Here is a 214616-nt window from a genome sequence, read left to right on the forward strand (position 1 = left end):
AGAAAATGTTCCTTGGAACTACAAAGGGTCCATGCTAAAGGAGAAAACGAACACGTAAATCATAGCAGAAACCACATTAGGTAGGTACGTGTAGAGGAAAACAACTGGCCTTTTCTAAGAGATGTCCCCACAACTTTAAGATACATTTCCTCTTATACATATAAATCATACTTGTCTTCTTTCCTAATGGGTATTACCTTTTGATAAAAAATACTTTTCAGCCCTGGTTGGTGTAGCTCAGTGGATTGAGTACGGGCTACAAATCGAACAATCATGGTTCGATTCCCAGTCAGGGCACATGCCTGGGTTGCGGGCCAGGACCCCAGTAGGGGCACTTGAGAGGCAACCACACACTGATGTTTCTCTCCTTCTTTCTCCCTTCCTTCCCCTCTCTCTAAAAAATAAATAAATAAATAAAAGATAAAAAATAAAATAAAATCTTAAAAAGATAATAAAAATACATTTCAAGTTAAGAAAGACAGAAGCCAGCCCTGGTTGGCATAGCTCAGTGGATTGAGCGTGGGCTGCAAACCAAATGGTCGCCAGTTCAATTCCCAGTCAGGGCACATGCCTGGGTTGCAGGCCAGGTCCTCAGTGGGAGCCATGTGAGAGGAAACCACACATTGATGTTTCTCTCTCTCTCTCTCCCCCTCCCTTGCCCTCTCTAAAAATAAATAAATAAAATCTTTTTTTTTAGGGAAAGAGAGAAAGCACAGGATTTCATTCACATCTGTACAGAAACATTTACTTCGTAACACAAAAAAACTCAAGATCACAGTACACAGTGGTTATTTATTTAAATACTTGAAAAGGTCAATGATGGAAAAAATAGGTTTATCATGAGAGTTTATATCCATTAGATTTACTTCTACCATTTAAAAAAAGTGCTGCTTCTCGGTTCCCCTGGGCGGACACAGAACGCTTCAGGACACATGCAGCCGCGGGAACGTACCACAACAGACACGGCCTCTCTACGACGATGCACACACTTCGGAGGGGATTCCACAGCAGTAACGGCGACTGTTTGTTCCAACGAAAAATATCGGCAATATACAAGTCTTTTTCTCATTTGATTGAAAGGGCTATAAAATTCAACACGGCGACAAAGGAAACAACATGATCACGGAGTGACGCCTCTGCTAAGGGCCTCTGGCTTCCCGGCTCCTCGCAGGGAGCCTCTTGCTCAGCCCTGCAGTCGTGCAGCCTGCCACCAGCGACCAGGACACGTGGTGCTGGTGAGCTGACACCGACTTGTTTGCTTGTGAAACCGGAGAGAAAATGGCAAAGGTCATTCTGAGAAAGTGTGAAATAAATAAGGGACCCACGAGCAGACACAGTCTGAGCTGACTTACGCCTACGCGAGTGAGGCTGCCGAGCACGAACGAGAAACATCCAGAAATACCATTTCTAGAACTCCGTTTGGGAGGCCATATCTTGCCTGAATATGTACATTATTTACAAAATATCCCCTTTTGGCCTCTGGAAGTTAGCCATGTTAGTTTGGCTGTGAAGCTGTTTCTTTCCATGTGCTAGCCAATACTGCAGTTATAACTATCATGAATTACAAATAATTAATAAAGTAACTCTGCGTGTATAAATATGTCACTATTTCTAGCAGAATTTAAAGCATTCAGAATGTACATAAAAGTATTTGTTTTTGGTAGGGGCCGGTATTTTTTTTTTTAATCACCGCTGTTTCAATAATGCTTTGTACATGGCAAAGCCCAAAACGGCAAAAACAGTAGCACCAAAACTTGCTCGAAGCCAAAACGTGGAGCTCTTGAGGTCGGCTTGTGTCACGTGCCTGTAGTCAGAAAACATAATTAATGTTTAAAACATGGTTAGTATGAAAATACCAGTGTTAACAGTCTACTTTCAGGGAAGTATTAGCACACTTGTCAGGCTAATTGCGTACAGTAATGCTTACCAAAAATATTTATCAATATAAACATATGTACACTGCTTAGAAAATCATTATCTTATAATGCAGACATTAGTAAATGTCTTTATAATTAGCTACTACTTGGGAGTAAACAACATCTAAATTTTCATATGTTTTCTTCACATGGGAAATGGAGGACTTAGACAAATCAACGTACCACTTTGTAATACCACCATGGTTGTTCAAGATGCAAGGCAAGATGGGGATCTCACAATTTTGAGAGTCAACTTCATGGAACTTAATGTGCATTCGTGAGTCCCCAGGAACTGAAAGCTATCTTGTAAGCAGTTAAGTGACAAGTGACAATACTTTTCTAAGAGCAATGCTTAAAGTCAACTTTGGAAATATTGAGCCCCATAAAAATTTACCAAAATAATACCAAAGGGGTTGGGTAGGACTTAGCAGTTTGCATTAATTTGGTTAATGCTAATTAAAGGAAAACAAACAAACAAACAAACAAACCCTGATATTAGACAGGCAGTGGCAATGGTAACAACTAAAGGACATAATGTAACATGATGGACGGAAAAGTAAATGATGTAAACAAACAAACAAAAAAAGCCGTATTATGCATGACAAGAACAGGGACGGCCTGTATCACAAACTGAGTTTGTGAGCATGCTCAGTTAATAACACAGCTAAGCACCCTCAAGAGTCTCAAGTATGACAGCTTACCATGAAGAGGATAAAGCTTTAAAGCAAAGGCTGGAACATTTTATTCACGGGTACTGAAGTTTTAGTTAGGTGAACACAACTCAGGTGATGCAGTAAACTTACAGAATTAAGAGCTTAGAGAGACTGTCTAGTTCAGGTTATTTGACAACTAAGTTTAACAAACATCTGAAGCAAAAGTCAGACATCATTAAAAGACCAAGACACTGACATATGCAAAAGAGTTAAGAGCCAAGACTACGTCGTCTCAGTGACAGTCAAAGAGAGAACAAACAGATTAGTTACCGCAAAGTGCAATCTGTGCAACCCCGGAAACAAGACTACGGACGGCCCGGAGTGGCCCGTGCTCATCACCCTGGCAAAGCAACCCCCTCCAACTGCTTATCCCCCCCCCCCCGTTTCTGTTAGAGAAAAACCACTCCTTACATAAGTATTATTTTACAAGGCAAACTGATAATGCAAATTCATTCCACCTTGTGAATTAGTTATTTCAGCAGGCAATGTATGTCTATATGTATGTCTGTATGTATTTATTTACTTTTACTTAGGTTTTAGTTTTTCCAGTTGGAAAAACTGCAACAAGGCCAACCCACTGCTTGTGGGCGATGTTACCTGGCTTCAAGAAAAAGCGGCCCGTGAGATGACTCCATGAAGATGGAATCTTCAACAGAGCTGACGGCGTGCACCTGGTGAGTAATACTGCCTTCGTCGTCTGCTAACAGCACGGCACCCCACTCAGCTACCCGGGCTCTTAACCTTTTGTACACATGCACACAGTTTGTGGTTCACAGCAGAGCTCACAAGAGAAGGGGACTGAAAATAACGTCTCTCAATTAAACAGCCCACGCGGAAACTGAGTTGCCACCCTATATGATGCATCTCACGCTTTCTATATTTAAAATAAATGTATTCTATTGCAAACTGCAAAACCTAAAGAAAAATCTATCTATATATGTACTCTTTAAAACACTTACATGCTAGGCAAGGCAACCTAAGGCTGCAATATACATTCTCTGTATATCCCTCAAGGCTGGTCTGAGCATTCCAAAGTGCTAAGTGAGGGAAGCCGCTGAAAGCAACAGCCTAAGTTGTACCTGCCAGTATGTGGTGACCATAAGTCTCTGTTCAAAATGCGGCTGACAATTATTAGTCATGAAGTTTATAGATGCTTCTAATTTGAGAGCACCAAAAACTACAAAATACACCCCTGAAAAACTGAGTCCAACAGCCCAAACTCAGAGACTGTTAGGAACCCAGAACGGGGGTTTGCAGAGCTCACCACTCCGAGTCAACTGAGATGAGCAGAATCGCCAGGGGGAGGCGGGTTAAAAGTCCATCAGAGTTTTTTACTTCAAGCTTTGGTTTCTATGTGACTTTTGGACATTTTCAGTAACGGAGGATTTTTTAAAACTTTTTTACATTTATTTTTTTATTTAGGGAAAGAAAGGGATTAAGATTAAAGCTAGCTGTAATCACATTAAAATCAGTCAAAATAATTTCTCATATATATTCAAGTATGAAATCTGCTGCACACAGCTCCCTTTGTTGAGAAAGTATTACCATTCAGAAAAAAATAATGTATTCTGACTGACTTTACTGCTTAGTTTTCTTTTCCATTTCAAGACAGTAATTATATTCCCCAAGGTATAGTAGAGCCTTCAATAGGCAAAAGAGCAGTTTGTATTTATATAAGGCACACAATATAGAGATATGTTCAGAGACAACTAAACACTTTAAGGCAACTACTGACTCAGATAATATATTTTAATGATGCCATCGATGTCAAAGTAGTTGTTTCAGGCACTTTTAGACATGGAAAACCACTCTTCTAGACCAGAAAGCTACTCAGAGAACTGTTTAATGCCTTTACCAAGTGCGTTTAAAAGCAGCACTAACTAGGTTCTATTTACAGAAGAGAAAGTGCCCGTGATGGGCGGCACTGCGGCCACTGCTGGGCTGACTGAGATGCCTGAGGAGAACAGGGCCGTCTCAAGTGTGTTCCACACCTGCTAGGAACTGAGTCACTGCTGTCATTTTAGGTCTCAAGTAGAAGCAGAGTAACGGTTTATAAATCTCTCTCCTTCTCATCGAGGAACACACCCTTAGGTGAGGATTAAAAAACAAACAAACTGTGCTTGTGAACAGTCCCCCAGGCACACAGCAGAGTGACCAACATTCCCACGTACTCTTGCCCAGAGTGCCTTAAAGAAGGCACACAAGATGCTTTTTGATGAACTCTGCAACTTATGCTGAATATAAGAACATGACCCCAAATCTTTATTGGTTCAATGCTTTTAATCAATAAGTAAAGGGAATGTATCAATCGCAATATTTAGAAACACAAAATAATCATATCCTAAAGCGCTCACAGCATTAAACCTATTCTAGCTATTCCTAAATAGGGTACTTTTAATTTTTTAAAAAGATTTTGTTTATTTTTAGAGAGAGGGGAAGGGAGAGGGAGAGAAAAACATCAATGTGTGGTTGCCTTTCATGCGCCCCCTACTGGGGACTTGGCCTGCAACTCAGGCATGTGCCCTGACTGGGAAATGAACCTGTGACCCTTTGGTTTGCAGGACTACGTTCAATCCAATGAGCTACACAAGCCAGGTCATTTTTAATTTTTAAAAAATAATGTGTCACAGGACATATATATCTGGGATATATATCTAGGATATGAAAACTATTTTTAAAGACATCTACAAGTCTGCAAAAATGAGAATGTCGGGAAGGGGGAGAATTCAGTGACATCTAGGTATTGACCTCATTGAGGTTGCAGGCTATGACGCAGGAGAAAAGTATAGCAGAACACACTCAAAAGCAACAAAGTCAAGACTGTAGAAAGAGTAGCTGGGCCCATTTTTATCAGTCTTCCCATACAGTTTCTCAGAAATAAATGTGAATTCCCCATTTTTCACTTTTCTCACTCATTTTATCCTTTCTAAACAGAAGTATACAAATGTACTGATATGAATGATCTTCTAGTTTTATAATTCTATTCATATATGTACCTTAGGTATGGAGTTTTGAGTTAATACTTTGAAAGAGCCTATATAATGGTGATATGTGTGCCCTAAAGTTACTAGGGCTCACAGGTATCGTATATAATCTCCACTTGAAAATTGTACTGAGGTCAACCAAACTGTAGTTTTATATTTTTAATAACTTCCTCAAAAAATCCTCACCCGAGGATACATTTTTATTGATTTGAGAGAGAGAGGACGGGGGAGAGGGGGAGAACAAGAGTCAGGGAGAGAGGCGGGGTGTGGGGTAGAGAAAAACACTGACTGGCTGCCTTCTGTACAAGCCCTGACCAGGGACAGAACCTGCAGCCGAGGTCTGCTGCTCTGACTGGACACCGAGCCCGCAGCCTCTGGACGTACGAGACCACGCTCCAACCAGCTGAGCCACCTGACCAGGGCGATAACTCACTTTTTAAAAAAAGAACTTCAAATCTCTCTGCTTTTATTCCTCTTAATGCTTCTGCCCGGCAAAGTGATTTGTTGAAATTTCTAATAAAAATGTCTTTACTACTAATAATATTGTTAATAATGACGATTTTCCTAACCGAACTAGTAGGCATGAATATCCTATTAAGGTATTTCTCAAAATAGGTTACTAAATATAGTATTTAAAAAAGATGAATTACAACACAAAAATCATAAGAAAGCTGTTAACTGAGCATGCCTAAATAGTAACATACCTTGGAAAAGGACACAGGTGTGCACCAATGTCAAGAAATGCTTTAGCAAGCATTAGAAGAATAAAGTGCATTTATTCTGATGATCAAAGGTATATGGGAAATATGCCATGGGAAACATAATATTTATATGATAACTACTGGTACTTAAAGATCGGAGTAAGTGAACTCTACCTTGTGTGTCCTTTAATATATTAACCAAATGGCAAAAATATTTTAAATTAGAAGCAGCATCAGCTTACTTAATGAGAACCTATAACATAATCTCTTGTATAATTTTAAACTTGTGACTATGTATCCAAATTCAAAGAAGGAATACAGAAGTTCCATATGAAACAACACAGGACAGACTTCTTGCATACAGTATTTTACGGTAACATGATATCCCAAGAATTCTTACATTCCAAACAGAATCTCTGTAACATTAAGATCTGTAGGAACCTACCCTTTTCACAAAGCAATCCTATGAAAAGGTAGTTTATTTTGGTATGACAACAGTAAAATCTTTCTTCAAAAAAAAAAAGGGTGGGGGTTCTTATATTAAGTAACATGATTTTAAATTGTGTAAAAGAGCTTAGGTGATTATTAAAGCAATACGGGCAAATTAAGTAAGTCAATAACAAATGGCTTCAATGTCACATACAACCAACTTAAAAATACATTAAAACCAGGGTGAAAAATGCAATGAGTGTGACGACTGCCCGTCACACCGCTGGGGCTCTGCAAACAGTCAGCATGCACTGACTGGGTTCCCTGGTTTCTAAAGTAAAACGCAGTTACCAAACTTAAGTGAACAAATAATTTATATGGCTAATGCAAATAAAACTGCATAAAAGAAATCCTAAAGCCAAAATAAACATCAAAGAAAATCATACCAAAATAATGAGCTGTAAAATAAATAATTCTGATTGATTTATAGGTTAGGACAAGTGGATTAGACACAGAAAACTAGCTGATAAAGGGATTGAAAGGAGTTAAAAAATGACTAAAGGGCAGAGACAAACAAATGAAAATGAACACCTACAGGAAGGGAAGGAAGGGACAAAAAGTTCACAGCACACTATAGTACAGTAACGTGTTCATGAAAAATAGGAGAGTTTTCTGAAGTCAGAATAACAAATACTTAATAAACTGAAATCCTGGGTAGTTCAAAACAACAATCAAGCTCACTCCTAACTGTTTTAACACTTTCACATCAAAAAGATAATTTAAGAATATATGGAGAATAAAAATATAACTGAAAACTATTTCCCCAGTAACATGATCTACCCTATTTGAAATGAAAGCACTGCCAACAATTAAAACCATCTGACTATGTTAATAATCATCCTCCACATGCATTTAAATTAAAATAATTCCAGTTATTCATTAGTTATTCTAAAGAAAAACATAAACTACCCAGATCTGGAGGGGGAGGCCGTAATTACCAAAGTTACATGTCAGACACATTGTTTAATACTTCTCTCATATTTTCTTTTCTTTTTTTGTTACCAGGCATGGGTCTGCCCAAGGCCAGCTGTAGTGCGTGGGTTCTTGACTGGCTGTAGGGAAGATGTCACAGCGCAGATGTCCAGGTGAGGAAGCATCTGTTACAGCTGGGACAGTGAGACAAGGAAGGGCCTGTCACAGACACGGCAACGGGAGGGCCTGGGCTGGGCTGCCTGAGCTCACTGGGAAGTCAGAGGAAGGGGGGCTTTGGGGACAGGTTCAGGGGGTTAGGCCGAGACAAGCTGCCAGCTGCCCATTGCTTTAGAGGTTAGGAGCCACCTGCCTGTGGAGAAAGAAGTGGGAGGAGGAGGGAAAAAGAATGGCACTGGATGCTCCCAAGAGGGAGAGTGCACCTTCTCTCACATTCTGAAATCAATACACATTCAATTAAACTGGAAAAAAGTATTACTACTTTCTACCTAAAATCTGTATTGCCAGTAAATAAACTAAAAAAAAAAAAAAAAAAAAGAAGACAATCTTTTCTGGTCAACGACACATAGCTAGGGAAAAAATGGATGATTTCAGAAATGAATCTATTAAAACTGCCTAAGTATAAATTAATGGGCTTAAATCCTCTCGTCATCAGGTTATAAGTACTTCCTTTCTTAGTTTGGGACCAAGATCACTAAAAAGATAAAGTTTAAAGAAAAAAAATTAACAACATAGTATCTAGAAAGGCACTTCAAGTTAAGTCCATTATCTTCTTCGTCCTCAAACTGTGCCCCACCTCAATGCAGATCCTACCCAAAGCAGGTATTTAGGTGTTTACATCAGTAAATCGAGAAGGTGTGTGATACAGGGCAAACTTGGCCTTGGACACGCACTATCTCTGGAAGGAGCTCCTGGTCCAGCTATCGGCATGTTCACATGTGCGCTGAGACAGTGTGCTAATTCAGACCAGCATGTATGCGTCGATATCTATCGATTTCTTTGCAGACATCTGATGAAACTTTCAGCTTTAGTAAAAGTTTTAAAACTGCTCTTTACAGTTCTAAGTCAAATATTAGGCATGGCAGATTTCTAGAAACCAAAGACTTAAGACGTAGTGTGGAGAGAGAATCCTCCTGACCCAACACAGTGAAAAATTCTTAAATGACTTGTACTCAATCAACCCTTTCTGTTTCTGTAACATTAGGTATATTTAGCATGGTAAACCAATGGTGACCAGCCACCAAAGGCTGCCAAAACCCGAGAAATACTAGGATAAGGTAATTTCATTCTCACCTTGTCACCCTGTAACTTTTTCAAATTTTCACGAGCAAGGAGTAAGATGGAAAAGGAGGGGTGGGTGGGAGAGATGCTCACCCCTTGGGTGAACTTTTGTGTCTGTCTGTCTCCATTTTCACAACTCTAAGCTTTATCTTAAGACTGAGGTTGTGAACTGGTGGCCTATAAACATTTGTTTGTTCTAATTAGTACTTTTAAAATTTAATTGCTATTATTTAAATATCAGGAAATTTCATGTACAAATCCCGTTTTTAGTCTCATAGAATCAGAAGACCTGGCAACAGCACAGGACTAAGATCACTGAAAATATGATTAAAGTTTAAAGAAAAAACCCAGATGGCCAGAGCTGAGTTGTGGGCTCTCTTTTAGACAGGGCCGTCACAGTCCCCACCCCTCTTATTTCGTGAACTTGGCCACCTTCATTTATTTGCATTATCTATCCAGATCCTGTAGGCATTAATTTGGGCCTCCACCCCCACCAACCTTACCTACATCCTTTTGTAAACTAGAGGAAACTTCAGTATACAACTTTAACTTTCTATTGTACTTCTATAATAAATTACTGAAATGCTACAGGGATGGGGGGGGAGTTCTTTGAAAGATACACTGGATTCCTTCCTCATCCTTTTCTTTCCTTCCTTCCACATCTGACTACCAGATGTCAGCGATGTACCTTGACATGACCATTAAATTTCTTCTAATTTATAAATAGGTACCACAAAATGTACTGATTTCTCTTGGAGGATCACTGTACAGAGTAATGTACTATGAGCAAGCTCATCAAGTAATGCATACCCAACCTATCTCACTTGGAAGCTAATTAAAGCGATCTAAGAATAAAATTGTCATTAAGATGATGACAATAAATCAACCTGCAATTCTGGACAATCAAGAGTTTCTAGAATAAATAAAACAGATGGTTTGTGATCAGCAACTACTAGGTGCCAAGGTGGGCTCACCAAGAATAAGATTCCAAAGAGTCACTTCCTATTTAGATAAAATTACTTTGCTGGTAGGTAGAAGAAATGTGGCAGAAATTATATATGATTTTTTTAAAGCCCTCCGTGAAATCTTTCAGGAGATAAAATATGGACTGGACAATAAAATATTTTTAGTGACAGAATAATCTCTCCCCAAGAACTGTGAGCCTCTATCCCTGGGAGGAGGTCTCTAGTGGAGTGTTACAGACTTGCTTGCTTTAGTGCTCTCTCTCGCTCTCTCTGTCCAATCTCTGGGAATTCAACAATATTTTTTAATCAACTACTGGAAACATAAAAACGACATATCTACCAAGTGTGCAAGTAACACAATGCTGAGAGAGATATATAATGGGACAAATGATAAAAATGTTTGAAATGACTGAGTTAGAACAAATGAATCAAAAAGAATATGACTTTTAATAGAGATACATATGTATCTGCAATTAGATTCAAAGAGTCAACTAAAAATGGCAAATATACACTTAGAGAGGAAGGGACACTGCCTTAATAATACTTCAATTGAAAAATATCTGGTTTCAATTAACCCCAAGATTAACGTGCATCAGCAGGGAGCTGGGACTGCTAAAAAGTTAAATCACACAGCAGATGGGTGCTGTCCAACACCAGTCAGATCACACCTGGAGCACTCATCTCCATTCGCAGTGGCAACTTTCAAGAGGTGCTCTAAAGTCCTAAGTGGCTTTGCCCTGGCTGGTGTGGCTCAGTGGACTGAGCACTGACCAACCTGCAAACTGAAAGGTCACTGGTTTGATTCCCAGTCAGGGCATATGCCTGAGTTCCGGGTCAGGTCCCTGGCTGGGGGGTTTGAGAAAGGTGGTGTTTCTTTCAAACATCAATGTCTCTTTCCTTTCTCCCTCCCTTCCCTTCTCTCTAAAAATAAATAAATAAAATATTTTTTTAAAAACCCCACAAAACCTAAGGGGCTTCGAGATGAGGACAACCAGGAGTGATGAAGTCACTAAAACATCTGATTTAAGAAAAGGCTGAAAGAAATGGGGATGTTCTACCTGGAGAAGAGAAAATTAGGGGAGGCATGATGGCCGTCTTCAAATGTCTGAAGGATTGCTATGTTGAAGAGGGAGTAGAATAGTCGTATGTTGTTCTAAAGGGCAGAACTAAAACTAAAGGAAAGAAAGTTATAGGGAAATCATTTTAGTTAAAAAAAAAAAAAAGCAAAAGCGAAACCCCTCTCCAATGAGGAAAGCCATCAGCAGATAAACAGCAGTCTCTCTCTCAGGAAGGCGTTCTAACAGGAAGTTAGGCCAGAAGGATTTTGGAATCTCTTCCAACTCTACCACTTCCAAATCAGAGCTCCTGAATGTTGTTTGGTCTGAACTAGCCTGCAGTTTTCACAGTCGTGGTGGGAAAATCTGTATTACTGCTTTATGAGATGCCACTGAAAGGACAGAGGCAGAACTTTACCACCAAATGAGGGTGGTAATCCCTTCAAAGCAGTCACCTGAGATGGCTGCATTCTCATTCCAGAGCTGCTGGTGCTGAAACCTCACCAAAACTCTTAGAAAGCTTTCGTGGTCAGCTTCCGGCTCGCATAAGATACAGTCTCGCTGTGTCATAGCCACACCTACCATATTAATCAAGCCCAGATGACAATGACATTGGAATGATTTCAAAATCCTAATTCATCCTTAGATGCATAAAAAAATTGACATTAGCTATAAAATTAATAATACACAGGCTCTTGATTGCCCCCAAAATGTAAAATCAATTTGCACTAAGGTAGCATTACCAAAATAAGAATATAACCTCCCAAGTTCATTGCTTTGAGGGAATGTATATATCCTATTTTTTTCTTTCTTTTATCAAAGCATATTACTTTCTAGGTATATGTCATATTTTGGACTCATAAAGACCTCAAAAACTAGTACTACAGATCTTTTTTTTTCTTTTCCATACTCCTTTGAATCCTTCAAGTTGGTTATTACCCTCACTTCCAGAAACCATGCTCTTTCAAGTAAATATTCCAGGTCCTTAAGTTTTTTTCAAACCCAAGATATTGTTCACATTAGTATGGTTTTAATAAGTGGTATTATTCGAGTGTAAGCTAAAACAGTATAACATTTGGGATCAATGTGTCTTTTCTTTACTACGAATGTCCTAATATATTTCTACAACTCTCAGCCAAAAGATTTTAATCTTATATATATTATCCTCTAATAGGAAAGATACTTTAATTCCCTTAATGAAAAAAGAACACCTAAACTCTTACGGCCCCCTAAACATATCTATCTATTAATTCAAAGACATTATTAAGAATGATTCCAACTCTGAACAGTGTCACCACAGTGAGAATTCTAACAGAAGGTAGCTGGGCATCAGTCAGCTCCTTGTCTTTGTAGTAAGTATCTATATAACAAATCGTTATCCACTGTTTTCTTTTGTATTTTAACAGAATGCCTGGTACCCAGTAAATAAAGTTAAGAACCTGTTAAGAACTGCAGTGAAGATTTTGTTCTTTACAGATTGCAGCAAGTCTGAGTTGAGGAAGTTCTGACAGATGCAAAATGTACACCTGTTGCAGGTGCACATACAGCGTAACCGGGCATGGCTGCGAAAACACACAGAAGGACAGGAGTTGAGTTCTTACTTACAAATACGGCACAAGTCAGGGTGTGCCAACTTAAAAACAGGCGTAGGCATAAGCAACACTAAGGAAAAGGGTGGTGTGGGGCATGCTAAAGTTGTGCAGAATTCCACATGTATTAAAAATGCAGTCAGCGGCCATGGCTCCCTCCTCCCTCCCTGTAGGAAATCTGAAGACAGGGGGCTCGATTTATTATTCCGAGAGTTACAGTGGAATAAATATGCACAGCAATAGATGGCACCCTCATCTAAATTAATAAAAAGAAAAACTGAGTAAGCCATACCACCCACCAAATGGACAAGTTCGCTAATATTTAAATAACCATCCCCTCCTCCTCCTCCCTCAGCATACACACATGCCTGGAAACCAGGAAGGAGAAGAGTGGCAAATACACGAAAAGCCAAAAGATGGGTGTATTCAACCCTGATGAGATATGAACAACACTTTTAAACTATCAAGCACCCTGGTTCCCAAAGGAAATCAAAGGGCTTCATCTTGAACAAAATATTGGGTTAATGTCATCTGCTACTAAAACACAGTAGCTAAATATGATAGCATGAAACCCTGGGTGAGAATGTAAAAATCAGAATGGGTCCAATTGGCATTAGGTGTGAAATTTAGGTAAGCTTTCTGACTCCTTTCTGGTTGAGTGGAGTTGCACTCGTTGGTACAGGCACATGGGGAAACCCATTTCATCTCCGCCCTAACAACCGAAGCAGGGGGTCTCCAAGGACTGCTCAGTGGTCAGAGACACTCGGACGGACAAAGCCACCATACCACCCTGAAGAGGCACTGGCGCAGAACCCCCTCAGAAGAGCGCCACCTGATGAACCAATGCCATCACTTCTTGTAACACCTGACCATTTTTTAGAGGCTTCTCAGTCAAAGGACTGGCCCGAAAATTCTGACTGCTTAGCTTGTAAGATCTGGTGAGACCACAGCGCAAGGTGGCATGGTTGTGGAGATTAACAGCATCCCAATAATGCCTAGTTCCCAACATAAAAAAACAAGAATTAATTTATTTAAAAAACTCTGATAGGCTCAAGACTTTCCTTTTTAAAACTTGACTTGTGATGATGAACACATATAACTGCTACTAAGTCACTGCCAGCTGTCATACTGGAATCCATCTGTTATTTTATAAATTGAATCTGACTCTTCAACATACACAGGCTCCACCCACCAAAAGGAGGGATGCAAAGTATGCTTAGCAACAGGGAGATGCTTCATGAGAAGGAGTTTGGGGTTAACCATATGGACAAGTAGCCAAGTATGTACATTTATCATATATACACACACATACACAAATTGCAGTAAAATGTTTTAAAGATGCAGATCTAAAAACACAGTTGCAGTTGTTTACAAGATCAAAATAGTGCATTTATACAGTAAAAAAAGACACCATAATATACAGTTAGGCAGTAAGCCTGACCAAGCAGTGCGTTTCTGGCTAATTACTAAATGTTAATTATGGCAAAAAGGAGATCTGCTCATCTATAAGAAAATGTCAACAAAATCCCACCGAAGCATAAGGAAAAAGTAACTTACAAAGCAGTTTTTAGAAAGACCCAGACTTTTCTCAAATTCTCTATCCTATCAGTGCTGCCCATGTCTCGGGAGAGTCTGCCTCTGTAATGATCCTCTCTGCAGATAACATACACGAGAGTTTTAAAGCAAAGGTAAAACACATAGTAAATAAGGTTGTGCTTAACTTATAGTAGTAGAAATGGCGTGTCTTCCAACATAAGTAGAATTTCAAGGGTTTACTGCATTTTTAAAAGTACTAATTAGTCAATGAAACAGTAGTAAAGTTAACTTCGACTTGAAAAATCTGTAACAAATTAACAACTTTCTGAAAAACCTCAGTTTATAGCAATGTATGATTACTTCATACTGTCATTTCCATAAGAAAAGTAATTTAGAGAATAACATAATCATCAATAGCATGAACTATGAAGTCCTGAGAAACGCACTGCCTGAAAAACTATCTTGTTACAGAACAGAATTTACACATGGCACTTGAAAAGGAGGCCGCTGGCGGCCATGCAGGCCTGAGGCAGTCAGCCAGCCACCAAGGGACCACAGTTAAGTGCTTGTGCACATGCATGTACAGATATACAATAAATGTACACAACACTTGCAGCACAACACAATGTGAAACATTCATATAGAGAAATTCCAATTCCAACTACCTTTCATAATGCACTTAAAAAAGACATTATGTCCTGAACTCAAACATACCCATAATTTAAATCTGTAACAGATTTTAGAATCTTTCACACACTTGAGGTCAATTAATCAACATAAAAATATGTTTCCACATGGAAACATATTTTTTTCCACATGGAAATGCCTTATAAGCATAAAGCAACATGTACCAACCCAGTTTTATTGCAGCAAGACTACTGTTTTGTTTTTTTTAATGCTGGGTGAGGGCCTGAGTTTTACTGTACTACCCTATCAACAGAGTTACAGCCTGCTCAAAAATACACAAATGCTGTTAGAAGTATTGTTATGGCACCCAAACCAAATTTGCATTTACTCAAATTTGCACCTTCTCATTACAAAGTCTCTTTCTGTTGCTGAACAACTTCTATGTGACAAAGGAAGATCCCACCCTCATGGCTAATGGCTAATGATGGCATGCAATGTTATGACCCATGCAACATGAAAACGGCGACGGAGCAAGTACTTACGGGTACATGGCCATCGTTGTCAATTTAACAAAGATATCTTTACTGGGTGCATCAGCAGTATTGCAAGTGAAGGCTTGTGGTGGCGGCATTTTGTGTTTCCTGCAGAAATCAGTAGGTGAAATACTATATTCTTGTTTAACTTCATGCAGGTCTGACTTTGCAGCTATGATTAAGCAAGGTATTCTGCTGTCCATAAAGTGTTGCTATGGAATAAAAAAAGAAATCAAAATCTGATAACAAGTTCAAAAATCGCTCAGTTTAATTAACTGTGTACTAAAACTTTTCTCTGGATAGGCAAAGCATCAACAGTTTCAAAGAGCAAGTGAAGTAAGAGGCAAAGACTGGCAGTGGTCCAGGTCAGTCTCGTAAGACCAGTGCCATTTTTCTAATGCCAGTAGCAATATAAACCTGTAATGCTCTTCAAATTCAATAAAACTTGAAAAATGTTTTTTCTGAAAAAGGTATAATATTTTGAAATAAAAAGAAATCCACCTTAAAAAAATTCACATCAATTCCTCTACCCTAAGATATACTACTTTCTTTTTTTTTCCCCAAAGATTTTACTTATTTATTTCTAGAGAGAGGGGTAGGGAGGGAGAAAGGTAGAGAAACATTAATGTGTGGTTGCCTTTTGTGTGCCCCCTACTGGGGACCTGGCCCACAACCCAGACATGTTCCCTGACTGGTAATTGAACCAGAGACCTTCTGATTCACAGGCCAGCACTCAAATACTGAGCCACACCAGCCAGGGCAAAGCATACTATTTTCGTATTGTGTCATGCTGGATAGAAACATTGAAAAATGTGTAATACTGAATCTACTATGTTTTCAGAATTCAAAACCATTATTTTTAATGACTGCTTAATAGTCCACTGGATTATTTTATTGTTTTTTAAACTGACTGACTGATTTTAGAAAGAAAGGAGGAGGAAGAGGGAGAGGGGGAGAGGGAGGCAGAGAAAACCGACAATTTGCTCACGTGTTTACGCATACATTGCTTGCTGCTGGTATGTGCCCTGACTGGAGACCGAGCCCATAACCTTGGTGTAGCAGGATGACACTATAACCAACTGGACTATCTGGCCAGGGTGGATTATTTTATCTTAATTTGGTAAAGCATCCTTCTATTCTTAGACGTTTGAATTACTTCCAGTTTTTTGCTGTTAAAAACAATGCTAGAATAAATTCCTTTGAACACATAGTTTTTTACTCAAGTTGGTCCGAAAGTTCTGGGTTATTGTTAAGCACAACATACAGCTTTTTTACTCTGATTCTTATTGATTTACTCTGATTCTTATTGATTATCTCAAAGTGACTAACAACTTTTCAAGCCTCTGGTTTTTCCCCTGGCTCCATAATTATGCTTGATGTAAATGGCAATATATAATCCATGTGCATTGCTAACAGCCAAGAAGAGCTTCCATTAATACAGAGCTTCATAACCAGAAATGCATACTGGAGTCATGTGTGAAGAAAATGTTTTTAAAAACACAAATGTCTACCACCTTACCACCTCAGAATAAAACTAGAATGTTTAGAAACAGGGCATAGATGTATGTGTTTTTAAAAAGTTCCATGAATGATTTTCTTGGTTAGAAAACACATTACAATTCCATTAAACTCCATATAAAGTTAAAGTTAGTTATAGACACAAAGAGAAACAAACCTTAAAAATCCTGGCACAGTATTCAAAGGATTTGGGGTTACTGACATCATATACCAAGCATACAACATCACAAATGATCTCAGCCTCCGTCAGAAATTCCGATTCTGAAATATCATGCATCTTGGGGAAAAAAAAAGATAATGAGAAACAATATCATAATATCAATAAATAAAGTTATGATATTTAATTACTTGTTTAACTTGTTCCTAATTTAAAAAATACCGGTTATGCCTAAATTTTCGGGCCATTTTTAGAAGTGGGAAGTACAGATAAACAAGTAGCTTCTGATTTTGTGAATCAGAAAGGTGATTAAGATCTACAGAAGCTGCCCTTTACTGAGTGACTGACGTGCTCTGGGCAGGCCTTTCACCTGCATTCTCTACATTCTATAGACAGGCAGGCTAACAAGATTAAGTCAACTGCCTAAGAGAGCACATCTAACAAATCACTAGACCAAAAACTGAACACAGCTACGATTCCAAGCCTATTTTCTTTCTACATCACCTTTTCTTCCCACCAATCAAAAACACAAAGCAAAGAGCTCTTTGCACTGTGGTCTTCCTGTTCTACTTAACTGCCTATACTTTTTCAATGTTAACTATAAAACTTCGTAAGAAATATCTCATCTATGATACAATAATGATCCAACGAGATGAAATTCAGTACTGAGTTATTATATAAGGTAGTACCTCTTTGTAGAGGAGAAGAAAGGGGGAGTGTAGTGTCAGAAGTGACTCAATATATTCCAAATAAAACAGAATATAGTGTGCATATTCAGAGATGAAAGATACTAACTTACAAAGAATAACAACAGGAAAGCTAACAGTCAGCATATTTACTGAGTACACACAGGGTAGAACTAGTAGGAAAAGAATAGGGATAAACTAGGTTTAGTAAGAAACTGACAAAACTTTTATCATAAAGAGTAAAATATGTATAAAATTCAACTGATCGTTTGTCTAGCAGAATAAATTACTTCCAAAAAGAAAAAGAGAGGGAATGAGCTTTTTCTAGCACCCATCGCTTGTTAGGAGCTTCTCAGATTAGCTAACTTAGTAAGAAACTCAGGCTCAGAGGAAGTAAGCCACTTGCTTGAGGTGACAGCGCTAATCGGTGGTGCACTGGGGTACAGAACACAGTGTGACTGCCAACACCTGCTCTCCTTCCACCAGGTCTCAGAGTCCCCTTTCAGTTATGCCCTTCTTCCATTTGTTTTTTTAGGCTCACACATTTGTTAACTATGTTCCTTCCCTGCTAAATAGATAGAATTTGATTCAGGCCATACATACAGCACCAAGCACAAGTTCTAAGTTTTTCATATTAATTTCTAATTAAGAGGAGAGGATAATTTGTAAAAACAAAAGTGCAAGAAGAAGTAGAGAGTTCTTTATTTACTTCTTATTGTGGTATAACATACAATTAAGCACACAAATAGATACATTTTACTTACAGCTATACCCATGTCATCACCAAACGTATCAAGGCAGTTAAAATCAATTTCAGTGAAAAAAAAATCACACAAAAGCTCCACATACAGCTACTAAATCAAACCTAATTCGTTTTCAAAGAGGCTTTAAAAATATATCAAATAATTAATAATCTTTATATTCCATAGAATTTCTTACCAACAAGTATTTCTCTTGCCCATACACATAAACAGTGTTAATCGCATAGTAGGATTTATGATCATCACGAATTTTCTTCTGCCTCTGAAAACAACCAAAATGTTCAATATTTGCAGTAAGATATTACAGTATCTAGTTGTCATCAATACATATACCTGTGGGTCTATCATAAATAAGAGGGTATTCTTCCCTACACTAAGTATTATTTACGAGTACGAAGAAGATATTGACTTTATGTTTCTTAGTTCTTAAGGTCTAAGACAAAAGATGCATTTGTTCAGCACAGAGTGAAAGCAGTAGCTGACAAGGAAGTAAACTCCATTACTGAAATTGCATTCCAGAGCCACCTGCTGGCAATTCTCATCACACTGTAATTTCATCTGATATGGGACTCATCTGGAAATACGTCAATCTCCTTACTCGAAGCAGCAGTCAGAATTAGATTTCAGTATCAATTCGAAGTATTTACTGTACATTTACTTCATGCTGAGCACTGTTAGGGCTTTCACATGCATATTCATTCAATCCGCATCTAAACACTGGCTTAAAAAAAGGGCAAATGATAGCTAACATCGTCAAAAAAACAAAGATAGGATGATGAACACATAATACAATATACAGATGACATATTATAGAAATATGCACTGGAAAGCTATATAATGTTATTAACCAATGTCACCCCAATAAACTGAATAAAAAAGAAAGTATACTGAAAATAAATAAAGAGTAAAAAAACAAAACAAAACAAAGTATAAAGCCAGTTCAACAGGATTGTTGTTACACTTTAGATTGTACTAATAATATACATAGGTCACTGAATTCAAGTGATCATCTAATAAAGTTAATGGCTATAAAAATATGTCAACTTGTGAGTATAAAAATTTCTGAGAATTCTTACCATCAAGTTTCTTCCAAGAAGAGCCTGAAGAACTCCACTTTTTCCGCAGTTTTTCATCCCAATTACATTACATCTGAACACATTTCTTTGGGTCTGTTTTTTCTGAAGGTCTATCTTTTTATCTCTTGTTACTAAAAAGAAAAAAAGAACCTAACTATGTACCACTGAGACTCACTGAGCCTCTATTTTACCCTCTGCACAGTAGGGTATTACTACTTATCACTTTTATCCATAAACATACTGTACAAAAGTCGAGATGTATGTGAAATAAAGTACTAAATAAAGAAAATGGAGGCGAAGGTAGATATGCTTCATTTCCTTGCACAACCAAAAGAAGAATAACAACCAATTTAAAAACAAAAACCGGCCTGCGAACCAGATATTCGCGGTTCGAGTCCCAGTCAGGGCACATGCCGGGGTTGCAGGCTGGTTCCCTGTAGGCCAGTTCCCAGCAGGGGACACAGGAAAGGCAACCATACATTGATATTTCTCCCTCTCTCCTTCCCTTCCCCTCTAAAAAAGATAAATAAATAAAATCTAAAACAAACAAACAAAAAAAACAAAAACCAACCAGAACTGCCAGAAAATCTAACTGTATGGAAGTCTGACAACCGAGGAGTTGAAAAAGGAAAGAGACACATTCGTCCAGGGTGGCAGGAGCGGCAGAGACTGGAAGCGGAGGTAGAGAGGATGCACAGCAAGGCAGCGGCTGGCAGACTGGGTGGGTGAGGCCCCTCGGTGGACTGGGCGGTCCTACATTCTGGGAACAACTGGGGAGCGAGACAGACTGCGCAACCCAGGGTTCAGCGCAGGCAAGATAAGGCCTTAGAACCTCTGGCTGTAAAAACCTGTGGGGGCTGTGGCTGTGGGAGATATTGCCAGTCTCACAGGGGAGTCTGTTGGAAAGACCCACAGGGTCCTAGAACATACGCAAACCCACCCACCCAGGAATCAGCACCAGAAGGGCACCATCTGCTTGTGAGTAGTAGGGGAAGGGACTGAAAGTGTGGCAGGAGCCAACCAAGTAGCAGCGTTCCCTCTCTGAACACTCCCCCTCACACAGCACCACAGTGCAGCGAACTGGGTTACCCCACCCTGGAGAACACCTAAGGCTCCACCCCTTACAATGTAACAGGTGCCCTGACACAAAGAAATATGGCCCAAATTAAAGAACAGATAAAAGCTCCAGAAAAATAACTAAGCCACATGGAGATAGTCAACCTATCACATGCAGAGATCAAAACACTGGTTATCAGGAGACTCAGAAATGATTGAGTATGGCTGCAAAATAAAGGAAGATGTGGAAGCTAGACAAAGTGAAATCAAGAAAAATACACAGGGAACCAATAGTGAAGGGAAGGAAACCAGGACTCAAATCAACTATTTGGAACAAAAGGAAGAAATAAACATTCAACCAAATGAGAGGCTTAGGAACCTCTGGGACAACTTTTAAACATTCCAACATCTGAATCATAGGGGTGCCAGAAGGAGAAGAGGAAGAACAAGAAATTGAAAACTTATCTGAATAAATAATGAAGGAGAACATCCCCAATCTGGGGAAGGAAATAGACTTCCAGGAAGCCCAGAGAGTCCCAAAGAGATTGGACCCAAGGAGGAACACACCAAGACATACCATAATTTTCACCCGGGATTAAAGATAAGGAGAGAATCTTAAAAGCAGCAAGAGAAAAGGAGACAGTTACCTACAAAGGAATTCCCTTAAGACATCAGCTGATTTCTCAAAAGAAACCTTACAGGCAAGAAGGGGCTGGAAAGAAGTATTCAAAGTCATGAAAGGCAAGGATCTACATCCAAGATTACTCTATCCAGCAAAGCTATCATTTAGAATGGAAGGGCAGATAAAGTGCTTCTCAGATTAGGTCAAGTTAAAGGAGTTCATCATCATCAAGCCCTTATTATATGAAATGTTAAAGGGACTTATCTAAGAAAAAGAAGATTAAAACTATGAACAGTAAATGACAACAAACTCAACTATCAACAACTGAACCTAAAAACAAATTAAGCAAACAACTAGAACAGGAACAGAATAACAGAAACAGAGATCACATGGAGGGTTATCAGTGGAGAAGGGAGAGGGGAAGATTTGGGAAAAGGTACAGAAAATAAAAAGTGTAAATGGTAGATAAAAAATAGACAGGAAGAGGTTAAGAATAGTTGAGGAAATGGAGAAACCAAAGATCTTGTATGTATAATCCATGAACATGAACTAAGAGTGGTGGAATGCTGGAGGGAATAGGGGTACTGGGCAGAAAGGGATAAAGGAGAGAAAAAATGGGACGACTGTAATAGCATAAGCAATAAAATAAACTTTAAAAAAGCACTAAATATAGTACAGAAAGGCCTCATTCACTGGAAAAGATGCATTTCTGAAAGCTGGCTGTAAAGTGAACTTCTAGTAACCAAATAAAATTTATTTAATCATAAAATTAATATACTTTCATAAGGAAAATGATATCCTAAAAATGAATTCAAATTATAATAAAGTCAACCTTATATTTCATCGATTTTGTGTGTATATGTATCTTTGAGTTTGTAACTTGTATGTCATAACAAGTTACAAACTCAAGGATACTCTCTCAAATCTGCACTCTCTTGGATCTATAAATGGCAAAGAAATATGCACTCTAGGGTTCACTGGCCTTTCAAATGTAAATCTGTAAAAGAGGCAGGTCAGAAAACGAGGCTGTATCAGCACAGCAATGGGATCTCTCCCTGAGATAAAGAGCCCTTAAGCTGTAGCTTAAAAGATTCAACTGTAACTAAGCATCCAGATAATGACCCATTATTTAGCATTAAAGATATATAAAAGTATAATCAGTGATACTGAAAGATGTCCACAGTATTTTGTTGCACAAAAAACTCTCATGCTGGCTAGCAATTAGTTCCTTACTCTTTGATGCTAAATTAAATACTGTCTGATTGGTTAAGTGTTAAAGGGTACTTGCTCTGTCAATTTAAGATTGGTTGTCTTATGCTGAAGCTTCTTGTAAGATAGAACATTTCCCCTCAACAATTAGGAAAGACATGGCATTTTTTCCTCACCAATTAGGATATAAGAAACTCTTCAAATATCATTTCCCTCGTGTGTTATTTCCATACCCATGGGTTTTCTTTTAAGTGGAGGACACTGCTTGACAAGAATTACAAGATGCGTGAAAAACTGATTAATGTGGAAAATGGTAAAAAGATGAGATATGTACTATCAGTTCAATACCAGGATCATGTGTTATTGGCACTGTTTTTAATGTTCAAAGAAAATTAAAACAGGACAAACCATACTTTGAGTGCCCATGGCCCTCCCTGATTTATCAGTAGAGTAATCTCAGGGGTAAACTGGAAGTAAAACCTTTACTCTTTCTTTTTCGATAAACAATAAAATCAAGCATCTCAACTAGAAGGAAATGACCTAATCACAAGGAAAACAAATGAGAGTGTAGACACAGACAACAAGCACAGACATGTTTATTTTCAGTCTTTTACATGTAGAAGTAAAATCTTTTTAATTTTTTTACTCATCAGTCCTTGGACACTCACTTGTAACGGCTGAAGCTTGAGACTCCTGCTCAGTCAGGATGGAATAGCCCAAGTAGCCCAGGTACTCCAGGCACCGCTGCACGTCTAAATAGGTCGTGAGCCTGGAGACAGAAGAGTTTAAAACGTGAGAAGTTTCTCAATGAACATTTATAGAAAAAAAATTCCAGTAGCTCAAATAATTTTGCCACCAGACCCAGATAAGTTTTATCAGAGTACTTTAATTTCCAATTCACCCAACCATGATTTTTCCTACAATGCTCTTCTTAGGCCCGAGAAGGGAGGAGAATCAAAGATGTGGAGGCTCCTGTATCTGCTCCACCTGCCCCAAGAGAACAAGGCCACGTACACAAGCAGTGAGCGGCTGGTAAAATCCAGAGCTGGGATTTTTTTATATAATCTGCTTCCCAAGTTAGGGTTCTTTACGTTTTTTTCATAAGATGGCCCTAGAAGCATTTATAGTTGTCTTTAGCTTCATTCAAAACAATTTTGTTAGAGTGTATTTGTAACAGCTGCCATATTAGTGTGTATTAAAAAAATGATCAAATTGGTGAACTTCTGTGTAGGCATTTTAATATTAAAGATGAAAGAAAATAAGCAATTTTCAGTATATTATGCTCTATTATTTCAAGGAAGGTAAAAATGCAGACCCAAAGTTTTGTGCAGTGTATGAAGAAGGTGCTGTGACTGACCAAATGTGTCAAAAGTGCTTTGCAAAATTTCATGCTGGAGATTTCTCATTGGACAATGCTCCATGGTTGGGTAGACCACTTGAAATGGATAACAATCAAATCAAGACACTAATTGAGAATATTCAATGTTATACCACATGGGAGATAGCCAATATACTCAGAATATCCACATCAATAAACTTACTGGTAGAAATGAAAAAATGTGTCTTTTACTTTACAGAAGAAAACCTTACAGACTTTTTGGCCAACCCAAACACAGTATATGGCAACTAATGGCTAGTTGAGAACTTTATGAAAATTAAATCTGACAAGGTTTGTGAAAGGAGCAAAAGTAACAGAAAGGTACTTGAAATCAGGTTTTTTTTTTTTTTTATGATTTGAAAAAGAATAGACTGTGGCATTCAAAGAGTTGGTCTCACCAAGACTAATGCAATTATGTCACCACACATGACCAGAGGGTTTTCTCAGCACCGTGGATACAATGGCAACTATGCTGAACCCAGACTGCAGACAGATGCTAAGAGTACGCGAACAACAAACAACAAAGAACCCTTAAATTAAGACTTCAGTGTCAAGTAAAACATGCTCTCCCCATATTCTGAAGGTGTAAGAATTGTGCAGTAGCAATGATGTTTCCAATTCCCTTAATCAAAAAAGTATTAAAATTTAGCTCATTTTTGGTGTAAGACTTGTAACTGTTTCCCTGCACATCATCCAAAAGCAAACAGATCCCCCTTCCTGATAAATTTCTAGAACATCTAAAGTTCACCTTAGAGATAGCAGCACTATAAATCCTGCTTATTACAATTGAAGCACTTTGTAAGATCGGAAAAACTTGCAAATGATTAATGGAATGCACTGTATTTTTAAACTAGTGGTAACTTTAGAGGAAACAGCTGAGCTCTATACTCACGTCCACTGGGACAGGAATCCCTGGTAGGTTATCCAGCCTTTTTCATTGGTACAAACTGTGTTATTCACATCTGGCCCCCAAGGTATGTAAGGGAAAACTTTAAACAAATCTTTAAGCTCATCAGGTGACAAAGCACAGTCTCTGTCCTGAAGATACACAAGAAAGTGCACATAATGTTTAGATATCTAAGAAAATAGTTTCCAAACACAAAAGCCCCCAGTCTAGTAAAGCTATGCTTCTAAAAACTAACACATGACAAGAAATTTTACATTTTATCAAGAAAATTTCTTACATGTATATAAGAAAACTTACAGAAGAGTCTATAGAAACCAGACTTTTTCATCTTGAAAAAGTAAAAGTAAATAAATAAAGTATTTTTGCTAGTTTAACTTAAGAGAATATACAAAATTTTTGGCTCTGCGACATGAGTACCCCGCAGCTAAGGGAACGCAGTTATTAAACGCTCACTGAAAAATATTTTATCAAGGAAATCTGCAGCCACAAGCTTACCAAATCATGCTTGTCGAAGGTACTTTGGAGAAACAAATATGCATGATGATTTAATTCAGTTGTGCAATCAGGAGGTATTTTTAGCCTGTTGATGAAAAAATTTAAGAGGAAAACAAATCATTAATCAAGTATTAAAATTTAATTTAAGAAATGAATATGAAACTTTTTGTGGGATAACACCATTTACAAAATGTCTCTGCTGGAGCCGTTCAGATTTTCCCGGGAAAAGTCACTAGGGGGTGGGGCACAGCAATCCTGCAGGGTCATAGCAACACTCATTCCCAGGTGACATGTAAGGTTTTCTTAAATATATAAGGGCGGGTTGAAATAAAAATTTTACAAATAATACTGATCAAACCGTAATGGGTTTGCTCCTCCTATATAAAAACAAGTTGTAAGTCTTAATTATGCCAACACTGTAATGAACTGAAAATGATGTAAAAAGATGTATTTCTGCCTGATTTGACCTTTTTGACCCACCCTAAATTTAGTTCGGCAAACATTTATCAAATGCCTTGAGCTAAGTACTAGGGACACAAAAACAAGACAGGCTTCCTCCTATAAGAAACCACATTCAAGTGCGAGATGAACCACAAACAGATAACCTCACTACCTCAACAGAATTAGAGCACAGCACTGAGTATGGGTCAGCTGAGAATGCTGGGGCCGCCCCCAGGGAATAGACGGTCTCCAGACTAGGGGCGGAAAGGAGCCGCTGTCACCTGAAGTAAGACTTGAAAGATAAGAGGCATTAATTTGAGGGGAGAGGGAGGGAGAGTGAAAACACCAAGGGCAAACACCTTCCGTAGAAAACAACATGATTGGTGGACTATAAATAGTTCAGTATTTACTTCTAGAATGAAGGCAGGGAGTGAGCATGAGCAGATTATGAATGACCTTGTATACCATGTTAAGAAGCTTGGGCTTTATCCTGTCTTGAGGGGAAGTGCCATGGCCAAATCTGTACTTATATATCTTTTTAATCTTGCAGCAGTGTGAAGGATAGAGGTAGTCAGTGTAATAAGAAAGCTAGAAAGCTTCAAGTGGTGGCTCTAAGAGGCTATTCTGCAGAAAATTCAAGGCAGAGAACATAAGGAAATTGAAAGAGATAACAGTGTAAGCCACAAAGCCATAAGAAATGTTGTTTTCTCACTGCCATACTTAAGAAAGCAATAAGCAACCCCTTATATAATTTATCTACCCACATAAATGGCACAGAAAACTACAGAGGCCTGGAACAAATTCAATCATTCATTTAATACAGATTTATTAAAAAATCTGGAAAATTACTTGAACCAAGGTTTAATAACTTGGACAAGAGAGGTTTCAACCTAGAACTGATCCAACCAGAAAGAACTTTGCTTCCTCAATCATGGGGAAAGAAAAACACAACAAAGCCTCTCTGAATGCCTACACAGCTAGGAGGTGCTATGCTGAAACTGAAAAAGGACAGCATGAAAATTATACGCTACTGAAAAGTGAAGAAGAGGCTGAAGCCTCAAAGGCCAGATACTGGGTGGTCACTTCCCTGTTACAGGACTGCCATTCTACAGCAAGGGGTCTCCTGTATTCTGGGTCCACTTTTAAATACACAGAATTTAAAATAGCATTATCTAAAGAGAAATAATCATAAATAGATTATTAAAGAAAAATAGTTATTTTATCTTGAGCTAAGAACAGGCTATATAGCCCTGGCTGGTGTGGCTCAGTGGATTGAGTGCCGGCCTGTAAACCAAAGGGTTGCCATTCAGCTCAGGGCACGTGCCTAGGTTGCAGGACAGGTCCCCAGTAGGGGGTGCATGAGAGGCAACCACACAGTGATATTTCTCTCCCTCCCTTCCCCTTTCTCTAAAAATAAACAAAATCTTAAAACAAACAAACAAACAAAAAAACCAGGCTATAAACCTTAGGGAGGAAAAGGACTAATTTTTTTTAAAAAGCTAATCAATATATCAATACTCTCCTGATTTAGCCTCTCCTGATTTCAAAAACATTGAAAATTCATTGATTTCAAAATTCGTTGTAAAATGAATTTTAAAAAACTCTTATTCTCCATGAGAAAAGGAAAAGTTTGAGCCATGCTATAAATCAGTGGGCATGATTTCACTCCTGAGGGAACATTTGGCAATTTCTAGAGATGCTAGACATTTTCTGTCGTCACAACGGAGGGGAGGAGCTGTTACTGGCACCTAAGACTGTGCTAAACATGCTATAATGATTGGGACCAACTGTACAGCAAAGAATTATCCAGACCAAAATGTCAATAAAGCTGAGATTGAGAAACCTTGTTATAAACCTCTCTATAAATCTAAATTATTTCTGAGTACCTCAATGCCTTCCTATGTGCTAAATAAAACTTTAAAATACTTGGCAAGTGAAATCAATTAGGAGGCCAAAGGTACATACAAGGGGAATAAATACTCAGGTGTCAAATCCAGATCGTCATCGTAACCAAACCGTCGCAGCACAGTCCAAGTAGTCTCGTGTCTCCCTCTCTGGATAAAAAGTGTGTGTAAAAACAGAAAACCTGAAATAAAATGAATGAGTGAATATAGTTGATATGAGAAGGGGCACAGAAGCCATGGGAGAGAAGCATGTAACATGTAATTGGCAAGAGCCACAAACATATGCACATATTTTGTATATTGAGGTCCAATCAAAACAAAATCACAAGTGTCTCAGTAAAAACAGATGATTTCAGAATCATTTCATGTAACACCCAGGCCAGCAAGAGAAGAAACCAGATAGAAGAGCCAAAAACATATCCCAAGGAATGTACTGACATTCACAAAGTTGTATGATAAAAACAAAGGAAACTGTTTTATAGATCTTTGTGTTTTATAATACAATATTCTGGTTTTCTTTTATTTTACTGTGATTCGATCACACATTCCACAGAGAACACTTTGCACTTGGTAAATTTTACTGATAGACAAAATGTCTTCCCTAAAAATTTCTACTTGAAGGATGCTTATGAGTTGAAAAAACTTTACGATAAATTTGTTTGTCTCCTTTCCTCTGATGGACCCCTGCATTCCTGAGATCTAACCAATTCCCTTCCTCTAGTTTATGCTGACAGTCAGTACAACGATCCCTACCAAACGGCCTGTCTCTTCTAGATCCTACATACCCAAGTCGAATTTTAGGCATATGAGTAAATACTAACATTGCTTTAAAATATAAATAAGGCTATAAAGACTTATGCCAAATTTTGAAACTATGAAGTTCAAAAAGGGGAAAAACACCACGCACTCACCTTTCAGTGTCAATCCACTATCAGCCACACCATCACTTATGTGTTTTCTGACTACATTCTTGACATCTTCCAGAGCCTGCGGAGCTAGTGGAGTGTTGAAACAAATTCTCTACCAAAAATAAATAAAGACATACATAAATAAATATTTTTTTTAAAATTGGCATTAAAAGCACAAATAATATATAATTATTAATCTACAAAGTAATATTAAATCAATGAGTTGCAACCAAAAGAAATAGATACTAAATTACGATGGTCTCTGTCTTATCTTATTCATGTAAAATGTGTCATACTTGGAAGGAAAGACACTGTCTCTATTCTCCCCACCACGTTTCTAAAATACAGGGCCTTTGTGAAGCTAGTTATACAAAATCAAGAAAGAAAAGTAATCCAGAGTTCAGACTTCAAGCATCTTTAATACGTCCACTGTGCACCATGAAATACAGCTACCAAGGAGTCTCCTCAATTCCTATGCATAAGACAGTTTTGTACCCTAGGCAAAGTCTTAAATAGCTTGATGTAAAAGAAAGTTTTACATTAAAAAAATCTCAAGTTTATCGACATATCATAGTTTAAGTTAATACATTCTTATAGCTTTTCTCAGCCAAAAATAAAAGAAAAAACACCAAGATGTGCAAATGTCAGAAAACGAGGAGGGCTACCTGAAAGAAGTTGAGTTCAGCATCATTGAGTGTGCCGTCATTATCTTGATCAGATATTTTAAATATACGAGTAAGGGCTTTTATACAGGCTGGTTTCATCTGTAAATCATTGAGAAGAGAAACAACTATTTTCATTAAAATAGTTGGGATTTTAAAAAATGATTTTAAATAAGGGTAAGAATAATTCTGACTGTCCTCACTGTCATGTATGGAACGGCCAATACAACCAAACATGAAAAATGAACGGAAGCAAAGCCATTTACTTCTATACCCAAACTGTTTTAAGTAAATGAGGACCAATATTTGGAACGGTCCCCCTCCCCCTTCATGACCACAAGTCTTCCAAGGGCGGTTCATCTTTAGAGATGATTTATTCTCCCAGTCACATAAAGCAATATTTATTTATGCCCTCCCTCATTTCATAAAGAATTTCAGTGGATTTATACAATGCTGAGGGCTTTCCTTCCCAACTTTTAATTTTTAAAAAACTTTCAGCTTTACTGAGGAATAATCGACTGCTGATTTCTGACCACCCACACCTTCTGGTACCAGAGTTTTGAAACTAGGCGTTTTAATCTTGTGCGTGTGTTTGTCAAAGTCAGGATATAAGATGTGCTTATTTACAAACAGGTGGCAAAGCAGCACTGGTTGGCAAGTGTTAACCCCTTGCTAGCTTCCTATTATCAGGTAAGAGTTACATTTGAAAAGAATCCTACCTTTTGTGACTCTAAGAAACTTTTTAAATAGTGCTGCTGGAAATATATTTTGATGACTTTCTTAACATTTGTTTTAGGATTTATGATGGATAGAACAAATATTTGGCTATTTAAAATAAGGCCCACAAGCTTCTAATTTGTATAATTGCTACAGGATAATCGCTATGAACAACTGTGAGAAAACAGAACTTTCAGGAAGCCCACTGAACACTGTAAACTTGGAAGCAGATCTCTGATGGGTACATCTCGATCACAGAAATTACATGGCAAGGTGAGGAAATGGACACTTACTAACGTCAGTCACATGGCTGTCCAGAGCAAACAGTAACGATGAGTTCTGACCATGCTATCAAACTCAAATGCAGAAAAGAAATTCCTTTAAAAATTGGAAAGGACACACCACTTCTGCTAAGATGGAGGTGCAGGTGGAAACACTGTGCCTTCTTGTACAACCAAGTTTAAAAACAAGAAAGTTTTAGTAAAAAAAAGGCGCAACCAAAACACAGAAAATTGAACTATACGAAAGTCCGACCACAACAAACCCTTCAGTCAGACTGGTAAGAGGGACGGAGCCAGCAGCTGGCGGAGCAGGGTTGCGCAGGAAAACTCAGTCAGACCAACCCAGGCGCGCGGTTGGTGCTTGGCGAATGCCCAGGTGTGGGGTTGCGACCAGCAGACCCAGCGAGGGTGCAGAGCAGAAGGCTGAACATAGTCACACATTCGCCCACAGATAAAACAGCGAAAGAGGGAACAGTGAGAGAGACTGCGCAGGCCCCAGTGGCGGGAAGCACTAGAGGGGACTGCCATTCTCCCTCTTTGACCCCGCCCCCACATACAGCATCACAACCCAGTGACCTGGGTGGCCCCCCCCACACTCATAAGGCACCCCTCCTTAAACGTAATAGGTGCGAACAAACCACACATGGCTCAAGAAGAACTCAATGTCCCAGAGCCCATAATTCTAAGCGAAAAATTGCCAAACTTTCAGATGAACAGTTCAAAACACTGGTGATCAGGATGCTCACAGAACTGGTTGATTTTAGTCACAAATTAGAGGAACATATGAAGGCTAAACTAATTGAAATGCAGGGAAATGCACAGGAAACCAATAGTAAAGGAAAGGAAACTGGGACTCAAACCAAGGGAGCGAACCAGAAGGAAGAAAAAAATGACCAAACAGAAAAATATGAAGACACAAGAATTCAAAAAAATGAGGAGAGGCTTAGGAACCTTTAGGACATCTTTAAACATTCCAACATCCGAATTATGGGGGTACCAGAAGGGGAAGAGGAACAGCCACGAGTGGAAAACTTATTTGAACAAATAATAAAGGAGAACTTCCCCAATCTGGCAAAGGAAATAGACTTCCAGGAAATCCAGGATGCTCCATTAAATTTTAATGGAAATTTAAAAAATTCCATTAAAAAAAATTGGAAAGGAAACAGTTATTTTCCCAAACATACACAGACAATTCCTTTTTGTTTTAAATGGGGCCTCTAGGAGAACAATTTGATATAATGAGAAAAAGATAAAACCGAACAAATAAACAGATTCAAAAGAACTGAGGAAAAAATCAAACATTTAGAGAGCACTGCATAGGGCTTCCTTTATAAAACAGTACCAAATGGACTGTCATGTATAACATCTACAATCATGGGTGAATTGTTTAAAAATAAAGAATAGTCCCTGGCTGGCATAGATCAGTGGATTGAGCAAGGGCCAGAGAACCAAAGGATCAAGGTTTGATTCTCAGTCAGGGCACATGCCTGGGTTGCAGGCCAGTTCCCAGCAGGGGATGCACAAGAGGCAACCATACATTGATATTTCTCTCCCTCTCTCCTTTCCTTCCTCTCTAAAGATAAATAAATAAAATCTTTTTTAAAGTCCTAAAAAAAAAAAAAGAACAGTAAGATACTGCTTCTATTAATGTGATCCTAATACTAGATACTCAAGATTCATGAAGATTACATTGTAATTTTATTTACTCTCCTTTTAAAAGTGTTACATAATGACCTAAATGATGCAAAGAGTACCTGCTATTAATGTGATCCTAATACTAGATACTCAAGATTAATGAAGATTACATTATTTTATTTACTCTCCTTTTAAAAATGTTACATAATGACCTAAATGCTGCAAAGAGTAGCAACAGCAAGAAAGATATAAAAAGCAGAATCTAAAAATAACTTTATTTTGTGCAAGTGGTTATTCCTCATACCCTAAAAACCTTCATTAAAAATGTAATTCAAAGAAAAATAAAGTGACATATTTTTCATGAAAGCTGGAAACTCATCAGAAGCTAAAGTGTTCTAAGGTACTGACTCAATGTGACAGTGAAATATTAATCACCTTAAAATATAACACCAAAAAAATGACTACTTTAAAAAAGTATTAAAAATTATATTTCATTAAAAGCTACAAAAATTTTTTACAGTAATAAACTAATTTTCCACATGCATCATCTAAACTCTCACAGAGTAAACATTGTTACACAGAAGTCATATATTTTCATTATATGAAAATATACAGAGTTCATCAACACTGAAAACATTCGCAGTCTAGGCTTTAATTTTTACTATGATCTTCTTGATGATTCCAAACTGTGTTACAAGGTATTACTGTTGTCTAAATAAAAGTTTCTGGTATAAGGTTAGACTCAAAGCTTTTTCTTGTATAAAAAAGGGACAGTCTCTAAAGATCTGAAGATTTTACTTCAGGCAGGTTCACCCAATGAGTGACAGATGGTGGTATTTTATTCAGGAAATTGGAGGAGGGGCAGGGGGGTGATTAGTAGAACTAATAATTGATCTTAGAAAAAAGTAGCAATTAAAGAATTGAGAACAAACTAGTAGAGGGGATTTAATGTACCACTATTAGCCCAAGGCCTCAGAGGTAAATCTTGATGAGACCGTTTCTCAAATTTCCTTGATTATAAGACACTGCACCTGGCTGAATAAGACTGCAACCTGTGTTTTTAACAAGTATGCCTAGTGATTAAGAAGCAAATCTGGAAAATTCTGGATTAAGAGTAAATTGGAAAGAAGCATTCCAATGAAAGATCAGTAAACCAGGATTACTAAAAAGTAAATCAGGGTCAGATTAAAAGATAACTCAGATTAATTACTTATACCAGAGTCCAGCACTTCTTTTGTAAAGTGCCAAAAAGCAAATAATTAACAGGCAAAATCAAGAATGCCAAGGAGGAAGAAACAGACTTCCAGGAAATCCAGGAAGCTCAGAGAGTCCCAAAGAAGTTGGACCCAAGAAGGCACACACCAAGGCACATCATAATTATATTAGCTAAGATTAAAATGAAGGAGAGAATCCTAGAAGCAGCAAGAGATAAGGGGACAGTCACCTACAAAGGAGTTCCCATCAGACTGTCAGCAGATTTCTCAAGAGACCTTACAGGCAAGAAGGGGCTGAAAAGAGGTATTCCAAGTCATGAAATCCAAAGACCTACAACCAAGATTGCTCTATCCAGCAAAGCTCTCATTTAGAATGGAAGGACAGATAAAGTGCCTCTCAGATAAGATCAAATTCAAGGAGTTCACATCACCAAGCCCCTATTATATGAAATGTTAAAGGGACTTACCTAAGAAAAAGAAGATAAAAAAGATGAACAGTGAAAGGACAGCAAACTCACAGTTATCAACAACCACACCTAAAACAAAAGCAAACTAAGAAGACAGCTAGATCAGGTGCAGAAACATAGAAATGAAGATCACATGGAGGGTTAGCAACAGGGGAGTGGGAGGAGGAGAAGGGGGGAGAAGGTACAGAAAATAAGTAGCATAGATGGTAGGTAGAAAATAGATAGGGGGAGGGCAAGAATAGTAGGGGAAATATAGAATCTAAAGAACTTGAGACACGTGGTCATAAACTAAAGGGGGGCAATGGTGGGGAGGGGGTGTGCAGGGTGGAGGGGAATGAAGGGAGGGAAATAGAACAACTGTAATGGCATAATCAATAAAATATATATTAAAAATTAAATAAAAATAAAAATAAATCAATAAAACCTTAAAGGAAAAAAAAAAGAATGCCAAGGAGGGACTTCCGGCCAAGATGGAGGTGTAGTAGACACACTGTGTCTCCTCCCATAACCAAAATAAGGACAACAAAAATTCAGAAACAAAATAACCAGAACTGAGAGAAAACTGAACTGTATAGAAGTCCAACAACCAAGGAGTTAAACAAGAAACATTCATCCAGACCGGTAGGAGGGTAGGAGTCAGGGAGCCGGGACAGAGAGGGCCTGAGGCAGGGCGGCTGGTGACTCTGGTGCACCAGGCAGCAGTGGGTGGACCCAGCCAGGCGGTGGATTGTGGAGGGCACGACACACAAGGCAGCTGGCAGACCAGTGTGTCTTATATTTGTGCGCAGATAAACCAGGCGAAACCGGGGATCGAGACAGACCATGAAACTCAGGCTCCCAGCACAGAGAAATAAAGCCTCAAAACACTGATTGAAAACACCTGCTGGGGTTGAGGTGCCAGGAGAGGCTCCCAGCCTCACAGGAGACTTCACTGGAGAGACCCACAGGGTCCTAGAACGTACATAAGCCCACCCACCTGGAAACCAGCACCAGAAGAGCCCGATTTGCTTGGGGGAAGTGGTGGAAGTGACTGAAATCTGGCAGAGAGCGGAGCAAGCAACAGTGTTCCTCTGGAACCCCTGCCCCACATACAGTGTCACAACACAGATGTGGGTTGTCCCGCCTGAGCAAACACCTAAAGCTCCACCCCTCACTACATAACAGGCCCATCAAAACAAAAAAATGGCCAAAACAAAAAAACAAAGCTCCAGAAAAAATACAACTAAGTGACAAAGAGACAGCCAACCTATCAAACGCACAGTTCAAAACACTGGTGATCAGGATGCTCACTGAACTGGTTGAATTTGGTCGCGAATTTGGTTGCAAATTAGATGAAAAAATAAAGGCTACACTAAGTGAAGTAAAGGAAAATGTACAGGGAACCAATAGTGATGGGAAGGAAACTGGGACTCAAACCAAGGGAGTGGACCAGAAGGAAGAACAAAATGACCAAACAGTGAAGAATGAAGAAACAAGAATTCAGAAAAATGAGGAGAGACTTAGGAACCTCCAGGACATCTTTAAACGCTCCAACATCAGAATTATAGGGGTACGAGAAGGCGAAGAGGAACAGCCACGAGTGGAAAACTTATTTGAACATACAATAATGAAGAACTTCCCCAATTTGGCAAAGGAAATAGACTTCCAGGAAGTCCAGGAAGCTCAGAGAGTCCCAAAGAAATTGGACCCAAGAAGGGACACACCAAGGCACATGAGAATTACATTACCCAAGATTAAAATAAAGGAGAGAATCCTAGAAGCAGCAAGAGATAAGGGGACAGTCACCTACAAAGGAGTTCCCATCAGACTGTCAGCAGATTTCTCAAGAGACCTTACGGGCAAGAAGGGGCTGGAAAGAAGTATTCCAAGTCATGAAATCCAAAGACCTACAACCAAGATTCCTCTATCCAGCAAAGCTTTCATTTAGAATGGAAGGACAGATAAAGTGCTTCTCAGATAAGATCAAATTCAAGGAGTTCATCATCACCAAGCCCTTATTATATGAAATGTTAAAGGGACTTATCTAAGAAAAAGAAGATAAAAAACATGTATACTAAAATGACAGCAAACTCACAATTAGTAACAACCACACCCAAAACAAAAACAAACTAAGGAAACAACTAGAACAGGAACAGAATCGTAGAAATGGAGATCACATGGAGGGTTAGCAACAGGAGAGGGGGAAATGGTACAGAGAATAAGTAGCATAGATAGTAGGTAGAAAATAGACAGGGGGAGGGTAAGAATAATATGGGAAATGTAGAAGTTAAAGAACTTACAGGTATGACACATGGACATGAACTAAAGGGGGAAATGTGGGTGGGAGTGTGCAGAGTGGAGGGGAGTGAAGGGGAAAACGGGACAACTATAATAGCATAATCAGTTATATATATATATATATATATACACATATATATATACACATACATACATATATATATATAAATAATAGAATGCCATGGAGGTACTTACATAGCAAGAGAGAATCAAATTTCCACAGTTTCTATTCACAAAATTAAAAGTATAATAGTAACTGAGTATAAATTTGCTACATAGGTCTACTAACTAGAGAAATAAAAATCTTTTTGGAGAGTTAACATTTTGCTAAATTAGGGTTCAAAAATTAGTGTTCGCTATCATAAAAATGGATTTCAAATGTTTATCTGTTAATGCCGATCTGTCATGAGATTTTACATATATTACCTTTGAAAAAGTTATACACTGCCAATACTGATAACAGCCATAAACATGTAATTTTTATTGGGCATAGGCACTGCTTGGAAAGTGGTTAGAGAATTACATTAGATTCTTTTCTTGATTTCTGCCTGTTAGCCTGTCATCACCTACAGACTCATGGGTTCCAACTGAAGGCTGGGCGAAAGCTCCTCTACTGCAGAGGAGTGTGGAGGACGGAAATTTCCTTTGCTGGAACTGTAATTTGAGTTTAGAACATATATCTGCTTTGCCAACTAAAAGTCAACTTTTTTCATCTTGTTTTGGCAGGATACATAAAGCACTGATAATAAAGCAAAACATCACAGTACAGTAATACACTTAGTACTTGAAATACTGTGAAGATGGAACTGCATCGGTGCAGTAGCGGTGCACCAAGCAGCACTCAACAGCTTAGCCGTGCACGTCAGCACTGAGAAGTGACGGAAGTGCCACACAAACTCTGCTGCAAGGACTCCACTCTGTCTTTGCAGCAGGAAGGCAGCGCAGACAGACACAAAGGAACGACATGGCTGGGTTCCAGTGAAACTTCACTCATGAATGATGGAGTCTAAATGTCATGTAATTTTCCCATATCACAAAACATCACTCCTTTTGATTTTTTTCAATTGTTTAAAAATGTATTCTTAGCTCACAGGCTACACAAAAAACAAATGGCAGGCCAAATTTGACCCACAGGTCAAAGTCAGCCAACCATTCACCAACAGTATAAACTGCTCCTGAAAAAAACTGCATTTTTATTTCTTAAAAACTCAACAGCAAAAAGACAACTCAAGAAATAGGCAAAAGACTTAGAGAATTCTCCAAAGAAGATATACAACAGCCAATAACCACATCAGAAGCTGAACAACCTCATTAACCACCAGGGAAATACAAATGAAAACAACAGGAGATACTGCTCACACCTACTAGGAGACTATAATAAGTAAAAAGGGGGATGGAGGGGAATGAGTTATAGGTGTTGGCAAAGGTGTGGTGAAACTGGAACTTCATCTGATTTAGTGGTTCCACAAAAAGTTAAGCATAGAATTACCATGTGAGCCAGCAATTTCATTCCTAAATATATACTCAAAGGAACTGAAAACAGATGTTCAAACTTGTCTGTTAATCTTTATAGCAACTGCACTCACAATAGCCAAAAAGTGGAAATAATCCAAAAGTCCATCAGCAGACGAGTGGATGAACAGAACGTGGAACGTACCCACACAATAAAGTGTTGTTCAGTCACTGAAAGAAATGAAAGGCTGACACATGCTACAACATGGGTGCACCCTGAAAACATGATGTGAAAGAAGCCAAATACAAAGACCACACACTGTGTAATTAACTCTACGTGTATGAAAAGTCCATAAAACGCTAATCCATACAGACAGAAAGCAGGTAACTAGCTGCCAAGGGCTGGAGGGGCAGCTACTAGTGGGTACAGGGTTTCTTTTTGGCATGATGGAATGTTCTGGAATTAGATAATAGTGATGAAAACACAACTGGGTGAACAGACTAAAAACCACTGTACACTTTAAAAGGGTGAATTTATACCTGCACAACAATGAAAATAAATAAAAATTTTTTAAAGGGTGAATTTTATGGCATGTGAGTTATATGTTAATTTAAAAATTAATTAATTTGAAAAGTTCTATGGCAAGATACTTAAATTTTAGATACTTCATGAAGGCACTAGTGCGTTTCTTAGCTATAAAATAAAAGGGGGGGTATCGGGTTGTGTCACATGTTGGACCCACATCAAATAACTGCACATGTTTTTCCTTTGTGTGTGTTCCCAAGTTTGGGGGCTTTACAGCAGCAAAGCAAGCAGACCTCTAGCTAAGTCTTTGGACTTCTGGCTGTTATTATTGCTAATTCTTCTGTCTGCTTTAAGGCCATTTCATGAAACAGTATTTGAGCTGTAATACTTTTCTGAATATTTAATGTGAGCACCTGAAGAAAAGTACCTAGAAAATGTAGGTACACAATAAGCAGTGAATTTCACAATAAGCAATGAAATTCATAATAAGCAGTGAATTTCATAAGCTTACAACAATACTTAAGAGTTACCAAAAAAATCTACCACACTCGAGTCCCTACCGACACATTCCGTGCCCTGCTAACGCACACTGGTAGGTCAGGGGGTTACCTCTTTCTCCTCCGGGCAGTACAAGGGCCCTGTGGGATGAAGAACAGCTTTCTGTGCATAATAAAAGAGCTCTGATATGTTCTTCAGGTTTTTTGCTGAACACTAAAAAAAAAAAAAAGTTAAAAACTTTATAGTCTGAAAGCAATGATGAGAGCTAAAAACAATTTAAAACCATCAATATAAGGTAGTAAGATTCCTTGAACAATGCATTTTTCTTAGTGGACATCACAAGATGACTGTCCAGAGACCTCGGAGGCCAACTTCCGGTTCTCTGACTCGGTTCACACGACTTCCCCAACAGCAGAAAATGTATCCCTCCTAGTCTCCCACTCTCCTGTTCCAAACTTCAGCTCAGTGAGAATTCACCAACAGTAAACTTTAAAATCAAATAAGGCATACCTCCACACAGGTTTCTATTTCGGTGTACTGGTTCATAATAGGGAGGATGGTCTCCATGCTACTGTATTCCACTAGGTCTGATTTGTTCCCAACCAATATCAAAGGCAGCCTGAAATGAACAGGGTACATTGTAACAATAAGGAAGGCAAAAAACGTTAGATCTGTATTTTAATGTGCATCACAACCCATTTTAAGTAATAAGCCTTACTTAATCTCCCCAATATGAACCCTCTATTTTAGTCAGCTCAAGTCCCCTCCAGATAGCAGATTTAACAAATATTTACTGAGTACCTACTAGAAGTCAGGTACTGTTCTAGGCATAAGGACATAGGCAAAGTCCCATCCCTGTCTAGCAGTAAAAATCAGGAAATGGACAATAAGCAAATAAACAGGACAATTTTCAATTATGTAAGTGCTATGAAGAAAATAAATAGTGGGATACGGGACAGAGTAATGAGAAGGGGGACTACCCATATTTTGTCGTGTGTGATGCACTCCCATGTATAATGCGCACCCACGTTTTTGGCCCAAACCTTCGGGAAAAAAAATCTTTTAATTTTTTAATTCAATTTTTTAGTTACTTATATTTAGAAACAAAACCAATTATCATATTCCAATGTATTATTTTGCATATAGATGTAGTTATTGCTTTCCAGAGTTGTACTTTTAATTCATAAGCAAAAAATTAAAATATTTATATAGATATGGAATTAGTACTACCCATGTCTAATGTGCCTCCTTATTTTTCCCTAAAAAAATTTGGGCATAAAAGTGTGCATTATTCAGGGCAAAATATGGTAATTACGTGTGATAATCAGGGAAACATCTTTGACAAGGTGGCATTTGGGTCAACAAGTGAACAAGGAAATGAAATCTGCCATATGAAGAGCCAGAAAAGAGTGGGCTGGAAACAGCATGTACCAAGGGCCCAGAGCGAAAAACATCCTTAGTCCAAAGAACAACAACAAAAATTCCAGAGTGGCCGGAGACTCCCAAGCAAAAAAGATGTAGGGAAACGCTGAAGAGAGGAGCAAAAACCCAAACATGTAAAGACTTACAGATGTAGTAAGGAGTATAGGTTTCATTGTAAGCATAAAATGGGAAACTACTGGGGGAATGACATGATCACTGGACCTTTTAAAATGCGGTCATTTGTTATCTTTCAGTGAAATATTTATGGGATGATATAGTGTATTACAGCTGGAAGATTAGATACGGAGGTTGAGAGAAAGGCAAAAATAAAAAAATATATATATGTTCTTAGCTAGACAAAATGAGTAGATCCCCTGAGACAGAAAAGATGGAGAGGTTTTTTTTTGGGGGAGGGGTGGCAGGCAGGGAATGAAGGGGTTTTGTTTCTGACAGGCCTATCAGAAATCCAAATGGGGAAACCAAAGAGAACTAGCACAGTGGAGAACTGTTATTTGTGCCCCTGCAACAGATTTTGGAGTGAAAGCAAATCATCCTGTTGGAACTCCAGATTGCAATAGGAAAACTTACAAGTATTTATTTACCCTCTTAGTGTAGTTATTTTCACTAAAAAAAACCCTTACTTACTATACAACCCAAATATATATTCCAAACAGAGACAGAAGAGTTTCCAAAAATGTAGTAGTTTCCAATCAAAGGTGTGCTCAGAATAATTTAGGGAGCTTAAAAAAAACACACATGTCCAAACCCTACTCCAAACCTACCAATTCTAATACTCTAGGGGTAGGGCAAAGGCATCTATATTTTTTTAAGTACCTCAGGTGACAGTGATGAGCACCCCCAATTAAGAACCACTATGATAAGGGGAAAAGGGGATGGGGAATAAGAACTACAAACCTCCAGTTGCAAAATAAACGAAACACAGAGATGTGGTGTACAGCACTGGGATACAGTCAGTAACAGTGTAATACAGCCAGTAACAGTGTAATATGGCCAGTAACAGTGTAATACAGCCAGTAACAGTGTAATAACTTTGCACAGTGACAGATGGTTACTAGACTTAGTGTGGTGATCACAGCATGAGGTATATAAATTTTTATTTTATTATTGTTTTTTATATTCTCACCCAAGGCTATGTTTATTGATTTTACAGAGACAGAAAGGAAGAGAGAAACATCAAAGGGAGAGAAAAATATTGATGGGTTGCCTCTCATACCATGACCTGGCCAGGGATCGAACCCACAACCTTTTATTTAGTGTATGGGATGGTGCTCTAACCAACTGAGCCACCTGGCCAGGACCAGCATATACATTTTTTTAAAGATTTTATTCATTTATCTCTAGAGGGGAAGGGAAGGAGAAAGGGAGAGAAACATTAATGTATGGTTGCCTCTCGTGTGTCCCCGCTGGGAGCTGGCCCACAACCCAGGCATGTGCCCTGACTAGGAATCGAACTGCGATCTTTTAGTTTGCAGGCCCGCACTCAATCCACTGAGCCACACCAGCCAGGGCCCAGTATATAAATTTTTAATCACCATGTTGTATACTTAAAAACAAATATAATATTGTAGTCTAACTGTATGTCAATAAATAAAATTTTTAAACACTGTAACAATGGCCCAAGGAAGTTCCAAGAAGAATAAATGTGTAACAGATATTAACTGAAGGGCCCTGGCTGGGTAGTTCAGTTGGTTAGAGTGTTGTACAGATTCGCCAAGGTTGTGGGTTCTATCCCTGGTCAGGGCACACACAAGAATTAACCAATGAAATCATAAGTGGAACAACAAATCAATGTTTTTCTCTCTCTTTTCCTCCCTCTCTAAAATTAATAAATTAAAAAAAATGTTTTAATATAAACTTAAGGGAGGAAGATATTAAAAAGTGTAAGGGCCATATCATAAAGAAACAGACCACCTTGGGACAAGTCAACCAAGAAAAGTAACTATGTTGGTATGATTCATAGAGGGAAAAATACAGCCACACCTGAGGAAGCTCAATTAGATCTCCAAATGTTAAAGCCACTTTCATTTTTTAAAAGATTTTATTTATTTATTTATTTCTAGAGAGAGGGAAAGATAGGAAGAAAGGGAGAAAAACATCAGTGTGTGGTTGCCTCTACACGCCCCCAGCTGGAGACCTGGCCCACAACCCAGGCATGTGCCCTGCCTGAGAATCGAACTGGCAACCCTTTGGTTCACAGGCCAGCACTCAATCCACTGAGCCATACCAGACACAGCTAAAAGCCACTTTCAGATGATATTAAAAGGACCAGGAATCTAACCACAGCATTTTCGGAAGCTGTCATAGTAAAGCCAAATTTTAAAAATCCAATGGTCCAACCAAGTCCTTGATAGACCCTGGCTAACCTGCCTTCTCTGAAGAGTCCCTCCTGGACACAGCTTTAATAATTAGCAAGATGAGCAGGTGTCAGAGCAGGCAGGTGGATGCTCTAACACACCCTTCTGTGATGACAGAAACATTCTTCATGTGTACTGTCCATTACTACAATCAACTGAAATGCAACTAAATGTATTCAAGAAACGGAACTTTTAGAGGACTTCCGCCAAGATGGAGGCGTAGGTGGAGACACTGTGCCTTCTCGCACAACCAAGTTTAAAAACAAGAAAGTTTTAGCAACAAAAACCATGGCCAAACTACAGAAAATTAAACTATATGAAAGTCCGACAACAACAAGAAGCCATTCAGCCAGACCGGCAAGAGGGGTGGAGCCAGCAGCGGAGCAGGTCAGGCAAAAAAGATCCCCCGACCCAGGTGCACGCAGGCAGCTGAGGGCGAATCCCAGGTGTGGGGTTGCAACAGGCAGACCCAGTGAAGGAGCAAGGCGGCAGGCTGACCATGGTCACACGTTCGCATGAGCAGATAAACCAGCAAAGGAGTGAGCAGTGAGACAGACCGAACAGGCCCCAGTGGCGGGAAGCAGCAGAGGGGACTGCTATTGCTCCCTCTCTGACCCCGCCCCCACAAACAGTGTCACAAACCAGCGACCTGGGTGGCCCCACCCGGTGAACACCTAAGGCTCTGCTCCTCATAGGTAACAGGCTCAAACAGACCAAAACATGGCTCAAGAAGAACTCAAACCCCTGGAGCCAATAACTCTAAGTGATCAAGAAATTGCCAACCTATCAGACGCACAACTCAAAACACTGGTGATCAGGATGCTCACAGAACTCGTTGATTTTAGCCACAAATTAGAGGAACAAATGAAGGCTAAACTAAGTGAAATGAAGGGAAATGCACAGGAAACCAATAGTGATGGAAAGGAAACTGGGACTCAAATCAAGGGAGTGGACCAGAAGGAAGAACAAAATGACCAAACAGAAAAATATGAAGAAACAAGATTTCGAAAAAATGAGGAGAGCCTTAGGAACCTCCAGGACATCTTTAAACGCTCCAACATCCGAATTATAGGGGTACCAGAAGGCAAAGAGGAACATCCACGAGTGGAAAACTTATTTGAACAAATAATAAAGGAGAACCTCCCCAATCTGGCAAAGGAAATGACTTCCAGGAAATCCAGGAAGCTCAGAGAGTCCCAAAGAAGTTGGACCCAGGGAGGAACACACCAAGGCACATCAGAATTACATTAGCTAAGATTAAAATGAAGGAGAGAATCCTAGAAGCAGCAAGAGATAAGGGGACAGTCACCTACAAAGGAGTTCCCATCAGACTGCCAGCAGATTTCTCAAAAGAGACCTTACAGGCAAGAAGGGGCTGGAAAGAGGTATTCCAAGTCATGAAATCCAAAGACCTACAACCAAGATTGCTCTATCCAGCAAAGCTCTCATTTAGAATGGAAGGACAGATAAAGTGCTTCTCAGATAAGATCAAATTCAAGGAGTTCACATCACCAAGCCCCCATTATATGAAATGTTAAAGGGACTTACCTAAGAAAAAGAGGATAAAAAAGATGAACAGTGAAAGGACAGCAAACTCACAGTTATTAACAACCACACCTAAAACAAAAGCAAACTAAGAAGACAGCTAGATCAGGTGCAGAAACATAGAAATGAAGATCACATGGAGGGTTAGCAACAGGGGAGTGGGAGGAGGAGAAGAGGGGAGAAGGTACAGAAAATAAGTAGCATAGATGGTAGGTAGAAAATAGATAGGGGGAGGGCAAGAATAGTATGGGAAATATAGAATCTAAAGAACTTGAGACACGTGGTCATAAACTAAAGGGGGGGAATGGTGGGTGAGGGGTGTATAGGGTGGAGGCGAATGAAGGGGGGGAATACAACTGTAATGGCATAATCAATAAAATATATAAAAAAAAAAAAAAAAGAAAACTGGCCCTGGCTGGCATAGCTCAGTGGATTGAACACAGGCCTGCGAACCACACAATCGAGGTTCGATTCCCAGTCAGGGCACATGCCTGGGTTGTAGGCCAGTTCCCGGCAGGGGACTCACAAGAGGCAACCACACATTGATGTTTCTCTCCTTCTCTCCCACCCTTCCTCTCTAAAGATAAATAAATAATAAAAATCTTTTAAAAAAATCATGGTTTAAAAAAAAGAATAAAAAAAAAAGAAACTGAATTTTTAGTTTTATTTCATTTCACTTAATTTTAACTTGCCACAACTGATTAGAGGCTATTGCACTGGACAGGGTGGCTCTAGAGGGCCATACTGTTCGTTTCTCCTTGACAGTACGTCACTGTGAAGTTTAAAACCAAAGAGGAGCCACTGGAGCTGCAAGGCACAGCATAAGCGATGCCATCTCAGTCCAAGGTCTCCTTATGCAGACTGGGAAACAAGGGTCAGTGACCGTGGTCATCTATCTAGAACCAGATCTTTAGTTTTCAAGGCACAAAAATGCCCAACTAAAAAAACAAATCTAAAGAACCAAGTAAGGGGTGGGGGTGGGGTATAAAGGGACTAAATGGTCATGGAAAAAATATATAATAAAAATTAAATTTAGCCCTGGCTGGTGTAGCTCAGTGGATTGAGTGCAGGCCTGCAACCCAGACAACAGCGGTTCGATTCCCAGTCAGGGCACATGCCTGGGTTGCAGGACAGTTCCCAGCAGGGGACACACGAAAGGCAACCATACATTGATGTTTCCCTCTCTCCTTCCCTTCCCCTCCAAAGATAAATAAATAAAATCTTTAAAAAAAAAACAAAACACTTCTTAAAATAAAATTCAATTAAAAAAAGTAAAATAAAATAATAAAAATTAAAAAACAAGTAAAGGACCAGATGTGTATAATACATAGATATTAGTTGCTTTCCTAACATTTAAAAAGACTCAAATGCTTCATAAATAACATGTTCAATTATACAATGCTACAAGAAAAATGTTTTGTTTCCATTTTGACTTAAAATTCAAAGATATATACCTACAACTACCATCCTACGCAGAAAAATACAGAATGTACGTTTTCTTGCTTTTTCTGTAACCTACATGTCTTCCAAAGAATTTCAAAGAAATCTCCCTGTATAAATTCCTAACTGAAGATCCCTAGAGTTTTTTAGAGAACTTATAAAGCACTTACACATCATTATTTCATTGCGTTCTTAAAGTAACCACAAGAGGTATTACCCTCATCTGTGCTTACAGGTGAGGAAATGGGCTCAGTGAAATCAGTCTTAGAGCTCACAAGCAGCCAAATCGGATTTCCAAGGTCTTTCAATTTCCTCCGAGTCCGGTGCTCATACACATACCACACTATGAGCAACCAGTGACAAGGGAGAAGGCCATTCCTCAGCAAAGGGGCGTCTCAAGAGAGAGGGTGTGTACTTTTCAAGCAGCAGTTTGAGAAAGAAAAATGTAAGATTATCAAAATATTTCATGTCTGAAATGGAGAATCACTATAGTATCAGAGCCCTATTCTGTGCTTTGCTCTCAAGTATCTGTGCTGCCTCAAATAATTCCTCCCCACAAAAAGGAGTCTGTGCGTGTGTGTGTGTGTGCAAACAGGGACACAGACCTATAGATGAAGCAAATGCAGCAAAATGGTAACAACTGGTGGATTTAAGTGAAGGGTTTACAGGTATTCATCGTACTACTTCTTGCAACTCTTTTGTAAGTTTGATATTTTTCAATATACAAAATTTGAGAGAAAAAATACCTGCTGTCTTTGTCTGTTCTTTCATTTATGAGAGGAATCCATCGACTGGTTACCTAAAATGAAAATTAACAAGAGCTAAGCCATATGAGGATCTTCTTTGGAAAGGACCTGTCCTCTAGACCCCTAAAATTCTAAGTTGAGGATCGATTCTGAAAGTGCCCCCACTGAAATTTAACTAATAAGGATAGTGAAAAAAGCCACATGTTCATACCTTATCAATAGAATGCTTGTTGTTAACAGCATAAACTATGCAGATGACATTAGCCTGCAACAAAAATGAACAAATTAGTAGCATTTTTATAATAATAAACACTTAGCATGTCTCTAAAAACAAAAAGTTCATAAGGACTTACAGCAAAAATACATTCTCAAAGTCAGCAATAACAACAAAATAAGTGAGAGAATGCAAAAAGCAGACTTATACTCATCACTGTTTTCCCACAAAAACCATACAACTATTTTTTAACTCACCTGTGATATTTCTTGATGAAGTTGTTCATCACTCTGTTCTGCTTCTACAAATGACAAAGTAAAAAAGCTTAATATATTCTACATGTCCACAAAAAACTAATGGCCACTCTAAAATGCACGCCAACGCCCATCTAACATCCCTCAAACATCCCGCATTCCTCGTGTTCTGGTAAAGTGCCAGACTTGGCGGCAAAGATGAGGGCCAGTCAGGAGGTGGGGGGCAGGAGAGATTGATAAGGAAGCAGCTGGCACTGACAGACAGGTTTGCAAGATGACTCAGACGGAGAAGAGCAGAGGGCATTGTGTTATAAATCTAGGCCAGTATCTGACCAGAGTTGAGAAGGGTCGGGCAGAAGAGATTAGAAACCCAAGCTAGAAAACTGGGTGCCAAGAAGTCAGAGGCCCAGACAAAGAGTCTATCCACACACAAGGTTAAAGGGCCACATGAGAATCTGGGCAGTACAAGCTTGAGACCCAGATAGCAGATATGAGTGATATTACCCCGGTCCCAGAAGCAAAACTAGAGCATGAGGATGAGGAGTCAAGAATTCCCTCTGTAGAGAGAATCTCTGACCAGGACGGGTCTCAGTGAGGGGATACGCCCACAACCCCAAAGTGCACGAGATATGCATGACATACGTAAGACGAAGCAGCACACAAATAAAGAGCAAGGCCATTACTGATACATTAATTCAGCTCATCTTACATTACATGTCTCCCCCCAGTGTTCCTGTTATTTGAGTTACACAAACTAATATCATAAATGATTTCAACTGTACTTCATATTATGTTAAATAACTGGTCATTTTTATATCTCTTCATACGCTGAATAATCAGTGGGTTAAGGCTCCAATTCTAACACTGAAGTGAATCTAATTACATGGCCACACATATTAAAAGAAGAATAATTCTACAAATAAAGCTAGAGATGAAAGTATAACAGAACGCATCCAACCCCCTCAGATTCCAACGTAGGGCTCTCCAACAGAAATGTAATGCAAGCAGATACGGAATTTTTGATTTTCCAGTACTCACCTTAAGAAAAGTAAAAAGGAACAGGTAAAACTACTTTTATCTAACCCAAAATATTAAAATTCCAATATATTCTCAGAAAAATTATTAATGAGCTACTTTACATTTATGTTTCATGCTAAAGTCTTCTAAATTCACGTGCAGTTTACACTTACAGCACACTCCGATTCAGGACTCGTCGCACTTTGCTCAAAGTGTCACACTTTCTGGACTACACTGTACTAATATTTCTGTTTTAGGCTACATGGAATACTAGTTGAGCAAAACAAAGTATTACCAACGTAGTTAGACCCATTTTAAAAAACAGCTTTAGGTTCATAGCAAAATTGAGTGGAGGGTACAAAAATTTCCCATGTACCTCCTCCCTCCACATAGCTTCCCCCATTATCAAAATCACCCATCGGAGTGGTACATGTTACAATTGACCCTTTAAGAGAAAACAGTCCCAGGCAGCAGTAAAGGGTAAAAGGGAACAAATACATGGTGATGGAAGATGGTCTGAGTTTGAGTGGTGGGCACACAATGCAATATACAGACTGCGTACCATAGAGATGTGCACTTGAAACCTCTATGATCTCATTAACCAATGTCGCCCCAATAAATTTAATTTAAAAATAATCAATTCCCAGTCAGGGTACATGCCTGGGTTGCAGGCCAGTTCCCCGCAGGCCAGTTCCCAGCAGGGGACGCATGAAAGGCAACCATACACTGATGTTTCTCTCCCTCTCTCTTTCCCTTCCCCTCTAAAGATAAATAAAATTTGTTTAAAAAATAAATAAATAAATAAATAAAATAAAAAGTCCCAGCACAAATAAATTAATTTAATAATTAAAAAGCAAGTAGTAGTGTATATAAAAAATTTAAGTTTATTAAAAGCAATACAGATGTGCTTCTATTATCATACACTGTAGTAAGAAAATTTACAACTGTTTCAACTATTATTTTACTTGAGACACAGGCTGAAAAGTAAGGAACAAAGTTAGAATTCAGCAAGTCTTAAATTCGGAACTCCTTCCACACCACCAGAGCATGCCTGATAACAAAGCCTGCCAATTCAAGGAGGGTAGGGATGTACCTACTTCTTGTCATTTACCATTCCTCCTTCCTTCTCACTATTGCTGAACCCGACTTAGTAGATTCGGGACAGAACTGAAAGATGGAGCCTTTAGGAGGGCCTGGGTGGAGTTAGCAAGAAGATATAAATGAGACAAGAACAGCAAATGAGCATTTACTGCTGGAGAAAAAGGACCACCCCTCTTTAACATTTTCTAAAGCTTAGTAAATACCTCTTGGAGGATGATCAAATGATCCCTATAGCTACACACCTCCAGTAGGTCAATAGGCTGTTCATTACCTGAGTAATCTACAATGTGTGTTGGGACTCTCTCAGGGGTGACATCAGCTGGAATGGTGATTTCTTCTGCCCGGGGAGGAACCTTCATTTGAAAACAAATACAGAAAAGAAAAACCTTTGGATATTATCAATCAAACCCGTTCATAGATCATACAAATTTATCTATATATAAGCTCCTTTCATCCATATCTATTATTACAGGTATGAGTTGTACTTTTAAATGCTTATTTTTGTTAAAAATGCTTTATTTTGTGCTTTATCACAGATGCAAATATATATTAATGCTGTATGATAAACCATTAAAAAAATACACATCTCTATCTGTGTGGGCACAGCATATACAAGGATACTTCAGATCTGATGCAGCCTGAAATAGTCTAAATTTGGCATTTTAAACATTAGGTTTTTAGCCCTGGCTGGTGTGGCTCAGTGAATTGACTGCCAGCCTGCAAACCAGAGGGTCACCAGTTCCATTCCCAATCAGGGCACATGCCTGGGTTGTAGGCCAGGTCCCCAGTAGGGGTGCATGAGAAGCAACCACATATTGATGTTTCCCTTCCTTTCTCCCTCCCTTCCGCTCTTCTCGCTAAAAAGGAATAAAATATTTTTAAAAAAAACATTAGAGTTTAAAAAAATATGTTGTTTTCATTCTATTTTGTTGAAGGCTTAAGATACTCTACAAATGAGAAACTATATTAATCCAAAATAATCCTCAAATAAACAAATTATCACCCTAGCTGGTATTGAGCTGGTATCACCTTAGTGGATTGAGCACAGGCCTGTGAACCAAAGCATCAGCAGTTTGATACCCAGCCAGGGCACATGCCTGGGTTGCAGGCCAGATTCCCAGTAGGGGGATGTGAAAGGCAACCACACATCGATGTTTCTCTCCCTCTTTCTCATTCCTTCCCCTCTCTCTAGTAAATAAAATCTTAAAAAAAAGTAATCAAAATTCATTTCTTGTAGCATATAACTAACTGATTGGCTATATAAGTTTTATTCTTAATGATTACACCGTTTGGAAAGACTAGATGATTTTACTCACGTAAAAATCCCTTATTCATACCCAAGAGGACTTTTCTAAAACAGTAATTCTAAACTAAGTTAAACCATCATAGAAAACTTTCAGGTATTACATCCTGAGCGACTGTCATTATATGGCCACTGTTGAAAATACTATCACATCATATTTGTCTGAATACTAAAATTATACAGATATTCCTACCTAAACAAGTTTTTAAAAAGGGTAAAAATAAACTCTGGCACTAATAATACCTGCTATGTGAAGAAAGAAAATTTAAAAAAATGAATTTTCATTTCATTTGCCTTGGTCCTATTCCCCACATTAATATCCTGACTACCTAAGGCCATAAGCTGCGATCCCTCATAATGGAACTTGCCAGTAATATAATAAAGCCACTTCACCTTCGGTGGCACTCCCATTAGTAATCTTATCTCATTTGAGACCCACCATAATCCTCCGAGGTAGGCAAATATAGAATGAATTCGTTTCTCCACTTGTAGAATGATGAAAGTAGATAATAATAAAGGTTTTCAAATGTGTGTCGAAATCCTAGTGGTTTCCTCAAAGATTAGGGGCTGTCGGGTGAAAGGCAGGTGGGGATCCAGACCTTCCACCCTAACCTTAACTAAAGGAATACTCATCTGTTTTATTCTGGGCTTATGAGTAACATTTTATTTTTAAGAAACAATTTACCCAGAACAACAACAACAAAAGGATTATACAGATTAGATCATCTCTAATATCCCTCTGAGCTCCCACTTCACAGATGAGACAAATAGGGCACAGAGCTGACACATATCCTAGCCAAGGTCAAAAGTAGGAAATGCAAAGGACGAAGGTGAACTCAGAGCTAGTGTGGTTCTTTCTCCTATACTGCATTTCAGAGATGTCTTGTGTGAAACATTATAAGCCTTTTCAAAGTCACGACTGTTAGAAATGAAATACATGCAAAAAAGACAGAATTTGTTTCATTTTAGCTCAATTTTGATAAATTTAAAACATTTTAAAAATAGGAAAGAAATAAAAATGTTTACCTCTTCTGGGAATTCTTCACTGACCAGAGACATAATCAGTGATGTTTTCCCAACTCTAGCTGTGAAAATAAAAATTACTATTTTAATAAAGCGTTCAGGTTCCACATAAGCTCAAATTCAGCAACCACATAGAAAGTCTGTTGTTAGCTAAAATCAGAGCCATCAAAATTACCAAGTTTTAGTATAATAAAGTATACCTTTTTCTGCTTAGAAAAATTACACATACTCATTGTTTAAAAAAGAATCACCAAAATTTATGATCTAAAGTAAAGTTCTTCTATAATTCCCCCCATTAATGGTTTAATATAGACAGTCTCCTGGATTTTGCCTACACTTAAATGAACATATTATAATGATGCCACACTGGAATCACAGAATCCATACTATTTGGCAATCCTCCTTCGTCACTTAATTATGCACCTGGGCAATGTTACATGTCACCTTATACAATCTCTGGGCTGGGAGTAGTTATCATTTAATGGGTACAGAGTTTTTGTTGAGGATGATAAAAAAGTTTTAAATCTAGAAAGTGGTGATGGTTACATAAAATTGTAAATGTATTTAATGTCCCTGAACTGTACACTTACAAATGGTTAAAATGTCAAATATTATGGTTTCTATATTTTATCACAATTTTTAAAAACAGCAATATGCCCTGGCTGGTGTACCTCAGTGGATTGGGTGCGGGCCTGCGAACCACACAATTGCGGTTCAATTCCCAGCAGGAGACTCACAAGAGGCAACCATACATTGATATTTCTCTCCTTCTTTCCTTCCCTTCCTCTCTAAATAAATGAAAAAATCTTAAAAAAAAACCCAACAATAATAAATCCATTTTATATTAACATTTAAAAAGCTTCCTACATTATTTTTGATAGTTGTGTAAGAATCCCTTGTATCCTGTGTTATAATATCATCCAACAACGCACACTGTTAAGTGTTTACTTTTATAAACAATGCTACAATGAGTATTTCCAGAGGATAAATTTCTAGAAACGGAACTCAAGTTGGTATGCATAATCTTTTGTTTTAACAGATATTATTAAATTACCTCCAGAAAAGAATAAACCAACTTACATCCTTACCAACAGAAGGTCAGAGTGTCTACTGTACAGTCTTACCTCCCTGTTTTTTACGGTATCACATCAAAAGCGTTAGTAAGAGCAAAGACACTTTCCTGTTACATTTTATAACCTATCATTTTTTATGCACAAGCTAAAAATCTTAATTTTTATTCTGAAATGTGATTTCCATTCCCACCACTTTCTGATCATACAATTACTACCACAGACATCCAACTGTTTATCAAGTAAATCCTTTCGTTATTCTAGAGGAAAACAGTCCACCTGCCTATTAATCTCTGCCGTAATAGCAAATCACCGTTTCCAAAAGCAAAGTCTAAACATAAAAGAACTAGAAGATTTTAAAGTTAAGAAAAGTCACACTCTTTTTTTTAATGACTAAAATAACGGGTGAACTAAAAAACACAAGTCGCCAGAAAAACAACAAACAGCTACAAAGGAGTGCACTGGTCCAAAGTTAAAGGGCCTGCCGTGAACAAATGAGTGCCGCTAGTGGAGGGGCAGATTAGACAGTTTAACAGATGCCTTCGAGCTCTGGTTTCCATGGTTTTTTTCAACCGACTTGTGTGAGAACGCTTGGGCTCCTTCACGTGGCTGAAAAGAAACACTGTCACTGAGTTCGGACCATGCCAGTGAGTCCAGAGGCCATCATCACAGAACCGCTAGAACCTCATCATCGATGTCAGCTTACCCAGCTCCCGCTAAATGTGTTCAGATGAAGACCTTGGGGCCAGAGACAGTGATTTCCTCAATATCTCACTAAAAGGTGAGCTGCACAGCTAAGAGAATAACCTATCTCCTGATGGCTAAGCCAGTGTTCCCTTTCTCCTTCTCATGCCAGACTTTAAACAATATTAACACAAGTTAAAAAATACAGGAAAGGAATGGGGACCTTTAAAGTCAGCGTGCATTGCATACACAAATACTATTATACATAAATTTAAGCTGCAGATATGATGACCCTTTACCCCTTAGTATGCATTTCCTAAAACCAAGATCACTCTCCTACATAACCACAGTGCATTGTCAAGATCAGGAAATTAACAGCAATACAACAGTATTACCTAATCGACAGACTTGATCACAACTCACTCCTGTCCCACTATTATCTTTGGTAGGAAAGAAAAATCAGGGTGTTTTTTCCTGCCCAGGATCAAATATTACACTCTGTTGCCATGTCTCTCTAGTCTCCTTTAATCTGGAAGAGTTCTCAGTCTTTTTTTACCTTTCATGACCTCAATATTTTTAAAAACTACAAGTCATTTAGTTTGTAGAATATCCCTCAGATGGGTTTGTCAGGTGCCATCTCATGATTAAGTTCAGGTTTTGCATTTTTGGCAAGAGCACCACAAGAGTGATATTGCACCCTTCTCAGTGCATCACAGCAGAGAGATGATGCCAATTTTTTCCCATTACTGGTGATGTCGGCTGTCTTCACTTGGAGGAGGTGGTGCTTGCCCAGGTTCCTCCACTATAAAGTTACAATTTTTCCTTTTGTAATTAATAAGTATCTTATGAGGGGATACTTTGGGAGATACTATGTAAATACCCTGTTTCTCATCAAACTTTTGCCCACTGGCTTTAGCAGCCATTCATGACTTTCCTAAAATTGTCTATTTCTATCAAACCTTCTACATTTCTTTGCTTTCCACCATAGGAAAAGACTTCCCTTCTGATTCATATTAGCATAGTCTCATGGATTATTCTATTGTTTATAATCTGTTACTGTTATTATTTGGAGGCTCAAATTGTTCTAATTTTTTAAAAAGATTTTCTTTATGTACTTTTAGAGAGAGGGGAAGGGAGGGAGAAAAAGAGGAAAACGTCAGTGTGTGAGAGACACGTGGATTGGTTGACTCTCGCATGCTCCCAACTGGGCACCTGGCCTGCAACCCAGGCATGTGCCCTGACCAGGAATCAAACCAGTGACCCTTTGGTTCGCAGGCTGGCGCTCAATCCACTGAGCCACACCAGCCAGGTCCCAGTTTCCAATTCCCTACCCTGTTCTCCAACCTCTCTTCTCATTAATCTACCAACAATACAAATGCCAACCCATGTTTCTTTTCATTTTCTAACTCACCTGATCAAAAGCTTTCCTTGATTCTCAATTACCTACCACATCAAGGTGAAACTATTCTACTGGCCTTTGAAAATCATACATAATTTAACACAGCTCATCTATTTAATCTCATTTCCCACTATTCCTCACATGCACAAATTGCTCAAATAAGGCCATACCACTGTAAGTACAAAGAAGCCATGATAAATCCTGTCTTCTCACATGTATCTTTTTCTTCACCTAAAAACACCACTACCTCTCTCCCCTCTACTTCCTCCAAGTATTAACCATCTCACAAGGACATCTCAAGTTCTACCTCATCCCTGAAGACACCCCAGGGTTACTATATCCCTCCCCTTCCTCCTTTGAACTATTCCTGTGCCACATAACTTATACCAAACTGTCATAAACATAAGGCACATGCTTAACACATATGCATTTACATTAATGCAATACCAATATATTTGGAAACACCTGGATGATGAATTGAACTTTCTTAATTTTATGACTAGGAAGAGGACCTCTATCGCATCAACCAGACTGAATGGGCTGTGTCACCTTGCCCAGCACCACAGTATCGTTATAGCTTCGGCACTGCCATCTGGGAAATGAGTTCCACCTCCTGGAGGTTCTGGAACTACCCCTTTCAGCGCTTTTCTTAAGAGCAGTTGAAGAGCTGTGGATAGCAGGTAACTGCTGAGGCAATTTAAAAAATTCTAAAGTTACTTTGTTCAATCTGTTTTCAATAAAAATTAATTAATGTTGCAATTTCAAATAACATTAAAGGAGGGTGTGATATAATGAAGAATTCACCTGGTCTTTATTCCCAGTTTCTGGAAAAGTGCTTCAAAATCTCTTGGAATTTCCTAAGAGACAGGAGGGTGTTCTGCTAGTCTCTTTCAGCCACACTCGAGTTTATCCTCCGGCTGTGACTCACCGTGGGTAAGGGAGGGCCTGGGTTGCTTCAGGATGGAGGCTGGTGGCCAGAGACGCCAACCATGTGATTACAGTGTTGGAACTTCTAGCCTTAACCCAAAACGTCCAGGGAGGGGGAGGTGCTAGAGATTGATTTCAATCTCGTGGCCAATGATTCAATCAATCATGCCTACCTAATGAAGCCCCATATGGACACTCTGGACATTAACACTCAGGGGAGCCTTCCAGTTGGTGAATACTGACGAGCCAGGAAGGTGGTGCGCTGGGGATGCACAGGAACAAAAGCTTCTGTGCTCGGGACCCTTTCAGACCTTGCCCTGTGCCCTGTATACCTCATCTGGCTGTTCATTTGTGTAATCCTAAGTATAGACCTTCCCTGAGTTCTGCAAGGCACTCTAGTGAATTATCAAACCTGAGGGGCTTATGGGAAGCCCCAAATTTGTAGTCAGCCAGGAATAAGCGTGGGTACTCTGGGGACCCCACTTTGCAAGCTGACATCTAAAGTAAGGGTGATCTTGTTGAAAACCTTGACTTTTAACTTGTGAGATCTGATCTAGCACAGGACAATTCATGTTAAAACTGAATCGAATCGTAAGACACCAGTTAGTATCCCAAAACTGTCAGAATGCAGAGGGCATGGGAGTTTTGTATTTATAAAAGGAAGTGATGGCTCAAAACACTGAGAAGCACTGTAGTAAAAATTCTATCCAAGAGTGTGAGTTCCACTCAGACACATTTGCCATCTACCTGCACCAAGTCTTAAGTGGGGATAATATGAAAAATGTATTATTAAACAAGACAGACAAAATTGCCACACAGAGGTATGGATCAAGTGCTATGTTCGATCACTCTATTTAAAGAAAGGAAGGGGAGGCAGGAAAGCACAGGAGGAGAAGGGAGCATCTTCTCCTAGAAGGCTGGTAACACGGCAGGAAACAGAGAAGCTCGTACAAGAGAAAAGGCATGTGTGTCCCCAAACAGTACTGTGCCTGTGTAATACCCAGGCAACCTTCTGGAGTGGCACCAATGGTTTCCTAAATGACTCCCTGACTGTCCTTGGTGAAAACCTGGTACTTCCTACCATCTACTGGGTGTTTCCAGAAAAATTAATGAACAAGTATTTCACGGTCACCTACAGGAAACCCCACGAGAGCAGGAAAGATGTCTTTCTTGTCCACTGCCGAATCCCTAGCTCCTCAGAGACGCACTTAGGAACTGGAGATGTATGACTCCGTGGTAAAGGGCTCCCATTTGAGATTCCGTGGTTGGCTACTTTTGAGGGAAAGAAGGAAATGCAAAGGGGCGGGGGCTTCACTTTATCAGTTATGTTTTATTTCTTAAGCCAGGTGATGGGCATTTGTTGTATTATTCTATATACCTTTTAAATAAATATTATACCAAATATTCATTGGTGAAAGAAAAAAAAAAGAATACATCTTTTGGAATCAGCCAGAACTGGACTGAAATCTTAGTGCCAGCTCTTACTAGCTGTCCTTCTTCAGGCAAGTCATCAAGCCTCAATGTGCTCATCTCATATACAATGCTGAGGAGCTTCCCTGAATTGGTTAAGAGAGTTAATTAAGATGACAGATGGATAATGCTTAGGACAATATGTGACACGCATTAAATAAACACATGTTGTGATGATGATGAGCTTGAATTACAGGAATTAAGTGAGCAGTGGAATGGGCCAGAAAATGTGGATATGGGAACCTGTTTGGTCATTAACAGTGTGACCCACAGTTGTCACTGACACTCTCTGGGCTTCAATTTTCTCATCAGTTTTTTTTTTTAATGGACTACATGGTATAAATGCTTGTATTCTATGGTTAGTATAAACCATCCCGCATTACACCTAGAAAACAGGCCTATAACAGACGAAAAAGTACAAGTTGCATTAGATCCCACACCTGAAAGCAGCCTAGAAATAGCAGACTAATCTCCAAATTGTATCCGTTAACTGATTAACTATGCATGGGAAAGTGATTTGGCAGGAATATCCAAGAACAAGTGGAACTCACTAGGCAATATAGGGTCCAGTAATTTCTAAAACTTGTCTTATATGCAGCATTTCATAACTTTTTTCCTTAACTAACTCCTTTCATCATGGCTTTGCTTAGGGAGTCAGCAACCCCAAACCTTCGGCTAGCTCAGGCAGTATTCCTCTCAACACCCGCAGTGGTCCATCCTTATTCCACATCATTCTGCACAATGAGACAAAAGTTATGTTATGTAAAATGAGCCATGCCGCTCTCCTCTTTATCCAGCATCCGGAGATCTAGAACTTGGGGCTCCTGTCTATTTTTTCTTCTTGGCAAGTAATGCTGCAGAGCAAGAAGAATACATTTGGGAGAGAGCCCTAACAGGGTTCCTTGCAAAGAAAGAGTGGTGATGTCTGACTGAAGACAAATAACACACAGCAGAGCTCTCTGTCGATCACCAAACAGGAGAATGCTTCTGCTGTGAATCACGATCAAGTCCACAGGGCCCTGCACTTGATGCATTTCATTTGAGTAAGGAGTATTAACTCCCAGGTAGTTAAAACAAACCTTTTAGAAGATCCAACAGCTGTACAATTCCTGTGACCTTTAATCTTCTGGGCCTTCTGGCCCCAGTACAGATGTCCATTTTTTCCCCTAGCATCTCCAAAATCCCAAAACTTCCAACAGCACAGATGCTCCCAGAAACTTTTCCATTTCTGAAGAACTCTCTGGGATACCTTATACACCTCTACATTCTTAACCTTATCTACTATATTGGGAATGGGGAAAATGAATCAGATACTCAGTAATTCAGATGCTCCTAGGTGATCAAAAGAAAAACGAATCTCACTCTTGCTTGGCCCTTGAGAATTCTGTCTGCCTTAATACCTTTAAGACCTTGAACCTTCTCATTAATCCCCTTTTCAGAATTACATTTCTAAAATTTCACTTATATCCCACAACTCCAAGGCCCTCACCAGGTTCCAAAGAAAGCTACCCCACTTTTAACAGTTCATAATGTTACACGAAATGATCAAAATTAAATCAACCACCAACATCAAAAGGACTACTAGTTTCCAAGGAAGTTAGGACTTGTTCTTCAGACTCACTGAGACACCCTTAGCACAATTCAGGCCTTCAGTGGGTGGTCTGTGATACCTTCAAGCCCCTGCCTTTACCATAACCCCGAAGATTCTTCTTCTTCTTTCTTGTGAAAACTCATTAGAACAACCTTTTCCTGGCCATAGTCCCTTTCTGCTTTTTCCATGGACCCCCTTCATCTCCCCTGGTATCTTCAGAAGAGAAAGAGCAACATTCTCAGGAAATTCAAATTTCTTCTCAGCTCAACTCATCGAGGCAGTTCTGGCTGCCCATACACAGTGGGCTCCAGCCAAAGTCCACACCTGCTGCCAGGTCCCTTCCAACAGGGCAGGCCTCAGAGAGGGGCAGGAGACGCCCTGGCAGCACAGGAGGCACCTACTGTGAAGACCACGACTACGGAAGATCTTTACTTGACCTTGATCAGACGGATGTCCAAGACAGGGCCACCAAGAGTGGGAACGTTTTGATTCGAGTTACTTGTAGGAATACTTCCCATTCATATCTTGCCTCCCTAGTTAGAGAATATGAGGTAGCTTGACACTCACTAAAATAAAACAATTCCCTCTAGTTTCTGAGGTAATTGCATAATAAAAGACCTTTTAAAAATCAACATAAATCCTTTCCACATAAAAATCCAAGAGCAACTTCCTTTTTGAGAACAAGCTCAAAATTAGAGCAGAAGAGGCCAAGTACAGCGAGTCTGGGAGAGAATGAGCGTGTTTTCACTGGTCCCACTTGGGGCTTCCTTCTGGAAACAGTGAGATGACAGACACTTCAACCAACAAAGGGTCACAGAGCTCGAGGGTGGGAGGAAAATGGAGACAGAGGTACATGAACAACAACAGAAGTCAATAAATAAATAATATGAAAAATAATAACACAAAGGCTCACACAGATGTGAGTTAGTTAAGAAATGCCTACGTGAAACTAATCTAGGGCTATTTGCTTCTATTATGCCTACCTAACCCAACCTTGAGCGAGACCACCAATATAATAATAATCATAACAACAATAATAAAAAGCAGGTTTAAAACTAAAATAGTCTAGCCACTTTTAAGCTAATTTTGGTTGAGAAATGAATGACTGCCTTAAAGATAAGCAAAAACATTTTAGAATTTTAAAATTCTGAATTTTAAATGTTTTAAATTAAAAATAATTTATATAAGCCTATGATCAAAAAGTTCCCTTAAAAATGGCAGATAAGCATAAACAACATTTTTAACTGATAAGTTAGAATTATTTTCATAAAGGAACAAAGTCCCAAGCTCTTCTCCAGTTACTGTACCAGTTAAATTTTATATTTACTATAAAACACAGTATAGATATTTTATCTAATACTGTTTTATAATAACTTCATTTAAAATTATATACAAAAAGCACAGTCTTTAATATAAATTTTAATATAAAAAACAAAAATATTATGCTTTGCTAGCCAGCCATCTGATCTCTGTTTCCTCTGCCTGAGAAACAGTGAAGTGACCTATAGAAAAAGAAGAATGGCTACAATCATTCCCAAGAACAGAAGGCCTTCCGGTTCAGTTCAGTACAACACGCCACAGTTCTGTGTGAGGCTCCATGCTTCTAAGTAGGTCATCCATGGCAAACATAATTCATCACTATAGAACAAATTATCTAGATTTAGCCAGGCTAAAAATTTCTTTGTCTTTCATCACATCTTTTGAACATCTAGTTCTAAATGACAGCAAATTCCTAATATTCAGAGTGAAAATCACCGCCCTACCAGCCACATCGGCTATTTTTCTTGACAGCAAACACTGCGTGCTTCAGCGGGGCCGACTCCTCACTTTTATTTGCTGCTTCTTAAGAAGACTTGTTGGCTCTTCCTAAATTACTGAATTAGAACACAAGAGGAAGAGGAGGGTGACTATGAAATTATAGCTTTAAATGGGAAACTTGAGCATTTGGAGAAAGGCTGAGCATTGTTCCAAAGGAAAATTTTACCGACCACATGCAGACGAAGCCCTGCAGGAGGACTAACCCTGTGGCCTATCCCTCTCCACGCCAGCCCCTCACCACTGCCCACTGGTGCCAGGGGGGCACAAAAGACAGTGAGAAAGGATGCAGCCCTGGTCGGAAGAATCACCCAGGGACTAAACACAGTATAACTGAAACTGAGCTGCTGAATCCTCAACTGTCATTCTTACAGAGACCAGAAGGGAAAGCTATATGGCTTTAAAAGGACCATAGGAAGTTTTTTCCTCAAGTAACTACTAGTAGCTCTGGCCGGGTAACTTGGTTGGTTAGAGCATCATCCCGATACACCAAGGTTCTGGGTTCAATCCCCAGTCAGGGCACATGCAAGTATCAACCAATGAATGCATAAATAAGTAGAACAACAAATACACGTTTCTCTCTTTTCCTGCTTGTCTAAAATCAATAAAAACAAATGTTTACAAAGAAAAGGAAAAAACCTACTAGCTTATTCCCAAAGTTTCTCTGACTCTTATCCCTAGCTTAATCCTGAAGAATCTTTTCCCAACCCCTTCAAATCTAAGATGACTTCTGGTGTTTCAAAGAGAAGTTGACCTCTTTTTGGCAAGGACTGTAATTCCTGGCAGCCAAGACATGGAATAGACATGACACTGTCATTGTAAGTCATTGGTCTACTTTGTTGCCAGAACACAGGAGTCTCCCAGAGAAAAGAAAGCTACGGGCATGGAACAAGAGCCAGCACGAGGGCTACCCCATCTAATTCTAACAATAACCACATCGGGCTGGACTTAACACAGGACAATGATCAAATTTTTCTGACTGAGGAGTGGTTTGAAAAACAAGGAAAGTCTAAAAAAATACTGAACTGGCCTGAACTCGGTCATTCTTTTGGCAAGTATTTGCCTACCATTGTGCCAAGTCTATTCTAGGCACTGGGGATATTGCAACAAACAAGGCAAATCCCCTGCCCTCCTGAAGCTTACTTTCTAGCCCAGAGAACAAAACAGCAACAAAAGCCAAGTTAACAAATATGCAGAAGACTGGTGGTAATGCCTGGGTCAGGACCTTCTTGCAAAGAGAGCAGTGAAGGAGAGAGTAATATAAGAACAAAGCAAGGGCCATATTTTGAAAGACTTTGTAAGCCTCCTTGGAGAAGCCAAGGAACTTATATGCATGACCCATGGCCATGAACTAAGTGGGGGAATTGCTGAAGGGAATGGGGGTACCAGGCAGAGGAGGGCAAAGGGAGAAAAACTGGGACAACTGTAATAGCATAATCAATAAAATATGTATATTTTTTAAAGTTTGGACTTTATTCTAAGTGAAAGCACACATCATTGATGGGTTTTAAAAATGAGTAACAGCTCTGGCTGGTATGGCTCAGTGGACTGAATGCCAGCCTGTGAACCAAAAGGTCACCAGTTTGATTCCTAATTAAGGCACATGCTTGACTTGTGGACCAGGTTCCCGGCTGGGAGTGATGAGAAGTGACCAATTTATGTTCCTCTCACACATCCATGTTTCTCCCCCTCTCTTTCTCTCTCTCTTCCCCTTCCTCTAAGAATAAATAAATAAAATCTTTAAAAAATATGGGTAACAAGATCTGAAATACTTTTTTTAAAAGATGATGCAGACTACTACATGGAGAAAGAACAAAATTAGAAGCAGGGAGACCAGTTAAGGAGATATTACAAAAGCATAGGTCACCTTGAACTCGTTTGGCAAAGGTTCCAGTTGATAAACTAATCAGGTAAGAGCTACCAGAAACATTTGAAAGGAGGATAACAGTTCCACTTTACTATTGAATCTAACCAGTAGAAAACAACTATATCTCAATTTAATTTAAAAATAACACCTCACTAAACTAAAACTATCTCTGTGCTTTTAATGTAGGCAATAAGGCTCATGCTAATTTTATTGTAACAAGGACATTTGTTAAGCATTCTAATGCACACCTGGTTAAATATAAATTTTGGCCAACAAATTTGACCATGAAAACCTATAACCTGAAAAACTAAGTTTGGTGTGGTAGTATTTTTAAAGATTGTTAAAATTTTATTTTGGCCCTGGCTGGTGTAGGTCAGTGGATTGAGCACGGGCTGCAAAACAAAGGGTCACTGGTTCAATTCTCAGTCAGGGTATATGCCTGGGTTGTGGGACAGGTCCCCAGTAGGGGACACATAAGAGGCAACCACACGCTGATGTTTCTCTCCCTCTCTCCCTCCCTCCCTTCCCCTCTCTCTAAAAATAAATAAACAAAATATTTTTTTAAATGCGCTTTAAGAAAATTTTATTTTAAGGATAGTAATTTCTTTTGGCCTGCATGGTACTCAATATGCTCAATATTTAAGATGAGGTGAAAATGACGTTTAAAACACTTTCACTGCAAATAAACACCTAAAAACTTACAGACAGCCTAACTTCTCTGATTTAACCACTAAATAAATACCAAGCAATTAAGTTAGCAGTAAAGCCTGGATGGGTCAGAATTCAGATTCTGGATGGGCCAAAAAAAGGCCCATTTCACCTTCAGAGGACAGTGTAAGTTTAGCAACAGAATGTTGAAACTATTCACAACTATTTTGGGCTTTGATGAATGAAGCTGCTGTTCTGTGGTTTCAGGGATAGACACTAATAGCAGTAAAATGTGCTAAAGTGATAGAGAAGAAACAGGGTTTGCAACAATACCAGAGATGGTGTCCCTTTTCCTTTGTTGTTTTTTTTTTCCCATTCCCCTTAGTTAACATCTTAAAACTAAAACCGAATTACTACTTTTTCCTAAAGAAGTGGTAGTCCGACAAATCTGCATTAGCAGACCAGCATTATTTAAAATAGCCTTGGTCACACTTATAGTTACCTAGCATTTAAAAATGCTACAGTTAGGCGAACAGCTGTCAAATATTTACATTAAATCTCAAAAAGTAATTCTCCAAACATTCCCCCCAAATGCCATCATTAACATAACTAATTACAATGACATATAGCAAATACATGTAACTCTTTCTGGTATTTTTAAACGTACAAAGAAGTTACATATATGGTAGCTGGCCTACAGTTTCTGGTACCACCCTTTGTAAGTAAACCGTCCTTCTCAAAACCTAAGGCTTTCTCTAGTGTCAAGTTTCTCCCTCTGATTAAGCTCTTGCATGTATACTTTTATCAACTCTCATTTGTTTTCATTTCTGCAGAATATAGCCTGTAATTTTTCTAATAAATGCTTAATTCTTTTATGTATTTCTAAGTAAATAATACTATTAACATTTTTACTTAAATGACCTAAGGCTGACAATATCTTTTTACATGTATAGCATTTTTATTAGGTGTTTTACAGACAAAATAATTATACGTAATTGCTTCCTATATTTAAAACTCATGAAACATTGCACTTTAACTTTTCAAAAATTAGCATTAAAAATTACTAAACTGGGGGAGGGGATGGAAAGGGACTAAATGATAATGGAAATATATATAATAAAGATTTTATATCTAAAAAAGTTACTAAACTCTAAAACCATTTTATAATACAGTTAAAGACCAGTTTTTTTTTATCAGATCATCTCACTTTTCCTACCCTGCTTTTCCAAATGCATCCTTATGAATCATGTTAAATAACACCTTTCTGAACTTTGTCAAGGAAGTTCATGCAAAATACAGATAAAGATACAGTTATAAATAAAGACTAACATTCACAACTTCGAGTCAAAAAGCAACCTGGCTAAGTTTACTTCTAATTCCTGATTCTAAAGGAAAATTGCTCCAAACAGCAGGTGAACAGAAATTTCAATGACTATCAAACAACACTACAGGAGAAGGCAAGTATGCGTGTGCTTTATTCCTTGGGAGTGGATCACAGTAACCCGGAGGGGCTACTCCAGAATGGAACGGGGTCTAGAATAGAATGGTTCAAAACAGCAATGGCAGAGTATTAACTAATGGACTTGAAAACAAACAATCCCGTCCTGCCAACGCACGTTCTTATTTTAGTCCTACCAATTAAGTCATGTAACTTGCAGTGATACCAAGAAGTTTGTTCTGTCCCCAAGGCAGTGAACAGAAGGCATTTCTCCTTTATTATATCTTCACAAGGTGAAATCTCTAAGGGGTCTCCTGCGTATGGGTGTATGTTGGGTCTCATGTGTGCCTGTTGTTATTTATAAGTTAATCCTCAAAGAGCTATGAAATAATGCTTCAAACGAGGGGGGAAGTAGGTTTTAGGGTAACAATAATTCTCTCAATTGAAGGACCCTTCCCAGATAATTATTCATTCATTGAGTACTTTTATAACTTGAAGTTGAGAGTAAATTAATGAAGAATTATTGAGTGTATCAGGAGTTATTCCAATGCAAAGTACAAGTATCACTAAAAACTGCATACCTTGATGTCAATGCTTAGAAGACAGCGCTCAAAAAAAAAGGAAAAGAAAAGGCAGAAACCTGACCTTGCCCACAAGTCGACAGTCATGCACCCCTCCCCCTAGCTTTCCCGGGAGCAGGTTCGCGCCATCCTATTGGTTGGTGTGCCCGTTCCGGCACCTGCCTTTGCAGTGACAAGGGAATCTCCACGCAAGGCGAGAGGGTCTGAAAGGAGGCAGCCTCAGAGACGCTGAGGCCCAGAAGGAAAGGATTTGAAGAGGAAAAGAGGGAGAGGCGCTTAGAAGGGATGAAGCTGGGCGGACAGAGACTAACGAGGACATGGCTTGGGAGGCCGGCTGGAGGACAGAAGAGGGAGGCGTTAGGAGGGCCCAGGTGAGGTAGGAGGCTGACGGCCGCCTGCAGAGTTAAGGGGCTTGGCACACTGGGAGCGCGGATGGGGGCGCGGATGGAGGAGAGTAGGGGGACGAGGGACGAGGAGGCCCGAGGCAGCAGAGGCAGGACGACAGGGGCTGCGGTGGACGCCACTAGCCCCGGTGCGCGGACTCACGTTCTCCCACCAGCAGGATCCGCACGTCTTTCTTCATTTCGGCGGCTCGTCTGGGCCGGGTTCCGCCCGCATGCATGGAGCGGACTCCTCTCGCCCGGAGCGCCCACCCCGAGGCACCGCTTTCCCCGCGAGGCCGGCACTGCCCGCCAGCCTCCCCAAGCGCCCCGCCCGAGCCTCTGCCACCCGGGGCCACCGCACCGCCTACTCCGCTGCAAACCCACTCGGAGCCGGGACAGAGCCAGCTCCACCTCCTCCGGCTCCGCGGGCGGGCGGCGGCGGCGGGGTCGACGGGGTGCCGCGAGGGACAAGGGCTTTCAGAACGCGAACGCTCGTCCGACTTAAGCAGCGCCCCTGCCGTCAGGCTCGCGCAGCGCAGAGCCCAGGAACCTCCCCTCCCCTCCCCTGCTCTGGGCACAACTGCTGGCGTGACGTTTTGAGATGAGAATTTGAAATAACGAAGTCATATTACAGGATGGATGCAAATAACATGGGTGGAAATGTGAAATTCAGGAGGCTTGATGATATGGTTTTTCAGGGAAAAGTATTCCTCCAAATTTTAGTATTATAAAATGTTTGAGTTGGAATGACCCTTACAGAGCACCTACCTATTCAAATCCCATTACGATGTAGGTAAGAAAAGCGAAGCCCGCAGTGGCACTAAAGCCCAAAGGCAGTACAGCTTAGATGGAGCCCTGGCTCTGTCATTCCTGGTGCGGGACTCTAGGCAAGTCACATCACCTCTGTGTGTGCCTCAGTTTCCTTTTCACCAAATGAAGTCTTTAATCTCTTCCTAGCCTTCTACCTCATGAGGTTCTTTGGAGGATCCCGTGAAATAATATATATGAAAAGCTTTTACTTAAAACAAAAATCACACAAATATCAAATCACAAAAGACAAAGGCCTTTCACAGTGTAGCAAATTCTTTAGGGCCCTGTTCACTCCAAGCGATACTTCCTAGAGAATCTGGACCCCAGGAGCTTTGCATTAGCATTGCCATCGCATGTCAACGTTAATTATGTGGGGCTTCCCTATGAGTGTGAGAAGAAGCAGGCCTTTGCGGCGTTATATACGTGTGCTGGGCAAAGACTTTGGCAAGGAGAAATGTCTGGAAAGCCAGGAACTAGAAAAAAAAAGAGTTTATTTGGTGGGAGCATTGCTGAGATAATGTTGTGAACTCCTTTGTAAACAAAACTTACTTAAAAATATCGACTCAGGGCTGCAGAAAGGAAACAGCAAGCAGTTACAGCAGGCAACAGCCAGTGGTTTGATACAGAGGCCAACACTCACTAGAGTGGGAGGGGGGTATCCAACATGCCAGAGTGCGCCTCCCAGGCAATGCAAGTTTCTTTTTACAGCCCCTCTCCATCTCCTGATCAGCTATATTTCTGAACCTGTAACCTCCTGTCTTGCTTTGAGCTTTATGTCTTTCTCACATGATAACAGACATCCATCAGGGGTCACTATGAAATTTTCCTAGTGATTTCCTTATTTCCTAAGAACAAGGACTGTGGGTTCGGCCTGCCTAGGTCTGAAGAAGCTCAGCTTTGTCAATTACTAGCTATATATCATCAGTCAAATTGCTTAACTCCTCTGTAGCCTCAGCTGCCAAATAAGAATAAAACCTCATGAAATTGTCATGAAGATTAAATGAGTTAATGTAATAGGAAAACATAGGAAAGAGTGCCTGGTATATGGTCAGTGATTACATAAATATTGGGTAAATATAATGTGAGGGGAGAGATTTCTACACACCTCTGAGCCTAAGAATAGAGCCACATGATGACACATACTGCAGCAAAACATAAGCTTGAGGATGGAGTCACTGGCAGTGGGATTTATTGTTGGGATATTACAGCTTGATCATCTGTATATCAGGTCTGTTGGATGCAGCTAAGAGAATAGATTGGTATCTAAAAGGCACTGATGGAATTTTCCTCTAGGATGCTGCTAGGAAGTAGCTCTGTCATCGCCAGGGAGGCTTCATGCTTCCTCAACTACACAGGGGATGCAGGGAGGTCTGAACAAAGTACTTCTGCCAGGAGATAAGGGGATCTGTCCTTTATGCCTGTCAAAGAAGAACTTGCAACACAGCCACTCTCTGAGTCTCAGCCCAGTGGAATACCCAGGGCCAGTGAGCAGGTCTGCTGAGTAGAAGATACATGTTTATTAAATGACTGACATTGGGAGGAACAAGAGGCTGGCCTCTGATTGGTGAGTTAGACACAGTCCTGGGACGGAGGCCAAATTAGACTTGGGTTGGCATCAGTCCCACCTGTCAGATCCATCTATCTTTGGTCTCTCAAGTTAAACTGAAAGCAACATCCATCGTCTGCCCATTCTTCACTTTTGTCCTCCCATTCTTCCAGGAAGGTTTTTCTTTTCCTGCCAAGCCCGCTCTAGTGGAGTAGAAAAGTTCAGTGCTTTGATACAGGGTAACTATTTTATCTTGCCTTTTAATGCATTTGTTCTTGGGTCATTGTTCAAACATCCATGTCCTCTGCATAAGTCACATGGACTAGCCTCTAGAGGACAGAGATTCTGTTTGCTTGATTTGGCTGGATGGTACATCACTCAGCACAATTACTCATTAAAAGGCATTTGATTATAGCTAACTTTGTTGAAAGGAAATTTTTCCAGACAAGATTCTCATCTATTGATGAGGTTGTATACAGTTTTCTTTTTCATTTTCTCAAGCTCCTTTCAGATACAGGTTGTAAAACAAATACCTTCAGTTAGGAGGTAATTGATATTGAGAAGACACTCAGGCCATCCTCCTCCCAAGTGGCCTGAATTCCCTTACAGAATGGGAAGGGCATAGGCTCTGGAGTCCACGTTTCATCTCGAATACTTTGCTAGCTGTGCAACATTAAGTAAATTATATAACTCCTTTGAAAAACCTTAACTTCATCTGCAAAATGGAACTATATTAAAGGCATTTTTTTAGAATGAAATAAAATAATGCAGGTAAAGCATTTATCACATTGCTCAATACGTACTTCATGCTCCCATATAACCCTTAACAGCTACTTTTTAAAATTTGGAATTAATATACTAGCCTGCATTATCTTTCCAAAGGGAAATTGATTAGCCTGCCCACCCAAATTAAAAGCACTGAAAGGCAAAAATGCATTTAATGTAATTTTAAAAAATATTTATTTATTTTTAGAAAGAGGGGAAGGGAGGGAGAAAGAGAGGGAGAGAAACATCAATGTGTGGTTGCCTCTCGCATGCCCCCTACTGGGGACCTGGCCTGCAACCCAGGCATGTGCCCTGACTGGGAATCAAACCCATGACCCTTTGGTTCACAGGCCAGTGCTCAATCCACTGAGCCACACCAGCCGGGGCCATTTAATGTAATTTTTAACCACCATAGAAACATTAAAAGTTTTGTTGAGTTATAAACCAACCAGTGATCCTCAAAAATGTTTAAGCCACAGGCTATTTCTACAAAATAAAAAATTCCATAGAATAGTAAATCTATAATTTCTGTTTATCTCTACAAAGAAATCATGACAATTAAATATATTCTAAGGAAATAATTAAAAAGAAGAAATAGATATACCTATACATGTTCTATTTATAGAAACTATACAATGGTTTAAAAATGAAAAAAATACAATTAGAGGGGAATAGCTAAATTAAATAGGAAAAATAATTGTAACTTTTGCAGTCATTGAAACTCTTGGCTATTAAAGATATGGAAAAGAACTTACAAAATAGATGGAAAATGGAAATATAAAACCATATCTACAATTACAACTATATAAAAATTAAGTATATGTTCATTTATGTAACTTTTACCTTCTATACTTGGCAATTTTGAACTTTTACAAGCATACACATGTGTTCATTGGTTAATTAAAAATGAATGGATGTCTGCCTTGGCTGGTGTGGCTCAGTGGATTGAGTGCTAGCCTGTGAACCAAAGGGTTGCAAGTTCGATTCCCAGTCAGGGCACATGCCTGAATTGAGGGCCAGGTCCCCAGTAGGGGGAGTGTGAGAGGCAACCACACATTGATGTTTCTCTCCCTCTCTTTCTCCCTCCTTTCCCCTCTCTCTAAAAATAAATAAATAAATAATTTAAAAACCCTAACAGATGTACATAAATATTAGATGAAAGTACAAAGAAAAGAAAAATGTTAAAGATTATGAATTATTTTTTAGTACAAGCGTCTTTTGTAAAATGTCAAAGTAAATTTAATAATTACATCTTTTAAGTAAAATTAATAGAAATATTTAAAAGAATAGCAATGCTGTAAGGGAGACACTAATGTAGGATGTCACATGGAAGTCACTGAACGAATATTTGCTGCTTTCACGTGTGAGGCTCTGTGCCAGGTGTGAGGGACACAGCAACACACAACTCAAACTCGTCGTGGGAGGCAAGCTGTGGGCAAGGCAGTTAGTCTTTCGGGATCCATCCATCTTCTCACCAGAACCCTCGGAGTTGTTGCCTATGTACCCAAACCTGCCCTTTCAAAAACGTTCCCTAAGAGCCCTGGCTGGTGTGGCTCAGTGGGTTGAGTGCCGGCTTGTGAACGCGAAAGGGTCACTGGTTCGATTCCACGTCAGGGCACATGCCTGAGTTTCGGGCCAGGTCCCCAGTAGGTGCCACGTGAGAAGAAACCACACATTGATATTTCTCTCCCAATCCATCTCTCTAAAAAATAATAAATAAATAAAATCTTTTTAAAATAACCATAAAACGTTCCATAAGAGGTGGCATCTCATAATCTAAATCTCCCTCTAGCTCCTCTGTCCCCACCCCACCCCCAGCTGAAACCAGCCAGACTTGTGTGACTGTCCCATTCCTTCTGCTCTCCCTGCATGGCTGTGTTCACAGATGACCTCCCATGCAACACAATCTCATACCCCATGCAAATATCCCCCGGGGAAGCACCTAGGAAAATGACCATGGTTTCAGCCCCAGTGTCCTGACTGTGTATTATTAGTGGGTCAGCTTTGGTCTGGTCTGAGCCCGTTGTGCACTAATTTTTATGGTACCTTCCCTCTGGACAAGGGGGAGGACACTCCAGGCCAAGCAAACTGGGCGGAGCAAAAGTTCATGATATGACAGGAGGCAGGGTGGCTGGGCTGGAGGGTGGATGGGGGAGGATGGCAGGAGGTGAGAGTGGAGGGAGGAGTGGCGCCGTCTGCCACAGGCACCAGGCAGCACTGGGGAGTTTGACACAGAGGAACAAGATCTGATCTGTTTTGGAAAGCGGGCACTCGCAGAATGAGATTAGATGGGAAGGGGGATCTGACTAGAGTAAGAAAGGCTTGAATTAAAATAACCAAGTGGAGCCCTGGCTGGTGTGGCTCAGTGGATTGAGTGCTGGCCTGTGATCCAAAGGGTCACCAGTTTGATTCCTGGTCTGGATACAGGCCTGGGTTGTGGGCCAGGTCCCCATCTGCGGGAGAACAAGAGGCAACCAATCAATGGTTCTCTCCCTTCCCTTTCTTCATTCCTTCCTTTGTCTCTATTTTTAGAGAAAGGGAGGGAGGAAGAGAAGGAGAGAAACATTAATGCGTGCTTGCCTCTCATGCACCCCCAACTGGGGACCTGGCCCGCAACCCAGGCCTGTGCCATGACTGGTAATCAAACCAGCAACCCTTTGGTTTGCAGGCCAGCATTCAACCCACTGAGCTACACCAGCCAGCCCCCGAGAAAAAGTAAAATCTTAAAAAAAAATAACCAAGCAGAGAAGTGGTGACAGTCTGAACCACAGTGCAGGTGCAGAGGAAAGAAGAGGCACCTGCGTGGAGATGACTGGAGGCAGCAGAATGCAGTCAGAAGTTGGCGGCCAACAGCATAGAACATGGCGGGAGAAAAGACCCCACGGTGACTCCCGGACACCCTGCCCTGGAGATGGTCACTGATCAAAGCCATAAAGGTTTTCTCTCCTGGGGAGGATTTACTATGAAAAACAAAGGTGAAAGCATTTCACTGTGCAGGGAAGGAACAGCCTCCAGTGTTTCACCAGACCAATCTCTTAGACCTGTTTCCTAAAGTTGTGGAATAAGAGATAAGCATAAATGGTGTGTGGACATCAGATACAGGGACTCTTCCGCCTTGTGTTTCCCTTTTCCATTGTTTCCATCCTGATTAAGTCAAGGTGAAGCTGCAGCGTGTCTTTAATACTTGATAATCTCCTTTTGAGAGAGAGATCCTGAGCGAGCCTCAGGTTCAGAGCCTTCGGCAGATGACAGTATCAAGCCAGTCAGCTTGTTTTGTTTCCTGGAACCATACCTATCGAGTTACCCCTCTGTTTAAGACACATGATTCTGGTTTCCACTAACATAAAAATTTTAAAGTTTCCTTTTGAAATAAATGTACCTGGGGTGAGAGGGGGAGTGAGTTGGTTTAGGAAAAATATTAAGGGAAATGATGGTACAGGAGATAAACAGATGTCACGGGAATCGTGGCACATGAAGGCTGAAGCTTGAGAAAGCCTGTCCTAAAGAAACCTGTGGCTCATTAGGAAGGTAAATCCCAGATTAAAAACGAACCTTCAGCATTAACCTAAATATAATTAAAGAACAATCCCGCAGTCTTCTAAAAGGAGAAGAAAATCATGCTGCAGTTAGGGTTCTGAGCAATTACGAATGCGGATGAATTTGGGGCTTGGGGCCAAGGGCTCAGCAGCAGTGGGTGATGGTAGAGCTGAGCACGTGCTGAGGAAGAGTCTCTCTTTCCTGAGGACAGTCCCAGGTGCACCTGGGGAAGGGGCTTGTCCCTCTACCTGAGTGACAGGGCCAGAGACATCTCCCAGAGAGCACTGCAGTTCCATGTTATGGTTTGTTTCCGTGATCAAATAGGAAACAAAGTCTTCAAATAAGCTTTTCCAGAAAAAAAAATTTTGAAGAGAAGCAAGGGACAGATAGATATAACTGTCTTAGAATTTTCTGTGAGCTTCAGAAGGTGGTGGCTGTTTTGGCTGAGTAGCTCAGTTAATTAGAGCATCAACCCAATACACCAAGGTGTGGGTTCCACCTGTGGTCAGAGCACAAACAAGAAACAACCAGTGAATGCATAAATAAGTGGAACGACAAATCGATGCTTCTCTTTATCTCTCGAGTTCTCTCTCCCTAAGAGCATTAAAAAGGGGGGGGGGGGTTGTGGCTTCCTGCTTAGCAGGTGGTTCTTCCAGGAACCCAAAGCCCTGGACCCCCAATAAGGGCACAATAGTGCATTCCAGTAGCTGTCTCAGCAGCTGGTGAGCATGAGAGTGCGTGCGTGCGTGTGTGTGTGTGTGTGTGTGTGTGTGTGTGTGGCACAGGGGAAGAGAGGGAGGGAGAGAGGTAGCCCTTGCCACAGACAAGCTGACCCCCAGAATAAAGTACTGAACAGAGAGAAGGCCTGAAAGAAAACACAAGCTTTTGAGAGGAGCATCTCCAGGTAGGGTGAGAAGCTGCCCACAGAGTCCCCGGTGTCCCCCCTTTGGGAGGGCCTTTGCTCCCCATGCGAGGCAGGCCCCAGTGAAAGGTCCTTCTGCTTCATCTGTAAAGAGCCATTTCAGCAACAGCTCTCCTTTGGGGGATTGTATGTTTTGTTCCAGGGAAGGGTGCCATTGTTCCATAGTGTACTGAAAGGGATATACTGACAGAAAACTCGAGACGAAAGCAGGGAAACCCAAAGTGATACCCTTCATTCTCTACCTTTATGATTCTTGGGCTTTGGCTCCAGTTTGGGGAAATCACGTGACCAGCTGATAAACCCCACGCTCACAGAGGCCCCATTATGCAGGTACCTGAAAAGGAAGTGTTTAAGCGAAGGACCTCAAGTGGCTCTGGCCTCTTAAATTCTCAGCACTTTTATAAGGCAAACCCCATGGCAACTCCAGGTGAGAAGACAAAAGCTCCATAATGCAGAAAGTGTGAGAGCGCAGAAACTTGTTCAAAAACCTTGTTTTGTTTTTCACTTTATTCATTGATTTGGGAGATAGAGAGAGAGAGAGAGATCGCTCTGTTTGTGGTTCCGCCCATCTATGCATTCCTTGGTTGTTTCCTGCACGTGCCCTGACTCGGCCTTGAAGCATCAGCACAACACTCCCAACTGAGCAAGCTGGCCAGGGCACACATAGCCTTTTAATGCTCATCAGGCACAGACAGAGAAGCCCTGTCCCTGCTCAGCTAACTCTAGACCACTCTATGAATAGAGAACCACCTCACGACTTTAGAGCTAACTGTGTCCCATCAGAGTGGAAGGCCAGGTCCTGCTCTCAGCGTGGGGTCAGGCCGCACCTGAGGGTATTAAGGGTACAGACTTGAGGGTGGGAAAGCTGGGCCTGCTCCCGGCTCTGCCACACTCCACGGTCTGACCCTGGCCCAGCCACTAGCCCTGCCCTGGACCCCACCTCCTCATGTACTATCAAGGAAATAGTAAAATTCATTACACAGGGTGGCCATGAGACTAAGAGCAAATTGTGCAGAAGGTCATCACACAGAAGAATCTGCTTGTCCCTCTTTTAGAGGATACGTACCAAAGTTAGGTGTGAATCTCAAGATGTTACAGGCCAAGACACGCGATATTAAAATACAGTTCTGCCATTGTCTCTGCAGCTGTAATCGTCCTGGCATCCCCCCTGCCCCCCCCCCCCGTGTCCTCAGCAACCCTATTCAGTTCTTTCAGCAACCCTTGAAGAAGGTAAGGAAAGGAAAATAATTACTTCTATTTTACAGGGGAAAGAAAGGTAAAGAGGTTAAACGCCCTGTCCAAGGTTGCCTGGCTGGTTCGTGTGACAAAGCCCAATCCAGTGCAAGGGAACTGAATTTTCACGTCTCCACTGTGGGTGCTATGCAGCGTGGCATCCTACAGACAGACTGTAAGGAAAAGAGAGGGAAGGGGGAGGCAGGGAGGTTAGGAGACTTCAAAGGCACACCAACTGCTAATGGGTATGAGGATTCTTTCTGGGGATGATGCAAATGTTCTAAAATAAGATGATGGTGATGATTTCACAACTCTGTAAATATGCTAAATAACATTGATCTGTACACTTTTTTGAAGTTTCTTTTTATTGATTTTTTGAGACAGCTAGAGAAACATCTATTTCTTGTTCCTCTTACTGATGCTTCCATTGGTTGACTCTTGTGTGTGCCCTGATGGGGATGGAACCATGACCTTGGTGCATCGGGAGGGTGCTCTAACCAACTGAGCTACCTGGCCAGGGCTATCGGTACACTTTAAATAGGTAAATTTTATAGTATGAAAATTACATCTCAACAAAGCTGTTAAGAAAAAGACATCAGGTTTTTTGTTTTTTGCTCTGTTTTTGTTTTTTGAATTAGGCAAGACTAAACTCTGGTGGCTAGGGATGCATAACTTTAAAGAAATTCAGAGAAGTGGTCATGATAAAAGTCCAGATTCCTTTCAGGTAGAGGGAAGGTTTTGTGATTGAGACGGACTACACAAAGGACTCCCCCTGGGGTCAGGGGCAAACTTTTAGTTCTTGACCTGACGGTGTTTACCTTATAACAATTCATTCTGCTCCACACATATTTTTTGTAGTTTTCTGTACCTGTTCTATGTAATAAAATGGTTTTTAAAAATAGGAAGAGTCATGCCCTGAATGGTGTGGCTCAGTGGATTGATCACTGGCCTGCAAACCAAAGGGTCACTGCTCCGATTCCCAATCAGGGCATGTACCTGGGTTCTGGACCAGGTTCCCAGTAGGGGATGCATGGGAGGCAACCACACACTGATCTTTCTCTCCCTCTCTCTCCCTTCCCCTCTCTCTCAAAATAAATAAATAAAATCTTTAGAAACAAATAGGAGGAATCGAGTATGGAACGACAGACATGCTCTGTGCTGGCCAGACTGAAAGACAGCCCTTGTGACCCCCCACCCCATTTTGTTTTGGGAAAAAAATATGCTCAGAGACTGAATTTGTCTTTGACAATAGTTTATTTAACATAGCTTCACTGTGGGAATTATAATAATTTCACAAGCCAATAGCATTCAGGAAAATGTCTCTTAGCCAATAAAGAAATAACATACTCTGAACCAATGATAGATTCATTACACTACTGTCCCAAGCAAGGGGAGATGAAAGGAATAAAGTCCAAATTTAGTTAAGATGTACCTTGATAGGACCTGATACTTGAAAGAGGCTTAGCCAACCAAGAGCTGCCAGGGCAAAAGTAATAGTCCCCTGTCACTAGAGCACGTTGCCAGGGAACGATGGCACCAGCGTTGGGCAAGAGAATCTCCTTCCAGAGGCTGCTGTGAGGCTTTTGCCACTGCTGGTGAGAGTCACCTTTACCACAGTGGGAGTTAATGCCCCAGAGTTCACTTAGGTCAGCAAAGTGTTGCCTTGCCCAGACCGACACTCTCAGATATTCCCTGCAAACTCTCTGTATTGGTTGTCCTTTTTTTTCAGTTAATATTTATTTAGCATTTAATGCACAGCTTTATAAGGAGAGAAATATATGGGGAAAAATAAAAATGGCATTTTTCTCATTCTGAACATTCTTAAGGAATCTATCTGCTTTGCCAGAGACTGCAAAGCACACGCACATGCGCACATGCACACGCATGCGCACTCCAAAGCCCAGCAGTGCCACCGTTCACCATAAGAAATGTCAGGTTCAACTCAGTACTTGGCAGTGATGGGGGCTAGGAAGGAAAGGTGAGGACATCTGAAATATAGTTTTCTTTTGGTTTAACCTTAAACTTGTCAATTGCTTCTTTCCTTGAACAGCTTTATCTTCTGTTTGATACCCAGCTACACTCAGAATTGGAAACTTAGTAAAATTACTTAATGATTCCACTTGGAATTTATAACCATACAACTAAGAGGTTTGAATATAATCCTATCCATACGCCAGATAAACTTTAGGAACTCTTAGTATTTTCTTTTACAAAAATTCTCTCCTCTGATGTAGTTAGGTTAAGGGCCAGAAAACTAACTTTCTTAAATGAGGCAAAAAAAGTTTTTCAACTACAACTGTAAATAAGAAATCTTTCTTTTACATACAAAATCAATTTTCTGAACTGTACAATGAATTCTAACTTGATGTTTTTTACTTTTATAATTCACTTCAAACAGTGACCTACAGAGTTTGTTTAAGCAATAATAAGTTCCTCTTCTGATTTCTTTAGAATAAAAAACAATTAGGACTTCCGCCAAGATGGAGGCATAGGTGGAGACGCCGTGCTTTCTCCCACAACCAAGTTTAGAGACAACAAAATATTAGCAACAGAAACACAGCCAGAACACAGAAAACTGAACTTCTCAGAAGTCCGATAACAACAAATGCTTCCGGTAAGAGGGGCGAAGCCAGCAGCTGGCGGAGCGGGGTTGCACAGGAAAACTCGGTCAGACAGACTCAGGTGTGCGGATCCCAGGTGTGGGGTTGCAACAGGCAGACCCAGTGAGCAACCAACGTACCCAGAGAGGGTGCAGGGCGGCAGGTTGACTGTGGTCCTGCATTCGTGCCCAGACAGATCTGCAAGGGAGTGGGCGGTGAGACAGGACCGAGCAGGCCCCAGTGACGAGAGGCAGCAGAGGGGGCCGCCATTTCCTTGCTCTGACCCTGCCCCCACATACAGCATCACAACTCAGCGACCTGGGCGGCCCCGCCCTGGTGAACATCTAAGGCTCCGCTCCTCATAATTAACGGGCGCAAACAGACCAAAAATGGTTCAAGAAGATCTCAAAGCCCCAGAGCCCATAAATCTAAGCAATGAAGAAATAGCAAAACTTTCAGATGCATAGTTCAAAACACTGGTGATCAGGATGCTCACAGAACTGGTTTGATTTTAGTCACAAATTAGAGGAACATATGAAGGCTAAACTAATTGAAATGAAGGGAATTACACAGGAAACCAATAGTGATGGAAAGGAAACTGTGACTCAAATCAAGGGAGTGAACCAGAAGGAAGAAAATAATGGCCAAACAGGAAAATATGAAGAAACAAGAATTCAAAAAAATGAGAAGACACTTAGGAACCTCCAGGACATCTTTAAATGCTCCAACATCCGAATTATAGGGGTACCAGAAGGGGGAAAGGAACAGCCACCAGTGGAAAACTTATTCGAACAAATAATAAAGGAGAATTTCCCCAATCTGGCAAAGGAAATAAACTTCCAGGAAGTCCAGGAAGCTCAGAGAGTCCCAAAGAAATTGGACCCAAGAAGGAACACACCAAGGCACATCATCATTATATTAGCCAAGATTAAAGTGAAGGAGAGAATCCTAGAAGCAGCAAGAGATAAGGGGACTGTCACCTACAAAGGATTTCCCATCAGACTGTCAGCAGATTTCTCAAAAGAGACCCTACAGGCAAGAAGGGGCTGAAAAAAGGTATTCCAAGTCATGAAATCCAAAGACCTACAACCAAGATTACTCTATCCAGCAAAATTTTCATTTAGAATGGAAGGACAGATAAAGTGCTTCTCAGATAAGATCAAATTCAAGGAGTTCATCATCACCAAGCCCTTATTATATGAAATGTTAAAGGGACTTACCTAAGAAAAAGAAGATAAAAAATATGAGCAGTGAAAGGACAGCAAACTCACAATTATTAACAACCACACCTAAAACAAAAGCAAACTAAGAGGACAGCTAGATCAGGAGCAGAACCATAGAAATGAAGATCTCATGGAGGGTTAGCAATAGAGGAGAAGGGAGGAGAAGGTACAGAAAATAAGTAGCATAGATGGTAGGTAGAAAATAGATAGGGGGAGGGCAAGAATAGTATGGGAAATATAGAATCTAAAGAACTTGAGACACATGGTCATAAACTAAAGGGGGGGAATGGTGGGGGCGGAGGGGTGCAGGGTGGAGGGGAATGAAAGGGGGGAATAGAACAACTGTAATGGCATAATCAATAAAATAAAATAAAAAATTAAAAAACCCCAAAACCAAAAAACAAATAATAAACAAATTATTTATTAAACAACAAAAAAATTAAATGTGTTGAAGATACTACTAAAAATATTTCCCTTTTTGAATATGGCCTCTCCATTGCAACATATAGGAATTTTTCTAATTAACTCTCAAATCTTCCCAGAACCTCTATTTAAAAAAATACCATCTAGAAATAATTTAAATGAATGCTTTAACAAAACTAGTTCACAAGTGCCTATTACCATAATCATCAGTTTAAATAAGTCTCCTAAATATGTTCTGCATCAACTTTCTTGATTATAAGATGTCAATAATATGGAAACATTTTTGATATAATAGAACATTTAATTACATAGTTTCCCATCAACTATGTATGGGAACACAAGCCATTTGATGATGATTATATTGGCCACTGCCCTTGGCTGGCAGGGGGCTCTTCTGCTAAAGGCTCCCATGGCTCTCGCTGTATCAATTTTCCCGCCAGACTTAGTCCATTTTCAGCCTGAAGAACACCTCTTCTATTCAGCCCCCCTGAAGTTGGTCTTCTGGTTTTTTTAACATCTGGTTCCACTTTAACCATATCCAGCTTCTCCCTTGTAACCTGTTCTGTAGAATTCCTATATGCTGCATGTTTAGGGATTTGCTCCAGAATCCTTGTGTGCAACATTCTTAGCCTCTGGTGCAGACTCTGACACACAGCCAATTCCACACGGCCAGCAGTCTTCTTCAACAAGTCCGCCCTGGCAGCACCAATGGGCCGGGCCGCGCACCGGCATTCTCTCAGTGTCCTCTTGCCATCACTGCTGCTCCGCTTGTTCTTATCAATAAGCCCCAGCAGGGCAATAAGCCCTGAGCAGCCGAGTGCTTATCAACAACCACAGATGAAACCACAGCATCCTGACACAACCGACTTCATTCTTATACATCAAAACGACCTCCTTTCTAAAAACATTTTTTTTGTCTTTGCCATAAACAGGATTAAGACAACTTCACTTAAGTCTTAAACAAATGGATTTAAAATCATGTCAAACCAATACTCCCTAGAAATGGAAGCCCGGAGAGAAAGTGAATGTTGCCAAGAACCCCGGGAGCCTGGAAGCAGATCCGCCCCCAGTCGAGCCCCAGATGACACCGTGGCCCCAGCTCACACCCCAACTGCAGCTTGTCAGACTCTGAAGCAGAGGCCTCACCCAGGTTGTGCCCTGACTCCTGACTCACTGAGGCTGAGAGAGGAAATGTTTGCTGCTTCAAGTGGCTATATTTGTGCAAACATTATTACGCAGAGATCCATAACATGCCCCTTGTGTTTGGGGGTCCCTAAAACCACTCTCAGGTTCAGTGATTCACTGGAACTCAGCAAAGCTTTATACACTTGGTTACAGTTTATTACAGTGAAAAGTTACATATTAAAATCAGCAGTAAAAAAAAGAAAAGGCACATAGGTCAGGAGACAGCAAAATCCTCTCCCAGTGAAGTCAGAGGAACAGTGCTTAATTCTCCCAGCAACAGTGTGTGACAACGTGTGAGGAGCACTGTCAACCCGGGGAAACTGACCCAGGCCTTGGCATCCAGGGCTTGTAGCGGAGGGAGGCAGGCCTCGCCAACCCGGTGGCTCACCTTGGTCTCCAGCCTCTGGGGAGGTCAAGCTGGTGATACCTCCTGGCCCAAGGCCCCCAGGTAAACAAACACTCTTATCAGGCAGGATATTCCAAGGGATTAGAGATTGCCTCCCCGGCGGAGCCAGTCCAGGGCCCTTCCTTTCTGTAAGGTGCACAATGGAACATCCCAAACCTGCGGGCGTTAACCCTTTACTGCGCACCCCTTACCATCAGGAGTGGGACTCTTCTCAAGTTGCTCTCCTGCTTGAAGGCACAGAGAGAGGACGGGAAACCCCTGTGCTTACTTAACCTTTATGCCCTTACTGGCCTTATAGTCAGAGAATTTCCGGGATGTAAACCGTACAGCCAGAAGGCAGGGTGCAGGGGCGAGGAGGCAGACACTGGCCGCTCCCACAGAAGCTTCTCCTGATCAGCCACCGAATAGAAGGCCAGCTTCCCCTGGTCAAGGTCCAGATAGATGCCCACCACCTTAGGTTTTTCTGAGCCGAGGACAGTTTCCTTGACCATGTGCCACACAGAGAGCTGGCTCGTTCCCTTCCACTCGAGGCACGAGGAGTCCCTGGTCCTTCCCAGGGTCTGGTCTCGACTCATCTTCCAGGACGCCACGCCAACCGCCCAGTGACTGCAGTGCTGAGTGTCCACTTCCCAGTAGTGCTGCCCGGAAGAGAAGGCTTGGGAACAGAAGACCTGGCAGGTCGTGAACCTGTCACGACTCCAGGAGTAAGGCTGTGGGAAGTGAGACACCGTCACCTTCCGGCAATCCTTGGACACCTCCAGGCTGCAGGACAGGCTCCTCAGGTCGAAGGTTGGACTGATGGAGCCTGAAGACAACATAAGACCATGACCAGCCATCTCTGATTGTCCATGCTGAAAGGTCCTCAAACAGAAAAAATCAGCTTTGCATCTTTGGCTGTGACAGTTTTACTCATGCTGGCATTAATTGTCAACTTGCTACTCTCTGTCATTACCCCAATGTTGTCTACTAACAATACCCCTTTTCTCCTTAATCTCCATTTACCATTACCCTTCTTTCAGGAAGCCCTCTCTGAATGCCACCCAGCAAAAAGTGACCTCTTGCTTTTCTCAGCACCTCTAGTGTTTTACCTGTTTTCTAATATGTCATTTTCTACTTGAAGTACAGGGACTTATTGCTATGGCTGTTTACCTCTCTCTAGCTGTACATAAGCTTCCTGAGAAAGGATCTCCGCTTACTCATTTTTGTGTATTTTACACTGTTTCCTATTGAGTGAATAAATGCCAACACTTACGTAGCATCGCTACTCCAGGCACACCTTTAAACAGGTCCACTCATTTAACCCTCGTGACAACCCCACGAGGGAAGTAAGTACTATTATCTCCCTCTTCCAGATGACGGAGCCGAGGCTCTGGGAGGCTGTGCAGCTGGTCCAAGGTCACAGAGCTAGTGAGTGCAGCAGCTGGGAGACAAACCCAAGGGGTCTGGCCCCAGGATCCAAGCCCTCAGTGACTAGTCCAGACTGGGACAGGGGCTGGAGCTAATCGAGTTGGGGAATGAGCAGCTGCTGTGCCAGGTGACCCCAGCATGGATGCCCACAGGTTGCCTGGGCTCTGAGTGCTCACGGGTCTGGCTTAGACTGGCACTTGGGAGCCTTTAACCCCTCTGTCTTTGTAGTCAGCTCCCCGTGTGGAGGGACCTTGTCTGGGGCAGGCCGGCCCAGCAGCAGGGAGACGGACACCGCATGCTCTCGCAGCTCCTCCCGTGGCAGGCCCAGCCCAGGTTTTAAGCCGACCACACACTTACGCTGAACAAGCCAGGATGCAAGGCGGCCCCCTTCGGTCAGTGGGCGTGAGGAGGAGGACGGACCTTCCAGGATTTTACCTAGGGAATCAAAAACAATGGGGGGGGGGGGGTCTCATTTAAAAAAAAGGCAATGGGAAAACATACAATAAAGATTAAGTTGTTTTAAAAAGCTATTAAAAACAGGCAAGTAGAAGGTGTGTAAACGTCGTGACCAGGACACGCGGCCTGCTGTCCTCTGCAGCGGCCTGTTTTGGTGTCCGGAGGGGTCCAGGCAGCGCGCCGGCTCAGGCGCCACCAGCCTGTGCTCTCACTGCGCACGTCCCCGCTCCTTGCGCACTGAGCTCTACACTCACTGCTGGCCGCTTGGGCATCGCCGTGTTCTGAGCACCAAGCCCAGCGCCAGGTACACAGGAAGTGTTTGATGTATGTTTATCAGATAAATTAACTAATACCCTTCCAGGGGATCACAGTACCCCGACATCCGGAATACCCACGAACCCCATGTCAGCGCTTTAAACTGTTACAAAAACCAGGAAACATGAGTTGGTGTGAGAGTCATCTCAACTCACTGACACCTTCTACTTCTCTCCCAACGTACTAGAGTTTAACTGCTAACTTAAAGCTACCATATGCTTCCAGTGCCCGGGTACTAGGGAGGAGAAAGTAAAGGAAATGTTGGCGTGTGCACTGTGAAGGTGAACTCTTCCCCCATTTGTAGTGTGAAGTAAGGGCAGCTCTAAGTGAACCTAAGAGTCAGACTGTGAAGAGACAGAAGACCCCCTCTCAGGTGTGGGCTGCGAGGTGACGGGAGCAGGAGAGCTAGCCTTCAGGAAGCCATGATTGAAATGCAGGTGGACACCACTGTGCTTATATTGAGCTGATAGGATTTTTACTTACTATTAATCATAGTGTTAAAAAAATGTTTTTACCTAAGTCACCATCCCCCCCCCCAACTAATAGGGGAAAATAAGCAACATTTTACTGATTCTTGAAGATACTTTGAAAAAAAAAGTGATAGAGGCCCTGGCTGGTGTGGCTTAGGGGATTGAGAACCGACCTGCAAACCAAAGAGTCAGGGGTTCAGTTCCCAGTCAGGGCACACGCCTGAGTTGCAGGTCAGGTCCCCAGTAGGGGGTACACCAGAAGCAACCACACATTGATGTTTCCCTCTCTCCCTCCCTTCCTATCTCTAAAAATAAAGAAATAAAATCTTTTAAAAAATGATAGATGCTGTACATGCATAAATGTTGAGTAACTATTAAATAAAACACTGGTAACCATTAAAGACTTGTAGTTTTATGACATATTAATTTCTCAGGATATAACCTTAATTGTTTACCCACTGGTTATGATAGGTTTTGTAGAAGAAAAACAACTGATGCTTCAGCAAGCAGTTGATTTTACAGAAATGATTATTATATACATTTAGTGAGAAATTTCTGTATACTAGTATCTAAAAAAATCTCATTTTTCTATTAAAGAAGAGCCCTTTTCTTTTTTAAAAAGTAGCCAGGACCCCTGGGGAATATAAAATGACCCTCTACCAGGCACGGGGGTCGGCAGCACTGCTCTGTTTAAGGCGACTGGTGCTGCACAGAACACTATTTCCACGGCAGCTCCCGGTGCGCTTTCACCAGGGCGGAGGAGACCATGTGATGAGTCTGTCAAATTGCTTGGCAGCTGTTAGAGCAGGGACTCGGAGAACAACTAATCTATTGTTTTAAAAACAATCTGGTGAAAATATCAGGGAATGATGTTTCAGGAACTAGGAATATATCCAGATTCTTTGTTTTAAAAATATTCTGGACTGGCCCAAATAATCAAAACAACACAATCACAAAGAAAGAAGTACACTGTACTTGCTAAGGCATACTAACATCTTGTAAGTTGAATTTTAAAAAAATACTGAAGTATACCTGATTCCTCAAAAAATTAAAAAACAGAACTGCCATATATATGATCCAGCCATTCCACTTCTGGGCACATATTCAAAAGAACGGGAGGCAAGATCTCAAAGAGGCACCTGCACACCCATGTTCATAGCGGCCTTTTTCACAACAGCCGAGAGGCAGAAGCCGCCCACTGCCCACTGCTGGCTAAATGGATAAACAAAGGGTCGCGTGTGCGAACAGCGAATGTCAGCCTGAAGAAAGAAGGAAACTCTGACACACGCTACAACGCGGATGACCCTTGATAACATTATGCTAAGTGAAACAAGCCAGTCACAAGAAGACAGTAACTGCATGATTCCACCCATATCTGGTATGTAGAGCAATCGAATTCATAGAAGCTGGAAGTGGAACGGTGGTTGCTAGGGGCTGGGTGGGGGGGTGGGCAGTTACTGTGTAAACAATATAGTTTCAGTTTTGCAAATTGGAAAGACCTGGAGCTTGGTCACACAGCAGTACGGAGGTACTTAACTCTACCGAACTGTACACTTAAAAACAGGTAAGGTGCTGGATTTTATGTTATGTGCGTCCTACCACAGTTGAAACTTTAAAAAAAATTAAATGCATTCTTCGATAATGTAGAAATTGATAATTTTTCCAAGAAACCATGTTTCTCCTGTTAAACAAGATGCAACTTTCAGTCAGGCCAACATTATTAAATATAAAAGCAGGATAAAAGGGGTGTCTTTGAAGTGGAACTATGTAAACATCATTTAAAAGTCACTGGGACACATTCCAGGACACACTTCACGTGGGTCACAGGCTGGAGTGTAAAATGTGAAACCAAAGATTTAAATGTAATATATAAAGAAGGATAACAGACACACACAGGAAAATTTCCTTCTAAAATTGGGGTGGTAAAGTTTTCTAATAAAAATGTAAAATCTAAAACCCATAGGAGAAAAGATTGGTAAAATGTATTACTCAAAAAACAGAGAAGTGTCTACATGGTAGTCTGAAGTCCATGCCAAGCAGAATGAAGAGGTAAATGACAGACGGAGGAACCAGGTTGGCAATTCATTTCACAGAAAAAAAGGTTAATAAACCTGCAAATTTACAAAAAGTTTCCTAAAAGTCCATTTTTTAAAGATACAATACAAGATATAAACACAATTTGTGAAGCAGTGCACATTAAAAGAATGGAACACTCAAATATGACTTTTCTTAACCCATCAGATTGGCAAAAAAAGAACAATCACAAAGGCTTGACCATCCATGCAGTTGGCAGCCTCTGAGGACACACATTTCTCCTGTGAGGGCAGAGATACGACCCGACAGAGGGCAATTTGACAACAGATATCAAAATTACAAGTGAATCCACCCTATGATTCCGCAGCCCTTACTGGCACCATGTCTGCACCCATATAAAATGATGTATGTATAGTTTTTAACATTGACATCGTTTGCAATTGTAAGCAATCAGCAGCAATCATGCAGCCATCAGTAGAGGACTGTGTAAACCAGCGTTGGCATGTGCATGAGCTGGAATGGCGTGCAGCTATAGAAAAGAGAAAATGCTTACGGTGCCAATTCACATATGTATTTAGGTGTATTGAATAAAGAAGAAAAGCAAAAGGCAGAACGGTATATGCAGTATGCTACCTGTTATGTAAAAAAAGATTCAGAGAGCTAAGAATATAAATTCAGACTTGCTTGTCTTTGCACAAATAAATTCTGAATGGACATTCAAGAAACTAATAAATATAGTTAACTGAGAAGGGGGGGTAGCTGGAACTGGGCAAGAGTGGGAAAGACTTTTGTTGTGTGTCCTTTTCTATTGTTTTGATTCTTCAATTAAAAATTAATTTAAAAAAATTTAAGTTCAAATCTATATGTTGAATTTTAAAATTAATTAAAAATTCATATGAATAAAAAAAATCACGAAGGAACCCAAAGTCAGGAGCACACAGTTGCCAAGAGGGCACTTATTTCTCAGATCATTTTTGTAACAATTAAACTGTAAACTGTGCTTACTTGGTTTCCCAAAGAAAATTTTTCCAAGGGATCATGTTTCTCCACTTAAATAAGGAATGACTTTTTAAGCAGAGCAAGATCATTTAAATTTTTTAAAAAACCTTTAAGAGATATGTCTCTAAAGTGTATAAAGCTGGTGGTGGCCTGAGCAGGGGACAGAGCCGAGGGAGACCAGAGCTGATGTCCACGGGACGGGTATTCGTTGCTTTTCTCTAACGACCAGGGGAACAACAGAGGATCTATAGTCCGAACAAAAAGATTCTTGTCTATACTGTTACTGTTTAGTATTAACAAACTCTCCAGAGATTACATTTTAACAGAATCAATCAAGAACTACTTACAAAGTTGCATGTTTGTCAATACCTTTACTAGTTAAAAATAAAAAGCATCCTATTTCTGAATCTCCTCTAATAAGTAATACAGATGAGTGGTAAGCGAGCCAACTCTGGTCCAGATTCTGGATTTATTTATACGTCTTAGAAAACGAGTTTCTATCGCTTCAAAGGCCTGTGTTACATTACACCTCCAGTCACTCCCCAAAACATAGCCAGCCACAAAACACCTCAGCCCCTTCCTTCCTTATTTACAACACCACAGTGACAATGCCACCGGGTTCTGGGAGCACGTCCCCCCAAAAACAAAGCCATGGAACACTCTACGACTCCCCCCAACCTGTGTGTTTAATCCTCCCCTCCAAACAAAATCAACTCACCCTGCCTTTGTTCTTCAAGGCGCTGTTTACCCAGGAAGTTTTCCTGTAGTTTTCCCCGGATATCTTCTAGGTCATGCAGAATGTCTCTCATTTTTTTCTCAGATGCGTTGGAAGCCACTAGCTTTGGAGAAGCCAAGGAATGGTCTGCCTGTCGACGAAACGTTTTTTTAGAAAATGATGAAAGTCTCCTCGGGAATACATCAAATAGTATATTCCAGTTCAGCAACCATTGTTTACTTTTCCACTCGTATCCTAACAAGTTTTTAAAAACATAACTAGGCCCTGACTGGTGCGGCTCAGGGGGCTGGGCATCATCCTGCAGACTGAAAGGTCACTGGTTCGATTCCCAGTCAGGGCACATGCCTGGGTCGCAGGCTTGGTTCCCAGCTGGGGCACATACAGGAAGCAACTGGTCAATGTTTTTCTTCTTCTTTTTCATTCTCCCTTCCCTTCTCTCTAAAACTAACTAAATAACTAAATAAATAAATTTGAACAAAAAATCAGGCCCTCAGATTATATGCCTTGAAAACAATCTGGAATAATACACAGTGCAGCAAAAATATTAAAGAGCAATGGGGTTATGGATGATTTTCCCTTATTTTCCTTCAACTGCTATGTATTTTCTAGTACATTGTATAGTAAATATTAATTTCTCAAGTAGTGCTGAAAAAAGTTAAAAGTTTTTAGGTCCGTATAATAGTGGCTTTACAAAATAAATAATACAGATAGGCAAGCCACTGAGGCGAGCTCCACCGGCTAGACTAACCTCCAGACCGCTGTCATTGTATCATACAGCTTCCCCAGAGCCAGCACAAGCCTGCTGTCTGCACAGGCCCCGCTCTCTGGGGCCTCCAGCACACGCTCACCGATTTTCTTTAACCTCGGGTCCTCTTAGTTCCCAACACAGCCTCCCATCTGCTCCTTCCCACCTGCAGCCCTGGAGTATCCTGCCCAACTTTCCATAAACCATTTCCCCTTTCTTCCACCAATTGTAATAGTAACAGGCACCAGTTACTGACTAACTCCCACTGCTCTTCTGATATGCAGAACAACCTTCCAAGGTAGGTTTATGGTCCCCATTTTGCAAAAGAAGCTAAAGTTCATGAAGTGGAACTAAAAATTGCAATAGTTAATGTTATTGTTCCGTATTTCACATTGCTAAAGCACTTTCTTATACAAAATTCCTTTTAATCCCCACATCAGACTAATTGGCCCCATTATTTCCGTTTTACAGATAGGAACCTGAGGCTCAGAAATGACTTGCCCAAGGTCATAACCCCACTGAGTGGCAAGGCCAGGTCTGAAAGTCAGACTCTCGGACTGACCTTCCGCCCCACACACTGCATCCCACACTGGCCTGCGTTCAGTGGGAAGTGTCTAGCGCTGTGCTAGGCCTGGGGCTACAAGGGTGAACAAAAGAACAAAAACCGTCAAGGTTTCTACCCTCATGAAGCTTCCAGTCCAGCGCAGGAGAAGAGGCAGGACAGGCGCTAATGAATTGTGGCACTGGTGATTACCAAGTCGCCGCTGTGACAGCTGCGATACATGAAAGGTACATGAAATCATGAGAGCCCCTAACAGGGGGGATGGACTTGTTCAAGGAAATCAGTGAAGGGTTCTCCAAGACAGTGGTGATCTACTCGGGCCCTGAGGGATGAGCAGGCATTACCAGGTGAGAGGGCGAAAGAAGAACACTCCATGGAGTGCGCTCTGTAGTGGGAAAATGTGTGACAACACCCTGGAGGGAGTGGCGTGTTCCCACGTGGCTGGAATTTGAAGAGCCAGGAAGAGCTGAGTGAAATGAGACCGGAGATGCGTTGATTCTGTGAGGGGGGGACGGGTTCTTAATCCTACACAGACAGATGTCACTGGAGCCTGTTAAGCAGATAAGCTACAGGATCAGATTTGTGTTTAAGAAGGTCACTCTGATGACCTTGAGGACAGCAAGCTAGAGGGGAGAGTGGGGCAATTAGGAGGCTGCTTGTAGCAATCCAGGTGAGAATGGTCATAAGCTTGGATTAGAGAAGTGTCAAAGGAGAGGTGTTTCAGCAGGTGAGGGAGCAGGGGACATGATTCCCAGATTTCTGGCTCGTGCAGGGAAACTAGCAGTGCCAGGAAGGTGGGGGGTGCCAGAGAAGGAACGTTTTGGGGCATGTTAAAGTGATGTGCCTTTGAGATGCCAAGGGGAAAACACGAGAAGGAAGACCCCAGCCTAGAGCTCAGAGCTGTGCCCAGGACGGAGCTCTGTCTGTGCTAATTAAAGCCATGGTGTGGGGAGGAGAAAGGGACCCACAGTTCAGCCTTGAGGAATCCCAGCATTTCACTGCTAAGCAGGGGAGAGCGAGCCTGCAAAACGGACAGAAAAGGGACAGCCAGGGAGAAACAGGGGAAGGCTGGAAGACGCGTCTCGCAGAGGCTGAGGGAAAGGAAAGCTTCAAGAATGAAGGTGGGGTCCACCTGTGCCCAAGGCTGCCACAGGTCAGTGATGATGAGGACTAGCTTGACTGCAGGGTTTGCATAGAGGCCACAGGAGATCTTAGAGCTGGTTAGGTGGAGTGATGAGGAGGGAACCCGGGCCACTGGAAGCTTTCCTAGCTCACCTCAAGCATTCCAAACTTCCAGCCAACCCACTGGGCAGTAGAGACAATGGTAAAAGACTGAGACTTAGTGCGTCCTTCCGGTGCGAACATACTCATGTTGCTCCAGTTGGAAGCTGTCCCTAGCCCTGCCCACACCCCCCACAGACAACCTTTCCTCTCCCAGCTGAGCCTACCGTGCCCAGGATGTTCAGTTTATTGTCTGGTCCAGATTCTGGGAGCTGTGTCTGACTCTGAAGGCTCCTGACAATGTCTACAAGCTGTTCCGTCAGCTTTGCCAGCTCCTGACCTACTTCTGTGTTGCTCCTCGGTGCCGCCACCTTTAAAAGAGCAAAGCAGAACACAAAGCTGGACCCAGGAATCAGCTCTAGACAGAGGGTAAAGGCTGGATAACGGAGCAAGCAAGAAAGTGACAGAAATATTCAAGGGACAAGGAGGTAGGCTCCCCAAACCTTTTGCATGCCCATTTCCCTTAGTGACCATCTGGTGGCCATAACAGGAAACCAGAGTCCATCTGTCAGGACCAAGGTGGGGGGATAGAAGTGTGAAGTGAAGCCTAGGGGTCGCTATGAACAGGGAAAGTCAGAGAAAAAATGGGGATGAGCCTGGAGATTCGGCAGGGCAGGTGGCAGCTGACACAGCGAGTGGTGCAGTGGAAAGCATGTGGCTCAGGGTTAAGCTCCTCTCTTGCCTCTGCCTCATCCCGTCCTCCCACTCCTTTCAAAAGAGAAAGTGACCATCCCTCCTTCCTCCATAGGGAAAGGGAGCTACCTAACTGTTCACAGTGAAAGGATCTTGGAGACTCTAAAACGACGGTAACACTCTTTGCTCTGCAATCTCCAGGTTTTTCTCCTAAACATCCAAGCAGCTGGAACTCTGGAGTGGACCCCTTAGCCAGGCACCTGAGCAAATTAAAAACTTTTAAAAACAGCTGCATTGCTTTTTCTGTCCATAAGAGAAAAGCACACTTATCATGGCAAATGAAGAAAACGCAGAAAATGAAAAAGAAGAAAAGTCCTACCCTCCAAAGACCATCATTTGAATGTAGAAGCCAATGCAAAGTATATTCAATCACCATAAACTACATCAACAAAGAGTTTTAAGAACTGGAGGGATAATACTGTATACATGATTTAAAGTAGAGAACAGGCTTTATTCATAATTGCAAAAAAAATTGAAGCAACTGATATGTCCATCAAAAGGTGAATGAAGAAAATATTATTCAGCATAAAAAAAAAAAGAGCTACGCCACAACACTTAATTTTGGTTTGCGAAAGAAGCCATTGTGGAAAGGCTAGATACTGTATGATACCAGCTATATGGCATTCTGGAAAAGGCAAAACTAGAGAGAGTAAAAAGATCAGTAGTTGCCAGAGTTAGGGGTGGGGGTGCAAATAGGAGGAGCACAGGGGGTTTTCAGGGCAGTAAAACTGTATGACTACTCAATTTGTAGATACGTGACCTCAAACACTTGTCAAAAGCCATAGAACTTTTGGCTTTTGACACCATGAAGAGTGAACCCTAATGTAAACTATGGATTTTAGTTAATAACAATGTATTAATATTGGCTCATCAATTGTAACAAATGTAACACAATACTGCAAGGTGTTAATAATAAGGGAAACTGTGAGAGGTATACAAGGACTTCTATACTATCTGCTCAATTTTCTGTAAATCTAGAACTGCCCTAAAAAATAAAGTCTATTAACTCATTAAAAAAAAAGACATAACCTGGCTATACAACATAACCTCAGCTCTGTTTAAAAGGACTTCAGAGAGCCCTGGCTGGGTGGCTTAGTTGGTTGGAGCACCATCCCATGCACCAAAAGGTTGCAGGTTTGATCCCGTCAGGGCACATGGCTAGGGTGTGGGTTCCTGCCTTGGTCAGAGCGCATACGAGAGGCACCTGATGGATGTTTCTCCCTTCCTCTCTCTCTCAAATCAATAAACACATCCTTTGGTGAAGACTAAAACAAACAAACAAACAAACAAAAAAGTACTCCAGAGAACAAAAGGATGGTGTAGGCAGCGCCAAACTCTCAACGCCCCTACCCCTGACCGGGCCCCACAGAAACATTGGAAAACAAGCAGAAACTGCCAGAATCAACTTTGTCAAAACTCTGGAAAACACTGAATCAAAAAAAGAGCAACCTGGCTGTAGAAGAGCTTGCAGTGTTTTCCCTTGCCCTTCCCCTCTCCCTCCCTGACTCAGTGACAGCATTTGATTCCCAGCCATGGTCCTGGTTCTGGAAGGAGCAGAACAGACCTTATTCGCAAACGGTCATGTATGTCTGTTCTAAGCTGGCTGGGAGCTGCCGGAAGGAATGGCGCAGGATGTTCTTTGCTTTGCCTGACTCAGGGCTCAGGCCAGAAAGGCAGGCGGTGGGCATGGCTCACAAACACAGCAAGCTGAACGGAACTTGCAGATGTCTGGGGAGAAAGATTATGGTTGAAACCCGTAAGTCCCAGGAGCAAAACCTGGGGAAAATCGACCCCTCCTACTTTGTTGGTGGGAATATAAAATGGTATACCTTCTGTGGATTACAGTTTGGCTATTCCTCAATAAGTTAAAAGAGAATTACACTATAACCCAGCAAATACACTCCGAGGTGTTTACCCAAAAGAAATGAAAATAGGGACTGGGATGCTTGTTTGCCCGTGTTCACTGCCACATCACTCACAATAACAAAAGATGCAAACAATCCAAATGTCCATGGATGCATGAGTGGATTTTTAAGAAATGTGGTACACACATCTATACAAAGGAACATTATTCGGCCACAGAGAGGAACGAAGTTTGGGCACGGGGTATGACGAGAAGGAAACTTGAAACCTTGGTAAGTGAAAGAAGCTAGACAAAGGTACAGATGTTGTATGATTCCACTTATACGAAGTATCTAGAGGAGGCAAATTCATGGAGGCAGAAAGTAGATTAGAAGTTACCCGAGGCTGGAGGCAGGGGAGAATGAAAGTTACTGACTGCGTAGTGGGCAGAGCTGTTTGTAGCGATGAAAACGTTCTAGAAACAGTGGTGGTGATTACACAACATTGTCAACATAACTCAAGCCACTAGATCATACACTTAAAAATGGCTAACACGGCAGATTTTGTTATATATATTTTACCACGATAGAAAATTCTTAGACAGACAATGGAAAGACTGGAAAGAAGTGTAACTGTGCCAAGGAGTGGAGCAAAGAGGTTGACAGAATTTCAGATTTGAATTTTTTCCCCTGCTTCTTTATACGTTTCTGAAGTTTCCAAAAGGGCAGGTTCTACTTTTAGATGGAGAAAAGTAATTTGAAAGTAGAAAGGATGTGGGAGAAAGAGCCATCAAGGGGGAGGGGCAGGTGCAGGCCACGAAGACGGGCGGTCGACGGAGCAAGAGCCGGGAGTCGCCACCCTACCGACTGCAGCGCGGCGCGGCCCGGGGGCTGGGGGGCGGGGCCGGGGGCGGGGCTCGGCGTCCCGCCGGTGGCGCCCTCCCCTTCGCCCACCGCCTGGAGGTACTTGCTCGCCAGGTCTTGCAGCAGCGTGTTCTTGCGCAGCTGCAGCGGCTGCGCGCTGCCCTCCCGGCAGGTCGGACACGACCAGGAGGGCCCTGCGCCCCACAAGCGCTTCAAGCAAGCTCGGCAGAAGCTGTGACCGCAGGGCAACGTGACGGGCCAGGCGAGCAGCCCGTGGCAGATGATGCAGCCCAAGTCATCCTCGGCCAGCCACACGGGAACGGTCAGGCCGCTGTCCAGGCCCGCCATAGTGACCAGGCCGCCGCCCGGAAGCAGAGCCACAGCGGGGACCGCCCGCCCGCCGCTACGTCTCCTCCGGCTCCTCCCTAGTTCTTCCTCTGCCCTCCTCTCGCTGCCTCTTACTGTAGCTGTCTCCGTTTCTTTCCTTTCTCCCGTCCTGCAGAAAGCAGACTCACAAGACCCGCCGCCCTGTGCACAGCGCCCTCTGTGCAGAGGTGGCGCCACTGCAGCCCCCTGCGCCGGGAAATCAGCTCACCCCAAACCGCCAGGAACCCGCCGGGGGCCCCAGAGACTTCCTCTAGCTTGTTGTTCCCTCATTAAAATGCAACCGCGACAACACTTAGGAGAAGAAAAGGGACTCCATTTCAGATTCTTTTAAAAGAATGCGTCCACTAGGTGTCATCCAGCCCCTGAACAAGCAGTAAGTGATTAAAGAACATCCAGAGCACCGTGCTGGGAAGCTCTTTAAAAATACCACTCTTTGGGTTGCGCTCCCAAAGGGTTTGGGAAGGAGGCCGGCCACGGGTAGTTTAAGAAACCTCCCCCAGATGAGTCAAACATTAGAAGTCGAGTGACCCTAGATTTAAAATCGCGATTACAATGCAGGCTTGTCCGGCTGTCTCCTTACTGCACTCTGCTGGCACGTTACCTAAACGCCTTACAACCAGAAAACCGCTGGAGCTGGAAGAGCATCAGATCCTCTCCAAAGACCCCAAGAGGCGAAGGAGCTTCCAGGCCCACACGACAATACCTGGCAGGGACCAGAGCCCATTTCGCTCTCATCTGTTGAAATGAATGAACAATGTCTTATATTTTACCCTTATCTTAAATAGTCTCAAAGTAGGTACCAGATAATACAAATTTGTGGCTATTTCCAATACTGGAAATGACAGGTAGTAGTCAATAAAACTTACCTATTAGCTCTGCTCATTGAAGTTTCCAAATCCTGCCCTTTTAGGCACCTGGTTGGATTGGCACTTCTCTGACCCACTTGAAACACGCAGAAATAATACTTGTGAACTTCCCATCAGCGTAAAAGAGTATTATAGTATCTCTGCCAGCTGCCCTAAGGAGACGAAGCCATCATCTGGTGGCCAGGGTCTTACTGAGGCGAAGGTGAGCAACCCCCCTGCCAACCCACACTAGGACAAGTGGTAAAGGAGAGAAATAAACTTGAGATGTGTTAAATTAACTGAGATTTAGTGGGTGTGGCAGCATAACCTAGCCTATCCTGACCCCTAAGCAACTCGGGGGTTAGGAACACTGACCCCTGGGCATACAGAAAATCCACCTATAACTTTCAACTTTCCCCAAGCTTAGTTGTCCCTCAGTATCCATGGAGGGGAGGAAGATTGGTTCCAGGACCCCCGTGGATACAAAAATCCACAGACACTCAGGCCTCCTATGTAACATGGCCTAGATCACTGTGCACAGTCGGCCCTCTGCATCCGCAGACTCCCAGGAAGGAAAACGATGCAGGTGGATCCCCGAAGTTCAAACTCACACTGCTCAGGGGTCAGCTGTATGGCCTGGGTTTAATTCCAGGGTCTCCTCATTTGGAGTAAACTCTCGGCTTCTTTGCACCGCTCTTTTCTGAAAAAACGGGCGCGATACCAAACACATGGTCAAATCTTCTGTCTTAAAAATAAAATTTCCTCTGTTACAGGCCTCCCTCCAGCTGCCTCTCCTCTTCTCCATCACATACCTGTGCTTTCTTCAGAGAGTGGATTGCTAATCTTCCAACTCGTTTCTTGGACACCTCCTAAAAGCTTTAGGCAGAAACATGCAGGAAGGGTAGGAGTAGTCATTCCTTGCCGTAAAAATCATGAATGAGCTTTTCATTTACATCAGAAGTTGTATCATTCTTTCATCTTTATGAACTTGTATTTCCATTGCGCTTTCTCCACAGCACTGTATTCTAAGGTAATATATACATGGAAACCTTTTATCACATTCTAATCATTTTTATCACCTTGCAATAATTCTCAGAAGCAAAAATATGTAAACATTGAAATTTTAAATCTGTTTTACTTATGACAAAAGAGCTCTTGTTAAATTTTTCTTTCAGATCAGATTACCACTACAATTATTATTAGGTATCAATCAAAACAGAAACACATTGTAAATTTATATAAATAATTGTTAAACAAAAAGTAAAAATATTATTAGAATTATAGCTCTATGAGATGGATGGGCTGGTTCTTTTTCAAATGCATTTATCTGTGGATAAACAATAGTTTTTGTTCCCCAGTTTGAGATGTAATTGACATATAACATTGACATATAACCTTATGGTATATATCATGATGATTGGATATTGTATATATTGCAAAATGATTATCACAAAAAGGTTAGCAAAAACCTCCATCGCCTCATATAACTACCTTTGGGGAGGGGATGGGGGTAGTGTGAGGACATTGAAGCTACTCCTCATGCACTGGCTGGTGTGGCTCAGTGGATTGATTGCCAGCCTATGAATCCAAAAATCACTGGTTCAGTTCCCAGTCAGAGCACATTCCTGGGTTGTGGGCGAGACCCCCAGGTGAGGGCATGCAGGAGGCAACTAAACTGTTTTTCTCGCACATCCATGTTTCTCTCCCTCTTCTTCTCCCTTCTGGGGCTACAGATTTAACTTATTTACTTTATGCAAAAATTTGCCACATAACATGATTGGCAAGGCCAGTTCTCACAGTCAAACCAGTCTGTCAAATCAGACTCATTTTCTGTCAGAGTCTGACATCATTGTTAAATTCAAGTAAATTTTTTAACAAAGATTTTATTTATTCTCAGAGAGAGAGGGGAAGGAGAAAAAGAGGGAGAGAAACATCAATCAGTTGTCTCAGACCTGCAACCGAGGCATGTGCACTGACTGGGAATTGAACCTGCAGCCTTTGCTTTGGGGGCTGATGTCCAACCCACTGAGCCTCACCATCCAGGCTCAAGTAGGTGTGTTAATACACATCCCTGTGGCACTGGGTTCTAATGCTGTTAGGCGACAGTGGACGAGGTCCTTGAGTTTGTGCACTGAATGAAATAAGATGTAATTTCCTTAACATCTATCTACCCGTGTTTGCTTTGCTTTGCTCTCACTGGATTCTCTCAGAGATGAAGCATATTTTGTTGGGGGAAGGAAGAGTTGTTAAATATACATCATCCTTACTTCTACTCTGCTTTATAATATATGAATTCAAAACATCCAAACGTAAGCCAAAACAGCCGATTTTTAATGCCAAGCGTTGTCACCAATAAAAATCTGCAGAAATTAAAGGAATGTGATAAACCTTGATCTCGATGGCTTCGTTAAAGAAGGATTCGCTGGGATCTGATGATTGGGTGTGGCCCAGTTGGTTGGGCATGGCCCTGCAAGGCCAAAGGTTGCCAGTTCAATTCCCAATCAGGGTACATACCTAGGTTGTGGGTTTGGTCCCCAGTTGGAGCCCATATGAGAGGCAAACCATTGATATGTCTCTCTCACACTGATGTTTCTCGCCCTCTCTTCCCCCCTCCCTCTTTTTAAAAGCAAATAAATTTTTAAAAAATTTAAAAAGAAGGCTTCATTGACACTGTTAAGAGAATGAAAGGTTTGGGGGAAAATATTTGCACATCCCATGTCAATATTTGCACGTCCTAGGTCTGTCAAAGGATTGGTATCCAGTGTGTATAAAAACTCTCAAAACACAACAATAAGAAAGCATACCCTCCAATGAAAAACATGAGCAATGACACAAACCGTCACTTCTCCAAAGAAGGTATAAGGTTGGCAAATAAGCACATGGAAAGATATTCAACATCAGAGCCCCTAGGGAAATGCAAATGAAAACCATGGAGATAGCATGGTACACCCATTCGAACTGTTAAAGTTAAAAATACTGACAAGGCCAAGTGCTGGTGAAGATGGAAAGTAACTGAACTTTCATACATTGCTAGTGGACATGTGAAATGGTACAGCCTCTCTTAAAAACAGTTTGGCCATTTGTTATAAAGCTAAACATATATCTACCATGTGACCCAGCAATTCTAACCCTGGATATTGTCACATGTGTCAATAATTCCTTCCTTTTCATTGCTGAATACTACTCCATTGGGTAAATGAACTATGGTATATCCATACAATGGATTACTGCACAGCAAAAGAAATGAAAGCATTACTGATACATGCAATGACTTGGATGAATAGCAATCACATACAGAGTGAAAGAAGCTGGTCTCAGAAGATTACATATTGAATGATTTCCATCATATGACCTCCTCAACAATATAAGTCTGTACTGATAAAAAGAGGTGAGTGGTTGCCAGGGGGCAGGGGGTAGCTGTGTCTATAAAGAATGCAAGGGAGGTTTTGAAGTGATATAACTGGTCTTTGTTTCTATTGTTGTGGTCATTACATGAATCCACACATGTGTTGAATACTAAACTTTATATAACTGCAAAGAGTCCATTTCTACTATTTAATGTAAAAACTAAAATTGTTTAAAGTCTTAATTTTTACTAGTATCTCAGTTTGTGTCTTTCTTTGGCATTGCAATACTTTTTAAGCCTTAGAGCAAGGCACTCTACAACCAGATTTGGGATGAGTGAGAAGTGTTCCTTTCTTTTCTAAATAGGAGAAGGATGTGTAGGAAGGACAGGTGGGAAAGAAGAGCTGGTGTGCAGCCTCGGGCACAGGTCCACAATTGCACATCACTGTGCTGTTCTGGCTTTGCTGCAACGGCCTCCCGACTGGTCTGTGTTCTGCCTGTGCTTGACATCGCTGCACCTCCTCTCTCAAGTTCAAATCTCATTATGCGACTTTCCTGCTTAACGTCGTCAGTCCAAACGCCTGTAAATGGTGTATAAAGCCCTGCCCCATCTACTGCCAGTCTCTCCAATTGTGCTCTCTCTTTCACTCTCTCTTTTGTGTTTGGCTAATCGTTTCTCATTGTTATTGATCCTAAAAAAATCCACTTATGGCTTTGCTCATTTTCTGTGTTATTTGTCTGTTCTCTCTTTCATTGCTTCTGTTTTACTATTTCTTTCCTTTTATTTATATTGAATTTATTTTTCTCTCTTTTCTCAACCTTCTTAAAGTGAAATCTGAAGTCAAATGCTATCCCATAGAAATATAGAAGGTGGGGCAAAAGTAGGTTTATAGTTATTCATATAAAAATAATATAATTAATAAATTATAATACAAGAATAAATTTTGTCTTGTGTATCCATAACTGTAAACCTACTTTTGCCCCACCCTGTAATGTGCATCATACACGAAATTAAAAATTTTCAGTACCCATATCTCAAAAAGTAAAAAGAAACAAATAGTTAATTTATATTATAAATATATTGTATTCAACCAACATACCCAAATATTGTCAAATTTTTTAAAGACTTTATTTATTTCTTTTTAGAGAGGGGAAGGGAAGGAGAAAGAATGGAAGAGAAACATCAATGTGTGGTTGCCTCTCACATGCTCCCTACTGGGGACCTAGCCTGTAACCCAGGCATGTGCCCTGACTGGGAATCGAACAAGCGACTCTTTGATTTGCAGGCTGGCACTCAATCCACTGAGCCACACAAGCCAGGGTACAAATATTGTCATTTCTACATGTAGTCAATATAAAACATTTTAATGAGGTATTTACATTAAAGTTCTGCTGAGTCTTTGAAATCCGGTGCATGTTTTACCCTTACAACACACCTCAATTTGGATACTAAATTTTCATTGGAAATAGTTGATCTGCAATTAGATTTCATAAAGCTTATAGTTGAACAAGTAGGTTCACATACCCAAGTTGTTCCAAATATGGTAAAAGTTTTCCTATAATTGTCTTGGCTGGTGTGGCTCAGTGGATTGAGTATGAATCCAAGTTTTCCTATAATTGAGTCAATTGTCAAAAATTAATCTTTTAAACACAATTGCATTAACAAAACTTTATCATCTTTTGGGAAAAATGGATTTAACATTGCAGCAAAAGCTTATTGGTTTGAAACTGTGCCTGTTCGAGTTGAATAAATTCACTAACTCTAGTGTGAGCTCAGTCTTATTTCAAAGGTACAGTACCTAAAGTTAAAAGCAACATTTTTAAACAAGATTTTGTTTATTTTTAGAGAGAGGGGAGGAAGGAAGACAGAGAGAGAGAGAAACATCACTATTGGGAGAGACAGGTTGCCTCTCACAAGCCCCCAGCCAGGGACCCAGCCCACAACCCAGGCCTGTGCACTGACTGGGAATCTGAACCTGCGATCTTTTGGTTCACAGGCTGGTGCTCAGTCCACTGAGCCACACCAGCCAGGGCTAAAAGCAACTTTAACATCAATAAGCATTGTTCACATTTTTTTTGCAGTTTTTGTGGCCAACTTATATATTATTATTGAGTATAGTAATTAAACTTTCCTGCATATAAATTCATGTTAGAAAGATATATACAATTATTATTCATTTGTGTTATTAAGTGTTTTTGTTTCAATTACCTTTTTTTTTGGAGAGTACTTTTATTAAAGGTGGGGACAGTGAAACAAGGAAGGGCTTAGCACAGAAGAAGCTACAGGGGAGAGCCCAGGAGGGCCTGCTTTGGCTCAATGCAAAGTCAGAGGCAAGGGGGCCTTGGAGACAGGGTCAGGCTTAGCCCAAGACGAGCTGCCATAGCCCATTGCTCCCCTGGTTGTAAGTCTCCCGGGGTCCCTTAGAGTTTAGGAGATGCAAACCTGAGAGGGAAGAAGAGCGTAGGTGTGTTCCCAAGAGGGAGAACAAGCCTCAACATAAATGCTTCTAAAAGTTTAGCTAAGTCACGAATTAATGTTTCCTTTCCTTGGGGCTTCAAAATCAACTCATTCATACCCAGGGCAATATCAGAAAACACATAATCACATTGTCTTGTGTTTTTGGTTATTGAATATTTTGGAAGCATTCCTATAGTTTGAAGAAAATCTTGAGTTGAAATTAACAGTACAATAAATAATTGTAACTTGTCAAACTCAGCTGAAATCATCCGCGAAGAACATGAGATCACTAAACCGTTTTCTGTCTTTTTCAACAGCTTCATAAACGGGCAGGCCCCTGTGAAAAGCCCAAAAATGAGAACCTGCCCCAGGCCACTCCTTGCTTGCTGGTGGCAACTTTTCTCTAGTTTCTTCCTGCTTAGTTAGGTCTTTTCCAGGCCTTCAGTTAATTGTTTTGCTGTAGCCTGTACAGAGTTTCTGTTATCTGAAATGGTCGTTCCGAAGTAGCTACTCCACCATTATTGGAAGCAGACCCCCTCCAGTCTCATCTGTTCTTACTCTTCTCCCCAACGACCTGGACTCTGGCCATATCCAATTATTTAAAGTTTCCAGAACAGCCCTGGCTGGAGTGGGTCAATGGATTGAGTGCCTGCTTTACGCATCAAAAGGTTTGATTCCCAGTCTAGGGCACATGCCAGGATTATGGGTCAGGTCCCCAGTGGGGGACTCACAAGAGAAAAACCACACATTGATGCTTCTCTCCTCTTTCTCCCTCCCTGACTCTCTGTAAAAATAAATAAAATTAAGTTTCCAGAACAGGCTATGTTCTCTGTTGTCTATGGGCCTTTGTACACACTTCTTTCTTTTTCTTCCCCTACCCCAACCCAAGTATCTTCTACTCATTTTTTAGGGTTCAGCATAGATGTACGTTTTCTGGAGGCTTTATGAGACAGGCCTGACTCGAGTAACAGAAACTTCCTCGTACTAACAAGTCGAAGGGAGAAGAGGATTCAATGTAAAAGGAATCCTCTGGGCACCCGAAGGCAGAAATCCAGCCAGGCCTCCGCCAGGCACTGCATTTCACTGGGACTTCATCTCCATCCCTCGTCTCTGTTCTCTGCCCCTCGGAGCAGCTCCTGAGAGTCCCAGTTTCTCTCCAGTAGCTTTACTTCTCTTTCTTGAGGGCAGAGCTATGCCTTTATTTTCTCATCCTAAGAATTTAGTAGAATACAGCCAACAGAGCTCAGAGGAGTTTATAAAAAAAGGCAGACAAGTAAACTGACCTTTAATGCACCTTGGAAGTGTTGAAACATTTCCAAGATGTGTTAGGAGCCAGAGGAGGAAGCAGCCACTTCTCCATCTGAGCAGTCGGGAAGACTCAGAAATGACACCAGATGGCATTGCTTGTCCTCTGGGAGATTCAAGGAAAACACCACGAAAAGCAAAGAATCTCGTTAAAAAAACCTCCCGACCCTCTAGGTCTCTACCGAGATGAAGCGAGAACACCCAACGTCTTCCTACACAGCACTTGAAGAGAAAAAGAATCCTAAGCAGAGACCTTGAAGATCGATTTCTGTAACAGTTCAGCCAGATTTCTTCCAGTTCTCTTTCCCACCTTGGAGTCTTCACACATTTTCTTGCCTCAGTCTAGAATGTTTTCCTCTAAACCTTTCATCCTAAACCTTTTGACTCGCCTCTAAACAGCTTTAAGCTTTTGACTTCAACGTCACTTTCTGGAGAAGAAGGAGGTCCCCTCCTCCCCACAGTTAGGGTGAACCCTAGTGCCACAGGCTTCCCCTACTGCAGCCCGAGCTTCCCCTTTCTGAACACTCACCTCATTGTCCTGCCCTCCTGGGAAAGGTCTGCCTCCCCGCAGTCTGTAACCGGTGACAGCAGGGGCCACGTCATCGGGTTCCTGCCTCCTCCCAGGGCTTGGCACAGAGCCTGGCACCTTGGAGGTGCTCAGAAATACTCGTTGCTTCCATTGAACTTCAATAGTTACTACAGCTTCCTCGTTTAAAAGAAAAACAGCCAGGCACAGAGATGGGGAAGTGAGTTTTCCAGCAGGCTCGAGTTTGTGGCCGGACATGTGGGTTGAAGAGCTGTCTGCCCCGGGGTGCTGGGGAGCTGTGTCTTCTTGGCTGCCTTCTCTCCTTCCAGAATGATCAATGTGAACATTGGCTTTTTGTATTATCTAGACTTTTATTTCTTCTAAATTGTGCACAAAGATGGAACTCTCCCAGGTACATTTTTGATTCATGTAGGGGGAACACTGATTTTTAGTAGTGAAAAGGGGATGTGTGTGGTTTTTTTTTAAGATTTTATTTTTAGAGAGAGGGGGAGGGAGAAAGAGAGGGAGAGAAACATCAGTGTGTGGTTGCCTGTCACATACCCCCTACTGGGGGCCTGGCCCACAACCCAGGCATGAGCCCTGCCAGGAATCGAACCGGTGACCTTTTGGTTTGCAAGCCAGTGCTCAATCCACTGAGCCACACCAGCCAGGGCAGAAAAATAAATGTTTAAAAAATAAAAAAAAATCCACCCCCCCCAAGTTTTAAATTTGAACACTTAAATCTGTAGGAAGTTTGCATGAATAGGACAAGAGAGACCCATTTATACTTTCTCTAGATCAACAATTTCCAACTGATGTGCCAAAAGAAATTTAAAAACATGCAATGCTGTCTAAGCTGAATGTAGTGTGTTGTGGTCCCGAAGAGACCAAGGACAGCATCTTTCCTTCCGCAGGCCTTGCCTTTGCATGTTATACAAAGATGCTAGGTTACATTGATCAAATAAATAGATTTTATGTTATTAAAAAGTTTGGAAGCCAAAAAAAATACAATAAACCCCCCAAACCTGTACCACCTGACTACTGAGTCAGGGACACTGACCTCTTTCCCTTAGATGGTCAAATAAAAAATGACAACGGCTAATACAACAATAGCCATCTGGGCTGAATGAATCAAAATTATACGTATTTTTTTGTCAGATTGGCAAAAAAATACATTTTTGGTGTACCACAGAATTTTATGTGCACGGAGATGAACAAGTTTGAAAGTCACTGCTGTACATTCATCAGCTGCTCCTATTTTGCACAGAAACTGTCTCTTTCTCCCCCTGTATATATATGTGTGTTATATATATATATATATATATATATATATATATATTCCAGCTTCCATATGTGCTATATATATAGTGCATGCCTGTATATACTTTCTATATGTGTATGCTCTATACATATACATGAACGCATACACTTATTTTTTGCTGAACTATTCAAGAGTCAGTTGTGGGTAGAAAATTTTATTTTACCCTGACCACCTCAATACATATGACCTAAGAACAAGAGCGTTGGCCTACACAAATACAATACAATTATCATAGTCTTGCCATACTATTTGCTAATATACACCCATTCTCAAATTTATGTCCTTTATAGCTGTCTCGTAAAACCCCGGATCCAATCAAGAATCACAAATTGCCTGGTGTTGCTCTCTAGTGTCCTTCAGTCTCCAACAGTTCCCCCTACTTTATCTGTCACAACATGGACATTGTTTAGGAGTCCAGGCCAGTTATGTTGCAGAATTGTCCCTAACACAGACTTGTCTGACTGTTTCCTTATGGTTGGAGTCAGATTAAACTTTTTGGGGGGGGAAGCTGGACAAGCATGCCACTTGTGTGATACGGTGGAGTCCTTTCCGTTGCAGCACCTTCACTGAGGATGTCCTGAGCCTTGAGGTCCTTCTGTACCAGACCCCGCCCCCAGGGCTGGGCAGAGGTGAGGCCCAGGGAGCCGGTGGGTGAAGGCCAAACTTTCGCCTCGGCAGAGTCAACTGCCAGCGATGGCTGCCAACGGCAGGGCATTCCTGCTGCATAACCAAGGCCGAGCTGAGCACTCCTTCCCACTGAGAGCTCCCGTGGCTGGTGGCCAGCCCGTTGCTCAATCAGTGGGTCACCTGCCGCTGTGTCCACTCTCTGTTGATGCAGCTGCAAGGGGAAAAGAAGAGGGGTGAGGGGGTGGCCGTGCCAATGCAGTCCTACAGGAGGGAAGGGACAGCAGGGGATGGGGAACCGCAATTTTAAAAGGACTGAGAGGGAGAGAGGCAGAGGGGACATCGGGGAAGAGAAGAGCAGAGAGTGAGCCACAGAAACAGACAGACGCGGACGCACAGGCTGCCAGGGAAGGCGCCCGCCGACGAGCTTCAGGAACAGCTTCTGAGTCTGTTCCAGAGGCCCACTGGCCCTGAGATTTTGGAAAGTGAGGAGAGTTTGCATTTACATCAGTCAGACTCAAAGGGCACAAGGGTTTCTCCCAGGGGGCCGTGTAGGGTCACTTGCTCAGTCTGTACTTTTCCAAAACACAGAACTTCTCCTTAGGGCCCCAGAAGCCAGGCCCTGGGCCAGGAGGCTCCTGCTCTAGCTCAGAACGCCTCCCTTTTACTCACAGGGCTGTTGGCAGATGGAGAAGCCTACCCGGGGCATATCTGGAGTGAAGCGGGCAGCAGGAGGAGGGCAGACAGAAGGGAAGACCCAGAAAAAAGGGCCCTAAAATAGCTTTCCCTCTGTGAGTGGGGAGGAACCCCAGATCCTGGGAGCTGCCTGGCAGGTGTGACCTGAGCTAATGATAACAGGCTCTTTTTCCAGGAAAAGGGCCTTAGGGGAGGGGGCTGGCGGAGGCAGAGGCTGCTGGGGCCCTGGACTCAGCTGAGTGGAGAGGGCATCCAACCAGGCCCTGCCAGGGCAAACCTCCTCCAGATGCTGCTGGGGAAGGGCTCCTGAAAGAGGAACTTAGTGTGGACAGAGAGGGCTTTCCAGCAGCAGTGCACACTGTCCTCTCTTTCCTTTGGCAGGAAGAGAAGAAAATGGAAAAGCGTGGTCAGAAGCCATGACCGGGGAGTCAGGGCTCAGAGCTGAGCCCAGGAGAAGAAGCCCCTGCCTGCCCTCTGCCTTCGACCCGGAGAGCAGCCCCCAGACCCTGCATCTTACTGAGGAGGCTGAGGGGTGTCAAGGGACTGGAGAGCACATCCCGAAAACTCTCCAGCCACTCCTGCTGCTCCCTCTCGCTGGGGCAGGTGAAGACAAATCTGCGCTCGGGGGTGACCACGGTGATGCCCGCTTTCCAACGGTTCCCTCGGATGCCCTTGGGCAGGTCTTCATACACCTCGTACCCCTGCTCCTTGCTCCCGAGAAACACCTGGCCCAGCTCAAAGGCGTCCTGAAAGTAGAGGACACGTGGTCATCAGAAGCCACACCCAGGGCAGAGGGGCACCTGCGGCCTCAATGACCCCCTAGCTCTATTTTAGAAAGCGGTGCAGGGGTGGGGGGCATGTCCCTACTGGGGATTTCTACTAGGTGGGACCCAGGATTTGAAAGGCTGTGACTATACAAGAGATCACACTGTACACCAGGGGTTCAAGTGCTTTTCAGGTAGTAACTCATACAATCCTCATGGCAACCCCTCAGGAAGGCATCGTCATTAAGCCTATTTTTCTTTTTTTAAAAATATATTTTATTGATTATGCCACTACAGCTGTCCTATTTCCCCCCTTCATTTCCCTGCTCACCCCTCCCCCCGCTCCCTCCCCTTTAGTTTATGATCACATGTCTCAAGTTCTTTAGATTCTATATTTCCCCTACTATTCTTGCCCTCCCCCCTGTCTATTTTCTACCTACCACTTATGCTACCTATTCTCTGTACCTTCTCCCCCCTTCTCCTCCTCCCAATTCCCTGTTGCTAACCCTCCATGTGATCTTCATTTCTATGGTTCCACTCCTGATCTAGCTGATCTCTTAGTTTGCTTTTGTTTTAGGTGTGGTTGTTAATATTTTACGGAGGAGGAAACTGAGGCACAGAGAGCTCAGTACTCTGTCTGGGGCACAGCACTGAAAGCAACAGGGCTGAACCCAGAGCCCACACAGCTGAGTTCTAGAACCCACACTCCTAACCACTACACTTCCCAGCCTTCTGCTTAGAACTGGAGACTAGAGGACAAGAAACAAACTATTGAACTACATTCTGGATATACACAAAGGCCTTCCTGCAGGTGACAGGAGAGGTAACCTGACGCCCAGGAGACACCTTAGAGACAAGCAAAGGTGGAACTCGCGTCCCCTGCCAGGACTCCCCAGCCCTGTGGCTTCACCACAGTCCCTGACTGGCCTCACCTCCATCTCAGAGTGAACTGGGGAGGGGCCGGCAGTGGCTCTTACCAGTGGGTGCTTATAGTAGAGCAGTCTCCGTTCCTGGGCGTCCAGGGCAAACCACCTCTTCTTGAAGGGTTCTCTCTGCTGTGAAAGAGGGAACCTTGTACCAGAGTTGGCTAAGCAGGGGAGCACAGGGTCAGAGGGCTGGCCTCCACTAGCCCAGGAAACAGGCCAGTCCCTGGGTAGTCACCCCAGGGCGCCTCCCTGAGGCCCTGGAGTTCTGAAGGCCCTGCCTGCCTCCTCACTGCTGCCAGCTTCACCCTGCTGCCTTCAGGTGCGGCTGCGGGTGGGAAGAGGCCCTTTCCTCTTTCTTAGACTGTGCGCAAGAAGTCTCAGAAAAAGGAAGCTGGGGATCTATCAGAAATGGCTCCTGCTCAGCAATGCCGAGAGCACTGGCCTGGGCCAAAGTCTAACCTAGGTCAGGGCAAAGAAAGCCTGTGAGCAAGAATCTCGGGACGGGTGTGCCCTGGCTGCTGAAAGAAGGAGGCAAAGCCTGCAAGCCTTTGACTAGTTTTCAAGCTGAGGCTTCCTTTCACAGTGATTGCTAACACTGATTGCTGCCTTTCCCGGTAGTCTTGACAACCATCCTGGCAACACGTTACACCTTTAACAAAAGCGCACTGAGATGCTGCCACTTTGGGCATCGTTTTAGGGAGCTCCCTCTTCCTTTCCCTTCCTTTTCTCCTCCCCCCTCCTCCCCTTCCTCTTCCACGACTATGGCACCCTCTCCAGCCAGACTTCTGACGTGGAGCCTTGCCCCTGACCCCCTAATACCCAGGCTGGGTCCGAAATGCCCTCGGGCAGCAGGAGCCCTCACCCCACGCCCCCCCCCATCCTCCGTGGGAGACACAGAAGCAACCAGGCTCCCTTGCCTTCATAGATAAGTGGGCGTAGCAGCCCCTGAAGGGCCAGGATGGGTTTAGCAAATGAGAGCAGAGACTGAGTTTGTGCTGGGGAGGGGCGTGCCCACGTGGACACCCAAGATGGGGGTATAGGTATGTTTTTGCAGACTAATCTCTAGCCCCTGACTCACGTGGACGGTCCCAGTGGGACCCCAGGCCAGTGCACACAGTTCTGGAAAAGGCAAAAGCCAATCCCCAAGGAGTCCCTCTCTGCCAGGCTTTCCCGGGAGTTAGGAGGAAAGAAGCGGGTGGTGGTGTGGATAAGGAGGGAGGATGCCAATGAGAGGGAGGGGCACCTGCAGCCACACGGGCCAGCTAAGCACTGGGTCCTGGACCCCAGGACCTCACACATCGGTTTACTTCCTGTTCCTCATTGTCCCACCTCCCAAGCCCTGCCCTACTTCCCGCTGGGACAGGGGTCATGGAAATGCCCTGAGAACCAGCAGAATGTACCTTCGGACCAGTCTTTTCCATGAAGCCTTGTTTGAGGTAGTTCCTGGTGATGAGGGGCACGAGCTGGGGGAAGAGAGACATACACTGAGCCCCTGACTCACACCCCAGGGGTTCAGGGCTCCCCACTGAACTTGGCTTCCCCCAAAAGGGGAAGTGTGGAATGGGGAAGGATGCATACTCACGGTTCACGGGGTTATATTTGGAATGTGGTATGGATGCAACTTAATATTTCAACAGAGGCAGATGACAGCACCCGGATGTTTGCAGGGTTTCCCAGCACACCCGAGTCTTGGGTTAAGGACTTAGTTTAAGGAATGCTTCCAGCTTTCAGGTCTCCCGTAGGTCTACCGTGTATCAGGCCCCACGAGGTGGTGGGTTTTACCATCCTCACCGAATGGTACAATGTCAAGTATATTCCCAAGGTCACATTGCTGGTGGGATGGAGCTCTGGGATTCACGCTTAGGGCTGGCAGACACAGGACAGACACTAGTGGTCCTCCCACCACTACAGGCTAATGCATAAACATGCCTCCCCTTGGGCCCCTGGCAAGACCTGGCCACTGGTGGGGTTGCTGACACAGGACCCCAAGGTCCTGTGGGAGGAGGAGACAGCAGAAGGAAGGTAGGGAAAGCTCTGCACCAGGAGTTCTAGCTCCAGTTCTGACCTCAGCTAGCTGTATTCCCTTGATCACACCTTTCGCCTCTCTGAGCCTGTTTCCATGGATGACTTGACCTCCAGGGTCCCTTCCAGCTCACCATCCTATCCCCAGAGAGGCTTCCAGGGACTGGTGCTGGCCTCCTGTGCTCCAGGGGGTCGACCAGCCAAGCCTAGAGCTGCCAATGACAGCCCAGCCTCGTCAGAGCAGCAGGTGAGCTCCAGGGTCCCGGGGCCCAGGGCGGAGGCAAAGGGGAAGCCAGGTCTGGGGAATAGGAGTGGGAAGTCCGAAAGGGGGGACACTGGTGCGCCAAAGCCGAAAATGCAAACTGTGCTGCTCCCCTCGCCCTAAAGCATGTTCTGTAGGCTCCAACACCATCATTTGGAGAAAAAAGAGTCCCCACTGCTCAACAGTCTGACCCGAGCCAAGGCAGGGCTGGGCCAGGCCCAGGGAGATGACTGGGAGAAGAAAAAGCACGAGGGTGCAGCACTGTTCATTGTGCCTCAGCTGCCTTGTTTTCTACAATAGCCCCAAAAATTACAGAAGGTATGCACTGTCGCCTTGGCAACAGATGAGCAAACTGAAGCTCAGAGAGGTGAGGTGACTTTCCCTAGGTAACACATCAGCTTCTCCGGCTGCAGAGTCCATTTGTTCCTTAGCTCAGGAACACTGCACCCCACTTCCCAGTGCACCCCACCACTACCAGGGCTCCCTGGGTTTCTGGCACCTGGATCCCTAAGCTTGAACCAGACCTGAGTAATTGCCCAGGACCTCACATAGACAGAAAAGCAGGAAGGACCAAGGAGAGAGGCCAGCAGGGAGGAGACTGGGGGTAGAGGAGGGGTAACGATGGCAGATGAGGGAGGCAAGAGGACAGTGAGGATGTTGGCCGAGGACCAATTTCCTCTGCAGGGGTCAGCAAGTTGGAGAGCCGGCCCAGATAACCCGCTGAGCATCTGCACTTTGCCCTCCTGTCCTCTCTAGTCAGCAGTCAGCACTCCCCACCCCCGCCCCCTGGAACGCGCCTTCACCAGCCCTGGGTGCTGACTCTGCAGACTGCAGCACCCTGCCCCAGCCCGGCTGGGACCACGTTCCCAGAGGTGCTGTCTCCGTGCACCACTGGCCTGCAGTGGCCCCATCCAGGCACTTGGCTGCCTGCAAACTTCGGAAGGAAGGAGCATGCAGGCTTCTGAGGAGGACCTAACAATTTGGAGTAAGACAGTCCCAGGATTAACATGGTCTCTCCACCCCCATCACTTACAAAATCCTCTTAGAGTAGGACCTAAAACAGTCACCAGATCGTAGCACCTCAAAGCTGTAAGGGACCCTGAGGATGACCCAGATCAACCACCACCTTACAGATCTGGAAACATGTGCAGAGAGGTGATGTGACCTGAGCTGGTCACACGGCACATTAACAACAGAGCATCCACAAGAGCCCAGGCCTCCTGGCTTGAGGCAGCATCCTTTGCCCGACCCTGTTGGCTTCCCCAGCCAAGCCAAGCCTGAGAGATGTATGTGGATGCCCCCGCCATCTGAAGACAATGACCATGACGTTCCCAGGCTCAGCACTACCTGGGCCATGAAAGGCAGGCTGTTCCTGCTAGAACTGTAAGGGGGAAGGTCCTACTGCCTTCACAAGACCAGAATCCAAAAGGGCAAAGGTGTGTGTGGTGGGGGTGGGAGCAGGAAAACCGCCGCTGGTTATCCACTTGACCTTCCTGGGACTCAGTTTCTCATCAGCAAAATGGGAATAATCAATGCACCTAACTGCCTGCTACAGGATTGCGAGCTAAAAGGAATTACGAGATAAAACGGGCTCTAAAGCACTTTGTAAGCAGCGTGGTAAAAATTATTTGTACCTTTTAGAGGGGGAATAGGTCAGGAAAAAATGCCCAAATCCTGAGCCTTTTGACATGGTGGGTGATGCCAGGCACCCCAAAGGGGAGAGCCTTACCTGCCTTTTGGGGACCACCTTGTCGTGTGTGAGGCCACAGTCCCCCAGCCTCCCCAGGAGCAAGCCTTTGGTTTCCCTCTGAAGCACCCAACCCCCAGTTTCAAGGTCTTGCCTACAAACCAACCTAACCTGGCCTCTGAGTGTCTTCGAGGTCAGCAGACAAGGAGAGGAGGTGCAGAGAGAAGACCCGGAAGCTGGAGTCCACTTTTAGCTCACCTCAGGCTCTGGGAGCTCAGGAAAGGCCATTTTTAGGTATTGCAGACGGGCTGCGCGGAGGGCGTTGAACCAGTCCACTATCTCCTGCAGAGACAAACACAAAGGACACACGGACAGCCAGTCAGATGGGTGGGGGAACCGAGAGCGACAGCAGGAAGCCGGCTGCGTCTTTAGGTCTGGGCACACACACTCAGCACATGCACACGTCCCAGTGCCACTCAGGGGCCTATGGGCTGACCACAGGCATCTGGGGGGCCAAGGCCAGAGCCCGAGGGTGAGGCCCACCTGAGCAGGTGGGAAGCCACTGACAGGGAGACCCCAGAGTCACGGGGAAGGACCAAGGTAAACTGCATGGGAGTTACGCAGTGGCCTAGGACAGCCCTTGACCTTTGCTCCCGGGTGCATGAACCACCTGAGGATCTTGTTACAATGCAAATATGGGCCCTGGCTGGTGTAGCTCAGTGGACTGAGCGCAGGCCTGCAAACCAAACCACCGCGGTTTGATTCCCAGTCAGGGCACATGCCTGGGTTGCAGGCCAGTTCCCAGCAGGGGACACACAAGAGGCAACCATACATTGATATTTTTCTCCCTCTCTCCTTTCTTTCCCCTCTACAGACAAATAAATAAAATCTTAAAAAACAATGCAAATATGGATTCAGTGGGTGTGGGGTGGAGCCTGAGATTCTGCATTCCTGACAATCTCTCAGAAGATGTGATGCTGTCAGCAGGACACACTTGATGTCAGAGACCGGTTTTCAGGTGGGGGCACGTGCACCTGGGGATGCTTCTCCAGTGGGGCTGCTCCCTGCCTGCAGTGCAACCTAGGCCACAGCTGACAGCACCTTCTACTGTGGGGAGAATGCAGCCCTGGCGGCCTGGGTTACCACCACCTCCCGGCAGGTGAACAGCTGCTCTAGCTGGCTCTGCCTCCATTTGTCTGTCCAGGTGGTCCCCACGCCCCTGCCCCTCCTAGGGTCCAAGTGATCTTCTGCTTGCAAATTAGAGAATCTAAGCTCTTCAGTAGGACTTACTCTGTCCTCTGAGCTCCTTCAATACAAGGCCATTTGCCATCCCACACATGCTCCCCCCTCCCAGAACTATGCTTCACCCACCTCGCTCCCCTGACCCCACACATACCTGTTACCTAGAACATCCTCCTCATCCCGAAGGTTAGTTTAGATGTTGTAATAGGTTTTTGTAGCCCAAGCTCTGCTTCCATGAGAACTGCCCCCACGCATTCTCACCCACCCACCATGCACCCACAGCTGCAGCCCCATGGGCTGCTATTATCCCGCCCCTTCCTGGCCACAGCAACTGGACCGTGGCTGAACCAGTACAGAGGCTGGACTGGGCTTATCAGATTCTTTCTCCCAGGAATTTGGAGGAAGAAAGACTTGTTCAAATAGCTGTAGTGTTGCACTTTGATGTAACCTGGTGATTGAGAAGCTCATCTGGATGTGGTTTAGAAGGAATGAAACATAGTAACCCTTTGTCTCTCCCAGGCTGGGCGTGCAGGCCTGGTGTTCCGAGTGGTGAGCTCTCCTGTGCTGGGAGTTAAGAACCTTCTTGCGTCCCAGGCACTAACAGAATGGGGCCGTCCCTGGGAGACCCTGGGAAGGCCCTCACTTTGCAGGTCTCTCCAGTCACAAGCCGGTATGACCTTGGGACCAACTCCAAACTGCATGCACATTTGTCTGGCTCCTGAAGTTTTGTTTGTTTGTTTCATCCTCTATACAGATTTTTCCTCTTTGCCACAGCCTTACAGCTGTCTACTTTGAGATCACCTACCCTAGTGAATGCGCACTGTCCAGACACACCCATTGCATGTGCCAGGTTCCTCTCCCTGATCTCGCTCTGCCTTCCTCACACCTCTGTCCCTGACCAGAAAGTGGCAGCAGGTGTAGGCAAACAGGAGCTGCACGTCTCAAGCGGCAGGGACTGGTGAACTGGGCCTGCAGAGCCCCGGTGCTGAGCTGGGGCCGACGTCTCACCTTGCCGCTCTCGTGATACACAAACAGGTTCCTAATGTGGCCCTCTCTCTGGTAGGTGATCTGCAGCCCATGGGGGTTCCCTATCTTCTCCGTCTGGAAGGTGGCATTCAAGTCCTTGATGTTGATGACAGCCTTGGGGCCTTTACCCTGGAAGAGAGAAAATGGATACTCAGGATGCCAGGGCGATTTCTTATCACCCTCACCAAGGTCTTAGTGCAGACAGAAAACCAGTTTGTAACTTTTCATGTGTTTTAAATGTTCGTGCTCTGATATCAAGACACACGGATGCCTGACCCGGTGCGGCCCAGTAGGCTGGGCATTGTCCTGCAAACTGAAAGGTCAGTGGTTCGGTTCCCAGTCAGGGCAGGTGCCTGGGTTGCAGGCCAGGTCCCTGGTCCGGGGCATGTGAGAATCAATCAATATTTCTCTTGCACATCGATGTTTCTCTCCCTCTCTTTCTCCCTCCCTTCCCCTATTTCTACAACTAAACAAATAAAATCTGTATTTAAAAAAAAGACAGATATTGTACTCTGCCCTGTATTCAGCCATCCTATCCTGCCATTCCTGCTTAATCAGATTGGCCTCTTTCAGCTGGAACGGGGCTCAGGAAGCCTTAACTCAGGACTCTGCAAGCTTTGTAGCCGTAGCACTTTTTCTGAACCAAATCAACAAAATAAAGCACATAAAAGCAGATGTGGCGTGCTCTCTGTTCTCAGGGGTCTGGAACACCGTTCAATCACTGATGAATGCTGAGAAAAGAAGAGAAAAAAATGCTTCCCTTCGTAACTGATGAGAGAGAAAAATTATACAAGCACTGTAGAGCTGCGTTAGCCATTAACCCATGTGGCTATTAAAGTTGAAATTCAGTGAAGATAAAACTTCGGTTCCTTACTCAGCCCCATTTCAAGTGCTGAAGGAAACCTGGAGACTGGTGGCTGGGGTGTGGAATGGGGCAGAGAAAGAACATTCTCACTGCTGGAGAAAGGTCTGTTGGCTGCCTTTTCTAGAGGGGAATTTGCTCATATTTATAAAACATTAAGTATTTTGCTGTGACTCACAATTTTGCATCTGAGGATCCGAGGAAGTAATTGTGTTACTTCACAAACACGTATGTGAAAAGATGCTTATTGCTGTGTTGCTTATAATAGTAAAAAAAGGAAATTATTTAAATGTCCATTAGTGATAATGAGTTAAATTAATAAATCATGTTTACACAATGAAATACAACAAATTTTTTAAAAGAATAATTTACAGCACATCAGTATTACTAATATGAACAAATGCCCATGATAGTCATGAAAAATACCAAGTCCCAGAAAGGATCTATAGTAGGAACCTACTAAAACAAAAATTATACACACACAGAGAGGAAAATATGTATATATACAGTATATAATGTATATGTGATATATATTCATATGTAGTATATATTGTATATACATAGTATATACGTATATTACACACATATATTTACATATACAACCTATATGTATGAATATGCATAAAAAGTATAGACAGATTTATACTAACACACTTTTTCTTTAATTTTTATTTATTGATTTGAGAGAGAGAGACATCAGTTTGTTGTCCCACTGATCGATGCATTTATCGTTTGATTCCTGTACGTGCCCTGACCGGAGATCGAACCCGCGACCTTGGAGAATCAGGAGGACCCTCCAACCCACTGAGCACCCGGCCAGGGCCCTACACTAACAACACCCTTAACAATGGCCTTCTTGAAAGATTACTGGAAGACTTTTCTTTAAAAATATTTAATGTGAAAAATACTAAAAAAATTAAAATTCATCTAACTTTGTCAGTATTGTTCCTTTTATTAAAAGAAATACGACACCACCCTGGCCAGTGTGGCTCAGTTGGCTGGGCCTCATCCTGCAGACTGAAAGGTCGCAGGTTCCATTCCTGGTCAGGGCACCTGCCCAGGTTGCAGGTTTGGTCCCAGGTTGGGGCTCATAAGAGAGGGAACTGATCAGTGTTTCTCTCTTTCTCTCTCTCTCCCTCCCTCCCCCTTGCTCTAAAAGTGAAAATTTTAAATGTCCATATTTTAAAAAGAAATATGACATCACTAACAGAGCCAAATCTCCCCACTATTACTCATCCCGCCCCTTTCTCGCCCTCCACTCCCGCAGCCAATCGTTGTCCTGAGTTTGACGTTTGTTCTTCCTGTTCACTTTTTCTGCTTTTACACACACATTCCCGCAACTGCAAACAACAGGTGGAGTTGGTTTAGGAGGGGCTTTAGTTCACATAAACGGGATCGTGCTACACGGGTCATTCTATGTCTTGGATTTATCACTCAACATAATATATTTTAGTTCTATTCCTGTGGTTTTGATATTTTTTCTTTTCTTTTTTTTAATTGTTGTTCAAATACAGGTGTCTCCATTTTTCATGTTGAGGTAGACCAACCTAGTTTGCTTCTGTAAATGACTACACCAGAAGTCATCAACTTTTGCTGCTGACGGACAGAGATTGCTTTTTATTTCTTGCTGCAGCCTTGCACACATATCTGAGCATTTTTCTAGGTCACAGTGTATACTCAGGAATGGAATCGTTAGGTCACAAGTGCATATACCTTTGACTTACTGGAAACTGCCAAGTGATTTTGCTGAATGGCTCTCCACAGTAGCTGTGCCAATATTTATATCCATAGCCTTGGCCGGTGTGGCTCGGCTGGTTGGAGCATCATCCCGCGAACCAAAAGGCCGCAGATTTGATTCTCGGTCAGGGCACCTGCCTAGGCTTGGTGTTTGGTCTCCTGTCAGAGCGCATACGAGAGGGAACCAATAGGTGCTTCTCTCTCTCTCTCTTCCCCGTCCCTAGGATCAGTGAATGGCTCCTCAAGCAAGGATTTTCAAAACTTTTACACCCATAAATGACATTGAAGCATTCCCCTTGTCCCCTCTCCTCACCAATACTTGACAGAGCAAATTTTTAACATTTTTGCAGATAGGATGGGTTTGAAATTGGATCTCACTGTTTTCATTGAATCAACTACATTGAGGTATAACTGATAAACAATAAGTGGTACTCATTTTAAGAGTAAAGTTTGATTTGTGACGAGCATATATGATCATGTAACCAACACCCCAAACGAGGTATGGAACATCACTCTCACCCCAAAAAAGTTCCTTCCTGGCCCTTTGCAGCCAAGCCCACCCACCCCACCCCACCCAGGCAGCCACTCATGTCCCTTCCATTGGCACAGAGCAGTCTTGCTCGCTGCAGAATTTCACATACAAGGAATTACATAGCACACATCCTTGTGAAAGGCTTCTTTTGCTCAGAGTAATATTTTTCAGATTAATCTACATCACTGTACTTTTAGTACTCTGTCCCTTGTTATTGCTGAGTAATATTCCATTCGATGGATGTACTACATGCAGTTTGTTTATTCATCCAGCTGTGGATGGACATTTGGGTTCTTTCCAGGTTTTGACTATTACAAGTAAAGCTTCTATGAACATTTGTGCATATAAATCTTAAATTTTTTTTTTTATTTACTGATTTTTAGAAAGAGAGAGAGAGGGAGGGAGGGTGAGATTTGCTATTCCCTTACCAGTGCCCTGCATGTGCCCTGGTGGGGAATGGAACCCGCAGCCTCAGTGTGGCGGAGCGACACACTGACCAACTGACCACCTGGCCAGGGCCAAATTGCTTGTGGACGTGTTTTTGTTCCTCTCCAGTAAGTACTGAGGAGTGGGATGGCTGGGTTATGTGGTTAGGTGTATATTTAACTGTATTAAAAATTGCCAAGTTGTGCCCTGGCTGGTGTGGCTCAGGGGGTTGAGTACCAGCCTGCACCAGAAGGTCACCAGTTCCATTCCTTCTCAAGGCACATGCCCGGGTTGAGGGCCAGGTCCCCAGTTGGGGGCATGTGAGAGGCAACGGATCGAAGCTTCTCTCCCTCGCTTTCTCCATCCCTTCCCCTCTCTCTAGAAATAAATAAATTAAATCTTTAAAAAGTCTTCCAGATAGTTTTCCAACGAAGTTGTATTATTTCAGGTCCCACCAGCAATGCGTGAGAGTTTCAGTTTCCCGACATCCTTGCCGACAGCTGGTGGTGCCGCCTTTTAAACTTTAGCTGCATGGTGAGTGCGCAGCGCATCTCAGTGAGGTTTTAAGCTGCATCCCCCGACTGCCAGAGACACTGAGCGTCTCTCCTTTTCCTTAGCAGGCCTTTTGGCTTTCTTTTCTCTGAACTGCCAGTCCATTTCCTTTGCCATTTTTCTAATGGATTGGTTTTTTTTCTTTCTTGATTTGTAGGGGTTTTTTTGGTGTGTGTTCTGGGTATTAACATTGTGTCATGCTGAGATATCTTCTGAGTCTCACTTTCTTTATCCTTTAGTTACTTTTTTTGTATTACCCCAAGTTTTTACACAGAAGTGAGTTACTTTCATAATTTAAAACATTTCCCTTTTGGGCGCTGCCTGGGTGGCTCAGTTGGCTGGAGCTCAGGCCTGCACACCAAAAGGTTGCGGGTTCGACCCTGGGCTGGGTCAGGGCACAGATCTAGGTCACCGTTGGGGTACAGATGGGAGGCAACCAATGGATGTTTCTCACACTGGTATTTCTCTCTTTCTCTCTTCCTCTCTAAAATCAATAAACATATCCTTGGGTAAGGATTTTTTTTTAATTTCCCTTTTGGGAAAGAAGTAAAAAAGAACAAAGGCAACTCATGTTATTTTTAGACTGTTTTAGACTGAACTGGCTGAGGACTGAGAAACAAATCAACTTTTCCCAACCAAGGAGAGATGCTCTTCGGGACCTGCTCCCAGCGGCTGCTGGGGTTCAGTGGCCCCTCCTGACTCACAGCACTAGTTTCTCTTCCCGCCTCTTGTGCCTGCAACAGTTTCCAGTGCTCTACATTGCGGATTGAGAAGAAATCCCTGCTCTCACTCGGAGGATCAATACTCTTCACCCCCGTCGTCATTCACTCAGCCCTAGATGGCCACCACGGGGGACAGGCCGTCCGGCATTGCACTGGTCTGTCCACGAAAGCAACAGGGGAAATGCCCAGTGACTTCTACATGCAGGAAACAGAGTGGGGTGAAGACTCAAGTGCTCAGAGCTCATCCTGCTCTTACTCTGTTGGCCACTCCTTCACACTCTCCCTGCTGGAAATGTCTCCTCTTTCTGTCCTCTAAATACTGGGTTGTTTCAGGGCTCAGGGTGGGAAATAACCCCCAAATAGGACCCTTACTGACTCCTTCCTTCCCAGGGTGCCCACGCCACTCTACCCATCAAGAGGAGAATCAATATCCCCTCCCCTTGAACTGGGGCCGCTGCATGACTTGCTTTGGCCAACAGAAGCCAGTTCCTGGACCAGCCTATAAGCACAGGAGCACCCCCGTTTGCTACAGGGAAGACAGACACCAGGCTGTAAAGAAGCTCAGGCTGGACTCCTGAGTGAGAAACAACCACACAGAGAGACAGAGGCCCCACAGGGCAACCAAAGCACCAGGCGAGGGGGTGCAGGCTTCCTGGGCCTGGTAGCCCAGCCCAACTGCCAGCTACATGCAGCAGGGCCAGGGCCCCAGCGGAGCCACAGGGAGGGCACCGGAGCAGCCATGGCCTGCCCGAATTCCTGACCCACAGGTCTGTGGGAAATAATAAGTGGACACTTTAAGCTTCTAAGTTGTATGGTGGTTTTGTCACTCAGCAACAGATAACTAACATACCCAGTCCTCAGACGTCTTTCCCCACCCACCTGCACTGCTGCCTGGGTGATCCTGGCCCCACACCTGGCTACACCAGGTTCCAGGCTGCTGACTCCAGCTGCACACTCTCCCCAAAGCTCAGACTCCTCTGTCCCCCTCCTCTCTCAGCCTCTCCACTGTTATTGAGCGAGTGAGTGATGAGCGAGTGAGCATCTCAAATGGAAAAGGGCTCTTCGTCATCCCCTCAGGGAGCTAAGTCTTTGCCATTGCATCTAGCGGCAAATCTATCCTTGTAAGGGTACGGGGTACAAATCTGGGAGTCGTCCTTGATGCCTCTTACTTCCACCCCCCACATCCAGTCCAGTAAATCCTATTGGCTCTACTTCCAAAATATATGCAGAATGTGACCACTGCTAACCGCCTGGTCCGTCACCATCCTGGTCTAACCCATCATTCCTCCCTTGAGTTATTGCAGTAGCTTCCTCACTGGTTTTCCGAGTTCACTCCTGTCTCCTTCCTGCCCCAACCTCACCCAGCAGGGGCTAACGTGCCCCTTTCAAAAAGTTTAAGTCAAATTCGATCACTTCTTTGCTCAAAACCCTCCTGTGGCTTCCCCCTCAGAGTAAAACACAAAAGCCTAAATTTTTAGTAAACCATACATCCAATAAAGAACTTATATCCAGAACAAAGAGCTATTACAACTCAATAATAAAAAGGCAAATGACCTAATTAAAATAGGGGGAAAGGATCTGAATGGATGTGTCTATAAAGAAGAAATGGCCAACAAGCAGATGAAAAACAAATGCTCAACATCATTAGCCATCAAGTAAACATAAATCAAAATCGCAATGAGATCCTACATTACACCCACTAAAAAGACACAATAATAATTGTTGGTGAAGATGTGGAGAAATCGGAGCCTTCATACCTTGCTGGTGGGAATATAAAATGAAGCAGTCACTTTGGAAAACTGTGTGGCAATTCCTCAAAAAATTAAACATAGTTACCACATGATCCGGCAAGTCTACTCCTGAGTTTGTACCTAAGAAAAATGAAAAGATGTGTCCACACGAACACTTGTGTGTGAACGTTCACGACAACATTATTCATACTTGTCAAAAAGTGGAAATAGTCCAAATGTCCGCCCACTGATGAATGCGCAGATGAAGTGTGAGGGATCCTACAGTGGAATAGACAGGAACTCGGTACTGACACGTTACCAGCGTCAGAACGAACCTCAGAAACGTAACGCTAAATGAAAGAAGTCTGTTACAAAAGACCACATATTGCGTGATTCCATTTATAGGAAATGTCCAGAGAGTTGAATCTACAGGGACAGAAAGTAGATTAGTGGTTGCCTAGCACTAAGGGGTGGGGTGAAATGAAGGACTGCAGTTAGCTCACTGGTGTGAGGTTTCTTTTTGTGGTTACAAAAATGTTCTAAAATAGGTTGTAGTGATAGTTGCACAGTTCTGTAAATTACTAAAAGCCACTAACTGTACACTTTAAATGGGTCAATTGTATGGTATGTGAATTTATGTCTCAATAAACTGTTCCAGAAAAAAAACACAAGTCTTCCTGTGGCCAGCTTGGTCCTTCACTGGGTGAGCTCACCTCCCCCCACCCTTTCCTTGCCTGGTGACTCTGCCCAACTTGATGCCCTGAACACCCACCAAACCCTCGTTCGTAGCTCAGGCCGGGGCTGCGGCACACGGTGAGCAGTGTGCACAGAGCAAGAACACCGCCACTGAGCATGCATGTGAGAACTGGAATCCAGGCTTCTGCTTGTCTAGATGGGGACCCTGGGGGCTGTACCCCCTCAGAAGGGTCATCATTTCTAATCAGCACACAGGTGGATGTGCCGGTCGGGACCCACTCAGGGCTTCCGTAGGTGCTGTTCCCATGACCTCCTTTCCCCACGCAGCTGTATAACTCACTCACACTTCTGGGTCCTCTGCCCCGATGGCATCAGGGAGGCCTTCCCCGACCACCGTGCGCTTGCACCCCGGCAACCACACTCCCAGCACCCTTTGGTTTTACTTCTCAGAACTCACTGACACCTGATATGTCACCTACTGATGCAGGTTTTGATGACCACCGGTCTCCTGCCACTAGCAGGAAAGCTCCAAGAGAATGGGAGTTTGGTTTAGTTCACTGCTGCACGCCCAGTGCCTATAATAATGTTAGCATGTAGTAGGTGCTCAATAAATATGTCCTGACTGTATGAAGAAATGAAGTAGAACCAAGTGATCGTCAAAGGCTTCATTCATCACGACCAGACTAAGCCCATTCTCAGTGAACAGAGGGTGTGTTTTCAGTGGACTGGGTTGACTGTGTAACCCCGGAAAACAGGATGTGGTGCCTGACCCCCAGGAGCTGAGATCCCCCATAAGACAAGGCACCACTGATTGAAATGCAGACCTGAGCAGGGTGACAGCCCAGTGCCCAGGGAGGAGACCCCTCACCGGTCCGGCCTCTTACCTCTTCTTTAGTGTAGTACTTCAGAAGGCCTTCTCTGGCCGAGAGGACAAATCTCCTTCTCAGGAACTGCGCATTGTCCTTCCCCCGCTTCCACAGGAACCCTTCCCGGTTACCTTTGCCACCAAGGAATGAGACGGAGTGAACACCCACGGCCTTGAGACAAACAAGCAGCTCGCAAGATTTGTAGGGTCTCGGACTAAAAATAACCGCCCGCCTGCTGCTCAAACGTCTTGAATTTAACTTAGGTATTACAGGTGCAGGGCACGGGGGTCCTACCTGGGCTACATTTGCAACATGTTAGGATTTCAGTTGGACTCCTCCCAACTTTTCTTCTTTGGCTATTTCTTAAGAAAACACAGTGAATGCTTACGTAGGCTGAGTACTGAGAAACTGTACTGGTGACTTCACACTGACCCCAGCCTAGTGACGCTCTCCAGAGAGCCGGAATAATGAGTGGCTTTCAGACACGTGCTCCTGGTAGGCAGGGGACTCGAGCACTGGCTGCCTCTGGTCCCCGAGGAGGGTCTGTGTCAGCTTAGACGCACAGAGCAGCGGGGTGGACACTACCACAGGCCCAGGGCCCCCCAATGAGGCTGCGCCTCGCACAAAGGCAGAAAGGAGGCTGAACGATAGCCCAGGAGGCTTCCCGAGCCTGTGCCGCGCCCGGGGCTACAAGAGCCGGGGAGCAGGGGTGTGGTCCTGGTGGGTGAGTCTTCCTGCAACTTAGACTAAGGCTCTACACACGTGGGGCCCTGCAAAGGGCCCGAGACAAATATGCCTCTTGTCCACTCAGGCCATAAAACCCCACCAAGTAAGGTACTGTTGCTTCAGAGGCAGAGAAACCCACGTCCGGGCCTCTGGGGCTGGAGTGAGAGCAGCAGCTTCCTCTCAGTGGGACCTCGCTCCTAATAGTCAGGTGCTGTGTTTCCCAGGACTCGCTGGCACCCAGACCTCAGATGACGAAAACGAACTGTACCTGAGGGGGGGATGGTTTTCCCATCAGCCATAAATTCTTGCCTCTCATATTTAGCTCGAATCCATTGCTCCTTCAAGACCCTGAAAAGAGAGAGGCTCTGGTCAGCTGGGTCTGATGCACGCTGGCCACAGAGGGTGCTCGGGGGCCCTGCAGCTGAGGGTGGGAGCAGCACGGCAGCGGCTCTCACTCAGCCTTGGGGCTGATGAGCCCTGTAGTGGGGGCCGTCCTGTGGTTTGTAGGATGTCTGGCAGCACCCCTGGCCTCTGCCCCCTGGATACCAGTAGCTTTCTCTTTCTAGTGATACTTAAAAATGTCTTCAGATGTTGCCAGTGGTCTATACAAAAACCACCAGGCTATCCCCACCCGGCCTCAGCCCTCTAGGTCAGTGAGACAGACACCAGCTCCTCTGGGTCATCTACTGCTCCCTCTGCCTGCGTGCTCCTCGCTTAAGCCTGGAGAGCCCAGCGGCCTCTTCCTGTGGCCCGTTGGTGAACTCTGGGCATGCTACACTGGACAGAGTGGTGGGCTTGGGGTTTGACCATTTCGGACCTGGTCCCACTCTACCATTTATCTATTGTGTGACCAAGAACAAGAGACTTAACTCCTCTGAACTTGAGGACTAGGCCAAGTACTCCACAGGGTGGGTTTAAATGTACATAAAGGGCCTAGTACCACGCTCGACACATAGTAGGTAGTTAATGTTAGCCCAATCGGGTATTGTCTTCCATGACCCTGCAGAAAAACCACGGACTTAATTCAATTATTTGCTACTCTCTCACAATTTTGAGGTAAATGTTCCAAGGTTTATGTGACCTCAGCCCCACAACCACAGGGAGCGACCTAGAGCTGGGCACTGGCCCAAACTGGTCAGAAACCTGCCCAGGGCTGTGTGGACCAAAAGGAGCAAAACCTACAGAGGCAGGAATCAGAAGCCCTCCTTGGAGGCAAGCTGGCAAGCTGGAGCTGGAGCCAGAGGCGGCCTTGCTCCCAGCTGTGTGAAAGAAGCCCAGCGGAGGAACAGAAGCAAGGTGGAGAGCCAGGCGGGTGTGAGACGCCTGACAGTGTCTGTCCCGGCTTGTCCTTCTGAGGGTGACACCACCTCTGTCCTTCCTGCATCTGATCCCCAGAACGCATAACATCCTGTTCCTAAGCCGGTTTTAATGGGGTTTCTGTCACTTTCAATCGAGAGTCCTATCTTGCTCTTTGGCTTGAAGGAGGCTTAAGTGCAACTTCCTTTGGTCGTTCTGACTCCGGGTTCATCCGACACCAGCGGCCTCCACTGTGCCGCCAAAGCTCAACCCCAACAAGGTCGAAGCTGTACACCCAAGGTGCACTGCTGGGGAAGTCAGTGCCACGTCTGCCCTGGCCCGCAAGCTCCGCCCTCTGGGTCTGTCTCCAGAACAGGTTGGTGATGATATCGCCCAAGGAACGGGGGGTGGGAAGGGTCTGAGGATCACAGTGAAACGGACCATCAGGACAGATGGGCCCAGACTGAGGCACTGCCTCCTGCCTCTGGCCTGGTCATCGAAGCCCTCAGAGAACCCAAGACAGAAACATTAAGCACGGCAGAAATACTGCTTTTGACAAGGTCGTCAACACTGCCTGACACATGCGGCACTGATCTTTAGCTAGAGAACTCTCTGGAAGCATTACAGAGGTCCTGGGGGCTGCCGAGTCCACGGGCTGAGATGTGGGTGGCCGCCCCTAGTGACGTCATAGGTGACGTCAGAGGTGACGTCAGCAGCGGTGCGGTGGAATGCATGGCCAGTTAAGAACCACAAGGGAAATACTTCAACTACAGATCATTTGACAACCAAAACCAACCAACAAAAACAAAGAGTCCTATCTAAGGCATAATCCTCACGCAGGACACCGAGGAGAGTCACCAAGCCCACCGGGGAGCCCGGAGTCACAGGGTCAGAGGCCCCAGTCCTGGTCCTCGGAGGTCGGGAATGTGGAAGGCTTTCATTTTTATTTTATTTAATTTTTTAAAAAGATTTTGTTCATTTATTTTTAGACAGAGGGGAAGGGAGGGAGAAAGAGAGGGGGAAAAACAATGGGTGGTTGACTCTCATCCACCCCCCTGGGGACCTGGGGCCGCAACCCAGGCGTGTGCCCTAGACTGGGATTTGAACTGGTGATGTTTTGATTTGCAGGCCAGCGCTCAACCCACTGAGCCACACCAGCCAGGGCTGAATTTGGAGGGCTGTTAGAACTAAAGGGTGGAGGCCATTAATATTCAGCTAAAAGGGGTTAAAGTGCAGGGCCGTTGTTGGAATTATGACAAGTCATCTGTGTAGCATGGGCAAAGCTCAGCACATAGTAGGTGCTCATCAAATGCTTGTTCCCTTCCCCTTGGAGCAAAGGGTTGAGTGGCAAAGGAGGGGCAAGATGATTAGGCCCTAGGTCCTGGCTGGGTAGCTCAGTTGGTTAGAGCATTGTCCTGATATGCCAAGGTTGCAGGTTCAATCTTCACTCAGGGCACCACATACAAGAATCAAACAAAGAGAGAATTAAACAAATTAATGCACATAATTATGTAGCACAGGGCCTGGTATATAGGGAAAGCTCAAGAAATACTCACAGCCTATTTTCTTATGGCTATTATTTAAGGATCTGGGGCCCAGGCAGCTGCTTTGGGACAGCCCTAAGCATAACACTCTGCAGGAAGTAGCTGGAATACATGTGTACTGCCAAAACACCAGCATTTCTCTTCTCTATCAAGTTAGCCACCACCTGTGAGAACAAGAGGCAAATGGGGCAGATAACAGAGAAAATGTCCCATTTCATAGCTTTGAAAACTGAGTCCCGCCCTAGCTGGTTTGGCTCAATTGGCTGGGGCGTCATCCCATAACCAGAAGGTTACGGTTCAGTTCCCACTCAGGGCACAGGCCTAGGTTGCAGGTTCATCCCCTGTCCAGCCACATGCAATCCCCAGTCAGTACAGGAGACAACCAGTCGATGCTTCTTCCTTGCATCAATGTTTCTCTCTCCCTTCCTGTCTCTAAAAAACAATGAAAAAAGATGTCCTCAGGTGAGAGAAGAAAAGAAGAGAAAACTGAGTCCCAGAGGGTGGTAATGGCAGCCCACACAATGAAGACAGAGAAGGGTTTAAACTAGGCCTTGGGTGTTCTCCATGACAGTACCAAGCTCTTTCCCGGATCTACCTGCTGACCAGGTCCACAGGGGAGACCACTGCACACAAAGATTGGGACCAGGAAATCAAGCACTCACAGGCAGTCGCTGGCCTGGGGGATGTAATAGGAAGCAGGGACTTTGGCTTCATACTTGGCCTTCACGCGGAGGTTCCCGTTGTGGGACATAAACTGCAAAACAACAGCAACTTGATGATAATATTAGAACTTGAAAAATGTGAAATGAAACCAGGGTCTGCCCAGAAGGCCACTGTTTTCACTGGCTCCTATGCTGAGTCAGGAGACAGTCCCGGAGGAGTCTGGCACTTCCCTTCAGGCTGTCACCAGGCTACGGGAAAGCCCCAGCCTGGAGCCATGAGGTGCTGTAACAACTGTACCTCACAGAGGCAGAGCACATTATAGTTCCCATACTTTAGTTCACTTGACCCCCTTAACCATTTCAATATGATGTTCCCCGTTTTAGAGACGAGGAAACTGAGGCTCAGAGAGGTTAAGTGACTTACCCAAGGTGACACAGCCAGTAAGTGGAGAGTTGGGATTTGAACCCAGGCCTATCTAACTCCAAAGCTCATGTTCTTCCTCCCACCCCCTCCACAGATGGCCAGGACCCCCAGCAACAGCCCCCTGCAAGTGTGCAGGTGGTACATGTAGGTGAAGGATGGAAGCCAATGCTGGCCCCATAGAGTACTAGTTCAGGATTACCACTGGGGCCTGTGACACCTGAGAGGCCCAGAAGCACATGTGCCAAGAGTGACTGTGACCAACAGTTAGTACTCAGTGACAGCAGTGGCATCTCTGGGGTGAAGGCAGTGTGGGGAAAATACACCGGGTTGATAGGGTGAACCCTGCTCTCCTCCCCATGGACCACCGGGTTGTATCACAGCATTCACATGGGCTTTGGACCCCAGCAGAGTGGTTCACATCCCAGATGTGCCACTCGTTTCATGGAGTGGGAGTGACTCTTTGCCAATACTCAACCCCCGAGCTTCAGGGGTCTCACCTACAAAACTGAGGAAAATGTAACAGGAGAGTTAAAAGGTACAAATAAGCCCTGGCTGGTATGGCTCAAAGGACTGAGTGTTGGCCTGAGAACCAAAGGGTCACTGATTCGATTCTGGTCAGGGCACATGCCTGGGTTGTGGGCCAGGTCCCCAGTGGGGAGCACAAGAGGCAATCACACATTGATGCTTTTCTCCTTCTCTTTCTCCTTCCCTTCCCCTCTATCTAAAAATAAATAAAATCTTTAAAAAAAAAAAGGATCAAAGTGATCAAGAAAAAATATAAATGAAAAAAAAGATACAAATAAGTAGCCTTTGGGTTTATGTGCTGGTTTGCTGATTTCCTGTCCTTCTACATTAGAATATAAGCTTCGTGTGGGCAGAGACTTTATTTTGCTCACTGCTCTCTTCCCACACCCAGCACATAGTAGGCATCCAGCAACTAGGTGTTGCATGAATGAGTAAAGCATCTAACCCAGTAGCCTAGCACAGCGTGGGCACTCAGAGACCCTGGGCCTGCTTCCCCAGCAGCCCTTGACATCCTCAGCCAACCAGCATCATTTAGAACTGCCTGCACTCTGAAGGTTTTCTGGCCAAACTGACATTTTCGCCTGGGCTGCAGGTGTCTGCCATCTCCACGGATCCTGGCTAGGGGGACTGGAGGGAGATAACGGACCCAGGACACTTGAATAGGGAGGCTCCTGCTCCAGTCCAGGACTTCAGCCAATGAGAACAGCAGCTGTTAACTGACTACTTCCTTTGTATCTGCCTGGGGCCTCCGTTTAATCCTTACAGCAGCCCTGTGATGGGGGGTAGTAGTATCCCCATAATACAGATGTGGAAACTGAGGGTCCACAACTTGGTTTCAATAACGAGCTCGGCCTCACAGTTTGTAAATAAACAAGTGATAAAGCTAGGACTTGAACTCAGGGCCTCTGTCTAAGCCACAGTTTCAACAGGCTGTGTTCTCTTTCCCTAGTTAGCGCCCCTCTCTGGGCCTTAGTTTCCTTCCCTGTAAAATGGGAGTGCCCTACCCTCTGCCCCCACCCCAGCTCTGCTGTTCCCAGGCTCTCCACGTGTGCCCCTTGCTACCTCCACAGTACTGTCGTCCCAGAAGTCAAGTCTCACGGATTTAACTTTGCTGATGTCTGGGAAGTTTCGGTGCACACCAGAGCAGTTCAGACAGATGAAGATGCCCAGCTTGTAAGACGCCCAGTCAGGATCTGCGGGGCGAGAGGGCAGGAGCAGGACTGATGGAGAGCGGGAAGGGAAAGCTGAGCTGGACTGAGGGCACTGGGAGAGGCAGTGCTTGGTTCCTGGGGCCATGTCCAGTTCCGCCCATGCTGGAAACCCTTCTCTCCTGGTGTCCCCCACCTGGGGTGTACGAAGAATACCAGCATCCCACCGGCCACGGCACGTTAGCGACTGGGATAAAGATCTTGGAAGTTCTGGGAATGCGGGCAAAAGGCCAAGGCGGGTGCAAGCAACAAGCCTCCAGGGAGCTGAGAAGGGAAGAAGGACCGAGGGACCGGCACCGAAGCGCCCGTCTGGGGAGCTGCAAGTGGGGAAGTCGTGCTCCTAGACTGTCAGGAAACACTCCCACGCGAATCTGACATTTCCCACCAGGGGCGCCTGGGGGCCCGGGCCCTGCACGGTCAGGGGGCTCCGGAGCGAGGTCTGGGGCCCCTGGACGTGTGGGATGTCAAGGACTGAGGATGTGGGCAGTGGCGTCAGGGACGGAGGTCCGGGCGGGCAGGGTGTCTGGCCGGGGAGGCAAGCAGGCTGGTGAGGCACCGGGTCCCGAAGGCGCGCGGGGGTCCAGAGCGAGGAGGAGCGGGGTGGGGGCGGGGGCGGCCAGCGGCGCGGGTCGGAGATCCACGCTCTGGGCGGGCGGGGGCCTGGCTCCGAAGGTGTCCGAGGGTCACACCCGGGTCCGGCGGGGGCCCGGGGCGGGACCCGGTCTGGGAGGACGGGAGGGGTCTGGCGGGCCGGGGTCTGGCTCTGCGTCCCCGGCTGCCCGCGCCCTTACCCGCGGCGCCGCAGTCGGCGCAGTGCGCGTTGCCCGTGCCCGCCGTCCGCAGCAGCTCCAGCAGCCGCTTCTTGTTGCGCTCGCGGTCGCCCATGGCCCGCCCGGCGGGCTCAGCGGGGCTCAGCCGGGCCGCCCATGGCCTGAGCGCTCGCCCAGCAGGTGGAGAGGGACCGAGCCGCGGCGTCTGCGCTCCGGCCGCGCCTCCGCCGGCCCCGCCCCTCCACGACTTCCCGCTCCGCCCCCGCCGCGTCCCCGCCGCCTGCGGGCTCCGCGGGCTTCGTGGACTCCTCTCCCAGCCGGAGCGCCGCGCTCGGAGTCACAGGGGCTCCGGATCCAGTCGTGCCCGCCACTCGCTAGCTGCGCCACTGCGGACGACCTGTTCAGCCTCGCTGGGCCTCCGTTTACGCCTCTGCAGAAGGGGAGAGAGACGTTCTCAGGACTCCCTAGAAAACCAGACTCTAACGTCTGTCAAAGCGTTCTACTCATGTAGATTTTACATCTACTTAAAGATTTGGAGACGTTCAAATGCCACCTCCCCAGGAAGCCCTCCTTGATACTCACTCTCGAGGAATCACTCCAGCTTGTGGTCCTCCTAGAACACCGTTATAGAACACGGATCTGTCCGTGCCAAGTTGTCCCGAGCACCTTCTAGCTACGTTGCATCAGTTATTTATATATTTCTGTAAGTCCCTTTTCTCTCCAACACACACCCACATTTTAAAAAAGATTTTATTTGCTTTTAGAGAGAGGGTAAGGGAGGGACAAAATAAGGAAGAGATATATAGATGTGGGAGAGACACGTCAAAGTCCGCCTCTCACACGTCCCTCACTGGAGACCAGGCCGAGACCCAGGCATGTGCCCTGACTCGAAATCAAACCAGCGACTCTGGTTTGCAGGCCCGCACTCAGTCCACAGAGCTGCACCAGCCAGGGAATGATACTTTAATGTCAGTAGTTTTCTTTCTGTACCCCACATGGCTCCTGGAAGTGATATCTGCATATGTTTGGAAGTCCGATAAATGGTTGCATGACTCTATTGATGGGTTTCATCGATGTGAACACCCCTAGTTTTTTTTTTAATCTGCTAATTTTTAGAGAGAGGGGAAGGAAGGGAGGGAGGGAGTGGGGGGGGAGGGTCGGGGGAGAGAGATACACACAGACAAGAGCTCAGGCCTCCATTCATTGCTCCACCCACTAAACGCATTCATCGGTGGATTGTTGTGTGTCCCCTGACCCGGGATCAAACCGAGACCCTGGGGCGCCAGCCAACTGAGCTACTCCACCAGGGCTCCGCTGACCAGTTTTATCCCCAAAGTATGAGCAGGTGTGGGCAGGTGTGGGCAGGACCTAGATGGCCTTGAATAGGGGCATTTCATTAATCCATATTCCCATCACTCTTTGACACGATTCTTGGTGACGCACAGGCTTCTAGTAAGACACACACTGCACACACTTGCCATCCCCTCTGTAGGTAAACACCCATCTGTCATATGCCTGTGGCTTAATGCACACAGATGATAGGTTTCCACCCTGATGGTTGGCAGCTGATGGTGTAGCCGGCTTGCCTGTATCCCCAATTCAACGCACATGCAAACCCACAGGGCAGCTCAGTATAATGGAATGAATCCAGGAAGCCAGGCTTTGAATCTTGGTGCCATCACTTACTAGCTGTGTGACCTTGGGCAAGAGCCTTCACTTCTCTGAGCCTCGGACTCTTCACCTGTAAAGTGAGGATTGCCAGATCCACCTAGTAGGGTCATCAAGATGTGCCAGTACATGGCACACGAAGTCCTCAAAACACAGTGATGTCCCTGCTTCCACTGCCCCTCTGGTCAGCTGGTGGGATAATCATTTGGAATGCTGTATGTCATCTCCCATCTTCCCCGGGGTGCAGGGGGTCAAGCTCCAGGCCCCAGGAAAGGGGGACATTACCAAGAATAACCAGCCAGGAGGGTCTTAACAGGGTGGGGGGGCTAGCCCAGGACCAACTCCAGAGGAACCAGGGAGAGAACCCAGAGGGTCAGAGGGCATGGGGTTGTTTACCAAGCGGCTGCAGATGATTCATTTCCGCTGCTTTAGATGAAAAAAGGGACAGAAATAAATCTCCCAGGAGAAGGATGGGAAAAGCGTCCTAAAGTATGAAGGCCAGGGGTGGGGGTGTAGGGGGACGAAGAGGGGACAGGCCAAGGACACCACTCCCAGCTGCTAAACACCAGGGTGAACCCAAAGCTGGGAGCGGGTCCTGGGCACCCCAGCCCCCCAGGTCGGTGTCCCTTTGTCCCCCTGACTTGCTCTCCTCTGGCATTTGGGTCTCTCAATCCTGTGTATCAGCCATGGGAAAATGTGGCACCTCCTTTGCCACAAGGAGCCAGAGATCGAGAGGTTCCTTTAGTTTTCCTTCTTCCACCCCTTAATCCCAAGCCTTAGAGTGGAAGGAATTTCAGGCATCCTTCAGGCAAAGGAAAAGAAATGGTACTTCTGTATTTTGCTTATGATAAGGTTTCTTTCTTTCCTCCCTTCTTATCCAGTGTGTTACCGAGAGCCCCACACCGCTTGATCACGTTTGAGTTCCAGGACAGCCAGCTGTGTGGGGACAGCACGTTGTCCTCAGTGGAGTGAAGTCACCAACATCATAGAGCCGAATAAGGGGAGGCACCGGAACCGAAATCCAGGTGTCCTAACGGGTGTCTGTCAGCCCCAGGTTATGTCCCAAAAGCTCACAGGACAAGTCTGCTCTTTCTTTAGTCTTCCCATTTCTAGATTTTTTTTTCATTTTTAAAAATATTGCAGTACCCTGGTCAGGTGTCTTGGTTGGAGAGTCCTCTTGTATACCAAAAAAGAGTTGCTGGTTCAAGTCCCAGTCAGGGCACATACCTGGATGTGGGTTTAATTCCCAGTCTGGGCACCTATGGGAGGCACCCATCAATAGTTCTCTCTCACATCGATGTCTCTCTCTCTCTCAAATCAATAAACATACCCTTGGATGACGGACCTGTATATGTAAGATTCCTGCACCATACAATTGGCCAATTTAAAGTGTACAATCCAGTGGCATCAATTACATTCACAGCGTTGTGCAACCATCACCGCTGTCTGTTCCCCCAACTTCTTCCTTGCTGCAAAGAGAAACTCTGTAGCCCACTCATGGGGACTTGAGCGAAGCAGAGCTCAGCCCTGTGTCCAGGAAGCAGAAGCTGCTCTCAGTGGGGAGCGCTGAGCACTGTGCCCAAGGCTGTAACCGAGGTGGACAGGGAGCACTGGGGTCGGGGGCAGGGTGGGCTGAGGCAGCTTCCCTCCCCGACTCAGTCCGCACAGCAGCTGCTGGGGTGAGGGGGCCAGTCTGGGCCCTGGGACAGAGTGTCCTCCCCAAATACAGTTCCCAGGATCACTCAGAGGGCAAACATCCAGCCGGCTCTCAGGACCGCTGTCTCCGGGCAGCTGAGCCCAGCTGTGGCGGGGCTGGAAGAAAGCCTTCAATAACATTCCTTGCCCTGGACCAGGCTCAAGATTCCCGGGAAATAGACCACAACCTCTTGGAAAATTCAAATAATTTTGTTTGTTAGTTTCAGAATAAAACAAAAAAACCCTCATTATACATTGTTCACAGCAATGGCTACCTTTATTCAGGGACTGCTATAGTGAGGTCCTTACATGCATTATTCCATTTTATCTTAAATGCGACCCTGAGGTATAGACTACTTTTTATGCCCAGTTTACAGATGAGCCAACTGAGATCCTGAAAGACAATTGCAGTAAATGTGTCCAGGGTTACCCAACCGAGGTGATGTATACTAAATGATACATAGTTTTGAGCTGGGATTCAAATCCAAGTTTGCCTTGGGTTCTTTCCAATGCTGGCGAACTGTATGAAGTTGAACTGTATAAAGCTGACTTACAAAAACAGTGCCGCCAAACCTCAGTTCTTGAAGGTCGTCTACCTCGAACACTTCAGTTCTTGAACAGCCTTCGGAACAAGTTGAATTTCAGCCACGGCTCCACCGTAATGGTGATGGCGTGCAGTTCAACGAGTGTGCGGCTTTTAACAGTCTCACCACCAGTGTTCACGGAATTTCCCTTTGTTTTTTTATATCTCTTTTTATATAATTGGGACCGTATTTTCCATATTATATCTTTTTACTTTCTTTACAGTGTCTCATAGTATTATAGATGCGTCATGATGTAATTTGATGGCTGTGTGATACCATGTGGGTTACGGGCATTTCCTTGTTGGACCATTTGATCACCTTCAGTGTCGTTGGACGAATATCACTTACGATAGATTTTTGCTGTCACACCTAATGCTGCAAAGAGGATCTCTGTGTCTGAAGTGTGTTCCCTCTTTAATGCTGTGTTTCCCAGCACCACAACCCGCTGGCATTGCGCCCTGGCTTGCTTGTCTCCCTCTAAGCCTCTGGAGGACAGGGTCAGGTTAGATGTGCCCTCCACTGTGTTCCCGGCACCTGCCTGCCGCATGGCGGGGATTAGAGGAATATGGGCTAAATAAGGAAGAAACGAGTAGGGGTAAAAAATAATAATAAATGATGACGTCAGAGGACTTGGGTTGACAAAAGTGTCTTCCTTATCGAAGGAAAGAAGTAACAGGCAGGTCTGCGGAACAGCACCAAGTCCAGCAGCCGAGCAGAAGGATCCGATCCAGGTTGCCCACCTGTTTACACATTCAGTGTCTCTTGGTGTTCGACGGGACCCAACTGAGAACCCACCCAGACCCCTGTCCCTGGAACACTGCCGCAGTGTCTGTTCATTCACTCATTAAGTAGTTACGGGGCGCATGTTGTGTGCCAGGCACTGTTATGGGTGCTGCGGATAAACAAAACACACAGGCCTCCCTCTGTGCAGCTCACCTTCAGGCGGAGGAGACAGAAAATGAAGGGAGAAACAGATATACCTGCATACCACCTGGTCTCAGAGTGACTGATGCTCGAAGGGAAATAGAGTGAAGGGACAGAGAGGGATGGGAGATGCTGTTTTAATAGGGAGAACAAGGAAGCCCTCTCTGAAGAGGTGACATTTGAGAGGTGGTGAGGTTTGCCACCCCAAAATATGCCTCTTTGGGATCTTGATTATTTTAGGCTGGTTATTTTTAGGAAAATGAGATGGACCTTTGATCTTTCTCCAGCTGTCTGAAAAAACTCAGAGGACCTGCTCCAGGAAGGGAGCTTTTATCACAGGTAACTATAGTGTAATATGAGCCAGGTGTGACTGACAGGGAGGAACCTGGCAAGTCCCATTAGACCAAAGTCCTCTCTGCTTCCTGTTGTTAAAGATGGCCCAGCAAACATCTGTTTACTAAGCATTTGCTTTCTATCTCCATGCGAATTGCCGTCCTCCCCTTTGAAGTCCCATAGCACTGCCACCTTCTTCCTTAGCTCAAGGTGGCACATAAACCTTAGCTGCCCAATTTGTCCCTGGGCCCTGTATTCTTATGGAACCTCTGCACCTTCACATATCATTAAATTTGGTTATTTTTTCCTATTGATCTGTCCTATGTTGTTTTAATTATATGACCAGCCAGAACTAAGAGGAAAAGCAGAAATTTCCACACACCACACACACACACACACACACACACACACACACACACACACACACACACTGAAACAAAGATCTGAAGGAAGAGTTCCACCCAGCCAGGCAATTAGCTGAAAGAAAAGACCCCCGGGAAAAGGAAACAGCGAGTGCAAAGGCCCTGGGGTGGTAACGTGCTTTGGGTGTGCTTTGCCCACCTCCTCTGAGCACAGAGCTGTCCTACTCCAGCTCCCTCCTCCTCTGCACCCCTCCTGCCCAGTCCTTGTTACAGAACAGAGGTCCAGTGGGGCAGTATTTGGCACACCCAGGGATGCCAAAAAAACTTACAGAACAAATACACCAGGGCCTGGACCCCAGAGGCCGGGCCCTGGACCACCCCTCCACCCGAGCAACACCCCCCCCCCATCCAGACCCCCTACTGGGCCCGATCGTATGTCACCAATTGGAAAGACATCTCTCGATGCCAGAGATTTGTGAAAAGGAAATCCAATGTTTATTTAATGCTATTCAGACCTAATGTCTTCATTAAAATATCAAAGTCCTTTAGGGTATCCACCTACAAACACAGGAACACAGGCTCCCTTCTCCTTCTGTCCTAACTCTGGGTACCGTAAATCAGGAAAAGAGCACACGTCCGTTTTTCCAGGCCGCTGGCACCATCAGCTGTGTTGCCGTCCAGGCAGGATCTCTAATTAATCCAAAGCCATGCAGCACCTTCTCATGGTCCACTGGCAAGAGTTCTTTGTACCCATTTTCCCAGGCAAAGTCTCTCTTGCTTCCCAGGCCACGTGGCCAAAGGGAGCACCCCAAAGCCCCGTGGGCCTCTTCCACCAAAGCTGCAGGCGTCCACACTCTGACAAAGCCACGTGGCTCCCCCTCCCACCTCTCCAAGAGGGGGTCTGCACTCTGCCAAAACTTCATGGATCTCCTCCAATGGCTGCCGTGTCTGGGTTTAAATACCCGGGCAAGTCTTCCTCTGTACCCCTATTTCCGACTCCTCCCACAATCAGTTACACAGCCAGTATCTCTGTATTATTACAAGTTTACTGGGCTGCCATCGTGAGTCTGGGCAGGTATGGCCCCATGTCCTAGAGCCAATCTTCTCCAAGCTCTCATGCAGGAGCTGTAATTCGGGGGACCTGCCCCCAGTTACATCTTGGGGGAAGTGACTTCATTGCCCTGGCTCCAAGCCTGGCTACAGCCATTTAACATATCCAAGTGACCTGCCAAAGGCTATAGATATGTTAAATGACCCTACCATGGATTAGCTGCAAGGTTGTGGCTGTACAAAACAGCCCTGCATGTTCCTGCTCCATGTGTCCCTGCCTCCAACTCACACCTGTGGGGGGAAGGGTGAGGACATCTTATATGTCTCTCCATTATTCCTAGACACCCTGAGTTCTGGACACCATTCCAAATCTTTTTTGGAAAAGATCTGGCCACTCTTCAGCCTCCTCCCACATTGCCCCCCCACCCCAGCCCCCTCCCTTGGCTGCACCCTGTATCACCCCCATTGGTCTATCAAACTCCTGTCTCCATGCCCAGATTTGAATGGTACTTCTTACAGTACCATTGCCCTTATTGCCCTCATTTGTGTTCTCACGATGTTCATATTTCTACTACAATAATCATCGCATTGGACTGTGATATATATATATATATATATATATATATATATATATATATATATATATTTTGTCCCATTGGGCAGGGATCTCATTAAGAGCAGACTCTGCCACATTCATCTTTGTACCCTTGGTGCGCAGCAAGTACTGGGCCTGAGAAAACGTTGGTTCGTCCATGTACATGACACGCCCGGGATAGTGCAATCCCAGACCGAGATGGGAAGCAGATCAGTGGCTGTTGGGGCTGGGGGCTGGGGTGGGGGGCAATGTGGGGGGAGGCCGGAGAGTGACTGCTAAATGGGTACTGTTTCCTTCTAGGGTGTTGAAAATGTTCTGGAACTAGACAGTGCTGATCGCTGCACCTCGTCAACGTACTAAATGCTGCTGAATTACATACCTGAAAATGGCTAAAATGGTGAATTTTACGTGATGTATATTTTGCCACAGTAAAAAAAAAGATGTCAGCTGTATTGAGGAGCTGAGAGCCTTGTGACACAGGCAGCCCGGCTTCCGGGAGTCTGCATTCTGCCGAACATACCACAGCCCGACAGACACCGAGAGAGTTGGAAGGTCCGGTCCTGAAATCTGCAGAACCACAAGAGAAGCGAGTAAACAAACACGACGTTGGGAATAAACACAATGTAACACGGATCTACATTCCAGGCCACTAGCTGGGGGCCTGAGCAGAGTCAGGCACAGTGGCTCAGTTGCAACCACAACAGGAGGGACTAGGGTGACATCTGTTGGGAAATCTGATCGGAACACTCGGGCGCTCCCCTGCTGAACTAGTTTTAAAATTGGGTTCAGAAAAACCCCAAAACTTCTATTTCCTTTAGTTATACCTAAATTAATCACATCAAGGATTATTTTGTAAAGCACGTAGGTCTTTTCTTCTTGAGTTTGTTTTAGAAAGTCACACGTCATCTCAGTCTGTATAATCAACCGCCCAATTAATATATCTCTCAATGTATAAAATTTTTATTTTACTTATTGTTTATATAATTTCATTTTCACAACACCCTTATGAGAATGATACTCCGAGCTTTATTTTGCCAAAGAGAAAACTCTTCTTGGCAGAAAGAAACTGAGACACACACATAATATGTAGCGGTGTTGAAGTATGAGCCCGAGTGTTCTGACTCTGGCTCTCAGATTATCAAAGCTCTTTTTTGTTGTGATCATTTACCCACCAATTTTAACTGTGCAATACTGAAAAAAAATCTGGACCGCTGTTTCTCCATCTGTGAAATGGAATTAATGGAGAAGTTTTTTGAGAATTAAATGAGTTAATACAAAGATGATTGGAACAGTAGCCAGGCACCGAGACACATAAGGCTTTGTTGTTATTATTCATTTAAAAGCACACATAATACTTTGAGGACCTGCCCTGACTGGTGTGGCTCAGTGGGCTTGGCATCATTCCACCAATGGGAAGGTCTCTGGTTCGATCCCCAGTCAGGGTACATGCCAGGTTGAGGGCATGTGACAGGCCACTGATTGCTCTCACACTGATGTTGTTCTCCCTTTCTTTCTCCCTCCCTTCCCCTCTATCTAAAAATAAGTAAAACCTGTAAAAAAATAGTAGTCCAAGGGCCTTTCTGTGCCTCACCTTCTCAACATCCCTGGAGACCAGGGACAATCAACGCTCTCCTCTGACAGATGAGAAGCGGAGGCCCCTGCTGCAGAGCAGAGATAGGGGACAGTAATGGGTCACAGACCCTGAGCCCACGGACACCAGACAAGCAGAGCTCAGGATTCCTTATTTTAAAGGTTTTACTTATTTATTTTTTAGAGAGAGGAAGGGAGGGAGAAGGAGGGAAGAATCGTTGATCAGAGACGCCCCGACAACCCAGGCCAGGAATGCAACCAGCGACCTTTAGCTTCGCAGGCGATGCCCAACCGAATGAGCCACTGGGTTCAGGGCAGGCGTCAGGATTCCTGAGAACAGTTCAGTCACCGTCAAGGAGGAGGGCTGGGGTGGGGAAGGAAAAGATAATAATGAAATTTAACATAAAAGAAAAAATCCAAAACTTCTCCCAGATGAAGATTAGTAGGACCAGTTTTCGTTCCCCCACAAAGAATCCCTGGGCCCGGGGAGCAATCAAGAGTGATGTGCTCCCCGCCCCGTAGTTCAGCCGAGGGTCTGCCGCCCTCCCGTGGGGCCTGGCTACCTTTGAGCAGACGGTGACTGAGGACCGAACGGCACGGATGACCTCGGTGGATATTCCAACCTTGTGTAGTACATGTGTATCTAATTCAAGTGACTTGGACAATTAAACTTTTAAGTACACTTTCAGTGAAATATGACAAATATAAAGAAAAATGCACAAAGTGTTAGCATACAATTCAATGAATTTTTACAAAGTGTATGCATATGTTTAACTAGTATCCAGGATTAAAAAAGGGGGGGGACATAAATGAACATCCAAAACGCTCCCATTCCCTGTTCAGTCACTAGACCCCAAAGGGAAAACAATTTATGGAGATAAAAATTAGGTTGTCTCTTTTTGTACTATATAAGTATATGGCTTCTCTTACCATTATGTGTATGAAATTCATTCACATTGCTGGGTGTAGCTGAAGTTTACTCAATGTATGCATAATCTTTTGACATTTCTTTTTTGTGTTTTGTTTTGTTTTTTAAGATTTTATTTATTTATTTTTAGAGAGAGAGGGGAAGGGAGGGAGAAAGAAAGGGAGAGAAACACGCGTGGTTGCCTCTCATGCACCCCCTACTGGGGACCTGGCCCGCAACCCAGGCATGTGCCCTGACTGGGAATTGAACCAGCAACCCCCTGGTTTGCAGGCCAGTGCTCAATCCACTGTGTCACACCAGCTGGGGCAAATCTTTTGACATTTGAGATATTCAAGGTTTTGACTCATACAAATAGTGTTGCTGTGAACATGCTAGTACTGAGTTTATCATGTGAAATCTCAGTCTTTGTAAATGAGTAATTGTCAGCTACAGACAATTTTACATACACAGTTCAACCCATCACATGTCTCTTGGTGCACACGTTTGTATTTTGTTGAATGTATCCCTAGGGGTGGGATTTCTGGGCCCTAAGCCACACATACCTTCAGCGTTGACAGATTCTGCCCAGTGGTTTTCCAAAGTGATTCTACCAATCCACACTTCTATTACCGAACAGCAACTGGGGTCCCACTGCCTGCTTGCCACCCTTTAGGCAAAATTCCAGAGGTAAAGGTTTGGTGGTAAAGGAAAGGAGTCTTTATTCAAAAGCTTCACCATTTTGGAATAACAGCTTTCCACATGAATTAGTCGCTTAGGTCTAGCAATTGAGGCTAACCTCTTCGACACCTGAGTTCTCCTATCATTTCCCCGTGTTACAATCTAAGATACAAAAGCCACACAATTTTGGAAGAATGGCAGTCTTCTACAACACCCAGAGAATAAACCTGCCACCCTCTGCCAGGCCAGCCGGATCCTAGGCTGGGCCTGGAGCTCCTTCCCATCCAAAACTGTCTGTTGGGAAACACAGGCAGCTGCAGCACTGCAGGATCATCCAGGCATCCGTGAGAAAGAAGGGCCAGAGAGCCAGGACCGGACAGAGAGCCCGAGAATGCTTCTTTTATTTCCAGTCTTCTTGCCCATACCTCCACGTGCTCTGGAGACTTTCAGCTTCTCAGCCAATCCGGTCCTACTAGATTGTTTACCGTTGCCGTGGGCAACCTCCTCCTACAGTCCCTTCTTTACTCCTCCCCAGTGATCTGATCCCATTTCTCTGTATCATTTCCATCAGCATGTGTGAGAGTTTCACATCCTTGCCGACACTTGGATGAATTCATCTATGGGTATTATCTTTCGCACTTCACTGTATTTATTTTTGTAGAATGACACAAGGCTCCAGTTCTCAGGCTGGGATGCTGAACAGCAGGGGGTTGTTCGGCTACTGGACTGGGGACCTGGCCCTGAGCGGCTCTGCCTAGGGCCGGATGGTAGTGTGTGGATTTCTGACTTTGTGTTACAAAGATGACACAACCTGAGTCCAGATGACTTTAAGGGTAAGTTTATTAAAGCTGGGGACAGTACAATAAGAAACAGCTTAAAAATGAGCTTAAGCTGGGCTGCTTCAGCTAAGAAGTCAGAAAAAAGGCTTCCATGGGGACAGGCTCAGGGAGTTAGCCCAGGGCAAGCTGCCGCTGCCCATTGTCCCCAGGTTGCAAGCCTCTGGGGGTCCCCTAGGGTTTAGATGTGTGTCTGTGGGAAAGCAGAGGGGAGAGGGGAGGGCACTAATGTACTCCTGGGAGCGAGCACTCCAGGTCCTTCCTTTTCAGGGGTTTTAAAGGCTGAGAGTTTCGGGGAGGATCTCAACAGTTTATTCATCAGCTTCATGCTGATGAGCCAAAATGAGATTTATTCCCTTAACTTTATCTGTCCTTGGGTGTGGTTGGCAAGGATTTCTGCTTTATCTCCCCGAGTAGGGTGATTGAAGCTATTTACTCTCGGGTTGGGGAGAAGTGCAAACCACTTACTCTTAAGTGTCTTTGGTTTAGGGAGGATAGGATTTACTAGATGGCTGCAAACTCTTGTTTAACGATCTGTCTCCATTTCCCTCTACTGCTCGTCCAGGCTCACTAGCCTGTCTCAGTCCCCAGCAAGCTGCTCACAGTAACTTATGAGTCCCGACGAGGCTTTGGAGACCTTCATGTGCTGGATGCTGGACCCCAGCTTGGATGTGCAGTTGCTGCACCCTTTTACAGGCCCGTGCAATGTTGTTAGTGGTTGACGCTGTCTGCCGTCAGCCCTGGGCCCCACCATTCAGGGAGCTTTGAGTTTTCCAAGAAGCACCTCTCTACACTTTGCGCAAGGCCTGGCTGCCTTCAGCATGGAGGTTCCTGCTGCCCCCGCCCTGCCTCAGCCTGGAGGCACAGCCCGCAGCCTCAGTGTTATCTTAGCACTTGAGCTGTTCTCATGGGTGTGCAGTGGTGTCAGTGTGGGTTTTAATTTGCAGTTCCCTGGTGACTAATATGGTGAACACCCTTTCATCTGCTAATTGATCATTTGAATACCCTCTTTTAGGTTAAGTGCCCATTCAAGTCTTCTGCCCATTTTTTTCCAGTGGTTTGCCTGCCTTTTTCCTATTCATTTGTAGGCATTTTTTATACACATATTCTGGATACAAGCTCTTTGCTGCATACATACTGCAAATATCTCCTTTCACTCTGTAACTTGCCCTTTCACTGGTGCCTTTAAACTGTTAACCTGAAAATAACAGGCCAAAGTGAGAGGCAAACAGCATTTATTTGAGATCCCAAAAGAATAGCTATTCTGAAGCCCACATAGTATTCCGATTAGGAGAGAGGCAAGGGGTGTTTATGAAAAAGGGAAGGGGCAAACTTACATCAGTTGAAGGAAGTCATTTCTAGAGGTAAAGCTAAGCTAGGCATACTCATTCTAAGCAATGCCTTAAATTTTCAGTCATCAGTCTTGTCATCATATCTGCTTTCTTATTATCTTTGTAAACAGTGCTTTGGGATATAATATCGCTGTAGGCCCGGTCCAAAGTTATTTTGCCCTATTTAACATTCCAAGGATGTGAGGCCTAGGGCATGCAGACCAGGGACTTGCAGTTCCTCCGCAACGGCTGCTCCGACTCCATTTTAAAGTGGCTCCGTTCATATTATTGTTATTTTTTTACATGGTGAACAGATATCTGTTCTTAACTTTAATGACGTCCAATTTATCTGTTTTTTCCTTTATAACTATTGCTGTTATGTCAAGTCTTAGAAATGTTTGCTTATGTCAAGGCCATAAAGTTATAGAGAATGAATTTTAAATATTTTCCCCCAAATGAACCTTTTAGATGTTATACATGTGATCACTCATTATTTTTTTCCACAAACACTTAGTGAATCCCCCTACGTGCCAGGCAATGTGCTGGGTTTGTAGGGGACATAACTCTGACCTGTGTCCGCACACACTTGTGCAGAGGCTCAGAGACGGGAGGTCACTGGCCCCAGTTCACACTGTTACTGTGCTGAGGTTGGGCATGGGATTAAAGCACAGGGTGGACCGGCCCCGGGCACAGCCACTGGGCTCCTCTGTCTCCAGGAGGGATGTGGAGGCACCAGGAATGGATTTTTTATATATTCTAGTCGGTAACTTCCAGACACCTTGGGAAAAATGTACAGAGTCAAGTAAGGAGACAAAGACATGTAAGCAAAGCAAAACAAAATAAAAAGCCCTATAGTTCCAGACAATATGCATTACAAGGGAGAAAGAAATGAAGTGTTCGCGAGAAATGGGGGATGCTTCTGGCTTTGGAGTCAGGGAAGCTTCTCGGGGCCGGGCAGGGGGTACCTTGTTGGCATTTAAAAGGTGAGCAGAATTCAGACCATTTTGGGCAGAGAGCATCTGAGAGTAAAGGACCAGCAGGTGCCAAGCACCGGAGGTGAGACAGTGTGGAATTAGAATCTTCTACTCACCCCCAATAGTACTGCTCTCAGTTCTCTCCTTCACTCACTGTGCTTTCTTCATACTAGCCCTCTCCGTGGCTCACTCCACGCATTTCCGTGGGACAAAAATGCCATCTCTGTGTGCTGATGGCCTTCAAATTATACCCAGCACAGTTGTCTCCCTTAGCTTTGGGTTTATACCTCTATCTACCAGACTCCTCCACCTGGGGACCTGCAGGTTCAAAAACGGATCTGTGTTTTTTTTTTTTTTAAATCAGGAAATATAAAATAGCAAGGTGCGTCACACGTAAAGACATGTGTTTTTTAACGAAGCCATTGTTTCACATGTACATCTATGTGTCCTAGGTCATGCCAAAAAGCTTCAAAAAACACAAGCTAGACTTAATGACAAAAGGAGTGGAAGGACCCAAGGACATCTGCATCTGGGCAAGAAAACCTGGGAAGTGAGAAGGAGTTGGTTTCTGGGGAAGATGACGACTTTCGTTTTCCACACACTGATTCTGATTTACAGTGAGTCATGCCCAGTGGGCGCTTCTTTCCCTACTACTTCCAGCTGCTGGTCAAAGTCTGAATGAGTGCTCTGAGGAGTGAGGGAGTTTCCCCTCACTCTCATTAATCATTGGCTCCCAAATGATGTAATGCTTTCAGGAGGAAGCAACATTTATTGAACCCTTACTACACATGTCAGGTTCTCGGCATCCAGTTTCTAACAAGAAGTACTCTTAATAGAAATGTGAGGCAGGTACCATTATCTGCATTTCACAAATGAGGAAGCTGAGGCTCCAAGAGGATGAGAAACTGTCTAAGGCTGTGCAGGCAGCAGGTGATTGGTTGGGCCCCACCATCTCTCAAAGCATCAATCACCAGGGCTCCTGATGGCCTCCTGTATTTGTTTCCTAGGGCTGCTGTAACAAATTGCCACAAATTTGGTGGATTACAATAACAGAAATGTATTTTTCACAGTTCTGGTGGTCGGAAATCTGAAGTTGAGGTGTCAGCAGGGCCGGTCCCTTCCTAGAGTGAGTCTGTTGCAGGCCTCCCTCCTAGAGTGAGACCCTTGACCTTCCTTGGTCTGCATTACTTCACTCTGCCTCTATCGCCACAGGGCATTCTTATGCCAACACCAGTCATATTGAGTTAGTCACACCCACTCTGGTGTGACCTCATTTTTCATTTTAACTAATTACACCTGCAAGGACCTTATTTCCAAATAAGGTCATTTCCAGAGGAGGAAATGACCTCATTTCCAATGAGGTCACGGAGGATTAGGACTTCCCCATATCTTTTATGAGGGATACAATTCAACTCATAACACCTCATTGAGTGGTATAAACCCTGAAGTTAAAAGGAAGAAAATTGTTTCCTACTGATTTGGAGGATTGCACCAAAAGTTGCATTTATTTCTTGTTAGATTCCAAAGTTCCCTGAAATTGGCTGGATTCATAGGTTTCCCAGGAGTAATTCTTATGAATACTTACAATCCCTTACATCTCCACTGCCTCCTGGACAATATAATACCAGTCATTGCCATCTCATAAATACACAAACCAACCACCTTTTCCTCCAAAGGCCATCTTTCTCCTCACTTCCCTATTTTTCACAAAACTAGCTAAAATCTCCCCATTTTCTAGAAAGTATTTTTTTTCTATTATCCGTGAACCTCCCAAGTTCAGTTCTCCAGGGTCGCCCTTGGTAAGGTACACTAACTTCCCAGCTCCTCTCCTTGCTCCCAGCCTCTTCACCTCCGATCCAGGAAACACACCTCCAGTCTGTCTCCACAAAAACCTCAGAAGCTTCCGGCCACCTGGTGGCGGTCATCCTGCATTCAAGGCCCAGTGAAATTTGGCGCCAGCCTCACCTCCATCGTTTCCTACCTCACGGAACATGCTCCGACTGTCAAGGTCCAGTGCCAACGCCACCTTCTCCTATTTCGCCCTTCTCTGACCCTCTGGCTGCCCGCCGTTTCCCTGCTGAGCTCCTGACGCACCTGGCATCTCTCCCGGTTATTTCATTCTAACTGGTATTACAATTATTTGTTAAATGTCTAAGCTCCCTCACCAAACTCAGCTCTGTGCGCCCCAGATAGGGCCCCAAATAGGAGCTCATCAATCTTTGTGTCTGAATTGATACAGGGAGTCTCCTTGAAGGAGGACCTTACCAGCTACAGGGCAGAATACCCGAGATTCGGCTCTGCTGCTGTCTGGGCAAGAACGTTTCCCGGGAGCAGTAGAACGAGTCTGCGGACCCAAACGCGGGATTCCCGTACAGAGGCTCAGCTAGCGCGGGTCCTGACGCCCGCATGCAGCCCGCGGCACGCTGGCCGTTCTCCGATACACACCTCGGGAGCCATCGGAACGCCGCTTGGACAGGAAACTTTCCGCCGAAAGGCCGGGTACTTGTGGGCAGAGCACGCAGGAACCGGAAGTCAGTGGGGGAAGATGGAACTGTGGGACCTAGCTAATTTGATTTGGAGAATGAACGTTTCTAGGGTCCTCGTGGCTGGAGGTAGGGTGCCTGGAATACTGGGTTAATTTCGCGTCTGCCTTGGTCCTGGAGTGTTTCCTCTCTCAGGCCCCAAGTCCAGGTCTCTCTCTAGGGGTCCCAGCTGAGCTGACGAGGCGGTTCCGGTCCCCCAGCCTGGAGCGAGGGTGCGCCTCTGCACTAAGGAGCGGCTGTGTCCGGGACTGGGCGGCGGGCGGAGGGTTCGGCTTCCAACGGCCGCTTGCTTACCCCTGGCGGTGTCGTCAGAGTGGCTTCCCACTGCCTTTACAAAGTTGTTTGTTATATAGGTTCCCCTCTGCTTGCAGAAACATAATCATGGTAGAAATCTTGAAAAGTGTGCAGGAGGAGAGAAAAACTTCTTAAATCTACCACTCAGCTAAAACATAATAAACTTACAAAATTTAGTTGTATTTGGTTCCACTGGGTAAGAAACAGGTGAAAATAAAATTTTTAACAAGACGTATTAATTACAAAGAGATTCCTCTAAAGTTAAAAATGTCAAGAATGTTATGCAGTTGAAAGTATTGTTTTATTTTTATTTCCTGATTTTCCTAGGGAATAGATACAGAGAGAGAAACATCGATTTGTTGTTCCACGTATTTCAGCATTTATTGGTAGATTCTTTTACATCCCCTGGCGCCAGATCAAACCTCAACATTGGAGTATGGGGTGGCTGCTCTAGCAACTGTACTGGGCTAGGGCAAAATTTTTTATTTTATTGTATTTTATTTTATTACTGTGGCTTCTAGAAGAATTTATATTACACATGAGAAATTGTTATTTTAAATCCATGCTTCTTGATGGGCACAAAGGGTACCCCCCAAAAAACACATAATTTATTTATAAAAAATTGTGCATTTATTCTTACATGTTTAAACTTCAGTCACCTTCAGGGGACTCTCCATTTGATGCAGTACACCTATTGAGACTTTTTTTCCCCCTCCACTGCTCGAAAAACAGTTTTTGAACTTGTAGATTTTGATGCCTTTTAAGTGTTTCTGCCATTTCTTGTTTCACCTCTTTTACATGATAAAAAAGGTTTCCCTCTGAGGGTTATTTTTCATCTGGGGAAACAAAAGAAGTTGCTTGGGTTGAGATAGGGTAAATAGGGAGGGCAGGGTACTGGGTTGTCAAGGCCATTTTTGGTCAAAACTGCTGAACACTGAGCACTGTGTGAGGGTGTGGGCAGGTGCACTTGTAAATCACCCATCATGAAATGGGCAAACTTGTTGAGTCTTCAGAAAAAATTCACTGAAGCTGAACACAGCCCTTCACACCACCAGGTGGTACACATACAGATAGGTTCTTAGAACACTCACCTGGCTGGGGAAGCCTGCACCACAAGGGGCCTGCCCACCAGAAGATAATCCCGTTGTTTTTTGGGGTTTTTTTTGGGGGGGCCTCATAAAATAACGTTTCTACATAGTAAAACTTAGGACATAGCCATAGAAATCAGAAGACATCTCTTGTGAATAAAAACCACAACCTCCTGTTTAGTTATATAGAGATATGGTTATGAAACAACTTTAATGATTCTTCAGTAGAACTTAATATGGTCTACTAGTTCATAAATTATGGGAGAGTCTTTGTCACTTTGCAACGGTTCTGGTCTAGCTGCAACTAGCACTAAGGAAGCATCCCAACTTACATTTTGCTGTATTTTCCTTTTAGGGAGGTGGAGATTTTTCCCGGTATCATTAAGGTCGTCCTTGTTCCAGGCCCTACATAATTCCTGCCGGAAAAAATCCACTGCACCCAAGAAAATTATTCCCAACATTGCTGTGTATGACAAAAATACAAAGGAGTCTGGAAATGCACTTGACAAACTCTTCTCTTCGGAACAGCAGGCTTCCATCTTGCACGTATTGAATACAGCATCTAATAAAGAACTTGAAGCTTTCAAATTGCTTCGTGGAAGGAAGTCCATCAATATTGTAGAGCACAGAGAAAAATATGGGCCATTTCAGAATTTGGAGAGTTTAATGAATGTGCCCTTGTTCCAGTATAAAACTATTGTTCAAGTTTGTAACTCCATCCTTTGTCCAGAGACTGGAGTGAAAAAAAGAAAGTCACAGGAAAACCGGCTACTGAAAAAGCTTATCAAACCAGAAATAGAAAGAGAGAGACTTAAGGTATATACCCTTTTTCTAACAGATTATACTTCCTAAATATTTGAGAACCTCCTTGGCAAAGCGCTATTCTGGGCACCAAGACAGGATTCTTCAGGCAGCTATAGTTTAGTTGGTGGGACCAGACATACACGTTAATAGATAACTTATGTACAAAGTAGTATGTGATCAATAACAAAGAATGAAATGTACAGATAGTAAATTGGCAACTCAGAGGAGAATTGTGGAATGTGACTGTTGGGGAAAGTTTACTGAAAAAACACCCTGGATCTCTGAGGGAGAAAATAGGCTAGCTGGGAGAGGAGGGCATTCTAGGAAGAAAAAACTGATACAGAGAAGCAGGTCTGTGCAAGATTCATTGAAAAGGAATATTGCAGGGTGATCAGCCTGTGGGGGACAGTCGAGTTGGGAGCAATGAGAAATTAAGATGCAGAGATGGGTTGTGGCCAGTGAGTGAGTTTAGGACATTATACTTAAAGTTTAATGTCCATAGGACTTAAAGTTTTCTTACCCCCTTACAAAGCATTCAGAAAGCAACTCTTTTTCAGTGTTGTCTTAAAAGTATTAGAATTACTTGGCTCATCAAACATTAAACATTGGAGGAACTTAAGTTCAGTGTTGCAATACTTGATAAAATATTCCCCCCCCAGCTTTATTGAGATATAATTATATATTATGTAACATTCATAAGTTTAATTGATAAAATATTCTTATAATAAGCACAATTTTTGTGGACCAGTGTTCTCAGTTTTGGGAGGATTATGGATAGTTTTTGAAACCCGATGAAAGCCTTGGATCCTCTTTTCAGGGGGGAAAAAAAGAGCTATAAGCAGAATGCTGCAGACACTCTCTGGTGACTTGCAGGGCTCACCCATGCCGTCCACGGATTCCTGACAGAACCACTGCAGTTGGTCTGGAACATATTTGAACCAAATTTTTCAGTATTTAGATTGTCATTCAGATTTATGGCTAAAACTACTGTTTATACCCAGATTATCATGGAATTGCATCTTACAAGTGTTGAACAGCATTTAGGGGGCTAGGTTCTAAAGTCGGTTTGTACAGAGAAAACCATGCAGTGAAGCCCTTGGAAAAATTCTGTTGCCCATGAAGTACTCTGGGCAACTTGGTTCCGTAATTCTTATGCACACAACAGCTTGAGAACCAAAGGCAACCTGTACTTTGTAGATGTCTGGGTGGCCAAACTATTCTGCCCTTAGTGGATGCTTATCCATTCCTGAGCAGTGAAAGGGAGGAGCACAGTCATGAAATGTTCCTGCTTCTCTAGCTCTGTATCTATAGAGCATGTTAATTTACTTGTTCATAAAACTAATGAGCCATTTCAGAGTGAGGTGATGCCACGGTACTCTGTCTGCAGCCATGGCCCAGAGCTAAACCCATATGTCCAGTTATGTGTTACACATCTCCCCTTAGAAGGCAACCTCAACTGAATACATTAAAAAACAACTTGTCTCCCCAGCCTTCTCAAGCTGACCTGCCTCCTATGGTCATCTTAGGAGGCAGATCAGCTGCCTTCATCATTAATGATGCCAGACAGTCACAGAAATGAAACGAGTTAACCTAGGCACTTTGATCGTCTCACACATCAACTCTACTCCCATGATCTCTGACCTCACTGTCTTAAATCCTTAATAATTTGTTATAAAACAGGGACCCAACACAAATCCCTACCTCTAGTCTAGGCTCCTCTGGTCCATCTTCCACACAGCTGTCCACCATCTTTCTGAAATGTACATTGCAAGTTACTGTTTGCAGAAATCTGGGGAGCCCTCTGCCCTCTTCCCACACGTACTCTAGTCCACGGCCCGAGTGCAAGGTGTCAGACTATGCAGACTTCTGGGTGAAGTGACTTTGTTTACCATTTTACTTGGTTTCCTTGTCCTCCAGTAAGTCTTCCCTGACCATTTCTTTTCTCTATGGTGTAAGTGTTGGGTTGTGGCATTTCTTACAATGAATGGCTATGTTCCTGGGTTGCCCAGTGTGTGGCACAGTCCGCAGCAACATTTGAATGCCCACTTTGAGCTAGGTGCTGAGAACTGACAGCTGTTGGCTACCTTTTATACTTACTCCTGCATTTCTTTAACAATTCTCAGTTCATAAACTGTGAATCTATTTGTTACTTAAACTAATTTGGGTTTCTGATTTTATAGTTTAAATTTTATATCTGTTAAGTGTTTACACTTGTAATTAAGCCAGCCTTTTTGTTTCAGGCAGTAAATAGTATCGTATCCATTGTTTTTGGTACTCGAAGAATTGCCTGGGCTCACCTTGACCATAAATTGGCAGTGCTAGACTGGCAGCAAAGTGAATGCTTCCAGCTGATGAAAGGAACATACATATCATCTGTCTATTTAGAAGAGGTAAGGCAGTTACACATTCAAATTCCTACCTGCTAAAGATCCCTGTATAGCTGAATCTACTACTCCTCAAAAGAATGTAATAAAATAGGAAGAAGGGATTTTCTTTTGGTCTTTATCACTCACCCATTCCAGTTGTTTGCCATCACATATGAGTTTTTAAAAATGGAATAATTTATTTCAATACCTATATGGCAAAAAGCAGATACTGAAAAACACAGTGGTAAAGTATATTATTCTAAATATTATAGAATTTCATCACTATATTCATTAGGCTTATTTTATAAATGCTATTATTTGTTGTCTGGAATCTTTGAAAGCTTGGGAGATGGGCAGTAATTATCATGACCACACCTGCGAAAACTGGTTTGATCAAGCATCTGATGTGATCGGTCCATTGTAGAAGTGATTAATTTGGGGCTAGTAATTCTAACCCTATGCTCTACTGTAGAAATTTTTGAAAGGTTAATAAAAAAGGTTTTGACTTGTCTAATTTTAAAGTCAATGTTTTGACTTTCAAAAAAGTCAATTTTAAAGTTCTGAAAGACAACTTTTAGAAGTTACGGTTTGCCTTAGCTCATCTTGTGTCTGACAGAACCACAGCCAGAATGTGGCTGTCCTGACTTCCCCATAAAATGTTTCCAATTATTTCAGAACTGTCAATAGCAGTATAGGTTCTGTAAGTTATATAAGTTATGTAAGTTCTAAAATTTTATTTTTAAAATAGAGTGGTGGGGGAATATAAGGGGACTAAGATGTAATATAGAGAAATACAATAAAGATACAATTTAAATAAATAAATAATAGAAGTGGGACAGAGAGGGGACCAAAATAATAAAATTATTTCTACTCATTTATTTTATTTTGTTTTTTTAAGATTTCTTCAGTCATTTCAAAGATTCCTAAAGCTGACCTCTATGTTCTGGAAAAAACAGGACTTTCAGTTCAGAACTCAACCCTGTTTCCTGTACTGTTACATTTGCATATCATAGAAGCCATGCTGTATGCCTTACTGAATACACCTTTTGCCCAGGGGGGCCAGCATCAGGTCCTGAGCATGAACCGCAGTGCAGTGGGGAAGCACTTTGAACTGATGGTTGGGGACACGCGGACTAGTGGGAAAGATCTGGTGAAGCAGCTCCTCTTGGACTCTGTACTGAAGGAGGAGCCTCGGGTATTCTTCCCGGCAGACAAGATAGTGCACTACCGACAGATGTTCTCATCCACTGAGCACTACAGAATAGAAGAGTTGTATGACTCATTACTACAGGCTGTCGCCTTCTATGAATTAGTAGTATTTGCCCCTGAACCTTAAAAGTCTGATAATTAATATATAATCTGTTCTACTGTTATTATTTATTAGCTTTAAAGCTATAAAAACCAACTGTTTTGCCATCTGTGTTAATGAAGAATAAAACATGTTTGTGTGTATTTAAAGTTGGAATTGTGGTTGTTAAATGGTTTACACAATAAGGCAAGGCCAAATTTATAAATATCTTACGAGATTCTATACCTTTTAGGTTTAAGTGTTGAACAGTAAGATACCTCCTAACCAGTCAAAACGAGAAAGTTACCTTCCCTTAAAAGCAAATACCATCCATACTGAATTTGCTGAATTGGGGAATGATAAGTTCTGGATGGTGCTCATCCTGGGCATCAAGCAAAACTGGCAACACAACTTGTGGATTCCTCTTCTTACTCTGGAAACAATGTGGTTTGATGCCCTGCCTCCAAAAGGAGATTTTCATAAACCTCAATCCATCAAGTCCAGAATAAACCAGGCTTGTCAACAAGTTCATTATATTCCTTTGAACTCTTACTTGACAGACCATCTTTTGAGGAAAGTAGCACTTACCTTCTGTTGCCATGCACACATAAACCTCTACAGTTGCATACACGGATGTGGTTGTGCACGCATCTCCACCTTGGAAATGTAGCTGTGTAGATATTTACACTACACGTGTCTGAAATCATCCTCTTTCTTCCAAACCACCTCATTAACTACTGTTTTTTTTTTTTGTTTTTTTTTTTTAAAGATTTTATTTATTTATCTTTAGAGGGGAAGGGAAGGAGAGAGGGAGAGAAACATCAATGTATGGTTGCCTTTCGTGCATCCCCTGCTGGGAACTGGCCTGCAGGGAACCTGACTGCAACCCTGGCATGTGCCCTGACTGGGAATCGAACCGCGATTGTCTGGTTCACAGGCCCGTGCTCAATCCACTGAGCTACACCAGCCAGGGCTAACTACTGTTTTATACTTTGGTAAATAGCCTCACCAGCCATCGAGCTGTTCAGGCCAGTCACGTGGTATCCTACCCCCTACCTGTTTCTGGAAATAGCTCTAAGTAAAAGTGACTGTATTAGACATTTACAAGCTAGGAGGCTATTTATTGAAAAGTCATCAAAATTTGCTTATTTTATCACAAAAAAAAGAACTAAAACTAGCAGGAATTCCTATCACCTTTAAGAACGGAGAAAAAAAATCTTCCCCAAAAATCCCCAAAATATGTTAAACCTAAAAAACATAAATAAATAAAAGTTCTATGGAATTATTTTACTTTGGTTCCTCAAGTATTGAGAATGATCAGAATTTCCTAATAATAAAAGACCGAATTAATAGGTAAGTGCTCTATGAGTAGTGAACTTTTCTATTCAGTAAAAAAAAAAAATCCATATAGTTAAAAAAAAGCCTTGTATCTATCTTATTCTCATATACAGGAAAAACCTGTATAAGTTTTAGCCTATATCCAAATTCATATTGACCCAGATGATTACATCTGGAATTCCTATATCCATATTGCATAAAGCCTTTTAGCTTTAGCCTTTAAATCAATATATTATCAATACAAAAAAAAGTGAGTTAAATAAGTATAAATAGATCTTCATACACATTTTAAGCATGTACGTATAGACATTTTTCAACTATACAAAATTAAGATCCTCTTTGACGTGAAAACGTAATTCACCAGATAAAGTAACCGAATATTAATCTAATATAAATAGACTTTTTTCAGGTATACTTAATTATCTAATTGTAAAAATGATTTTAAGTGACATGGTATTTTAAAATCTTGTAATAAAAAATACATATATTCTCCAGAACGTAACCTTAAGACAAAATGGCTATTATATAGAAATCCTGTAGTAGACTCCTTCTTTGTTACAGTTTTAATGAATTGCATTAAATTTGTCCGAAGTAGATACATTAACATCATTATCTTTATGAAATAAGACATCAATGATATAAAAATACAAGAAAAATGTACAAGGTAAGTGATTTGAATTGACAAAATATACAAAATATCACATGTATGGTTGCTAAAAAATTTATGAAAACTATAATTCATAATCTTGATTTCACTTTGTCAACATTCAGTATTCAATGGTAAAATACAATGGAGGAGTACCAAATTACTTTATTTTACCAAAATAAAATTATCAGGAAGATTTTTTAAAGGTAAAATCTTCAAACAGATTGCCTTTTTAAAAAAGATTTTATTTATTTTCAGAAACTAAAGAGGGAAAGGGAGGGAGAAGGAAAAGGAGAGAAACATCAAATGGTTGCCTCCTGCACATTCCCAACTGGGGACCTTGCCCACAACCCAGGCATGTGCTCTGACCTGGAACCAAACCTATGACCTTTTGGGGTCAGACCTGCACTCAGTTCACTGAACCACACTTGCCAGGGCATGAAGATCTTTTTGAAAAATGAAACATAATTTCTTTCTTAGGAATTTTTCTTATGCATTACATATGCAATTTTGTATTCTGGATTATACCAATTTGTTTCAAAGATTCTTATTTTAGAATAAAAAGAATCACCTAAGAGATTCACATTTACAACTCAACAGAGTACTAACACTTGGTTGGAAAGGGGGATTAAAGGTACCAGGAAAGGGAAAAATTATGGATTAGTTTAGCAGTAAAACATCTTTAGAAGTATCTTAGTGAACTTCTACCTCCTAGGAACAGTTCACTCACATACAAAAATACTCCAACAAAGCTAAATCAGATAATACAAAAAAATTTTAAAAAGAATACACCACATCATAAATACAATTTGTAAGTCAAATGTCTTCATTTTAAATATCTGCACACTAATATATACAAATAGTCTGTTTTAAATGTACATTAAGAGAGATAAACTTCCAGGAAAACCAGTATAAAAATGTATATTAACGACCACATAATAATCTGTACAAGCACTGTTCATGTAGAATATTAAGGGAAGCCCGCTGCCAAAGTATTCACAGTCTCTTTTGAAAGGTTAAGGTGAATTCCTTCAAGATAGTGCAGGAACCTGTCAAAATTACAAGGCAAAACAATTTAATATTGATATTCCCATCAGATGAGAATATTAATCTTGAAATAGCTAACTAAAAATTTAGAGAGATTTTACCTCCTTTTACTTTTTCCTTGTTCTTTTAGCTTCTCGGACCTACAAATGTTTCGAAGAGTCGGCAAGTATTCCATTACACTAGCTTGTCTAGTCCCCAGGTTCAGAAGAGATCGGCCAGAAAATACCCTCTTAATGACTGCTATCCTCTTCTGAGCACAGCTGTAAATTAAAGTTAATGCATTACTTTTTATTCTTAATGCCTGATAAAAATGTAACAATCCCAAACACAATCAGCTTCTGTTCTCCTTTTCCCTGCTTCTTATCTAGACTGGATCAAATGGATTCTGGATTAATTTCCAGAATCATTTTCAACCCATCAACCACTCCCATACTGAAGCATCTCTAATGGCTACCTGCTGTCTGCCACAGCAAATCCAAATCCCTTTCCCTGTCATTCAAGAGCCTCCCAGCCCTGGCCAGTGCAGCTCAGTTGATAGGAGCCCTGTCCTGTAAACTGAAAGGCTGCAGGTTCAGCCCCGACAGGGTGCACGTGAGAGGCAGCAGACCAATGTTTCTCTCCCTCCTGCCCTCCTCCTCCCCCAAAATCAATAAGCACGTCCTCGGGATAAAGAAATAATAAAAATAAATAAATACGAGAGTCTCTCAAATCTAACTCATCCTAGTCCCTCATTATTTTTTCTTCCCAGCATTCACTTAGATGCTGTGAAGAAGCTACATTATTAATATTAATAAAAGCCCAGCATTTCAAAATTAGTAAGAACCTAATAAGTTTCTCATTACCATTTACTATTAAAATATAAAAAAATAAATAAAAAGTAAGACATACTCTAAATTAGCAGCCAACTGACTTAAGTAGTTAGAAGCAACATTATTAATATCAATAAAAGCCCAGCATTTCAAAATTGTAAAAAGAACCTAATAATTTTCTCATTACCATTTACTATTGAAATATAAAAAAATAAAATAAAAAGACTTACTCTAAATTACCAGCCGACTGACTGAAGTACACATCATTGCGCTTTTGTGAAACATAAAAAGTAAGGTCTTTCATTGGATCTCTGCCTAATTTCTTGCAAGAATTCAAGGAGGTTTCCAACGCTTTTGAAATAGTAGAAGAACACTTAGTGAAACTGAGCGCTTCCACAGCTGCCTTTAATTCTCCAGAGCTTTGAGAAGTCCACACATCACTGCTTTCAAGACTATACTCATCACAAAGTCCACTTTTAACCTTTCCATCTGTCCAACTAAAGTCATTTTTATCAAGTTCCTTCTGTTTCCCTACATCAGTGAAAAGGGCGTCTAAGAAGGACATGTTATCCATGAACTCTGTAAGAGAATTTAAGCAGTCAGAAACAAGGGCAGAACATTTTTTTTCTGCTGGTGTTTTAGGAGGACAAGGAATAGATTCAATATTAGACTTTAAACATTTGTTTAGTTCCTTTGCCTCCGAATTGCTTTCTTTGGTTTTGCTTTCTTCTGAATTTGAGGAAGAAGATGCAGCGTGTAGGCAAAGAAATTCAGAAAAGTCCAATTTGGTGTCAAATAAGTCACTATCATCAAGAATTACCATTTTTTTCTTACGTTTCTTTTTTTGTGACTTTTTCAATGGCTTCTCTCCAGCATGTTTCCTAGTAAGGCAGTTCTTGTGTTTTGTTGTTGCACTGGTGTCCATGCTTACTGATGAGCCACAGAGCTTTTCTGTTTCTGGAATGATGTCAACAGGTAATGGAAGAATGAACTCAAGATTACTATATAAAAAATCTACATTCTGCATTTGGAATTCTGTAAGAAGCTGGATGAGCTTATGCCATTCTTCTTTTGTTTTGATTTTGTGCTGAAAAACAATTTTGAGTGAAGAAATGTTATGATACATAGTTTAAGCATTTTTCTATCCATAGGAACAGTGTCATCCATATTCTAAGTAAGAAGTCACTACCCCTCATAATTTATTAACCTACAGTCAATCCCTTAAGCAATCAAAACAGTATTATAAATCTAAAATATTACTTTACACTTAATTTGAAGAATCAAATTCTCTATAGTTAGTATATACCCCAATTCAATAATTAGAAGCTCATTTATTTAAAAAATACTTCTCTGAAATTTTTTAATTTGAAATATCTCTAAATTCTAGTCTCAATACTATTAAAGGATTTTGGCAATTCTATGCATCATTTATCACAGGTTGAATGTGTTAAAATCAGAAACCTGAAGCCCATAACAATTATAAGCAAAGTTTAAGTTGACCTCAAGATTCAAAAGACAGGAGTGAGTGTTGAGAAGATAAGAATGAATATAAATTTAACATTCCAAATTAGACATTGTAAATACCTTTAAAAATGAAAATAGGTCTTCAGATGGAGAAAAAATATTCTTAAGGCCAAACAAGGTATCAACACAGCCAGTGTCACATCTGGGAAGGTCTCTAGGGTTCCTTTTAGTATTTTTGGGGTTATTTTTGGAATCAGGGCCATCTTCAGAGCAATTAGGTTGTACATTTTTGCTGTTTCCTCCTTCAAAGTTAATAAAAGAAAATCTCAGGTAATCATACTTTTAAGAAATGGTTACAAACACTTATTTAGATACTAAGATCCTTGGGCATCCTCTGATCCCATGCCCCCATTTTGTTTTCCCCACTTATGTACTTAATTCATAGAGCACACACTACAAACGTCATCTCTAGCATGCAGAGGTTAAGTGAGGTGGTGGTGATGGGCTTACAAAACAAGCCAACAGAAAAAGGGCAAGAATTCAAAGCTTACAATGATTTTGAAATAGCAGGTCACTTAGTAAAATTAAGAGTTTCTATGTTTACAAATGTGTAAGTAACAATTTGTTCAAGGACTATAAATAGACAAATCACAGAGGAAATACAAATATCTAAAAAACTTGTGAAAATTCCCCAGTGATCATAGAAATGCAAATTAAGATGTTCATTTTTTCACCTTTTATATTGGCAAATTGGGAGGACTTCCGCCAAGATGGAGGCGTAGGTGGAAACACTGTACCTTCTCACACAACCAAGTTTAAAAACAACAAAGTTTTAGCAACAAAAACGTAGACAAACCACAGAAAACTGAACTATACCGAAGTCTGACAACAACAAACCTTTCAGCCAGGCAGTAAGAGGGGCAAATCTAGCAGCGGAGCAGGGTCAGGCAGGAAAGATCCACCGGACCGCCCTGGGCACAAAACCCAGGAGGGCAGGCAGCCTTGGGTGGATCCCAGGTGTGGAGTGGCAGCAGGTGGACCCATTGAGGGTGCCAAGGCAGCAGGCTGACCGCGGTCACGCATTCATGTGCAGATAAACCGGCGAAGGAGCGAGCAGTGAGGCAGACCATGCAGGCCCCAGCAGCAGGAAGCAGCATAGGGGACTGCCATTGCCCCCCTTGGACCCCGCCCCCGACATACAGCGTCACAACCCAGAGACCTGGGTAGCCCTACCCTGGTGAACACCTAAGGCTCCACTCCTCAGACATAACGGGCGCGAACAGATCAAAACATGGCTCAAGAAAAACTCAAAGCCCCAGAGCCCATAACTCTAAGCCAAACTTTCAAATAGCCAAACTTTCAGATGCACAGTTCAAAACACTGGTGATCAGGATGCTCACAAAACTGGTTGATTTTAGTCACAAATTAGAGGAACATATGAAGGCTAAACTAATTGAAATGAATGGCAATGCACAGGAAACCAACAGTAATGGAAAGGAACCTGGGACTCAAATCAAGGGAGTAGACCAGGAAAAGGAAAAAAATGACCAAACAGAAAAGGATGAAGAAACAAGAATTCAAAAAAATGAGGAGAGACTTAAGAACTTCCAGGACATCTTTAAACATTCCAACATCTGAATTATAAGGGTACCAGAAGGGGAAGAGGAACAGCCACGAGTGGAAAACTTACTGGAACAAGTAATAAAAGAGAATTTCCCCAATCTGGCAAAGGAAATAGACTTCCAGGAAATCCAGGAAGCTCAGAGAGTCCCAAAGAAGTTGGACCCAAGAAGAAACACACTAAGGCCATCATCATTACATTAGCCAAGATTAAAATGAAGGAGAGAATCCTAGAAGCAGCAAGAGATAAGGGGACAGTCACCTACAAAGGAGTCCCCATCAGACTGTCAGTGGATTTCTCAAAAGAGACCTTGCAGGCAAGAAGGGGCTGGAAAGAAGTATTCCCAGTCATGAAACCCAAAGACCTACATGCAACATTGCTCTATCCAGCAAAGCTTTCATTTAGAATGGAAGGACAGATAAAGTGCTTCTCAGATAAGATCAAATTCAAGGAATTCATCATCACCAAGCCCTTATTATATGAAATGTTAAAGGGACTTACCTAAGAAAAAGGAGATAAAAAAGATGAACAGTGAAAGGACAGGAAATTCACAGTTATTAACAACCACACCTACAACAAGAGCAAACTAAGAGGACAGCTAGATCAGGAGCAGAACCATAAAATGAAGATCACATGGAGGATTAGCAACAGGGGAGTGGGAGGAGGAGAAGGGGTGAGAAGGTACAGAAAATAAGTAGCATAGATTGTAGCTAGAAAATAGATAGGGGGGAGGGCGAGAATAATATGGGAAATATAGAATCTAAAGAACTTGAGACATGTGGTCATAAACTAAAGGGGAGAATGGTGGGGGAGGGGAATAAAGGGGGGGAATAGAACAACTGTAATGGCATAATCAAAAATAAAAAATAAATTGCCAAGTTGATGTGACTGATAATCTAGTTTGTCAAAGGCACACATAAAAGAGCCATCATATACTCTTTGTGGGCACACAGACTTACACAAATGTAAAATGTATAGCAGTTGCTCAGCACTCCTAGAATTCCCTCCAACAGAAGTCCTCACAGACATGCTCAAGGGTATATGTATGAAGATATTCACTGCAGGCTTTAATGACTAACTGAAGATAACTTAAATGTCTCCAAATAGATGGTTAATTAAATTCTTATATCCAATCAATTATGCAATAGCATGCAGCTGTGAAAGAGTATGGTAGAACTGTAAGTAGTGACAAATTTTCAAGTGAATCAATCATGTAGTTTAACAATATATATAGTATTAGTTAATTTTGCTAAATAGGTAGGCAGCAAAATTTGTATATGCATAAAGGTGTAACAGTGGCTACACTGAAGAAGTGAGGAAGATCCTTTATTTTTTACTTTACATATTTCTGTACTGTTTGAATTCCCAATGAGTGTTTCTTTTCTTTATAGAAAGAAACAAAACATAAAAGGTCATCAAGGAAAAAAAATGCCATACAAGGCCCTGGCTGGTGTAGCTCAGTGGATTGAGCACGGGCCTGGGAACCAAACAACCACGGTTCGATTCCCAGTCAGGGCACATGCCTGGGTTGCAGACCAGTTCCCAGCAGGGGACACACAAAAGGCAACCATACGTTGATATTTCTCTCCTTCTCTTCCCCTCTAAAGATAAATAAATAAAATCTTAAAAAAAAAAAAAAAAGCCATACATAGTTCGTGTCTTCTAAAGTCTTAGTATATAGTGTTTTATATCCAGTAGCACGGTGATAGTTATTAACTATTACCAGGTTATTTTTCATGTTTAAAAAAATTTTTTTTAGTTAATTTATTTTTAAATATATTATTTATTTTTAGGAAGAGTGGGAGGGAGGGAGAAAGAAAGAAAGGGAGGGAAATATCAATCGGTTGCCTCTTACAGACCTGCAGCCAGGGACCTGGCCTGCAACCCGGGTTTGTGCGCTGATTGGGAATCAAACCAGTGACTTTCTGGTTGTAGGACAACCCCCAAACTACTGAGTCACACCAGCCAGGGCTCATATCTTATTTTTAATATTTTCTTCCAAGAAATAGTAAAAGCAACCAGCTTAAGTTGAATTACATGCTAGTCTACATTGAAAAAGAATATATTTTAAAAAATTTTTTAGCCCTGGCTGGTATAGCTCAGTGGATTGAGCGCGGGCCTGCGAACCAGACAATCGCGGTTCGATTCCCAGTCAGGGCACATGCCAGGGTTGCGGCCTGCAGGCCAGTTCCCAGCAGGGGACGCACGAAAGGCAACCATACATTGATGTTTCTCTCCCTCTCTCCTTCCCTTCCCCTCTAAAGATAAATAAATAAAATCTTTAAAAAAAACAAAGTTTAAAAAAAATTTTTAAAGATTTTATTTCTTTATCTTTAGAGGGGAAGGGAAAGAGAGAGGGAGAGAAATATTAATGTATGGTTGCCTCTCGTGCCTCCCCTGCTGGGAACTGGCATGCAACCCAGGCATGTGCCCTGACTGGGAATCGAACCACGGTTGTTTGATTCGCAGGCCCACGCTCAATCCACTGAGCTACACCAGCCAGGACAATATATTAAAATTTTGAACTAATTAAAGAAAAAACCGATATGGGATTAATACTACAGAACTTCACTTTGACTGTGTTTAAATATTTGTGTATTGCCCCGAGCAGGATCTGTGCCTACAGAACTGTGACAATGGAGCATGGAAACCGCATGGAGAAGAACTAGAACTTCTTCAGGGAAGGAACCTTGTCTTATTTATGTCAACACAGGACCCGGCACAGAGAAAGTCCTCAATAAATGTCTGTGACTTGAATTAGGTAATGATGACTGAAGATCAATCATAAAACAAAGCATTTCTGAATGATAAGGTTCTCAGGAAAAACTGAAGTATAAACTACTGAGGAACCTAACAGGGACCTTACAATGCAATCACATAAAAATAATTTATATGTGGGAAAATCACCAATTCTTTTAAATAGTGATAAAAGAAGTTGCTAAATAATAGGATTCTATTTGTTCATAAGAAACTATATATTTATAAATGTATAAGTAACAATTTGTTCTAGGTTCACTTTAATTCTATTAACTTACACGTAATGTTTATAAAGCTTTTCAACAACAAAAGTGACATATGTATTTTTTTTAATTTTATATATTCAAAATATTTTATTTATTTTTAGACAGAGGGGAAGGGAGGGAGAAAGAGAGACAGAAACATCAATATGTGGTTGACTCCCACGTGGTCCCCACTGGGGACCTGGCCTGCAACCCAGGCATGTGCCCTGACTGGGAATCAAACTGGTGACCCTTTGGCTCGCAGCCTGTGCTCAATCCACTGAGCTACATGAGCCAGGGCTGTATGTTTATTTTTAAGATTAATGTAATACATGGATGCTCAAAAATTATTATAATCTTTTAAATATTTGATATAGTATATATTTTAACAATGAGTCCCATCAGAGAAAAATCTGTTATAATGGATCACTTACGAGAAAGGGATAATGGCCTTTCTTCTAAAAGTCCACCTCCACTTTTAATCCAAAATTGTAAGTAAAGGATGCTTTTCCTAATATCACATGTATTTGCAGTTAATAACGTTACAAAGTCTTTCACATCAGTTCTAAAATTCTCAGTTAAGCAGATCATCTGTAGATAGCTGGCAACATTTAGCTGCGGAAAAAAGAGGGAGAGGAGAGAAACATGGTCAATTATAGAGTTAATAGAAATACATCTATAATACGTGTCTAAAAAATTTTTGCTAAAATTCACATCTTAAGCATTTACTGAGAATGAAACCGAGCTGCAAAAATATAAAGAAAAATATTAAAAGCAATATACTTATTTTATTCACTGTGTATATCTAAAACAGCAAGGCAACTTTTATGAAGATCCTCAGATCTGAACCCTGGAGATAATTTTATTAAACCTTGAGAATATCCCTTAGGATTAAATAATGGTACACTTTGATGTAATATTTTACCACCATTAAAATTATTACTATAAATACTGTAATAATACTGAAAATGTTATTATATAATTTTCAAAACCAGAGTTGGAGAACTGTATCAATGCAGTAATAAAAGCATATGAGTAGGTAAACAAGAAAAACAAAAAATTGAAAAACAAGTGATTTGTTGGGGTAAATGGACTAAGTAAAATTATTCATTTACTGTTACAAATTAATATTGTTTTAATATTTTTTATAAAACAGCAAAACATATACAATTATTTTCCCATCAATGTTTACGGAAAGCTTTTTGCCTTGAAAAGCTAAAACAAATTGTATTTACATTTCACAGATTTTATAGGACTACTAGCATTTTTACTTTATAGTCAATAAGAATTAAAAAACGTTCTGCTTTGAAACCTTTGGCACACATTATGTATATACATAGTATATACACACACATTATGACTGGACTCTTCTGAGACTTTTGCTGTCCACAAAAATGCAATTCTGCTTTCAATATCAAGGGAGTACCTACTATCAGACAAACCCTGTTATTAAAAATAACTATGAACTCTATAATCAACTCAAAAAACCCAACTACCTGAAAGCACAAGAGAGTAATCAAAGGCAGAGGAAAACCAAAGGGAAGTCAACACTTGGAGAAAAGAATAATCCCTCACCCCCTTTCAGGACAGCTAGTAGCCCTGGCCGGGTAGTTCAGTTGGTCAGAGCATCCTTCCATATACACCAAGCCCAAGGGTTCAATCCCCAGTCAGAGCACATAAAAGGACTACCAATGAATGCATAAATAAGTCAAACAACAAATTGATGTCTCTCTTCTCCCCCACCTTCCACTTTTTATCTAAAATCAATGAATAACAAAAAATTTTAAACAAAACAGCTAGTAAAACTATGTGAAGGAAAACATGGTCATAAAGAACAAACAAATAGGGAATCTCAGAGAAAAACAGAAACTATAAAGAAGAAGCAAACAGAAATTATACAACTAAGAACCACACCATCAGAATAAAAATTTTACTGGATGAGCCTCATGGAAGAATGAAAGTGGCAGGGAAAAAAGTGCTTATAAACTTGAAGATAAATCAATACAAATGATCATATCAGAAGTGCAATAAGAAAAACTGGGAAAGGGATAAGAGTATGCCTCAGTGACATGTGAGAAGATGTAAAATGTCTAATACCTGTAATTAAATTCCCAGGATGAAAAAAGAGTCAAAATGGGCATAAAATAAATTTGAAAAAATATGTATAAATGTCCCTAGTAAGAGAAACAGTATATATTTAAGGATTATTGATATCTAAGAACCACAAGCAGAAAAAACATGAAAAATATAAAATGTAGGTACATAACAGGTAGTATGAAAAGTAGAGTTAAAGGCATCCGGAAAAAAAAAAATGACATTACATATGAGCCACCACATCCCCCGGAAGAAAGAAAGAATACATTACTGACTCACAACCAGAAACAATGATGACAGAAGACAATGGAATGACACCTTTCAAGGACTCAAGGAAAAATGAAGAACCCAGATTTCTATATCTAGGGAAAATATCCTTTGAGAATGAGTTAAAAATAAAGACATTTTCAGCTAAATGAAACCTAATATATATCTAATGCCAACAGACCTGCTCTATAAGAGTTGCTAATAAAGTGCTTAAATCTGAAGAGAAAACTAAAGAAAACTTGGGTCTTTGGCAAGGCATGAAGAACACCAGAAATGATAGTGTATGGGTAAATGTAAAAGCTAACTTTTTACCCCTGTAGTTTCTTTAAACACATGACTGGCTAAAACAATAAATCCAAGAATTATATTTGGGAATTTACAATATATATAAATGTAAAGTACTTGAAAACCAAACTGTAAAAGAAGGATGGTAAATAGACTTATACTTTTGCAAGGTGTTTAGATTCTCTATAAATTAATGCTAAATATTCTCTATAATATTAATGCTAAATACACTATGAAATGCTGAACATGCATATTTTTTCTTTAAGAAAACTACAAAAACTATGACCCAATCCAGCTCACATGGCCTGAAAACTACACACCAAAATCCTTGTGTGTAGACACAAAAATCCATAACAGAACATGAGCAAATGAAATTCAGAAATATGTAAAGTCAGTAACACATCATGGCCATACTATCCCAGGAATACAAGACTAGTGTGACATTCAAAAATCAACCAGCATCATTCACCATGATAGTAGAATTTAAAAAGATAAACTACATGATTGAATCAAAAGATCAAGAAAAGTATTTGACAAAATTCAATACTATTCATGATAGAAATTCTCATCTAACTGATAAAGAGCATCTATGAAAATACACAACCAATATCAGGAACAAGGCAAAGATGTCCACTCTAACTTCTACTAAACAGTGTATTGAAGGTACAACGGCACTAACCACTGCAATATGGCAAAAAGAAATTAAGGTACAGCCCTAGCTAGTGTGACTCAGTGGATTGAGTGCCGGACTGCAAACCAAAGGATTGTGGGTTCATTTCCCAGTCAGGGCACCTGTGTGGGTTGCAGGCCAGGTCCCCGGTAGGGGCTGTGCAAAAGGCAACCATACATTGATGTTTCTCTCCCTCTCTCTCTCCTTCCCTTCTCTCTAGAAATAAATAAATAAAATCTAAAAAAAATAAAATAAAATAAAAATTAAAGTACAGATTTGAAAGAAATAAAAAAGTAGTGATAATAAAAAATTCTAAGAATCTACTACTAGAATAAACTATTTTAGAAAGATAATAGGCTATAAAATCAATTTGTTTTTTATTACATTTTAAAAACATTTTATTTATTTATTTTTAGAGAGAGGGAAATAGAGGGTGAGAGGGAGAGAAACATCAATGTGCAACGCTATATCCATTGCTTGCCTCTCACATGCCCCAAACTGGGGATCTGGTTCACAATCTAGGCATATGACTCGACTGGGAATTGAACTGGTAATCTTTCGATTTGCAGGTCAGCTCTCAATCCACTGAGCCACACCAGCCAGATCTCAATTTATTTCTATATAGCAGCAATAGACAACTGAAATTGAAATCTTAAAATGTAACTTACAATAACATCAAAAAACATTAAATATTTAGAACAAAATTTAACAAAATATGTGCAAGGTATGTACAATGAAAATTATAAAACATTGCTGAAATAATTAAACTGGTCTCCTAAAAAATAAACTGTTCTTGAAGCAGAAAACTCAATATTGTAAAACTGTAAGTTCTCCTGAAATTGATCTGTAGATTGAATGCCAATCTCCATCAAAACACCAAAATAAACTACAAAAATTGGCAAACTGTTTCTAAAATTAAGAGAAATTAATGACATGATAGCCAAAACAATTTTGCAAAAGCATACAGTTGGAGAACTTACACCCCTTGATTTCAAGATCTGTTGAAGAGCTACAGTAATCAAGACAACATCATGTTTCCACATGGGTAAACAGAGCAGAATGGACTCACACACAGTCTATTGATTATGACAAACTGGAAAAAAAGGTTGTCTTTTCAACAAGCAGTGCCGAAACAACTGGATATCTATTGGGAAAACAAATGACTCTTCCATTTCATATTGCACACAAAATTTTCCTCTAAATAGATCAAAGAGCTACATGTCAGAACTATAAAACTTCTAAAACCAATCTTTGTAAGCTTGTGTGTGGTAAGGATTTCTCAAATAGTATACAAAGCCCATGAATCGCTAAAAAAATAACTTGGTAAACTGGACTTGATTAAAATTAAAGATTTCCACTCTTTAAAAAAAAAGAAAAGAAAAGAAAAGAAAATGTAGGCCACAAACTGGGAGAAAATATTTACAAAACAAATATCCAATGCAAACTTATGTCCAGAATATAAAAAGTCTGTAAGACAAACAACTGATGTAAAGAATAGGCAAAGAGTTGAACAGATACTCCATCAGAGATCTGAATGACAAATGGACACATGAAAAGATGCTCAACATCATGTCATTAAGGAAATGCAAATTAAAGCCATGAGAAACCAACACATAATTATTAATATGGATAATATAAAAAACATAGATAATTCCAACTTCTGTTGAGTATGTAAAAAACAACTGTATGCCCTTACATTGCTGGCAGGAATGTAAATCATTAGAAAACAGTCTGCTAGGCTCTTGTGTTAATTGGACCAACAATTCCACCTTTTAAGAATTTAAGGAAAAGAAATGGAAACAAATGCCCAAGGACTTTAACATAATCATTCAGCTTTTACATAAATATGTATTTAGCAACTTTACTTAACAGTAGTTTACCTGGAAACAACCCAAATATCTATCAACAGGTGACTATGACAACACATATTCATATATGTGAAGTATATCCATACAATAGAATATTGCTCATTAATCAAAAGGAAAGAACTACTGGCATAGGCAACGTGAATGAATCTGAAAAAGCATTATGTTCTGTAAAAGAAACTAGAAGCCCTGGCCAGGTAGCTCAGTTGGTTAGAGTGTCATCCCAACACACCAAGGTTGTGGATTCGATCCTAGGTCAGGGCACATAAGAAGAACATACTAATGACACCATAATTAGGTGGAACAACAAATTGATGTTTCTCTCTTTCTCTTCCCCTCCTCCTCCCTCCTTCTCTCTCTAAAAATAAATAAATTTTAAAAAAGAAACTGAACAAAAAATACCTAAGATTCTATTTACATGAAATTCTGTGGGCAAAATGATAGTGACAGAAAAATACATTGGGTCACGAGGGAACTTTCTGAGATAATGAAAATACAGTGGTACCTCGTGACTCATCATTAATTCTTTCCAGAACTCATGACAAATGCTGAAACCGATGAGTACCAAAGGATGAAGCATTTTCTCTTTCTTTCAAGATTTTTTCGTTATTCTGTTGCAGGTGTCCTAATTTTTCCCCTTTTGCCCTCCTCTGCCCATCCCATACCTGACTCCCACAGTCAACACCACATGTTGTCCGTGAGTCATTCACACATGTTCTTCAATTAGTTTCTCCTCCTTCTTCCCATGGCATGACTCATGCAAGTGTCATGAGTCCTGATCAAGTGCCAAGTGCTGAAACATCATTTTTTTTCTTGTCAAAATGCAGTGAGTACAGGGTTTGACTAGTTTTGAAGCCGATGAGTACTGAGGTATGATAATATTGTTCTTTTTAAAATTTATTTTAGAGGGGAAGGGAGGGAGAGAAACATCAATGTGTGGTCGCCTTTTGCTGGCCCTTACCCAAGCATGTGCCCTAACTGGGAATTGAACTGGTGACCCTTTGGTTTATAGGCGGCACTCAATCCACTGAGCCACACATCCACAATGGCCAGGGAAACAGTATTCTGTTCTTTTTTTAAGAATATATTTTGCCCTGGCTGGTGTAGCTCAGTGGACTGAGCGTGGGCCTGCGAACCACACGATTGTGGTTCAATTCCCAGATAGGGCACATGCCTGGGTTGCAGGCCGGTTCCCTGCAGGCCAGTTCCCAGCAGGGGACGCACAAATGGCAACCATACATTGATGTTTCTCTCCCTCTCTCCTTCCCCCCTTCCCCTCTAAAGATAAATAAATAAAATCTTAAAAAAAAAAAAAGAATATATTTTATTGAGTATGCCATTACAGTTGTCCCATTTCTTCCCCCTTCATTCCCCTCCACCCTGCACACCCCTCCCCCACATTGCCCCCTTTAGTTTATATCCATGTGTCACAAGTTCTTTAGATTCTGTATTTCCCATACTATTCTTGCCCTCCCCCCTATTTTCTACCTACCATCTATGCTACTTATTTTCTGTACCTTCTCCCCTCTTCTCCCTCTCCCACTCCCCTGTTGCTAACCCTCCATGTGATCTCCATTTCTACAGTTCCCTCCTTATCTACCTGTTTGCTTAGTTTGCTCTTGTTTTAGGTGTGGTTGTTGATAACTGTGAGTTTGCTGTCCTTTCACTGTTCCATCTTTTTTATCTTCTTTTTCTTAGGTAAGTCCCTTTAACATTTCATATAATAAGGGCTTGGTGATGATGAACTCCTTGAATTTGATCTTATCTGAGAAGCACTTTATCTGCCCTTCCATTCTAAATGAAAGCTTTGCTGCATAGAGCAATGTTGGATGTAGGTCTTTGGATTTCATGACTGGGAATACTTCTTTCCAGCCCCTTCTTGCCCCTTCTTGCCTGTAAGGTCTCTTTTGAGAAATCCGCTGACAGTCTGATGGGAACTCCTTTGTAGGTGACTGTCCCCTTATCTCTTGCTGCTTCTAGGATTCTCTCCTTCATTTTAATCTTGGCTAATGTAATGATGATGTGCCTTGGTGTGTTCCTTCTTGGGTCCAACTTCTTTGGGACTCTCTGAGCTTCCTGGATTTCCTGGAAGTCTATTTCCTTTGCCAGATTGGGGAAATTCTCTTTTATTACTTGTTCCAGTAAGTTTTCCACTCGTGGCTGTTCCTCTTCCCCTTCTGGTACCCTTATAATTCAGATGTTGGAATGTTTATAGATGTCCTGGAGGTTCCTAAGCCTCTCCTCATTTTTTTTCAATTCTTGTGTCTTCATGTTTTTGTTTGGTCGTTTTTTTCTTCCTTCTGGTCTACTCCCTTGATTTGAGTCCCAGTTTCCTTTCCATCACTATTGGTTTCCTGTGCATTTCCCTTCATTTCAATTAGTTTAGCCTTCATTTGTTCCTCTAATTTGTGACTAAGATCAACCAGTTCTGTGAGCATCCTGATCACCAGTGTTTTGAACTGTGCATCTGATAGGTTGGTTATCTTTTGGTGGCTCGGATGTATTGGCTCTGGGGCTTTGAGCTGTTCTTCTTGAGCCATGATGTTTTGGTCTGTTCCCGCCTGTTATGTTTGAGGAGAGGAGCCTTAGGTGTTCACCAGGGCAGGTCAACCCAAGTCACTGGCTTGTGATGCTGTATGTGGGGGCGGGGTCAGAGAAGGGTAATGGCATTTGCTCTGCTCTCTCTTGGATCTCGGTTCCCTCTGCTGCTTCCCACAAGCAAATTGGGCCCTTCTGGTACTGGTTCCGGGTGTATGGGCTTGTGCACCCTCCAGGACCCTGTGGGTCTCTCCAACGAACTCTCAGTGAGCCTGGAAGCTTCTCCCGGCACCTTGACTCTGAAAGTTTTTCCAATTGGTGCTTTTAGGCTTTATTTCCCGGTACTGGAGCCCTGGTTTGTGCTGCCTCACTGCTTGCTCCTTCACTTGGTTTATCTGCGTGTGAATGTGTGACCGCAGTCAGCCTGCCACCTTGTGTTCTCACTAGGTCTGCCCGTTACCACCCCGCACCTGGGATCCACCAACTACCACCTGCGCACCTGGGTTGGTCCAGCAGATCTTTCCTGCCCGACCCCACTCCACCAGCCGCTGGCTCCACCCCTCTTACCAGTCAGGCTGAATGGTTTGTTGTTGTTGGACTTCCGTACAGTTCAATTTTCTGTGTTTTGGTTGCGTTTTTGCTACTAAAACTTTGTTGTCTTTAAACTTGGTTGTGTGAGGAGGCACAGTGTTTCCACTTACGCCTCCATCTTGGCCGGAAGTCAGTATTCTGTTCTTGATAGACATGTTCTATATCTACGTTTGTCAAAATTCATTGAGCCATACACTTAAAGTGGGTGAATTTTACTGTATATAAATTACTTGAATTCTCATACATTGGAGATTTGGCAGATTCTTTAAAAGTTAAAACAAATAACATAATGCAGATGACTCAACATTCCACTTACAGAATAGCCTGGATAAATCTAAAAATCATAATGTTAAGTAAAAGGATACATAATGTTTCTCATTATTTAAAATTTCATAATAAAAAAACTACTACTAAAGTTAATAAACATTAGAATAGTGGTTATTTCTGGTGAGGGGAATGTTGACTTTTTAAAAAAGGGCTCATGGGAAATTTTGGATGCAAAGGAAATGTTCTATACTTTGATCTGTGTGATGGTTACATGAAGGTTTACATATGTCAATACTTACCAAATTGTATACTTAAGGGCATTTTAACTATGTAAGTTTAACTTCAATAAAGTACTCTTACTATAAAAAACAATGAACATTAGAATCTAGTAAAAATTTGAATAGTTGAATGTTGGTAATTATTTTTAAATAAAAAACAATAACCAGAAGTTTCCTTAAAAAAGTTGAACATATTCTTAGTGACCACATTTTAAAATTATAACTATCACAGTAAACCAGGTTTTCATATAATTATCATATATAATTTATGATTGTCAAAATTCAAAACTTACCACAGGAGGAGTATTGAAATTAATTTCTTCAAAGCAGCCGTCAAACATTAAACTAAATGCTGGATCTATAGAAAAAAAAATTTTAACACATGGTGACCAATAAATCACTTTTTCTATAAAAACATTCTGTATTTCATAAGTAATAAAACAAATATCATGGAACTATTCAATAAAAATGGACTTTCTATCTTGACCTAACGCAGCTATGCTCTTTTAAGTAAACAACCATTTAACTTGTGATTACTATGATTTTTATCGATATTTTTATTTTTTAAATTGTTTTAAAAACAAATTCTTTTTTTAAATTGGTTTTTAGAGAGAGGGATGGAGAAAAACAAAAAGAAATATCAATTTGTTTTTCCATTTATTTATGCATTCACTGGTTGCTTCTCATATGTGCCCTGACCAGGGATTGAACCCACAAACTTAAGAGTTTGGGGACAGCACTCCAAATAACTGAGCTACTCAACCAGTGCCCTATCAATATTTTTATATTATAATCATTAATTTTCAAATGGGCCATTAATTTGTAAATGGAGTCTAACATAGACATATTTTCCTAGAGTAATCCATATCAGAAATATTATACTAAATATTTACAATGAAAAATATTAAACAATTAAAAAAAATTTAAATTCTCACAAGAGGATATGTTTTATTGATTAAAGAGAGAAGAAGGGAGAGGGGAATGGGGGGAAAAGAAAGGAAGAGAGACAGACAGACAGACAAAGATTGGGAGAGGGAAACATCTATGTGAGGGAGAAACACTGATAGGTTGCCTAACCATACACGTCCCAACATGGATGGAACAGGCAACCAAGGTATATGCCCTGACTGGAAACTGAACCTGCAACCAAGCCACGCAACCAGGGCTAGGAAACAATAATACAATACACTGAATTATACTAATGTATTGTAAGTTTTAAAATTCAACCTTGAATGCTTATGATTAAGAAGGTGGACTGACTTTGTCCATGTGATGATGGTTTACTTTAGCTAAAATCTGCAAAACTCCATATTATCAGGGAGGTGTGTTATCAGAAATTAAGAAATGGCTAAATTCAGGAGACTTCCGCCAAGATGGAGGCATAGGTGGATGTGCCGTGCCTTCTCACACAACCAAGTTTAGAGACAACTAAATATTAGCAACAGAAAACACAGCCAGAACACGGAAAATTGAACTTTTTGAAAGTCCGTTAACAACAAATTCTTCAGCCTGACCGGTAAGGGGCGAAACGAGCGGCTGGTGAAGCGGGGTTGCACAGGAGGACTCGGTCAGACGGACTCAGGCCGCGGAATCCAGACACGCGGAATCCAGGCGCAGGGATGGACCTAGTGAGCAACCCAGAGAGTAACCAGGCGAGCGACCGCGGGGGAGGCAGCGGAGGAGCGGTGCTGCGTGTTGACTGTGGTCGCGCATTTGTGCGCAGGTGGACAGGCGAGGGAGTGGGCAGCTGGACCGGGCCGGCGGGTCCCCGCGGCAAGCGGTAGTGGAGGGCGCCGCCATTTCCCTGCTCTGACCCCACCTCCACATACAGCGTCATAACCCAGAGACTGTGAGTGGCCCGGCCCAGGGGAACCACCTAAGGCGCTGCTCCTCACCCAGCTGTAAGAAACAGCAGAGGGGATCACCATTTCCCCGCTCTGACCACGCCCCCACATACAGCGTCACAACCCAGAGACCTGGGAGTCCAAGGCGACGCTTCTCACACTTAAAGAGCAGGAACAGACCAAAAATGTCACAGGAAGATCTTAAAGCCCCAGAGCCTATAGATCTAAGCAATGAAGAAATAGCAAAACTCTCAGACGCACAGTTTAAAACACTGGTGATCAGGATCCTCACAGAACTGGTTGATTATAGCCACAAATTAGACAAATATATGAAGGCGAAACTAATTGAAATGAATGGAATTGCAAAGGGCACCAATAGCAATGAAAAGGAAACTGGGACTCAAATCTATTAACAACCACACCTAAAACGAAAGCAAACTAAAAGGACAGCTAGATCAGGAGTGGAAACATAGAAATGAAGATCTCATGGAGGGTTAGCAACAGGGGAGTGGGAGGAGGAGAAGAGGGGAGAAGGTATAGAAAATAAATAGCATAGACAGTAGATAGAAAATAGAAGGGGGGGGGCAAGAATAGCATGGGAAATATAGAATCTAAAGGACTTGAGACACATGGTCATAAACTAAAGGGGGGGTAATGGTGGGGATGGGGGAGTAGGGTGGAGGGGAATGAAAGGGGGAATAGAACAACTGTAACAGCATAATCAATAAAAAAATTAAAAAAAAAAGAAATGGCTAAATTCAGTATTAAGGAACTGCAGACAGATTGGGTTCCATAAAATATTTTGACCAATAAATAAGGCACAATGATCTAATTATAGTATGAGGAAGAGTCAAGAGAAGAATCTTTTATTTTCCCTTCCAAAACCTCTTCACTCACTAATTCATATATCTTTATATCTATATTCTAGGCTATTGTCAGATACCTAAGTATCTAACACTCAACAAAGTGATTCAAAGTAGTACCCATTTTTTAAGTAATCACTATTTGCAAGGTATTTATATATACATATCCATAGACATACATACATATATATATACACATATATATTTAAACATTTTATTTATTTTTAGAGAGAGAGGAAGGGAGAGGGAAAGTGAGGGAAAGAAACATTGATTAGTTGCCTCTCATATGCGACCCAACCAAGGACTGAACCCACAACCCAGGGATGTATCCTGAGCACAATCAGACTAGTGACCTTTCGCTTTGGAGAACGACGTGCAACGAACTGATACACACTGGTCAGGGTGCAAGGCATTATATTAATTTTATAATTGCTCAAGGCTTCCAATCAACTGTAAATGTAGATAATTCTTAGTTTAAAAAATGATCTAGAACCCTCCTCATTTTAGAAAAAAGGATTTAATTTACTAGCAGACTATCAAAGGAACATTTCTAACTAAAATCAGCTTTTCTGAAATATTTTCATCAAAAGTAATTAGTTGTAAAACCACTGCTACCTACCACTTGTAGTAAGAATTACAGGTCTTTTAGTTGTCGCCATGAATGTTTTGATTGCATTCAAAAACCCAGCGTCTTCTTCAAAAATGACATCAACCTAAGAAAAACATAAATGTACTCAGTAAAAATATACTTACTGGATAGCCATTACGTATACTTAGTAGATATATTATATGTCTGTTAAGAGACAAAATATCTGAATTTATGAATGGTGTGAATTCAACCCATGCCAAAATCTTCCAATGTCTTACAACATTAAAAGAGTAAAAAAAAATAATCAAACATTAAAACCAAAGAAATGCAGTCACCTATCACTGGGTAAGTATGACTCAAAATAAAAATATTGAAAAAAATTAGTAACCCTGGGTATCATTAATCATCTTTATGAATAATTCTTCTATGGCTGACAGTTTCATTTGCTTTAACTTCAAATAGATCCAAGTAAGTATTCCTGATTTTCTTGGTTACCTTACAGTAATTTATAGTAACATATACCGTAATCTTTAGAGTAAGTTTTTATTATGAGACATCAGGAATGTATACCTCTGTAAGCCTACTGCCTACCTCCTCAAAAAGAATGAGAGATGTTGCATTTTTCCGGTTGGGCTCCTCGGCTCCATAGTCTTTCGCATTTGAATTAGTTGCGTTTGTAGATTTAGTCTGAATAATTTGCTTCTGTTCAAAAAAATTTTTGATTCCTGCATAAATAAAATATTAATATTTTACACAAAATTAACTTCTAACAGAACACTGGATATTTCCACAGAATAAGCTCAAACTGACATCCTCTAGCAAAACTGAAACAAAATAGCAAAAGTTCTTTATGAAAGACCTTCAGCATAGCTGAAGTTTAATAAATAGCAATAGGAATTCATGGAATAAGATCATATTTTTATGTATCGGGGTCATTAGTATTAAAAATGTTAGAATTACTTTGTCAATTTAATGTCTTACCTTTATTACTTTCCAGAAGTTCTCCTATTTCTTCACTAGTTTTCGTCTTGGAAGACACTTTAAAATAATTTGCTAAAGTTTTGGGTGGAAGTGCTCGCTTTGCTCCAGTACTTTGTAGTGATGGTGGAGGAAGCTTCCTTGGTGATGTAATAACTTTCTTAGGGGAACTGAATTTTTCTGCCAAAAACAAATTACACTTAAAAAATATTCTAAAAATTAAATAAATAGTAAAGATGGAGTTATCTACAGTTTATATTTCTATTCTTACCAGTTATAAATCACAGATGTAGAAATTTTCTTTCATTTTACATTCAAATACTCAATAGTCAAATATTACTGTATTTTTAGTCTATCAGTAGAGAAGGTAAAATTAGTCATTTGGAAAAGACACTCTTTTTCAAAGAAATATACATTCTTGAAGCAAATAATATTCATAATCTCTCCATTCTCTTTCTCTATACCTATGTGAGCTCAGAAAAGCCTGGAGAAAAAGTGTTAACAGTACATACTGAGCATGTTACAGAATTTTGTTGGCCGACTTCTGCCTAACACTGTAATACAATAATATTGCAAACACAGAATGTGTTTTTCTAGAGATGCTATGGAGAATGGACACAAAGTTTAAAAATAATGGGTAATCCCTCCCCCTCAGAAGCTGAAAACTCCAGGCCTTTATTCTAGAACATATACTTTTCTTCCATGTAAGGCCCCTGATGCAGTCCTTACACGCCCTATTCACTATCACATGGCCTCGCAACAGAATCTTCTGCACGTTCTGTCATATGGATACACTTCCACAACTGCGTCCTATTCTTTTTTGAACCCCCTATCTCCACAGATTTTATCATATCTCTTGGATATTACAGGGTTTCAAAAACTTTGAGTTTGAAAAAATTATCAGCCATCATAATTTCATAAAAACAGGACATTTTAACACCACAAGGAAAGAAATGCATAATTTTTATTTTTACTATTTTTAAAGATTTTATTTATTTATTTTTAGAGAGAAGGGAAGGGAAGGAGGAAGAGAGGGAAAGAAATATCAATGTGTTGGTTGCCTCTCATGCATCCCCTACTGGGGACTTGGCCTGCAACCCAGGCGTGTGCCCTGACTGGGAATCAAACCAGCGACCCTTTGGTTTGCAGGCCAGTGCTCAATCCACTGAGCCACACCAGCCAGAGCTGAAATGCATAATCTTAGAACAAAAAATGTTTATTTATATTGAACAGATTTCAATTTATTAAAAAAACCCTCATTACTCTGTCTTTTTCTACCTTTGTCATAGATCAAGGATTGCTTGATCATGGGCTGGCATCAGTCCAGATTATTGTTAGAAAATACATTCCAATTTTTACTTTAAGATACTCATAATCACAGGACTTGAATAGACACTTCTCCAAAATGAAAATCTTTAAAAAAAAATTAAAGCACCATAAGATCCAGCAATCCCAATTCTGGGTATATGTCCAAAGAAAACAAAAATAGGGTATCAAAAAGATATATGCTCTCTCATATTTATTTCAGTACTATTCACAACAGTCAAGATATGGAAGCAACCTAACTGCCCATAAAAGGATGGATGGATAAAGATCTGATATACACACCTAGCAGATTACTCAACCATGAGAAAGCACATCCTGTCATTAATGACAACATGCATGGACCTTGAGCGCATTATGCTAAATGAGAAGTCACAGAAAAACAAGTACTATATGATGTTGCTTATATATGAAATCTAAAAAAGCCAAATTCATAAAAAAGAGTAAAATGGTGCTTTACCAGGGGGACACAGGTAGAGAAATAGGACAGATGTTCCAAGGTATAAGCTTACAATGAAAGTAAATAAATCCTGGAGATCTAATGCATAGTGTATTGAATATATATATAATAATAATGTATTACAATCATTAAACTTCCTAAGAGGCTATAATTAATTATTCCAACCACTAAAAAGAAACAATAATTATTTAATATGATAGAGGTGTGAATTATTGATACAATGGCAAACATTATTACAATATATAAATGTATCAAGAAGCCCAGCAAACCCCCAAGCATATGAAGCAGGAAGAAAACTAGGCCAATGTATATTACAATTGCTTAAAACTGGTAATAAAGAGGAAATCTTAAAAGCAGCAAAGAAAAATGAACACAAAGGACTGATACACAGTAAATGCATACAAGTCTCTGAGTTCATAATAATGCCCCCCCCAAAACTATACAAAAACTCATTGGTCAATTCAGAGATTACGAGGGCACCAACATGCTAACCTGGTAAGTGAAAGGAAAGAATGAAGCACTTCTCATACCTTTCCTACACACACTGTATTTCAAAGTATCCAAATAGTGGCTGAGGAACAGTGCTTCTTAAAATTCTAACTAATTGAGACACACTGAGTGAATTACAAAACCACCATTATTTAACACCTAATGAAATAATGATTCTAGTAAACAAAAGATCATTAATGGCTACAAAATACCATCACGCAAGAGAGTGATGTGGGAACTTTATAATGGATGGATTAGACTGAAAACAAATCATCAATCAATTTTTTTAAATCCTTGCCTATGGATATGCTTACTGATTTGAGAGAGAGAAGGGAGGGAAGAGAGAGGGATAGAGATCAGTGGCTCTGGGGGACAAAGAGAAAGAAGAGAGGAAAGAAACATCGATTAGTCACCTTTATATACACGCACCCGGACTGGGAATCAAACCTGCAACTATTTTGGTGCATGCAACACTCCAACCAACTGAGCCACCCTGTTGGTCAATTTTAATATCACTGAAAGTGGGATAACCAGCCATTATGTATCTCCTGCTGTGATGTTACAGGAAGTACACAAGACCCATCTTTGTGTATGCTACCACAAAATGAAACTGAGTCTAATCAGGAACAGATTGAATTGCCAGTTTACAAGAAATATAGGAAGAGAAATACATTAATACCATGAAGATACAATCAAGCCAAATCCAGAATGTGAGAAATTTTATGACAAATGACCCATTCTCTTGAACTAAATGATATGAAAAGGGTTAAAGAATTGTAACAGATTAAAAAAATTTAAGAGACACTAATCAAATGTAAGATGTAGGGCCATGTTTGGATTCTGATTTGAACAAACCATTTGAAAAATTAGAAAACTAAACTGTATATTAGATCACATTAAGGTATGTAGTTAATCTTATTTGGTCTACTTATGATATTCGGGTTATGCTTTTTAGAAAGTCCTTATCCATTAGAGATACCTATTAAAGTAAATTCTAGGATTAAAATTCTACGACAGTCTTGACACTATTTTTATTTTTAGAACAGCCCAGTTAAAAATTAAAAAGAGACCTAACCGGATAGCTTAGTGGGTTAGAGCATTTTCTAGGTTGCCGGTTCAATCCCTGGTCAGGGCACATGTTAAGCATCAACCAAGAAATGCATGGATGAGTGGAACAACAAATTGGTGCTTCTCTCTTCCTTCCTCCCTCTCTCCCTCCATTCCTCCCCCTTCCTCTCTCTCTAAAATCAACTACAAAAAATATTTATGCTCTGGCTGGTGTGACCCAGTGGACTATTTGCCAGCCTGCAAATCAAAAGGTGGCAGGTTTGATTCCCAGTCAGGGCACATACCTGGGTTGCAGGCCAGGTCCCCAGTAGAAGCGTGTGAGAGGCAACCACACACTGATGTTTCTCTCCCTCTTTCTCCCTCCCTTCCCCTCTCTCTAAAGATAAATAAATAAAATCTCTTTTAAAATTAAAAATAAATAATTAAAAAGTTTGGGCGGGCCCTGGCAGGGTTGCTCAGTTGGTTGGAGCATCATCCCATACAACAACAGTTTGCAGGTTCGATTCCAAGTCAGGGCACATACCTAGGTTGTGGTGCAGTCCCTGGTTGGGGCATGCATGGGGGGCAACCAACTGATGTTTCTCTTTCTCTCCCCCTTCCTCTCTTTCTGAAATCAATAAAAACATACATTTTTATGTTTTTATTGAGGATTAAAAAAAAGTCATGAGTGGGAGTGATGGGGGAGGGTTCTAAAAAAAATAAAAAATAAAATAAAAAATGCTAATTATCAATTTTTCCCCCTAGATTTTATTTTATCGACAGGGTGTGACAAAATAATTTACTTACTTGGTGACCTGCCTATGTTGTGGCTATTAAAAAAACAAGGTTTTTGTGCGTTTACACCTTGCTTGTCTACTTGATGGGACTGAGTAGCTTCCTTTAGTTGAGATAGAATTTGTCTTCCACTGCGCTGAGAAGAAGCGTTTACTTCAAATATCTACAGAAAGAATATATTTTAAAAGGCAGAATGGTTTATGTTCTCTTTTAATTCAAGGGTAATTACTGCATTGACACTGCTCCACTGTAGCTGTGACTAACCTTGAAGCCGAGCTCCTGCGCACAAGCGTACACTGCGGCTGTTTTTCCCACGCCTGTTGGCCCTGTTATGAGGACAGTATTGCAAAGACGATTCTCTTCTTCGTCTGAACTGCCTTTAAAGTCAATGCTATCCGACAGATCTGAAATATTATTCAAATGCATATAAAACGACAGTTGCTTAAGCAGCAATCCTACCTCACCAAACCCATAGATGCTAAAAATTTAATGTGCAAAAACTAGAACACTTAATATAAAATATGAGTAAGATATTTTATAGAAGTTTTTAGCAAATATAATTCTAAAACGTCATTCAAATGGGAAAAAAATGACTCAAAATACCTTGCTTCTCATCTCTTTTTCCCTTCAAATTTTGTCTTTCTTCCAATTCAGCTCTTCTTTTCCAGTCTTTCAACCAACTGCCATAAGAAAATGTATGTTAATAAAATAATTCACAGGATATAGATAGACTATATGTACAAGGATACTTGCTGCAACATGGTTTACATTAGCCCACAAAAGGAAAAACCTAAAAGTACAACAGTCGAGGAAAAGATACATATGTTATAGCCATATGAGACACCAATACCCAGCAACTAAAAAGAATCTAGGTAGACTGTGTGATAACATGGAGGATGTCTAACATACAATGCTAAATATAAGAAAGATTAACTTGTCCGGAGCTAGACCACCTGAGTTTAAATTCTAGCTCCATCCCTTTCCAGCTGTGTGACCTTAAATACTCAACCTCTCTAGGCGTCATTCCTTATCTATGAGATAAAGACAACAGTACTTATACTATAGTTCTAAGGACTAAATGAGCTAAGAACAATGCAAGTACTTAGAACAGTGCCAAGCTCAAGGTGTTAACTCTTGTTATGGGGTGCAATTCCTCATATGAAATCCTTTGAGCCAGATGGATTTTAGAATTCAGAATTTTTCAGATATTAGGATAGTAATTTGGTACATGTACTTACATCATAGCCCTAAAGAGGTCTGTGGCAGTACATCCACAATCACTTACTATCTCTATTTTAAAAAATGTATGAATGCCTATAAGCAAGAGCAATAAACACCACAAATAACTTTATGTAATAAAATTAACACACTTCCAGTTTTCAGAACTTTTTGGATGTGAAAATTATAGAAAAAGAGATTATGGACTTGAATTAGTAATAATGTGACCCCATTTGTTAGGAAAGAAGAAACTAATGTATGTAAAAACATCTTCTGAAAGATTTTACAAGAAACCTTTAAGAGTGGTTTACCTCTAGGAAAAAGAGACAGATATTTACTTATAATTCTTCTGTACTTTTTTCTGTTAAGATTTTACCATATAATGTATTACTTTATAACTTTTAGGTTTCAGAATAAAATTTTAAAAAACTAGATTCATAAACCATTTCTTAATTTGACCAACCTATGCAGCTTTTCTATAGCTAGCTCATTGCCTATGAGTTCACTGGAGTTCTGTGGTTGATACTTTTCTGTCCAAAGTGTGTCTTCAGTTCCAGAATCTAAAGCAAAAAATAGATATCAAATATTTGTTCCCTGACATAAACACATATTCTTAGACATCTGCATTAAGTTCATGTAACAATAAATATTTGTACGAATACTGTATTTATATCTACAAATTGCCAAAAAGAAAGTTTCAAAACATAATATTATACTGAAAATTCTTCACATCAAATTCCTCCCTCAAAAACCACCATAAACCCTGGCTGGTGTGGCTCAGTGGACTGAGCGCTGGCCTGTGAAGCAAGGGGTCGCCGGTTCAATTCCCAGTTGGGGTGCATGCCTGGGTTGCAGGCTGGACCACCAGTTCGGGGTGTGCAGGAGGCAACCACACATTGATGTTTCTCTCCCTTTCTTCCTCCCTCCCTTCCCCTCTTTGTAAAAATAAATAAATAAAACATTTAAAAAAATTATAAGGTCTCATGACAGTAAGATTTAAAAGTGTACACTTAAATTTTTAATAATAATTCAAGAAACATGACACAGGGAAAATAATTTTTACCATACTGCCCTGGCCGTTGTGGCTCAGTTGGTTGGCAAGTTGCCCCATAACCCAAAGGCTGGAGCTCGCATTCCCAGGAAGGGCACGTACTTAGGTTCAATATGTGGACCCTGTGGCCTCCATCCCCGGGCTCAGCACCTGTGCTTCCCGGTTCACATGCAGAGAGACAACCGAATGAAGCTTCTCTCTCACATTGATGTTTCTCTCTCTCTCCCTTCTTCTCTCTCACTGATGTCTCTTTCTCCCCCTTCCTGTCTCTCCCAAAACAATGAAAAAAACAAAACAAAATAAAATGTACAGCTAGAGACCACATCAGACCAACACCACCCTGCCCCTGTACAGCTGACCCTCCACAGAGGGTGGAGATTGGTGGTCAGTGGTCACAGCCAGTCCTTGCAGCTGACTGGCCTGGATAAATCCCTCCCATTCACCTGCCAACAGCAACCAAGGCTCAACTACAAGAAGAGGGTGTACTCAGCTCACACAAAGGGCACATCTCGAGTACCCAGTTTGGGTGATAGGGGAGGCTGTGCCACTGGACCCAACAGGACTCCTACTACATTAGGCCAAGACAGGGAGTCAAAGCAGCTCTACCTAATACACAGAAACAAACACAGGGAGGCTGACAAAACAAGGAGACAAAGAAACATGGTCCACATGAAAGGACAGATCAAAACTCCAGAAAAAGAGCTAAACAAAATGGAGATAAGCAATCTATCAGGTGCAGAGTTCAAAACTGGTTATAAGGATGCTCAAGGAACTTAGTGAGGTCCTCAACAGCAAAGAAAAGATCCAATCAGAAACGAAGGATATACTAATTGTAATAAAGAACAATTTACAGGGAAACAACAGTAGAGTGGATGAAGTCAAGAATCAAATCAATGACCTGGAACATAAGGAAGAAAAGAACAACCAACCAGAACATCAAGAAGACAACAAATGAGGACAGTGTAAGCAGCCTCTGGGACAACTTCAAGAAATGCAACATTTGCATCACAGGGGTGCTAGAAGAGACAGAGCAAGAAATTAGAAATCTACTTTAAAAATTGTGAAAGAAATTGTCCCTAATTTGGTGAAGGAAATAAACATGCAAGTCCAGGAAGCACAGAGTGCCAAACAAGAAGGATGCAAAGAGGCCAACTCTAAGACACAGCATAATTAAAAGGTCAAAAATTTAAGATAAAGAGAGAATCTTAAAAGCAGCAAGAGCAAAGGAGACAGTTACCTACAGGGGAGTTCCTATAAGACTGTCGGCTGAGTTCTCAAAAGAAACTTTGCAGGCTAGAAGACATGTCGATGTGAGAAACATCATCGGCTGTCTTCTACATGCACCTCAACCAGGGATCGAACCCACAACGTAAGTATGTGCCCTGTCTGAGGACTGAACCCTTAACCTTTTGGTTTTACAGGATGACACTCCAACCAACTGAGACATACTAGCCAGGGCAATCCCAGGTTTTTAAAAAAGCATAAGTATTTACAGAAGCACAGAAAAATCAAAGACCAAACACCAATGTGGTCATATACAAGACTCTAATCAATGAGACTTCCACTTCTTATTTTATACATATCACAGTTTAAACTTGCAATGAGCACATATTAAAAGAGAGGGGTAGAGACAGATTAAAAAAAACAACAAAAGAGTTCTAGGACCAGAGGGAGAAAAATGAATTTACCAGGAATAGAAGATATTTCTGACGTAGAAGCTTTGTCGTCATCTATTATGAGAACATCAGAATCTCCTACTGCTTCTGTTTCCACTTTACATGTAGTACTCAGAGCAGCTTGATTCTTCCTGCACGTTTTAGAACATCGACCTTTGGGAGAATTTAGTTTTGTCCCAGTGGAATTGTTTCTTTTGTCAAATTCTTTTGGTTTTCCATTTATCATTTTTGGATTTTCTGAGTACTCATTTGGTTTCTTTCTTTTTGACTTATGGTTTTCTGTTTCCACTCGTTTCCTTTTGGTTTCTTTTAGATTGACACTGGGCTCTAGCTGTACGATTTCTATACAGAAACAGAAATGCATATCCTTACTAATGAAAAATATTTAATACCCAATAATCATAGTAATATTACTTCAAAACATCCAATTGTCTTACTATAAAAATGAAAGGCAAGAACCAAATGTGGCATACTGAAAGCAAGCTGAATATCTTGTTATTTAGAATGCCTTTGTACAAGCTATAAAAGTTCAAATTACCTCATTTAAGGCTTTCCTTAGTGAATAAGTAATAGCTGTCTTAGGGCTGGCATCCCTAAAAGCTGGCAGGGGCTAACAATGCATTGCACAAGATGCTTTACTTCCGTTGAACAAATTCTCCCTGCCAACCATAAGCAATGTTCTCTTCATTATGACCACTTCCAAGAGTCAATGGCTCTTAGTGCTCTCAAAAGGAAAATGTTAACATAAAAAATAATTATCACTAACCTTGTTCACAATGACATTCAGAGAGTACTTTGTGCTCAGTTCGTTTTTTAAGAAGCAAAGGAAAATATTTCCTCAAAGAAAACTCAGGATTTGACCACCTAATTTCCTCCAGCAAAAGATTTCTTACTTCTTCAGTAAAGTCCTTCCTTCTTCCCGTAAACTGAAATAAAGAATAAACGACTCAATAACTGACCCACATCATCTATTAACATTAAGCACAATGCTACCAACTACTTTGTCTATAATAAGTCAATATTAGCTTTCGTCACAAAAATGTAACCTTGATGGTAATGTTACTAAATGTAACCTTGAGGGCAAAAACTTCATTTGCATAGCTTTTGAAGGACTTAGTTCATATTTCTACTGTTCTGTTTCAACTAATTGTACTTCACATACTTACTAGGCTATAATGATGACTTATAAAGTATCTAAATGTATTCTATAATGTAATCTCTTGAAACTGGCTATCATTAATTCTTAAAACATTTTTATAGCTCTAGAAATATTTAAAAGAGATATGTACTTCAGCTGCAATTTATTTTTTAAAAATGAACTCTAGGAAAAAATGAACTTGAGGCTACAACAATAGATATCCACATTTTTTTCCTCTAAAAGATGTGAAGCAAATGCCACACAATGGATGAGCTTTCTAATACTTACCACAAGAGCAGATTTATTACTTTTCAAATTTGAATTCAATGTTGAAAATTCACCAAGGGCAATAACACATTTTGAGAGATCTTCCACCTCTACTTGAGTATTCAACTGTTTAAGTTTAGTTAAAAGAGGACAAGTGGGTGGTTTCAAATGCCACAAATGGCACTCTAAAGAAAGACAGAAAGATTGTCGTAATTACCTTCACTCACATATTATCAATTTATCAAATGCCAAGTATATAAACATGAGAAGACTTCATGCAACTACATAGTTAACACAAAAGTATCAAAACTCAGTTGAGAACATAAGGAAGAAAAATCCTCACCTCCAAAAATGTACCATTAATAAAATTACCCAGTCTTCCCTCCCAGCTGTTAAAAATAAGCAAATATCTACAAATTTTCTTCTCTTTTTAAATCAACCTTGCTTCTCATGGTAAAAATTTCAGGGTCGGTTAACATCTTGGTTTAAAGTTTAATCTCTGAAGTCAGACCTGGATTCAAATCCACACCTTGCCACTTACTAGCTAGGCGGGTGTGGGCAAGATCCTAAACCTTAGTTTCTTCAGGTGTGAAGTAGGGGTGACAACTATAATACTCAACCTCCTAGAGTAGTTAAGGAGATGAAATCACATTGGCTTACAAGTGCTCGGCAGAATGCCAGGTAACAGTTAAGTGTTCGCTAACTCTGAAGGTTCTAAGAGAGAGGTGCTCTCGGTGACAGCCTCATCTGTTCATCACAAATAGGTACACTAAGTTTTACAGTAACATGCCTCTGAGATGGCTTTGTCAAAATCAGGGGAAAACAAGCATAACTAATTTCTATAGCTGAACATAAAAATGCTATATAAAGCTGAACTAGGAAAAAATAACAAGGAAAGGCTTCATAAACTGAATGGCCAGCAGCAGCGTTGGGAAAAAAGGAAAAGTAGAATATTACTACAGAGACAGACTGGGATGTTTTCCATGCATGAGACACTGAATGAAACTCAGAAAGTACCAAGGTCAGAAACCCAAAATGAAATGAAAGAGAAAAGAACATAGTGTACATTTCACGATCGGAGTGCACTAAACCAAACCACAAAGCCAGCTGAGAAAAAAGTTGTTTTTGTGCTGACAAAAATAACTTTAGGTAGAAACAATGAAAAAACGAAGATATAAGGCTTTGTATATTACCAGCAATTAAAAACCACATAAGTAAAGTAAGACTATGGTTGCTACAACATGAAAATCCATACGAAATTAGGTCATAGTCAAACTAACATCACTGTATAAGAGGCTTGTGCGAGCAGCTCACTCCTGTGCATGGTGCACGTGAGAACAGGGTATGGTGCTAAACTGCAAATGCTGTGCTGGAAAGTAGGCAGATTTCCCCGGAACTTTCAACGGTAGCTTGGAAAGGGCAGGACTGGAACTCCTGTGAGAAATTCTTAAAAATGATCTCTTCACACATAGGCTACAATTTGAGAAGAGAATTGCCTTCCTTTTAGATCACAGGGCCTCTCTGGAGAACACTATGCACTTACAGTTCCACACATGTGTGCCCGCTGCCCTGGCATAAGGGATAAAGGCTGAGGATGCCTTTGGCTTTCTTGCTCCCTCATCTCCATCCTTGGTAAAGTGAGTCCAAGGCACAGGAAGAGACTTTAAATTCCCACTAAAATCGCTATATAAGAATTATACTTAAACTGTAGCCTCATCTTAAACCAACTTATATAGTTCCATATTACTTCTACATTTTCAAAGTAAATATTCAATAACAATTAACAAGCTCACCATCATCTTTTTGTTGTACGTGAACAACTCTCTGGAAACTGGTACTCACTGCATTGTACACATCTAATGCAGCAGATTTCTTTGCAATTTGCCGTTTCAACAAATCTGGCAGACCACTCATTAGAAAGTCACGCTTTGCTCTCAGCTGCATGTCACAATCCTGAGATCTTTCAGATGTATCTTGACTTTTAAGAAAATGATGTGAAAAAGAAAGCTAAGGTTTATCAAAACTTAAAAAAAAAATAAACTATCTGTAAAATAAATACCTTTTAATTTGAAAAGATTTAATCAGTTGTTAGCTTATCATAAAACATTCTTTTTTGCTTATCATAAAAACAAGTCTATTAGTGTTAAGAAGTTAAATAAGTATATAAGTATATATAGAAAAAAAAAGACGGACATCCACCAAAATGTTAACAGGCTATTTTAGAGTGGTGGGATTTTTCCTTCTTCTTTCTTTTTTTAAAAAAAATATATTTTATTAATTATGCCATTATAGTTGTTCTATTTCCCCCTTCATTACCCTCCACCCTGCACACCCCCTCCCCCACCACTCCCCCCCTTTAGTTTACGACCACCTGTCTCAAATTCTTTAGATTCTACGTTTCCCATACTAATCTTGCCCTCCTCCCTATCTATTTTCTACCTACCATCTATGCTACTTATTTTCTGTACCTTCTCACCCCTCTCCTCCTCCCACTCCTCTGTTGATAACCCTCCATGTGATCTTCATTTCTATGGTTCTGCTCTTGATTTAGCTGTCCTCTTAGTTTTCTTTTGTTTTAGGTGTGGTTGTTAATAACTGTGAGTTTGCTGTCCTTTTACTATTCATCTTTTTAATCTTCTTTTTCTTAGATAAGTCCCTTTAACATTTCATATAATAAGGGCTTGGTGATGATGAACTCCTTGAATTTGATCTTATCTGAGAAGCACTTTATCTGTCCTTCCATTTTAAATGAAAGCTTTGCTGGATAGATCAATCTTTTCTGTCTTTCTTTTTTTAAAAAGATATGCATTTATACATATAACATTCAGAAAACAAAATCAGTGCCATGTTTCAAAAAAGTGAATACCAGGACTTCTAATGTAATACCATTTCCAATATAATAGCAAGAACACTAGTGCCCTTATTAATGCTTATCTTCATATTGCTAATCATAGGAATGCTGGCTCAGGGGAGGCAGGTAAGGAGGGAGAAGACGGGATGCTGGAGTGGCCAAGCGGGAAAGAGTGTGGTGGGGGTGTGTCACAGCTTATACACCCTTCCAAGCCTGCCATAGGAGGAGAACCGTAATATTATCTACAAATAGGAATTTGGGTTGATAATTAAAGACAGGCTACAAAAACTTCTACTTCTATTTTTCTTTCCTATTTGAGAGAATGAGGGAAAGGTGAGATCTAAAGCCAGATTGGAGGGATGAGTCATAGGAAAGAGGAAGTTAACCTTTTTTACTATTGTTAATAGGAGGGAAGGAGGAAAAGATGGGTAAACAAGTTGTAGCTAAATTACAATAATATGTACCTATAGCAGAAAATAAACTGTAAGGGGAAGGGTACAGGTACTAATATAAAATATACAGCCCTGGCTGGTGTGGCTCAGCAGACTGAGTTCTGGCCTGTGAACCAAAGGTTCGCCGGTTCCATTCCCAGTCAGGGCACATGCCTGGGTTGCAGGCCAGGTCCCCAGTTGGGGGGCATGTGAGAGGGAACCACACACTGATGTTTCTCCCTCTCTCTTTCTCCTTCCCTTCCCCTCTGTCTAAAAACAAAATAAGTAAAATCTTTAAATATTTCTATGTACTAGAAATCAACAACTGGAAGATAAAGTACCATTGATAATAACATTAAAAACGCTAAATACTTACAGGTTACATTTAATATTAATAAAACTTAAATGGAGATATATACCATATTCTTGGATCAGAAGTGTCATTACTGTTAAAATATCAATTCTCCCCAAATCAACTAATAAATTTAACACAGTCATCACAAAATCCTTGCAGACTTGTACAGGAATGCTCACAGCAACTTTATTCACAGTAGCTTAAAAATGGAAACATCCCAAAAGTCCAGCAATAGGTGACAGAGACAATGGAATATTCATACAAAAGCAATGCATTACTGACAACATGAATAAATCTCAAAATTAACATGCCGAATAAAAGAAGCCAGATACAAAACAGTATATACTACACAATTTCATAAACACGCAATCCTAGAAAATGCAAATTAACACACAGAAAAGAGATTAGTGTTTGCCTGAAGCTGAGACCAGAGGAGGAATGGACTGCAGAAGAGAGTAAGGGACCTTTTAGGGGTAATGGAAATAAGTGAGTGTCTTTATTATAGTGGTGGTGGTTTCCGTGTGTACGACTGACAGAGCTCACCACATTACAGTCTTCAAATACAGACAGTTGACAGTATATAATTATACCTCAGTTAAGTTTTGAAGTTAATTAAATTAATTGATGAAACACAAAACCCTACAATGATGTATAGTGGTAGCCTATTAGAATGGCTAAAATTAAAAACTATGATAATGTCAAGTACTGACAAGAATGTGTAGCAACTGGCACTCTCAACTTTGTTTCTTCGTAAAGTGGAAAAAACACCTGGGAAAATGGTTTGGCATATTGTGTTAAACATGCACCTACCCAACGATGGGAGCTGGAGGGCAGAGATTACGTGCAAGAGGCATAGGGAGCATTATGAAGAGTGATGAAGATGTTTTATATCTTTATTGTAGTGGTGATTGCACATATATGTACATTTGTTAAATTTCAAATTGTTTATTTAAAATAAGTGCTTATTGTATGTACATCATACTTGAATAAAGTTGATGTAAGTATATATACATGTGTCTGTGCATACTGAGCAAAAGTAACTAGACACAAAGAATAGATAAATATATATTTATATTTATTATGTTTAAATATATAAAATTAAAGTTTATGTAAAGTTGTAAAACAGACAAAACTAATCTATGGCAATAGAAATCAGAATAGTGGAGAACTTTTGTGGTGGTGGTGAAAAAAAACAGAAAAAGAGTAACTGTCCTGGAATAACATAAACATACTATATCTCCATATAATGCACTTATCAAAACTGTATGCTTAAGATTTGTACATTGAACAACATGTAACTATATGTCAATTAAATTGAAACAGGAAAAAAAATGACCTGAACACACAATGTCCCTAAATTTGGTTTTCTTTCACTGTGCCGTCCACTTACATAGACCAGAACTTGAGGGTCATGCTTACCCCTTCCTGTCCCCCATCCTGACTCTAACTAATTAGTCATTAAGGGTTCTCAAATTTATCTCCTAAATTTTTTCATACACCATTCCCAACACCTGAGTCCATATTTCCATCATCTCACACCTGGACTCCCACATCCACTCTAAACCCTCCTCTATGCCACTCTTCACACACTGCCAAATTAACCCAGCAGTCAGATTAAACTTGCAAAATCCAAATGGCCACACGCAAATTTAAAACCCTTTGATTGGACTGACACTCACCCCTCCAGCTTAAGCTCATTCCTCTCACCCTGCTCTCTATGCTTGAGCCACACTGGCGTTCCTCCAGGCCTCTGTATTTACCAGGCTCCATCAGCTGTAGGGACTGTGCACAGATTATTCCCTCTGACTGGAGCACTGCTCCTCCCTCCGATGAGTTCCTGCTTATCCTTCAGTTCAGGGGTCCTTTCCTCAGCAAAGCCTTTCTTGACAGACCAAATTTACTTAATATAAGCTTTAATAGAGCCCTGGCTGGTGTAGCTCAGTAGATTGAGTACAGGCTGCAAACCAAATGGCCACCAGTTTGATACCCAGTCAGGGCACATGCCTGGGTTACCGGCCAGGTCCCCAGTGCGCGGCTCATGAGAGGCAACCACACATTGATATTTCTTTCCCTCTCTCATTCCCTTCCCCTCCAAGTATAAATAAATAAAACCTTTAAAAAAAACTTTAATACAACTTTCTATCTCTCCTTCTAGAATAACTGCAATATTTCACTTGTTGACCCAATTAATGTTTAATCATAGACTGTCTTTCCTCTCGGGTATAAACCTCATAAGGACAGGGAATGTGTCTTATTTTGTTCTTCATAATATTCCTAGTACCAAAAGCAGTGCTTGATATTTAAATATTTACTGAATAAGTTCATAATCAGCTATTTGGTATTTTTTTGTTTGCCAGTTTATTTTTCAACTGTTTTGTTTGGAGATGGCCACAAAATGTTTTAAAAAACTAAGATCTTCACATTCATTTGTAGCATTGTCAATACTGTCATCTTTTAAAATGAACCTATAGCCCTGGCTGGTTTGACTCAGTGGACTGAGTGCCAGCCTGCAAACCAAAACGTTGCTGGTTTGATTCCCAGTCACGGCACATGCCTCGGTTGCTGGCCTGCTCCCCAGTTGGGGGTGTGTGAGAGGCAAAAGATCAATGCATCTGTTGCACATCAATGTTTCTCTCCCTCCCTTCCTTTTTCTAAAAAATAAATAAAATCTAAAAATAATGAAAATAAATAAATAAAATTAACCTATTAGAACTTCAAATAATAATTTACATGCTTTCTTATCAAAGTAAACAAATAAATATAAAATACAACCCATAAAACATTTTGGCATTTAAAAATTTGCACTGGACTGACCTGCTTTCATCAAAACCAAGGATAGGATCAGCTGTTTTATGAGCTTTTCGGGTATGAAATAAAGGTGCGACTTTCATTTTTCCTTAGAAAAAGAAATACTTAGGTTAGCATTAATGTTCATCATCTCCACTTACCTCCAGCTACTTTCAAAATCACATCTCTCTTTTTAAAGTTTAAAAAGATTAACTCCTTACATTTTTTTTTAATTAAAAAAAATTTTTTTAATTAAAAAAAAATCTATATAATGATTTGGTCCTTCATCTGGCAATTTTGTTGCCAGAATCTCTTGGAGAACAATTTTTTTTTAAAACTACATATTCCCACTACCCACCTCTGGAAATTCTTAATTAGTGTGTATAGAAGAAAAGAAAGATTTACTTTTAAAAAATTTTACCCAGATGATTTTGATGATTAGCCCAATTAGGGAACCACTAACTTAACCGAGGATAAATAGATACACAAATGCAATAACTTAAAATATACTCAGTTAAAAATATACTCTTTGCAAAACTCCTTTTTTAATCTTTTTTATTTAATTATTTTTCAAGTAAAAACTATTTACATTATAACTTTACTTACTAAAATAGATAAAAGATTTAATATAATCAAGTTATATTCTATAAGATGTGATTAAATTAATGTAAGAACATTCAGAAACATATAATCCCTCCAAAACATTCTAATGTTCATCATATATGTTATCAAATCTGATTACCAGGTACATTTTTAGGAGTCTTGTTAGGTTTTTTCCCTAGCACATCATTTAGACACTGGAGTTTCTTCTGCTTTGTCTCAGAATGCTTTAAAGAAGTAGAACTTGAATTTATTATTACAGAGTCCTAAGACAAAATAAGAAAAAAATGTTCAAAATATGTCATATAATTAATGTCATTAAAATTTCAAAAGGATCACAGAGCTAGAAGCCACAGACAAGATAATTTTACATTAGCAACTCCATACATCTCCCCATTATGAGACTATAAACTGAAAGAAGTAAAAATCGCACCATTTAGGGACAAATGAATAATTTAGTGTGAATAGAGCCAAAAGGTTATACATGAGGAAGGGCAGTGTTTTGAAGGAAGGAAAGAGCTATTTCGGCCATGAAGGGTCTTGAATGACTCGATAAGGATTCAGACTACTTTCTGCAGGCAAAAGAGACCCAAAGCCTTAAATGAAAATAACAGTCTTCCTGCCACCTCAAGGCTACCTTACAATTCTACCTCTAACTTTATAATGGTTTCCTCTCCCACCCCCAAACAACAGACTAGCGCAGAATTTATATCAATAAATATTTGTAATACTTACTTCTGTGCCTGATATTTTGTTCCTTTCAGGAAGAATCTGATGTCTAGATGAACGCCTTAAGGGTGTCACTATTTCTTCAGCAGCTTTTGACCTACTAATGTGTAAAGCTTTTGCTTTTTCAACCAATTGTTTTGCTTTTGATACATTTTTTGAAGTATTGCTTGCCTAAACAAAAATTTGAAATATTAATTTAGATCACGGGCAAACACTTTATACTGAATAATAGAAAAGGCAAAACTATAGCCACAGTAAAAAGATCAGTGGTTGCAGGGGTTAAGCGGGGGAGGGAGGGATGAAACAGGCAGCGCACAGAAGAGTTTTAAGGCAGTGGAGCTCTCTGCATAATCTATAATGGTGGACACATGTGATTATACATTTGTCCAAACCCATAGAACATGCCAGAACACACCGAGAGTGAATAAACCCTAATGTAAACTACGGACTCCAGGTAATTATATGCCAACAGAGATTCATTAGTCCTAACAAATGTACAATTCTGGTATTGATAACGGGGGTGGCAGGCCCTGGCTGGTGTGGTTCAATGGACTGAGCACCGGCCTGCAGATAATGAGGGTGGCTGTGCATGTGTGGGTACAGGGACTGTAAGAGGAATCTCTGTACCTTTAGCTCAATTTTGTTGAGAATCTAAAACTGCTCTTTAAATAAAGTCTACTAAAATATATATAGTAGAAAAATATAATCATAAATTATATTAAATAAAAGGCAAAGAAATGGTTATTCAAATTTTACCAAGGCAATTAAATTAAAATGTGTCTGGTTATGCTTGGTTTGCTATTATTTCTAACTGAAAATTTATCCAGATAAATATAGTTATATTTGTAAAAAACATCCAGAAAGACATCTGTGGTACAGATTAAAATTGTTGGTTATTTTCCCACTATCTTCATGGCATCTGTTCTTTTTTTAGTCACCTTTAGGCTGACTCCTTCAGAGAAAAATTGAAAGGTACTAGGTATGGAAAAGACCACTACATAAGAATAAAGTCTGGTCTTCAGACCTGATTCGGTCACTGATGTGCTCCGGGAGCTTATGCATTTCATAACTTCTGCTGTTTGTTTTTTAAATAAATACTTGCTGTTCTGAAATCTTTAAAAATGTTTTAAAAACATTAAAAAGAATAGACATGAGCCCTGACTGGTGTGGCTCAGTGGACTGAGTACCAGCCTGTGAGCCAAAGGGTCACCGGTTCGATTCCCAGTTGAGGCATGTACCTGGGTTGCGGACCAGGTTCCCAGTGGGGGCGGTGCATGAGAGGCAATCACACATTGATGTTTCTCTTCCTCTTTCCCCCTCCCTTCCTCTTTCTCTAAAAATAAATAAACTAAATATATTTTAAAAAAGAATAGACATGAATACTTAGAACATATGTAAGAAGGTTACGAATGCTAAGGACTTGCTTCCACAGTAGTAGAGTGACAAATTTGTGTTGTTCTGGACTTCCGTCAAGATGGAGGTTTAGGTGGATGTGCCGTGCCTCCTCACACAACCAAGTTTAGGGACAACTAAATATTAGCATCAGAAAACACAACCAGAACACGGAAAACTGAACTTTTCGGAAGTCCGCTAACAACAAATTCTTCAGCCCGACCGGTAAAGGGCGAAACCGGCGTCTGGTGAGGAGCTGCAAGGGAGGGCTCGGTCGGACCCGGGCACGGAATCCAGACGCGCGAATCCAGACGCACGGGTTCCAAACCCAGGATTGGACCTAGTGAGCGACCGAGCAACCCACCGGGTGAGCGACTGCAGAGGAGACAGTGGGGAGGCAGTGCAGCGAGTTGACTGCGGTTGCCTAATTGCGCCCGAGCGAGGGAGTGGGGGTTGGACCGGCCGCAGCTGCGATAGAGGGGGACGCCATTTCCCCGCTCTGACCACGCCCCCACATACAGCGTCACAACCCAGCGACCTGGGAGTCCAAGGCGCAGTTTCTCACATTTAAAGGGCCAGAACAGACCAAAAATGTCGCAGGGAGACCTCAAAGCCCCAGAGATAAATCTAAGCGACGAAGAAATAGCAAAACTCTCAGACGCACAGTTTAAAACACTGGTCATCAGCTTCCTCACAGATCTGGTTGATTATAGCCACAAATTAGAGAAACATATGAAGGCTAAATTAAGGGAAATGAATGGGATTCCACAGGAAACCCATAGAGATGAAAAGGAAACTGGGACTCAAATCAATGGAGTGGACCAGAAGAAACCAAATAATGGCCAAACAGAAAAGAGTCAAGGAGCAAGAATTCAAAGAAATGAGGAGAGTCTTAGGAACCTCCAGGACATCTTTAAACGCTCCAATATCCGAATTATAGGGGTACCAGAAGGGGGAAAGACACAACCACCAGTGGAAAAACTATTTGAACAAATAATAAAAGAAAATTTCCCCAATCTGGCAAAGGAAATAGACTTCCAAGAAATCCAAGAAGCCCAGAGAGTACCAAAAAAGTTGGACTCAAGAAGAAACACACCAAGGCATATCATAATTACATTAGCCAAAATTAAAATGAAGGAGAGAATCCTAGAAGCAGCAAGAGCTAAGGGGACAATCACCTACAAAGGAGTCCCCATCAGACTGTCAGCAGATTTCTCAAAAGAGACCTTACAGGCAAGAAGGGGCTGGAAAGAAATATTCCAAATCATGAAATCTAAAGACCTACAACCAAGACTGCTCTATCCAGCAAAACTTTCATTTAGAATGGAAGGACAGATAAGGTGCTTCTCAGATAAGACCAAATTCAAGGAGTTCATCATCACCAAGCCCTTATTATATGAAATGTTAAAGGGACTTATCTAAGAAAAAGAAGTTAAAGAAACATGAACAGTGAAAGGACAACAAACTCACAGTTATTAACAACCACACCTAAAACGAAAGCAAACTAAAAGGACAGCTAGATCAGGAGTGGAAACATAGAAATGAAGATCTCAAGGAGGGTTAGCAACAGGGGAGTGGGAAGAGGAGAAGGGGGGAGAAGGTACAGAAAATAAGTAGCATAGACAGTAGATAGAAAATAGATGGGGGGGGGCAAGAATAGCATGGGAAATATAGAACCTAAAGGACTTGAGACACATGGACATAAACTAAAGGGGGGTAATGGTGGGGTTGGGGGGGCAGGGTGAAGGGGAATGAAGGGGGGAATAGAACAACTGTAACAGCATAATCAATTTAAAAAAATAAATTAATTTAAAAAAAAATTTGTGTTGTTCTACTAGCAAAATTTTTGACAGGCCAATGAACTTTATGGCTAGTTAGTATTCAAAATTCTCCACCTAAGACTTCTGGCCAAGATGGAGACGTAGGTGGAAACACTGTGCCTCCTCACACAACTAAGTTTAAAGACAACAAAGTTTTAGTAACAAAAATGCACCCAAAACACAGAAAATTGAACTGTACAGAAGTCTGACAACAAACCATTCAGCCAGACCGGTAAGAGGGGCAGAGTCAGCGGCTGGCTGAGCGGGGTCATGCAGGAAAAAGTGGCCTGACCGACAGGCGCACAGGCAGCGGTTGGCAGATCCCAGGTGTGGGGTGGCAACGGGCAGACCCAGTGGGGGCGTAAGGTGGCTGGTTGACTGCGGTCACATGTTTGCGTGCAGATAAACCAGGCAGAGGAACGAGCAGTGAGACAGACCGCATGACCCAGGGCCCCAGCGCCAGGAATTAAAGCTTAAAAGCATCAATTGAAAAGACTTTCCGGGGTCAAGGTGCCGGGAAAGGCTCCCAGGCTCACAGACCGTTTGTTGGAGAGACCCACAGGGTCCTGGAGGGTGCACAGGCCCACACACCCAGGAGCTGGCACCAGGAAAGTCACAGAGGGGACCGAAATCCAAGAGAGAGCATGGAACAAGCACCACTGCCCCTCTCTGACCCTGCCCCGGCATACAGAGTCACAAACCAGAGACTGGGTCGCCCTGACCTGGTGAATACCTAGGGCTCCGCCCCTCATCTGTAACAGGTGTGAACAGACCAAAACATTATGGCTCAAACAGAGCAGATCAAACCCCAGAGCCAATACTTCTGAGCGACGAGGAGATAGCCAACCTGGTTATCAGATACACAGTTCAGAACACTGGTGATCAGGATGCTCACAGAACTGGTTGATTTTAGTTACAAATTAGAGGAACATATAAAGGCTACACTAATTGAAATGAAGGGAAATGCACAGGAAACCAATAGTGATGGAAAGGAAACTGGGACTCAAATCAAGGGAGTGGACCAGAAGGAAGAAAAAATGACCAAAGAGAAAAACATCAAGAAAAAAGAATTCAAAAAAAATGAGGAGAGGCTTAGGAACCTCCAGGTCATCTTTAAATGTTCCAACATCCTAATTAGAGGGGTACCAGAAGGGGAACAGGAACAGCTACAAGTGGAACACTTTTTTGAATAATATAGCAGAACTTCCCCAATCTGGTAAAGGCAATACACTTCCAGGAAATCCAGGAAGCTCAGAGTCCCAAAGAAATTGGACCCAAGAAGGAACACACCAAGGCACATCATCATTACATTAGCCAAGATTAAAATGAAGGAGAGAATCCTAGAAGCAGCGAGAGATAAGGGGACACAGTCACCTACAAAGGAGTTCCCATCAGACTGTCAGCAGATTTCTCAAAAGAGACCTTACAGGCAAGAAGGGGCTGGAAAGAAGTATTCAAGTCATGAAATCCAAAGACCTACATCCAACATTGCTCTATCCAGCAAAGCTTTCATTTAGAATGGAAGGGCAGATAAAGTGCTTCTCAGATAAGATCAAATTCAAGGAGTTCATCATCACCAAGCCCTTATTATATGAAATGTTAAAGGGACTTACCTAAGAAAAAGAAGATAAAAAAGATGGAACAGTGAAAGGACAGCAAACTCACAGTTATCAACAACCACACCTAAAACAAGAGCAAACTAAGCAGACAGGTAGATAAGGAGGGAACTATAGAAATGGAGATCACATGGAGGGTTATCAACAGGGGAGTGGGAGGAGGAAAAGGGGGGAGAAGGTACAGAAAATAAGTAGCATAGATGGTAGGTAGAAAATAGATGGGGGAAGGGCAAGAATAGTATGGGAAATATAGAATCTAAAGAATTTGTGACACATGGGCATAAACTAAAGGGGGGGAATGGTGGTGGAGGGGGTGTGCAGGGTGGAGGGGAATGAAGGGGGGGAATTGGGGCAACTGTAATGGAATAAGCAATAAAGTATATTTTAAAAAATTAAAAAATTATCTACCTAAATTCAAATTAACAATTCAATCACTGAAACAAACTATTATACAAAAAGAGATATGTTTGTGAGGGAGTCATGGGGGTAAATGCAGACAACTGTACTTGAACAACTTAAAATAATTTCTTTTAAAGATTTTATTTATCTTTAGAGGGGAAGAAGAGAGGGAGAGAAACATCAATGTATGGTTGCCTTTCGTGCGTCCCCTGCTGGGAACTGGCCTGCAGGGAACCGGCCTGCAACCCAGGCATGTGCCCTGACTGGGAATCAAATGGCGCTCGTGTGGTTTGCAGGCCCACGCTCAATCCACTGAGCTACACCAGCCAGGGTACTTGAAATAATTTTTAAAAAAAGAAAAAGAAAAAGAAAAAAAAATAAATAAATTGTAAGATAACAGATTTAAAAAAAGATATGTTTTAGTGAATGTTGAAAAATATGTTGGCAAGTAATTCAGCTATTTAAACTTGTGTTTTTTAATAGTTATTTTCTGATAATTTTTCAAAGTTCATGTTTATAGAAAAAAAAGAAAATTAAAATCAACCATAATTTTATTACCTCATATATAATCATATCCGACACCCTACTTGACCTAGCCACATCTCCTCTCAGCTGTTACCTGGTTGCTCCTGACTACATCAGGAATCTCAGTCCCCTACCTCCTCCTTATCCAACAACCTCTGCTTCCCCACCCAGTTTAGGTTCCACTGCACATCACTTCAACCACTCTTAACAATGTGTTTGCCTCCTTCGGCCTCAATGGCTCCTGCCATGACTACCTGGGAAAAAACCCAACTCAGCATCAACCTCATTATCCTCTCCCTCTTGTCCAAACTTATGTAAACAATCTCACCTGTGCATTCACTACTCAACACTTACTAAGACTGCTAAAAATCAAGAGCCACTGCAATTCACATCTCACTAAACTTCTCTGCCAAATTTGACAATTTGGATCACTCCCTCCATGAAATGCTTGCATAACATCAAACTTTCCAACTCGTTCTACCAGTTCAGGCACTCACTCTACCCATGTTTTCTTCTGTTCAGCCCTTAATGACTACGGTCACACTAGGCCATAGTTTCCCCAGGGTTATCTCTGGACAGCTTCTCTTTTCACCAAATACACTTTACCTGTATCATCTCATCCATTTTCAGAGTTTCAGTTACATCGACATGCTAGTAATTCCTTCAGCTTTCCCTGTGGCTCAAATCTCTGCTAAGATTTAGGACTACAGATCCAACTGCTAATTATATTAGGGGTGTTAAACTCATTTTCACTGGGGGCCACATCAGCCTCCCAACCAACCTTCTGTTTGCCTTCAAAGGGCCGAATGTGATTTTACAACTGTGTAAGTGTAACCACTCCTTAACACTTAAGCGAGAGCTCAGCGCTGCTGCCTGGTAGAAGCAAGGTGCTGGACCAGACAAAACAAGGTGGAGGGCCAGATTTGGCCTGCGGGCCTTGTGTTTGCCACCTGTGTTATAGATGGTTCTACTTGGATATCCTACAGGCACCTAGAATCCAGTTTTTCCAAAACCAAACTCATCTTCCTCCCACACCTAGCTGTCTTCCTATCTCAGTGAAATGCAACACTCAAAAGCCCAATCCAGAACGCTGGGTGTCATGCTTCACTTCTTCCTCTCTTTCACATTCAGCCCATCAAATCTCCTAAATTCTCCTTCGTAAATAACCACCATCCACTTTTCACTGGTCTTTCAAAACACAATCACATCTTAAGTGCATAACTGCAGCCTCAAGTCTTGCCTGCTTTAATTATTTTCCACACTGAAGTGACGGTGATTTTTCTAAAACTCAAATCTGATCATGTTAGTTCCCCTACTTAAAAAGAACACCAGCCCTGGCTGGTGTCACTCAGTGGAATGAGTGCAGGCCTGTGAATCAAAGGATCGTGGTTCGATTCCCAGTCAGGGCACATGCCTGGGTTGCAGGCCAGTTCCCAGCAGGGGATGCAAGAGAGGCAACCATACATTGATATTTCTCTCCCTCTCTCCTTCCCTTCCCCTCTAAATATAAATAAATAAAATCTTAAAAAAAAAAAAGAAGACCATATTCCTTAATAACTCAGACCCTACTTCTTACTCCCTGAAATAAAAATGCTCTCTTGCTTCTGGGGCCTTTACATAAACTATTCCCAATGTTTGGAGAACAATTTCTACCCTTTAGGCACCTGTTTATCACCTCTGGGAAGTTAGGCATCCCATCTACATGCTTTCAGAGCACTCAGTACCCACTTTATTACAAATCTTATCACATACATTCAACTGCCTATTTATCTGCCTGAATTTGCTTTAAGAATTTAAACTCCATGAGAGTCCGGTCATGGGCATCTTGTTTGGAGCTGTCTCCCCAAGACCGAACATATAGGACTGCATTAAATATTTACTGCATGAAAAAATGAAGCCAGAGCCATTCTGAAAGCCATTCTGTAAATATCTGTTGCAAGAGCTGTTATGAATATGGAGCTCTTAGGAAAACCAATCTACTCCCATTCTTATAAAATGTGAAAAATCTCACCCTGAAAATGACTAAGATCTTTTCCTAGAGGCAGTAAACAAGCCTGGCTAAGGCCTCAAAAAGCAAGGTCATGTGGTGAGAGGTTCACTGACAGATTAATAGCGTGATAAAATAACTGATTTAAGTAAATTCAGATAAGGGCTCCAATTTAGATACAATAAATTTTGAGATCTGTCTTGCTGGAAACTTTGTTAGTGAACCACAATCCTAAGCAGTACATTGCACAAACAAGGTAGGTTGTTTTTTTTTTTTTTTAAAGCTGAAGTTATCCTTTAGGATTAAATTAGGTAGAATTAAATATACAGGGATAAAGTTCACCTCAGAGACATTCAACCTTTAGCTGTGGTATAATCAGCTAGACTCTAGAGTGTTTTCCATTAGGCTAAGAACCATCTTTCTAACTACTTACAGCTGTATGACTCTGGGAACATCACTCTCAGAGACACATATAAATTACATATTTCCTTACCCGATTAACTGCAAGTTCATTAATCTATAAAATGGGGTTAGCCCTGGCTGGTGTGGCTCAGTGGGCTGAGCAGTGGCCTGCGAACCAAAGGGTTGCTGGTTTGAGTCACAGTCAGGTCACATGCCTGGGTTGCAGGCCATGCCCCAAGTAGGGGGCGCACAAGAGGAAATCACACATTGATGTTTCTCTCCCCCCCCCCGCTTCCCCTTTCTCTAAAAATAAATAAATAAAATAAAATAAACCAGGGTTAAAGAGTTACTTTATGAAATTAATGATATGAGTACAAAGCACTTTATGAAAATTAATGATATAGTACATTAATTTCAAAGTACTTTATGAATTAATGACATAGTACCTGGAATGTGATAAGCAGTCCAAAAAATAACTGTTTAGAAAAAGAGAAATACCAATTTTCCGTAGCAGTAGTATTCACCCAAGTAAATACCAGAATCACCTTGGTACTTTCTTTGAAAACATGCATACCTATACCTACTCATCCAGGAGAGAATCCAATTCTCTACTGAGACAAGCAGCTTATTTTGCAAAAGTAGATAAACTATTACATATCATTCTACCTCTCCCTTTAGAGCAGTGGTTTTTGACTGAGGACGATTTTTCTTCCCTTCCAGGGAATATTTGGCAACATCTGGAGATATTTTTGAGTCATAAATAGGAAAGCTGGGATGCTACTGGCATCTTATGGGTAAAGACCAGGGTTACTGCTAAACCTCCTGTAATGCACAGGATTATCCTCCTCAACAAAGAATTAGCCAGTCCAAAATGTCAATAGTACCATGCTTGAGAGACCCTGCTTTTTAGCCTTTAATTTACAGAAATTAACCAAACATTCAATCATGACCTAAAAGTAGCCTTAGGGAAAGTAACTGGAATGTAACTCTCACCAACAAAACTAATGAAAAGTAAATTAGACTGTCCTTAACAATTGCTTTCACCTCACAATAAGATATCTCTTTTTTAAAGATTTTATTCATTTTTGGAGGGGGAGGGAAGGAGATAGAGAGGGAGAGAAACATCAATCTCTTGCCTCTCCCATGCCCCCAGCTCAAGACCTGGTCCACAACCCAGGCATGGGCCCTGACAGGGAATCAGACCAGCAACCTTTCGTTTGGTTTGCGGGAAAATGCCCAACATGCTCAGCCACACTAGTTAGGGCTCACAATGATATCTTGATGTCTTAATAAATTAACTAAAGAAATAGAATAATAGCAAAAAATAATATAGAGTTGTAGTTAACATATAACCAATCTATGAAATATGTGAATCTTCTTGTAGTGTACTACTTCCAAAAGAAGTGGTAGTTGTTATTTTTAAAAAAAGAGTATCACTTACAGGCTCCTTAATATTTAAAAAGTACCTTTTTAGTTTGAGAGGTAAAATCTCCGTCAATAGCTTCAGATTTCTTGGCTCTTGCCTTAGATTTCTTCTTAGATTTTTTGGGAGTACTAATTCTGGTAAATTTCATTCTGGGGGAAAAAAGATATTCAGAAATAGTTTCATGACTATAATGTGTAACAATTTCAACCAAATGCAGAAAAGAACTAATTACAACTTCAATTTCTGGACAGTTCTAAAACAGAAGAGAAATCAAAAACACCCCATTAGTTTCAAATTACTAATTCAAAAGTAAGCAAAATAGCCCTGGCTGGTGTAGCTCAGTGGATTGAGCACTGGCCTGCGAATCAAAGGATCGCAGTTCGATTCCCAGTCAGGGCACATGCCTGGGTTGCAGGCTGGTTGCCTGCAGGCCAGTTCCCAGCAGGGGACGCACAAAAGGCAACCATACATCGATGTTTCTCTCCCTCTCTCCTTCCCTTCCCCTCTAAAGATAAATAAATAAAATCTTAAAAAAAAAAAAAGCAAAATAAAAGATTAAACTTGTAATATAAATTACTTATTTTAGAAATCGTAAGTCCTTACAGAAAATCAGCCCCTAAGATCACTCTTATAATAGCCAGAATCGGTATGCAAATATAGATCTCACAGTGCATGGCCCAGTTTACCCAAGAAATAAAATTCTGTGATTTATTTTTAATCTCATTTGTTAAATGCACAGAATTCGTATTTCAAGAATACTTCACCCAGCAACTGTTATGAGTTTAGAACTCACCTAAAATGTACTAGAATTCTTCTGAAATCATGACTGACTTTATTAAATATGGAAAATCAACATTTCCAAATCCCTGTTTTTTTCCCATATAAAGCAGTTATGTTCTGGAAAAAATAATACTCTACTGCGTAAAGTATTTTCATTCCTAGTTAAAAGCATATGTAGAATACTTAAAACTTTAGAACAAAAACAAAACTTTTACCTTACCTAATAGGACTCTCTGAATCAGAGGATACTGTTATTAATTCTGCTGTATACAAGCTATGCCTTTCTGTGAAGTTGGCTGCTTTTGGAGTGGAAGCTTTTACTGGACTATCTTGTGCATTTCCAGAATCTGTATCTCTGATGGTTATTGTAGTAGGTGTCCTGCTACCACTTGCAGATCTTCTGGTTGACCTGGGTGTAGAAACATTTACCAAGGAGTCCTCAGTTTCAGCTGTAGAATGTATAACCTTATCCTTAACTGGTGTGCTAGTTTTTCTTGAAGACTTATTGTTACGGAGAGAAAAAATCTTTAGAGGGTCATCATTTGTTGTATCTTCACACATAAAACTTTCACTATTAAATAAAGGGCTGTTTTTAAAAACTTCTCTTTTCTTTTGTCTTAAACTCATTCTAAGCCTGTTTTTATTTTGTTTACCTTTAAAAGTTGTTTCTTTCTTTCGAGTATTTCCCTCTCTATTTTCACCTAGAGTAGTACCAGTATCTAACACTTTATTTTTTTTCTTCAGCTTTTTACATCTCTTAGGAAAACTTCCTTTATTAGTGTGTGACTGTGGATTGCCATTATTTGAAACCATTTGGATATTGGGATTTTCCATGATTTTTTTGGAATAACTGTCTCTTTCTTCCTCGTTTGAAGATTTTTCATTGAGCTCTTTCTGCTTATCAGAAGACTTTCTGGGTCCATTTTTAAGTGCATCTGATGCTGGCTGCCTAAATGCTTTCATAAATTGTTGTCTTTCTTCTAGAGTACATTTTGATTTCACAGCTTCGGAACTTCCAGCTTCCAATACTGCCAATTCTAGTTCTTCTTCCTGTATTACGACATTAGATTTTCTTTTCTGAACTGTCTGTTCATTCTCAGGATCAGACAAACTATTTTCCATCTCCAACTGCTTTTGTTTCAAGAAAATTGAGGGTATTTTCCCTATCTTTTTGGGGGGAATAGGGTGAACCTGTGCAAGAACAGTAACTGTCTTAAAGCGTACTTGTTGGGAGACTTCACAGATTTCTGTATCACTTATACAACCACTTTTGACTCTATCATCAACAGTTTTGCAAGGAATACAAATTGACATTGTAGAATCTGGTATCTGTCCCACTTTATTTTCCTTGTGACTTTTTAAAAATTCCTCATACGAGACAGTTATTGTACTACCAGTTAACTGGGTTGTTTCAGTTATATTATTTGCAGTACTCTCAATTTCATTAATTAGGGAAGGCATTATTTGTTTATTATCTTTATTATCTTCAAGGAGATTAAGTTCTTCTGCCAAGGATAAACTTCCAGATAGGTCTATTACCTCTTGGAGCTTCCTTTTCCTCAATTTTTTACAACCATTCTCTCTGGTCCCTTGTTTAGGATTTACTTTCTTAGAACTTTTTTTGGAGGTCATAATGCTTAACTGGTTTTTGATATCTTGAATACTTTCTGCATGTGTTTCTACATGTTTCTTATAGAGTGAAACAGAAGTACTACTCTCCACAAAATCATGATTTAAACTAGAGTCCTCTTTGCTATCATCACTACTAATTTCAATTGGAGATTCATTTTCAGTTTTAACGTTATTTAGTTGATGAGATAGATTAACTCTTTTTCTTCTGTTCTTAAACTCTGTATTTGAGAACATGTCCAAAGGTATTTTACAGTCCTTGCCAACATCAGCAGGCAATGGTGGAGACGACTTTATTTTGTACTCTTTTGCTGATTGAGTCTTCTCATTTGCGGGTAAAGTCTTTCTAAAATAATCCAGAATATTACTGGATTTTGGCTGAGAGAAAACCCTGTCTTCAGTCTTCCCTATTGGTGATAAATATCTTGTAATTGTTTCACAGGAAGATCTGTCATCATCTTTCCTTCGCTTTTTACATGCCTATCAATTAAAAAAAAAAAGGGTTGTTTCAAGCAAAATAATACCAAACATACATTTTAAATATGGATCTAGTATTTTACATAATTAGATAAAAGAGGAAGGCTCCCTAAGGTGACAAACATGATCAGAAAGAAAAAGAGCTTCTAAACCTAATTCAAATCAGAACATCACATCGAATAATACCTTTACTATATATATATGTATATACAATAAAATTTCAATAAAAAGTTTTGCCCTGACTGGTGCGGCTCAGTTGGTTGGGCATCAGTCTGCAAAGCAGAAGGTCACAGGTTCAATTCCCGGCCAGGGCACATGCCTAGGTTGTGGATTTGGTCCTGGTTGGGGCATATGCTAGAGGCAGCCTGCCAATGTTTCTCTCATACACAGGTGTTCCTCTCCCTCTTCTTCCTCACCTCCCTTCTCTCTAAAAATAAATAAACAAATATATTTTTTTAAAGTTTCAAGGCCACTATGTTTAGGTACAAATGTGTTAATTTCTGTTGACCTCTGTTTATTCTATAATGTGTGAACAGTATCACCCATATCACAGAATTTGTAATGAACATGCTACATAAAAATATGTGAAGTTTGATACATGGTAGGAACTCTGCAAATATTAATTCTGTTCCATTTTTACTTTTTTAGTTAAAAATAAACAAAATTGCTACTTCTAGGAAACAGGTACACAGTGAACAAATCTAAGATCCCAAAATTTACTAATCAAGTAAAAATTATGAAGGACATAAACCATGAATAAAACTTTCCAGTGCCTTAACTTGCTATTAAAACAGTTACTGCTTGCCTCATAATGTCGAGATGACTGTAATGCTAAAAAGTTATATTTTTGTTGGTCATATATTAGTAACTTACATAATAGAAAAAGCTTATTGGTTACAAAAAGCTCTATTAGTCTTTTCCTTGATGTTAACTTCCCTCAGTTCATTTGTTAGAATAACCAGAATAACTGGGAAATTATTTAAAAGATAAATAATGACTGAGGACATTAAATGCCTACTAAATTAAAACACATTACAAAGCTATCATGATTAAATGTATAGTACCAATGTACAAAGGCAAACCACTTAATGAAATGAATTAGAAAACCAGAAAAAGACTTAAGTGTATATTTAAGAACTTGGTATATAATAACAGTAGCATTCAGGTTAGTGGGCAAAAAAGTAGTAAATGGTATTGGGACAAATTTCTTACCATTTAAACAAAACATGAGATGAAATAAATTATACACAAATTAAAATTTTATGTGAAGATTAAATGATAAGTGTATTAGGAGAAAATGCTAATGGATTATACTATTATTACCCGGAGGTGGTATCAGCAGCACAATATCTGACTCCAGAATCAGGCAGATCTAAGTTCAAGTGCTGGCTCTGACATCTACTAGTGCAGGACCTTTAAGCAAAGTATTTTTAATTTTCTAATTAACTTAAATTACTTTTAATTAATTTTTAACCTTCTCCCATTTGTATAATATTGTTTATTAGTGCCTCATCACAGGGTTGATATTAAGTAAAATAATGTGTATAAGGCCCTTACCCTTAAAATACTAAACAGTATCATTATTGTAAAATAGAAGCGGGGTGCCAAAAGCACAAGCTGTAATAAAAAGATTGACTAGCCCTGGGTGGTGTAGCTCGGTGGATTGACCACAGGCCTGTGAACCAAAACGTTGTAGGTTCAATTCCCAGTCAGGGCACATGCCTGGGTTGCAGGCCAGGTTCCCAGTAAGGGATGCGTGAGAGGCAACCACACATTGATGTTTCTCTCCCTCTCTTTCTCTCTCCCTTCCCTTCTGTATAAAAATAAATAAATAAAATAGTAAAAAAAAGATTGATCAAACTGACCACACAAAAATAAAAAACTATGTAAAAAGTCCTTCTTCACACCTGACACAAGCTGAGAGCAATTGCCTAGATTTAATAATTATGAGCATAACAACAGTCACTGACTAGACAAAAGTTACTTGATTCTAAAAAATAATAAAGTACAGCACAGGGAATAGAGTCAATAACAGTATAATAACTATGTATAGTACCAGGTGGGTATGGAAATATCAGGGTTATTACATGGTAGGGTTGTAACTTCGGGTTATAACTTCGTAAAGTATACCATTGTCTAACCACTATGCTGTACACTTGAAACTAATACAAAATAATTAAATGTAAACTATAACTGAAAAATAAAACTTACAAAATAAAAATTAAAAATAGGAAAGAGCCCCAGTTATGCCCTTGCCAGGTGGATCAACCTGTTGAAGCTTTGGCCCAGACATCAAAAAGATGCAGGCTGGATTCTCAGTCAGGGCACCTACCTAGGTTGCGGGTTGGATACCCGGTCTGGGGCGTGTATGGGAGGCAACCGATTGGTGTTTCTCATTTCTCACATCGATGTCTTTCTCTCTCTCTTTCTCCCTTCCTCTCTCTCTAAAATCAATAAAACATATATCCTCGGCTGAGGGATTTATTTTTAAATTTTTTTAAAAAGAAAGAGCTCCAGTTAAATAAATGAACATACATCTTGGCTCACTTCAAGGACACTGGTATGCATGTTTCATTTACAATGCTAGTTTGAGATGAAAAGGTTTAAAAATGCCCTGGCAGGGTGGCTTAGCGTCCATCGGAAAAACCAAGGCTGTAGGTTGGATCTACAGACAGGGCACATACAAGAAGCAACCAATGAATGCATGAATGGGTGAAATAACAAACTGATGTTTCTCTCTCTCTCCCCCACCCCTCCCTCTTTAAAATCAGTGTTTTTTAAAGAAAGAAATGAATATAATTATTAATCTTTTCCCATTACACTGTCCACCACTGTACTGTTACTAAATAATATTTCATAAAAATTGTGTCCCATTTGAAATATATATCCTAAATGTATTTATGTAGTAATTTACTAATTAATTTTTTAATGAGCTACCCAGGCAACTTACTAATCATTTACAATGTTTCATGTCTTTGATCTAATGGTCTGAAGGTTGTGGGTTATTGTTAAGATGATCTAGCAAAGTCAATGGCTCATACCACTTTATAACTCCCCTATGCTCTAGAAAAAGAATACTCACTGTACATTTAAAATTGTGAAAATCTAAGAACTTGTGTGCTAATACTAAAACATAATTAATTTTAATTATTGAAAAACATTACCACTGTACTTAGAAGAAACCAATGCTGAATATTTTTGTTAGTGGATTAAACCTCTTGGATTGTGAATAATTGTGCTTCCTTTTGTATAGTAATTGTGCATTAAATAAAAAAAGAAAGAAAAAGCTAAGAAATATAACGACAGTCTAGTGTACGATGCTACTCCTCTATTTCAAAGCATTAGAATCTCTTTTCAAGGACAGCTTAGTGTATTTCACTGAAATTTAGTGCATTTCACTGATACTACACAAGAGAATAACCGTAGGCCATGCGAGGACTCCTGACTGCTCTATATCAGGCCCTACAGCCACGAATTTTTTAAGTACCTTGTTTAATTCCTGTAGTGACATTCTCCGTGGCATTCCTAGAACAGATAAATGGATGGACTAGTTGAACTTAATTCTTTTCTACGCTGAAGTTCTTCTATAATACTCTATCACAAACCGAGACTTAACCCTGGGATGCTCCATGACATTTCCCAAGTCCAAAACATCAAATTCCGCCAACATTTCAGGTTCTAGGAACTGGTCGAGTTCATCTTAAATCCTAACTTACCCGGTCCGGCAAACATCTCACAATACCAGTGTTCGTCAGGTACTACCATGGCTTGAAGAAATGACACATTCCGGCTATTGTTCCACACAATGTCACAACTGTGGGGCTGACTCACTATGTCCCTCCTTTCTTCTCAAGGATCCAAAGTCGTGATCATTTTTAACCCACCCCGAACAGGGGGAGGGAGATGCTCAAGCTCACCTCAATCTCGTAGTCCTTCGCCGCAGTGGGAGCAGCTGCCGCCGCCGCCGCCATGGCCAGGACCCCCACCATGCTCCCTGCTTCCCGGAATCCCGGCTCCTAGGACCTTGTACGGCCCAGCCTGGCATGCCTGGAGGCCATGGAGGCTGCTGGCTCCCGTAGGAACTAGGAGCTGGAATGCAGAGCCCGTCTCGGACTCCCCGCCGCCCACCCGCCCAGAACGGTCGCGGTGCTGGGCCCGGCTCAGCCAAGTCGAACGCGGGAAGAGACGGTGAAAAAAGGCGGGCAACCGGGACCCCAGGTCGCGGCCAGTAAGCCGCGAGGTTTCCCAGGGCCAGGCACTTCAGGCTTGACGTTCGGGACTGGGACCCCCACGGGAACAGCAAGCCGAACGCAAATCGGACCGGCTGGCTTCGGAGGGACTTCTTGTCAATTGGGTTTTCGCGCCCTCCGGAGCGGAGGGGGCGGAGCTTAGGATTGTTCCTGGAGACTGCGCGGACGGTGAGACTAGAGGGCCAAACTACATCTTTGGCGAACCAACAGGAGGCGAAGTTCTCGTAGCGTAGAATTTAAAACTGGCGGGGACTTTGGAGATTCGAAATTCTCACGCCTAAGTCACGGATGAGGACCTAATTTGATTAACGCCCGTTAGTGTCAGAATTAAAACCCTAGACTTTTGACGCCCCAGGCTGGCCTCTATTTAAAAATAGAAGTTTGAACAATACGAAACGAAATAAGAGTTGATTATAATTTCTCTCATACGGAATAAAATGTTATTTTGGCGAGTCCTACTTTGAAATACGCCCATTGGGTGTCGGCATTTACACTTTTTAGGCATTTCTTCCTGTGGATTTCGACCTCGCGAGCAACAGCGACTCAGCTGTTTTTGCCTGTTTTCTTGTCGCAGAGTACCAGTAGTTCACTGGCTCGTAGTGATGGTAATCCCATACTTCACTTGCATTGTTTTCATGGATATTCAAAGCCTTTATCTTTTTTTTTAACATTAGATTTGCGGTTACATAAATATGGAGTATGTTTATTTTGTCTGCAGAGTTTTAACTGCACAGTATGTAAGGACTGAAACAAGACAGGCAAAAGGACATATCAAATAATAACAAGAAGCCACGTTGTTAGGTCGGTTAATGCAAACTGATATTGATAATTTTGTTCATCTTGATGGTTTTTTTTTTTAAGATTTTACTTATTTATCTTTAGAGGGGAAGGGGGGAAGGAGAGTGGGAGAGAAACATCAATGTATGGTTGCCTTTTGTGTGTCCCCTGCTGGGAACTGGCCTGCAGGGAACTGGCCTGCAACCCAGGCATGTACCCTGACTGGGAATCTAACGGCCATCGTGTGGTTCGCAGGCCCGCGCTCAATCCACTGAGCTACACCAGCCAGGTATCTTGATGGTAATTAATATTATCTTGACAACACAAAGGGTACACATCTCTCCATTGAAATTCCGGTAATTACTTTTTCTTTGAAAAGTATTAGGCCTGAATATATTTTTTCAGGAAGGGAGACTGCATTAAGTATTTACTATTGTTTTTGCATATTTTCTTTTTTTTTTCATAACTCACATAGTGTAAAAACACTGCCCAAGGAGAATGATGAACAAGAGGAGAACAAGAGGGGGAAGTGTAAGGAGAAGAAGGAAGAAGGTGTAAGGAAGAGTAGAAGGAGAAGAAATAAATGAAAAATTTACAAAGAAAGCTGAAAGCATCCTTGACATTCACAGCCAAACTCAGTTTTTTCCTCTTTGCCCCAGTGGTAATGACCAATATTATCTCTTTGGTGGATAGTATTGTAGCCCTTTTTATACTTTTACATGCATATATATATTTGCATGCATAAAAAACTTTGGTTTTGTTTTTATTGACATAAAAAACAATACTGTAAATGTCACTCAGCAATTTGCATATATTTGCATGCATAAAAAACTTTGGTTTTGTTTTTATTGACATAAAAAACAATACTGTAAATGTCACTCAGCAATTTGCTTTTTTTCACTCATCATTCATTTCGTATGTAGATCTGATTAGTTCCCTTTCATTTCTGAACATTCCATCCAATTATGCACAATATTTTATTTATTAATTTCCTTAGTGATGAACATTTAGATTGTCTCTAATTTTCTGTTGTTCAGTGAATTAATGAGCATTCTTGTCTACTTGAACACATGGAAGTTCTTTCTTTAGCAAGTAAAGAAAGTAATAATGATCTATTACAGTGGTTAAGGATTTAAGTCTGGGTTGGACACCTAGAAGTGGGGTTGCTGGGTTATGGGGTATGTCTCCAGCACTTTTTATTTTTCTAAATCACTAAGCATTTAAACTACATTGCAATACTAATCATTTGTACTGAGTTGATTCTTAGATATGCTAATATTTCATGCATCCCTTACTTAGGAGCTCATGGCATTTATCAATTTTAAATTAAATGAGCTCTCACATTTGTATAGCAATGTAGCATTTACAGCCTGTGTTCTTTATTATCTGTCTCATCTAGCTAACCCTTACTTTTTAAAATTATTAACTTTTATATTTATCAAAGTAATGCCTATATTTGGTCAAAAATGTCAGAAAATTATGAAACTTAATATCAAAACACAGCTGATATCTATTTCATATCCCAGTTCTATTTCCCAAAGCAGCTACTTTCAGAACTCTTCTAGGACTGTAAATACCTCCTGATTTTTATTTTTTAATCCTCAGTGGAAGATATGTTTATTGACTTTAGAGAGAGAAAGGGAGAAACTTCCATGTAAGAGAGAAACATCCATCAGTTGCCTCCCCTACCCATCCCAATTGTGGTCAAACCTGCTACCTAGGCACGTGCCCTGACCAGGAATCCAACCCAACCCACAACCTTTTGGTGTATGCAACATTTTGGGATGCTCCAACCCACTGAACCACCTAGCCAGGGCCCAATTTATTTTTTAAAGATTTTATTTATTTATTTATTTATTTATTTATTTATTTATTTATAGAGGGGAAGGGAGGGAGAAAGAGAAGGAGGGAAACATCAATGTGTGCTTGCTTCTCACATGCCCCCTACTGGGGACCTGACCTGTGTGCCCTGTCTGGGAATCGAACCAGTGACCCTATGATTCACAGGCTGGCACTCAATCCACTGAGCCACACCAGCCAGGGCCTGATTTTTAAATATTACCATAATATACTTCTAGAGCTATTTATTTTGGGGGAGGGAAACCTTTCAATTTTATTAGATTAAAAAAACACAAATAAACCCAGTAAGAACTAAGGGGAGAGCTGGTGAAAGAAACATAGAAAAAAAAAAAAGTCTGGACAAAGATTAGAGATGACAAAGGGAGAAACAGAGAGTGGGGGAGGGTGGAGTTTGGGGGAAGGGGAGACATTGAGAACCCAAGTCAGGCAAGAAAGAGGTTTCTCAGGACTAGAGTCTCTGCACTTGATGATCTTCTGGTGCAAGGCCTGAGACCCTGAGCTAGGGAAGGGCTAAGAAAGGAGGTGGTGCGCAGGGGCCCAGGGCTGAGGCAGTGGGTGGCAGTCTGTGGGCAGTCATGTGCTTCTTTTGGGCCTCACAGATGATCCTGAAGGCTGACACAGTGCTACAGTAGGTATGTCTGTAACAGGATCTCGGTATAGGGCCGGGCAATGGATCACGGGGCAAAGTCCCCAAACAGGGACTTTGGGGGCTGCTCTTGGGGAAACCATGCCTCAAATGTCTCATCATCAGTAAAAGTGAAGATACGTGAGCAGGGAGCAGGAGGAGACAGGTCCTGTCCCCCTACAGGAGTCAATGCGGAAGCCATGGGAGCAGGATCAAGTTGTTCCACATCAATATCTCTTCTTCAGGGTCTGGCTCCCATTCCGTCACTGAATAAAGGTAATTATGGGCTCAGGACACTTCTGCTTCTCGTGAACCTGCTTCTTTTTGTCAGCCTGAAGTCACTTCTATGTCTTCAGTGAAAGTAAGTTGAGCTCCTCTGTGATCTTGGCCTCCCTGAGCAGAAACCCCTGGGTGGGTGGCCTCTCAGAGTAGGGCCTTTTTTGCCACTTGACTGGCCCTGCCGCTCCTGTACCTGCAGGAACGTTTGTTGTGTGTGTTCACCTGTAGACTAATGCATGAAATTCTGACTGTCAGAGCCATCATCCTGTCTTCTAATGGTAACAGTGCCTTCTCTTCTCAGGTCTCCCGAGAGCTACCAGTTGGATGCTGACCTTTCCCAGCCTCAAGCTCTTGAGAGACTGCTTATGGGCTTTGGTGACTACTTAGTGCTTCCTTCTTGGCTCTTCTGCTTCTCTATCCCTGGATGGTTCATCCTCTTGGTCGATCTCAAGGCCAGACCCCACCTCATCCTCTGTGTCTGACTGGTCCCCCTGATACTCATCATCTCCCAATTCCTCTGTGGAGCTCTCACAAGTTGTCTGGTTGAATTTTTCTTCCTCCTGTGCCTCCAGAAACCCAGAAAGCCTGTTCCCTGCAGTCTGGGGTAGGAGGGTGCAAATTCATATCTTCTACCAGGACTGCTGCTACCAACAGCCCCTTGCCTACACATCGATTCCTCTATTTCTTGATTTAGCAAGTAAAGAAAGTAATAATGATCTGTTACAGTGGTTAAGGATTTAAGTCTCTCATAACACCACCCTATATACTTTCTCTCCTTCCCAATATAATTATAGATTTGTACACTTACATGCAAATGTTCATAACAGCTTTTATTTGTAATAGTAAAAAACTGGGAATGACCCATCAACAAGTAAATGAATAAACACATTGTGATACATCCATACCATGGACCACTACTCAACACTAAAAAGAAAAGAACTATTAATATGTAAAACAACATGGATGAATCTCCAAACCCTTATGCTGAGTAAAAGAAACCAGATGAAGAGTAAATTCTGTATGACTCAATTTACATAAAATTTGAGAAAATGCAAATTAATCCCTAATGACACAAAGCAGATTAGCCATTGCCTAGGGTTTAGGGGTTGAAGGAAGAATGAACTCCAAAGGAATGGATCACATCGAAACTTTGGGGAGTGATGGAAATGTTTATTATCTTGGTTGTGATGATGGTTCCATAGGTATCTACTCATGAAAATGTTCATCAAATTGTATATATTAAATATATGCATTTTATTACAAATCAGTTATATCCATGAAGCTGTTTTAAAAATTGTTAAAGCTATTTGAAAGTTTTTAGCATGGATAGGATTCATCAGTAGGCCCTACTATAGTCTGATCAATAGATGAGCTGGCATTTCCATTGGGTTTCTCCTCCAATCTCTTTGGAGCAGGGGTGCTTATATTTCATGCAGTTCGGTGGAAGCAATGGGGAGGGGTCACCTAAATGCATGGAATAAGGCAGTGGATGTGGAATATCTAACTCTGATCTTCATCTTATTTCAGCCCCATACCTCACTGTTTTGTGTTGTGCTATCTCCATCTATCCATCCATCCATTCCATTAATACTATTGAGTGGCTGCTATGTGTCAGCTATGAACAAAGCAGCTGTAAACAAAACAGACAAAAGTTCCTATCCTCTTAGAGTTTACAGTAGTAGTGCCCTCACCCCAATCCATGGTTTCATGCTCTGGGGTTTCAGCTACCAGCGATGAACCACAGGTGGAAAATCCCAGAAATAAATAATTCATACACTTTAAATTGCATAGAGTTCTGAGTAGTGTGAAGAAAACTTCTGTCTTTCTGAATTCACCTACTCCCTCCCAGCTGGGATGTGAACCATCTCTTTGTCCAGGGTATTTATGCTGCATAGGAAGCCCACCAGTTAGTTACTTAGTAACCATCTTGGCTATCAGATTGACTGTGGCAGTGTTTATGTTCAAGTAATCCTTATTTTGCTTAACGACGGCCCCAAAACACAAGGGTAATGATGCTGGCAACTTGGATATGCCAAAGAGAAGTGTTTCCTTTAAGCAAAAAAGTATCTACATATAGGAAAACAAGCATAGTATATACAGGGTGGGGCAAAAGTAGGTTTACAGTTGTTTATATGAAAATTAATACAATGATCAATAAATAATATTAAAAGAATAAATAAACTGTGTTTTGCATACTCACAACTGTAAACCTACTTCAGCCCCACCTTGTATAGGGTTCAGGATTACCCATGATTTTAGGCATTCACTGGGATTCTTGGAATGTATTCCCTTTGGATAAGGAGGGACTATTGTAGTCACCAAGTATCAAGGTATTAAGAACTAAACAAAAGAGTGAGTAAAGGCATCCTAGGTAGGACAAAACTAAGTGGCAAAGGGTATAAAGTCTTGGAGATAGGAATATCAGTGGGCTGTTTAAGAAAGAAAGGAGCGTGAGGATATAAAGTATAGCATAGGGCATATAGTCAATATTATGGTAATAACAATGTGTGATGTCAGATGGGTAATAGATTTCTCTGGGTGAATTCTATAAATGTCAAATCACTATATTTTACACTTAAAACTAATATAATATTGTATGCCAGCTGTAATTAAAAAATAAAAATAAATAAATAAAGTTATTTTTAGGCCTTATCTCGGAAGCTTAGTCCCAACACACTATGGTCCTTTGGTACCAGGTCAGGGCACAGACTAGAAGCAACCAATGAATGTATAAATAAGTGGAACAACAAATCAATGTTTCTTTCATTCTCATACCCTCTCTCTCTAAAGTCAATAAATAAAATCTTAAAAATAATAAAGTTATTTTTAAGAATAAAAAAAAGAAGGAAGATGAAGAGAAGAGTAAGGGCCAAGGAGTTCAGGCTAAGGGGCTTTGGCTTTAATGAAAAGGCATCAAAGGTTTTTGCAAGGGCAGTGACATTTGCAAAGCAATGTTTTCGGGAGAAAAATGTTAGAGATGTAGGACTTGGGTCTGTCTGAAGATAAAGTATGGGTTGGCATACAGTACATTCTCAAATATTCATTCGGTGAAATGAATATACACAGGATAGATGGAGGGGGTAAAGAAGAAAAAAACATATGGCATTAATCCAGGTATAATATGATGCAGGGGTGTCCAGCCCACTGCCCGCGGTCCACATGCTGTTAGTGTTTGTGTATTTAATGTGTGGTCCAAGACAACTCTTCTCTCAGTGTGGCCCAGAGACACCAAAAAGTTGGGCACCCCTGTTAGAGGTTTGAACTCGGGTGTTGGCCTTTACAGAGGTTTACTGGAGAAAGCAGGGGAGACAATAAGCAAATAGTTCAAGGGGATGGGAGAATTTAGGCACAAATTGAGTCAGTAAAAAACAGAATGTATTAAATATTCTCGAACACAGTATGTTCTGTGTGCTAACACTAATAGAATTGATCCTACCCTAGAGGGCTTTTCTACAAACTGACGAGAGGCAAGAAAAAAAATGCATCTAATATATCCGCCCTATACAAAAAAATAATACAAAGGAAAGTGAAGGAAATCTTGTGGAATCACTCCTCCAGGCTTGACATTTTGAAAACATTCTTTTTAACTTTAGACCTCAAATTCCTAAAGAGTAAATACTCTGGCTGATAACACAGAGGAAGACTGAACACAACGCAAGATTGGTCTGGAGGTGGCAGTGATAGAAGCCAGCAGGCCATCCGACAGCTTTACAGAGTTGTTTTTTCTTCTTTTGTTTTGTTGTTTAATCTCTGTGGCATCACATAGGTTTCAAATTGATTTCAATTGTAACCAGAGGTGAGCTGATTCAGGGGCACAGATTTCTAATAAGATAAGAAACAAAGCAACTTGCTAATTTATTTATTCACGATCAGATATAATTACGGAGAAAATTGCAGTAGCTGGAATATCAAGTTGTAATCAGAGACTTATTTGGTAAACATGGATTTAGTCCAGAATACTATGGTCATCTGTTCAGCAATGGGTTTCTCTCTCTTCTCTCCGACTTCTTCTCAGAAAGCTCCTAACTGTATTGGGCATATACTGATAGCTTTTTTACTCTCTGACTCCCCTTTTTGCACACTTTTACCACATTCTTGAATATCATCTGGCTACAATTAAATAAGTCATAGGATCTAGTTTTTGAATAGCAACTCATACAAAGAAATACTGTCCAGCAATCAAAAATAATTAAAAGATTGTCCTAATCTTGATAAGTCTCTTAAAATTTTTATATTAATCCTTTATAAGTTTAAATTTTCAAAACTCAGTTATGGAAATCTCACTTATAGATATATTGCAACTACAGTGCAATTTTTCCCCCGAATAAATCATTCGAGTAAATTGCCCACATTGTATGAGTACATTCTATGAATCTACAATGTAACAATCAAAAACAGGATTTAACATTGATTCTTTATCAGTGAATCCTCAGAACCTATTCAAGTTTAATCAATTGTTCAATGATACCCTTTTATGAGCAAACGGATCCAGTCCATAATTGCACTGTATTGGCATATCTCCTGAGAGTCTTCAATTCAAAAATCATAGAAACTGTAATATTCTCATCTCCACTCCCCTTTTCTTATTCCCCATTAGTGCTCTGAAGTTTCTCCCTCCATTTCTCATTCAGTACGAATCTCTAGATACCCAGCTTCCACTTTCCCATGTGCCACTTCGGTCATTTCTCTCAGTTCTGTACCATAGAATTTTGGGAGCCAGGTTGAAGACAACCTGCAGGTGAGGGGTATAAAGGAAGGGCAAGGCCAAAAATATATAAAAGTTAATATATTTTGTTTTTGTCAGTCTTTCCTGAGTCTACTTCAATGGCCTTTTTCTTCATTCAGGATGTTCATAAGTATCTTTAGTATATACATTTATATCTTTTACATAGGTCACTTACACCATGAGTTTCTGTCTGTGCCCCTCTTTTATTTTATATCTCTTAGGACACCATCAAGTTGTGAGTTACAGAAAACTCAACTCAAGCCTCCTTAAACAATAAAGGGGATTCATTGGCTAACACAGTAAATATTTACAAAGTGCCTGACTACCGCATCTTCAGGATAAAGCTAATTTTCCATTTTCTCTAGAAGGGCTTCTCTTTTCTCAATTTTTCTAGTTCTAAGTGTCACTTACTTACAAAACAATGCGGTAGAAAGAACTTTAGTTTGGTCCAGGAAAACTGGGATGTAGCCTCTAGTACAGATTCTTTGCGTAATCTTGATTAAATCATGTTCTGTCTCTGTTCCATGGCTGAGGCAACTTTCCGCTTTAACATCCTTGGCCAGAGGTCAGCAAGCTATGGCCCAGAGCCAAATCTGACATACCCCGTTTTTTTGTTTTTTAAATATTTTATTTATTTTTAGAGAGCAGGGAAGGGAGGGAGAAAGAGAGGGAGAGAAACATGGTTGTGAGAGAGAAACATCAATCGGTTGCCTCTCCTACGCTCCCGGACCAACCAAGGATTGGACCCACAGCCCAGGTATGTGCCCTGACCAGGAATCAAACCGGCGACCTTAGGCTTTCTGGGAGGACGCCCAATGTACTGAGCGACACCGGTCAGGGCTCCTGGTATTGTATGGTCCCTGAATTTAGAATGATTTTTACTTTTTCTAAACAGTTGACAAAATTTGCAAGAATATTTTGTGACACGTGAAAATTATGTGAAATTCAAATTTGTGTCCATAGTTTTATTTGCACATCGTCACGCCCATTTATTTAGGATGTTGCAACAGAGAACTCACGTCCCTACCTGGCCCTTGCAGGCAAAGTCTGCTAACATATGTTTGGGCCTTGTGCCTGGACTGGTGTACCTACCGCTGGTCCAAGTTTAAGGGCAGTCTTGGCTCCCTCATTAGACTATGAGCTTCTGGGTGACCTGGGCGTGGTACCTGGTTCAGAGGAACCTCAATAATACCAGCCGCTGCTGGGATTCGCACTGAGTA

At 41.7% G+C, this 214616-nt stretch overlaps 6 protein-coding genes, 1 long non-coding RNA gene and 1 pseudogene across 21 annotated transcripts; 1 reads left to right on the plus strand and 7 right to left on the minus strand.

The window, feature by feature from the left end:
• Positions 1–772: 772 nt before the first annotated feature.
• RHOT1 (ras homolog family member T1) lies at positions 773–64902 on the minus strand. Of its 9 annotated transcripts, XM_053656093.1 has the most exons (23): positions 64643–64718; positions 59511–59613; positions 50610–50668; positions 48552–48633; positions 46166–46209; positions 45906–45959; positions 45695–45747; positions 38677–38785; positions 38278–38379; positions 29103–29201; positions 28441–28549; positions 27591–27711; positions 25185–25269; positions 24675–24820; positions 23073–23173; positions 19518–19648; positions 18620–18703; positions 16995–17114; positions 15329–15531; positions 14181–14276; positions 12474–12596; positions 3227–3370; positions 773–1804 (listed from the first exon to the last, which is right to left on the minus strand). In XM_053656093.1, exons 3-23 carry the CDS (start codon positions 50640–50642, stop codon positions 1687–1689), a joined length of 2157 nt encoding a protein of 718 aa, XP_053512068.1. In that variant the 5' UTR covers positions 50643–50668; positions 59511–59613; positions 64643–64718; the 3' UTR covers positions 773–1686. The 9 variants fall into 9 exon arrangements, with proteins under 9 accessions (XP_053512068.1, XP_053512064.1, XP_053512065.1 ...); XM_053656089.1 differs by lacking the exon at positions 59511–59613 and having other exon boundaries at positions 64643–64902; XM_053656103.1 differs by lacking the exon at positions 59511–59613 and having other exon boundaries at positions 1712–1804; positions 3227–3300; positions 64643–64901.
• A 12618-nt stretch (positions 64903–77520) lies between these two features.
• On the minus strand, positions 77521–79323 carry LOC119047844 (NADH dehydrogenase [ubiquinone] 1 alpha subcomplex subunit 5-like). Its single transcript, XM_037143338.2, has 2 exons — positions 79314–79323; positions 77521–78358 (listed from the first exon to the last, which is right to left on the minus strand). The coding sequence occupies exons 1-2, from the start codon at positions 79321–79323 to the stop codon at positions 77895–77897; spliced, it is 474 nt and encodes a 157-aa protein (XP_036999233.2). The 3' UTR covers positions 77521–77894.
• RNF135 (ring finger protein 135) lies at positions 78267–101764 on the minus strand. 3 transcript variants are annotated; one of them, XM_053655694.1, is made up of 5 exons: positions 100402–101764; positions 88302–88445; positions 85529–85676; positions 80894–80971; positions 78267–79934 (listed from the first exon to the last, which is right to left on the minus strand). In XM_053655694.1, exons 1-5 carry the CDS (start codon positions 100654–100656, stop codon positions 79405–79407), a joined length of 1155 nt encoding a protein of 384 aa, XP_053511669.1. In that variant the 5' UTR covers positions 100657–101764; the 3' UTR covers positions 78267–79404. The 3 variants fall into 3 exon arrangements, with proteins under 3 accessions (XP_053511669.1, XP_053511667.1, XP_053511673.1); XM_053655692.1 differs by lacking the exon at positions 100402–101764 and adding an exon at positions 91533–92031; XM_053655698.1 differs by lacking the exons at positions 88302–88445; positions 100402–101764 and adding an exon at positions 91533–92032.
• LOC128625905 (uncharacterized) lies at positions 93731–100389 on the minus strand. Its single transcript, XR_008389803.1, has 3 exons — positions 99851–100389; positions 97635–97720; positions 93731–93789 (listed from the first exon to the last, which is right to left on the minus strand). It is a non-coding gene; the product is annotated as an uncharacterized LOC128625905 (long non-coding RNA).
• Positions 101765–101857: 93 nt separating the features above from the next.
• On the minus strand, positions 101858–126459 carry ADAP2 (ArfGAP with dual PH domains 2). 4 transcript variants are annotated; one of them, XM_037143343.2, is made up of 11 exons: positions 126268–126459; positions 125331–125461; positions 123320–123411; positions 120086–120165; positions 119110–119222; positions 110951–111097; positions 108959–109042; positions 106130–106192; positions 104781–104855; positions 103557–103785; positions 102430–102557 (listed from the first exon to the last, which is right to left on the minus strand). In XM_037143343.2, the coding sequence occupies exons 1-11, from the start codon at positions 126359–126361 to the stop codon at positions 102523–102525; spliced, it is 1143 nt and encodes a 380-aa protein (XP_036999238.2). In that variant the 5' UTR covers positions 126362–126459; the 3' UTR covers positions 102430–102522. The 4 variants fall into 4 exon arrangements, with proteins under 4 accessions (XP_036999236.2, XP_036999235.2, XP_036999238.2 ...); XM_037143342.2 differs by having other exon boundaries at positions 104781–104858; XM_037143341.2 differs by lacking the exon at positions 103557–103785 and having other exon boundaries at positions 101858–102557.
• Positions 126460–142232: 15773 nt separating this feature from the next.
• TEFM (transcription elongation factor, mitochondrial) lies at positions 142233–148292 on the plus strand. Its single transcript, XM_037143344.2, has 4 exons — positions 142233–142385; positions 144054–144514; positions 146743–146892; positions 147767–148292. Exons 1-4 carry the CDS (start codon positions 142319–142321, stop codon positions 148202–148204), a joined length of 1116 nt encoding a protein of 371 aa, XP_036999239.2. The 5' UTR covers positions 142233–142318; the 3' UTR covers positions 148205–148292.
• Positions 148293–150196: 1904 nt separating this feature from the next.
• On the minus strand, positions 150197–205254 carry ATAD5 (ATPase family AAA domain containing 5). 2 transcript variants are annotated; one of them, XM_053657418.1, is made up of 24 exons: positions 204797–205254; positions 198994–200882; positions 198034–198142; positions 188433–188597; positions 187840–187963; positions 187125–187206; positions 182467–182651; positions 180695–180858; positions 180035–180194; positions 179281–179610; positions 177005–177101; positions 175927–176003; positions 175588–175727; positions 175336–175486; positions 175073–175156; positions 171213–171389; positions 170823–170956; positions 170262–170355; positions 167229–167293; positions 158515–158695; positions 153581–153762; positions 152227–153083; positions 151289–151447; positions 150197–151189 (listed from the first exon to the last, which is right to left on the minus strand). In XM_053657418.1, exons 1-24 carry the CDS (start codon positions 204866–204868, stop codon positions 151111–151113), a joined length of 5757 nt encoding a protein of 1918 aa, XP_053513393.1. In that variant the 5' UTR covers positions 204869–205254; the 3' UTR covers positions 150197–151110. The 2 variants fall into 2 exon arrangements, with proteins under 2 accessions (XP_053513393.1, XP_053513397.1); XM_053657422.1 differs by lacking the exon at positions 175073–175156 and having other exon boundaries at positions 150198–151189.
• A 2803-nt stretch (positions 205255–208057) lies between these two features.
• Positions 208058–210250, minus strand: LOC119050469 (vacuolar protein sorting-associated protein 72 homolog; annotated as a pseudogene).
• Positions 210251–214616: the final 4366 nt, after the last annotated feature.

This window comes from Artibeus jamaicensis, unplaced genomic scaffold (assembly GCF_021234435.1).
Source record: "Artibeus jamaicensis isolate MK-2021 breed Jamaican fruit bat unplaced genomic scaffold, CSHL_Jam_final contig_1998, whole genome shotgun sequence".
Classification (NCBI taxonomy): Eukaryota; Metazoa; Chordata; class Mammalia; order Chiroptera; family Phyllostomidae; genus Artibeus; species Artibeus jamaicensis.

Bases quoted from the DNA above. Each gene is read 5' to 3' on its own strand.
- RHOT1 (XM_053656089.1), bottom strand. From the start codon at position 64,718: ATGCATGCGGGCGGAACCCGGCCCAGACGAGCCGCCGAAATGAAGAAA. The intron at 14,277-15,328 runs GTAAGTACTTGC...TGTTATCTGCAG, and splicing joins ACAACGATGGCCATGTACCC to AGAGGATCATTACAGAGGCA. The intron at 12,597-14,180 runs GTAAGTTACTTT...GTGTTTTCGCAG, and splicing joins GTCTTTCTAAAAACTGCTTT to CCATGCCCGGTTACGCTGTA.
- TEFM (XM_037143344.2), top strand. From the start codon at position 142,319: ATGGAACTGTGGGACCTAGCTAATTTGATTTGGAGAATGAACGTTTCT. The intron at 142,386-144,053 runs GTAGGGTGCCTG...TTTTCCTTTTAG, and splicing joins TAGGGTCCTCGTGGCTGGAG to GGAGGTGGAGATTTTTCCCG. The intron at 144,515-146,742 runs GTATATACCCTT...TTTTTGTTTCAG, and splicing joins TAGAAAGAGAGAGACTTAAG to GCAGTAAATAGTATCGTATC.
- RNF135 (XM_053655692.1), bottom strand. From the start codon at position 91,880: ATGGCGGGCCTGGACAGCGGCCTGACCGTTCCCGTGTGGCTGGCCGAG. The intron at 88,446-91,532 runs GTAGGGTGGCGA...GCTCTTTTAAAG, and splicing joins GCCGCGCCGCGCTGCAGTCG to GTGGCGGCACCGAGGAGCAA. The intron at 85,677-88,301 runs GTAGGCTCAGCT...TTTCGTCGACAG, and splicing joins AACTGAACATCCTGGGCACG to GCAGACCATTCCTTGGCTTC.
- ADAP2 (XM_037143340.2), bottom strand. From the start codon at position 126,361: ATGGGCGACCGCGAGCGCAACAAGAAGCGGCTGCTGGAGCTGCTGCGG. The intron at 111,098-119,109 runs GTAAGAGGCCGG...TCTCTCTTCCAG, and splicing joins AGTACTACACTAAAGAAGAG to GGTAAAGGCCCCAAGGCTGT. The intron at 109,043-110,950 runs GTGAGACGTCGG...TTGTCTCTGCAG, and splicing joins TGTATCACGAGAGCGGCAAG to GAGATAGTGGACTGGTTCAA.
- ATAD5 (XM_053657418.1), bottom strand. From the start codon at position 204,868: ATGGTGGGGGTCCTGGCCATGGCGGCGGCGGCGGCAGCTGCTCCCACT. The intron at 170,957-171,212 runs GTAAGACATTAA...TTATTTATGCAG, and splicing joins ACTTCTGGAAAGTAATAAAG to GAATCAAAAATTTTTTTGAA. The intron at 153,763-158,514 runs GTAAGTGATCCA...TTAACTTTGAAG, and splicing joins AAGGCCATTATCCCTTTCTC to GAGGAAACAGCAAAAATGTA.